The 288,358-nt window shown below is 38.8% G+C and overlaps 10 protein-coding genes and 1 long non-coding RNA gene across 22 annotated transcripts; 6 read left to right on the forward strand and 5 right to left on the reverse strand.

The window, feature by feature from the left end:
- The first annotated feature begins 21,582 nt into the window (after nucleotides 1–21,582).
- Nucleotides 21,583–46,400, forward strand: cdhr5b (cadherin-related family member 5b). Of its 2 annotated transcripts, XM_008410679.3 has the most exons (15): nucleotides 21,583–21,904; nucleotides 23,992–24,158; nucleotides 24,548–24,598; nucleotides 27,648–27,737; nucleotides 27,852–27,944; nucleotides 28,068–28,169; nucleotides 31,135–31,320; nucleotides 31,486–31,576; nucleotides 31,692–31,789; nucleotides 38,141–38,344; nucleotides 38,942–39,052; nucleotides 39,136–39,202; nucleotides 41,205–41,390; nucleotides 41,789–41,955; nucleotides 45,882–46,400. In XM_008410679.3, exons 1-15 carry the CDS (start codon nucleotides 21,655–21,657, stop codon nucleotides 46,398–46,400), a joined length of 2,382 nt encoding a protein of 793 aa, XP_008408901.2. In that variant the 5' UTR covers nucleotides 21,583–21,654. The 2 variants fall into 2 exon arrangements, with proteins under 2 accessions (XP_008408901.2, XP_081463698.1); XM_081607572.1 differs by lacking the exon at nucleotides 41,205–41,390 and having other exon boundaries at nucleotides 21,585–21,904.
- A 6,604-nt stretch (nucleotides 46,401–53,004) lies between these two features.
- Nucleotides 53,005–82,899, reverse strand: LOC103465656 (GRAM domain-containing protein 4-like). Of its 3 annotated transcripts, XM_008410677.3 has the most exons (20): nucleotides 82,661–82,899; nucleotides 74,133–74,363; nucleotides 73,946–74,051; nucleotides 72,603–72,723; nucleotides 72,462–72,529; nucleotides 72,217–72,349; nucleotides 72,075–72,100; nucleotides 71,705–71,796; nucleotides 70,182–70,273; nucleotides 69,728–69,776; nucleotides 69,520–69,591; nucleotides 68,409–68,452; nucleotides 68,200–68,309; nucleotides 66,987–67,141; nucleotides 66,774–66,791; nucleotides 63,941–64,088; nucleotides 63,710–63,803; nucleotides 63,426–63,516; nucleotides 63,290–63,358; nucleotides 53,005–62,756 (listed from the first exon to the last, which is right to left on the reverse strand). In XM_008410677.3, the coding sequence occupies exons 2-20, from the start codon at nucleotides 74,316–74,318 to the stop codon at nucleotides 62,649–62,651; spliced, it is 1,782 nt and encodes a 593-aa protein (XP_008408899.2). In that variant the 5' UTR covers nucleotides 74,319–74,363; nucleotides 82,661–82,899; the 3' UTR covers nucleotides 53,005–62,648. The 3 variants fall into 3 exon arrangements, with proteins under 3 accessions (XP_008408899.2, XP_017160571.2, XP_008408900.2); XM_017305082.2 differs by lacking the exon at nucleotides 63,290–63,358; XM_008410678.3 differs by lacking the exon at nucleotides 66,774–66,791 and having other exon boundaries at nucleotides 82,661–82,898.
- Nucleotides 82,900–84,751: 1,852 nt separating this feature from the next.
- On the forward strand, nucleotides 84,752–89,530 carry LOC103465655 (cytosolic 5'-nucleotidase 1A). 3 transcript variants are annotated; one of them, XR_014087740.1, is made up of 6 exons: nucleotides 84,752–84,909; nucleotides 87,121–87,234; nucleotides 88,005–88,140; nucleotides 88,232–88,358; nucleotides 88,562–88,692; nucleotides 89,101–89,237. XR_014087740.1 is itself a non-coding variant. In XM_081607576.1 (6 exons), the coding sequence occupies exons 2-6, from the start codon at nucleotides 87,188–87,190 to the stop codon at nucleotides 89,344–89,346; spliced, it is 738 nt and encodes a 245-aa protein (XP_081463702.1). In that variant the 5' UTR covers nucleotides 84,752–84,909; nucleotides 87,121–87,187; the 3' UTR covers nucleotides 89,347–89,530. The 3 variants fall into 3 exon arrangements, 2 of the variants coding, with proteins under 2 accessions (XP_081463702.1, XP_008408897.2); XM_081607576.1 differs by having other exon boundaries at nucleotides 87,950–88,140; nucleotides 88,232–88,354; nucleotides 89,101–89,530; XM_008410675.3 differs by having other exon boundaries at nucleotides 88,232–88,354; nucleotides 89,101–89,530.
- A 1,487-nt stretch (nucleotides 89,531–91,017) lies between these two features.
- On the forward strand, nucleotides 91,018–105,949 carry rfwd3 (ring finger and WD repeat domain 3). Of its 4 annotated transcripts, none has more exons than XM_017305507.2 (13): nucleotides 91,018–91,217; nucleotides 93,727–94,004; nucleotides 94,092–94,342; nucleotides 94,505–94,572; nucleotides 95,404–95,601; nucleotides 95,689–95,780; nucleotides 97,046–97,160; nucleotides 99,294–99,534; nucleotides 100,741–100,891; nucleotides 101,477–101,653; nucleotides 101,808–102,022; nucleotides 104,333–104,547; nucleotides 104,734–105,949. In XM_017305507.2, exons 2-13 carry the CDS (start codon nucleotides 93,730–93,732, stop codon nucleotides 104,875–104,877), a joined length of 2,142 nt encoding a protein of 713 aa, XP_017160996.2. In that variant the 5' UTR covers nucleotides 91,018–91,217; nucleotides 93,727–93,729; the 3' UTR covers nucleotides 104,878–105,949. The 4 variants fall into 4 exon arrangements, with proteins under 4 accessions (XP_017160996.2, XP_008408896.2, XP_081463700.1 ...); XM_008410674.3 differs by having other exon boundaries at nucleotides 93,730–94,004; XM_081607574.1 differs by lacking the exon at nucleotides 91,018–91,217 and adding an exon at nucleotides 91,979–91,997 and having other exon boundaries at nucleotides 93,730–94,004.
- Nucleotides 105,950–118,689: 12,740 nt separating this feature from the next.
- Nucleotides 118,690–155,171, forward strand: glg1a (golgi glycoprotein 1a). Of its 2 annotated transcripts, XM_081607570.1 has the most exons (26): nucleotides 118,690–119,065; nucleotides 126,573–126,602; nucleotides 126,831–126,917; nucleotides 129,120–129,335; nucleotides 134,893–135,096; nucleotides 135,731–135,802; nucleotides 136,031–136,217; nucleotides 136,316–136,530; nucleotides 137,608–137,729; nucleotides 137,843–137,944; nucleotides 138,271–138,424; nucleotides 139,159–139,383; nucleotides 139,512–139,574; nucleotides 139,893–140,006; nucleotides 145,802–145,890; nucleotides 147,072–147,189; nucleotides 147,514–147,606; nucleotides 148,132–148,269; nucleotides 149,451–149,574; nucleotides 149,680–149,822; nucleotides 149,981–150,082; nucleotides 151,081–151,188; nucleotides 151,376–151,496; nucleotides 152,330–152,436; nucleotides 152,994–153,157; nucleotides 154,374–155,171. In XM_081607570.1, exons 1-26 carry the CDS (start codon nucleotides 118,733–118,735, stop codon nucleotides 154,384–154,386), a joined length of 3,444 nt encoding a protein of 1,147 aa, XP_081463696.1. In that variant the 5' UTR covers nucleotides 118,690–118,732; the 3' UTR covers nucleotides 154,387–155,171. The 2 variants fall into 2 exon arrangements, with proteins under 2 accessions (XP_081463696.1, XP_081463697.1); XM_081607571.1 differs by having other exon boundaries at nucleotides 118,691–119,065; nucleotides 152,994–155,171.
- An 8,262-nt stretch (nucleotides 155,172–163,433) lies between these two features.
- LOC103465681 (fibulin-7-like) lies at nucleotides 163,434–180,175 on the reverse strand. Its single transcript, XM_081607575.1, has 7 exons — nucleotides 179,988–180,175; nucleotides 177,458–177,608; nucleotides 176,548–176,718; nucleotides 176,206–176,436; nucleotides 175,892–176,029; nucleotides 175,485–175,620; nucleotides 163,434–165,174 (listed from the first exon to the last, which is right to left on the reverse strand). Exons 1-7 carry the CDS (start codon nucleotides 180,081–180,083, stop codon nucleotides 164,814–164,816), a joined length of 1,284 nt encoding a protein of 427 aa, XP_081463701.1. The 5' UTR covers nucleotides 180,084–180,175; the 3' UTR covers nucleotides 163,434–164,813.
- Nucleotides 180,176–180,705: 530 nt separating this feature from the next.
- LOC145551877 (5-hydroxyisourate hydrolase-like) lies at nucleotides 180,706–183,392 on the reverse strand. Its single transcript, XM_081607581.1, has 3 exons — nucleotides 183,136–183,392; nucleotides 182,844–182,976; nucleotides 180,706–181,914 (listed from the first exon to the last, which is right to left on the reverse strand). The coding sequence occupies exons 1-3, from the start codon at nucleotides 183,269–183,271 to the stop codon at nucleotides 181,656–181,658; spliced, it is 528 nt and encodes a 175-aa protein (XP_081463707.1). The 5' UTR covers nucleotides 183,272–183,392; the 3' UTR covers nucleotides 180,706–181,655.
- Nucleotides 183,393–188,889: 5,497 nt separating this feature from the next.
- afg3l1 (AFG3-like AAA ATPase 1) lies at nucleotides 188,890–201,280 on the forward strand. 2 transcript variants are annotated; one of them, XM_008410673.3, is made up of 15 exons: nucleotides 188,890–189,140; nucleotides 190,956–191,049; nucleotides 193,735–193,832; nucleotides 194,581–194,802; nucleotides 194,961–195,085; nucleotides 195,836–196,103; nucleotides 196,188–196,325; nucleotides 196,406–196,559; nucleotides 196,637–196,744; nucleotides 196,967–197,092; nucleotides 197,316–197,426; nucleotides 197,593–197,708; nucleotides 199,033–199,233; nucleotides 199,353–199,561; nucleotides 200,456–200,619. In XM_008410673.3, exons 1-15 carry the CDS (start codon nucleotides 189,039–189,041, stop codon nucleotides 200,487–200,489), a joined length of 2,106 nt encoding a protein of 701 aa, XP_008408895.2. In that variant the 5' UTR covers nucleotides 188,890–189,038; the 3' UTR covers nucleotides 200,490–200,619. The 2 variants fall into 2 exon arrangements, with proteins under 2 accessions (XP_008408895.2, XP_008408894.2); XM_008410672.3 differs by having other exon boundaries at nucleotides 188,891–189,140; nucleotides 199,353–199,547; nucleotides 200,456–201,280.
- A 1,009-nt stretch (nucleotides 201,281–202,289) lies between these two features.
- LOC103465652 (voltage-dependent calcium channel subunit alpha-2/delta-4-like) lies at nucleotides 202,290–281,173 on the reverse strand. Its single transcript, XM_081607578.1, has 42 exons — nucleotides 281,035–281,173; nucleotides 275,596–275,874; nucleotides 257,922–258,281; nucleotides 249,639–249,720; nucleotides 246,920–247,036; nucleotides 241,938–241,997; nucleotides 240,078–240,240; nucleotides 239,860–239,991; nucleotides 238,043–238,103; nucleotides 237,162–237,312; nucleotides 235,337–235,411; nucleotides 234,360–234,449; nucleotides 234,130–234,243; nucleotides 232,816–232,894; nucleotides 232,409–232,542; nucleotides 232,202–232,219; nucleotides 231,571–231,648; nucleotides 230,929–231,009; nucleotides 230,760–230,834; nucleotides 230,004–230,090; nucleotides 229,631–229,702; nucleotides 228,515–228,576; nucleotides 228,213–228,280; nucleotides 227,951–227,996; nucleotides 226,940–227,037; nucleotides 226,743–226,833; nucleotides 226,522–226,614; nucleotides 225,910–226,031; nucleotides 225,735–225,803; nucleotides 214,604–214,665; nucleotides 213,170–213,184; nucleotides 213,030–213,074; nucleotides 212,860–212,922; nucleotides 207,906–207,976; nucleotides 207,750–207,825; nucleotides 207,549–207,601; nucleotides 207,269–207,324; nucleotides 205,154–205,174; nucleotides 204,909–205,026; nucleotides 203,200–203,318; nucleotides 202,931–203,010; nucleotides 202,290–202,791 (listed from the first exon to the last, which is right to left on the reverse strand). The coding sequence occupies exons 3-42, from the start codon at nucleotides 258,020–258,022 to the stop codon at nucleotides 202,690–202,692; spliced, it is 3,300 nt and encodes a 1,099-aa protein (XP_081463704.1). The 5' UTR covers nucleotides 258,023–258,281; nucleotides 275,596–275,874; nucleotides 281,035–281,173; the 3' UTR covers nucleotides 202,290–202,689.
- Nucleotides 216,461–221,868, forward strand: LOC103465650 (uncharacterized). Its single transcript, XM_008410670.3, has 4 exons — nucleotides 216,461–216,755; nucleotides 220,041–220,169; nucleotides 220,324–220,992; nucleotides 221,084–221,868. Exons 2-4 carry the CDS (start codon nucleotides 220,136–220,138, stop codon nucleotides 221,545–221,547), a joined length of 1,167 nt encoding a protein of 388 aa, XP_008408892.2. The 5' UTR covers nucleotides 216,461–216,755; nucleotides 220,041–220,135; the 3' UTR covers nucleotides 221,548–221,868.
- On the reverse strand, nucleotides 250,831–256,004 carry LOC145551878 (uncharacterized). 2 transcript variants are annotated; one of them, XR_014087741.1, is made up of 3 exons: nucleotides 255,262–256,004; nucleotides 251,478–251,580; nucleotides 250,831–250,943 (listed from the first exon to the last, which is right to left on the reverse strand). It is a non-coding gene; the product is annotated as an uncharacterized LOC145551878 (long non-coding RNA). The 2 variants fall into 2 exon arrangements; XR_014087742.1 differs by having other exon boundaries at nucleotides 255,187–255,278.
- Nucleotides 281,174–288,358: the final 7,185 nt, after the last annotated feature.

Below are 288,358 nucleotides of genomic sequence, written 5' to 3' on the forward strand. Positions count from 1 at the left end.
ATACTACTTGTATACAAACCAGATTCCAAAAAAGTTGGGATACTAAACAAATTGTGAATAAAAACTGAATGCAATGATGTGGAGGTGCCAACATCTAATATTTTATTCACAATAGAACACAAGTCACAGATCAAACGTTTAAACTGAGAATGTATCATTTTAAGGGAAAAATATGTTGTTTCAAAATTTCATGATGTCAACAAATCCCAAAAAAGTTGGGACAAGGCCATTTTTACCACTGTGTGGCATCTCCCCTTCTTCTTACAACACTCAAAAGACGTCTGGGGACAGAGGAGACCAGTTTCTCAAGTTTAGAAATAGGAATGCTCTCCCATTCATGTCAGGCCTCCAACTGTTCAATCGTCTTGAGCCTTCTTTGTCGCACCTTCCTCTTAATGACGCGCCAAATGTTCTCTATAGGTGAAAGATCTGGACTGCAGGCTGGCCATTTCAGTACCCGGTTCCTTCTCCTACGTAGCCATGATGTTGTGATTGCTGCACAATGTGGTCTGGCATTATCTTGTTGAAAAATGCAGGGTCTTCCCTGAAAGAGATGACGTCTAGATGGGAGCATATGTTGTTCTAGAATCTGAACATAGTTCTCTGCATTAATGGTCCTTTCCAGACATGCAAGCTGCCCGGCCACAAGCACTCATGCAACCCCACACCATCAGTGATGCAGGCTTCTGAATGGAGCGTTGATAACAACTTTGGTTATCCTTGTCCTCTCTGGTCCGGATGACATGGCGTCCCAGTGTCCCATAAAGAACTTCAAATCGTGACTCATCTGACCACAGAACAGTCGTCCATTTTGCCTCACTCCATTTTAAATGACTCCTGTTTGTATACAAGTATACAAACTTGTATATACTTATATACAAGTATATAAGTATATACTTATATACTTGTATATAAGTATATACTGGTTTGTACTTATATACAAACCAGGTTCCAAAAAAGTTGGGACACTGAACAAATTGTGAATAAAAACTGAATGCAATGATGTGGAGATGGCAAATATCAATATTTTATTCTTAATAGAACATATATATATATATGTATATAGCAATAGAAAAATGGATATAACACAGAAAAATTTGTATAAATAAGATGATTGACAATACATTTTCTACTTATTTTTGAATATAAAAGTAAAAACGTCTTATTTTAAAAGACTTTTATTTTGAAATTAAACATCATATGTGTTTGATATTTTCTGGTTGTCTTCTATTTGTCTCCCTCTGTCATCCAGAAGTGAGAGAAGTCACTGGAAACAGAAAGTTTTTCAGCAATGAGCATGGCAAATAAGTGGGAAAAAGTAGAAATGTGATTTTTTATCAGGTTTTTATTGTTGAAATTATGCATCACATCTTGTTGCCACTTTCTGGTTCTGCTCTAGAGGTGTCCCTCTGTCACCCATAAGTGAGAGAAGTCATTGGAAACGGAGAGTTTCTCCGCAATGGGCACGGCAACCTAAGGGGGAAAAGATACAAATGACTTTTTTGAAATGTTTTTATTTTGAAATTATACATCAGATCTTGTTGCCACTTTCTGGTTCTGCTCTAGAAGTGGTAGCAATAATTGAAAACAGAGTTTCTCAGCATTGAGTATGGAGAGCCATTTCAGCCAAAATTAAATAAATAAATGGGTGAAATAAATAAAAAATGAGTAAAATAAATTAAAAAAATGAAAGAGTGAAATAAATAAAAAATTTGTTAAATAATTTAGCTTTTTCATTAACCCAATTTTTCATATTATCAATTTCTCATTTTCCCTTTTTTATTTATCTATTTTTCATTTACACATTTTTCATTAATCTTTTTCATTTAACCATTTTTTAATTTAGCTTTTTCATTAACCCAATTTTTCATTTATTTTTCATATTATCAATTTCTCTTTTTCATTTATTATTTTTCATTTATCCCTTTTTCCATTTACCCATTTTTCATTTAACCACTTTTCAATTTCCCTTTTTCATTAACCCAATTTTTTCATTTATTTATTTTTCAGATTATCAATTTCTCTTTTTCATTTATCTATTTCTCATTCATCCCTTTATCTATTTACCCATCTTTAATTAATCAGTTTTTTAATTTAACAATTTTTCAATTTCCTTTTTCCTTTAACCTGATTTTCTATTTCCCAGTTTCATTAATCAATTTCTCATACATCCCTTTTTTCTTTACCTATTTTTTCTTTTATCCATTTTTCATTAAACATTTGTTTGAAAAATAGTTAATTTTCCCATTTTCCTTATTCATTTAGTATTTCCTTATTTTCTTATTTATCACATAAGAAAATATGTGATATAGCTTTTTCATCAACCCAATTTTTGGGTTAATGAAAATTGGGTTAATTTTCATTAACCTAATTTTAAATAATAATTTAGAATAAATTATTTTAGAATAATTTATTTTAGAATTTATTCTAAAATACATTGCATTTATTTTAAAAAAATAAATTATTTGAAATAATTTGATAAACTTGATCAGTTACTCAGTACTTGTATACACTTTTTACCAAATGCTTTTTTACTCTTGTGTAATTTCTTATTCAGCTACTTTTTACTTTGAGTAAAAACATGTTGAAGTGCTACTGTTATTCCTGGAGTATAAATTGTGGGTCCTCTGCCCACCTCTAAGGAACAGTAACCAAATGTTGAGGCACATATGTTGACCAGAAACAGGGAAACTAAGGTGGGCAAGTTATACATCCATAAAGAACTACTTAAAATAACAGTCATATTTACTTTATATGCATATGCATGTGGGCCACACTTGGCACACCTCAGGGATGTAACCAAGAGAGGCAAAGATTGTAGCACGAGTTCAGCTTTTATCCATTCTGTACCCTCACTAAAGGTCACTGTATTCAGGTTGTCTGTTTACAAAGGTAAAATAACGGCGATCGACTCTAAACCTCTCCTACCATTTTACTGTCGTTTAATCAACCTGTTGCCGTGGCAAACGCATGCTCCCAGCATAGATTAGCTAAAAACACAACGGATTCAGTCCGTTAAGATATTAGGTTTTCAGGCTTCATATTTATTCCTCGGTTAACAAGCATCTCCTCTCATGAACACAGCGGTGGCTGATTAGCCAATTTAAACTTCGCTCTGCTCATCAGGGTCTTTGAGTCCCTTTTTATTTTTGTAATGGTACCGAAATGCACAGAAATGCACACACCTTGTTTAAACAATAATTACTGAGATTATTAATTTTGTTGAGCCATTAATTTGAACACGTTTTGTTGATTTTATTCTTAATAAGATGTATTGGATCAGAGGACGTGCTGGTCTCAACATCCTGGAGGCGTTCAGTTTGTCATCTACTGCCGAGATCAACTCAAAACTTTCCACGATCGTAATTGAGCCCTACTGATTAAATATGACTGTAGTTGGAAAACAAACATCAGCGGTAGCTTACCGTGTAACGTCTGGGCAACCGGAAGATGCTGGACGGACAGCAGCAGTGCATGTCTGAAAGATGACCTCCGACGAAGATCTCCAAGGCCTGCCACTCATTCTTTCAGCTCGATGCTCCATAGAGCTGCCTCTGGATATTGCAGTTCACTTACGATGTACAGTAAAGTCTGCTCCTTATAGTTGGATCACAGCTGGTAGCTACGAAGGTGTCCCGAACCCTCAATCGTAAGCCAACTTAAGCGGCCGCTTCGTCCAAACTATAAAAACTCCCGACGGTGAAGCTCTGAGTCCATGAGAGCCGCCAACTGAAACACGTTCTGTCTGAGCGGCCACACGAAAACTAAAGTCAGGCGTAATAACACTATTTTCTAATGAAGTTAATGAGCTTCAGCTTATTGATAACCCGTTAGTAGGTCGCCATCTTTCTTGAAGCAAAGTATGGGTGTGACGCTAACCAACCAATTGGGAAAGTTTTAGCCTGATGACGTGCCTCTCCTCATTTGCATTTATTTTTTTCTAAGTTTTGCGGGGAAATAGAATGTGATAAATAAGAAAATACTAAATGAATAAGGGAAATTGGAAAATGGGAAAATTAACTATTTTTCAAACAAATGTTAAATGACAAACAGATAAAAGAAAAATAGGTTAATAAAAAAGGGATATATGAGAAATTGACTAATGACACTGGGAAATAGAAAATCAGGTTAATGGAAAAAGGAAATTAAAAAATTGTTAAATTAAAAAATAGATTAATGAAAGATGGGTAAATAGATAAAGGGATAAATAAAAAATAGATAAATGAAAAATAGATAAATGAAAAAAGGGAAATTGAGAAATTTATAAAATGAAAAATAAATAAATGAAAAATTGGGTTAATGAAAAAGCTAAATTATTTATTTAACAAATTTTTTATTTATTTCACTCATTTTCTTCATTTTTTGATTTATTTTACTTATTTTTTATTTATTTCACCCATTTATTTATTTATTTAATTTTGGCACGGCAACTTAGGGAGAAAAGATAAAAAAGGACTTTATGATGGGCTTTTATTTTGAAATTATACATCAGATCTTGTTGCCACTTTCTGGTTCTGTTCTAGAGGTGTCCGTCTGTCCGAGAAGTGGGAGCAGTCACTGGAAACACAGTGTTTTTCAGCAATAGGCAAGGCAACCTAGGGGGAGGCGAAGTAAAAACGTACTCTTTTAATAGGCTTTTTTTTTTTTAATTAAACATCAGATCGGGTTGACATTTGCTGGTTTTGTTCCAAAGGTGTCCCTTTTCCACCCATAAGTGAGATAAGTCACTGGAAACCGAGAGTTTTTAAGCATTGCATAATGTTCCCAATTACTTCTGATATATTATTTCTTTTTGCAACTGCAGCGGCTGGAAACCTATTTGCAGTGGATCAAACATCTACCGGATGTGCGCTTTTATTTTGAAAGCAGCACGTAAATGGGTGTACCATAATGTCTTGAGCTACCGCGCACTTGTGTATCGTGTGCTGGGCCGGCTGGATCCAGAGCCGGCTAGCTTTACCGCGGTTGTTCACCGGCCCATCAGTCTTTTTTGAAACCTCACGTTACACTATTCAGTATCTTTAAGTCTGTCTGTTTTTAATAAGAAAATGGTTTCAGGTATCCAGCATTCAGAGGTGAGTAAAGTGTCTGCAGTGTCTCAAGAGATTTGATAATATTACTTAATGTATTATTTCAGTTGATTCTGTAGCAGTGCTTCACATGGCCTACATACATGACCTGTGAAAGCTGTGGGGCAGACATTTCCAAAACAAAACAATGTGAGAAAGTCAAACTAACACTGTGTTCGTGCTCTATATGCTGCAATATTAGGTGTATAGTAAGACAATGCTGGAACATTGTTTTCTTGTGACATTGTGTCTTTCTGAAACCAAAGGCAGATGTGGAGTACTGTGACAGGAAGCTGAGGAGCAGCGCTGGAGTGTTTTTTATGTCTCTGTTTGTTGGCCAGCATTTCTATTTCCTTTGTGCATATGTGGAGCTGGACTCTCAGCAAATACAACAGGAAACAGTAGCAGGTCTTTTTGATTAAGATCACTAACCAATCAGATCTCAGTTTTATTTAGAATCGATCTGTTTTTCACGCTTGCTACTGGAAATAATTGCAATTTGGGGGGGGAAATGGTCAAAATATGTTAGATTTTTCAATTTCACCTGAGTTGTAACTGCAAATAATTTCAAAGTTCAATCCATATTCCTGGAACTTTTAAATTTAAAATTGTTTTTATTTAACCAAGATGTTGAATAGAAAATGAGCCTCAAATGATCATAGACAATGTTAGAGGATGCACCTTTTTTTAAGTTAAGTATTTATTTCAAAAATGGCTTGTTGAAAATGGCATCCTGTTCAATAATCAATGGGAAAAAAAATATTTCAGCCATATACAAATCTTCAAAGCTTTGGCGTCGGAAGGTTTTCTTTTCCAACACCCTGATGTTCCCCTTCCTCCACTGATTCTATTAGACTTACCAGGTCGCTGTCTGTGGTACTTTAAAACATTAGTGTTGCTGCATATACTCAAGAGGAAAATATATTTGTCAAACTGAAAGATGACTAAACCCAAATCTGCCAGGGGTATGAAAAAAAAATCGGTTTAACTATTTGTACATTAAATCCGGGGCTGCACAGTGCCGCAGTTGGTAGAGCTGTTGCCTTGCAGCAAGAAGGTTCTGCTCCTTCTGCATGGAGTTTGCATGTTCTCCCTGTGCATGCGTGGGTTTTCTCCGGGTACTCCGGTTTCCTCCCACAGTCCAAAAACATGACTGTCAGGTTAATTGGTCTCTCCAAATTGCCCCTAGGTGTGAGTGTGTGTGTGCATGGTTGTGTGTCTCTGTGTTGCCCTGCAACAGACTGGCGACCTGTCCAGGGTGAATCAGCCTCTTGCCTGGTACGCTAGCTGGAGATAGGCACCAGCAACCCTCCCGACCCCACTGAGGGACAAGGGTGTAAGAAAATGGATGGATGGACATTAAATCCGATAAATCAGTAACCTTCAATATTTTTGATTAACATAAAGGTCATGTAGATTTCACTTCAGATATTGAATTCATCTGTCATATTTGTTATGATCTGCTGTGTATTTTTCCAACAGAGGCGTGCAGAAAAAACATCTTTTATTTCTGATTCTTGTTAAGTTCAAACTGATTATTATTTACTTTATTACTGAAGAGTTTAGAATTTGCCTCTGTTCTTCCTACAGTTTTGTAGCATTCTGAGTGAGAAAATTAGTTGGATGGAGCAAATCAGGGAACCTCCTGTTTTAATCTCAGCTGTATTCTTCTCTGCTGTAGTCGCTGTCATCAGAAATAAACTCAGTTCAGCTCATCCTGTGGTGTTCTGTAATTCTTGTACATGTCATTCTGACAACTCTAAAATCTTTTTTTTTTTTTTTTTGCTATACCAGTGACATATTTCATCAGTATAATGTGCTGTGCTCGACAAGAGTTCCTGCAGTGGTGAACTGTATAATTTCACCTTCCTAAAATAATAGCCTATGCCATTTTTTAAAAAAATCACTAAATCTTTTTTGGCAAAAGATGAATTATGCAGTCACTCTTTGGCAAAAAATTACTTGGGCCATTATTTTAGGAAGGTGAAGATATGATGGTGCTGAATAGTTCTGCAATTGGCCACACGATGGCACTACAACACATTTTGTCTTAATATCAAATCTGTGACGTTGCTCTTGATGAAATAAAGATGCCTCACCAGGTAAACTGGTTCAAATGTGATTCTGCATGATAATGGGTGTTTCTGTTTCAGTAAAATAAACCTAAACGACAAACTCAGATTCATTACACACAGAGGATTATATTTTCGCTGTTGCGTTTGATAATTTGGGCTCACAACTAATGAAAAAACAAAATAAATTTTCTCAGAAATTGTAAAATAATATCTATGAAAAATGAATTATAAGGAAAATGTGTAGTAGGAAATGGTGAATGAGAGACAACTGCTCTCTGGAGAGAACTGTAATGCAAAGCCAGTTCAAGATTTTATTGGATTTTTGAGTTTATGGGGAATGGATGTAAAACATACAGGCTCTCTAAAGCTGGTGTTCAGAAATCCACAGATAAAGGTGGTCAGGGCCTTCCATATTTCTATTCCAGAGCTCTCACTTATTGGAAACATTGCACATCTGGTGATAAGGAACGGCATAGCACCTCCACCAAGTTGCAACTGGTGGAGGTGCATCCTAGAGAGTAACACATCTCTCTAGGATGTGTTACTCCTAGAGATGTGTTACTCCTAGAGAGAGTAACACATCACTTTGTGCATGGTTGTTCTCTGACTCCAAACAAGACAAACTCCGAATAATTTTTTTCTAAAGAACACATTGTGAATATTAAAACATATTAAAGGTACCAATCAGATTCCCAAAGACTGCATAAACCCCAATCTGTCAAAAATCCTTCTTTTAGGCCCAGGCTGTCAGATGGCACATTTACTACTTGGAAAAGAGAAGGTAGAGCTGTGACTAATTTGTATACTGATTGTTGCCTTGTGATTTGAGCAATTATCCTATTCATTCTCCAACAATTTATGCTTGGTCCCAAATCCCAAGCATCTGATATCCAAATTTGTTTCACATTTTCTGTATCCTCAAGTTATTTGCAAGAAGCATGGGCTAAAGATTTGCAGTCAGACATATCAATAGAACTATGGGAGCCATATCATGAGTCCAATCTTGTGCCATAAATTCTGGCTGTAGGTTAATCCTGTTCGAGGAAGTTTAGACTACACTATTCAAAAACTAAGTGGAGCAAAAATCTTTCCATCACCTTAGTGTGATAAGTGCAACTGTTTGGTCAACTGTTTGGTCCGCAGTTTTCAGATGGTTCTCCAAATGCTACTTAAAGGACATTCAACCCAGTTCAAAATTTTCCAATACTCAGATTCTCCATGGATAATCTGAACTTTACCTGTGAACTTCAAGTAAAGTTCACCTGAACTTTACCTGAAGTTCAGGTGAACTTCAGGTAAATCAGATTGCTAAATCAGATTGTGATTTAGCAATCACAATCTGCTATGGATTGTGATTGCTAATATTCTTATACTACAATCCTGGAGATTCAGCACTTCACCAAGCTTTCAAACCTGGCTCAGGGAAATAGGAAATGAAAGGTATTTGAAAGGACAAGCTGGACACGCATCATACACATGAAAAACGTGGGAGCCTTCCTGACTCATTGCCAAGTCGTCACACTAAAATTAGCATGAACCATTTCCTATGGCTTTTTTACTAGCTTGCGTCAGTTCAGCATCCATTTGTAGCTGATCTGCCAATGAACGCTGCACAGTCGCAAGAGGACCACGCCCCACGTTTCAGCAAAGACTACTTCATCTTCTTCCTGATTTTTATTGGCAGTTGGCAAAAACTGAGGTAGCATTAATGCCACATTATTAGTAGAGTGTGGTTCATGATTATCTATCTATCTATCTATCTATCTATCTATCTATCTATCTATCTATCTATCTATCTATCTATCTATCTATCTATCTATCTATCTATCTATCTATCTATCTATCTATAGAGAGAGAGAGAGAAAAAGAGAGAAAGCTGGACTCAAGAACAGCACAGAGGCTCTCATCCAGGCTGCACAGGAACAGGCCCTAAACACCAGAGCAATAGAGGCTCAGATCTACCACACCAGGCAAGACCCAAGGTGTAGGTTGTGCAAGGAGGACCCTGAGACAGTCCAGCACATAACAGCAGGGTGCAAGATGCTGGCAGGGAAAGCGTACATGGAACGACATAACGGCAGGCATAGTGTACAGGAACATCTGTGTGGAATATGGACTGGAAGCTGTGAGATAAAAGTGGGGAACACCCCCGAAGGTGGTGGAGAATGACCGAGCTAAGATCCTGTGGGACTTCCAGATTCAGACAGACAAAATGGTAATGGCAAACCAACCGGACATTGTGGTGGTGAATAAACAGAGGAAAGCCATTGTGGTGGATGTAGCAATACCAAGTGACTACAACATCAGGAAAAAGGAGCACGAGAAACTGGAGAAATACCAGGGCCTCAGGGAGGAACTGGAAAAGACCTGGAAGGTGAAGACCACAGTGGTGCCTGTCACCCCCAAACTGGAGCAGTGGCTAAAACAGATCCCAGGAACAACATCAGACATCTCAGTCCAGAAATGTGCAGTATTAGGCACAGCCAAGATACTGCGCAGAACCCTCAAGCTCCCAGGCCTCTGGTAGAGGACCCGAGCTCAGAGGATGAAACAAACCACCCACGGAGGGTGAGAAGGGAATTATATATGGGTGAGAAGGGAGAGAGGTAGAGGACCTGAACTCAGAGGATGAGAGATACCACCCGCGGAGGGAAAAGGGAATTTGTAGTTTTTATATATATGTGCGCCAGAGGAGTAGGCTCAAGTGGGTGTAGGGAGAGGGAAGTCTGGGCCTCCTTACTTAGGCTTTTACTCCTGTGACTCGACTGTGGATAAACGGAAAAAGATGGATGGATGGATGGATGGATGGATGGATGGATGGATGGATGGATGGATGGATGGATGGATGGATGGATGGATGGATGGATGGATGGATGGATGGATGGATGGATGGATGGATGGATGGATGGATGGATGGAATACAACATAGGTTATTATGAAAGGAAAATAACGTAAGTTTGAAAGTTGTAGAAATTTAGTTACTTGACAATATTGTAATGAAACTTTTATAATCTATGTAGAAACCCCTAGTTAGATCAAATGTAGGCACTGATTGTTTGTTGTGGAGATTTTAATACTATCAGTACATTGCAGGCTATCATTTTAAAAATCTCAGGTGATAAAATAAAGTCTTTTTTTAAGCACATTTCAACAAAAAGCTTTACATGATTAAAACAGTGGGGCAAAAACACAATCTTACGAAGTATTTTTGATCTAGTTTCTAGTGAAAATATCTTAGTACACTTTAAATAAAACAAAACTAACTGGTAAGTAACTTTTCAGCCAGATATAGGAGCTTGTTTTAAGTCAATAAGTCCTTAAAATTGATGAAATACTATTTGTTCCTTTGCAGATTGTTTCTCTTATAATATGGGAAAATTCTCTTGCTATAAATGTTTTATAAGTGCTTGTAAATAAAATGTTTGTTCAGTGCTTGGATGGTTTCTGAGTCACTTAGTGACATATTGTAGATCTGTGTATATGTGTAGTTATTGTAACTAATCTTATTTGTTATGATTTGAGCTAGCAGATTAAATATGTAATTTTAGCCTAAAACAATGTAAGTACTGTAGTGTAGTTATGCATGTCATGTACAAAATAGGAAAGTAGAAATAAAGACTTTCATGAGTAATTAAAATTGTAGTTTATTATCAATAGCAGGAAATCAAAAATAAAAATTAAGTGTAATTTAAATACATTACTAATATATTAATAGTATATTTAAAATATATTTTAAGTATATTAAATATATATTTTTAATATAATTCTGAGACTTATTACACTCAAAATATAATAATTATATCAAAATATAATAATAAAGCTCTGAACTATATTTAAAAAGTATACTTTAAGTACACTTGAAGTTGTTCCAAAAAAGTGCATATAGTATACTAAAATATACTATTAGTTGTAATTTAATACTATTTAAATACTTCTAAAGTATACTAAGCACAAAATTAGTTGTTCCAAAATAGTACAGTTTAAGTATATCGATAAAAGTATACTAAAGTATGTTAAAATTTAGTATACTAAAGTTTACTTTTTTTTCACCTGGGTACCTATCGACACAAAGTCCCTGTTCTTTAGTCAAGTCAGACTGTGGTTTTTATGTGTTTGTCATTGAACACTTTGACAAGGGCAGTTTTAGTCTTAGCACTGTGGTGAACATGGAAACTGGACTGAAAGATGTCAAAGCAGTTGGTCATTGTTAGGAAACTATTTGGGGGAGACGGCGGCAGGAGTTCGCCTTGATTATTATTATTACTGTTTATTATAATTTAACTGTTGAAGCACAACTTTTTACTGGAATGTTGGAGATTGGCCTGTAATTGTCCAGATTGTTTTTTTTTTGATAACTTCTGTTATTTGAGAGTTTGGACTTTTGGGTTACATGACTTCAATTAAGGTTAATTGAATCCAGTAAGGCTCATGAATACAAATGGTACCAAATTAGTATGACTCAAGTAGTTACACAGTTCTGAAATGATGAAGATGCTTGATCTGGAAAATGGATTATAGATACCAAGAGCATTGGGCAGCCCCAATCTGACTTCACAATATAATTTCCACAATCTGGATAAAAACAGAAAAAAATGTCTTTGAGTAATTATGAGTAATTATGAGTAATTGCTTTTTTACTCATAATTTTAAAAATCCAACAAAAAGCAAAAACCTTTAAATAATCTTCTAACCTCCAAATGTGCACCAGCAGAGATGTGACTAGGTAAATAGTTCAAACCATGGCAATAAAAAAACATAAATGAGTGTTATTGGATCAATAGTGTGTTCTGACGTGTGGGTGATTTCATGTGAGCAAACAGCACCCATCTCTCTAAAGTTGATTATACCTCATTAGGGAAGTAAGAGCCAGTAATTTCATTAAGATTTCAGGAAGTCAACAAAGCAACGCAGCTGGATATTTTGACCTCAAACTCAAAGTGTTGACACGGTAAACAATCACAACGGTAAAGTGCGAGTGAGCTCTGGAAGAAGGTCGATTCCTGATGTGGTATAAAAGGCACGACGGGCCCAGACTGGCAGTGTACACGTCGCATCTGGGTTTTGAAGCAGAACGAATCCAGGTGAGTTTGATTTCTTTTATTACATACACATTTTATATTATTGGGCTGCTTATGTTACCCAAAGGCTTTACTAAATAAAAGTTTGAAATTTGCAACAGGAAATAAGTAAAATGTTACTTTCACCTGAGTTGTTTTTCAGAAAGAAGGTAATGTTTCAATTCAAGCATTAGCCCAAAGTCTGCATGCAGAACCAATTTCAGCAAGATAACCAGTCAACATTTTTGAACAATATCATTGTGGCATTTTCTATTAAAATCACATTTCTATTAGCTGCCTTAGTTAATATTTTGTAAGGAGCAAGAAGTCTAAATCTAAGGAATAACACATTTTTACAAATATTCCAGCTGTTTTCATTTATATGCTATTAAAATAAGACATGGGGAAACAATGAGAAACATTTTGGTATTTTTGTGCTTTTTGTGCCTGTGAGGTTTTTAAAAAATGCTTTATTTCATATTTTTTACTTGTATACTTTAATTCTCCAGTCAATTCTTTCCTTCCACTTATATTTAAAGTTTGAATACTAACTTATTGCTTCTGAAGTCAGAAATTCCACATTTTAACAGCTTAAAAGTTTGTTAGTGTGATTCTATGCAAAATGTGATTAGGATTAATTAATGCAGAAACTTGACAAAACAAAATTTGCTTCACCCTCTGTGGTACATTGAAGTATGAAGCGTAAAATGAGCCGCAGTATTTAACTACCAAATAATGATTTCTTTATAGAGGAATTTTAGATGTGCTAGATAATAAATAAATACAATTTACAGATAGACTCAAATATCTTTGATAATTATATATTTTAAAAAAATTCAATAATTTATTAGAAATAAAATTTAGAATTTAATTTAAAGTTTAGATAATATGTGTTTATTGAATAATGGATCAATTTTGAAGAAACAGACCTCCAGTCAGTGGAGACTGCTATTGTTAAAAGGTTCTAAAGCAACTTGTTCTTCAGAACAAACCAGTCAGTAATCTAATGGTTTGGTGCAGAGCAACACAATGACATTTTTAACTAAAACTTTGCCAATGCAGACACAAGTTTAAACGTTTTAAAGGGGAATTTCAGGCAAAATCCGAGATAGAAAGCTAGAAATTTGTTCTTTTTAGAGCAGTTCTGATGTCCTAAATTGGCTAATTCAGAATCACGGGAGATGAGGTTTTACTTCAGTTTGCTGAGTGTCATGTCTTTGTAACCTGGTGCATATCTTTTCAGCCCTGTCAGATAACCTGTTAACTCTCTGCGAGGTGTAACTAGTTATTGTATCCATCAAAGGGTTTGATAAGTCAACATGTCTCCTCAGGACATCATTGTATTAATCCTCGTCATGATGCCATCTGTCAGCGTCACTCAGGCTTTCCTGCTGCTGGCTTTCCTCTACCTTACTCTCACCGCATCACTTCCTGTCAGGTACTGTTACATCAGCAGGATTCAAAGGAGTCAACTTAAGAGTATAAGTACATTCTTAATTCAACCTAACTGAATTAAGAGTGCATATCTGGACTGAAAAAACGGGTTTTCTGAGTGTATTGGTTGAAAGGTGTATTCTACTTGCAGGGATGAGGAAGAGGTAGAGGACTTCCTGACTGAAGTGAGTCAGCTGAGCACACCATGGTCTCTTCCAGGAACCTCAGCAGAAACTCTGCTTGAGGCCAGACTCAGGTGAGTGCTCAGAAGTCCCAGGCTGTAATGCGCAGGACCAAGGGTGTTTGACATGTTCTAAAAGCTATGTGTTGTTGCAAATAAAATAAAATATTCAGGTCCATTCAAAAATACTTTATTCATCCCAAAGGAAAATTAAATGTTGTCATAACTCATATCCTCCAAGTATCTTCAAAGAGTTGCTGTGGATGGTGACAATGTGGGCAGGAAGGATCTACGGTAGCAGTTAGTCTTGCAACTAATTTGAAGAAGCCTCTGACTGAAGACTGATGCTGTATGACAGTCTCATGGTTGTCATGACACTCTTAGCAACTCGGTTTCTGAGCGGCTAAGATGATATTCCACAGCAATGTTTTCTGTTTGGCGCTATTAGTTGCAAATCCATCTCAGTTGCTATTGCCTTTATAAGTCTGTGTCTGGCTGTATGGTTAGACATCTGGGCAGACAAATGTTGGAGTCGAGGATAATGTCCCTTCCTCTTATGAATGATGGAAAAGGTTGAATGTCGTAGTTCTCTCTCTGCTCTTTGGTCCTGGACTGCATCCAGGAAACCTGATTTTGAACTCCACTGGGATCTGGAGTAACACTGAGGATATTATCTGAGCTTGGAGATGTCAATTATCTGCTTCTGGTTGTACCTTGTTACAGTTATGCATGATAGCAATTGTCCAAACATGTGATATATCAATAAAAATAATTATGAACCAAAAAAAGAAGAAATAAAAACTATTGAAAAAAAACTACTTCACCTTTCTGGCACCATGAGCAGAACAACTCTAAGATTAAAAGAATAACCAAAAAAAAAAAAGAAGAATAAAAAATATTTTTAAAGTTTATTTAATTTTAAAAGATTTCAGAAATGTATGCTTAGCCTTCAGAGAATGTACATTTGTAGTTTATGTGTTTACTTCTACACATAATCATAATCTTATCTTGCTTTGATGAGATAAGTTTGATCTGTCCTCAGATACACTGTACTGAAATGGCCACTGTACATGCCAACAGAGACGAAAAGTAACTAGTTACATTTACTCAATTACATTTACTTCTAGGAGCAGCTTTACTGCACCATGCTTTTTTTTGAGTAATATCATTTTGAATTATCATTACTCTTACATCTTACATCTCTAGTTGCTTCCCTGAACTAGCATGTTCTAACTAAAGATGCACAAGACACAGACAGTTCTCTTTAAAATGAGACTTCTTGGTTCTATACAGGCTTCATCATTCTGTTTCTATCCATTGAGCATGCTGTGCCATTTCAGGTTCTATATGCAATTATATAAGTACCAGATTCAAAAGTTTTATTTTATGAAAAAGAAATCCTTTTATTTCGCTTGACATATTAAACTTATGCTATATTAATTTTTTTAGTTTTAGTTTTTAAAATAGCAGGATTTGTATATAACTTTAAAAAATTCTTTGATTACATATTTTATTAATCAGATAAGTACTTTTCAGCAGCCTTTTCTCTATTTTTTCTTTACTTTTACTTAAGCCATCTTTTGGATACATACTTTTTACTACTTGAGAAAAATGTCTTGAAATAGTGCTACTCTTACTCTTACTTAAGCACAGTTTGGTGACTTTACCCATCTCTGTATGTGTTTGTGTTCCAGGCAGCTGTCTGCAGGTTTGAATCGCAGGAGGCAGCTGGGAGATATCGAGTTCTCCAACAGATATGCAGAGTTCTTGCGGTCTAAAGCCAAACACACAACCATCTGTGCCTTCTTGCGCCGCATGCAAGGAGTCAAGAAAAGGTGAAATGCAATATGCAAACCAACACAACAGTTGCACCTGCAATTTTTCAACCACCACAGGAAATTTTTGTATAGACAAAATATTCAAATTAGTGGCAATAAAACTAATCAAACAAGAACGATTGAAATAGCTCAGTAAAAGTGGATTCAACACAAAATTCTATTTTTAGAAACTAAAGCAGTCTCAAAATGATTCAACCCCTTTATGATAAGCATCTTTGGCACTTGGTAGAGGACCATTTTCCTGCTTGTGAACTGCTGCAGCCATAAAATATGGTTTTTAGATTAATGAGTTTCAAATCTTCACCAGATATTTTAAGTTGACTTTAAGTCATGCGATTCTGATAGCCATCCCTTTTTATGTTAGTTCATTCACTTATTCTAATATCTTGAAGGTTTTCTGCAACTTTGCTTTGGAAGGGTTTGCAAAGGATATTTGCTCTGCTGGAAAAACCAATGTTGTTCAAGCTTCACCTTCCTCACAAACAACAGGACCTTTTCTTCCAGGGTTTCCTGATACTCGATTGAATCCATGTGACCTTAGACAGACTGTCAGTTTGCAAGGCCACAGCAAGCAAACAAATCAGCCCTATAAGATAACAGGGACACACCTTTGCTTCCCTGTAATCATGGAGTTCTGTTCAGTGTACGCCTCATCTTTTTTTCTCATAAAATAAAACCTTGGATTTATTTATATAGATGTTAGCGAATCTGAGCTGATTGTCTTTTGGGTAAGTTGTGCAGATATGGAGTCTTTCAGTGTATAGAATGTGACTTACTTTGGATTCACCAGATGACAGGAGACTTTTACAAGCTCCCTCTTTCTGCCACCAGGTGGCATAGCCTTTTCTTGTTTCTTGTTTTCTCCCACCAGACAGACTGGCGACCTGTCCAGGGTGACCCCGCCTCTCGCCCGGAACGTTAGCTGGAGATAGGAACCAGCAACCCTCCTGACTCCACTAAGGGACAAGGGTGTAAGAAAATGGATGGATAGATAGAGGTTTTCTCCCGCCAACCGAGATATATTTTCTGGACTTTTTGGTAAATTCTTTTGACTTAGCCATATTTCAAAATCCCAATGAAATCTCCCCATCAACAGGCCAGGGGACCCATGGAGATTTCTGTGGATTTGCTATCAGAACCTGGAAAAATGCTGAAAGGAAACTGCATATACATATTTCCTCGATTATTTCATTGTTACATCCTGACTAGTGTGGAAGAGCACACACTGAGTTTTAGTGTGTAGGCTCCTTTGGTCCATGAGGCTCCAGCGAATCTGTAGGGTTCCATCTCAAGAACACCTAACGCAACCTAGGAAGCCCTCTCTGACACTTGTGAGGTTTGAGAGAGGGGACCTGAAGTTTCAACACAGAGCAGATAAGTTGAAAAGTTGAAAAGTTTCTGTTTTCTGGTGGATAAATGGGTCAGTGGCCACTGACAATTCAGGGAACAGCAGAAAACTCAGTGAGTTTCTGTGAGGATCCAGCTGGATGTGCAACTCCTGATTCAGTTTCTTAGAAACAGAAGAGCTGATGGGCTCTCGGGCGAGAGAGCAATGATGTCACTGTGGGTAAAAGATTAACTAGGGCAGGTAGCTTTGATAAGATGGAGCAGGAAAACTTTGGCAACAGACAGGATAGTCGGACAGGCAGGGGTCATACACAAGAAGGATTGGTGGTCATGGGGAACCAGCTTCTGTTCAGAGAGCAGAAGATGGTGAGGTATGTATCTGATAAGGGCAGAACAGGGCAGGTCAAATCCAGGAGACAAGAACATGATCAAGATCAGGCAGGCAAGGAAACCTTTAAAGTTTCAGAGAGAGGACCTGAAGACTTCAGATCCCAAAAAGCAGGAGAGCTGTACCTGAAGGCAGGTGAAAAGGTGCAACAGACAATATGAGCAGGCAGAGGGGCCAGTATCATAACATCACTTGATTCACAAATGTGAGTTCTTAGGTTAATCACTTTGAGACTGCAGTCTGAAAGAAGGATACATTTTCTGTAAGACTGTAGGCAATTGTAGGCGACAATGGCAGGAGTTCATCCTGTGGGTTGCCGGTTTGAACCTCTGCTCCATCTCAGTCTTTGTGTCCCTGGACAAGACACTTCACCCACCTTATCAGAGGCTGCTGACCACCACCAGGCTGGCAGACGTAGCCTTAATAAAGTACTAAACAAATACAGGCCATGTACCATTTATTTCATTTAACAATGTACTGCTGTGTAATTTGCTTATTACAAATTACACAACACAATTTGGGATTTTGCCAATAAATCTACCTTTAATGAGGCCTGGATAATTGTAGGTACAACTCTACTGAACACACAGAATAAAACCTAATAAAACGGACTGTCTGGTATGAGCAGGTCAACAACTTAAGGAAGTAACTTTGACAATCGCCATTTATAGATACAGTAAAGTCATCTGCACTGTTATCAAAAGTTAGACAGATAAGAAGAAAATAAAACGTATAAATGTCAGCAGACTTTGCCCCACTGATTATCGTCACAGTTTCTGTTACACTCAATGTTTCCTACTCAAGTTTCAAATTAAAAGCCTCAGAAAATAATGAGATGATCAGAGCTATTTTACAAAACAAACCTAACTCACGATTTTATTTTTTTTCACAGTGGTGTTGGAGGAGATGTGGAAAAAGTGAACCAGCTGCTCAAACAGTACATGTGCCCTTCTGTTTACAACAATTGGCCGACTGACCTGTAGAGGGCACTAGGCAGAGCCAGAGAGATTTAAGCTTTTTACATGGACAAACATGTTTATTAAAGTGATATAGAAATCTGCTACTGTTGTACTTCATGTAGAAACAAATATGTTTGCTATTAAAATGTGTCTAAAGATCATTTTGTAAGATGATTCACTCACATTTTGAAATATTTTGTTGTGTGCTTCAAGCAGAGGCTTATAAGGCACAAGGATCATTTTAGTGAAGTCTAAAATGACAAGAAAAAAAACCTGAAATATAATTAATGCCAAAGCTTGCTTTAAAAGTATGTTGTACAAATACTTTGTTACTTAAAATAGTAATTTTAAGTTTCTGTGAGGATACTTAAAATAGTAATTTTAAGTAACAAAGTAAAACTATAAAAAAAATTTATGAGAAAAAGTGCTTTATAAAGAAGGTAGAAGCATTACAAAATAATTACAACAAAAATAAAAAACAAAGACCAAGCTGAATTATTTTTAAACACAAATTCAATATTGTATTTGTGTGCAGGACCTATTAGTGGGCAGGCAAGACAGTCCTGTCCACAAAGTAGGTGGAGAACAGAGCCTTCAGGTATCCCATGCATCAGATCAGTAGGTTTGTAAAACTTAAGAAGTCAGAAGAATTTTATTGTTATTGTCACAAAGACAACCAAATTGCAGTTTCAGTTACAACCATCCATCACGCAACAACACGAGGGGGGTTAGATGGGGGACAGTTGACTGAGGCCTCGCAGCCCGACAGGTGCACCCCTTGCAAAGGTGTCTAGGTGAGATCTAAACCACGCTAAAACAGATCCAGAGATCCCCAACAAACCTTTAACAACGATGGTGGATCAAGAGCTAATGGCTGCTGAAAGGTTGAAAGTAAAACACTGCAGGAAAAACTCCACTAGTGTCTGCAGCCACCATGTAATCTCAGTTGGTTGGAACAGTAACAAACCGACTCCAACAAATAAGAAAAAACCCACAGAAGATAGAAAACCATTAAGGTGAAGTATCGATACTGCAGAAAAACACAACAGGTATTTAAAATTAAAAAATCATTCATTTCAGTACAGCAGCACCTACGGTATTCAGAGATGCATTGTGGTTAAAAGCAGTGGTGCAACTACACATTATTCAGGTGGATGCGAAAACATAGATCGGCGAACCGAGGGAAGGAACGTCAGGGTGAAGGAGCGACGCTCACTCAGACCAGGATTTGATAATCTCTCTGCAAGGAGGATGCATGGACTGCTGTAAGATGAGTTTCAGATGGTCTCTGGCTCAACCCAACAAAACTGATTTCTTTGTAAATCACCAAAGGAGGCAAAAGTGTAAGCTGGTTCTCCATCAGTAGGGGTTCTCAGAACCTGGTAGACAATTGGGTTCAAGAGTGGCTTGATTTTATGATGACTTCTAACACTGTGATTACGAAGGTAAAACTCCTTTATAGCCTGATCATAACTCTCCTTTCTACGCCCTGCAACCTGAGCACAATGAACAGCCACAATTATTTCATCCTGGTGCTTGGCCAACAGGTTCTCAACCTCATCTGTCATAGGGTTCTTAATGCAAGCCAACAAAAAGTCTACAGGCAGCTGAGGTTCACAGCCAAACAGGATAGAAACAAAGAGTAGAAACAAAAATAGAAACTTTGTTGAAAGGTAGTCCCGTAACACAAAGGCACTTGTGGAGGACAAGAAGTCCAGTCCCATTTCTGAGACATTGGTAAAATGTGCAGCTGGTTATGAAGAGTTACATGCAACTGCTCAATATAATTCATTTCAACTGTTTAGTTGAACTGCATTTCCTGCAGCGCAACTCAACCACATGCTCCAAAAATAAGTACATGACCTTTCCACCCCATACAAGCGAGAGAGCTATTGAATGAACAAAGCCCATGAATGGAGCTTGACACACCAGACCTGAAGAACCAACTCAGTCAGCAAAACCTGGGGAATGATGGGTAGGTGGCATACATTCACTAAATATGTCAGCAATTACAGGAACATTTTCCATCCCATTCCATGATGGTTCCAACATTGCAACAATCTCTTTTGGCAATAATCCACAAAGATGACTCATAAAACTTCTAAACCTTGATGTTACATTTTTAGCAACTTGGCAATGCCGACACTCTGGAGCAAACTGTTTAATATCAGTAAACATTCCAGGCCTATAAGAGAGTCAGAACTTCCTTCTTGAGAACTGATGGCAAAAGAAACTGTAGGTCTAGAAGGTTTTTATGTACATAACTCTAGTCATTCATTGTCAAGGGAGGAGAGGAATTTTGAAAAGATAACTCCTTACATGACATATTCTTGTGAATTTTGTGGATACAAATGGGCTACATTTTGAGGCATAAGTAGCGAATAAGTAGTGTCCTGAGTAGAGTCCATCCACTCAGGAGCCAAACAGGCTGCTTGATCCTTCCACAATCATTCTTAAAATTTTGACTCATAATGTTAAAGAAACAACTGAAGTTTTGCAAATACATGATAAAAAACAAATCCAGATTTTAGCTATTTTTTCATTTTTTTTCATGGAGTTATTACATGTGACTTCCACAACACAATGACACAAAGTACCAGTCATTTTTAGATCTATTTTTTTGTTACTAGGCTGGAAACTATGTGCAAATAACATTGGATGTGAGAAAATGTAACCATTATCTGTAAAGAAAAAATATTTTCTTTATATTAAAACCTAAAATTGGTAATAAAATATTTGCTCTTTAAAAATTACAACAGATTTCCTGTAGCAGATATTTATCAAAAATTATAAGATGTCTTTTTTTCAAATATTTGTGGCTCTAAATCTGTTTTATTTATCTGGATTGAGGGCATATCTGGTTCATGGGATTTTAAAGGTTGCTGACTACCATTAACATCGTGTCCAATTTGATCCAACCCGACTCATTAACTCTAACTGCCCAAACCTGAAGTGAACCTGACATAATTATTTTAATATATGTTAATTATCTTAACATACACAATACACAATTCTCTTTCTAAGAATGTTGGAACTGAGCAAGGAAGGTGACTGGTTGGTTCCTCTATTAGGACTAGATGTCAGACTCATAGTAAACAGACATTTCAAAGAAGATTTTGTAACTTCACTGAGAAATTTATTTTTCAAGAGTAAATACTTGTTTTTGTTTAATATGTTCATAATTAATCCTGTTGTGCTAAAAAAAAATTTAATTCAGGGAGGAGGCTATTTTAATCAGGATCGTGTGAAGATGTAAGAACCCAATAATTCAAGTTATATTTTACTTTTGTTAGTCCAGCCAAACAAATGACAAAGGAGCAGATATTGTATCCTGATTTCCTGGCAAACAAACATTCTCATTTTTATGATGGGCGAAAGTCCATCTACAGCTGTAACAGCCCACAGATAAGCAGAGCAACAAGACATACAAAGATCAGCTCATACAAGGCGGACAGAGACAGAAAAATGGACTGTATTGACCCACAACTTTCTGTGGGCAAATTCTTCATTTGCTTACTTCTGGTTCTGCTTCAGGCATCCAATGCCACATCTCAAAGTAAGTCCTGTTGTATTTTATTTATTCTTAAGGCTGACTTATTAATGCACAGTTAATCAATCAGGGTTATTAATGGGTCATTAATTCACGAAGACCAATGTAGAGTTCCTTAGATCAGTTAGAACTTCAAAACTTTGTCCATTTAGATGAAAAAGTGGAAACAAGGAACAACATAAAGACGGTGTTTGAAACAGGAAATTGCGTGTCATGGACAGAGTCCAAGGGTGGAGATATTTACCGCTAGTGAGCTTGAATAAAATAACTAATTTTTAAATGTCTATGCATTCTTTCCACATATTACCAAGATTTGAAGAAATCTTGGTAATATGTGGAAATATATTATTACATATATATTTGCAGTAATATATTACCACAATTATGTATACCATAATATAACATATATTATGGTATATATGGCAATATTATATATACCATAATATATATATATATATATATATATATATATATATATATATATATATATATATATATATATATATATATATATATATATGAAAATTCCCTTCTCACCCTCCGCGGGTGGTCTGTTTCATCCTCTGAGCTCGGGTCCTCTACCAGAGGCCTGGGAGCTTGAGGGTTCTGCGCAGTATCTTGGCTGTGCCTAGAACTGCACATTTCTGGACTGAGATGTCTGATGTTGTTCCTGGGATCTGTTTGAGCCACTGCTCCAGTTTGGGGGTGACTGCCCCGAGGGCCCCGATGACCACAGGCACCACTGTGGTCTTCTTCTTCTCAGTTAATGATTTAACTCTCAGCACCAGCAGAAAAGCGTTTGAACAATCAAAGACTTTGTTGCTCTGATTCACACTCTCCTCATCCTCTATCTGAAGTCTGTTTATTTAAACTCATTGTCTCAGACAATGTGTAGCACAGCTTCTGACTGTACCGGGACAAAACATGAAGAAGACACATCTCAGAGTCAGGGCCACATGCCTGGCACTCACTTAAAAGTTGGAAAACATTGATAAAGGCATAGAAAGCTTTGCTCAGTTGGTATATATGGGCACAAACGGGGTTGAGAAAATATCCTCCAGATTTACACAATACAGACTAAATCTATGTGTTTTATGACCAAGTCCAGCTAAATGTAGCAGCTGAAACTGAGATTCATTTTTGCAGCAATATTTGTGTGAGTTCTAGATTAAGTTATTCTTAGCTGACTCAAGTGTACCCTCAAGTGTTCTGCTGATGCAGCTCATCTGCTATTAGATGTTCAGAGATTATATTCTGGATACCATGGTTGAAACAGGCAGTCATTTGAGCCAATGTCTTTCTATAATCTCAAACCAGTCTGGCTATTTTCCTCTGACTTCTGGCATCAACCAACTACTTTGATCATCCATCCATTTATCCATCAGAGATGTCAAGAAGACTTGACATGGTCTGAGATTCAAATCTTAGCAACAATTTTTATCTCATATGAAGAGTGAAAGAAAACAAATATATGAGCTATAAATTGCAGCTGTTGCACATGTTTTATTGTTAAAGGAATGAGCTTGATTATTAACCAGTGATGCTGATAGATTACTATGGGATGTTAATAACTCGTAAAACAATCATGTAAACAATGATGGCATACATGCTGCATTAAATGATTTTGGATATTTTAGGAAACAAAAAACGCACAACTTACCATCTCTTGCCTTTAAACTATGTCACAAAGATGCTTCCAGTTGGAAATATTAAAAATAAAAGCATGCTCAGTTCTGTTCATTCATAAGGTAAAGTAGCATGTTCTTCCTGTGCATATGTGGGTCCTTCTCTGTTGTACTTTGGCTTTTTCTTTACAGTGGAGAATACATTTTCTGGAACTATCTACTGTAGAATGAACGACAGGGTCAGCCCAAGGCAAAGCAAACTAAACAGCTGCTTTGGGCTCTGGGGCCGCTAGGGGCCTCTAGGTGGAACTTTTCAAAGGAAAAGTTCCTAACACACAGGGCCCATGCATACAAAAGAACTTTGCCGTAAAATGTAAACAACTGCTGTAGATTGCTGTAACCACAGTAACAGTATTCTATATACTGTCTTTCTATCAGTCCCTGCTGAATATGCTTTTCTCACAACAGGTTGTTCTTTTGAAAGCCCAGTGCAGTTTCAAGAAAACAACAGTATTGGTGATGTTGTGACAACAATTTCAGTCACACCTGGAGAGACAATTGCCATTACAAACGCAAACGTGCCATTTGGAATTAATGGAAACCAGCTGATCGCGACTGAAGTGTTGGACCGTGAGGTAATTTGTGCAAGATTTGTACCACAATTTGTACCACACACACACACACACACACACACACACGCACACACATATATATATATATATATATATATATATATATATATATATATATATATATATATATATATATATATATATATATATATATATATATATATATATATATGTATGTGTTAATATGTATATGTATGTGTGTGTGTGTATATGTATGTATGTATGTGTGTGTGTGTGTATATATATATATATATATATATATATATATATATATATATATATATATATATATATATATATATACACACACAAACACGGATATATATATATATATATATATATAACATATATTTTATTAAATCTAAAGTGTTTCTTTTGTTTGTTTTTTACAGGAGACACAGACCTATGCTCTTGCTATAAGATGTACTCTGGAAGGTGGATCGGTGAGACTATTTTCTGTTTGTTAAAAAAAAACAGCTATAATATTATGGACATAACATTTTAAATTCATTGAAATAATTTAATTAATTTATTGATAACTGATAACTGGGGCTTATTGGAATGTATGTGTGATTGAACTGGAATGACTTTTTTTTGGAAAATGAGGTTACATTTGTTGCGACATGATGACATATAAATAAACTGAACTGAATTGAAAAGTATTTAAATTTTTCACCAGAAACAACTTTCACATTTACACTAGCAGAAAATCCAGCATTGCAAGAAGCTGTGATGAATTAAAATATTAATTAGGATGTAAATGAAGCACAATCAAACATGTTGATGCAGTGTGGCAATAAATGAATGTTCATAACACACTTTTATCCCAGTCTAGATTATAGGACGGATTAATTTGTATCAGTTGTATGCTGGGGTCATGTTTGTATTTTTATCTTATTTTCTTTTGTGTATCAACCAATCACAGTCCCAGGAAGACAGTGTCACTCTTAGCAAAGGGGTCAACCCCATCTCGACACTAAGTTAAGAATTTCTGTTGATTCTTCACTCAGAATTTCTCAGCAGCTGACTGAGTCAATCTTATGCTAGGACTCCTTAGCAATAATTCTTAGGCTAAGATAGGAACTCTCTGAGAATCTTTGAGAATATGGGCCCAGATGTTTGAAGACAGAATTGCATAGTTTGATTACTGGTAAAAACAAAAGAAAGAATAAAAGAAATAGTTGTAAAAAGAAATAATAAAAAGGGTATACAATCTACTGCCTTCAACACTTGTGTTTGGGTATGCTTTCTCTGTTTCTTTTTGAATTACCTATTAATTGACACGACCCTGGCTCCATCCCCAGGTATAAGTGTCCTTATAGACAATCATGTGGTAGTTGCTGTCAATCACAGTTTCTTTCAACTGGAAGAAAGAAGGCTGCAGGTCTTCATCCATCTCTTGCATTATTCCTGACTCGTTTGGGTTTTGGAAATTTAATAAATTGTATTCTGCCTTGTAAACACTCTGGGTGATGGCTGTCAGGATTGCGTGTTCCGTACTGACAACCATGACTATTATATTCCTCAAAATTTTTATGACTGCAGAGCGTTGGCGATGATGAACCCCAGCAATGTTGAGGTTCAGTTCCTCCAGATAACGGGCATGTACTTTGGGACAAATAGCAATTGCCTATTGGTCAGGTGCTGACAAACCCCCTAGAACAGGGGTCCCCAAACTTTTTCCTGTGAGGGCCACATAACTTTTTCCTTCCCTGGTGGGGGGCCGGAGTCAGTTTGTAACAGAAAAAGTGTGACGATTGCAGGAGTGCCTAAATGTAAAAATATATTGTTTTCCAGAAAGCACAATCAAATAACATTCTCTGGATTCTTCACAGAACAAGTCAGGAAATTAATAATAACACTATTAATGAAATAAATAATAACCAAATAACCCTCTCTAAGTTCTTCACAGAAAAATTCCAGGAAGGATTATAGACCGTATTTTCTCAACTATGAGCCGCACTGGACTATAAGCCACAACCCCAAAGTTTTTTTGTTTTTTTTAAACCAGTAAACATACACATATAAGCCACAGTTATCTCTGCCGCTCCAGGTTTTCCACAACGATGCAGCAGCAGCAGAGGGGAGGGGGGCGGACAGCCAAAATTTGAGTCATAACAGGTCAATTGAATATCACATCTATTAGGGTTGAAAAAGAAAAAGTTGCCAAGACTAGATTTAACAGACCTGATTACGGTAGTTTCCGAACGGTAACTGTAACAGTAAAAGTGCTGATCCTTCGTGTCTGCTACTAGCATGTGCTAAATCAATGGTCCCCAACCTTTTTATTATCGCGGACCGGTCAAGACTTGGAAATTTTGTTGCGGCCCGGGCGTGAGCGGCGGAGGGGGGATGAACAGTCAGATAAGGCTTCTGCATGTTGGTGTTCCCACTAAATACTGAATATGCTCTATTTGGGTTGTCTTGGTCCTTTTAACGCAGCCTGTGGGTTAGGTAGGCAATCAAAAAGTCTTTCATCCACCGCCTTTTCTTTTTGTTACGTCTTTTATCTCTTAAAATGACTCCACAAACTGTCACTATTGCTTCTACATCGTCATCCGTGTTTGGTTACTCTAAATTCCCGCTATGTTGGGGGTTTTACTGGATTATCCTCTGGGATCGGGATGTTCGTGACTGGAATCGGTTCGTGTTGGTCCTGCCTTGGAGAGACGAACCGATCGAACTTGTACTTTTATCAGCTCTGTGGTCACAGAGGTTTGGAGAATCAGCCGACAATTCTTAAATCTTTCCGTCTAAACCAGACTTAAGACTCACAAGCTCTACTCATCTCCTCTCAACCACTGTCCAAACGCTCTGACTCTGGTCGCTATGGTAACGTTTATATGTATCCCTTCAAAATAACAGAAGCACCACAAAAACTAACATTTTACTTTCGTGAAAATTTTAACTCACGATAATGACTAACAGGAGCCCTGACCTTGTTTCTCTGTGCTGTGTTGCTTGAGCACAGTGTGCTCGGTCTCTATGTGGCAAAGCAGCTTGAAGCTTCATTGTCTCATTAGCAGCCGGTCCCCGCATGTTACGCAGAGCGGGCTTGTAATGTGGGACTCACCTACCGGTCCGGGATAAATCCATTCTCCTGTCTCTTCTCTGGGCCTTTTCCCCTTTGCAAAGAAACTTTCCAAAGACATCTGATCTGTTTCTTACTCATTTTGCTGCTTGTGTGCTCAATGTTGGCCCACAAGTAACCAGACTTCCAATGATTCACTTCCTGCTAAAGAGCCCCCTGGTGGTTGAAGAAAAATCCACATATAAACGGCTTATAGTCCAGAAAATACGGTAAATGAAAAAAAAAATCTGAATGCTCTCTGGTATTGTTCAGGAGGCCGGACCAAATGTGGAGGCGGGCCGTAGTTTGGGGACCCCTGCCCTAGAATGATTGCCAGGTGGCTTCATGCCAATTGTTGTTACAGTAGCTCACAGGAAGAAGACGATGAACAAAAAATATCTAAATGTTTTTTTTTCTTCTAGATTTCAAAAACTATTGTGGTAATTGTGCAAGATGTGAATGACAACGAACCAATTTTTGAGAAGGATTTGTATCAGGAAAAAGTTGAAGAGGTAAGATTTGGACAGATATCTGCAGAATGCAAATAACTGTTGAGGACACACAGTTTGTAATTAGATTTCTATTGACCTTTAACATTGTATTTTCTGTGGTCTGTTTCTATCCAGCTGTCTAAGATAGACAGCTTTGTGGGTGAGTTTCCTGCCACTGACCTCGATGGACCTGTGCTCTACTACACGCTGACATCTGAATCTGAACCTGTATGATACAATTAGTATGATGTTTTACTTTTAAGATGTTTATTTTAAATATATCTATATATATTCCCATGCCATTGTAGCAACTAGCTTATGCATTTTTGTTCTGCTGTTTGATTTCTGTAGGATGCCTTTAAGCTGAGGTCACAAAGTACGCCAGAAATCCTTGTCAATAGACCTCTTGATTATGATAAAGTCAAAGAGGTTCAACTGATACTAAGAGCCCAAGTAAGTTTTTTTTTCACCAAACATTTACAGTTTTTAGGATTGCTTAGACAGAATTGAGGAAACAGACCGTTTTCTCCAAAACACTTCATAAGCTTAGCAGAATGCCACATATTCTTTCCAAAACATTTTGCAAACAATTAGCAAGAATTGCTAATTTCAGTGTTTGCTAATTAGCAAAATTAGGTGGAACTGCATATCCCCTGAGCTTATCATACAAACTATTTCTCAGTCCAACACTCATGAGAATGATGTTAAAGGTTTAATTGAGAAACATGTGGGAAAGAGCAGAAGCTTCTTAAAGAGACAGAGGACATTTTCAAGCCACTCGATTGCTAAGTCAAATTTCCTTTAAGTCATGTTTGATATGTGCAGCATTTTTATAACAACTGAAGATAACATGGTTATTTGATTGTGCCTGGAAAATACTGCCCCTTTAAAGTTAGTAAAATAATAAAATAATAATAATAAAAACATACACTATTTTACAAAAACTACATAAATTCAGTTTTCTTCCAACAGCAAAAATGTAATCATTTTATCTGTTTGGCTTTCCACATTTTATAGATTTATATGTAAAATTATGCATTTCAGCCCTACATGGTAGGTGGCGATATGCAGCTTTAAACCGGTTGCAAGGAAAAGAAGAAGTGTCATTTAAATCCTATATGCTGTGAACACGAGAACGGCTCTCTAGAGCAGTGTTTCTCATTGCCAGTCCTCAGGGACCACTGCCTTCCACATTTCATGTTTTACTTTAAAAACATAACATTCAGTCCGTTACGATATTAGCTTTTCAGGCTTGATATTTATTTTGCGATTATTAATAAGTGCTCTATGAATACTCCTGTTCTGCTAGTTATTTTGGTAATGGAACCGAAACGCACAGAATTGCGCAACACCTTGTTGAAACAATTACTGAGATTATTATTTTTGTTGGGTCATTAATTTGAACACGTTCTTTAATAAAGTTACGAACGTTTTGATAAGGAGCCAGAGGAGGACTTGCGGGTCTCAGCGTCCTGGTGGCGCTCAGTTTGTCACCTAATGCCGAGATCGACTCAAAACCTTCCGCTATCGACGTATTGCACCCCTGCTCTAGCTAGCAAAGCATGAACAGCTCAGAAACAATATGAAATGAAAAAAAGCGATTTATTAACTGATTAAGTTGTGTTTTAGATTGTTCTTGAAAAACTCATCAGTCACGGCTGATTAGTGGGTGCACTCACGGCTGCACAGTGAACCCATTGATTTTATACAGCAGACAGCCGCTCCTCTCTCTTGCAGGTACTGCGTACCCCCGCTAAATCTTTTATGGGTACGCAGTACCCGACCGTATCCCCCTACTTTCACACCTGAGTACACCTGATTAAAAAAATTGCACAACCTCTTCCTCAGCCATGAAATGCACCAGAAGCCTGTTTATCACCCATTTATTCATGCCCGGTGTGCTGCAGAAGACAAGCACCAAAAACATGCAGGGCGGTGGTCCCTGAGGACTGGTACTGAGAAACACTGCTCTAGAATAGTCTTTGTCAAACTCTGATCCTTGAACCACATAAGGTTAAATACAAAAGAAAAAAATCCAAATAGAAAACAAAAAGGAAATAACGATATTCCAAGTGAAAATGTTTGTTTGAACAGCAGAGCATTCAGTTGGGATTTAAAGACAGACATCGTGCCAGAGAGTCCTTTACAGTGAGTGTAGAAGTTTATTTTAAATAGAGGATTCATGTGTATAAGTTGCACACTTACAGAATGGAAATGCTTTCTATTCATAAAGACGCATTCAGAAAACTGGCATGGTTTGACTGGAGGATAAAGGAACTTTACCAGTAACAATCCAGTTCCAATTGGACCAGTAACGCACGGTTCCCTCTTTAAGTTTTGCTCAGAGCTCTGGGATGATCAGTCTGGACAATCTAAACATTAATAAACCATCATCAACATGTCTGAGCAGAACAATATGGCCTCTCCGAATCCTTCTATTGACGATGTTCTTCATCAGAGCCAAAACATTCGGTTTATACATGGTGCCTGGCAAGTTGACTGGCCGGGAGCCCTGGTGTGACAAATTCTGGCTTGAGCTCTGAAACCCAACTCACTGAGAGGAACTGTACTTTCTTACTCCCGACTTGCCAAGCGAGAGAGACAAGTGAGGGAATCTCACAAGCCCCCAACAGAGTAGCTTGATTATGGAGTTTCTCCAACTAGCAAAGACCTCTCCTCTTTATGACCTGAAGGGGTGATCTGGAAGCATCGCTTTCCCAATATGAACCTAAACAGTGTTTTGGTATTGGACTTCTGTATGGAATGTCTTTAACAAACACCATGTTTAAGCAAGAGAACAGGTGGCTCTTCTCTATGCAAAGCATTGTTTCTCAAAGACCTTGACCTTATGCTTTAGGTGTTTTCCTACTGCCACACACCTGACTTGAATAAGTGGGTGATTAACATGCTTCTGTGGCACTTGATGGCATTTAAAGGAGGTCACACAATCATTTGAATCAGGTGTTCTGGAACAGAGACACATTTAAAATATGCAGAGCATTTCTGAGGATCAGAATTGAGAAACACTGCAATAGAGGGAGCTAAAGACCTCAGACCTCATATACTTGGAGCTCATAACCAAAGATAAATCAACAAAACACCAAACATACAAAGAGCTTTTCAGTGGTTATAGGAAGGGTCTAATTGTAGTAATGCCAATTTTCTGTTGATTATTGAGAATGATATAAATTGTTTTCAACATATTTTTATAATAAAATGTAAATGAAAACAGTTCAGATTTTTTTCTTGTTTGGTTTTTTGTCTTACAAAGCTGATCCAGCTTTTACATATTCATTCTTTGAGAGCTGCCTGAATAATTTCCTAATAGAAGTAAACTATTTGAGTAAATATAAATAATTTTGAGGTCTGCCATGAGTATGTATAATTTTGGGTTTAACGGTACTCTCTCACTTTTAAGGATACACCTCTAACTTCTCCACCTGAAGGGCCATCATTCACTGCTACCACAACCATCATGATCTCAATCACAGACACTGATAACCGACCTCCATGGTTCGAACCTTGTACCAGGCATACAATAAATGAAGTAGTGATTTGCCAGAATCCAGGCTACAGTGGCAGAATTAACTTAAATGAACAAGAGGTTAGTGATTTCCTAGGAAATGATGAAAGAGAACATACGGAGTATTCTCTAATACATTTCTCTGGCCAGCTTTGTCTTTTGTATTTTTCTTGTAATTATCTGAAGTTACCATTCCTTATGTAATCTTTGTGAAGATATACCTGTATATTGTCAATTCCTTTATAGACTGGAGCGTTGCCTCTGAAGCCAGGACCTCTTTATGCCATTGATGGAGACTTTGGAATAAAAGAGGAGATTACCTATTCCATCATTTCTGGTAAGTTACCTGGTATGTCACATGAGCGTGTTTTACAAACCTGGTGACAAAAATCTTATTCCGATGGCCAAACTGTATCAGAAAGAGGAAGTAGCTTCTTGAATCTGTGTTTCAGGAAATGACGACGGCCTATTTCAGATTAATCCAAACTCTGGAAACATCACCATGCTGAGGCCAACAGACGTTGTGGAGGAAATTGCACTGACAGTTCTGGTACAGTAAATTAAACTAACTCTAGAATACAAAGGTGTCTTCTATTTAAGTTGCAATGTTGTAGCTTGTTATTAAAGAAAGCAGGCAAAACCTACTGATTCTTCCATGATGTATAGCCAAGAAATACCTCAGTTAAAAATGTGTGTTTAAATTTTGACCTAGTTTCAGAAAAAACAAGCACTTAGTACCTAACAGCAGAATATACATTGACAGCAAGTTCATGTTTTTGAGCAGAAGCATACTAGCCTGACCATTGCCTTCCTATGTAATTCCACTCAATTCGAATCTCACTTCACTTCTCCATCTGGGCTCTCTCCCATTGAGCTGGATTTCTCTGATAGAACTTCAAGCCAGGCCAAACAGATGGAGAAGTTATAAACGATGACGGCAGTTTTTGTGTTGTTTTAGAAATGTACTCTTTCTGTAGTTTGGCAGACAGTGGAGGACGTGAGTGAAGCCATTCAGTCTGTGTCTCGTCCAAATATTTCAAAGATTAAATTAACATTAACAGCCATGTTGTTTGGCCCAACACCTTTGCAGTTGGGGACGGTTGTTTACATCGTAAGCAATTTCTGGTAAGAGTCTTTATGTAGAACTGGAACATTACATCATAACCAAATTTTAGTCATTGGGTAAAGTTTAAAACTTCAACAGAGTCCACGCCTCGAGCAATCAATAATTTCTCAATAGCTGAGACCCTCTGTACAAAGCAAAATGTAGAACAAGGGACTGATTTTCATATGGTAAGAAAAATACATTAGAGGTTGCACCATGATGCTGCTTATCAGCTTCTTTGCCTGAATGTTAAATACATTGAGTAAAAGGTTGAGTTGCCAAAACTTTTCTGGGGTTATTTCAACTAATACTTTATGACTATGTCAGTCTCATGAATAAGTTCTTTATAAGTTGCAGTTTATTGATGTCTGTAGTCATCTTCAGTTGACAATACAGGATATGACACTAATGACAATGACAGTGATCTCTCAGATTTCATCAGGATTCATTTGTCTTACTGGCTTTTTGACCAGAAGGCCCATTTTAAATGAATGAATTAAAATGTAGTTAATACTAACTTAGTTTTGGCTCTCAGTTCTGTTATGCCCTTAAAGCCAGTTACTTTGGGAAGCTAAGATGATGTTTTTTAAAGTTTCTCCCACTAAACAAAGTCAACTTTAGTAACATATTATTCTGTGAATCTATTTTCAACTTCAAAAAAAGAAATATATTCAAAAAATGTTTTGAAACTGTGAACCAATCAAATAAAAAAAAAGATGCATTTAGTAATTTTATTCCTGAATAAAATTACTAAACACGGTTCTCTATTTAATTTGATCACTTCACAATTTCAAGTACCATATTTTCCGCACTATAAGGCGCATAGAATAGACGCTTCAGTTTGGGTTGCCGATTTGTTCCGTACTCTATTATTACACATTATTCCACATTACTTTACACAGTAGTCTGCCCCAGTCATTGTTTCACTCACAGTGTTGGTGTTGCAATATTGTGCCCAACTGCTTTCTGGGTAACACAGACCAACCGACACGTTGCCGCCGCAGTCTCCGTCTCTCTTCCTATAACAATAGAATAGGAATGGAATATTCTGATATTGATGTGAACATATTACAAAGCACACAGCCGTTCATAATTTAATAAATTATTTAGTAATATCAATACATATTTATATAACTATACAAACACAATTAAATAATGATTAATAATGGCACAAATAAATAATGATTAATACTGAATAACATATATTGGATACATATATATCATATATGTACATATATATACCATACCAACTTTATTTATAAAGCACTTTAAAAACAACCACAGCTGATACAAAGTGCTGTACGTTAAAACACAACATAATAATAAAAAAATAAAAACTCTTACAGTTTAAAAACAAAACATTCAATTTAAAACTAGATCCCGCTGGTGTTGAAAGCCAAGTAAAATAAATGGGTTTTAAGACGAACTTTAAAAGTGAACAGTGAAGGGGCCTCTCTAACCTGCAAAAGCAAGTCGTTCCATAACTTAGGGCCAATGACAGAGAAAGCCCTGACCCCTCTGAGCTTCCTCCTGGATCTTGGTATCTCCAAGAGCAGCTGATCTGCTGACCTGAGTGACCGATAAGGTACATAGGGGTGAAGAAGCTCAGAGAGGTAAGCCGGGGCAAGATTATGCAATGATTTAAAAACAAACATAAGAATTTTAAAATGAATGAGGCAACCAGTGAAGTGAGGTCAGGACAGGGGTCACATGTTCCCTCTTTCGAGTTCCTGTTAAAAGTCGTGCAGCAGCATTCTGAACCAGCTGCAGACGTGAGAGCAGCGACTGACTGACTCCCAGATAAAGTGAGTTACAGTAATCCAATCGAGTTGAAATAAAAGCATGGATCACTGTTTCAAAATGCTGCCTGGAAAGAAAATATTTCACTGATGCCAATCGCCTTTAATGATAAAAGCTGGACTTAACCACTGCTCTGATGTGGCTGTCCAATTTAAAATTACTGTCCACCTTAAAACCAAGATCTGTAATAACAGGTTTAAAATGTTATTACATTTTAAACCTGTTATTTAAAATGTAATAACATTTTAAATAACAAAAATGTTATGTTGACTCACAGGAGTGTTGACTCACTCCTGTGAGTCAACAGAGGAGGACTCACAGGAGCCACTGGGTTCAAACACCATCACCTCTGTTTTGTTTTCATTAAAATTAAAAAAGTTCAGGGCCAACCAAGATTTAATATCACCTAGACATGCCAGGAGATGTTTGATAGAATGTACATCCTTCTGCTTCAGGGGCAAATAAATCTGACAGTCATCAGCATAACAATGAAATGAAATCCCATGTTTCCTGAGGATAGAACCCAGAGGCAGTAAATACAGAAAGAAAAGCAGTGGGTCCAGAATTGAGCCCTGTGGGACACCATAAGGCATTGAAGCAGCAGATGATTCAGAGTCCCTAATTTTCACTGAAATTATTCTGTCCTCCAGGTAAGACCTGAACCATTTAAGAACAGTGCCATCAATACCTACAACGTGGTGTAATCGCGATATTAAAATGTCGTGGTCTACTGTATCAAAGGCAGCAGTTAAGTCAAGTAAAATCAGAACATGGTTACCAGAATCACATGCAAGAAGGATGTCATTAAAAACTCTTATTAAAGCAGATTCTGTACTATGAAGAGTTTTAAAACCTGACTGAAAAACCTCCAGAATGCCATTGTCTTCTAAAAACAGTGTCAGGTGGCAGTACACAATTTTTTTCTAAAACCTTAGAAAGAAAAGGCAGCTTCGAAATAGGGCGATAATTAGCCAGAACAGTATGATCAAGGCCAGGTTTTTTAAGCAGTGGCTGCACTACTGCATGTTTAAAACTAGCAGGGACCACACCTGAGGACAGACTGCTATTTATAATTGCAAGAACAGGCTGTCCTATGCTAGATAAAATATCTTTAAAAATCATGGAGGGACAGGATCATATATATATATATATATATATATATATATATATATATATATATATATATATATATATATATATATATATATATATATATATATATATATATAAAAATAATGTTTTTATTTTTATTTTTATTTATGTTGTAACGGACTGTTTGTTATGTTTTTAACATAATCTCGGGTCGGCTTGTGGAGCGCAGGAGGTTGCCATAGCAACGGGTGCGCTTAAATGACAGAGACGGAGAGTAAAAAGGTGCGAGTGGTTTAGAGTTGATCACCTGTTCAGGTTGTTTTACCTTTGCTGTGGCGCATCACAGCCGCTGTAGTTTCTGAACGTTCAATAACTTGGACTAATTACCTGTTCTTTGAGTAGGCTATAGTCATTTACAACAAACATTAAACACGGTAAATATGTCTCATTAAGTATTTAACAAACAAATGGCTTCTACCGCGATAATTATGTGAAATTAAATTAATTGTCTGATATAAAACAATTGTTTGGTGCTTTGAGCTCAGAGTCTGAGAGGCTTTTCCTTTATCAAACAAATTGGTTTTGCCTCTTATTTAGTGAAAATATTGATGTTGATGAGATTTTCTCCAAAATAATAACCTTTTTCAACCTTTATAGTTCCACTTTTGAAAATGAGAAGCTAACATTCACAAATGACATTGAAATAAAATCCAGTCCAACATCTGGTTTGAGGTGATTCCTCTGGAACCTGTTGGAGGAAAAATATCCCAACTTCAGAAGATGTGCTTTTAACTTAACAGAGCTCTGTGGTTCCTCTTATCAGTATTAGAGTCAGGGTGAGGAGGCGCCATGTTAGGAAGAGAAGTGCAAGCTGCAGGATCTTCAGAACAAACAGGTCATGATGCTAGGCTACTGATTATGCTTCTGTCTGGACACAGGCTCAATTGAACCAGTTTAAAAGCTAAAACGAATGGTTATATGCCAGACATGGAAAACTGGGAAGCACTCCATGCCATGATGTTCAGAATTTAGGTCTCATGGAATCTCAAGGTGTCAACATTGCAGTCAGTGGGCTGAAGGAAATACAGCTTTATTTTGTAGCAATTCAAGAGCTACAAATCATCAGCACAGAAACTCCAAAGCGCACACACACACACACACACACACACACACACACACACACATATATATATATATATATATATATTTATTTTTTTCCCCTTTTTTTTGTTTGTCATAGTACCCCCAAGAATTTAAAACTACTTTCACCCCTGTGTGTATATATATATATATGTTTTTCAGCGACGAGTTCTAGCTTCAGATTCAGCAGCTGAGATCGAGTCCAAAATCTGATGAGATTCATCCGTGCTGCAGTGAATCTGTCTCTCTTTATAGATATCTCCCTCTTCTTCCTCACATCGTGTTTTTATGAAACTTTCTAAACAAAAACGTAAGATTTAGGATGTATCTTACTAGTGAAAGAATTACATATAAACAATAGTCTTTACCACATGTGTAAACTTTGCTGGTGAATGTTATAACACATCATATAAGTTTTATAATATGTGTTACATTGTTTCATTTCTAATATAGGCTCTTGTGTCAGATAATCTAAGTCAATGTTAGAGAATAATTAATTTTTTTAGATTTACAGAATGTGTTAGCCTTCATAGCGGGGCTAAACCCTGTATTACACCAAGCACTGTAGCTTGAGCACAAACTTTTATACCTGTAGGCGTGTTCTCCTCTTTGATATATTCAAATAAGACGTATTTCTGCTTATCCAACCAGGACCTGTCAGACCCTTTTTTAAAATGAGAAACTCCCTGCAATTTGTTCACAAGATCAAACACCAGTTTCTTCTTTGTCTAGATAAGGTGGAAGCAGACTCTCCGAATTCCTGCTGGTTTATGGCTTTTACAGATCAGTGTGAAAAGCTGGAACTTCCTACTGATTGTTTCCCAGACAGACAAAGGGCAGATCACAGATCTTGACAAACCATCTGCTTTAACTACAAGTAAAATAAAGGTCAATAGGCCAGAAGTTATAACTTTTAAAACTATAATTAGACCATTTCAATCATGTTAAATTTTAAAACCAACTTATTTTAAATTTATTTTCTTAACACTATCCGGCCTCCTGCGGCTCTACAGCCATCTGGGCAAGGAGAAACGGATGAAGGAGCCTCACAGGTAGCTGTGAAATTCTGGCTTCTTTCCCGCTCTGCCAGGAATAAACCTTTAATTCTGTATTTTAATTCAAGGAAAAGTTATCTCCAGAAACCCAATTTGTTCTTCTGCACTCAGCACCTTCAAGATTTAGTCCTGATGTAAAACCAAAAAGCAATTTCCTAATACTAAACAAAACATTTTCATTTGATTCTAATGTAGTCAGAAATAATACAATTTCAAATACATTCATTATTGACTAAATTAATGATTCTAAAACTAGATAATACAATTTTCAGTCAGAGCATTCTATCAATACTAAGAGAAATCTTACAAATTAGATGTTAGTGGTTCAAAAACATTTTATGTTATATTCAGTTTTTTGCACCATGTCAGATGTTAGTTTTGGAAGACTTCTCATCCTGGTTACGTGAACCTACCAAAGTTCCCTTTCTCACAGTAATTCAAGTGATACTGTCCTCCACCTTCCTGCATATGTTAATTTAAGGCCTCCTGTCTGTAATGATAAGACTCCAGGGGTTCGGGGAGAAGCTCTACTACAGATCTCTCTGTTTTATTACTTAGCCAGCAGTAGTTTAAGTTTCAAATCACTAACAGAAACCTGTTCAAAAAGTTTAAACTATATTAAACACTAAAAATAGTCATTTTTCCTCAACAAAACTCTTAATATTTGAGATCTTAGAAACTTTTTAACCAGAATGTGTTTCTCACATAGGCTGCTCAGACGAAAAACACTCATCAGTTAGCAACCACAACCGTGACGATCAGTGTCCAAGTGAAGAGCCTTCATGCTCCAGAGTTTCAGAAGACTCAATATGAAGCTCTGATCACTTCAGTGGGCTCTATGGCAATGGACCTGACCAACAAGGATCAGCCTTTACAGATCATAGCTACAGATGAGGACTACATTGGCGCTGGGGTAAATCATTTTAACACTCCTTGTGGCTGAGGTGGATAACATGTGAACTGACAATGAGAAATTATAATGGAGAGAAAACATTATGATTCGGGCATCAACGGATATGTGTTACTATTTCATTTTTAATTCTTGCTTTTAGAAATTTGAAGTTTTTCTTTATTGCTTTGGAAACACTTGAAACCCTTGTAAAGGCCTCGTAAACATAAAAATTTTTTCTAAACTTTTTTATTCATAATAGCTCTTCATAAATATGGAATCATTTCCAGCAGGCCTTAACGGGGCGCTGTAATCAGCCGCAGAGATTCACCAGTCATGCAGGACGCACAGAAAACTGTCAAAGTGAAGCTATGACATCACTGTTTTCACAAAACTTTCTACACAAAAACACATTTGAAGATTTTCTTCAACTCTGGGATGCCTTTCTGAAAAGATGACAGCTCCTGAAACACTGCAGGACCTAATGTCTATAAGCATTCAGCATATTCCCAAAACAGGGTTTAGTTCAAATTCCTCATCTTTTTTTCATCTCCTAATTTCTCAGACATGACCATAAAGGCAATAAATGTTTTGACATATCTTTGCAATCTCTTCAAACAGGGAATAAACCCCCACATCACCTACTCAATCGAAGGTAGCAGTGATTTTGCTATTATTGGTAGCTACCTGTTCTTGACCAAAGATCTGTCAAAGAGCTCAGTATCACTCCAGGTAATTTTAAGGGAAGTTGGATGCTAACCAGGCTGACTGGGATCTCTTTGTATTGGATGCTCAACTCCAATTATGCGTTCCAGGTTGTGGCAACAGACACTTCTAATGATGAAACAGCTACAGCAGCGCTCCGAGTTGAACTGACATCAGGTAGGTCTAAACACCAGTAAATAAAACCTTTCACGGTAACACTTTATTTGAAGGGGTGTGCATGAGACTGACATGACACTGTCATAAACATGACATAACACCTGTCATGAACATAAATAAGTCTTTATGAATGTTTATGACAGTTGTCATAAAGTGTCATTCGGTGAATAATGACACTTCTAATGCAAAGTTGCTCCAAAAGTTGCATTGAAAGTCCATTAAAAATGCCAACTTTGCATTAAATTATCATAATTTACAAAATCATGCAAAGTTGGCACTTTTAATGGACTTTTAATGCAACTTTGCATTAAGTATCATTATTTACCGAATGACACTTCATGACAACTGTCATAAACATTCATAAAGACTTCTTTATGTTCATGACAGATGTTATGTCATGTTTATGACAGTGTTGTGTCAGTCTCATGCACACCCCTTCAAATAAAGTGTTACCCATTTCACTTAGGCTTTTGATTGGCTCATTGTGAATATTCCCAACAATTCTTGCTACAACAGTATTTCTTTTATTTTAAAGAAACAAAGTAAATGTTTGACATTTGTGTTTGGTCACATTCACAATGTATGTTCTGTGGTTGGTCTGCCCTCATAACAATCTGTCCTTGCTTATAAACAAGGAGCCAAATTCAGGAGAGTATGTGACTGCATTTGTTTAAGGTTTTTCTTACAATTTTATTTGACTTGCACTGCTGTCAATGACTTTTGTAAGGTTCATTTGTTCTTTTAAAAAAAATCTGAAATCAACATTTTTCTTGGAACATATCAAAAGTACTTTACATCCACGGTGAAGCATTTGAAATAAATATGCTTCAAAGTGAGGCTGCACAGTGGTGCAGTTGGTATAGCTGCTGCCTTGCAACAAGAAGGTTCTGGGTTCAATTCAGGCTTGGGATCTTTCTGCATGGAGTTTGCATGTTCTCTCTGTGCATGTGTGGGTTCTCTCCGGGTACTCCCACAGTCCAAAAACATGACTGTCAGGTTAATTGGTTTCTCTAAATTCTCCCTAGGTGTGTGTGTGGTTGTTTGTCCTGTTTCCCGACCCTACTAGGGATAAGGGTGTACAGCAGGGGTCCCCAAACTTTCTCCTGTGAGGGCCACATAACTTCTCCCTTCTCTGGTGGGGGGCCGGAGTCAGTTTCCAACAGAAAAAGTGTGACAATTACAGGAGTACCTAAATGTAAAAATTTATTGTTTTCCAGAAACCACAATCAAATAACATTCTCTGGGTTCTTCACAGAACAAGTCAGGAAATAAATAACACTATTAAAGAAATAAATAAATAATAACCAAATAACCCTCTCTGGGTTCTTCACAGAAAATATCCAGGAAGGATTATAGTCCGTATTTTTCGAACTATGAGCCGCACTGGACTATAAGCCACAACCCCAAAGTTTTTGTTTTTTTTAAAAACCAGTAAACATACACATATAAGCCACATATATCTCTGCCGCTCCAGGTTTTCCACAACGATGCAGCAGCAGCAGAGGGGGGGCAGACACCCAGAATTTGAGTAATAACAGGTCAATTGAATTTTCAACCATTTATTACGGTTGAAAAAGAAAAAGTTGCCAAGATTAGATTTAACTGAACTGATTACGATAGCTTCCGAACGGTAACTGTACAGTAAAAATCTTCTTTTTCCCCTCAATGTTATTTAACTGATCAACAACATTCTCAAATTTCAATTCCCTATTAAAATCTAATTCCGTTTTAATGGGCACTTTCTTCTTTTATTTCCAATTTTAACTTCCAATGATTAACTTCCTGCTAAAAAGCACACTGGTGGTTGAAGAAAAATCCACATATAAGCGGCTTATAGTCCGGAAAATACAGTATATGAAAAAAAAATCTGAATGCTCTCTGGTATTGTTGAGGGGGCCGGACTAAATGTGGAAACAGGCAGGAAACGGCCCGCAGGCCGTAGTTTGGGGACCACTGGTGTACAGAAAATGGATGGATGCTTCAAAGTGTGTTCTCCTCTCAGGTCTCTCTACCACCACTTTGCCTCAGAGCACTACAGACTCTATGACCACAACAGCCATAGAGAAATCCACTTCTGACAGCGAGACAACCAAAGAGATCATGCCCACCAGTGACTCCACTCTGTCAACTGACACCATCTTCACCATGAGGCCCACAGGAGTCTCAACTGCAAGCACATCTCAACATTGTAACAATTGTCTCAACAGCAGGAATTAAACAAAAAAACAAGGAATTTTATAGAAACATGGAAGGATGACAAATGATCCTTTCAGGGTGCTGTTGTCCCAACATAAATGAAACTGGGTCCCATTTCTTGTTCAGACCAATGTCCTTCATCTTGGACAAACAACAGTCTTGTTGACATTAAAGCAAACCAATCACACTACAGTTTTTTAGTCATAGTTGGATAGTCCAGGCCAATGTAAAGACAGAGTTATGAGTCATTTTGTTGCTAATCCATTTCTTCTGTCCATTTTAAACACAAGTAATCACAATTAAAACATGACTCACATCACACTGATCACAAATACATTTACTTTCAAACAATCCTTAAGAACATTTTTGTAATGTTTTCTTTTGTTGCAGTGGGACCATCTGGTGAGTTTGGAATTGTGGACATGGCTGCATTGGGGGCAACCTTGGGTGTTCTTTTGTTTCTCTGTGTGCTGGTCATCGGGTTGCTTGTTTATCGCACGAGGAAGGGAAATGCAGCCTGGAAGAAGATCCAAGAGGCCAGCATGTTTCGGAGCTCTGTAAGTAAAAGCAAAGCATAACCCCCCCCAAAGAGTATCAGGGAAAGAGCACTGCTAAAGCAAGGAACCAACAAGAGATCTTTGTTGAGCTTTCTTTGAGGCACATTGGGTTTTGGTATCAACTTTATTTTGGTTTGTCTTCAGAAGAGTGACAGGTGAAGCTAATGATTGCTGGATGTTGCTTCCTGATAAAGGAGAGTTTTCCCCTTCTGCTGTCCAGAATATTGAGCACAACTGAAAAGAAGCTGCACTCATCAACTGCACTTCATCTAAAACACACACACACACATATATATACACTACACACATATATATATATATACACTACACACATATATATATATATACACTACACACATAATATATATATATATATATATACCCTTGTCCATTAAAAATGCCAACTTTGCATCCATCCATCCATCCATTTTCTTCCGCTTATCCGAGGTCGGGTCGCGGGGGCAGCAGCTTCAGAAGGGAGGCCCAGACTTCCCTCTCCCTAGCCACTTCTTCCAGCTTCTCCGGGGGAATCCCAAGGCGTTCCCAGGCTAGCCGAGAGACGTAATCCCTCCAGCGTGTCCTGGGTCTTCCCCGAGGCCTCCTCCCGGTGGGACGTGCCCGGAACACCTCACCAGGGAGGCGTCCAGGAGGCATCCTTACCAGATGCCCGAGCAACCTCAACTGGCTCCTCTCGACATGGAGGAGCAGCGGCTCTACTCTGAGTCGCTCCCGGATGACCGAGCTTCTCACCCTATCTCTAAGGGAGAGCCCAGCCACCCTGCGGAGGAAGCCCATTTCGGCCGCTTGTACCCGTGATCTCGTTCTTTCGGTCATGACCCAAAGCTCATGACAATAGATGAGGGTGGGAACGTAGATCGACCGGAAATCGAGAACTTCGCTTTTTGGCTCAGCTCTCTCTTCACCACGACGGACCGGTACAGCGCCCGCTTCACAGTAGACGCTGCCCCAATCCGCATGTCGATCTCCCGCTCCCTTCTTCCCTCATTCGTGAACAAGATCCGCAGATACTTAAACTCCTCCACTTGAGGCAGGACGACCCCCCTGATCCGGAGAAGGCACTCTACCCTTTTCCGGCTCAAGACCATGGCCTCGGATTTGGAGGCACTGAGCCTCATCCCGGCCGCTTCACACTCGGCTGCGAACCGCTCCAGTTAGAGCTGCAGATCACGTTCCGATGAAGCCAACAGGACCACATCATCCACAAAAAGCAGAGATGCGATCCTAAGGCCACCAAAACGGATCCCCTCAACACCTCGGCTTCGCCTAGAAATTCTGTCCATAAAAGTAATGAACAGAATCGGTGACAAAGGGCAGCCTTGGCGGAGTCCAACTCTCACCGGAAACGAGCCCGACTTACTGCCGGCAATGCGGACCAGACTCTGACACCGGTCATACAGCCCGTATCAAAGGGCCCAGTACCCCATACTCCCGGAGTACCCCCCACAGGGCCCCCCGAGGGACACGGTCGAATGCCTTCTCCAAGTCCACAAAACACATGTAGACTGGTTGGGCGAACTCCCATGCACCCTCCAGGACCCTGCTGAGGGTGTACAGCTGGTCCAGTGTTCCACGACCAGGACGAAAACCACACTGCTCTTCCTGAATCCGAGGTTCGTCTATCCGACGGACCCTCCTCTCCAGGACCCCTGAATAGACCTTACCAGGGAGGCTTAAGACTGTGATCCCCCTGTAATTGGAGCACACCCTCCGGTCCCCCTTTTTAAACAGGGGGACCACCACCCCAGTCTGCCAATCCAGGGGAACTGCCCCCGATGTCCATGCGATATTGCAGTAAGCCAACACAACCCTGCAACATCCAGAGCCTTAAGGAACTCCGGGCAGATCTCATCCACCCCCGGGGCCCTGCCACCGAGGAGCTTTTTGACCACCTCGGTGACCTCGTCCCCAGAGATTGGAGAGCCCAACCCAGAGTCCCCATGCTCAGCTTCCTCAGCAGAAGGCATGTTGGTGGGATTGAGGTCTTCGAAGTATTCCGCCCACCGGCCCACAACGTCCCGAGCTGAGGTCAGCAGCGCACCATCCCCACTATAAATAGTGTTGGTGCTGCACTGCTTCCCCCTCCTGAGACGCCGGATGGTGGACCAGAATCGCCTCGAAGCCGTAAGGAAGTCTGTCTCCATGGCCTCTCCAAACTCCTCCCACGCCCGAGTTTTTGCCTCAGCGACAACCCGAGCCACATGCCGTTTCGCCCGCCGGTACCCATCAGCTGCTTCTGGAGTCCCACAGGCCAAAAAGGCCCGGTAGGGCTCCTTCTTCAGCTTGACAGCATCCCTCACCGAAAGTGTCCACCAACGGGTTCGAGGGTTGCCGCCACGACAGGCACCAACAACCTTGCGGCCGCAGCTCTGATAGGTCGCATCGGCAATGGAGGTACGGAACATGGTCCACTCAGACTCAATGTCCCCCACCTCCCCCGGAACGTGTTCGAAATTCTGCCAGAGATGAGAGTTGAAGCTTCGTCTCACAGGGGACTCCGCCAGGCGTTCCCAGCAGACCCTCACTACACGTTTGGGCCTGCCAGGTCTGACCGGCTTCCTCCCCCACCACCGGAGCCAACTCGTCACCAGGTAGTGGTCAGTGGACAGCTCCGCACCTCTCTTCACCCGAGTGTCCAAGACATACGGCCGCAAATCCGATGAGACGATGACAAAGTCAATCATCGAACTGCGGCCTAGGGCATCCTGGTGCCAAGTGCACATATGGACGCCCTTATGCCTGAACATGGTGTTCGTGATGGACAATCCGTGACGAGCACAGAAGTCCAACAACAGAACACCGCTTGGGTTCAGATCGGGGGGGCCGTTCCTCCCAACCACGCCTCTCCAGGTCTCACTGTCATTGCTCACGTGAGCGTTGAAGTCCCCCAGTAGAACAAGGGAGTCCCCAGGAGGGGCACTCTCCAATACCCCCTCTAAGGACTCCAAGAAGGGTGGGTAATCTGAACTGCCGTTTGGCCCGTAAGCACAAACAACAGTCAGAACCCGTCCCCCCACCCGTAGGCGGAGGGAGGCTACCCTCTCGTTCACCGGGGTGAACCCCAACGTACAGGCGCCCAAATGGGGGGCAACAAGTATGCCCACTCCAGCCCGGCGCCTCTCACCGTGGGCAACTCCAGAGTGGAAGTACGTCCAGCCCCTCTCAAGGAGACTGGTTCCAGAACCAGAGCCATGTGTCGAGGTGAGGCCGACTATTTCTAGCCGGAACCTCTCAGCCTCGCACACTAGCTCCGGTTCCTTCCCCACCAGAGAGGTGACGTTCCACGTCCCAACTTTGCATGATTTTGTAAATCATAATTTAATGCAACGTTGGCATTTTTAATGGACTTTCAATGGAACTTTTAGAGTAACTTTGCATTGTCATTAATTACCGAATGACTTCATGAAAACTGTCATAAACATTCATAAAGACTTCTTTATGTTCATTACAAGTGTTGTATCATGTTTATGACAGTGTCATGTCAGTCTTATGCACACCCCTTCAAATAAAGTTTTACCAAAGTTATTCCTCAAACCCTCATGTTAAGAGTCCATAAATTTCAACAAAATTATCTCGCAGTGCTGAGGAGTCTTCTGTTGTTTTTATTTAGCCAAGCAGGAGGGACGACCTAGATGGCCGCCTTATTTCCTGCGCCCGAGCAGCCAATGCGGGGTCTACTCTTTATTATGTCTATGACTTTCACTGTAATGCTTCAAGTTTACAGTTTTTGCTACTTTCACTATGACGACTTCAGCATGAACCACTCACTAAAACATATTTTACAAACAAAAAAATCAAGGAAAACATTTTTAGTGGCACAGTGACTAAAAATTAAGTCACTAGCTCACAAACCAAAAGGTTGACGTGAAGGGACTCAACTCTTCTTAACCTTTTTTGTCTTTACACAGCTTGGTGAAGCCAATCAAAAAGAGGGAATTCAATACACAAATGAGGCTTTCCGAAACGATGATGACAGAAGTAGCACAGGCTCTGGTGGTCCAGAGGGAAGAAGCGTATTGACTAGTTGGGATCCACCAAAGCCAGTAGAGAACATTTACTCCAAAGAAGTGAACCAGAGCAGTTCAGCACAACTACGGACCCAATTTCCTGACAACGCCAGTGACAGCGGTTCAGATAAGGCTGACAATGAAAAAGAGGTGAAACCCATCCTTACCAAAGAAAGACGAGTGGAGGAGGGATACAAGTCTGTCTGGTTTAAGGAGGACATTGATCCCAATGCCAAGGAGGAAGTGGTTATCATCCCAGAAAACCAAGATGAACACAGCGATGAGGAAGATGAGGAGCCATCGCCCGACAGCAGAAAAGTCTTGTTTGCTGAAACGGATCTGGATAGTGGCCTTGGTGTTAAATTTGATGATCCAGCAGATGATTCTGAGAATGATGATGAACTTAACATTGATTTGTGAGAGCTGCCGAAACATGATCTAATCACAGGAACAGAAAAAGATATAAAATGACAGATATTTCACAACGAGATATTAACATTCATGGAAAAACCTTACAGCTGGGGATAGGCACCAACACCCCTCCGGACCCCACTAAGGGACAAGGGTGTTAGTGGGGACACCATTGTCCCCACTAATGGATGCATCCATTAGTGAAAAAAGTATACTTTAGTATACTAAACTTTAACATACTTTGATTGATGTACTTAAACTGTACTATTTTGGAACAACTAATTTTGTGCTTAGTATACTTTAGTATACTATACAGTAGTATTTAAATAGCATTACATTACAACTTATAGTATACTTTAGTATACTATACATACTTTTTTGGAACAACTTCTGTACTTGGTATACTTAAAGTATACTTTTAAATGTAATATTCAACAGCTTCATTTTTATACTGAGTGTACTAATTCTGTCATAATATATTTTAAATATACTACTAATATATAAGTAATGTATATAAATTACACTTAATTTTTATTTTTGATTTACTGCTATAGCTAATAAAGTACAATTTTAATTACTCATACTTTGTACATTATATGCATAACTACACTACAGTACTTACATTGTTTTATGCTACAATTACATGGAAAGATTAATTACACAAGATGTTCAAGGTAATTCAAATTTTGTTTTATTGATGACATTTTAAAATTGTCCAATTCTACTCACAACTTTATGAACTTTACATAAATTATCAGTTTACACAGCAAAAGTGAACACATGAACATGAAAATTTAAGTGTGACAATAAAAAATGAAAGTGAGGATCAACAACAGAACATTCCCGTTCACTGCACCTTACAGAAACCTACAAAAAAAGAACAATAGAGCAATTAAACATAGAAAGCATTTGTATTTAAAGAGTACAGAAAAATGGCAACAAAAAAAAAATACTTACAATTTATTATGTATGTGACATCATCAGAACTGATGATGATTGGGACCGGATGCCTGCGGTGGAAAAACTTTTCTGGGTGTCTTCTTTGCCTGTTGATGTTAGAAGTAGAAAAAAATAGTCAGCAATGTCATAGAATCAGTTGATGTTGGCATTAACTATGAAGCTGTTTTAAGTGTGGACTTAAGGAGACAAACTACCTTAAAATCTTTCCATCCATGATCTGAACACACTGATCCTTGCAGGATGGTGAGGGGGCTGGTGGTGCCCATCTCCAGCAGTCATCAGATGAGAGGCAGGGTTCACCCTGGACAGGTCACCAGTCCATCACAGGGCCCTGAAAGCCAACAGCAAATAAAATGCATGAAAGAGAAATGTTATATTAACAAGGGGAAAAATTATGTCGTTATGATTTGATTTAAATCATGATTTAAATCATGTTTATTAAGTACTTGGTGTTGGTAAATTGGTGATGATTTACCATAAATCCGGTCCTTCAAATGCCTCCACAAATAATGTTCACCGTGTTATTAGCTCAGGAAGCCGGTGGATAGTGAGCGGGGCTCCGGAACAGAAAGCAGATTCTGGACCTGAACTCAGGGAACAGAGTCTCTCTGTCCCATCATGATGACGAGCCGGTCTAGTATCATCTAAGGATGGTTGGTGTGTTTGAAGACATCTACGCTGAGAAATTATATTGACAATATATTGTTTACTGCAGTCAGTGCATTAAGTCAACTGTTTTTGACTTAATGCACTGACCGGCCTGACTGTCACATGTTGCACAGAACCCATTTCCAAGTAGTATAGCTTTGCTGGAAAAACAAATTTAAAAAATCCCGGGGTTTTTTGGCCATCTTTCAAAAATTTCTGTAAAAATAAAAATTGTACAATCTCACTGACCCTGAACACTAAGTGGGATAGTTAACTGAGTAGGACATAAAATAATGAGCTCATTATTTTGTGTTTAGTGATTCTGAACAGCTTGATTCACACAACATGTTTTTATCAATATTGAGATGTGAAATTGGTTGTAGATTTAACCCACTTGGCCTGACAGATATTTATTTTACCATCACATCCAAATTCAAAACCCCTCCACTTTATTTGCAATGATTTTGATTTTTTCATGTGGTTTATTTGTTAAAACAGACCAAATACAGTGACTGTCCCAAATAAATTTTGTGTTTAGAATATCTGGCCCATATTTACAGAGGACTGAAACTAACATACTTAGAAATAAAAGCAGAAAAATAAATGCACCAGACCTTCCTGACTTGTGATAACTTCATCTATACTTATTTCATTTTTTGAAAACTTTTTTTTTATTGAATATCAAGTTTAACAGAACTAAAGAGGTCCAATTTAAAAATGTTTTTTATACTTTGTGTTCAGCTGCACGTGTTCTATCATTTGAGATAAATACAGATTTTAAAAAGAACAAATGGTCCATTATTTGAATTTTATGTATAATTGCAAATTATTTTTAAAAAGTAAAATAAAAACGACTCGAAATGACTTGAAATTAAAGGTTCCCGACTCGACACACCCACCACCCAAGTGTCAAAGGCGTGTGCTCCCCTCACCTCAATAATGATTCATTTCATTCATATGGCTCTTACACTACCCATTCAAAAACGAAAAGCTATCACAGATGTATGCTCCATTTCCTTTATTAAAATATACTTCCTTTAGCTACGGAAGAGTACGGAGCTCTCCAGGGGACATGGGGACTTTTTTTCTTTTGCGTTGCCTCGCAAAACTTTTGCGTTCAGTCGCAAAAGGTTTTGCGTGCACTCGCAATGAACTATTGATCAGTTCATCCGGCATAATTGAATACTGTAAGACTTTCTTATGGTGGCCGCCGTAATTTCTGCTTTAATACAGAAATTTAATTTCTGCTTTAGTACGGGTTTTCCATGAATGTTAATATCTTGTTTTGAAATATCTGACATTTTATATCTTTTTCTTTAGTATAGAAAGAAAGACACCGCAAACCTATGACATAAACAGAAACTTTCCGTAAGTAGGAAAGAAATAAAATTACATCTAAACTATTTGGACTATTACTGAGTTATTATCGCGGGGTAATAAGTCATCTTATTGTGTCTGTTGTGTTCGTTTGAATGGTTTAAAGAGCTTCAGTGCAGTTGTTGCGTAACACCGTCCTATCTTAGCCTTAACAGACATAGACATGTAGTAAATAAATCGATTTTCAATCAGTTTATTGTACCAAAGCGTCAATAATTAACACGCTTTATTATTATAAAACAGTGGCAAAACGTAAATAACTTGGCACAGTTTTTTCCCCGAACTAACCAACTGAGTTGAGTAAAGCTGTTGGATGCAGGTGATGATAGCTAAAAGATGACTAGCTAATATCAATAAGCTTGTTAACAAGTAGCCTGTAGGCAGTGGTGGGAAGTAACGAAGAACAAGTACTTCGTTACTGTACTTAAGTACAATTTTTGTGTATCTGTACTTTACTTAAGTAGATTTAATAATGGATACTTTCTACTTTTACTCCACTACATTTTACAGTAAGTATCTGTACTTTCTACTTCACTACATTTCTACAAAACTGTCTCGTTACTCGTTACATCCAAGTCGCGTTGCTCTTTTTTTCCTTTAAAATGTGAAGTTCAGGGTCTTAAGGTGGCGCCGTAAAATCCAAGCAATAACGTGACTTAGTGTCTGTTGTCACCCATCGCCTACCCCTTTACTCGCACGCGGAGCTCCAGACATGCGCAGTGGTTTCCTCTGAGCGTCAGTAATATAATAGCGCTGCATAAATCATAAGATATGGCGACATGTAAAATCAGCTTCGCTTTCACAGACGGTGGGGACTTGGTCCAATTTTTAACGTCACTTGGAAGGAAAGCTTAAAGAAATGCTAGCAAAGCTAGCTGTATTGACTGAAACACATGTTGCATCTGCGATGACTGACATGTCGCAGATATGGGACAACGCTGGTACCAAAGTGCAATATTGTAATATGACATTCATGGACGATCCGATTCTTCTGGACGGATCTTGACCAAGTCCTATAGTGCTGAAGCCTCACTGAGAGCCGTTCTTTGTTCTTGTAATGCTCTGCGTACACTGCAGTAGCTATTTTATTTCATTAAAATATCTTTATGTTTAATTGGTGAATAAATAAAACGAACATAAGAACACAGAACATGCTCATTGCTCTTTGTTTTCGTCACCTGTCATGGTGGCAGACGTTGCAGCAGGAGGGAGGATGAGAACAGTCACGGTGCTCCTCCTGCTTGGTTACTTCTTGCTTATTGGGCCTTGGACAGTGTTCATAGTTGAGCGTTGTTAATTGCTATGTTTAATGGTGCAGACAATTATTATTTCTGACATTGGCAGTATGGGCAACCGCCCAGGGTGTTATTTTTTTAGGGATGGCTGGAGACCTGTGTATTGTGGCACAGAGATGAAAGCAAAACAGAATGAAGAAGAGTTTGAATTGATACTGGTTAAATTTATTTCAGCTCTAAGTATTTAATATCTAGGTGTTTTTATGGGAAAGTGAATCTTTCAGATCAATTTGAGAAGCAATTTTGATAGGTGCACTTAATTTTATTGTCATGTAGCATGGGGTGCTGGTTTTGATTTGGTCTTGGGTTCCGTGGTCTAGACTACAACTCTGCTACGAGGCTCCTTGGTTCCATGTCCTCCTCTGCCAGTTGGATTTCTTTCAAAATAAATGTGTGGCAAAAAAAGTTAAGTTCATGTTATGTTAGGACAGGAGACCAGATGTTTCCATCCCTGAAATTATGATGCATAGAATCACATATCTAAGTCTAAACTATGTTACAGAGAGTAAACATAATAAAAACATGCTTTATCTGTGGCATTGTTCATTAAAATGGCACATTTCTGATGTATTAAAATTAAATACGATCGGTTCACTTAATGATATTAGTGATTAGGTAATCCATTCAGCGAGTACTTTTACTTTTAATACTTAAGTATTTTTTAAAGCCAGTACTTTTTTACTTTTACTTAAGTAAAATGTTAAAGTGGTAGTATTAACTTTTACTTAAGTACATTTTTGTCTGTGTATTTGTACTTTTACTTAAGTAAATTTTTTGAGTACTTTCTCCACCACTGCGTTTTGCTGGGTTGCTGCCATGATTCCAACACAGCTGCGTAGCAGCAGCAGGTCTCCTTCGCTGCCTCACAGGTGTAAACCCAGTGCGTAAACCCAGTGCGAGCGTCTCAGCTTTCATGTTGCGTTTGAAGGCGGCTCGGAAAAACAAGTTACGACTTGTTAGCAACGGATTAAACTGTTTTAACTGCTGAAAAAGGTACCAGAGGACACGGACGTGTAAACGGGGGCTACACATTTTTATGTGGGTTGCTGGTGCCTATCTCCAGCTAACGTTTCGGGTGAGAGGCGAGGTTCACCCTGGACAGGTCGCCAGTCTGTCACAGGGCAACACAGAGACAAACAGGACACACAACCATGCACACACACACACTCACACCTAGGGGCAATTTGGAGAGGCCAATTAACCTGACAGTCATTGTTTTTGGACTATGGGAGGAAACCGGAGTACCCGGAGAAAACCCACGCATGCACAGGGAGAACATGCAAACTCCACGCAGAAAGACCGGGGCCGAATCGAACTCAGAACCTTCTTGCTGCAAGGCAACAGCTCTACCAACTGCGCCACTGTGCAGCCCGTCCATATGCATAGTTGTATGCTCTATTTAGAGATTTTCCTTAGATTTGATAGTCACAATTTTGTAATTTATCATTGTTTATTAAACTCTGAAAGCTGTGTGGCTTTGTCAATATTCTGTCCTACAATGGGGTTAGATGTGCCCCTTTAGTGGTCTCTGCATGGCCCTGAATTGTACTTAAGAACTCTTATGAGTCCAAACTATATACAATAAATTATTGAATTGGTAAAATGTGTGGTTTCCTCTCCTTTTTATGCAACATATTTTGTGCATGTAAAGTAAGTCCAGCTAGCAAAAATACTTGGCGTGTCATCCACAAACCTCATTTGACAGACTTCACACGTTATTCAATAAACACAATTTTGTTTTTGCACCCCACCGTCAATAGGGATATGACGGATTTAAACCGTTTTTGGTGCCTGAAAATTTGCCCAGGACCAGTGGTGCCAGGCTGTTGGTCTGACCTGACTTTTGCATGCACAAAGCCATCCTAGAGGTTTTTGTTCCTCCTGAAAGCAGCTTTGATCTTCCCGTTTTTCAGCCTTAAAACAAACAGATTGATATTCTACCAAATGCTTCCCAGATTAATATTAGCAGGTGAGTAAGTACAGATAAAAGAAACTGCCACAATCTCAGCAGCCGGTTTTGAACTTCAAGCATCTCAAGAAGGATCTCTGCTACCCTCTGGTGGACGAAGACACAAACAACACCATAGTTGCTTCATCAAAAATTTGATTATGGTGTGGAAATTCTTTTAAACGTTTTATTGACTTGAGTAACCCAGCAAACGTGTGCATTGGATGAAAACTTGATTTAAATAACAGTGCATGTGTATCAGTAGGTTTGAAATAAACTTTAATATCCAGTTGAAATGCTGTGACTAAATTGGAAATTCTGGGTCAAATTGATTTATAATAATGGGAAGGTTTCCTTTGCATAATAAACTCAGCAGCTCACAATCTATACAGAATTTCCATTTTTATTTAAATACAAGAATGTACAACATGTTTTTACCACAGAGAAAGATCATTACAAAATGTTACCGTTTCAATCATTACAACATATAAAACCCCAAAACACCAAACACGTTTGCAGATGTTTATATTAACTTATTATAAATATTAAAAATCTACAGCACACAAAAAAGTGCAGTAAGTTTCAACACTAAACGAAGTTTGAGAATGTTTCAATGAGGCAACAAGGCGTTCAAGTAAAAACTGGCGTCCGATATTTTTTTTTTTACTTAGAAAACAAGGGAAAATAAAACTAAAAAATAAATAAAAATTCCCTCCAGAAAAACAGACATAAGGCATAGAAATGTACCGATTCATGTATGTCGTAATCACATCTTCATCAGCAACTGGTAGCAAAAAACAGGAAACATTGTTGCTCTTATTTTAAAACATAAATATTGAACCTTTTGATCAGAACAAAATTTTTGCTCTAGCTCAATATTATCCTCATGTTTTCATTAATGACCGAGTCAATAGAGTAGGAGACCCAACCCCGAAATTTCCAGGTTCGTTTTTTCATTTTCAGAGGAACGCACTGATAAACATCGCATTATGCAACTGTAGGAGGCGCTGTTTCATTGGTACACATTTAAAAAGTTTCTCAACACAAAGCAAAACACACAAAACCTGTCAAAATAAACACAGTTTACATTTCTTGTTGCCAGTAATTTTAATAAAAACCAAATAACTTTTTTAGTGATTTCTGATTTGATTATTTAACCTAAACAACCCAGTACTTTAGGTTACTAAGATTATTAAGATTATTTTTTAAAAGTTGTACTACATATATGTTGTGATCTATCCTATATATTTAAAGTGAATTCCTGTGTATATGTAATCATTTAGAAAAAAAGAACATGATCAAATGCTGGGTGTGACCTTCCCATCCTCACAGTCCCAGTCCTCTGTAAAAACAACCCAACACTGATGAAACAGAAAAAGTCAGATTAAAGATGAAAAATCCTGGTTGAGAAAAAGTACAACTTCTTTCAGTTGTTTCAGGAGGTAAGAAAAAACTGGTACATAGCAAGTTCTGAATTATTAAATGTCAACATTCTCATTATTAAAGCCAAAATGGAAAACTGGTTGAAAAATATTAGTACACTCTTTTTGCTTTTATTGGATTAAGTTGATGCTGCTACTTGACTTCACTTGATTATTTAGTCATGAGCATAATGAGGTAACGCTGCTAGAAGAGATGAAGATTAAGATTACCGTATAACTAGAGATGTGCCGATCAGGTTTTTTCCTGCCGATACCGATCACCCATGAGGGCCGATCACCGATACCGATCACATAATTTTTATTTTTTTATCATAAAAAAATACCGGTTACATTATGTGGAAAAATGAAGCATGAATTCACCTTAATTTAGACAAAAACGTGACATTTTCCAAGAAGAAAACTAAACAAAACAGGCATTCTGCAAATTGTACTGCTATTGGCAATACTATCTTTAACAGACTGATGACATATGAAGGCTCTGAAGAGGCTAAATAATGCAAAGAGCCAAAATAAAACCTCTCAAAATTGCCAAAAAAATTCAAGTATAAAACTTAGCATTCAAAGGCAAATACAGGATCCATTACAATAAACAATCCAGAGTTACTGAATGAAAACTTCCTGTTAACATGGCGGCTAGCTGATTACTGGTAGTTCTGAGTGGCTGTTTCTGACTGAGCGGAGTAATTATGCAGAGCAGGGAGGAAATCGATATCTTTTTTTTAGAGATCATCATGTTAGGACAGCGAAAGTTTTAATATGTATGTAAAATGTATTTTTTAAGTTAGATGCTGCAGCTTTAAGCAGAGGTTCGGTGTGAGAGTCACTACCAGGTGGAGTAGAAGCGGCGCTCGGTCTGTGAAATATTACTACCTGTAGCGCGTAGCAGCGGTTCAACAGTGAGAGCAGAACCAGCGTCTTACATCGCAGCTCGAAGACTTAAATAATTTTGCGGGTTATTTGTTTAGCTTTCTGACCGTCATGCTAATCCGGGTGAGTGTTTGTAGCTGTGCGCTGCTTTACCTGCTATCTGATCCTCCGTATGTCTTTTTTACTGCAGTGAGCCTCGATGTAGTCAAACTCTGTCAAGTATGGCATTGTTTTTATGTCGTAATAGCTTCGTTGTGTTGATGCATTTTGACCTGCTTCACTCCACGTGCTTCAATTTTCCGCCGCAACACGCAAACGTCCCCATTCACTCGGTGCCAGGGGCGGATCTAGCGGGGTGGCAGGGGTGGCAGTTGCCACCCCAAACGAGAGCCTTGCCACTCCTGTTGCCACCTCAGCTAGCGACAATGAATTCTATAAATAGTTATGGCAAATCCGACATTAAGCGCTTGAAACTCTTTTTTCCCCGACAACATTGAATGCAACACAATGTAACCTGACACCCACTGCTAAGTAGCGGGAAGTGTGAGAGAAGGACAGAGTGCGAGGCAGCAGCATTGATAGATGTATATGTTACTGGACTGGACATGACGTGATTTATCGTAAGTCACACATCCGCCATTGCTGTCCATTGAGTCAGGAATATTGGTGGTCAGGAAACTACTACAATCACGCAAAGAATCAGAACAACGGACGCAATGTTTAGCAGTTAATTCAACCATAGATAATGGTAATATGGCTTCAAATTTCACAGGTGAGGAAAACGTTTTAATTTAAAGAAAAGATTGAACAAGTGAGCAGTGGGTCAGTTATACTAGCCTAACTGTTAGCCTGCTACTGACTTTGATTACCTTAACATGTGCTGCGCAGTTCGGTGTGTTTTGGTTCCGTTAGCACTAAAACAGGTCAACCCGCCCACCACGTCATCAGTAGAGCAGCTGTTTAAATCAGCTAATCAACCGCCGCTGTGCTCAGGCGAAAACTTATTAATCATCACAATATTGACATCAGTGGCGCAACTACACATTATTCAGGTGGATGCGAAAACATAGATGGCGCCACTGAAGGAGAGGAGCGACGCTCACTCTCCATTCATTTATAATTTTCTTATTTATCACATTCTATTTCCCCGCAAAACTTGGAAAAAATACGTGCAAATGAGGAGAGGCACGTCATCAGGCTACAACTTCCCCAATTGGTTGGTTGGCGTCAACCAATACTAAATGAATAAGGGAAATTGGAAAATTAACAATTTTTCAAACAAATGTTAAATAAAAAATAGATAAAAGAAAAATGGGTAAATAAAAAAGGGATATACGAGAAATTGATTAATGAAACGGGGAAATAGAAAATCAGGTTAATGGAAAAAGGAAATTGAAAAATTGTTAGATTAAAAAATAGATTAATGAAAAATGGGTAAATAAAGGGATAAATGAAAAATGGACAAATGAAAAATAGATAAATAAAAAATAGATAAGAGAAATTGATAATCTGAAAAATAAATGAAAAAATTGGGTTAATGAAATGGGGAAATTGAAAAGTGGTTACATGAAAAATAGATTAATGAAAAATGGATAAAGGGTTAAATGAAAAATAGAAATTAATATGAAAAATAAATAAATGAAAAAGCTCAATTAAAAAATGGTTAAATGAAAAATAGATTAATGAAAAATGGGTAAATGAAAAATAGATTAATGAAAAAAAGGAAATTGATATGAAAAATAAATGAAAAATTGGGTTAATGAAAAAGCTAAATTATTTAATATTTTTTTTATTTTTCATTTTCTTCATTTTTTTTTAATTAATTTTACTAATTTTTTATTTATTTCACCCATTTATTTATTTATTTACTTAATTTTGGCTGAAATGGCTCTCCATATTATTGTGGCGCACTGCAGCCGCTGCAATTCCTAAAACAAGTGACAAAAACTGAGCTAATCCCCTGTGTTCTCAAAACATGGTGATATTTATAACGGTCGTCAAACTACGGCTCCTACAGCATATTTAAAATAAAACGATTGACCAATATAAGTAGATATTCGCCCATTCTTGTATCTTGACAGAATTAACAGAAACTAAACTGTTTATAGATTTGTATCAGGGAGAATTTCTCAAACATCAGTTTTCTAATCTTTAAGTCGTATATGCAATAACAAATGATGGCGCTACTAATATTTTTGTGACAGATTTCTCCTTGTCCCGTATTGGGATAAAATGGTTTTCTGGACATAATGTATGTCAATAGATATGCATATCAGTAATGCATATCAATTAGCAGGAGAATGAAAGACGTAAAAATAATTAACTATACTACATTAAGAAATTGTATTTAAGCCTCGGTGCTACATGAAGCTCATTTTGAAACAATGCAAGTTAAAAAACAATATTTCGTATTGTTTTTAATACAAAATATTAAAAACTATATATATATATATACATATATATATATGCTGCCACCCCTGAAAAAGTCCCTGCCACCCTCTTGCCACCCCATAAATATTTTTCTAGATCCGCCCCTGCTCAGTGCGTTATAGTTCAACATCGCTTAGGATTTGTTGCTGCGCGTTTGCGCAGTGTGAAGGAAAGAGGAGACCAGCTGCACAGGTAGGCTGCCAAATGAGAAGCAGGTGATCGGTATTGGCAACAAGAGCCAATGGACCTTACCACAAGGTCCGCCTTTCATTCGCTAATGCCCATTTTACGTCACAGCGCAGCTATCACATGGGTTACCGGCTCACAAACTCATGCTAATGAGTTTGTGTAACCAGACCGACAAAGTTTTTGCGTCAGGACTCGAAAAAAAATGGTTTTCCGTCAGTGGGGTATCTGTACAGGCGTTGTCAGGTATCCTGATCGTGTTTGTGGAACTAAAATTCACAGATTTCCAAAATCTGACAAGGAAAGCCTTGCTTGGATTAAGGCTTGTGCACGACCGCAATTGCAGCTCAACCGTCATAGGATAAGAACAAAGTGTCTGCTGGCATAAGTATTATTGCTTTGCTTTAAAAACTCCCAGCCTGGTTCATTACTCAAAACCGTAATCATGGGTAATACTGCCGACCTGACTGTTGTCCAGAAGGTCATAATTGACACCCTCAAGCAAGAGACACAGAAATTTCTGAACGAATAGGCTGTTCCCAGAGAGCTGTATCAAGGCACCTCAGTGGGAAGGAAAAAGTGTGGCAGAAAACGCTGCACAACGAGAAGAGGTGACCGGACCCTGAGGAAGATTGTGGAGAAGGGCCGATTCCAGACTTTGGGGGACCTGCGGAAGCAGTGGACCGAGTCTGGAGTAGGAAACATCCAGAGCCACCATGCACAGGCATGTGCAGGATATGGGCTACAGGTGCCGCATTCCCCAGGTCAAAGGTCAAGCCACTTTTGAACCACAAACAGCGGCAGAAGCGCCTGACCTGGGCTACAGAGAAGCAGCACTGGACTATTGCTCAGTGGTCCAAAGTACTTTTTCAGATAAAAGCAAATTTTGCACGTCATTCGGAAATCAAGGTGCCAGAGTCTGGAGGACGACTGGGGAGAAGAAAATGCCAAAACGCCAGAAGTCCAGTGTCAAGTACCCAGAGTCAGTGATGGTCTGGGGAGCCATGTCAGCTGCTGGTGTTGGTCCACTGTGTTTGATCAAGGACAGGGTCAATGCAGCAGCTATCAGGAGATTTTGGAGCACTTCATGCTTCCATCTGCTGAAAAACTTTATGGAGATGAAGATTTCATTTTTCAGCACAACCTGGCACCTGCTCACAGTGCCAAAACCACTGGTATTACTGACCATGGTATTACTGTGCTTAATTTGCCTGCCAACTCTCCTGACCTGAACCCCATAGAGAATCTGTGGGATATTGTGAAGAGAAAGTTGAGAGACACAAGACCCAAAACTCTGGACGAGCTTAAGGCTGCCATCGCAGCATCCTGGGCCTCCGTAACACCTCAGCAGTGCCACAGGCTGATGGCCTCCATGCCTCGCCGTATTGAAGGCTGCAAAAGGATTCCTGACCAAGTATTGAGTGCATAACTGAACATAATTATTTTAAGGTTGACTTTTTTGGTATTAAAACACTTTTATTGGTCGGATGAAATATGCTAATTATTTGAGACAGGGATTTTGGGTTTTCATGAGCTGTATGTCAAAATAATCAGTATTATAACAATAAAAGACCTGAAATATTTCAGTTGGTGTGCAATGAATCTAAAGTACGAGTTTAATTTTCATCATTACATTATGGAAAATAATGAACTATCACAATATGCACATTTTTTGAGAAGGACCTGTATAGTGTCATAAAGCTGCAGGGAAGAAGTCCTTGATGCTCTAGACCACTGGTTCTTAACCTTTTTTGAGGTACCGAACCCACCAGTTTCATATGCGCATTCACTGAATGCTTTTTACCAAATTCCGTTTTTACTGAATTTGGTAAAAACGGTGAGCTTTGCTGAAGTATTTAAAGACACAAGTTCAAATCCATGCTAAGAGTGGAACTCCTTCAATCAGTGCTCCTCCGCAGCACTGATTGGCTAAGCAATGTAACGTGATCCTCTACAGCAAGTGATGGAAAAGCGTCATCACTTTACACAACTGTGTCTTTAACTCCGCGGCAGAAGCTCCGCCGAACCCCTGAGACCGACTCGGAACCCAGGTTAAGAACCACTGCTCTAGACTGAGTGTTGCCTTCCTGATCCAAACGTGTCAGGATTAAAGCTGTCCTGTTTAACATCAAACTACCTGCTTTCCTGAACAGCGGCCTAGTGTCGAGCTCCATAGTCCACACGGTTTCTCAAAGTGTGGGGCGTATGTAACTGTTTTCACTATTAATTTTTAATTATTTTACACATTCAATAAATCAGCGTTGCCATTCTGATGACAAGCAAAGAGCCACCTAACTTTGACTAGTCTAGTCTGAAAAACAGGGTTATGTTTGGGGCAAAAGGTAAATTGTAGAAAAGAAATAAAAATACAATAAACCTATAGTTTATTTTCCTTTTTGGTTGACTAAGCTAAAACTCATATTTTAAAGATGGCCTCCAGCGTCTCAACATACACTTAAACACTTAAAGTCCCTTCTCTATGGGTGTGGCTTTAACCGGTTCTGCCCTGGCGATTTGCTTCACACCGGACTGCATTTGTTGATTGGCCTGTGATTTACGTCACTGCTGAACAGTCACTGAACAATGGCTGCCACTGAAGATTAAAGGATTTCTTAAATATGCTTCAAAGAATCAAGGCAACACTCCAGGTATGGTTTTGATCAGGGATAAACATTATAACATGATGTAAAGCTCAAAAAAGTCAATTTTACATAATACTGCCCCTTAAAGGCTCTTCCACATTATATACAGTTCTTAAACCTCATAGGGTGATGATGTGGGGTTGATTGTGTTTGTATCTTCCTGTAAAACAGAATCATCTGCAGCTTGTAACTGATCTAATATGAAGTGCAGTTTTTGTTGTCAGTTTCAGTAACCACACAAGTCTACACATGTTCAGTTTGCACTGCAAGTACAATCAGAAAACCAGAACTTTGCTCAGATGGAACAGTCACCATCTGAAACAGGACTGGACATGTGATCAGTGGATTAGTTCTCATTGGTTAACAACAGGCAAATAAATCAACATGATTATGGCATCAAAACCAAAAATAAAAATGGTAGGTCATTTTTTCTTTGTCAAAAAAAAAAAAAAAACGACAGATGAAACAACTGACCAGCGGAGCAGATATTTCAGCTGCTGAAAAGAATCAACAATTCTGCTGATCTGTTTTTGGGGTTAGACATAACTACAGGTACAGTTCCATCTTTAAGATCAGTAGTGAGGAGGGCTGCAGGAATTTTGAATCTAATACACAGCCCTTTTTAGATTTTTGCTAACACGTCAAAAATTCAAATACAAATAAAACTCGCATAAAAATATTAACTTGCCTATGTATTACAAAATATACCTTCATAGTGTATTTAGTTGACTAAAACTAAAATGGTAAAATTGTGCCTAAAATCAGATCAAGACTACAATTAATTCAAAATATGCAGTCAAAATCAACACTGGTTTAAGGATTAGCCTTGAAATATTTTATCTAGAATGCTTCTCCAAGTAGAACAGAAATGAACCAACTACACTGATGTGTAAAGACTGACGGCTAATAACAAGCAGACATGGCTGCACCACAGGGAGACATGAGATGAGTTATTATTGTTGAATATTGGTTATGATTAATTTGTCTTGCTTTTGTTTCATCCAACGTCTGCTTCCATCTCTACAAACATCATTTTATGAATATATGTTTCATCAGGTGTTTGCGCCAGCAGCAGTGAATGTTCTTCTGAGTGAATCTATTAAGGGGCATGTGGAGCACAAATACTAAACACGCAACATATCATGGCCTACTAAATATGGAATTTAAGCAGCGCTTTGGGATTGCATTATGGCACACATTCATATTGTGATGGCAACTGATTTGATACAAGGGTTTTTTCCCAGTAAAAATGTTCCTAATATACTGACATGAAATTTCTCTGGGTTTGACGGTGTGCTTCTTGGAAATCCAAACTTATTTAATCTTCACATTAATACTGAGAAAGTTCCAGTACATTTCTCAATTCATCCTTCATTCAACAGGAGTGAATAAATGAAGTCAGGTTTCCCCAGATAGAAAACCTTTTACCAGCTTAAAAAATAATCTGAACCTGACAGCATTTTCTGATATCTATGATCAAATTTGAATCTGCATGTTGGGGGTGAATTTACTTTTTTTGCAAAACGCTTTGAGTGAGACGTATATACTGACTAGTATATATTCCATTGAGGAAAAGTAACTTTAACATATGAATTCCTCATACGTTAACATAAAGGCTCGTTTTGAAGTATAAGCTGCTACTTACAGGCTTCGAAGAATTCGACCTGGAATGCGGCATTCATAACAAACACGTGTGTTCATCTGCTCTACTGCTAGCAAACAACCATACTGATTAAATAACATAAAAGTCAAGCAGTTCCCTAAAAGTCCAACAAATGGCAGCAATGCGCCATGCAAAACAAAACACCCACAGTTTACAGGACACACTTCCTGCTAAAGAGCCTCGTGGTGGTTGAAGAAAACCGGAAAATACAATCTATGAAAAAAAATCTGAATGCTCTCTGGTATTGTTCAGGGGGCCGGACCAAATGTGGAGGCGGGCCGGATCCGGCCCGCGGGCCGTAGTTTGGGGACCACTGCTGTAAAGGTTTCAAACTGGTTCAAAGTGGTTATACCTCCAACTAAATCCATTCTCCTAAAAAGGGAGAAAAAAAAATCCCTAATTTAAATTATTTACATTGCCCTGAAACTGAATATAAACAAAAGACCAGAAGTCTAATCAAGAGGACAGCATGTGTTTGTTTTTTTTTAAATCACTGCTGAAAAAGGAAACTGTTCTAGAGCATTAAGGATGCCGTCTTGTGGAGGAAACTGTACAGCTGAATTTGAACAGTTTCAAATTGTTCATGTGCAGTCTCATCAGTACATGTGTACTCAGCTCCAGAGTCACATTGTATGCAGGCACATTGTATGCAGACAGTATGCTGATCCAGATTGCACAGACTGTGGATCACCTCCAACAGCGTGAAACTGCTGTACTGGAATATTTTAAGTTACTTTGAAAACATGCTATGAAGGACAGCAACCCAGATCCTTAACAGTACGTTGAGGACGATCTCACACTATGTCTCTGGATTTTTAGCTCGAGCCTTTTCAACCATCTTTGTGCGCTGGGAGAAGATGGCATCAAATGCCTCATCTCTGTGCATCATGGCACCAAACACCATCGGCTGCAAAGAAACAGGCAAGACAAGAGCATCAGATTCTGTTTAAACAGAATCTGATGTGTTTAAAGCACAGAAAAAGGAACCCGTTTTCTTTTCTTAAAATCATTTTTAAACTGGTGTAACTAAAAACAACAGATTTTAAACTATATTTTCTTCAGCTTTATCTGTAATAAAAATCTTACATAGTGGATGTATTTTTAAAGCTTTTCTTAGCAATTATTTTAAAGAGTAAAACAATCTGACACAGAGCCTTACAGAAGCATCCAGACCTGCATTTTGTTAGGAGTTTATGTGACAAACTAGCATAAAGCAGTGCATTATTGTGAAGTGGAATGTTGTTTTCAGAATTCTCAACAAAATATTTCATATTTTGGCATTCATTTACATTCTGTGCCCCTGTGACACCAGTAGCGTGTGATGTAACCCCAGTATTTACCTAACTTAGACAACAACCATCTTAGCAAAGACGCCTCGAGTTTTCTAAACTACATGAATGATCAAAACTATCAGTTTGGACAAAACATTTGCACTCATACCTTTTGGGTGGTAGGCGTTGCTATGGAGATCCCCATCCCTGAACCAGGTAGCACTGACAAAACCTTATACTGCATGGAAGACGAAGTATAAAAAAGAAGCAGACAAAGCAATCAGTCACCTTCAACAAACATCTACCTTCTGGATTTCAGTGATTTCGGTCAGTTTGATGACTTTATTCCTCTTTGAAGAACCAGATCTTGAGCTGGAGCTCTCGAAGCACAAGTGGCTGTAAATTCAGAGGACACCAAGAAAAAAATGTTTCAACAAAAACCTGATAGTTTGTCAAATTCTCAGATGAAATGATCAGATGTTTTGTTGGTGTTTGCATACACAAAGGTTAAAAATCGTATTTATGAATAACCATATGAAAGCAGTAAGAGGAATGTGAGAGTGACTCAAATGAGAGAGAGGGGGCTTACTTCTCTGTAACATACAGGACTCCGTGACGGATGTAGTCTGTTGGTGTCTTCTTGTCTCTATTGATCAGGCAGCAGCGCCAGCCGTTCTCACACACTGAGAAATGAAACAGCAGTTACAAATCTCCTGGAAGCAGATTAATAGTGTAGTATTGCTCTACCAATAAATGTAGCACTGAACAGCCAGAATTCAATCAAAACAATTTTAGTGACTGCAGTTGTTCCTAGTCTGACCTGGCAGAGGGCGCTCACTCTCCGGAAGGCTGAAAACCTCGTGAAATGCTCCTCTCTTTGTGCTGTAGTATCGGCCGCCATCTTCTTCTCTGCTGGCACCGAGAGGAGCAGCAGTACAAACGCTCACTCGGCCCCCTGCTGTGGCAACCTGAACAGGAGGATGGTTGGGGGAAATAAATTAGCAGAATGTCCTCCATACTGTTTCATCGTGGTGTTACTTCTGCGATAATTTCTGTCTTTTTTTTTTTGCCTCTTCCAACTTTCTTACCACACTAGTGAGTTAGAACTCAGTAGACATGTTTCTGATGTAAGGGTTAAAGAAACTGCATTGCGTCGAAGTATGTCAGAAAAAGAAGCCTACAGTTTGGAGTGGTGAAAACTTTTCGTTACTAGTTATCAATTTAAACATGTTAATTCAAACAATAGTTAGCAACTTTTCTGCTAATGTCTTGCAGGACATTAGCATGTATGAGATATAAAACAGCTTAAAAAAAATCACAAACTAGTCTTTTCAGTCTTTGTTCAAATTAAAGTTTCAGAACTCTAAGGATTTCTTTAAATTGCTACATTTAAAGAAATCAATATTGATTGATTCTCAAGGATCTGAAACTCACTGGAGGGATTTCTGTCCCATCTGGACTGAGAACCCCTCAGGATCCCTTCACAACTAGCTGAAAGACGTAACCGTGGAGACATGTCTGTGGTCGCCTCTAGCAACCCATTACAAAGATGGATGAATGGACGATTGCTCCAACTTAGCAGCTAAATTCTCAAATGATCAACAAATCAATTAAAAACTTTTAAAATAATAATAAACTTCAAATATGTTTTAATGACACAAAGATTAAGTTGGAATTTTAATGGAATGAGGAACTTTTAGCAGGGCTAATGTACGTGGAAATAGAAGGGGAAAAAAAGACTAGCCAGAAGGGCAATGAAGAACAGAATACAATTTAAGGCAGAAACCTCAAACTCCAGGTCTCATTGGCAGGTTTCCTGCAATTCAACTTTTAGATGTCTCTCTGCTTCAGCTCACCTGGCTCTAGCAGGTCATTAGCAGAGGTCTGAAGCATTTGACTGCATGACTGAGAAGTAGTTTCACCATTTAATTCATGTGTGTGGGAAAAAAAACATTTAAAAGTTGCAAAACTTTTGTCCTCAAGGAAACCAGTTTGAAACCACAGATTTACAGAGTAACTAACCCCCAAATAAACATTTTTTTTGGAGTTAAACTGTCTTTAATTGTAATATTTGTTTTTCTGAAAATTGTGATATTTTCTGTGTATTTGTATAGTTTGGCAAATTACTGTCAGTCTTGTTGGCTAACAGTGGCTACAGCACTTAAAATATCTGATTGGTTCCAACACGACTGTGTGAGACTGACTGCTGTGGTCAGGAGGTGGGAGGAGCTTACAGCAGCACTCACTTCTCTCTCAGAGCAAAGCAGAGCTGCAGAATAACTTGTGCTTTCACATGTCTTCAATATCACAGAAAAAAAGTTCTAGGTTTGTTGCTAGTTGCCTGTTTGGAAAAATAAAAAGTCACTGGAAGGGTTCAGCATCACTCCTCAGGACTGTCTAAATCTACGAAGCAAGGAGACAGTGCCTTTTTCAAAAATGTGAAAAAAAAAGAAAGAACAGAATTGACTAGTCAATTCTGTTGAACTTTTTCACATTTTGTCATATAACAACCACAAACTTTATTATTTAATTTCATTCACAAAGTAGTGCAGGACTGACGTGGAATGAAGAAAACCAGGTTTTAATTTCCATTCCTTTACAAAAAAAAGGGAAAAAAAAAGACTTAAAAGAATTTCAGCCCCTCTCGCTTTAAAGCCTCTCAATAAAACCAAGTGCAATGTAGATCCTAAAACAATATCCCTATTAGTCCTGCACAATATATCTTATTAGTTATACACTTAAAAACAATAAGATGATTTGTTTGCAATTTACCACAAGCTACATATGATCTGGTCATAAAAGACCAAAGTGGAACTGTTTTGCACTATGTGAAGGAAAACAAACCTCACATCACTATGAAAACACAAACATGGTGATGGCAGCATCATACTGTGGGATTGCTTTTCTTTAGCCAGAACAGTGCTGGGTAAAGTGTAATGCAGGAAGTAAATCCGCCCTATGACATTAGAGGCTGTAAGTAACTTCAGAATTGGGTGGAGATTTGACTTCCTGCAGCGACACAACCCTAAACATTCAGCCAGAGATACTATGGGATGGTTTAGCTCAAAGAATGGTGCATGTCTTGAAGTCCAGACAAAATCTAAATGATTTGCAGATTGATGTTCACACAATATGACTGAGCCTAAGTTATAAAGTAAAGTAAAACACCCTGCGATGAACTGGAGAACCATCCAGGGTTTACCAAAAACTGGACATAAAAAAAAAATCCCCTGCTAAGTTTTCTGGTATTTAGCAATTCAAAATAATTGTGATTATTCTAACCAATCTAAAATACGAGAAGTTTGCTCTGATTTGACTTCAAACAAGAAAAAAAAAAGGTCTTTTTATTTGGTGTATGTACATACCTGGTTTCAACAGTAAATGTTTGCCACGCTTCAGAATTTTTAAATATATATATTTTTTATTGTTTGTGGTTGTGCTGAGACAAAATGTGAAAAAGTTAAAAATGAATAGGTCTATAAGGACAATCTACGCCTCATACTTATGTATCTGCCCTGCAGCTCACAAGGACACACACAGTCAATGAGGACATCAGATGTATAGTATCTGCTGCTGATGGATCTACATGTGTACCCATAGCAACCACCGACCTCTACAGTATGACTTTACAACACGGAGACAGCAGATCCTACCTGTTCACACTCAGACAGCTGAGAAGGAAGAATAAAGACAAACTGAGAAGTGACAGCAGCTGTGCAGTCTGCTGGTTCCCATGCAACAGAGAGGAAACAGGAAGTTCACAATGCAGTTTCCTTCTCCTGCGATGCGGTTTCCACCTGAGCTCTACCAGGCTGGATGCAGCTCACGATGTGCGTGTGTGAGTGTGTTTTAGAGTTGGGACTGACCCGTCTACTCAGGGTGGTGTTGCTGCGCTCCTTCAGCTGCAGGTCGGTGGGCAAGTTGGTCCAGATGATGCAGGGGGTGTCAAAGCGCTGCCGTAGCTTGGGGCAACTTTTAAAGATGAAGTCAATGATAAAGAACTTGACACCTGCATAACCACCTGAGGGGCAAAAAATATATATATATTCCACTGGTCAACAGCCAAAAAAAATTGTCTGGGGTTTTTCCAACTGTTTTAGGGTCATGTTGATGAGCTGAATCAAAAAAATCATATTGGTTTTGCTCAATCAGGTCAACTTTCTGAACTATGTAACAACATGAGCATCAAATGCATGACTTGTTCTCACATTTGGAATCGGTTTCCTGAGAATCTGATCAACGAGTGATGAGCAGGAGGAGAGATTCCATCAGGACAGAAAAGAGACTGAGAATTTTACACAATGAAGACGTAATGTTCAATTCACATGTACTTAACCTTAGTAGTGTTTATTATTCAATTTACAGAAATCCAAGTTTGTGACATTTAATTAATACATTCTGTTAGAAAGCCATCTTTTCTCCTAAAAACTTTTTTTAATGAGAAATATTAACAGAAATGGACTGAAAATGTCACGAAAATGTCAAATTTAGTGACCTGACTTGATTGAGAAAAATGGATGCCATTTTTGGATTCAACGGTGCAAAATAATTCTAATTCAGTTGAAAAAACAGACAACTTCCAAAATACATATTTTTTTGTAACCCAGTGTAGTCCGCAGTGTGAACAACGTCTCCAACAGGGAGCACATTAAATCAATCAGATTGTTTGGTAAATTTGGTCATATGGCCCAGATGCTGGAGGAAAGCAAGTTTCATTTCTATGTTTGAATCCATTTAAGGAATGTGTTCAAAGAGTGTGGTGTAATGCTGGAAATGCAAACTGGAAACTATGGGTGTGTACAAACTTGAAACACCATGTTTTCTTCTGAAACATGGTGATTCACAAGACGACTTGGGTTGTCCTCCAGGAAAAATTTATCATTTTATCATATCACAAAAAGAAAAGCAATAAAATTTGAAGCAAAAATGTTTAAAATAGAAAACAAAAAAGAGCATTTGTAGATCAACTAAAGTGAAAATGCTTGTTTGAGCAGATGAGTTTGTAGTTTGATATGTTTCCGAGTCTTTCTGAAAGTCTCTGTTGAGTGCTGGTCCTAGTTTGAAAATCTAATAATATACCTATGATGAAGCCCAGAAGCTGGTAAGGTAACAGGCACGAGGAGACAAAGGCCACCCACAGTCCCACGTAGAGCTTTTGAGTCAACTCTGGCTGGACCCACATGAACAGACTAAACACACACAAACACACACATTCAGTATAGTACAGAGCTCTATTCAATGACTTTTACTTCAGCTACATATAAAACAACATTTGTAAACAAACTCACTTTTTTATCTTCTCAAGGATATTGGCCATCTTTCCAAAAAGATTCTGTGTGGATGTGAGAAAAACAACAGTCAAAACGGACTGGAACATTGGCTTTTTTTTTTTAAGGTTTGTTGCTCTAGTGGCCTTTATTTGAAAGTGCTCAGACAGACAGTAGGTAATGAGAGAGAAGACATGTGGCAAAGTTCACCAAGCCAGGAATCGAACCTGCAACAGCAACATCGAAGACTACGGCCTCCTTATGTGGGTAGTGTCTAACCTTTGTGCCACCACAGCACCCCAGAAAATTGGCTCTTGACTGTAATCAGATCATTTTCAAACACGTGTGGTATTTAAATTTACTTGCAAGCAAGCGTGCTGGAACAGGAGCTTTGAGGACATTATATGTACTGCATCACATCTACTGAATTTGGTTGTGATGTCAAAACGGCTCATCTGATTCTAAGAGTTTCCAGGTGAAGCGCCATGTTTGAAGCCTCTGTGTCTGATGTGCTAGACTGTGAAGGGAACCTCACTGACTGACTCTGCACTGAACCGGAGTTCAAACGAAAAAGGTGAAGCAGGGCGTGGGGGTAAAACCAGCACCTGCAGGAATTCAGGACTTTTTTTTCCCCCCTTTTAATCTCAGGGGCGACTTCTTCTCTCGCTTGGAAACAGTCAGGGCCGTTCTCCAAAAACTACACCGTGACACACTCAGAACTAACAAAGGTTCTTTGGGAAGGATTCACCAAATTCTAGGGAAACACTACTGAAACAGCCGATGACTTGGGTTTGGAAAGAGTGGTGTCACTCAGATCACAAAAATTCCCCGCACTGCCGCACAGATGTCAGACATCAGAAGAACTGGACCAACAACAGGGCACACCACACTACCATGGTGTGATGTATCCTCTGCTCTTTATTTAACAAAGTAAAAACCAGAATGCTACAGAAATATTCTGAATGCTGTTATTACAACTTCTTATATCATGGACCCTAAACTAAAATTGTCCACAGTTGGCATCAACAGATCAAAGCTTCACAATGATTGGATAGACGTAGAGATGAGTGAAATATTTTAACAAGAGGTTTCAGTTCTGACCTACACAATCTCTTAGTGCATCTTCTCTCACCTGAGCTTTCTGAGCAATATCGAGAACCAACTGGAACTTCTCAGATACAGTTAAGTCTTCTTTTGGAGGTTCCTTGAAAACAATAGAGCCGTGAGCCAGGAACCAGCCTCAACAATTTTAATTCAATCAACAACTTCTGTAGGTGTAAAAAAGAAACTAACAATTTTTATAATAAGTGTGCCTGATAGAGTAAAGAGAGATGCCTCACCAATGGCTCAGACACTTCAGGTACGATACTCCACTGGATCCTCCAGCCTCTGAGAGTGATTTATCATGGGAACGTAGAGTTGAACAAGGAATACACACACACACACAATAAATACTTAAGAGTTAGTAAATGTGCTTGTGTAGTTTCTTATGGAACGACTCTTTTTAATTGCCTGTGGTTAAAAACAGTAACGTTGGTTACGTATTGTAACCAACGTATACATACAATACGTATTCAATATGTATTGTACGTATTGAAGCCTATACGAAATAGAACCACTAAAGTGTCAGTACTAAAACATTTTTTTTAGCCAAGATTTTATTTGATATTACGGAATTGCTGAAGTAAAATTTCTGTTCTGAATAAGAGCATGACTTGCAGTTTAACCCGAAGTTGGTTTTTGTCCGGGTCTGTCTTTAAATATGAGAGTGGTTGAATGTGCTGGAGAGCTCACCTGGAAATGAGATAATTCAGGGAAAGGCGGAGAATTGCAAAGAACAGGAACATGGGGATGACCCAGCCATGCCACGCTGCATACATGTACACCTGTCAATACACACAGCCAGTGTGGCACCATCTTAAAAGTTTCTCCAGAATGGTTCACCAACTGACATTATACAACTGACTGGCTTTAAGTCTACTCTGCTATAATTTGGGCGTAATTTAAATTAAATGAAATCAAACTTGTACAGCTGACTTATAAAGTTCAAAGATGCTTTACAATGAAATCGGTCATTTCCATTCACACAAACATTGACACACTGATGATCGTAACCACAGCTGAGAGGCTGCTATGCAACATCATCAACCCTCTGACCAACACCAGCAGGAAAGGTGGATGAAGTCTCTAGCCCCAAGGACACAACAGAAGTACGAGACAGGGGCTCAAACTAGTGACCCACCGATTACAGGACAGATTCCTACCTCCATTGCCACCGTAAACGCATGCTGCTGTATGTGGATGGATCCGATTGTACGATCGGATGGGAATTCAGTTTAATTTTGACCAAATTCTATTCCATATAACAAAATATGAAGTGAACCCGTTTGTCAGGTTCCCTGCCCCTGCTGATGAAAACAATAAAAAGCCCAATCCTGCCACTCACGTGTTCCATTCAAAGCAAGAAGTAGTTTTAATTGATTAAAACACATTTCACCAAATTGTTATGTTGCCTGCAAGGTTTGTGGTTAGCTTTAAATGGGAATTCTTTTCACACTCAGTCATAATGGCAGGAATCACAAATACTAGTTGTTCTTTATTCGGATTCACCCACCTGAGCTATGAATCGCTACAGCTATATAAAAAGTAGCTCTTGGCAGTTGTTCATCAACAGATACAAGGCTACAAATTTGCATACAGTGCGAGTAGGGCTGGGCAACACATCAATAACAATTTATATCACCATAGACGAGAATATAAATAAAAAATGCATCCAATAGAATTTTCAGTAATTTCACTGAACTTAAATTCAGAACTGCACAGCATTTTGGAGGATGTAGGCAGGGGAACGACTTTAGCTGCTCAATCTCTCAATGCCAGCTAAGTAAGGTTGGTATCAACTAACTCACACACTCTTTGGTTACCTAGCAACAACCTGTTGAGTAACTTTGATAACAGCAAAATCGGGTCTCATAACTGCTTAAAAAAAAATAACGGCATGGAGTGAATGGAGGAGAACAACAGCTCGAGAGGAAGCTGCGAATAAAAAGCAAAAAAGGTCACGAGTATCTGGCAGTATTACACATATTAAAAACAAAAAAACTAATCAATAATTATCAATATCCATTGATAAGAAACCTTTATAGCATGATACATTTTACAACTACTGTATATCACCCAGCCCTAAGTGTCAGGTTTGCATTAGATTCTTACTAATTATATATTTTAATATATTTCATGCCTGGACACTGTTACTATTTAATAGATGTGTGTGGTGCTTAGTGGAACACGGAGACATTGTCTGTGTATGGACTTACAATGAAGGCAATGGCAGACGTGTACACAGAGTACCAGCTGGATAAGGCAGACAGGTTCCTCATGAAGTTTGTCACAGGTCTGAACCCTCGTTCTAAAACCACAAGGTCAGGCAGAACAGCACATCAAACTCATCTTTCTTGCTGTTAATTTTTGTGGAAAGAAAATGTTGTATAGCAAAGCATCTGAGGGGTTGTGTAACCAAAAGTACCTGTATGTGGGGTTCCACAGGGATCCATCAAGGGACCTCTAATGTTTATTTTTTATCTTTCAGCAAGCATATAATTTTTTCTCCTATATAAAAATACTCTACCATACTTCTAATTATCTGCAGAAAAGAATACACACAAGATCAAAGACAAAAATACTCACTGAGTCGTCTCATGTTTTCAGTCAGTCTGAGGATCAATTACAACAGATCAGATCGATTTTTGATTTAAAATAAATACAACTTTCATTAGAACCTTTTCACTCTAAATGCTCCTCTCAGAAACATGTCTAGCATTTTCCTTACCTTCTTGCACTTAGTGGCTCCTCTGTCTCCAAAGTTGTCTCCTCTGGCTGGAAGCGGAAGTCTTCAATGTAAACGCCAAAACGATTGTAAAGCCATTTCAGGAAGCTGTTGTATAAAGTCTCTTTATGTTTTTCTAACAAAATAAGAGGTTTGATTAAGTGATTACAAAAACTGATTAGGAAACTGATTTTTTTCCGGACTTAAAACAATATGAAAAAGACAAAGCAAGGAGTGAGAGTTCTAACCTGTACTGCTGCTTAGAGAAGGTTGAGGGGATGGAGGTTTTGGTGACTGAGATGGAAAATCCTCAACTCTGAGGACATAGATAAAATGTCAGTCAAGAAATAAAGGAAAATTGGATTGGAAAGTCTTGTAAAACAACCCACCCTAATTTTATGGCATCATTGACTTTCTGTTCCAGCTCAATGCGTCTGCATCGTTCTTTCTCCAGTTCCTGTTTAAGTGAATCTATGTGGGACTCATCTTTCAGTTTCCTCAGCTCCTCCTCTGAAAGAGTGACGAGTCACAAAGACGACAAAAAAACCTACTCCTAGAAAACTTTTTTTCTCCAAACGTCTTATAATTAATGAGAAAAATCAATTGTTAAAGTGCAAATGAAAGGTGAAGTATCACATGTTTTTATGTAGAACATTAAGAGAGTAAACCTGATTTCTCTCCCACTTAGGATTTATTAACAAATTTCATGTGCCGTGAGGAAGAGATGGACCGAGAAGCTAGCAAATTACAAAACGAGTAAACTCAAGTTATAGTAAATTAAGTACACCGCATGAGCCAACACCTTGTAGACTTAGGAGCAATAACTTAGTATTCTATTTCTGTATGTATTCTTGCAAAGTGTCGAGTGTGTGTTGCACAGGAGACTGAAGGTAAAGTTTAGTTAGGTATGCACCGCTAATGGTGAGGTTTAAGATAAGGGCCAGGGGTAGAAATGAATATAACATGAATGGAAATCAATTCAAAGTCCTTTTGAAGATAGGAAGAGGTAATGTGTGTGCCCGTGCATGCCAATATGAAACACAATTAGGACTGCAGTGTTATAAATAGCTGCTGGAGCATTACATAAAGAAGGCAAATATTGACAGATTATGCAGCATGCAGTTGTATTGTGGGATGAGTTTCCTTTATGTGATCTGATCACTGAGACAGCAGCATTGGTACAAAACAATTATGGACAGCTTGAAGAGAGAAGTGACTTATTTTTTTGTCTTTGTGCATTACGACCCAACAGTAAAATACTGCAATTAAGTGATGACTAATTACAAATTAAAAGAGTCCTTTTGGGGGTAGTGGTGGAAACAGATGGGCTTTAACAGTGTTTATGTGACAGACCAACAAAGAAATGTAATGTGGCAAAAAAAATTGTGTCGTTTTCAAATATTTTCACAAATAAAAATCTAACAGGTGTGCCATGCTTTGTACATCTGCTGCAACATATCGCAACACTTTTCACCTTCAACAAGGCCAAATCTGTCATTACATACCTATCTATAGTCACTGGATGTTACTTATGGTTGTCAGAGCACAGGATTGCTTTATACAAATGAATGCCATACTTTCTGACATTTCTTTGCATTATTCACCCTCCATTTTACAATTCTAAACTACTTTGCATTATTGTGCCATAAAAATCCCAATAAAATACTCTGTTGTTTAAAACTCAGAATATCAATACTTTTGTATGGCTCAATAAAGGGTACAATATACTCACGTAAGAAGTGTTTTTCTAACAAAGCAATTTCTAGAAGTCCTTTCACCTCATTCAAATCAGTCTTTGGCTCTTCTTGGACACCTGCCAGAAATGATGCAGGACCAGCCTTTGGCAAACAAACACAAAATAAGCAACATGAGTTTTATCTTTGGATCAAAGGCAAAAGTTTTGTTGTGTGTTCCTGCACCTGGCCTTCCATCTGCTGTTCTAACTCAGGTTTCCTCAGCTCTTCTTGCTCCCTGGGCAAGAAGCGTGTTTTCATCACGACGTCGTCGCTGCATTCTGTGTCTGATGTGTTGGGCGACTCGGTCGGGTCAAGGAACTCGTCTCGTCTTTGGCTCCGAAACCGGATTTTGTCAAGACGCCTCAGCATGTTGGCTGCCGCAGGTTCTGGTCTCTATCAGAACATGATGAATGCCTGAGCAGCCAAAACAAGGATGGGCAAACAAGACAGCTTAAGAAGGAGGAAGATTTTGTCTTCAACTTGGTATCTCTAAGCATTGATATGCAATTCAGTGACATTGAGATGTTTCAGATCAAAGACATTTTACCAAACAAAGCTGGACTTATGTAAAAACTGACACACCCAACCCAACTGTTCTACCCTCATACTGGAATCAAGCAGTATGATAAATGTCAATGAATCTTTTACTCACTGTTCTTTATACAATGCTGTGTTATCCAGCATGTTTGAGGTCATATAACATCATATCAATTGGATTTAAACTTGGTCTTAGACTAGGCCACGGGAGCCCAAACTTTGAGACCAAGATCTACTTTTTCTTTCACCAGCCGGCTGAGATCTATCTCATGAAACGAAGACATAAAAATTGTAAATTAAACTATATTAACTTATTTTATATGCGAATGTACATCATTTATAGCAGAAATAATGAAGTGATAGAAAACCTAATGCAAGTTCTTCCTCAGTGAGATTCTGACACTGGGAGGAGGTGGTTTCTCAGTCAGAAGCTGTTTGCAAACCTGACGCCAGCAGATGTCCGTCAGTTATGGTAGATCTGAACTTTGGTTTGATGACATTAATATGAGAAACTACAGACTGATAGGAGGAGCCAAAGAGCACTGTAAAAGTAAAGGCAAATCTATTGAAGTTGGTATATAATTAATTTACTTTCACATCGCAGTAGAAGCCATTCGTTTGTTAAAACTTAAATATATTTGTCCTATTTGATGTTTGTTGTGAATACTCAAACGAACGAGGTAGTCCAAGTTTGTCGTTTATTAAACGTTCAGAAACCACAGTGGTTGTAATGCGCCACGGCGAAGGTAAACAAAGGTAAAATAACCCAAACAGGTGATCAACTCAAAACCACTCGTACCTTTTTACTCTGTCATTTAAGCACACCCGTTGCCGTGGCAACCACCGGCGCCCCGCAAGCCGAGCAGAGATTACGTTAAAAACATAACATTCAGTCCATTACATATCAGGTTTCCAGGCTTGATATTTGTTTCTCGATTATTAATAAGCCTCTCATGAACACAGCTGTGGTTGAGTAGCTAATTTAAACTCCTGCGCTGCTAGTCAGTCGGTCTTTGAGTCGCCTTTTTTTGTTAATGGAACCAAAACGCACTGAATTGCGCAACACCTTGTTGAAACAATAATTACTGAGATTATTCATTTGAACATGTTTCGTTGATTTTTTTTTTTAAGTAGTATTCTTTAATGAAGCTACAAACATTTAGGATCGTAGTAAATATTTTGATAAGCCTGTCAGAAGAGGAAGTGCTGGTCTCAGCATCCTGGTGGCGTTCAGTGTGTCTACTGCTGAGATTGACTCAAAATCTACTAATCGACGTATTGAGCACCCCTGGACTAGGCTATTCCAACAATTTTTTTTCTTTGAGCCATTCAGAAGCAACCTGATCCATGCTTTGGATCAGTGTTCGGCTGCATAACCCAAGTGAGCCTCATTTCAACATCACAAATTAATTAATGAACGGTCATTTTTCTGCCACAGCACAGAATTAATGGTCTCCACTAAATGCTGAAAAGCAGCACCAGAACATCACACTATGTTTTATTGCTGTGTTGGTTACACTCTAGATGTTAAGGAATGAACATATTTCAAAAAGTCCTACTTTTGTTTTGTTGGTCCACAGAATAGTTTTACCAACACTCTTGATGATCATTAAAATTTGTTAAACGCGAGATGCACATTTGTGTTTTTGGTCAAAAGCAGTATAATTTAATAATAAATTTACTCATTGTAGGGCTTGGGTAGTTGATCTGAACACCCTGTTCAAATCAACAAAGCTTCTGAGACCTTAGAAAACATCCCTAAAACTGTAGAAAAATTAATCAAAGAAGAAATTAATGGGGAAATGTTTTTTTTTTTTTTTTATGCCACCAGCCGCAATAAGTGACGAGCAATTCAGACAATATTCTGTTAAATGACAGGATGGATGTTTGGGACACTTACAATGCAAGCAATGATTTGTTACTCTTACCATGTCACTTTTTGTCACATTTATTTGTGTAACTTAAAAAAAGGCTAGTTTAACTGGACTATATATGCTCCTAACATGAAGCAGGAGTAGCCATATACGTTTGCTGTGGTGAAAACATATTTGCAAATATAAGACACACTTGTAAAAGTTACATATCGTGCCTGCAACTTTAAACACAAATTGGTTTACGCTTTTGGTAAATAAATTTAAAATGATGTTCATAGGTGTTATGAACAGTGTCTATTGCTGAAATACCGAATTCTCTAACTTCATTAACTGGAATGATGTCACCTTGGGTGTGATCTCACACCTAGCACAGAGTTGTACATTCTGAAGTAACTGGAACGTAGCATAAGTTGAGCCTGAACTTTTATTTTTGTAGCAGCTGATACAAGGACGAAAAGAAACACTGAAAAAAAAAAAAACTCAGAAATTGCTTTTGCTTCTAACCATTTGCCTCTCTCTCATACGAGTCTCTTTTTACATTCAACTACTTAGGAAATGTATTTATTCAAGGAAAGTCAGATCCCAACACAATGACCCATACAAATAAGGACTTAGACACAGGGTAAGAGGAAGAAGAAACTGCTTTTGTTTGATACGCGAGGAGAAAAGGTTTCATCATCGCCTTTCTGGGCTCAGACTGAGTTGAGTGTATTGAGAGGAAAACTGTAAAATAACTTCATCACAGTCTGATGAGGTTGCTTACAGTCTGGAGGAATGAAGGTGTGGTGAGCCTTAAAACTCACTGAGCCGTCTAACAGGTCTGGCTGACATAACAATTCATGCCTGAACAAGACTGAACAGAAGCCACTTTCAGACATGCACACAGAGTGTGACCCACAGTGTCAGTGTTATGCATCGGTCCATCCTTTCCTGGTGTTTTTGTATGACCAGGTCCAACAGCAGTACCAAACCTAGTAGCATTCCCCCCTGCTGCAGTCATGGTACTGGACAGTCAACCAGCTGCATTAGTTAAGTCTGCGCTTCCCCAGGACAGTCAGGTGGCTGCTGCCTGCGTTTTGTGGTGCTACCTTGGCACCCGTCTCCACTTCCTCAACATAAGCAACAACACACATCAGTAGGGTGATGAAATGTTGAATGAAGGGTCTTCGTATGGTGTCGTTAGCGTGGGTACCTGGACCATTAATATGGCACAGAAAGCATCTTGGAGACCAAAGTACACAATACAATATAAAAAATTGGCAGCATCACAGTGATTGATGCTTTCTTCAGCAGGGAGATGAAAAACTGATGGAGCTCAACTAAAGACAATACTTGGGGGGAAAAAAATCCTGTTAGTTGCTGCACAAGAGTTTAAATTAGTCGGTGCACCTCTTACAGATGAATATTTCCTCCTGCATCCATTGTTGTCGAGTAAGATTTTTAATACTGTCGAGAGAGATTATCAGAATTGCGATATTGGACTGTGTGTGTTTGCAGGGACACTGGGAAAAATATTATTTATGTGTTTAAATTGTCCTCATAAACCTAGAATCCCTCCCATGAACACAGAATAAAACAGCAGAAAAAAAAACCCACAAACAATAAATTGTTGAGACACATTTTCCATTTTGTGCAACACCTCGGTCTGTTTGCCAGTTTGAGATTTCATATAAAACGGTATATAAACAGACTTTAAAGCCGAAAATGATCAAGTGTTTCAAGTCATACAAATGGAACAAATACAGAGGAACATCACTCAGCTAACCTTATTGTTGACAACAAGTAAAGCAAAGATTGTAGAGCGAGTTCTGCTTTTAAAATCTTCTCACTCTGCAGCCTCTCTAAGAGGTGTTGGTCTGCTTAATTAGTTTTTGTTATGTGTAACCTAAGACTGTCACCAGTCTTAAATGCTATGGTTATACAAGTGTGCAGCAGTGTGCATGTGAGCAGATAATAGAGACAGAGGAAAGGCACATAATCATATATCAATAACAAAATGAATTGGATACTTTATAAAACCCATGATTATCCCAGGGATAAACAAACAATCACAGCAATTGTTCTTCTACTACACTCCAATGTGAACACACAAGGTCCACTTTTCCTCTACATCTGTCACATTGTACATGTTGAAGATCACTTATAGGCCAAGAATGATCCAAAACTTATAAAACAGCTTTCACCTTGCACACTGCTCTGCCCTGTACGAATGGATGCTCTTTTGATGCAATAATTCCATTGACACTCATCATGAAATTGCTTTTCTATGCAACTGGGCTTTTGATTCTTGACAGACATAAGGCAGGCATTAGTGTCTTCCATACACTAGAGCTCTCCAGCAGTATGAACTATGCCCCCTCCTGTGTATGCTTCAACTTTGATTGAGCAGCCAAATGTAAATCAAACATCATAATTACACTAGCAGATGTTAACACAAGTTCTGGCTGCATGTCAGGTAGTGATGATTCCTTCTACAGAATCATGACGGCAGGAAAACAAGCTGCTACTAAGGTTAAGGAAATCACTGAGAACCACAGGCTACTGTGGACAGGAGAACATGAAGCGACTGAGGAGTCTCAGCACAGACTCTAGAAAACTAACACAGATTTCTACTACTGGTGCACTGATGACAGTATTCTAACAAACTGGAATCCAAACTGGCACAGTTAAGGACCAGGTCTGCAAAGTTCTGCAAAAACATTACTGCCAGCCACCAGGGATTTCTAAACCTTTGGAGAGCTGTAGAAAGAAGACGCAGATCATCTCTGACCTGTGCCATCACTGCCAGACATTACTCACCCTGTAAAGCAGTGTTTCTCAACCCTGGTCCTCAGCACCCTCCTGCTCTGCATGTTTTAGATGTGCCTCTATTCCAGAACAGCTGATTCAAATAAATGCATGACCATCAAGTACTGCAGAAGCCTGTTAATCACCTAGAGATACAATTCAGGTGTGTGGCTGAAGAGAAATACCTAAAACATGCAGGACAGGGGGGCGTGAGGACCAGGGTTGAGAAACACTGCTCTAAACATTAGATCCCTTGCACCAGGGGCGTCAAATCACTCCTAATATCTTTAATGTCTGACATGGGGAGATATTCTTCCAAATTTTTCTCTTTCTTCAACTTCATTATCTGATACATAAAGGGAGCTAATCAGAGAAGTTATTTCACCTACAGGATTTCTCCATGTAACCCAGGCTTCTTCTCCTCTGTTGTTAAATGCCTCTTCCTGATCTACAAGAAGACCTGCTCCACTTTCTTCCTCATCCTGATCAGTATCTTTTTCCTCAGCATGTTCTGATTGAGAGGTCATGTCATCCATCTTGAAAAAAACACCCAAACAGATAAATTCAAACCTACAACAAGATTCTCTTTAACTGTGTCAACATATATAGCACAAAACCTGAAATTATAATATCCTGGTCCCCGTACTGGCCACCATTTTGTCAAATTCAGCTTCTATTTAAAGCGGAACTCACAAATACACACAAGGGGGATACTTCACAGGCATCAGGTAAAATATGTTACACCAGTTAAATTGACAACAAAAATAAATAGTCAACCACTCAGAATAAAATTGTTTGACTTTTAGCAACAATGATTTATTACAAAAACCACGACCTAAGAAAATAATAATGGTTATCTGGATAAATAAATCAGTAACCAAAAATTCAAAAGTCCATGTCAGTAAAGAAACTCAAATGGTTAAATGTTCAAATATTCTCGATCCTTTTTAATACGAATATTGTCCACAAAAAAGTTCCATATCCTGGGAGACTTTCTCCCTTTTAATCCAAAGTCCCAATCCAAAACGAAAAATCCAAAGCGCCAAAAAAACCCTCCCCAAAAAATGAGAAAAAAAGAGTGGTACCACCAAAAATCCCCAAAAAGAAACGTAAAGTCCAGATTTCACCGGGAATGTCTCTCCACCCCGGTGGCGTCCTCTCGCTCCGTCGGCGTCCTCAAGCCAATTGGCGTCCTCTTGCACCTGGCGGCGTTTCCTGGGTGCAAGCTCCAATCCAGCTCCTGAAGCGCACGATCCGCTCCGCTGGGGCGAATGCCGTTTTATCTCTTTTCTTCGATTTATTAATTGTTCTAAACGTTCAGTCAATTCAAGTCTCCCGCTGCACGGACCTGACGGTGAGCGTCTTCCTCTCTGATTGCGCCGCTGCGCGCCGACGCACACGCCCCTTTTTATACATTAATATCAGCCACACCTAAAAAACCAATATGACCTGACCAAAGATCAGTTTTAAAAGTGGAAATTCGGATATATTTTACCGTTAAATAACAACTGTTATACAAGCCAGATGATACATTTCAATGTATTTATCCAGGAAAAAAACAAACAGTGGTTATGTTACAACTTTCACAGCTTTAGCTGAAGAAGCTTAAGGGACTTCAAAACACCGCTTTAGCAAACTGATGGAAATACTCATGTTTGCATCCAAAGCATAATGGGATTTTCAACCTTTAGACATGCATTTGTGAAACAAGTTAAAGATCTTGTTGAAAACGCTGTAGTGTCCACCTGTCTTGGTTTCAGTGGTGTGAAAATAAAGTGGAACAGAATGAATGGTATTGGAAAGCCAGTATTAATCATTTTATATCACATTTTTAGTGCTTTCTATTAATGTGGCCTGACCTAGATAAGCAGCAGAAAAGTCAATGGATTAACCCATTTAGATGGTGATTGTGATTTATTGCAACACGGTATAGAGTACTTTTGTGCTTGCTGTGTCTGAATGTGGTATTATAGTGTTGAGATTTTATAAGAACCTCTGTGGTAAGGTTTGACCATAAGCTAAAAGGAAAGTTTGTCTTTTCCAACAGACTTGTTGCCACGTGCATTAGGGCTCCCTATCAGAGACACATCCATCTTCTCCTTGGAGGGAGAGTCACTGTTCGCAAAGCTAGCTAAACTAGTTCCTTTACTCAGACTTAATCACCACTACAAAAACAAGTATATTTTTACTTTGGCTATTAATTTATTGTTATAACACTTCAGCTTTATTACAGCAGGATGAAGGGAATTCATGGTTGTCAACGTGAGGAAAGATTCAAGTAGAATTCAGTGAAAACTTTTCCAATATTTGCTTACGAAACGTAAAATTTTAGGTTTAATGTTTTGATTAAAAGATATATATGTTGAAAAGGCAACTCTCAGTAATTAAAGCATTGAAAAAGCTTCCTTTAATTTTCAATCATTTGAAAATTAAACGGAACATTCTGGCTAATCAAACAAAAAACAGTCTGCTTTCAAGATTTTAGTCCTAACTTAACTAAAGGACTAGGTAACAGGTTTTTTTTATTCAGCCATTATCACAATTGATTCTCCCGCTTAAAATCTCAAATATTTAGACTGATCAAAAGTAAACTGGACATTTCTTCTTTGAATCTATGAAACCTCTATTATATGTGTGAAAATACAAAAGGGGGATATTTTCAATGCTTTTTATCATTCGTCAAATTCTGGTATTTGATAAATATAAAAATGAATGATTCAAACCCAGACTGCATCATCTTACACTAATTACACGTTCTTTAAAACACGGTTTGCAATAATTGTAAAAACAGGAAAAAAAGAAAAGTTATTAAAGTCTTTTCTTGTTCTCATATACTGTACATCTCACTTGCTGGTGTGAACTTATTGTTATATCTTAATAACTAATACTAAATTAGGAATGTCTTAAAGCCATCTTAAAAGACAATCTTTGGATTCTGTGCTCTAATATTTTTGCTCTGACTCCAGGTCAGTTCACCCCTTTGGCATTTTGCACCCCTATTTTGCAAAATGTTGCTAATCCCTTAGTTTCATACTTGTAAGCAAAGTATTTCTACGCATATGCATAAATCATTGCATATTAGTTTTTCCCTCTTTTCTAAGTATTACAAACAACGGGGAAAGTCAGAGAAAATGCTCTACTACTCTATAACTGTAGTTCCTGAAATCTCTGAATTACACCCCATTTCCATGTATATAGTTTTGCTCCCTTATCGACCCAGCCAACCGAGAAAGATTACAAAAAAACAAAATTTTTGTTAAAATATAAACACACACACAACATTTGCAGGTCTTTTTTGTTTGTTTGTTTACTGACTTTCTTTACGTCACCAGAAGGCCACCCCCTATTAAACTTAGTGAAAGCCAATCAGCTGTGGGCGATCTAAGCCCCGAAGGAGCTAAAGGAGCCCAGTCAGTCTACAGGGTCCGGGTCGGACACACCCGAACAGGTTACCGAGTCAAATAGAATGGTGTTAGTGCAGAAAGGTATGAATAATATAGATATTTTTCTTACCAGAAAGCCGAAGATAAAATAAACTTTCCCACTCTGCTGGGCTTTCTAAGCTCACTAAAAACAAGGTCAGACCCGCTTCTCAGGCTCTCCGAACCAGAACAACTGTTGTGAGAACCGCTCCGAACTTGAATCCGTCCTCTGTCCCGAAAACGAATCCAAATGTTGGTGTTTGTTAATACAGCAGAGCGGTGCTCCTCCACCTGACACAATAATCACTGATATGGGCGGGGTAAGAGGCAATTGCTTTACCAGGAAGTGACGCAGTCATGCGCTCCTTAAAGCAAACTTGCTGCTTTGGGTCCAGGCGGAATTATGGAAAAGGGCAAGAAATGTGGAATATCTTATTGTTAAACTTCAGGAAGGTATAGATAAGGTGGGTACGTGGGGGGTAAAGTGGGGTTTTAAATTTTCAATTGAAAAGACAAAAGTAATGTTTTTCACAAATAAAAAAATAGGGGTTGATAAAAAGTTGTATTTATATGGGAAAGAGTTAGAAAGGGTTGATTGGTTTCGGTTTTTGGGTGTAGTTTTTGATAAGAAACTAACTTGGGGAAATCACATAGTACATATTATGGAGAAAAGTAAACAGATTCTAAACATTATGAGGTGTTTAGCAGGATTGACATGGGGTGGAAGTTTTGATTCCCTTAAAAATATATATGTGTCACTAATTAGATCAAGAATAGATTATGGGAGTGTAGTGTATGGTTCAGCAGCCAAAACTAGGTTAAAAAAGTTAGATGTTATTCAAGCCAGAGCAATGAGAATTTGTTTAGGTGCAGTTAAGTCAACGCCAATATGTGCTTTACAAGTAGAGTCAGGAGAAATGCCATCATGCATTAGAAGACAGCAGCTAATGGTCAATTATTGGATAAGTTTAAAAGGACATAATGCAGATCACCCGGTTAAGAAAGTATTAGAAAAGTGTTGGGAAAGAGGAAAGAAACAAATTGATAGCTTTGGGTGGGTTAGGGATGATAGTGCGAAAATTTTTAATGTATATTATAAGGAATTTAGTCCAACTGTATTGTGGCCTTTGAGACCTACATGGACTTGGAAATATATTAATGTAGGCAGAACACTAACAAATATTAAGAAAAGAAACACATTAGATATTTGCCAAGTATTTTATAATCAAATGCAGAATAAATATAATGACTACTTGCAAATATATACTGATGGGTCGAAAGACCCCAAAGGTGAAGCAACCAGTAGTGATTCCTGAATTAAAGATTAGTATTTCAAAAAGAATGTCTAATTATTTGAGTGTATTTGCAGTAGAATTATGTGCTATTTTAGTAGCTTTAGAATGGGTGGAGGAAACTAATATGAATAAAATAATAGTTTGCAGTGACTTTCTATCTGCGTTGATGAGTATCGGAAAGGAACGTACAAAAAATTATCATAAATATTTTATATGAGATTATGGCAGTTCATCATAGGATATGTGAACAAAATAAAAATGTTATATTATTCTGGACTCCTGCTCATGTAGGTATTATGGGGAATGAAAGAGCAGACAGGCTGGCTAAGGAGGCGATTAAAAAAGATGATATTGATATGCAAATAAAGTTATCTAAAGGCAAAAGTATAATTTGGAAAGAAAGCAAGAAAATATGGGAAGCTATGTGGGTAAATGAAATAAATGGAAGACATTTATATAGGATACAAAATACAGTCGATGTAGTAAGGATCAGAGGAATAAACAGGAGGGAGGAGATAATTATAAATAGAATAAGAACCGGGCATAGTTTCCTAAATGGAACTCTTTTTAAGATGGGGAAACACCTTACTGGCTTATGTAAATGGTGTGATGATGTAAAAACAGTGGAACATGTTTTGATTAAATGTAGAAAATATGCAAGCCAAAGAAGATTATTAAAAACGGAATTAGGTGTTAGTAGGGAATTGAAATTTGAGAAGGTGATCGATCAGCTGAATAGTATTGAGGGGAAAAAGATTGTTCGTTTTTTTAAAAACATTGGGATCTTTAAGATAATTTGAGGTGTAGATGGTCGGAGTCAATAGAGGGCAGTAGTGCAACGTAAATGGATGCAAGCTGCCGTTTAAACCTAAAGAAGAAGAAGAAGAAGAAGAAGAAGAAGAAGAAGAAGAAGAAGAAGAGTCCAGGAGGAGCTAAAATAAGGTTTTTGCGGTGCGAGACGAATTAAGAGGAAAACAGCAACTACCGTAAGGTCCTACAGGATGTGAGAATGGTCTCTACGGTCACGAACAGCGACGTGAAGCAGGTACGTTTACTTTACCCTCAGAAGAACACATACCTTTGGTAGAGTCATGGTAAAATAGTTATCGCTCTAATCATTGTTTCGGGATTTGTCTTTTTGTTTCTCCTTTTCAACATTTTCTTCTACGTCACGTTTATAGTAATACTGAATATGCCGAGTTGTACCGAAAAAAAGGCGGAAGTTGTATGTACATTGTTGTTGACTGCTCGGCAGCCGTAAATTAAGGTCTACTTCATATAATTGTGTTTCTATGTGTCAATATAGAATTATAGATTGGCCCACATGGGTATTTGCATGTGACACGATTAGCCTTCTACAACAGGAATTACGAGAGAAACTCAACAACTCGGAGAAAGAAGGGTAAAGGAGAAAAAAAGGTACAACTTAGGTGATTGTTTTAAAGGAAGGAGTATTATGTATTTTCCAGGCACACAGTGACATTTTATAGCAGTCAAGTAACTATATTACCTTTAGTTGTTTTAAAAATGCTGTATAAATAACTTTAAAGAAATTTGATTTTATAATTTGACGCCTTGAGATTGGTCTATGTCTCTTTAAGAAGCTCCTAAACTTTCGGACACTCAGTGCTCCTCCATGATGCCCTTGGCAACCATTCTTAGGAGCACTGATGTTAGAAATAGTTTGTATGAAGATTGAGAAAGCTGCACTTTAACTGCATCAAAATTGTTTTAATTTTCACTGTGGTAACATACTGTAAGGATCTACAGAACCCTACAAAATTGAAAAAAAGTGTCTCTGTTCAAATATTTGGACTAACTGTAAGTCTCTAACCAAGATATTGGGGAGGTGAAGGGTAGGTTGCACAGTTTTGCAATTGATGCTACTATTGCCTTGGAGCAAGAAGGTTCAAATCCTGGCCCGGAGTCTTGCAAACATAAGTGTATTCGGACAATGGGTGTTGTTATAAAAAAAATTTAATTTTACATGTTTGTATCATGTTTCACAATTAAAAACAAAATCAAACGTTTGTTCTGCTTATATTGCGTGTTTTTTTTTTGTTTTGTTTTGTTTTTTTATGATTTAAGGTCCAATGTATCTCTGTGCTGTGTCAAAATAAAATCCATCCATACATCCATTTTCTTTACACCCTTGTCCCTTAGTGGGGTCGGAAGGGTTGCTGGTGCCCATCTCCAACTGACGTTCCGGGCGAGAGGTGGGGTCACCCTGGACAGGTCGCCAGTCTGTCGCAGGGCAACACAGAGTCACACAGGACAAACAACCATGCACACACACACACTCACATCTAGGGACGATTTGGAGAGGCCAATTAACCTGACAGTCATGTTTTTGGACTGTGGGAGAAAACCGGAGAAAGCCCATGCATGCACAGGGAGAACATGCAAACTACATTCAGAAAGACCGGGGCTGGGAATCGAACCCAGAACCTTCTTGCTCCAAGGCATCAGCTCTAAAATAAGATTAATAACTAAATTGCCAGATATGTGGTTGTGCTGAAATGTATATCCCCAGGTAACATCTAACTGACTCTGAAAGGTTTTGTGGTCAGATAAGTTTTAAATTGAGCTCTCTCGCTTTGACTTGACTCGCTGTGATGAAGAAATACTCAGAGAATGACCCAAAAACCATTGAGGGTACAAGACGACTTAAATCTGCATAAAATCATGCAGCATAAAATCTTACACCAGAACCACTGAGATGGTTTATAGTTCACAGTTGTTAAACTCAAGATACTCCTCCAGGATAAAGAAAGAAAAGAAAATCATGGCTATAGAATATGGTACCGATGCCTATCTACTCTCTAGATTTCTGTTTCATAAATATCTTTGAGAGAAGGGTGACTTTTTGAGTTTCTAAACAGCTGCCAGGAAACTTAAAGATTTAGAAATGTTTTCTAAGAAGCAGTGGGCCTAGACTTTACCTGAGATGTGTATAAACCTGCTGACCAAGTAAAGGAAATTTCTTAATGCTGTATTTGCCGACAATGTTTTTTATGTTTATCACCAAGTTCTTTCTAAATCATGCATTGCGTAAGTATATAAGCAATACCATTTTCACTTGGTAACAAGCAGATCAATTTGTAACGTCTACATAATGCTGTCTTTCTGGGTTTTTAGTTAATATTGTGTCTCTTTCACATCCCAGAAATAAAACTACCATAAAACAGCCTTCGTTAAGAGGTGAGCAGATTCACCTCATATTTTCAGTCTGGGATCTTCTTCCTGTCCCTTACAGAAAGATGTGGACCAGGCGGTGGTTGTTGCCGTGACTTTTACTGCAGTTTTTGAGCCAGAAACTGAAGATGGCAGCAGTATTTACAGGTTGGGTGTGGCTCTTCCATTGGTGCAGGTGAGAAGTCATGAACGGTGGTAATTAACTTTAAAACAATTTAAGTTTAATTGTTTCAGTCTCCATTACACTAGCCTACTGACCCATTTAAGTGTGAAATATGGATTTAAGGAAAAAAGTCCCCAACAATTTTATGCTCTTTCTGTCTTTGCTAGATGTTGCAGTGATTGTTTTGTGTTTTTTAATGAAAACATATAAATTCTCTTCTAAAATACTACACAAAAAGTTTGGAGTGACAAAGTGAAAACATCTTCTTTCTTGTTAAAAATGTTTACCTCCCATCTATCACAGCCTTAACTTTTCTTGCTCACCTTTGTAGGAGTATTTTCTATCACTCTTTTCTGCACTTTTAGGTTCTGTCAGGTTGGATTGTCAAGTGTCTGTTATTATTTGAGACAAATAGGAGAAATCTCAAAAACATAAAAAATACACTACTGAACACTACGTTTTACAGAACTCACATTTATCAGAAACGTATTGGTGAACCGCCAGGACTTTTTGGAAGACATTCTGTGGACTGACGAGACAGGAAGTGGACCCACAGAAAGTGGACCACCTTGTGTGTTCTGTTACATCTGACCTGAAATTAAAACAGCATTTCAGAAACGGAACATCATGCATGGTGACTGCAGTGAGAGGGTTTGGGGCTGCTTGCTTCTTCAAGCATCAGTTTGTGTTTGTTTTTAAAAAGAAAACCGACTGGTTTCCTTGACAGGAAGAAGATTGTAGTCGGGCTTTGGTGGGAGTTGACGATATATAGCTTTCCTCAGGTTCTGCAGAGAGTGAATGAGCGTCTGCTGGAGAAAAATCCAGCTGATCATCAGCTGTTTGATGTCATCTTGATCACTACGGAAAGCTGGCAGCAGCAGCAGAATTCCAGCATCATTAACAGCACCAGACATCACGGTAGTCTCACCTCAGCCTTACTCTTTCTACATCTCCACTGCAACACTCTGTTGACTTCTCTTTCCAAAGCCTTGTTGTTGCTGTGTTGTAGGTCTAGAAGTCAGCAGGTTCTGCTTTTCAACAGAGGAGGACTACATTGAGAGTCTCATGCAAAATAATGTTCAGCTCTTCCTTACAACAGATGGAAACGAAGCATTGCAAGCAACACAGCAGGGTCAGTAAGTCTTTTCTTTTATGGCATCTTCTGTCAGTCATTTCTAGAAGCCATATTAAAAACACAGAGTACACTACCAATAAGTGACGGACATTTCCGAACTGTAGCATTAACCATTAAAACTTCCATTTATCAGTGTAACCTGGAGGCTGGTCTATCATTTAGTTTTGGATTAACGTGCTGTTATTGTGCTTTTGATTGGTCCAGGTGTGCCCTCAGCACTGCTGGATACAAACTTGGTTTCCTGTCCATCAGAACAGCTCAGAGTTTTATTCTGTGAGAAAGCCATCATCCAACTCAACATGGGTTCAACAGAAGCAAGCAAAAAATCAGCTCAGGTACAAACATTAACAAGTGTCTTTTTCAGAGCCTTTCAGGAAGTTTCAAACTCACTCAACTTTTTCATATTTTCCTGCATCACTACCACAAGTGTGCGTGCGTGCGTTCGTGTGTGCGTATGTGTGTGTGTATGTGTGTATATGTGTATATATATATATATATATATAAAATATAAATTTGCCTGACAAACCTCTGAGGCCTTCACAGAACTTAGATTTTCTTTTATTTACCACTAAGGTTTTTTTTTTTTTGGTCAGTCTTATAAAACCCCAATTAAATGTGTTTTCATATTGTTTTTCACATTACAACCACAAGGGGGTGTGAGTAGACACTGTATGTTATCCTCAGTAGGTCTACCCAGATAACTGAGTTGAAAATTATTTATTTTTCTTCTTTTGTCTCTGCAGAACTTTTTAGCTCATTTAGGCCAGATGAGGCAGAAGTTTGGTGTGTTTGACAGCCCTCTTTGCTTCACTCTCATAACATCACATAGTGGCAAAGACAGCTGCTGCTGTGCCCTAAAATCACTTCGGTCCCTGGGCGTCAGCGTGGATGAAGCATACTGCCTGGGTGGGGCTCCGCATGCCCCCATCGTATCGCTGCTCCGACCTCACTTTCTGCTCAGCGATGGATTCAGTCTACTGGAGGGCTGATTGCCTCTTTACTTGGATGTCACAGAAACTTCAAGAACATTTTGTGAATATCACTTAACTCAACATTAGACAGTCAGTGAAATCTGGAAAGGTATATAAATGCAAAGGAGGCTTGACACAGCTGAACTGTGCTGCTTGATAAAACCTGAACTTCCACTCTGAATAAAGGATGGCTGTGATGCTACTCTTATTGGCTGTTTTTGATCAGGAGTATTGTTTTTCTTCAGGCAATAGTATCTCAGGCAGGAGGTGGAGAAGCTCAGTCTTTTCACATATCTGTGCTAATGCACAGATATGTGCATGTCGTGATACTATGTCGTGATAGTATGCTAATGCGTACTATCACGACATAGTGACAGTTTTAACAAATATTTAAAAATATGTAAAATAATAAAAGCTGGTCCTGAGTTCTTTAATAAATAAAGGCATTTATTTATTAATCTCATACAAATCAAAAGTTTACATATTGATTATAGTCTTTTAAAGCAAGAAGAGAAATCCCTATGTCATAGCGCTGAAAACATCTGATGGGTTAACTGAACATTTGGGTTGGCCTGTACGCTTTCTCGTTAGGCCATAATGACAATCGTTGCATTGAAAAAAAAAGGGGGGAAGACCATTCCAGCGGGGGAGTATGGGTGTGGCAGTATCATGATGTTGGTCTGTTTTGCTATAGGAACATCTGGTGAACTTCACACAATAGCATCATACAGAAAGAAGATTGTGTGGAAATATTAAAGCAATAAATAAAGACATCAGCCAGGAAGTTAAAGTTTGGGTTCATATTGGTCGTCCATATGGAATATGCATGGAGAGGTTACAAAGTGGCTTTAGGACAACAAAGTCAATGTTTTGATGTGACCATTTCAATGCCATGATGTCAATCCTGTAAAGAATTTGTGGGAAGATCTGAAATGGTGTGAGTGCGGTAGCCTATAAACCTGACTCAGTTCCAGCAGTTCTGTCTATAGAAATGAGTCATTATTGAATCAAGATATAGTGAGAAGCTTGAGGAAGAACACCTAAAAGGTCATACAGTTCAATGGCAATACTACCAAACAGTGAGCAAATATATGTAAACTTATGATTTTGAAGATACTGATAGATAAATAAATAGCATATTTCATCATTGTGGCAGTTAAATATTTTTGGAGATTTTGACTGAAAAACAAGAGGAGTTTCAGAAAATTCAAATTCATGAATGGAAAGTTCTCTTGTGATATTCTCCTTTCGTCCCCTTTTTTCACACTATTTTGTTGGTCTTAATAGATTATCCTTTTCTATTTCTGCTCAGTTAAAATTGTACCGATTTGTTGTAAGGTGTGCTTTGTTATATTGTTTTGTACCAGATTTTCAATAGAGATTCCATTTTTAAAAATATTGTGAAGATGAAACTATACAACAAATGTTTGCTATGTTATCTGAAATATAAAAATTAAAAAGTTCAATATTTCTTAAATGAACATAAATCTTATCGAATTATTATATAGAAGTTCAATATTTGATCGTTGTCAAATCTTTGATAAATTATCACATTGACTCGTTTATTTGAAAAAAAAAATACACGAGATGTTTTTTAGGGTCGTTTCAGTCCACCATGCATACCAAAAGATGGCGGTAATGTGCACCTAGCGTTTTTTGGCAACCGACAAATAACCCTAAAAGAGGAAGAAGAATTCTCTCATACCGCTCTAGAGGCGGGGCTGAACGTGCGTGAGCCGGGAGATTCGACTCCTGACCCGAGTGTTTACTGTCCTATGAACCGCAAATAATTTACAAAGTAACAAAAATGGAATTCTCTAAACTTAGCCTTTGCTAACCATGTGGTTACATAGTGGGATTATCCGGAGGTGGACCAAGTGCTGTTAACTGTGAGTGTTTGTATGTCTCCAACCGTTTTGCTTCTGTTTACAGCTACGCAACAACAGTTCATGCTAGCTAATTACCTAAACCAACAAACAGCAGAAATGTTTTAACAGTTCTATTACACTAATAGTACAATGAGCTGTCGTCAATTCTGCCTGTGTTTAACGTTATCGAGTGCGCAACATTTAAGGCAATGTTCGATAAAGGACTTTTATCATAACAAATCTTAGGTAGTTTCATCAAAAGTGCTTAGGGATATCAGATAAAAACATACAGAAAGCATTTAACAATATGAATTAGATGAGGCTGTTTAAAATGCAATGCAATGTTTCAGTATATGCAACTGCTCTCTTTGCAGTTTGCAGGCCTCGGTATGACCGCGGTGTTTAGTTCAGAGCTTAGCCGCCAGCACAGCGACAGCAGCGTGGAGCTTTATGAAGAGTATTGGTCTTAGTGCAGTTTTGGTTACAGTATACATATTTTACAATGCATCACGTAAAAGACGCTTTTCTGGGGCGTGTTTCCGGATGGTTCAATTTATGGAACCTTTATTTTAACTAGGTGATCAACAAACATATTGGCGCTAAACTGGCGGAACATAAAACTTGTTCAAAACGTCTGGTTCGTTTGTAAAAAAAAAAAAAGCAAAAAAACGGTCTTTTGTTTCGTTTAAAATGTAATCAGAGCCAGTCACCAGAGAAACGCTTTATTTTGACACAGACCATGGATCTACAATGTTGACCTGCTGAGAAAGAAAATACTAAGTTTGATCTGATGGTTTTAATGTAAGTAAATGAAGATTTATGTATATGAAAAGAATATTTAATTCATTAAGATTAAATTTACACACAGTACCAATCATTGTTTGCTGTTAACTTGGTTGCAATCTGATGATGGGAGTTCTGTTTTTGTATTTTGATTCGGTTTGTTCACAAACACATCTCAGGAAATTTGAATCAAATATCCGCGATTGGTTATCACAGTACGAAAAGTATTCAGACCCTCTTAATTTTTTCCACTTTGTTTCATTTTATTGATGTACTAAAATCAATAAAAATTCATACATGAGTGTTCATCTCATGAATGAAAGTGAGAACATGTTCATTCTCAGTGATTCCCCAAAAAAGATTGGAATCATCTTAAAAAAACTGAAATGTAGAAATTTTTGCAAATTTATTAAAAGAGAAAACAAATAATATCACATGGTCATGACTCATAAGTATTCAGACGCTTTGCTGTGACACTCATATTTAACTCATGCTGTACTTTTCTTCTGATCCTCCTTGAGATGGTTCTACTCCTTCACTTGGAGTCTGTGTTTAATTAAACTGATTGGACTTGGTTAGGAAAGGCACACAGCTGTTTATATAAGACCTCACAGTTCATGTCAGAGCAAATGAGGATCATGATATGGAAGGAACTGCCCAAGGAGCTCAGAGATACAATTGTGGCAAGAAACAGATCTGGCCAAGGTCACTAAAGAATTTCTGCAGCACTCAAGGTTCTTAAGAGCACAGTGGCCTCCATAATCCTTAAATGAAAGAAGTTTGGGACGAGCAGAACTCTTCTAGACTTGGCCCTCTAGCCAGACTGAACAATCAAGGGAGAAGAGCCCAAAGATCACTGCAGTAGGGAGATGGGAGAAAGTTCCACAAAATCAGCTATCACTTCAGCCCTCCAGCAGTTGGCAGAGTGGTCGGATGGAAGCCTCTCCTCAGTGCCAGACATCTGAAAGCCTTCAGAGAGTTCTCCAAAAAACACACGAAAGACTCCCAGACTGAGAAATGAGATTCTCTGGTATGATGAACTTTTTGGTGTTAATTCTAAGTGCTGTGTGTGGAGGAAACCAGGCACTGCTCATCACCTGCCCAATACAATCCCAATAGTGAAACGTGGTGGCAGCATCATGCTATGGGAGGCTTTTCAGCTGCAGGGACAGGACGACTGATTGCAACTGAAGGAAAGATGATTCGCCCAAGTACAGAGAGATCCTGAAGAAAACCTCTTTCCAGAGAGCTCAGGTCCTCGATTGGGCTGAAGGTTCACCTTCCAACAAGACATCAACCCGAAGCACACAGCCAGAATAACAAAGGAGTGGTTTCAGAACATCTCTGAGACCATTCCTGACTGGCCCAGTCAGAGTCCTGACCTAAACCCAACGGAGCATCTCTGGAGAGACCTGAAACTGGCTCCACCAACGTTCACCATCCAACCTGATGGAACTGGAGAGGATCCCCAAATCTTCCACTCAATACTGAGCAAAGAATCTGAATACTTATGACTGTGATATTTCAGTCTTCTTTTTCAATAAATTTGTTATGCATGTAGCTTAAGTTTTCTATTCAACCTATTTGATTTGGAAATCTTGCACTCGTCATTGATTTACTTGGGTAATGAAAACATACGGACTAAATCTAGCCATTAAGTATGTTCTCAAATTCTTATACATTACTTTGTTACATAGTTTAGATAGAGATAAATGATCTGTCATCATTTCTGTTTTTCTACTCTAAGCAGATGGAGGCCATGGAGATAGACTCGCCTGTGGTCCCTCCAGTTGCTGGTGCTGCGGTTGCAGCTGTTGGTGAGCCTGAGGATGTCGAAGCCCCTCTAGTCATCTCAGATTCTGGAAGCAGCACTGAAGTAGATGAAGATGATGATGCTGGAGAACAGCAGGCGGTTCAGGTTCCTTTTAGGCTTCCTGCCACCTGGGCCTTCAGTCAGAGGGCCGTAGATGGAGTCCCAGCTGTGCCTTCAGTAACCCAGGGGGTACCGATGAGGAGGTCACTCAGGTGGGGACCTTTCCCACCGTTCTTCTCCCAGATGTTGTGCTTCGTCCAAAGCATCATTGCGGGGTTGACCTTGTGTTTGTGCTCCAGACAGGGTCTCAGGGTCCATTACCCCAGCCAGACGGCAGCACCTTCCAGAGGATTCCCGGACTTCCTGCTCCGAGCACCAGCTGCCAGTACAACTCAGCCAGAGTCCGGCAGCACCACTGAGGCCAGTGAGTCCGAGTCTGAGGAGGAAACGGCAGAAAGCACAGCTGCTGGGGTGGAGGCCTCACTACATTTACCTTCTACTAATGCTGCCACCCAGCAGCCTCAACCAGAAGCAGTAGCAGCAGCGCCCAGTAAGACTGACAGAAATTCATCTTGATGGTGTTTGGTAGCATGTTGGTTGTTTTTGTTAAATTATATAGTATTATTTCTGATGATCAGTGTTTTAAATAACTTTTTATGACCTTGAAAGACTGTTTCTTCCTACTCGTCTAAGTCTTTGTAAAATATTGTAGGTCGTACTGAAGCTGTTTCAGCAGCAGCAAACGAGGCTGGGGGCTACGCTCAAATCCAAGACCATCAGGTACCATCAGGACCATCAGTAGTTTAGCCCTCCTGTTTACGTCTTAATATTTTGATTTAGTGATTTTTTTTTTTCTTTAAAAATTTGGAACATTAAGGAATGTAGGTATTAGTCGTCACATACAGGAATCATGGTTTATTTAATCCTTATAAAATGAAACAATTTCGTTTCCCCTTTGTTCAATTTATAGAGCCTTTATTTCCCTCATATCCCTGCAGTGTGTTAGATATTGAATGTTCTCTAATGCAGAAACTTTCTGATCGTAATATAAAGGATAACAAACAGGCGAAATAATTTTATGGGTTTAATGTGAAATTGTAAAGTATGAATTAAGAAAATATTATATCCTTTAGGCATTTATCAATTCAGTATCTGTAATGATGTAACTAAAGAAAAGCACAGACATCACAAGGATTCTTGGCATTAGAAGAAAAACTTAATCCTCCATATGAGAGGTTTTTTCTTTTTCACATGAAAAAACAAAAGAAAAGCACAGAATTTCTTGTAGAAGATTTATGTTGGTGTGCAATCACATTAGGCTTCTGTTATTCTATTACTGATGCTGTATAGTGAGAGATTAGGATATTTTACCTGTCTGTAAAATGTTAGTTAATTTTGGAGCACTTTTGTGTCCTCTGAAAAAGTACTAACAGAACAGTTGTGAACTCTAATGGACGTTAAGATTCACCAGAGTCTGAACAAATGCCACCACTACGGAATACAACTGTAGCATCAGATGTTTCACAAAAAGTCTACTGCCCATAACCACACAACAATTTTGACCCGCCTACAGCATCGGACCTCCACTAACTGTAACCATCTGACCTCCAGCCGATCCCTGCAGCCCCGTCTTCATCCCAGCCAAGCCGCAGTGGCGACAGCGAAGGTGAAACGTGCTCCATCTGCTTTGAGGTGTGGACCACAGCAGGCGAACACCGGCTCTCCGCTCTGCGCTGCGGACACCTCTTTGGCAACACGTGCATCAAGCGCTGGCTCAAGGGTCAGGGCTCGGCGGCTAAATGTCCACAGGTGAGCAGAAACATATCAGTCCCACTATGACGAAAATGTATTCTTTATGCCCCCCCCCCTTTATTTAATATGTTTTCTTGTTTTCAGTGCAACAAGAAAGCAAAGCATTCAGACATTGTGCTGCTGTACGCTCCAAAGCTAAGAGCCCTGGACAACTCTGAGCAGGAGAGCCTGAAGAGGTAGATATTAGCGCTGAAATGATTAATCATGATGAATCAATTATTGAAATAATCGTCAACTACTATAATCAACAACTAGTATTGATTGATTGTTAAACCGGCAATACAGACTCAAAAAAGGCTATTTGCTAGAAAAACAACATATTTAGAGCAGGAATTAAGCCAAAACTGTACAAAATATCAAAATACATTCTGTATTTAAGATAAACACATTTTTGTCTGTAAATGTTTTACCTAAAACTCCTCAAGTGGAAGTTTTAGCTTCAGTCGGATCAGAATCACTAAAGGAATGCTGGTATTGCATTTCAGGCAATACAACAAATGTTTATTTTCTTACGTAAATGTATTTATTGATTTATGTGTTTCATCTTTTAATGTAATTCTAATATTATATAAAAATATTATGAAAAAGCTTTAGAATGTGACACTTTGCTTTGGTCAGGAAGACCAATTAATCGTCAGAATAATCGGTAGAATAACTGAATGCTAAAATAATCATTTGATTATTAGTAGATTTTAACCAAATTTGCTTCCATGGTAACAGAACATGTCAGACTAGAAACAAATTAAGGTCTTAGTCGCCTTATTCAAAAGTATTTCAGTCCTACAGTCAGGAAGACGAGTCGTCTCTGAGCTCTTTCTGGTCGTTCTGAAGTCACAAATGGAGTCCAGATAGACCAGATATCCCACAGTTAGGATTTATTTCAGGTTGCTCCAAATACTGTTTTTTTTTTAAAGCAATAACAGTGGACAAACTTAGCGTAGCAGTCAGTTTCTTGATTATTTTGGTGTTGCTTTAGAAATATTTGCAAGGAATTTTCCATATTTTTTCATTTATTAAACTACTTCCAAAATCTATGTATAGAAGACAACAGATGAGAGAATCAAGAACTAAAGAGAGAACAACAAATTGGACACAAAAAATTTTTATTCTTCAAATAATTAATTGACTCCATTTTCGTTTCTTGCCATATTAATTACTTCACATCAAGGAAAGCTGAGGCAGTGTAAAAGTTAAGTCATGTAAACCAAATGCTTTTGATTTTTTTTTTTGCATAGGATTTACAATAAACTTACAAATATGCATCTATGAGAGGCCCCATCAGCCAAAACTTACAAACCCTCTCACATGTACTATCAAACCCTTACACATATAGCACATGTAAGAGAGTTTGTAAGTTTTGGCCCATGGGGCCTCTCATAGATTTGTCTCCCTCCATGTTGTGCTATGTTTCTATAAAGCTATGGTGTGTGTTTGTATTCAGGACTTTGGAGCAGGAGCATTCTCTGAGGAGAAAAGCAGAACTGGAGTCAGCAGAATACAAACTCAAGCTTCAGGTTGTCACCAGCAAATTTGGACAGGCACAGCAAGAGCTGCAGGTAGTACTGCCATTAGCTGTTAATCACTTCAGTCAGTTATTGTGCAGTTAATTGAAAATGCATCAACATGTATCTTTTAATCAATCAGAAAAAAATGTAGATTAAAACCTTTCTTTGTAGATGGACCAGAGCAAGCCAGCAGCATAAAATGTACAAGACCTAATCCACAAATGCATAAACAAGAGACATCACATGGTGTTTTTACACATCAGGCTGTTATAGGAGCCCAGTGAGCTGATGACTCTGTTCTTTAACATAGTCTTGAATTGCCTCAAAGTTATAAGAGATTATCATTTTATTATTCCCGGTGATGAGAACAGAGAGTTTCACTGCCTTTTGGCCCAGTTCATTTCTGACTCAATTATCCATCAGGGGAAGAGTGATGAAAGGAATCAGGTGTTCGAAAGGTTAGTACCGTATTTTCTGGACTATAAGGCACACCAGATTATAAGGCGCACTCAATTATGGCGTCCATTTCTGTATTTAACCCATACATATGGCGCACCGGATTATAAGACACATGCTAAAACATACGGTCAACAAAAAAAAAAAAGGTAACGGAAACAAAACAGTAAGTTTAGTTGAACTTTATTCGACTATGTAACAATACACTCATATTACTTTTTATTCTTCTTCCACAAATTCATGAAAGTCCTCCTCTTCTATGTCTGAATTGAACAGCTGGGCAATTTCGCCATCAAACATGCCAGGTTCCCTCTCATCATTGTCGGAGTCAGTCTCGTTGCCAGGTGGCTGTTCAGCAATGATGCGGCTTTCGCGAAAGCTCGGACAACAGTTAAGGCAGAAACATTAGCCCAGGCATCCACAATCCATTCACACATGGTGGCGTAACTCGCCCGGCGCTGCCTCCCCGTCTTGGTAAACGTGTGTTCGCAGTCTGTTATCCATCGTTCCCACGCCACTCGCAAGTTCTTTTTGAACGCCTGTTTACACCAATGTCCAGCGGTTGGAGTTCTTTTGTTAATCCTCCCGGAATGATGGCAAACTCATAATTAGTTTGCTTCACTTCCTTTTTCACAGTAGCAGTGAGATAGCCGCGCATGGAGTCGCAGATGAACAGGGACGATGATGCGTGTAAAAACCTATCTGGTTTTTACCGGAGTCGTATGCTGCAGAACTCGGACAACAATTCTCTGATTGGTTTATTGCTGCTGGCGTACGTACTTTACGTATTATGTAATGTCCTCTGATTGGTTTATCGCTGCCAGCGTATGTACTGTACACTTTACGTCTCTGTGTCAGGGACAGATTTTGGAATTCAGTGCACACATAAGGCGTACCGGATTATGAGGCGCACTGCTGATTTTTGAGAAAATGTAAGGCTTTTAGGTGTGCCTTATAGTCTGGAAAATACGGTAAAAGGAATCAATCGATACAGAATCAGTGATGGATTACAAATTTTTGTTTCAATGAGTTTTTCTTGCAGCAAGGAGAGACCTTCAAAAGTACTTTATTAATCCCAAAGGGAAATTAAATGTTACAACTCATATTCATTCAAAATTCTTCAGTTATAGTAGATGGTGGTGACAGGTTGCAGTCTGTATTACAGAAAACAAGTTAAAAGTTCATAGGTCAGAGCATTCTCTGATTCTGCTTTACACACACCTGTTTGTGTAAAGAGGCATCCATGTGGTTTTGCAGCGTTGCGAAGAAAAAGAAAAACAGACTAGAAGATGACAATTCTCAACTCATACACAGGAAATGAACTTATGAATGCTGCAAATGTTGAGCAAAGTAAACTTTCCCAGTCAAACCTCATCCTGCTCAGCTAGACTATCTGGAAACATAAGACAAAACAAACAATAAATGAGCAAATAACAAATTAAAAACAGAGTAACCAATAAAAGTGAAATGATCAATATGATGAGTAAAAATACAAAATGTATGAGTAGATAAGTACCAACAAGGAGCCTTTTAACAGGGTATGAGAAACTCATGTTTCTAAAAGAGAAACCCAATTTAGGTTTTAGCTTAGAAACCAGTTTGTCAAACTTTTTCAATTCTATAAATAAGCAGTAGCCCAGTTTTTAAGCTGCGTGTCTGGTAAAAACCTAACCTTGATCAGGTTTTGAACTATGTACTCAACTCTGCCTCATCTGCATGTTTTTGTAGGAGCTGAAGACCTTGATGGCCCAAACTGGAAGAAGTTCGGCTCCACCCTCTTCCTCCTCCTTTAGCTCCTCCTCCATGTTCAGCCTGTCTCAGAGGGCAGATGGCTCAAGGGCAGCTCAGTACAGCTTCTCTAAGGCAGTGCTGGTGTCTCAGACAGGCGGCTGCAGAGTTCTGTCCTACTGTGAACCTCTGTGCTGCATGCTGGCCTCACAGCCCTCCCCTCACTCTACTCTAGTGCCTGGTAAGCTGGAGTTTTATTTCCATCTTGTATCAGGAGTTAATTTTACAGAACTTTTTACTGCGTCTGCTTCTTTTAGCGTTTTATTTCTCTAGGGTCTTTGTCATCCTAAACAGATTAATTTGATTATTTTTTTTAAATCTGCTGCAGTTCCTGTATGAAGCCAATAATTGTGACAGCTCTCAGACATTTATCATGATGCCACCTGTCAATCATTCCAAATGACCAATCAATTTGTCCTTACCTGGAGGAAATGAATCTGTTTACCTTTATGAATGCGCTGCAGTCAGAGAGATTTGTTGGAAAATAATCTGAAGAAATGGTGAAACGTTGTCGGTAGGAAATGTAAAAGATGGATAAAGGCCTATGGTCGACATCATGAACACTACAGCGATCGACGGTGTAACTAAAACATTTTCATCTGTATGAAGGCGTTAGTCATCATTACATCGTATGATTAATGGTTAAATTAAAGATGAATGTGTCAAACTGAGTCTAAAACAATAACTATGTGCTGTGGCCACAAATGGGCACAGTTTATTAGTAAAGCAGTAACCTTCCAGGCATGTGATACAAATATTCATAAACAACCTGACAGACATGATGAAAACAGTTCACATATGTGCTATTAGTAATTTCTCACTTGCTTTTGCAAGTTCAAAATGTGCACAACACAACTGTGACTCATAGATAAAGACAGAAAACACGACTGGTCAATTATTTTGGAAGATTAAAAAAATATAATGATAAACTAGATTACAAATATCCTTCAGCAATGCTGATTTTGAGCAACAGGGCAACCTAATAATTCCATCGCATATGTGGTACAGCACATTATATTTGCTGCATGTTCCACAAAGATGCAGTTGGACTGCAAAAACACACACAAAAAATTCTCACCATGATTAAACTTTGATATTTTACCATGTTATTTCACAAAGAAAAAATAATTTCAACAGCCACCAAAGAGCAGAAAACCACCACATAACCAAAGGAATGTTGAAGATGAAACAAATACAATGAGTCTTCACCTTACAACCGTGTTTGTCAGACGTTTGGTCTACACTTTTATGGGTTTCAAGTTAATCGTCGGGGTTGTATGTCTTATTTTTTGTTTTAAGTTTGTCCCCGGAGTCGACATTCAAAGCATTAGACTAGGGCTGAGGAATGACATGGAAGTGAAGGTATTTTTCTGGTGTATCTGTTCAGGTTGTGGGGTGAAGAAGGTGAGCTTGGTGAACATGAAGGCCAGTCAGTACGTTCCTATCCACAGCAAACAGATAAGAGGTTTGTCGTTCAGCAGAGAGAACAACAGCCTGCTGCTATCTGCTGCACTGGACAACACCGTTAAACTGACCAGGTAAGAACAAGGAGGGCGGTCTCTACGGTGCTGTGCAAGTAAGCAGTGGTGACCTCTCTAGCAGATTTATCGGGATTAACAAATGATTGACTGTGGCCTAAAAGGGATTTTGATTAAAGATGCTATACAAAACACTGAAGCTGAATTGGATGATTTCAGAATGTGTTGTTAATCTACTGAAACGAAAAAGTATCCTAGAGGAAGAGAGGTGACTGAAATCTGGTATTTCCATGGTTACATCAGGGTGTTTTGTTTTGATCTGTGAAGAGTTAAACGGATGATGTCAAATTCAGCTTTCCAGATGAGAAAACATGACACAGATTTAAAACTGACAGTCCAAAATCACAATTGCATGCAATCACCTTTTTGGACTTGTTCAGCAGAACACTATGTGGTAGAACAAGCACTCTATTATCCAAGTATACTTGGATTTAAAGATGGTGTCTCAGACAGGCGGCTGCAGAGTTCTGTAAATTTTTAAATCATTCACTATAGTGAATAATTCTGGGGCTTTAGCTGAAACATAAGGCACAAAGTGTTGGGGAATCCAGACAGAGCTGAAACTCTGCAGTACTTGTTTTGCAGCTTGCTTACCAACACGGTGGTTCAGACCTATAAGGCGGATAAACCTGTGTGGAGCTGCTGCTGGTCTTTGGACAACAGCAACTACATCTACGCTGGTCTGAGCAACGGCTCCGTGCTAGTTTACGACACCAGGGACACCAGCACGCACATTCATGAGCTGGAACCTCTTCGCTCCAGGTAAAAACTCACTAAAAACACTTGACAAGCATTACAACTCTTTCTGCAGTGAAACCATCATTTTTGATGGTTCAGTAGAAATTGGCATCTGCACATTAGGACACAACTGACTGTCTCGTATTCAGTCTAACATCTGGGATCTCTGGTGTTTTAGGTGCCCAGTGGCGTCGTTGTGCTACATCCCTCGTGTGGCGTCCAGCTCTTTCCCCTGTGGTGGGCTGATTGCTGGCTCACTTGAGGGTGCTTGTTTCTGGGAGCAGGAGAATGAGACCACCTACAGACCCCACATTCTGCCTCTAGAGAGTGGCGGCTGCACAGACATCCAGGTGGAGACTGAGAGCAGACACTGTCTGGTCACATACCGGCCTGGTAAGACCCGCATTCACACTGTCATAATTGGACAGTAGCAGTAGCAACTGTGGACAGCTTGGATTGTGTTGTTAACGCTGAACCAATCCAACATACTGAGCATCCATGCAGTGAAATCAGCAAGGAATAGTTCCTGTTTACCAGTAAGAATTCTGTAGCAGAACCTGGTTCTTCAGTGTTGGTGGCCGTCTTCCAGGACCGATAAGACAGAACAGACATGAAAAGAAAACAGAGACACTGATTCAGGAGATCTCTCTCTCTCTCTCTCTCTCTCTCTCTCTCTCTCTCTCTCTTTCTTTTTCATCCTCTGAGCTCGGGTCCTCTACCAGAGGCCTGGGAGCTTGAGGGTTCTGCGCAGCATCTTGGCTGTGCCTAGAACTTCACATTTCTGGACTGAGATGTCTGATGTTGTTCCTGGGATCTGTTTTAGCCACTGCTCCAGTTTGGGGGTGACTGCCCCGAGGGCCCCGATGACCACAGGCACCACTGTGGTCTTCATCTTCCAGGTCTTTTCCAGTTCCTCCCTGAGGCCCTGGTATTTCTCCAGTTTCTCGTGCTCCTTTTTCCTGATGTTGTAGTCACTTGGTATTGCTACATCCACCATAACGGCTTTCCTCTGTTTATCCACCACCACAATGTCCGGTTGGTTTGCCATTACTATTTTGTCTGTCTGGATCTGGAAGTCCCACAGGATCTTAGCTCGGTCATTCTCCACCACCTTCGGGGGTGTTCCCCACTTTGATCTCACAGCTTCCAGTCCATATTTTACACAGATGTTCCTGTACACTATGCCTGCCGTTATGTCGTTCCATGTACGCTTTCCCTGCCAGCATCTTGCACCCTGCTGTTATGTGCTGGACTGTCTCGGGGTCCTCCTTGCACAACCTACACCTTGGGTCTTGCCTGGTGTGGTAGATCTGAGCCTCTATTGCTCTGGTGTTTAGGGCCTGTTCCTGTGCAGCCTGGATGAGAGCCTCTGTGCTGTTCTTGAGTCCAGCTTTTTCCAGATGAAGTGATAGCTGACTGGATAGCTGAATTGGAAAGTCATCAGTCTTTCACCCGGGAGACCCAGGTCCGAATCCAGGCTGGGGCAAAAGATAAAAGATACAACAGTGAAATTGAGCTATCCAGTGTGGGTCCTTAGGCAAGATCCTTTGAGCTATATAGCCTACCTCATACCATGAGAGACATTGATAAGTACGACATGCCTGCTCAGACGTCGCCCGGCCAAACAAGGTCTGCGTCAGATGCTGGGGAACCAGAGCACCTTGATGAAAAATGGGCTATTGGAACAAGACGGAAATGGGCGAGAGGTGAAAACTTGGATCTGTTGGAATACTACTACTCAAGTAACCTTAATCAGAGAGGCTATTTTATATTTTACATATTTGCTAAAACTCATGTTGTGACTGTATGGTGTGAGACAGGTAAACCGTGAATAAATCAAGTTTCTCTGCTTTTTCCCAGTGCCAACTAGAAACATACAATCAGAACCAGGAGGTGGGTCTTAGCGCTGTCAATCAAGCTTATATACTCGCTACTCCCTCACTCCCTGCCTCTCTGTTACACTACAGTTTCTTCTTGATAGCCAAGTCTGTTGTGAATTTTCAGGCTAGTTAGCATGACTGCAGATGAACAGTTTTTGTTGAAGGGTAAGATGTTTCTCCACCATTACATCATTAGCACATTGAGCTGCGTGTACACAGTGTGACTGGCAGCGCTAAAACCCTTCTCCTGGCTCTGATTGGTTGTTTGTCACAGGAAGCGGTGCAGTTCTTCAGACGTCAGCAGTAGAACAGGGAGAAGGTTTAGGAGCTCAATTGTTTCACAAATTATCTGTCTCACATCATACTTTCACGAGTTAGTGACTGTTATGTGTTTAAAAAACTTTTTTTTTTTCCTTAAAAGATACATCCTGCAGCTTAGAAGAAAAGTAAAAAGTTATTGGCAGCAGTTGTAGCTCCTTTGGAGGCTTCATCTAGGAGAGAAACACAGCTAAGCTGATGAGTTCTGAGGCAGATTTGGAATTTTTAGCTCATGCAATAAAACCTCACTCATTCTCTACGACTAGATAAGAGATGGGGTTAAAGAGGGTCACTTAATGTTGACGGCATGCATTGTTACCCTGAAAGTAAAACAGTTTTAGGTCTTTGTTGTATTCCCTTGTATCCCCTCACTTCAACTACAGTCGGCTCACTACAGAGCTGCATGTATGCTCCTGCTCCAAACTGGTTGTGTTGCTTTGGGCCTGACGGTTATGTTTCTGAACCTTGGGGCTGTTTATGTCAGTAAATGTTGTCCACGCTGCAGGACGCTCCCATCAGACTCTACGATGCGTCCTGATGGCGCTGACTCGTGCGCCTCAGCTAGACTCCAGTCAGCTGCCCAGCTGCTCCTGCTCCCCTGTGCAGACATTCAGCGCTGGCTCATCCTGCAAACTGCTGACCAAGAACACCATCTTCAGGCATCCAGAGGGTCGTGGGATGTTGGTATGTGCTGGGGACGAGGCCTCCAACTCCACCATGGTAGGTCCTGTGTACACTTAATTTTTGTTTTTTCTATACCAGGCTATTTTAAGAAATGTATATATTTCAGTTCAACATTTGTGGATTAATGACCTCAACTTGATTATAAATGAGTTGCACTACCAAGCAACTAAATTTTGATCCATCTCATCTTCCTAATGCACTGTTTGCTCTGCACCTCCCCAGGTGTGGGATGCAGGAAGTGGCTCTCTGCTTCAGAAGCTTCCAGCTGACCTACCAGTGTTGGACATCAGCCCCTTTTCTGTGAATGGAGAGAACTTTCTGGCCTCTCTCACAGAGAAGATGGTGAAACTTTACAAATGGGAGTAAAGGAGAACATCTTGACTTTGTTCCAGTTGCAGTCAGACCACAACGAAAGTGACTAGATTGAAATGTTGGACATTATATGCTGCTAAATATTTTCTCTAACAGATTACTGGCTGAGTCAAGTCAGAACATCTTCCCTGTTCCTTTTTTTTTCAGGTAAAACTGAAAATTTATGTTGGTGTGATAAGATTGTTTAAAAACCAGGTTGTGTGAAAGTGATGCACATTACCTCAACTGAGTCTCCTCCAGAGTTCTGTTTTAGCTCCTCAGCTACAGATACGCTTGTGGGTCATGCTCTTCTGTTCTGGGTCTGATGAAAGGAAAAACTTTGAGAAAATATTTGTCCTGCTGTTCTCGAAATTATGCAGATCACTGACAAACCCATTAGATGCATTACTGCTAAGCAACTACCATCAAAATCAGAAACATGTCCATTACAGATGAAAACAACTTCCTCACCGTCTTTCTTTCAGTTGATCTAGTCTGACATATAAGGCTGCTGTGTTTACGACACCCACTGTTGGATTAGAAATATATTTTTATCTGCAGTTGCTTAATTATACTGATTATAAATTATGAATTCAGTTGACTTAAATTGAAAATGGGCACCAGAATTGGTAAAGGTTAACAATACCTGTACAGGTTTTTTAACCTGATATTAAACCATGTCAGTTTATGTTCAGAACCTCAGAGAACATTTCTAAAGCCAGATATCTTGATGTTCACTCCAACATTTAAACAGAACCGAGACATAAAGACCTGGGGCTGGAGGTGTTAGCTCATAGTGCCACTTCAGCATTCAAACCGGAAGAGGAAGAAAATCAAAGTCGAATGTCAACATAGAGATAAAATCCGTTTTTCCAAGAAATTGTGATCATTATCAATTCATTTCTAACTGGTTAAACTGAGTTGTTGCAAAGGTCTGTTTGTACACACATTCATCACACAGAAACTTCAAGTGCCAAAGGAATACCAGTCTTATCAATCAAACTTCTATTTTTAAGGAAAGTTATATGTATATTTCTTACCAGCTGTTTGTGTACAACTTCGGAGTTAATAAAAAACATTTTTTTTATTTTTTTTTTATTTTATTATTCTGTCGTTCAGAATTGTCTGAGTTTGTGTTTTGTGAAGTCTTACAGGCTCTTTGACAGCATTGCTGTCTAGACATATTTTTTTCTTAACACATTTAAAATTCAGGACTTACCCAGTGAGTTAGTCATGAGTTGTTTTTCTTATTTTTATCATAATACATTAAATATGTTAAGTCCCTTCTCCCTCCAAGCATGTAGTCCTAGAAGCCAGCTGTTATCTGTAGACTATTCCTAGGTTGGGACTATCTACATTAGGAAACAAATTGTCCTAAAATTGAATGTATATCTTTGTATTATTTTACTAACTCACAAGAAATGTAATTTTAAGGACAAATTTCAGATTTATACAAAAATAAATGATGGAATTAATCATACAGAAAGATTTAACCAGAGGTGCAAAAAGAGGATAGCAGCATACGCTATGTGACTTCACACTATGTTTTCTAATACTTTAGGTCCATCAAACACAGCTCTAGATATCTGCTGATCTTGATGAGTCTGAAGTCGTTCAGTGAACTTGCAGCTTATCACACTTGGAGCTCTTTTATTGGTTAAAGTAGATTAGAGTGTCATATTCCTCAATGAGTTTACATTAACCGTCATTTAGATATGTTATCACATCATGGTGTATAAGCCGCTACTGGATAACTCGGTCAGTACAGTTTATCAGGTCCACGGCCTGTTGTTCCTAGGAAATGTTTGATAAGCCCCAACTTTACAAACATTTTCTCTTCTTTTATACCATTACCATTTCAATGTAACGTGTTGGGGGTGGGGGTATTATTATTTTACTGGAAATCAATTTTTTTTTTACCTGTGTTTGCAGGAAAGTTTAAAACAGGCCGTTGTATATCTTATTATGGATAAAGCCATGTTGGAGGAAATTGCCACTGCTGGCACATTGATCAACTAAATTTGGTGTGTGTCATGTTCTCACTTCACCTCAGACATTTTATATATTAAATTGAGACACACAATATACATTTTGAGCTAAAATAAAATCAGGAAAATTTCAATATTTTTTCCTCAATCATATCAGAATATGGAACTCGATTCATTATATATAAAGTGAAATATTTCTATAATTTTGATTGTCATGGCTTTAGGAATAATGAAACCCCAGAATTGAATGTCTTGTAAAATTGAAATATTACATAAAGAGCAAACAAAATTAATATAAAATTATGTTCATGTATATGCATATGGTTGGGCTCCTTGTACATGAATGATTGCATCAAGTTTTTTTTTGTCTGTTTACAGCAAAAGTCTTGATATGAGTAATAGACTAAAAATATATATTAACAGTTCTCAATGGATTTGCCAAAAACATTACATTTGCAATCTAATTTATCACTGAACATTTGACAGAAGTATGGTTCATAAAACTAGAGCCACTTTTTACTTCCTCTGAAATGACCAAATTAGAATCGAATAAAACACTCCAGTGAAAATAGAAGTCAAAAAACATTACATGCATAAAGATCACCTGTGATTTAACTTGTTAATTTTCCAATGTGAGAAAACTTTCTGGAGAGGGGAATAAAAAAATCACTGCAGTTTTGTATGAGAAATCTTTGATGTCTTAAATCAGTCAAAACTAGGTCACTGACTTTAGATCTGATAAACATTATCCATGCAGACTAACGTTTTGTTTTATCTGGAAGAAGACATTTATTAAAGTCTCTTAGTAAAGCTGCAGAAAACAGTCGTTCAAATTTTAAAATTGTGATTAGAATATTACTTTACTGTATTTATGTCCACCGGCGAGATACCAGCTAATATTAGCTGCAGTGCTTGGTGTAATACGGGGTTCAGCCCCGCCATAAAGGCTGAGATATAGTTCCAGTCCAAACGTCCAGCAGGACTCCATACAGTAGTCTGCTGCATGGCAGTTCTCAGATGTCCAGGAATCAGGATCAGCGGACACTTTAGTGCCGTCAGTGCCCAGGTGGTAGAAATCGTCCTGTCCTTTTTCGCTTCTTTATCAACTATCATTGGCTGGTGATGAAGGAGGGACGTCATCTGATCGGCAGGACAGGTCTGAGCTGAGGTCAGAGGTCAGACGCACCGCAGCGAGGCTCAGACAGAGGAAACGGAAAGAAGCAAATAAGAGTCAATATGGGTTTGTTCGTCTTTCTGGTTTTTTTTTTTTTTCATTTTACACAAAACATTTTCCATATAACTTTTCTTTCTTTTCATCTTATTATTTTTTAGTGCTTATTATCCAACATTTTAAGAAGTCATAAATCATTTCCTTAAACACATATAAACATGAAACATGTTAAAAGCTGTAGTCTCTTTTATCCTGTCCAATATTAACCTTTAAAATGTAGAATGCAAGTTTATGTTAACTTCATCTGAGTCACGTCTCACCAGAGAACAATGGATTTCTCTAGATTTGTTGATCTCAGTGCTGCAGACTGTGAAGTCAGCGGGCAGTCCTCCTCTCAAGGCCTAAGAGAGACATGAGGCTGGATAATGTCCTGGTCAGTACCTTACTTTGACCGCTGACCCCTCCAAATAGACAGCCAAGGATCATTTCACCAAGTTGATGTTATACTCTGATTACAACACAATACATTACACATAGTTCTCTGAGGAGAATTTTATTATTTAGTTTTATTTTCCAGCTTCTCCTCCTTCAGGAAAGTCATGATTCCACTTTTAGCATACAAAGAAGTTGTTACCATGTTTTTATTTCAGTGAGACCTCTTTACTGATTTTTCTTTGAAAATGTAGGAATGCTCAAAAAGAAAAACAAAACAAACACCAGTATTTCTTAAAACATATTATTTCTCACTTGTAAGGTTTAAACTTAATTTTTAGTAACATTAAAAATAATTTTGCATGAACTGATTTTGTACAGGAATTCAATTTCTTTTATGGTTTTACTTAATGTGTCCCAAACTGCATGCACATGTCTCTACCATTTCATCAATTTGGTCTCCAAGACAAACGTCTTTTTGGGGTGTGGTAGAGTCTGATCATGCTGAGGATTTCTCCTATTTGTGGTCTCCTCGCTCCACCACCCCTCTTGTCGCCCCGTGCAGCATTCTTTGAAGGGCAGTTTCTTGCCCAGTGGCCAGTATTGCCACAAATCCAGCAGTCATTTAAATGGCGTGGATTTTGAGGGGTGTTATTTTGGGGTTGTCGAATATTGTGACCTCCTCTGCTTCTGCTTCTTCCGCGGCCTTTCGTCCGGTCGTTGGAAAAGGCAGCGGTTTCTAAACCTCCAAATTCATCCAGGTGAAAAACATCTGATCCTTTCACAGCCTTCCTGACCTCTTCTAATGTACAGGGTCTAAAAACATATACGTTTTGTGCACCTTCCTCTAGTGATGGTTACAGTTGTGCTGCTAGGACTGCAGCGGCTGATACTGAGGCAGACGGAGCTGCTGCAGCGGCGGGGGGAAAGGTGGCTGCAGGAGCTCGCACTCCCTGCACCGCTACAGCATTCCGTGTGCTTGGAATGACTTTATTATCTTCCGTCTCTACAAATAAATTTTTTGCCTCTACGAATTTTTTGTCTTTAACCTTTTTAATTTGTTCTTTCCGGTCTGTGGCTGCTTTTAACCATAATTTAGTACACCTTAGCTCATCCTCCTTTTTAGCCTTTTTTATTCCTGTTTTTCTTTCTACACTACTCTCCAAAATTCCCACAATTGTTTGTCATTGATCAATTTTTAGCTTTCCATCTATTTTATATTTCTTCCTCCATTTTGACATGTATGTTCATGCTACCAGGAAATCTGGACAGCATGTATTTTTCATCCCCGTTGGGGCCCTCAACGAGTGAGGATTTACAAGACTGTGTTTCCCATTATTTAAAACACTTACAATTTTAGCTTTGGAATTTTTGTATTGTGTGCTCTCTCAGAGAGTGCCGTAGGTCAGCGCTCAGTGCCTTCTGAAGAACAGGCTTCTACTTGGAGCCTAGCTTCCAAGCGGTTCTTCACTTTGGATTCTAATTCCGAAGACAGAGTTTTACTCTCACAGAGAGTAGCACCATTCACACATACACACACACGCACACACACGCACACACACATCAATAAAGCAGCAGTAGCAAAACAGTAAAGTCAGCACAGTAATGACAAAACAGAAAATTCAAACTTCCTATCCGCACGAGAATTTACCCTTATGGGGTCTCCTCAATCAGAGAGGGGTTCTAGCAACACCTCTTCTTTCCTGAGAACTTTACAGATTTTTAGTCAAAACGCTGTTTAACAAGGATTCTTAAACCTCAGAGCTTTAGTTAAAACGCTGTTTAATAAGGATTCTCAAACCTCTAGATATAGCCATTTTAAAACTAACCTACATTTCTATAGCTGTCGGGTTATCCAGTTGGATCTTGTCACTCCGCTGTTGGCAGACAAAGTCGGACCTACGTCCCCGGCCTAGCGAAGAATTTTACTTCCTGGGTCTTTCTTTCCAGGTCAAATTGACTTCTGGCCATGCATGGATTCAGCGTGTCTCCCTCTGCCTGACAGCGGTCGGTATGAGAGATCCTGGGTTTCGGCACCAAATAATGATGTCCCAAACTACGGCCCGCGGGCCGGATAAGGCCCGCCTCCACATTTGGTCCGGCCCCCTGAACAATACCAGAGAGCATTCAGATTTTTTTTCTTCATTTACCGTATTTTCCAGACTATATGTGGATTTTTCTTCAACCACCAGGGAGCTCTTTAGCAGGAAGTGAATCATTGGAAGTGGTTACTTGCGCGCCATCACTGAGCCCACAAGCAGCAAAATGAGTAAGAAACAGATGAGGTGTCTTAGAAAAGTTTCTTTCGAAGGGGAAAAGACCCAGAGAAGAGACAGGAGAATGGATTTATCCCAGATCAGTAAGTGAGTCCCACATTACAAGCCCGCTCTGCGTAACATGCGGTGACCGGCTGCTAATGAGGCAATGAAGCTTCATGCTGCTTTGCCACATAGAGACCAAGCAGGCTGTGCTCAAGCAACACACCTCGGGTGTCATTGTCTCTCATCACTCCCAGATGGGACCGTCTCCTTGCAGAGAAACAAGCTTAGGGCTCCTGTTAGTCATTATCGTGAGTTAAAATTTTCACGAATGTAAAATATTTGTTTTTGTGGCGCTACTGTATATTATTTTGAAGGGATATATAAACGTTACCATAGCGACCAAAGTCAGAGAGCGTTTGGGCAGTGGTCGAGAGGAGATGAGTAGAGCTTGCGAGTCTTAAGCCTGGTTTAGACGGCAAGATTTAAGAATTGTCGGCCAAACCTCTCCAAACCTCTGTGACCACAGAGCTGATAAAAGAACAACAGGTTCGATCGGTTCGTGTCTCCAAGGCAGGAGCAACACGAACCGATTCTACTCACGAACATCCCGATTCCAGAGGATAATCCAGTAAAAATCCCCAACATAGCGGGAATTTAGAATAACCAAACATGGATGACGATGTGATACAGGGCCGTGCAGAAACCACTAAAGGGGCAGGTGCTCAAAAAAAAAGGGCACATCTAACCGCATTCCAGGACAGAATATTAACAAAGCCTCTCAGCTTTCAGAGTTTAATAAACAATGATAAATTACAAAATTGTGAGATATACAATCAAAGCTAATGAATATCTCTAAACAGAGCATACAACTATGCATATGTAAGATATTTTATTAGTCATTTCTTTCTGCAGGTCTATTGTGTTTAGGAAAGTATTGCAATATTCAAACCCGCAATTTAGCAAGATATGTAAATCAGAGCTGGACCACCAGACATATTTTGTCTTTACATAATTACACTATTAAAAATATAAACAAGGGCACAATGCAACCTTTTAGTGGACTGTAATCTATAACAGAGCTGCCTGTTTGCTGCAGTGGAGATGAAGTTGGTCCATTCAGAAAAGCAGAGCTGCATCAAACTTTAACATGGAACTGCAGAAAAAAGAAAAAAACAAAAGCAAACATTGAATTGTTAATGCATGTCATCATGAGAAAAGCCTAATGAGTTATGCTTAAAAAAACTTTTTTAAATATTTAAATCACACATTTGTCTCATGAAGTGATTTTTATTTTTTATTTTTTAGTTTTTTTGCAAAACAAACTTATTTGTGCATGTCAGAAATCTTTTCTTGATATTCTAAGTTTTTGTATGACTCAAAGTTTTGCTTGTAATTCTCACATGACGTCATGGGCAGGGTCCAAAATCACAAAAGATTTCTGATGTGTGAAAATAAAAGTTTATGTTTGGCAAATAACTTTTTAAGTTCACGAGACAAAAATTTGTTATTTAATTTTAAAAAAAAGTTTTTTATACAAAATGATTTTTTTTTTTTTTAAAAGGAATCATTACAATTACAAAAGTTTTGATTACAATTTTTTTTTTTACTTAACTGAGGTTAGTTTTTCCCCCCCCATTGAATAATTGGGAAACAAATTTAACTTACTCTGCGAACCAGACCCTAAACTTAAAGTCTGGGTTGAGTTTTTTTCCCCTTCATTAATGTCACTTTTATTACATTCATTATATCTATCATGGTAATTCACAGTGAGTTATTTTTAATTCTAAATGAATATCCTTGTTGGACTTTTATTTAAGTGTAGGAGCTATTTTCCCCTTTTTGCTTTTGGTTAAATCTTAGAATTTAAATTGTTTAGTTTATTTTTGTTTATTTTCTAGTTAATTTATAATTAGAATTTTGTTTAATTTAGAATAAGTTCTTTCATTAGGAATTCACTTAATTAGTTAATTAATTTCAGGTTGGGATGTGGGTATTTTACGGTATAAATAGGTGGGTTTTAGGTAGCTTATTATGCACGTGGGTCACATCGGTTTTTAGTCAGAGAACAGGTACAGGAATACAAGCAGAAGCCTGTAACCTTTTGCCTGAATTGCAAAATAAAACAAAAAAACTGCATTTTGACTTTTGATCTTTTGTGCTGCGTAAACCAGAATCCACGGTGCATCAGGTGACTATTTGAGTTGGATTCACTTTTGTTTTGATCACCTTCGAGTTTTGAGTTGATTTTTGAATTTAAGTTTTGGGACAAATGGTCACTACATTAAGTGTTATTCTCCTTCAAGATACATTTACCTAACGCCAGAATAAATCCAATGTACATTATGTAGCAAAGGAAATTAGAAGATCGGACATATATCCATTATGGAGATGATCGGTTTTGGACGGGCGATGTGCCCTTATTGCATAAGCGATACTGAAGAATGACTGATATCATTAGGTACAGGGAAGAAGCTTTTAGTCATCTTTCTTTGCTAGCAAAGTCGTTAGCTAGCAGCTAGCTTATAGCACAACAACAACAGCCTGATGTCTGTATGATAGAAATACGGAAGCGCATTGCTATCACGCAGGAAAAAAAAAATTCGAGCGCTATCACGTTATAACGTGATACGTATCTTGTTAAAACGTGATACATATCACGTTATAACGTGATACTATCTTGTTAAAACGTGATACGTATCTTGTTAAAACGTGATATGTATCTTGTTAAAACGTGATAAGTATCTTGTTAAAACGTGTTACGTATCTTGTTAAAACGTGATACGTATCTTGTTAAAACGTGATAGTTATCTTGTTAAAACGTGATACGTATCTTGTTAAAACGTGATAATTCTATGTCCAGGAAGTGGCGGTATTATGCTAGGCTAGTACAGTGGCTGACATGAATTGGTCAGGTTTCCCTTCATGTTTGGTCTACATGGATATGGATGCTTTGCACTGTGGTTAAAACCATTAATAGCATGCTACTCTGAGCAGGATCCTAAATAGAACGGGGCTGCACAGAAGGTAACGTCAGTTTGGTTCTCTAGCTGTGGCGGCGTTCCTGACTGTCTGGATCGGAGCTGAAGTTGGCTTCCGTTTGTAGCTTCTGATTCGGGAAATGGCTAAAGAGCGATTAGAACGGAGGCTCAGATGTATTTGCTGAACATTTTCTGTAAAACATTTTTATTGAACAGTACAATAGGTGCATAACGGCAACGGTTGTTCGTAACCAAGCAACCAAAATAAACAGAAGGGTAGATAGTGGCAAAAGACAAAAAATTAGATCCTGTTAAGCATTCTTCAAAATAAAAGACTTCCTCTCTCTTCCCTTTTGTCAAAATAAATCATAAATAAAGCTTTGAATTTAATTATTTTTCACATTACCTTTTTGTAATTATGTACAATCAAGTTACATTCAGTAAATAATAATAAGCATTTAAATTATACTTAATATATGACTGTAATTAAGTAACTCCGTCCATTTTCTTTACACCCTTGTACGTTAGTGGGCTCGGGAGGGGTGTTGGTGCCTATCTCCAGCTGACATTCTGGGCGAGAGACGAGGTACACCCTGGACAGGTCGCCAGTCTGTCGCAGGGCAACAAAGAGATACACAACAACACACACACACACACACACACACACTCACACCTAGGGACAATTTGGAGAGGCCATTTAACCTGACAGTCATGTTTTTGGACTGTGGGAGGAAACCGGAGTACCCGGAGAAAACCCACGCATGCACAGGGAGAACATGCAAACTCCATACAGAAAGACCCGTGCCAGGAATCGAACCCAGAACCTTCTTGCTGCAAGGCATCAGCTCTACCAACTACACCACTGTGCAGCCCTGTAAATAAGTAACTAATCATGGAATTAGATTTAATATGCAAGTGTTAAGAAATCACCTGATATGCTTTAAAAACAAACATACATCGACACTTCAAATCTGGAGTAGATTATTCTACGCCAATGGCAGAATATTTCAAACCTAGTTTGTCATTTGTGAAACCTTTATCTGAATTGTGAATCTTCAAACATGAGAGATTTAAAAACCTTTTCGTATCTGGAATGCATTATAAATGAACTATCACATTTACAATATTTGCTATTATTTTAGCCTTCTGTTTTCTTTCATTTTTTTGTCCTAGAGCACCTGCCTTTCTGTTTGGCTGTTGTGGTTTACAGGAATGCATTTTAACTTGAGAGGAAGTCTTTTATTTTGAAGAATGCTTAACAGGATCTAGTTTTGTCTTTTGCCACTATCTAGCCTTCTGTTGATTTCGGTTGCTTGGTTACGAACAGCCGTTGCCGTTGTTGTTAAAAAAAAAATCTGAACAGAAAATGTTCAGCAAAAACATCTGAGCCTCCGTTATAATCGCTCTTTAGCCATTTCCCGAATCAGAAGCTACAATCGGAAGCCAACTTCAGCTTCGATCCAGACAGTCAGGAACGCCGCCACAGCTAGAGGACCAAACTGACGTTTCCTTCTGTGCAGCCCCGTTCTGTGTAGGATCCTGCTCAGAGTAGCTATTAATGGTTTTAACCACAGTGCAAAGCAGCATCCGTATCCGTGTACACCAAACATGAAGGGAAACCTGACTAATTCATGTAAGCCACTGTAAAAGCCTAGCATAATATCGCCACTTCCTGGACATAAAATTATCACGTTTATACAAGATATGTATCACGTTTTAACAAGATACATATCACGTTTTAACAAGATACTTATCACGTTTTAACAAGATACATATCACGTTTTAACAAGATACTTATCACGTTTTAACAAGATATGTATCACGTTTTAACAAGATACGTATCACGTTATAACGTGATAGCGCTCGAATTTTTTTTTTCCTGCGTGATAGCAATGCGCTTCCGTATAGAAATACTGAATCGATAGATAAGAACAGTTTCTCCTCACCTGGCTGTCTCCTCCCGCTCAGTAGTTCTTCAGAGAAAGGCAGACGCAGAGGCCTGTCAGTGTCTGTTGTATTTCATTACCTCTCTGCTTAAACCGAGACTCCGAGCTGAAGCAGAAACGATACTTCAACGTTTTCCGTCATCTGACAAGTAGCAAGTCTACTCCAATTTATTCACCAAAAACTGTTCTGTGATCTGGAACGTTCGCTACGTTGAGCTCCAGTTAGCCGCTTTCGCACTGCTTTCGTCACGGGCAAAAGGTCAAAGGTAACAAGGTGAACGAAGGGCTTATTATGTTGTACAAAAATAAATAAATAAATAAAAATTTTAGTACATGTTATGTGGCTTAGAAAATAATAATACAAATAAATAAATAAATAAATAAATAAATAAATAAATAAAAATTGACCAAAAGGGCACTTGGGGTCAAGGAGCAAAAAGGGCAGGTGCTCAAGCACCCCCACCCCCTCTCTGTACGTGCCTGATGTGATAGCTTGTGGAGTCATTTTTAAGAGATAAAAGACGTAACAAAAAAGAAAAGGCGGTGGATGAAAGACGACGGTAGCAGCCGCTCTATTTGGTGCACTATGATTTGGAGGTGACTGTTTTTTTATAGTTAACATTTTTAACTGAATAAACATAATAATGACCTTTAGATTTAATAATAAACATTTCCACATATCGTCTCCGATATCCACGTTGCGCGATATGTCAGCTGTTTGGGATTCCCCTCTGCTCTTACGTCACTATCCTGGATTTATTCTGTGAAGAACCCAGAGAGGGTTATTTGGTTATTATTTATTTCATTAATAGTGTTATTATTTATTTCCTGACTTTTGTTATGTGAAGAACCCAGAGAGGGTTATTTTATTGTGCTTTCTGGAAAACAATATATATATTATATTTAGGCACTCCTGCAATCGTCACACTTTTTCTGTTACAAACTGACTCCGGCCCCCCACCTGAGAAGGGAAAAGTTATGTGGCCCTCAGAAAAAAGTTTGAGGACCCCCGCTCTACTGGTTTTTCTTTAAAAGTGTAGGAACGCTCAAAAATAAAAACAATATAAGTTTTGTGCACCTTCCTCTAGTGTTACAGTTGTGCTGCTAGGACTGCAGCGGCTGATACTGAGGCAGACGGAGCTGCTGCAGCGGCGGGGGGAAAGGTGGCAGCAGGAGCTCGCACTCCCTGCACCGCTACAGCATTCCGTGTGCTTGGAATGACTTTATTATCTTCCGTCTCTACAAATAAGTTTTTTGCTTCTACAAATTTTTTGCCTTTAACTTTTTTAATTTGTTCTTTCCGGTCTGTGGCTGCTTTTAACCATAATTTAGCACACCTTAGCTCATCCTCCTTTTTAGCCTTTTTTATCCCCCTTTTTTTTTCTACACTACTCTCCAAAATTCCCACAATTGTTTGCCATTGATCAATTTTTAGCTTTCCATCTATTTTATATTTCTTCTTCCATTTTGACATGTATGTCATGCTACCAGGAAATCTGGACAGCATGTATTTTTCATCCCTTTCTGGATCCTCAGCAAGTGAGGAATTACAACACTTATTTCCCATTATTTCAGTACTCTGCAATTTAGCTTACAATGGCTTGATATTTTGTGCCTTTTCTTCAAAGAGAGTGCTCTAAGTGAGCGCTTAGTGTCCCCTGAAGAACAGTCTTCTAGGCCAGACTAGTTCTGGTCCGGTTCTTCAGCTAGGATTCTAATTCCGAGGACAGAAAGTTTTACTCTCAAAGAAATCAAGCACCATTCACACATACACACACCAACAAAGCAGCAATAGCAAAACAGCAATATCAGCACAGTAATAACAGAACAGTAATAACAAGCTTCCTATCCAGTGAGGACTTGCCCTTATGGGGTCTCCTCGAACAGAGTTTTAGCAGAGCGACATCTAACAAGGATTCTCAAACCTCTAAAATAGCCATTTTAAAATTCACCTACGTTTCTGTAGTTTTCGGGTTGTCCAGTTGGATCTTGTCAATCCGCTGTTGGCAGACAAAGTTGGACCTATGTCGCTGGCCCAGCGAAGAATTTTGCTTCCTGGGTCTTTCTTTCCAGGTCCTGTTGACTCTGGCCGTGTCTTCCTCTGCCTGACAGCGGTCGGTATGAGAGATCCCAGGTTTTGGCACCAAAAATGATAGGTATTTTTCTCAAACCTTCAATAAAAGAACCACAGACAACGTATATGAATTTTATGACCAAGCTTTTGCAAATGGAGAAGACTCAGCAAACTGCTCCTCCAAGCCGTCCACTGAGCGTTCTAAAGACCATCGGTTACAGCTTGTCTTTTATTATCAAGCAGAAACAGGGAGGATAGGTAAGAGACAATTTATTACTGCACACAGGCAGTTTCTAAGGTAGGGAGTATTCCGGTTGATAAGAAGGCACCTGTGGAAACGTAATTTAAGGTCTGGGAAACACACAGTTAACTGTTTCACATGAAGACAAACAGGCAGATGGGGCCTCCAGGTCAGTTTATACACACAGAAGGAAGAGAACACTTTAAATTGAACATTAGACTGAATATGAACTAAAGTAGTAACAAAATGATAATACCAAAAAATCTCTAACAGCAGGTGTCAGCGGAAGTGCCAGTATGAGGTGCCGAGGTCAGCCGAAGTCAGCCGAAGGCAGTTACAACACTTGCAGCTAGCCCCGAAAACAGTGGCACTTGTGGCGCATAATGACACCTGCCACCGGAAGTGCCATTAGTAGGATTTGGTGTCACGATTTGCGCCTGCTGTCTCTCATCCGTCTAGTCAATCCACTGATGGGGATTTCTGAGCGTTTATAAACGGTCAAACATGTGTTTATTATATAAAATTTACAACGCCTATATGGTGCCTTTGGTGACATTTTTTTTCGGAAAAGCAAACGTAATGCAATTAACGTCCGAATTTCTGTTTATATTTTTGGTTTACTTAGAACAAATGTTCAGAAAAAGTTTTTGGAACTCAAGGTAGCTTCACCAAAAATAACTGGACTCATGAAGGAAGGAAACTCGTCTACGTCTTTATTTTCAGTTCCAATCTCTCCGAGCGTTCCTGAACGTCTCAGTTGGCTGAGTGGCTCAGTGAAGATGGCGGACTGTATACGTGTTCCTCTGATTTTGCTGGTGATGTGCATCTTTTCTCTGGCGCATCAAGTTCGAGGAGGTGAAAACAACGGTGTCGGCAGGCTCAGTGCTATTGGAGACAACCCCGCAAATCCTGCTGCAGGTCCGGGTCCCGGAGCAAACCAGGGAGCCGCTGAGAGGAACCAGGCAGCGGGGGCCTCGTTAAGTCGGAGGCGCTCTACCGGCTGGAAGCTGTCCGATGAGGCAGTATGTAGGGAGGATCTGACCCGACGTTGTCCGAAACATTCCTGGAACAACAACCTGGCGGTACTAGAGTGTCTGCAGGATAAAAAGGAGGTAAATTAGCGCCGATGGGAGACGTAGTTTGAGACCAGCTGCAGGGTGTGCCTCCGTTAGCAGCTTGTAGCTAACTGCTGCTAGCGCTGGTATTTTGAGAACGTCATACAGAATACAGAACCGCAGCCTAAACGAATTTGTTTTAAATGGCTCCCACTTTGTACTGTGATGTCCAGCGCAAAACCAGACAGAGAACACCATAGAAACACTGACTGCTTAACCTGTAATTCAGCGTGGTGCAATGGCAGGACTGTTTGCTATGGTCTCTAAAAGTAAGCTTTTTGGTTCAAGGATAAACGTTGAAACAGTGAAAGTAAATTACAAAATTATAGTTCAGAAAAAAAGTTAGAGGGTAATTTTTTTGTCAGATTACGCAAGATGCATACGCACAAGACATCACTAGATTCTTGTGTGTGTGGGATGTTCTTTATGTTGGAAGTTTAACTCTGGGTAAATTGATCTATTAAACAAGTTAGAGCACCGGTAACCTGCTCACATGTTCAAGATCGTTGAGGAGTCAGGTAATTTCTGTTCCTCAAACCATTTATCATCTTCATTAGAGCGGTTAGGATTTGTTGGCATATTATAGGTGTGTGGATTTCAATTCTTATTTAGAAATGGCACCTTTCATCTATTTTGCACAGTGCACCGTACTCTTGTTAAGTTTTCAATGTTACTTAAGAAAAGTTTTCACTGTAAGTGAAAACTTCCAGTTTCACTTCCAGACAGACATCAGTCATCATCAGTGTTCAGATGTCTGGTCTGAGATGTTATTGAGTTTATCTTGGCACGATGCAACCAAACAGGCAGATCAGGTGATAAAGTTTGGAGAACAAATAAAAATCTTTCTATTGTATTTTGATTAGTTCTCACGAGTAATAATCTAACAAAACTTAATCCAGTTTTGTAGCTTGTCAGAATTGTCATGATCTCAATTCATTAAAAATAGATTTTATTCCACAGCCCTATTTAAAACGTTGTGGAGGTATTTCAAATCAACTGTGCTGCAGCTCCATCTGTAAGTATTCCGCAATCTCATTTTTCACATGGTTGTTCATAAAGCTTTTCAGGATGAAACTTTTTTTTTCTACCTACATATGTAGTTAATGACTTGATGTCAGTGGATAAGGTTTTGTGTTGTTCATGTAGTTTTCAGGTTTCAGACTTTTTTGTGGGATCTTCCCAGTGTTCTCCACACAGGAACCTGATAGTGTGTTTGATTGTTTATTCACTTGTTGAGCTCATCAACTTGCAGTTGAGCAGAACTGCAGCAAACCAGGATCCCTGTGTGTGTGTGTTAGCAGGCTGTTCCAGATGCTAGGACGAGCCTTGACCTCGTTTACTTAATCAGTCACAAGCCTCTAATTTTATGATAAACTCTGGTGAAGAGCTGTTTTCATCTAGTTTGGGAGAAAACTGCTGATGAAAGGAGGCTTGAAAAAGTTCAGAATGCTTAAGATAAAAAAATCTGGGTCTTTGAGTCTCGCTTTGGTTCTGATTCTCTTGATCTGTGCAGCAGAGTCTCTCAGGTATTAAGTTGTCGGCATAACATAAGTTGCATAGAAAATGACATGTTGTCATGGAGGTCCACTAAATTTTTAAGTTTTATTTATTTATTGCAAATGAACTTGACACTCGTAATATTAACCTTACAGAATGATCATCTATCTTAGATCAATTAATATTGAAAATAATGCTTTGTAGAAGAAGTACACTTCTGTTGAAGTTCCCTCGGCTTATCAGTTTTGTGCAACACTTTGGTGCCCACACATGTACCTCAACCCTCAGTTTTGTCATTTGATTAGTATAAAGATTTTTCTAATCAGAAACATTTGCCTACAGTGCATTTGTTACCCACGTTTACTGCTCTGTTCTTTTTCTCAACAAAATGAAACTGAAGAGAATGTCAATATCAGACTGTCTCTGAACAATCATCTTTGGGATAAAGCCTGTTGACCCACCAGTCCTGTAATACACTGGGGGAAACCCTGCATGTATAAGACGTCTTTGTTGTTCTTGGTTAGTGGACTAGTTGTGCTTGCCTTTCTAAATTTCTTGAGCGACAAAGTAGCAATCTCTAGCAAATAAGTTTTTAGTGTTGCTCATAGCCACCGCTCTGCTGCTGACACAGCTTGCATTAAGGCTCAAAGATGTTTGAAATACCTTGTTTGTATGCAATTTATCTCAAACAAACTTTTGTGTCAATGTGGATTTAGTGATCCTCCTCTGGATGTACAGCCATGTTACGAGAGTCTTAGACTTCCAGCGGTTTTAGACTTTTGGTAGCTTGAGCAGAGCAGCTGAAAGTTAAGTGGAGGGGCTTTAGACCGATGCTGTGTACGATCAGAGAAATGTCTTTTACTCAGTGATTAGACAACGTCTTGTTTCGGTAAAGGCATTTCATCTTTCGCATGAAACGTAAGAAATGTACTCTTGGGACAATTCTCCCACTGCAGCATACGATGGTGTATTTATTTTACCCCCCTTACACTTCTGACCAAGGACATGGTAGATGTTGGATACAGCAGAAGACAAAGATGTTGCCCACATGACTGGTCAAGAATGAGCTGTAAGAACTCCTAAACCAGGACAGTAACAGAAGAGCCACTGGGAGACCCTCCAGTATTTGTCTGAGGTGCTGCTGTGTGCCATCTTTGGAAGATGTCATTGAGTATCTTCAAGAATATCTTTTTAGTTTCATGTTGAAATATTCATTAGTTTGACCATGGATAATGGTGTTGAGGGACGTACTGCCTAACCTGGTGTTATAACAGATGCCGTTCTGCTCTGCAGCTTACATGCAGATCTTGTTTCTAGACAAACATTCATTATCATGGGAAAGGTTTCTCTCTCTCGCTCTCTCTTTGTGTGTTCACTTGTTCATCCTCCTGTGCCTCGTCTTGACTGTATGTTCTGACTGGATCACATCTGGCTGTGGCCTTCTAGGGGTTTCTAATCAGTTATAACAAAGTTTCCGAAAACAACAACATTTAAGTCACAATAAAACATGATGGGCTGTCTCAAGAATTAAGACTAGAACGATTTGTTCAAAGTAAGTGTTGATCCATTTTAGTAACACATTTTACAATGTTTCTTGTTTCTTTTCCAAGGAAGCAGATAAAGTTTTGCTCTCTGGAAGCTGAACCTGTTTCAGGCTGCTGGGTGGGATTTCAGAATTCTTTTTAGACTGGGGTTTCTTGGGCCTGCCCTCGGTCAGCCTCTCTGGCAGCTGCGCTGTGGTTTTGTGTACGTGGTACTTGGTCCAGATGGAGACTGAAGACTGTCCTCTCTGGTCTGATGTCATGTTGCTGTTCTGGTTTGTATGGTTTCAAATACTGAAAAATGTTGCCGTTTCATTATGTGGCAGAGTAAATGGTAAATAAGAACTATAAATTAAAGTTATTGAGCGATTATTTTAATGTTGTCCATATTTAGTGTAATCAAACATCTGATATATTTCATTCTTAAAATATATATTTTTTCTAATATCTTTGGACTTAATCTTTGCTGCTTTCACAGTCTCATACTCAACTTCTTCCTGTTTTCTCTCATAGCACACTTTCAGGTCAACCATGGGTTAACCCATCGGGAATGCATCGTACTTGGACACCATATGATTTAAAGTGATTGTCCATGTTCCAGCCACAATCTGAGTAAACAAAATGTAGTTTTAGGAGTTCAGTAAATAACGCGTGCAGCTCAAAAAAATTGAATATTGTGGAAAATGCAGTATTTTTCATTTCAGAGTGAAACACGTGTACAGATTCAGTACATCTGGAGCCAAATATTTTAAGCTTTTGTTTTAAGTTTGATGATTATAGATTATCCAAACCCATAATTGGAATACTGTATAACATAAATAAACATTTTAGTTGACTTGGTTGAGCTTCCTTTTGCATGAATTATTGCATTAATGCGGTGTAACACAGAGGGGATCTTCACTTTGACGGATTGCTCAACATGGCGCACATTATCACATTTATAGAAATTTCACTGTAACAAAGTGAGTGCTCTACAGGAACCGTTGGCTAATTATTTACGTATTCAAGCTCTGTGCGTGCAATATACTTAGTTTGTTTAATATAAAACAAACGATGACCGAAGCAGTTTGTTTGTTTTGAGAGCGTACATTCGACAGACTTTTTTTGATGGGAGAAATGAATTGTTCAGCTGGTATTGGTTCTATTAGATTGAAATGCTGCACAACTGCTTCACTTGCATTTAAAAGCATTGACTGGATATTATGAAAAGGCTGCATCCGGAGCCAAACGTAACGGTCAGCCCTTCTTGCGTTGCTCCAAGTTGGAAGCCGGCTACACCTTCCAGTCCAGCAGCGTGCCGTGGAAACACACAGAGCACACTGAGACGGCAACAGGTCAACCTGTGTGACGCGGAAGGATAAAATTATCTATAATGGCTGCTTCTTAATTGTGTTTATTGCGACTTTCAGATCTGGAAGCAGTGAAATCAACAACCAAAAAAAATGTGTGTGTGGAAGCTGAACTTGTTTGAGGAAGGAAGTCGAACCTTGACTTTAATCAGCATTTCAGAGAAATGGTTTCTTACTGACGGTGGATGTCTTTAGCCAATTTGTCTGCTGAAGTGTGACATCAAATGAGCTGCTTGGCGTTACTCGGTGTCATAAACTTTTTTTTTTTTTTAAGATATTTTATTTTCTCAATTTCTTCTACTAGTGAGAAACTGTTGAGGCTCTTTCAGCGACTGGTGGTGAAAGTCTTAGGGCAGCTGATAACAGGATCTGTAATGAATATCATGTTTTGAATCGGGTTATAGTATGATGAATAATTTAGATGGTAAAGAAAAAAAAAAAACACCTCAAAAAAGCATAGCCAGACAGAACATAAAAAAACGAGTAAGACAACCCACCATGAACATCATCGCAAAGTTTTTCACTTATCAGAGGCAGACTGGCAGAGAACGTCCACAGCTGAAGTTTGTTAAAAAAACATTTTTTTGAGTTTGTTGTATGAATGACATCTCATAAAATATCATTAATTTGTAAGATTGTTTTTTCCCTCCACAAATGAAGTACAAATTTCATGGTGTCTCAGTAGTTTTTAGGTCTGATGCAGCATGTAGCTAGACCTGGCTGTGGAGAAGGTACATTAAGGCAGTTTTCTTCAAATTGGCTTCAAGTTCTACTGTGGAACTACTTGAAAATATAACTGTGGTTTTAAGTTACCCAACAGGTGGATTGTGTCCCTCTAATGTGAGCATGCATTGAGAAATCTCCTGTAGATCCAATGGCTGAGAACATAAAACCTGTCAGGATCTCCCTGGCAGGTCTGGTTAAGCTTCCAGTGTTTCTCATCTCTATGCTGGTCCTTTATTTGGCCATTTTCATATTGTAGTTCTGTAGTAAACTTTTACCTATAAAGCCATGTTTCCAGAAGGCTGTTTCACGTCGGCAGACTGATCGATATCGGCGTCGATCAGTCTGCCGACATCCTGCTGAGCAGAGCCGTGTGTGCACGATGTGTGTCTGCCTGAGCTCTGCCATCAGCCTCAGACACGCTGTCCAAATGTCTCAACAAGAGAAATGTTTGGATTGTCATCAGGCTTACAGACACCCTGGAACATCATCTACTGTCTGTACATCCAGGCTTATTCCACATCCGTGTCTATACGTTGGTGTTGGGTGGAACTTCATCTCCCGTCTCTCAACATTTGGCTGATTATGGGAAGACTCTTTATGATTATAAAGGAGGTGTTGATCAACACGGCGAAAATATGATCTAGAAGTTGTGTTTTTGCATACAAGCTAATTTGATTTAAGTTTCAATGATTGTCTAGTTCAGTGTTTCTCAACCTTTTTCGGGCCAGTGCCCCCCCTAGCCTTTATCCAGGTCTCTCACTGCCCCCACCAAAGAATTTGCAGGCTACTTTGCACTGACTATTATTTTATTATTAATATTACTATCGCTCTTGTAGATGTTTTGATTTTTATGCTTGTTTCTGTATTTATCATCAAAACTAATTTCCCAGAGAACAAAAAAGCAATGTGAATAGAAATTATTTTCACAGGCGTCTACGAAAAATGTAATGAACATTCAACTTAAAATTGGTAGGCCTAACAGCAGCCAATCAGAGTGGAAAAAATATTCTCGTTCTGTACCATTTTCTAGTTGTTAAATATTCCACAAAATGACCAGATAAAAGATGTTCAACAATGAGAGTTTAAACTTTGAACTATTTCCAAAACGACTGAGTTCTGCAACATTAAAACATGGATAGAACTGTAACTACATTAATCATAACTCTTCTTCTCTTCAGTGTTTCTGTGAGTTTCTGGTGGTGCAGCTCTGTGCTGCCTTCAGGAGAATGGGACATCAGAGTATCATCCATAAAATTTCACCCACATGGCATTTGTTGTTCAAACCAGAGCTTTCAGTGGAAAAACAAAAGTTCCAGGTTCTTTTAAAACCATACAAATATGAGACAGAAACATGGATTATATCTTTATATAGACCTGTCTATTGATTTATAGATTAATAGTTTTACTGGACAGAAATTGCAAAGACCAATCTGGTTCTTAATCAAATCCTAATGAGTCAAATTGAAAGTGTCATGAAGTCGTCAGCCTCATGACATTACAACTGACATAAAAAATAACCCCCTATGGTGCGGAACGTTCGGGAAACGTATCGATGGAGAAAAGGCAGACTGACATAAACCTTTTAAAACAGCGGTAACAATTTTGGTATTCTGATTATTGAAATTTAAAAGTGCTCTGGTACCTTGTTCTATCACACCCGTTTCATACCGGACCACTTAAGGCACCAGTGTTAACGCTATAAAATGAAAGCTATAAAATGAAAGCTATAAAATGAACGCTCTCTATCGTGGTATCACTCATTGAGGGATTTCTTTATTTAAATAGGTTCATTTTTCAGAGGGATACACTGTGAGGGTATCGTGATTTTAGTAATTACATGTTTATAAGAGCGATTTTCTGTTGTCCTTCCATGGAAGCGGGCAGCCTTCAAACGGAAATAAAACACTTTTTATTATAAGTTGCTGCTTAACATGATCACAGAACTTCCAAAACATATGTATGAAAATACCAGACAAAGTGAATCACAGCAACGTCATCAGCCGGTGTAACGCTGAACTGATGCTGTGAAGCTACCAGTAGCAGGAGCGGAGCTGCGCCATAAGCTACAAACACTGAATAGAAGAAGAGCTACCATCGATACAGTTGCAGCCAAGCATGTTTTAATGTTGCACAATACAGTTTTACAAAGTTGTAAAGTTTACCTTTGGCCAAATGCCCCCCAAAGGAATCCCAGCACCCCCCTTTTGTAAAGATTTCCGCCAGCGCCCCCTGCCGTCCTCTGAACGCCCCCTGGGGGGCGGTACCGCCCACCTTGAGAACAGCTAGTCTAGTTCATCTACAGAGCCAAAAAATAAAAAATAAAAATGTTAGAGCTGTAATTAAATCTTAATGCCAAACCCCTGACCATGTTTTTTTTTCTTTTTCTTTAAGGAATCTGAAATTGCTGCTGACTGTAATCATGTAAGTACTCTAAAGCCACCTCTTCCCAGCATGCCTTGCTCTGAGTGTATTACTACATATGTAGAATGGAGAAATTGGTTTAGCACGTATAGTTAAATGGAATCTTTAACGTGAATGTTCAGTAGTTTTGTCAGTTTCATCATTTTAGTTGGAACTAAAACACTTGAATATAAAAGCAACGTATCATCTGGAACTGGTTATGGTTATGCTGTCTGCTTTCTTTTCCAGCTTCTGTGGAACTACAAGTTAAACCTCACCACCGATCCGAAGTTTGAGTCTGTAGCTGTGGAGGTCTGCAAGGCGACCATTTCTGAGGTCAGAAGTCAACACCACTTTGACCTTGTATTTAGTCAGAATTGATAAACTAGCCTACTTTGGCTAACTAGATCAATGTGCCAAACTTAGAAATATTAAAGCTGGTGAGAATTATTAGTTATTGAGATATTGAGATAAGACTAGTTATTGCAACACTAACTTGACTTTTTACTTATTTTGAAGCTTTTTGTTTTTACAGTTTTTCTTGGCCAGATTAACAGCAAAACTTTCTCCAGAATCAGTTGGTCCTCTGATCTCTCAGTTCCTGTGTTAAACTGGTTCTACTTTAATTCTGACTTTATCAGCAGGTGGAAGCATGCTCACGGAGCTCAACAACCAACCAAACTCGTTTGACCACACGTTTAAAACTCTGACGTTAGCTTAGCTTTTGATCTGTCTGATTTGTAAGGAGGAAGTACTGGGATCGGCTCATATTCCATCTGATATAACACAAGTTCACTGTTTGATCCTTCCACTGTTTGATATTATCCATTGGAGATTAAAGTACCGTATTTTCCGCACTATAAGGCGCATCGGATTATAAGGCGCACCTTCAATGAATGGCCTATTTTAAAACTTTTTTCATATATAAGGCACACCGCATTATAAGGTGCATAGAATAGACGCTACAGTTAAGGTCGCCACCCGTCCCTTTGTTCCGTACTCTACAAATGTGTAATGATAAAGAAGTAGTCCCCGAGTACTTTATGTAGTAGGCTGCCCCAGTCATTGTTTCACTCACGGTGTTGGTGTTGCGATGTTGTGCCCAACTGCTTTCTGGGTAACACAGACCAACTGACATGCTGCCGCCGCAGTCTCTGTCTCTGGTTTTTAGGTGTGCCTAAAAAGTGCAGAAATTACGGTAGGTCAGTTTTCTGCGTTTCATCGACTGCGTAAACACCGTTCCTCATTCAGTTTTTAAACCTGTAAAAAGTTTGAACATTTAAATAACTCTCTTTAACAGTAAAACCTATTTTTCAACACTGCTGGTACTGATCAGATATTAGCTGGACAGGATTTTGAAGTGTTTATAAATTAAGATGGTGCCATTAAGACATGTGATATTGAGATAAGACTAGTGTAAGCCGCCTCTCTGTGCTGTGCTGTATTTTGCATTTTTGTGGAGGGTCAAAATCCAGCGTTCTCCCTGTAACACATGGGAGGAAATCAGGAAATTAATTTCCATATAAGCTCCAACCTGTCCCATATTGTCCAAACATCTTTGGCTACAAAAGCACTTGTACCAGATCTCAGCCTCTCTAGGTGTTTGTGATGTAATGATGGATCTTTTAGCGTACTTCCTGGCAGTGGCACTTGAGCTGGGGAACACTTGTTCTTATCTGGTTATCTGGGGCTATCTTTAAATGTAACACCTGTTTGGTTTCAGACCACAGTCAGACTGGTAAAAGCTGTTTAATCAAAATAGCTTCTGTGCTCTCAGTAGATGTAGAGTGTTGCAGTTTACATTTTAGACAACTCTGTTACTTAAAAATTGAAAGATGAAATTAAACGTCTAAAAGGTCTAATATTTTCAACTACACCAGTCAAATATTGTATTGACATCATACCTGTTCACAAGTTGCAAAAAAAGTTCAACATTGGAAAGAACTTTTTTTGAACAAAAAAAAAAAACTAACTTTGGCAACACTATTTTATTTGACAGGGTGTGCACATGACACTATAATAAACATAACAATTATCTTGAACATGAAGGACTCTTTATGAATGGCTATGACTTTTAAATAATGACACTTTTAATGCAAAGCTGCTCTAAAAGCTGCCTAGAAAGTCCGTTAAAAGTGCCAACTTTGCATTATTTTGTAAATAATAACACTTTAATGCAAAGTTGGCACTTTTAATGGACTTTCCAGGCAACGTTTAGAGCAGCTTTGCATTAAAAGTGTCATTATTTGCCGAATGATTCTTTATGACAACAGTTAAACGTTCATAAAGACTCCATCTTCATAACAGATGTTATGTCATGTTTATGACAGTGTCATGTCAGTCTTATGCACACCCCACCAAATAAAGTTTTTGTTTTTCGTGGTTTTGTTTTTGTTTTGTTTTACTTACAAAGTGACTGACCTCTATCAGCGTGGATGTTTCCAATTACAACTTATCCAAACCGAGTTTTGGAACTGAAACAAGCCTCCTTGATGAGACTCAAACCATCTAATGAAAGTAATTCTTCTCCATACTCAGATTAAAGAATGTGCTGCAGAGGAGCTGGGGAAGGGCTACCTGGTCTCCTGTCTGGTGGATAACCGTGGAAACATCACCGACTACCAGTGCAACCAGTACATCACCAAGATGGCCAGCATCATCTACAGTGATTTTCGGCTGATTTGCGGCTTCATGGACAAATGTCGGGAAGACATCAACACTCTGCACTGCGGCAGCATCAGCACCGGGGAGAAGGTGAGCTGAGCCTCAACACTGGAGACAAAAATGTCTAAAAGGAAAAAAAAATCCTAATTTCTTTGAGGACCTTAAAGTAACGGATCCTGCAGCTGAATACTTTATACATGTTTGAGGTTCTGTTTGGTTTTGGTTTGCACATCTGGACTTGGTGAATTTGCTCATTTCTTTGTGTCTTTGTGTCGATCTGTCTTAGTAAGCAGCAATTATTGTTACAAGTTTGGCCGCAGCCCTTTGTTAGACACTGTATTCTTAAATGTTTCATTATATTATAAAACTATTATATTGTAGCACATTGGGGAAATCAACAAATGAGTTTCAATCTGACCTGTCATTTTATTTTTTATTTAACCAGGAGGTCACCTGACTAAATAATCAAAACTAATTGTAATTGTTCAAACATGACCATAAAACATAAACTACAAATCTTTACATACAATTTGCTTATTAAAAATGATTTCTTAAATGCAAAAGTAGAACTTTTTACTCTGTATTAAAAGTTTTTATTTTTTGTATCATATTTTAACAGGTGTTTTTATTAAAAGCATTAAATCTAAAGTTAATGAACAGTCCTAAGTTTTCGAGCGATGACTGAACGATTTCTCAGCAGGGCAAAGACAAAAGCCTTCCTCTGGCCTGTGAAACATTTCTGATCTCAAACATGAAAGCTGTGCTGAAACGGTTAAACCACCCTGTGTCATGTTTGCTTTAGAACACGGATGTCAAACGCATTGTTGGCTAGAAAAACATCTTCAGGTGCTTTGTTCTCCACTTTTAAACTTTACTTCCAATCTGAGACCCAAAGGACACGTTTTATCAGCGTCTCTTTCTGGGACGCTGGCTGTGAGAGTTGAGGCTTGTTTGTCTTTTTTTTTTCAGCTTAGGATTTTTGCAGATGTGGGAATTTTCTAAATTCAGAACAATTTCTAGAGCTTGTAAAGTTGTGGATAAAGTAACCCACTACATTTGTGCACATTATTGAAGTTATCTTTTTTGTTTGTTTGTTTGCTTAGCAGAAAATGTATTTTGTAACTTTTTACATAAGTCTAGTTCAGGAAATGTTGAAATTTTCTGAATACATTTGTATTAATTTGCTGTAAGAAGTGGGGAATGTATTTGGTCTATTAGCTGAACCGTGATTTGACTAGTCTGACCTATTTGGAATGACATGAGGTTCTATGAAATAAGACATGTTTGACACGCCTGCTTTAAGATTCCCCAGTTCGTCTTGAGTTTAAGCAAATATCTTGACATGTGAAACAGACACTGCAGACGGAACACATTGGACCTGTCCAACCAGAGTGACTGATGGATGAAGTAAAACATTAGCTGTTGTGTTTAACATGATCGTACTTTAGATATTGGAGGTCTAAGCTGGTTTAAGTTGTTGCAGGATGTCAGGTCATTGTTTAACTAGTAACTGGACGAGTTGGTGGAGATTCACCGTCTGCAGAGTTTTACCTGAAGGACTCTGAACTTTCATTAGGTGGTTTGAGTCTCAAGGAGGCTTGTTTCAGTTCCAAAACTCGGTTTGGATAAGTTGTAATCGGAAACATCCACGCTGATAGAGGTCAGTCACTTTGTAAGTAAAACAAAACAAAAACAAAACCACGAAAAACAAAAACTTTATTTGGAGGGGTGTGCATAAGACTGACATGACACTGTCATAAACATGACATAACATCTGTTATGAAGATGGAGTCTTTATGAATGTTTAACTGTTGTCATAAAGAATCATTCGGCAAATAATGACACTTTTAATGCAAAGCTGCTCTAAACGTTGCCTGGAAAGTCCATTAAAAGAAAAGTGCCAACTTTGCATTAAAGTGTTATTATTTACAAAATAATGCAAAGTTGGCACTTTTAACGGACTTTCCAGGCAACTTTTAGAGCAGCTTTGCATTAAAAGTGTCATTATTTAAAAGTCATAACCATTCATAAAGAGTCTTTCATGTTCAAGATAATTGTTATGTTTATTATAGTGTCATGTGCACACCCTGTCAAAATAATGTTGCCAAAGTTAGTTTTTTTTTTGTTCAAAAAAAGTTCTTTCCAATGTTGAACTTTTTTACAAATTGTGAACAGGTATGATGTCAATACAATATTTGACTGGTGTAGTTGAAAATATTAGACCTTTTAGTTGTGTGACCTTATTATTATCACTAATGAGGTCACATGAAACTACACCCATCTGAACAAATATATTAGAATGCCGCTGATATGAGGATAACAGTTGGTGCCTTGGATTTCAGATTTTACTGAATGTGACATTTTGATGATAGATATTCAGTCTGTTATTCAGCTCTAGCCAAAATATACATTTATGACTTTAAATCCAGAGAATAATTGGTTTAAAGATATATCCATATCATTAAAAAACAATATTTATCTTTGATGCCCAAATTATTCTGTACGCCTTGCAGATTCATATAGTTATTTTCATTCAATGATGTATTTAAAAAAAAAATCAGGAATCAACAAAGGATAAGTGTGTAAAATAAGCATCAGTTTGGGCAAGATTACTTTTTCAGTCTTTGTTTTATAGGAAATTTAATCAAACATCCTTTCCATCATCATAATCTTTAACTTTATCTGTGAGGACTTTGACTAGGCCACTGCCAACTTTATGTTCTTCTTAGAAGCACTGAAAGATCCCATAAACCTAAGTCTGTCACATGTCTGAAACATGTTGGTCTTAACTGTATGCATCAGTTGGTTTAAAAACCAAAGCTATCAATATAGCTGTTCATAATCAATATGACAAATGTAGATCATTTTTTACATTGGTACCAAGATGCTATAAAACTGTTGGATGACGACAATCTGAAGGTTTTTATAATCTCAATCCAGCCAGTAACATAACAGAGGAAAATGTGACAGATTTCCTGTCGTCAAACAGAGTCACAGACAACATCCAGTATCTTTTTTAACAACCCTGACGCCTCCGTCGCCATTATCACGTTATTGACCTAAACGGTTCTTAAATAATCAATCAAATTTTATTTGTATAGCACATTTCAGCAGCAAGGCATTTCAAAGTGCTTTACATAATTAAAATAAAAACAGCATGCGACAGTAAAGAGAGAGAGATTTTGGAAAAGATTAAAAAAGAAACGGTGTGAGAGAGAAATAAAAAGTTAAATAGAAAAACATCAAAGACATCAAAACCCACACTCTAATCCTAATTTAGTCATAAGCAAATCTAAACAGGTGGGTTTTAAATTGAGATTTAAAGGCACCCAATGTTTCAGTTGTTTTACAGTTTTCTGGAAGTTTGTTCCAAATTTGTGGTGCATAGAAACTGAATGCTGCTTCTCCTTGTTTGGTTCTGGTTCTGGGGATGCAGAGCAGACCAGAACCAGAAGATCTGAGGGCTCTAGACGGTTGGTACATCAATAACAGATCTTTAATGTATTGTGGTGCTGAACTGTTCAGTGATTTATAAACTCACAACAGTATTTTAAAGTCTATTCTCTGAGCTGCAGGGAGCCAGTGTAGGGACTTTAAAACTGGTGTTATGTGCTCTATCTTCCTGGTTTTAGTGAGAACAGCAGCAGCAGCTTCTGGAGCTGTTTGATTGATTTGTTAGTCAGACCTGTGAAGACGCTGTTGCAGTAATCAATGCGGCTAAAGATGAACGCATGGATGAGTTTCTCTAGATGGTGCTGAGACATCAGTCCTCTAATCCTGGAGATGTTCTTTAAGTGGTAGAAGGCCGACTTTGTGACTGTCTTAATGTGGCTCTGAAGGTTCGGGTCAGAGTCCATCACTACTTCCAGATTTCGGACCCGATCGCTGGTTTCTAGTTGTAATAACTGAAGCTGTAAAGCCGTTTGGCCCTGTCCTTCCTTGTAAAGTTTAGGTCTGTGTTCCCGTTTAGCCGGTGCGTTAGTGGTTAACGACCCAGTGCTAATCACTCATCGTGCAGGTTTAACCCGGTTAGGAGCTTTCGCGCTCCTAACCCGCTCCTAACCCATCACGCTTATTTTATATTATTTTATTATTATTAATAATTTTTCCGGTTACATTAAGCACCAAACCGTATCAAATGTTTTGCCCACTTAGTCAGACGGAGTTAATGCGCGCGGCCACCGGATATCTGAAAAACTCATCCAGAAATTCGACCAACCAAAATAGTTTGTGTCCCCTTGTTAAAAACTCAACAGACACGAAATGAAAGAGCTACTAAAGCCACATTAGGAGCATTGAATTAAATCCCCAATTTGTTGCGCATCTCTGCATAATGCAGCGGATTACCACATCATGCAGGGCTGGTCCAAGGGTGTATGAGGCCTGGAGCAGAATATGACTTGGGGGGGCCCCTTTGGTTGCTAAAAACATCAGCACCTCTAACAGCTTCTGTGTTAGATTTAGTGAAATCTAAGACAGGGGGAGTAGTTTAACTGGCAAACCTAAAAAGCAATAAATTATAACTGCAGCTTACTAGTTTGTATTTGTGAACAAACACAGCTGAAACTCAAAGATTAAACTCGGCATCAGATTGTAGCTGTGGTAACAAACCAATCTGACTATGAATATTGTTCTTTGAACTTCTACAAAGTAAACTTGCCAGATCCTTAAAATCTTACATATAAATGTTAAATCATTTAAAGTTTTTTAATGTTTTTTTAAAAAAACTTTTCAAGTTTTTTAATCATATGCTGAAACCATTATGTCAAATTTAGCAGCAATGATAGTCTCAATAAACAAATGCTACATTTATATTATCTGTGGTCTATGTTAAAATATTAGCATTTATGGGGCCCCTGAAGCTCTGGGGGGTCTGATGGAGCCTCTGACTTAATTTATTATGACCACAGAAGTGGACATAATTGAAATTCATTTTAATTGTATTTTTTTATTAGTTGTTTTTAAGACTGGTTGTGGGTTTATATAGCAGTTCACTGACAATGTTTTCCCATAACATATAATTACCCAGTGATATTTTTACTTTGTCTACTTAACATCTTTTAATGCAAAAACACGGTGGACCGCCTTGGCGCCCGACCACTGGGCTTAGCAGGTTTTCTGGGGGAAACCCTGTGTGTATATATATATATATATCCTACCTGCTGCTGTGCCTATATATATGTTTCACACTATATTGTTTCAGTTCACTTGCATTTTTTTTGTATATATAGATTTTTTATATTGGTTCTGCTCTGTCCTCTGTACTGCTGTAACAATGCAAATTTCCCTACTGCGGGATTAATAAAGGAATATCAACAAGAAAAAACAAGATAATGATATACTATGCAGGTTTATAACATAAAATACTGTGCAGTTATCATAAATATTATTCTCAATCCAGGGATGTGCAACTGGATAGGATGAATTTTTCTTTATGTACATAATGGTTATTGAATATTAGACTGTTTACAACACAGCACACCAGTGCAGTACGGAAAAACAAATGTGCAATAACAGCAGAAATTTTCTTAAAAAATGAGTAAAAACAAGATAAAAGCTGAGAATGGACATTCAGTGTTTGTTTTTTTTATATGAAAACTGAGGAGTTAAATAGATGAAGTGACCTGCTCAAACTGTGTGTGTGCAGGATGTCCACTCTCAGGGAGAAGTGATTGCCTGTCTGGAGAAGGGTTTAGTCCGTGAGGCTGAGGAGCAACCAGGTGCACACCGCATCAGAGACGACTGTAAGAAGGCCATCATGAGAGTAGCCGAGCTGTCCTCTGATGATTTCCACCTGGACCGATACCTGTACTTGGCCTGCAGAGACGACCGGGAACGCTTCTGTGAAAATGTGAGGATGCTCTCTGACACATCCACAGTTACTTTGTGTTTCATGGTGTACTGCTGCAGTCTTATCATCTGTTTTAGCCCATTACGTCAGAACCTTTTTTTAAAAATTTTTTTGCAGCTACAGGTTCATCTCAAACAAATAGGATAGCATGAAAAAATCAATCTGCTGTGATAGTTGAGTTCAAAAAGTAAAACTAAAGATTTGCTCCACACAGTGGTTGCGTTTCAAGCTGTCACCTTTCGTTTTTGGTCAGTATGGCCTGCAACTTAATAAACCCAACAATTTTGCAGTTTTTTAAAACATCAGAATTGTAATCATGATTTTTTTTGTTGTTGTGCAGTATCTGCTCTATGCACTTGTTGTTCCCAGCTAACCTTAACTACAGCCATCACACTTCATTTCCACTTTCATACGTTTTCTTCTTGTACCACACAAGACAAAATGTTACCAAACTTATAATTTGATCAAACTGTAAAGTCTAAAAAGAGTTGTGTAGTGGTTCTCGGCATGTTTTTTGAACGAGGTGAATACTTCGCTGCTGATGCGTCGTATCAGAAACCAATAAACCAAAAGCAGAAGCCCGTCTTTACATGTGGTTGTGAGTTTCAGTTAACTTGATCTTTTTTCCCCACAGACAGCAGCTGGGGAGGGTCGAGTTTATAAATGTCTGTTCAACCACAAGTTTGAGGATGCCATGTCTGAGAGGGTGAGTTCCCCATCCACTTTTTTCATCTCACTGCCCCCCCTGCCGCCCCCCAACAGCTCTGTTAAATCAGTGGCTCTTAAAAGGTCAGGGGAACACTCTGGTCACATTGTAAAACTGAGTAATGGGATAAAATTCAACACATTGAGCTGATTTGGCTTGGATTCATGCTTAGTGGCTTGCATTTTCTGGTGGACTTGTAAACTCTGGTGCTGATTTTTGCGTCTTCAGTGTCGCGAGGCATTGACCACCAGGCAGAAGCTGATCGCCCAGGACTACAAGGTGAGCTACTCACTCGCCAAAGCTTGCAAGTCGGACCTGAGGAAGTACCGCTGCAACGTGGACGCAAACATGCCCCGAGCCAAAGAGACACGTCTGTCCTACCTGCTGCTGTGCCTTGAGGCCGCCGTGCACCGAGGTGAGCAGGTCTTTCCTCCGTCTGCAGCGCCAGGACGTTTAAAATCCAATTTAAAATAATTGTACTGTATGCTTCCTGCTCCGTGACATACATTTCAGGTCGAGTGGTGAGTGGCGAGTGTCAGGGAGAAATGATGGATTACAGGCGGATGCTGATGGAGGATTTCTCACTGAGTCCTGAGATCGTGCTGCACTGCCGCAGTGAGATAGAGAACCACTGCTCTGGTTTACACCGGAAAGGCCGGACGCTGCACTGCCTGATGAGGGTCGGCCGAGGAGACATGGAGGCCATCGAACCCACCTGCCAAAAAGCGGTGAGTTAAAACGGCCTGGAACCTCATTTAAAACCAGCAGGAGAATTAAAAAGATAATCTAATGGCAAGTTTTAATGTTTATTGGTTGCTGTCATAGAACAGAATCATAACTCTGGTCAACAGCCAAAAGAATTTCATCAGGACAGAAAAGAGACAGAGAATTTTACACAGTGAAGACATAATGTTCAATTCACATGTATTTACACTTATTAGTGTTCATTATTCAATTTACAGAAATCCAAGTTTGTAACATTTAATTAATACACTTTGTTATAAAACCATTTTTTTTCCTCCTAAAAAATACATATGAACGGAAATGAACTGATAATGTCACAAAAATGTCATCAATTTAGTCAGAAGATCAGATTTCTATAAAGCAAAGTAAAGTTAAAAACCTGATTGAGAAAATTTATGTAATTTTTGGATTCAGTGCTGCAAAATAATCATCTTCTTGGTCAGACTTTCAGACTAATCTAACAATGTTAAATTAGATGTTAAAAAAATAAAAAATTGTATATATGTAATTTTTTTTTTCTGTCATGGCATTAAAATGAACGTGGTGGTTCTCTCTTTGGCACATCAGAGCCATGTCTCAGTGCTGTCAATCATGCTAAATGAATGCACGTCAGCTTTAACTTTACTTTCATCAGTCTGACAAATGTTTTGAACAATCTGAAAATAATTTTAAGCCGTTACTTTTTAACTTAGATATTTCTCCAACTTTCAACACTGCTTGAGGCTGTTCAGGATGTTTCAGTTGGATTTTTCCGCCTGCAGTTTGAAGGAAACTGTTTATTAAAGGCGGCAGAGAAACAAGCTATTAACCTGCTCCGCCCTGCCTAAGCCAAACAAAACTAGCAATAATGTGTGATTATACATAAAGCCAGCAGCTTCTCTGCTCCAGAGGTTTTCCAGCAGCACCACAGGCCAGAGTGGAACACTGATTCCTGCTTCTAAAGGAGCCGCTGTGGCTCTGGTACTGCCTCTGTTTCTGACCTGGGTGTAGGAGCTTCAGCCTCTGGTCGTGTCAGTTGGTTGAGGTTCTTCTCCTGATGTTGCTCTTCTTCCTGTGATCAGCTCAAGGACCTGGTGCAGGAAGCAGACCCAGGAGCCGACTATCGGATCGACAGGGCGCTGAACGAGGCCTGTGAGTCCGTCATCCAGACAGCCTGCAAACACATCCGCAACGGAGACCCCATGTAAGTCCTGCTGGTAAAACCCCCCAGAAAACCTCAAAACACCGTTCCAGAACACAATACGTACAGCCAGGCGGATCAGCAGTAACTGTACAGAACTGGTTCTGATCATGCAGGATCCTGTCTTGTCTGATGGAGCATCTGTACACTGAGAAGATGGTGGAGGGCTGTGAGCACAGGCTGCTGGAGCTGCAGTACTTCATAGCCAGAGACTGGAAGTAAGATGAGCTGTCAGCTAAAAACAATAAATGACATGAATTCATTTTGGGAATGAGTTCAACTTGAAAATAACTAATCAACTAGTGCCATGTTAAATAATTTAATTGCTTTTCAGAATAAAACTACAGTCACTTATTTTTGAACAAATAGGACAAATATTAAGTTTGTGTCTAAGCCGTGTTTTTCTCAAAGTGAGGTGGATGGAAGATATGATCTGTCTGCAGTCAGAGTGAGAATCAATGTTTAAAACAAAAGAATGACAATGTCTGTGTGTTCTTGATAAACCAAACTACGATTATATTCATGATGCAGTGCCGTTCCTCAGGCTGGACCCCATTCTGTATAAGAAATGTCAGGGTGATGCGGCCAGACTCTGCCACACTCACGGCTGGAATGAAACCAGTGAGCTAATGCCAGCCGGGGCCGTTTTCTCATGCCTGTATCGCCACGCTTACCGCTCAGTGGAGCAGGGACGGAGGGTACGTATCCCATGGCAACCGTTTGACTTTTACAGGAATCTTTCGTCTCTGAGTGAAAGATTAAAACTTTAGGATTGTATAAAGCTGGAAAGCTGAATACTGTCAGATGGGCAGCAAGTCAATACAGCCCATGTTTTAGTGATTATTCAGTCTGTTTCCATTGATTAGCTCCTCCATTATGCGTTCCATCTGGTCCGTCTTGGCTTTTATTTTGAAACACAAGATGTATTAAGAGTCTGTAATGAATAACGAGCAGCCTCTAAACCAGTGGTCTCAAACTGAGTGGTCAGTCCACCACACTTGAATTAAATGGAAAGAGTAGGCCACTGCTTCAGTAGCCTGCAGTTGAGCTCCACAGAGATCTGCTAGTGAGCTGATGGTGCATCCTCTAAAATAAGTGTCCAGACCTTCAGAACGACTTTTTTTTCTTCTTTTTTTTTTATGCTAGAATATAACAAAGGTAACGGCGTGTAACCACTACGGTTTTTAAAAAAAAAAACTTAGAGGAAACACTGAGATGTGCTGAAGCAGAGACGCTAAAAGCTGCAGGAACCTGGCCTTACAGGCCTGGACTGTACTAAACTCTGACATAAAGCTCTGTGATAAAACTGGAAACTTTACCTCAGTAAAGTATTTCTTCTCATCTATAAACATGTTTTTTTTATGATAAAGTGTAAAAATATATTTTTTTCGTTAAAACTAACTTTGGAATTGTTCTCACTCCTCATCCTCAGCTATCGAGGGACTGTAAGGTGGAGGTCCAGAGGATTCTCCACCAGAGGGCAATAGACGTGAAGCTGGATCCTGAGCTGCAGAGACGCTGCATGGCCGACCTGGGGAAGTGGTGCAGTGAGAAGTCGGAGACCGGCCAGGAGCTGGAGTGTCTGCAGGACCATCTGGAGGATCTGGTGTCCGACTGCAGAGACGTGGTGGGGAATCTCACAGAGCTTGAGTCAGAGGTTTGTGTTCCTTTCTAAGCTGTTGCATTCTCAGCACCACACTGGTGATGAGAATGATTAATGAAGCCATCGAGCTGTGACTGAACATAATGTTGTGACTAAACATTGCCTCTATGTTCCCTTCTCAGGACATTCAGATTGAGGCTTTATTAATGCGAGCCTGTGAACCTGTAATTCAAAGCTACTGTCATGTGAGTATTCACTTACTGATCCATTACAGATACAGTGTTTCCATGTTTGAAATGTAGCATTCATAAATTTCCGAGACAATTTGGGAACAGAAGGTTTTAGGATCAGTTGTGGTTTACATGCGTTTCTTTAAACCACAAACATGTTGTGTAATTGTACCACATGTGTACTTCCTCTTTGACACTGGGATAACTGGTAATAACAATCAAAACACTGTGCTTTTTTTTTTTTTTTACTTCATGAACGTATTGGAAGATGAGTGCAGCATTTTAAACTGACCCCTTTCTGTGTCTGTGTCCTATTTCCTCTCCATGTGTCAGGAGGTAGCCGACAATCAGATCGACTCTGGTGACCTGATGGAGTGTTTGATTCAGAACAAACACCAGAAGGAGATGAATGAGAAGTGTGCGGTGGGCGTCACACACTTCCAGCTGGTGAGCAAACCGAGCTTCTGTTGTAGCTCAGCTTCTACAGGCTTTTTTCACTTTGGCTTTCATATCATTTAAAGTTTATTTTTAGTTCTGTTTCTATAGTGCTAATTTACAGCAAATGTTGTCTCAAGGCACTTTACAAAAAATGATTAAATTAAGTCACACATACATTCCAATCAGAGGTCACGTTAACAGAATATTTTCCATATTTGACCAGTTATTTTTTTAAACGACGGGAAAATTTAAAGCCCATCGGTCATTTGACAGGTTATAATTAACACCTTTGACTGGTGCACATGTGCAGACATTACAGACTTTACACAAAGAGTTAATCGCAGAGGCAACTAAAATCAATTAATAAAAAAAATCCTTTCTGAATATCATCTCATGGACAAATGGGTCTTTAGTTCAGTGTTCATCAACACGGGAGCTGACAGCGTGTTGATGAGTTATGGACCTGGACCAGACACTTGGAGCGTATGGTTCAGAAGCCCATTACATTTCTTTGGTAGAAATGGCGCGTTTAATTTCAATCTCCATTACATACAGATCAGAGAAAACTAAAGAGAATGCAATGTTGTGTTAATCCATTTATTAGGGCTGTATAAATAAATCGATTTGGCGATGTATATCGATATTTTCCGCCCTCTGAAAGTATCAATTTTTCATCCGCGAGTATTGATCCATTAAACCACAGGGGTCCATAGTCTTATAGCTCTTTTTAACATCTAGTTTGTTACGGCGCAGCAGCAAGATTCCGCCTCCCTCAGTCTTACTTTCAAAATGAGCTTAAAGTGCATATTATAAACTACACACCAGTTTTTAAATTGTGTTAATAGGCCAAGTATAACCGGAGTTATGCTAAAATTAGTAAACCATATTTTTCCGAATGTCAGAGAAATGTCAAAAGCGCCGCCATTCCCCGGTTTTTCCGGTTATGTGAGAGGGAATGAGCTTCCAAACGTACGAAACGAAACATTAGATTCCTGTGTTTTTGGAAATGTAAAATCTTCAATAAATAACGATGGGTTGTATTTTGTTGCTGTGAAACAAAGTTGCGCAAGTAACCGTGAAAGAGAAGCGGAACGGAGAAGAGGAAAGGAGCAGCGGCGCGAACGGAGCAGCTGTAAAAGCAACGAGATTGCGAAATTAATGCAAATTTCGACTGGTAGCATTCACTTCGTAATTAGTTTTTAGCTTAGCGGTTTCTGTTCTTTATATAAAGGATTACCTGAAGAATGAACATGGGTTGATAACATCCGAAGCGGGCGCGCAGCAGCGCTGTTTTGAGCAGAAAGACGAAGAGGAAAACCCCCCAGCCGGAATCCGCGGCGCAGTGAGGATTTCCATGATAACAATGGCTGATCGATCATTTTTATTAGCAACAGACAAAGAGTATCAGAGACTGAGAGTACTATGAGATCCTGGCAGTCTGAGAGGCAGCTACTTCTCTAAGTAGCTGCCTCAGACTGCCAGGATCTCATAGTACTCTCAGTCCAAGCAGGGGAATAGCGGCGCTGCGTAGCTGCAGGGAGTCGATCACTTTGGGGTGAGGCGGAGCCACTACTTTAGCAGCTAGTATTAAACAGCTTACAGCCACGGCTAACTCCTGGAGCCAAGGTAGAAAAGCCTTTTTCCCCATAGTCCAAAAGACTGCAATGTGGCTGCATTTTTACTCCAAAATGCAGCCACAGTGTCCAAAAGAAAAAAACACGCAATTATTTGCATATTGAGAGTCTACAGAGGCTGATAATCTCCCCACTCTGCTCCTGGATTACCGTTTAAACTTTTGAGTTTTATGTCAAATCCACATGATTTAAATGACAGAAACTAATTCTCTCATTGTATCTTTGATTCATTTTTGTCCAGCTGCAGACTGTTAGACTGTCCAATCAGAGTCAGGTATTGTGTAGTTGGTGCTTTTAATCAGTTTTCAGTTAAGTAAATTCAAGTCTATGGAACACAAAATGTCACTAAAATCACTGTCCTTCTAAAATCTTTCAGAAAATCGCAAAAACGCACTGAATTGTATCGAATTGTATCGCTCAACAAATATCGTGATACATATCGTATCGTGACAAGAATATAGTATATCGTATCGCAAAATTATTGTATCACTACACCCCTACCATTTATAGTCTAAAACAGAGGAGCTGGCAGTTTATCTTGAGGAAATAAATAAAAGTGCAGAAATTAGACGGTAACGTGCGCAGTGCGGACGCGTCTCTTCGCCGCTGCGAAGAATTAAACTTAACTCATCCTGCGGTAGGGTTGTGTTATTATACAGTAATCAGCCACGCCCCTAACACCTGCCAACTTTAACGGACTGACTACTGACCAGCTCTCCAACTAACGGGTCCGAAAAGCCTCTAATTCCTGGGTATTACCACGGCTGAATTGTAGAGGACATTTTGTTTAAGCTGGCTGTGAGGGAGACACGTCTAAGCTCTAACTACCTTCGATCTGAACGTTATGACCCGCTACAGTTCCTGTATCAGACATCGGAGTAGCTCGCCGGTGCCCGAGAACAAAAACCACATTCGTTAACGGTAGCTCTCTCTCTTATTAATAACGTGCACTTGTTACAGCTTAGATCATTTTAGAGACTCGGCATGAGTCCCAGGGTCATTATTTATCATAACCAAAGAGACGTCTGAAGCCCCAATTTACTAGGATCATGAACATTGATTTTACATTAACCTGAAAAACTAGTTTCTGAGTGACTTAATTAATTTAACTGTCCACAGCATCAATTTAGACTTTAGTATTTTAATAGCAAGCTTTAGCAGGGGAAAATGACATACAGCTTCTTCAATCAGAAAGAAAAAATTAAAAGATTAATATAAGTAAAATCTTTAGAAATCACACTTCCTACCAGTCCCTATTGTGTCACTAAGTAAAAATGAGATGCTTTGGGATGCAGCTCCACTCGACCCCCGATGATGAGGTTAAACTTGGCAGCAGAAAACTTTAACATCAATGGACAAGGTCCTGTCTTGAGAAGGCGGAATCCCATTTAGAACAAATCCAAAGTTGAACTGGTGAGAATCTTCCATGAAATCAGTTCTTTATCCATATGCGATCTTTGTTTATTCCCCATGTCTGCTGCTGCATCGTTGAGATGGTCTTGGGTTGAATGTAGGACGGTTGTCGAATCAGGACTCGGGTTGTGGGTTACTGGATCTTGTTCCTTTCTCGAGCGGCTCGAAGTCTTCACCTCCCCGTAGTCCCGTTACATCGCCCTTGTCTTAATTCTGCATCTTCGTGTGGTCTCGACTCGAACACCGAGGAACTAAGAACCCCGTTTCCTCGCCTGCATATATTTTTATACCTTTTACATTTCGGGGGGGCACGTACACAGTTCTTTCACTTCCTACCTCTCCGCGTACTTTCCCTGACGTCAGGTATCTTCAGTTAGCCACGACCTTTATTCCACTTAACTTTTAACCTTCCTTGTTCTTTAAAACTTCTTGCTGAAGTCCTCTTATCTGTATTCACACCTGATGCAGATATAGTCTAAAAATCTCACTTCCTCTCTTCTCTCTGCTCAACTGTTCTTTCACCCCTCCAGCCTATATTTGTAACACAGCATCAGACACTTTTTATCTATCTCTGGTCTTTTCATTTCTACTCTCCAACCTGTAACCTTTAAAGAAAGGATTACATGTATTTTACTCATCTTTAAAACATGATAAATTCATTTTGCATGTAAAAACAAAGATTACATGAGTTTCATTCAACATTAAATCATAATACAAGATTACTAGTAGCTCCAGGTCCCGACCCCACTAAGGGACAAGGGTGCAAGAAAATGGATGGATGGATGGATAGTAGCTCCAGGCATTTGTGACCTGTTTTCTGTGTCCTGGAAAGATCTCAACCAGTTCCATGACTCTCTTTCTGTCTATGATTTTTTTTATGATTAAATAGGAAAAATTGGATTAAAGCAAAGTTTGCAACGATACACACAACCAGATTAATTTTTTTACTGTCTGACTCTACTGTTGGGTCTTGATGTCACTGGTGTAATTAATTTTAAGGTAACTTTATTTATTATTACTATTAAACTAAAATCTCCAGCATGGGGAAGTGGGATGAGCTGGACTTTTCTCGACAGTTGCCACCTTTCAGAAATCAAAATAAGGGACAAACACTAACGCGCATCGTCCTAGTCTCGTAAGCAGGGGGGCGGTGTGCTTTGGGTGCTTTGACTAGGGCTACCAAGGGACCAGTCCCTATATATTTAAAGCCGTGGGGGAGGCGGCTGCAGCGGCAGCATGTCGGTTGGTCTGTTTTACCCAGAAAGCAGTTGGGCAAAATATTGCAACACTAACACCGTGAGTAAAACAATGGCTGGGGGAGCCTACTGTATAACGTACTCGGGGACAACTTGTTCATTATTACACATACACATTTGTATAATACGGAACAAATCGCGTCCCGTTTATTGCTACATTTAACAGCCAAATACGGGACGGTTCCGTATTTTAAGGGATGGGTTGCAACCCTATCCGGCGGTTTTAACAAATGGAGCTGAGGACGTTACCTTCCCAGTCAAAATGAAGGAGAACAAAAAAGTCTAGTGCGACCTCTGGTTCCAATTGATCTTAGTTGTCAAGCAGTACAGCATTGACTTTCACAATTCACTCCACAATGTTAACCAGGAAAAAGAATTGGTCTTATTTGGGTTAAACAAATTTCTCATAATCAATTACTGTCTGCATGTAACTTAATATGGTGAAGTCACAGCTGAGGTTTTACACCATGTTAATCCTTCTTTTCAGTCTCTTACTAGGAAGTAGAAAAGTAATTAGTTTTTGAGTCATGATTCTGTTGTATCGACAGTCGGCTAAAAGACGCCTGGCTGACAGCACTCAGCTACAGAAAACCTGAAGAAGACCCCACCACCTTTAAATCATTTCTGTTTAGTCCTCTTTAATCAAACTCCAGTTGGTTTTGTTAAAAAATCCGGTTTGTTTATGGTGGTGTGAGTGTGTAATTAAACTCTAATCCCTAAAATCCGCCTCAGCTCAGTTGGAGTGGCCGCTGGTGCGGCTCGAATACATATGTGAATACCAAGGGAACCGGAGAGCGCTCCAAAAGTAGGAAACGGACTATATTGCATGGAATTCTGGGTAAATACAAACAAAACAAATGAGCGTCTAGTGTTAGCGGGAGAAATGACCTGTGGTCTTTTAACCAAAGACAAAACAGAAATCCTCCAACCTCTGAAATATCACACCACTCTAGTTTTGTTTACATTTGGTGAATTAAGAAGTTGAGCTCAGTGTCTTCTTCATAAGTTTTTATCATTTCCTTCAACAGTTATTAGTGCAGTGCCACCACAGGTGAGGAGGGGAAGAGGTTTTCATTTGACACAGTTCAGTGTGAAAGGGAACTGCAGCAACTGGAAAATGTAACAAATGTTGCAATTTTGGTCCCAAATTGAACAGAATCTGAGATCACTTCCCTTTTTGAAGCTACTTAAACTGAACTACATAAAGAGACCCTTCAAATGATGCTGATAGTTTTACGCTATTTCTTAAAACACAAGGTGGGATCATTTTCAGTTCGTGTTGGAGGGTGAAATCATTTATTTTAGATGCATCCAGATTTGGGCATGGAGGATTCTAAATGGGATGGCAAGCTTCAAAGCACAAAAGTTTTACAATTTTACCCTAGCCTAATTTTTAGAAACTGCATTTACTTTATAGTGAACTTGTAGCTGTAGAGGTGAAAGCATGCAGCTCCACTATCTGCTGAATCTCCAGGTAACTGTATGCCATGACTGTCTGCAGGTTCAGATCAAAGACTTTCGTTTCTCCTACAAATTCAAGACCGCCTGCAAAGAGGACGTCTTGAAGCTTTGTCCCAACATCAAGAAGAAGTAAGCTCCTCCGCTTCTCCTCTCCTCTTCAGCAGTAGACGGTTCTGTTGGGTTTGTAATCCAATTTGAGAAAATTTTTTAGATTAATTCATCTCAAATGAATATTTGAATATTAATACTTGCCGTGTTTTAGAAGACTAAATATTAATATTATGTTTATTCCACTCCGCTGTCCCGACATTTAAAAGCAGTTTTACATGATCATGTCATGAGAATAATTTATCTTTAATCAAACAAGTTATAATTTTGTTGCTAGATTGTTAAATATGATTAAATGACAAGATTCCTGTAATTTCTTCCTTTTTTAGTCTTTCTGTGAACATTCATCAGCCTGGTCCAAACCCCCCCAGGTCTTTATAAAGACCAATATCGCCGCCACATCATTTAAAAAATACCACACACACTGGATTGGTTTCAGAAAAGTTTTCATCCACAGGAACCTACACAAACCTGCCACTGAATGTTATTTTAATCATTCCAACCCTTAGGGGCAGTGTAGCACAAAGCTAAAACCTGTGTCGGCCAATCAGTTTGCTTCAAAATAACCACTACTTCCTGTTCGGAATTAAACATGGCTTCAGGAGGTTAATTTGTGTGGACAGATGTATATGGTTTGTACTACTTTTGAACAGTATATTAAAATATGAAATTATTAAAAACATTGTATCAAAGCAATATGTTGCTGTATGCACATTATTTGTTTCAGACAATGATGCAGATTTCTGTTTTCTGCTCACAAAGAAAAAAATTTTTTAGCCTCTATTTTTTTGGTCAGTTTTTATGAATCATTTTTAGTGATGGTAAAAGTTTTCATGTAGACGAAAGGCTAAAAAAAACCTAATAGAAATGTTTGTTTTTTGAGGCTACGTGTGAGTATGTGAAAAAATCTGTTCCTGGAGTTTAGCTTACGTATTTTGCACCAGAAAGTTGCCCATTAATTCGACACACTGCTGTGTGTGTGCCGACTCGACCGTTTCAGCTCGTTTATGTCTTAATAAAGTACCAGATGATGTATGTCGTCACTGACGTCCCATTGGCTCACTTTAAGTGTTTCTGTGGTTGTTGGGAAGATGCAGCTACCAGGACATCGCATTATTTTCGCTTTCCATTTAAATTGCTACTAAAAAGCTGAATTGAAACGCGACTGTGCTGATGACGTTCGCGTTGGTCTCCCTGCTTAGGGTGGACGTGGTCATCTGCCTCAGCACCACAGTGAGAAACGACACCCTGCAGGACGCCAAGGAGCAGCGCGTGTCGGTCAAATGCCGCAAACAGCTCCGAGTGGAGGAGGTGGAGATGGTGCGTTCACTGACACACTGTTGCAACTTCACTCACTCACGCCTTGCGGTTTTACAGAATGTTTGAGTTTGAGGCTTTAATCCCAGGATATTCCTGTTGAACTTTAGAGTTCTTTCATCAGTCTGTGTTTCAGACCTGATACTGCAATACTTCTGTTGTGATGTTTTATTTACTTATTATTATTATTACTCTTATTATTTTATCATATATTTATTTATTTATTTTTTCTCTTTCTCTTTTCATCTACTTATTCTGTTATGGTTTTTGTACAGTACTTTGGTGCGGTTTTAAACCTGACATTGTGTTTTTCTGTGAATCCATCAGTCAGAGGACATCCGTCTGGAGCCGGAGCTGTATGACTCATGTAAGCAGGACATCAACCGGCTGTGTCAGAACGTGGCTTTTGGCAATGCACAGGTCAGTAGTTTACACACACACACACACACACACACACACACTTTTTGCTCATTTTCATGTCAAAGAAACTGTTCTCGCATTTTGGACAAGTTGTGCTATTGGAAGATACACAGCTGACTGGGCTACTGACACACTGTTGCAACTTCGCTCACTCAGGCCTTGTGGTTATTACAGATTTTGCTCATTTAAAGGGCCAGTACACACTGCAGGGTTTGTAATAATTTTTTAAATCATTTTGAGATTTTCTTTAGTGGAAATAACACACAAATAAGTAGTCTTATTTTTCTTTTTCTTTTATTGCTTTGCAACCATCCTGACAACAGAGAAGATAATGAAACCACCATTTGGTTTTTTCAGCCCAGCTTCCTGTACTTTTATTCTTCTGAATTACATTCCATTTAGCTGTGAAATGTAGAATCCAGGGCAGGTGGATTCATTTTCATCACCTTCTTCTTTATTCCGTCCCTCGTCCTCCATGATTATGAGGGACGGAAAGTTTGACTCGGTGTCTGCATCCCTCTCCAGGTGGTCGAGTGTCTGAAAGAGAACAAACGCCAGCTGTCTTCGCGCTGCCACCAAAAGATCTTCAAGCTGCAGGAGGTGGAGATGGTTGACCCTGAACTGGACTATCAACTGATGAGAGTCTGCAAGCACATGATCCGGGTGGGCTACCACTGCTTGTGATTTCTATCATCACATTGTGTTTACTCGGCTATATTTTGCTTTTTTATTCAGTGTAAGCCCCAGTGTTGAGTGTTATTGTTCAGAAATAAACCAAGAAGAAGAATCAGATGATGAGTAACTCAGACGAGGTCTGGAGAGTTTTGCCAAAGACAAAAAAGAAATCCACCAACTGCCAAAATCTGACACCTCCATTTATCTTTACATTTTGTGAGGAAGGAAGTTGTGCTCAGTGTTCTCTTCTGAGGTTTTTGTGTCTATTCCTTCAGTAGTTTTTGGTGCAGTGCCACCACAGGCGATGAGGGGAACATGTTTTTCAATTAGTTTGGCTTGTTTGACACAGTGCAGTGCAGCTGAAAATGTAGTGTTGCAATTGTGGTCCTCAGTGAAACCAAGTCTACTGGACTATTAGGTGTGAAAACACTCTAAAATATTTAAGTTATTTGTAATGTTTGAACGTAACGCACTGGAACTGATTAGCAGTCTGTAGTGAACTATAGTTATTTCCAGGAATCTGGAAATAATAACTATTATTTTTTCCAAATTCTGAAACCTCAACAATCCAAAGAACCTTTTTGCATTTCATAAATAAAACCGGCTAGAGCAACAATGTTACATGACCTTTGAAAAAAAAAAAAGGTACTTTGACAAATACCTACGATAGGAACATTTTATTTTAAAGATCTAATATCTTTAAAATAAAAGATATTTTATTTTAAAGATATTTTAAAAAAAAATTATTTTAATATCTTTAAAAATTGACAGTAAATGTCAATTTATTGTTGACATTTCCTGTCAACAGTAAATTGACAGAAAATGGGATTCAGCAAATGAATTGAGCAAAACAGAGATCTTCTGTAAAGTGAGTAGAGATTGATTTTTTTGTTTTTAGTGTAGTGTTAATGTTTATAGAAAACATTAACAAAGAACAAAGTTTCTACCTCTGTGATGAGGTAATGGATTTAAAGAAACAGTACTGGTACTTTTGGCGTCATTCTGTTGTTGAAAGTAAGTAAAATTATTCCATGAAAAACTAGAAGAACCGCCAAAACCTGTGTTTGGTACTTGATTGTATTTAGTTATTTGGAGTCACTGTGAAACGTCCACAGAGCCTCTGGTGGCTCAGGCTGCAGTCTCATTGTTTTTACTGTGTTTTTGTTCAGCGGTTCTGCACGGAGTCAGAGGGGAAGAACGTTCTTCAGTGTCTGAAACAGAACAAGAACAGTGAGCTGATGGATCCTAAATGCAAACAGATGATCACCAAGAGACAGATCACCCAGAACACAGGTACACACACCCTCTCTGACCTTTCACCCCCTCCTGCTGAGCCAGTTTATAAGCCGAAGCAGATTGAAACCTAACAGTTGTGCATTTGTGTGTGTGTGTGCTCAGACTACAGGTTAAACCCCGTGCTGAAGAAGGCTTGTAAAGCCGACATCCCAAAATTCTGTCAGTCTGTCCTGAACAAGGGAGCGACAGACACGGAGCTGGAGGGTCAAGTCATCTCCTGCCTCAAACTCAAATATGCAGACCAGGTCAGAGTCGATACTCAAATCGGTTACTTGTATAAATGAAACTTGGAACATTTTTACATTTTCATCATGAAGATATGATGACAATGGAATGATTAAGATGTCTAGAGAACAGCAAAGCTTTAAGGATTCCTTCTGTTCCTCTGCTCTGTGTTCTGCAGCGTTTGTCTCCAGACTGTGAGGATCAGATTCGGGTCATCTTGCAGGAGTCGGCTCTGGACTATAGATTGGACCCTCAGCTCCAGATCCACTGCACCCAAGAGGTTTGAAGCTTTCTGTTTGAACACACACTCTACCGCCACTCTACCTTCGTTCACTTCCTGGTTTCAACAAAACCTGTTTCTAGTGTTTTGCTTGGCAGCAGCTGCAGATGTGGGATTATAACAAATAGGAGTGAAAAACTGGAATTACTTTTGAGTCGATTAACACAGGCTGTTGTGTAGCCAACTGACCAGCAGGGGGAGAGAACAGTCTTAAAATATTCCTAGCCCATGTTTTGTTGGTAGTTGAAGGTAAACCAGTCTGTGCAACGATGAAAAAACAAACTTGGCTAATGTTTACATTGTAAGTGAACTGATTGGTGTAGTGCTTTATCAAGTCTGGGGACTCCAAAGTGATTTACACTTTGGTGTAAATTGCGTGTGAATTTGTGTACATTCATACACAAATTCACAATGCAGAAAGGTGAAAAGTGTTCTGTAGTGTAATCCAGTCTACTGTAATAAGTCACAGAGCAGAGTGCACTGCGCTGGTTCCACTGGTTTATCTATGAAATCTATCCGTCCAGAGTCAACATGGCTCTGTGTTGTTTGTGTTCAATCTGTGCACAGAGAGCATTTAACTCTGCTCTGCATCCCCAGAACCAGAACCAAACATGGAGAAGCAGCATTCAGCTTCTATGCACCACAAATCTGGAACAAACTCCCACAATATTGCAAAACTGCTGAAACACAGAGTTTCTTTAAATCAAGACTAAAACCAGCTGATTGGAGTTGCTTTTGAAACATAATGGATTAAGACTTTAATGATTGGTTTGCTTAGTGTGGATGTAGCTGTACATGACCATGAGCTGGACCAGGTTTTAGAACCAACACATGAACATGAAGTCATCTTCCTGGATAGTTTGTCTCTTTCCAGTGAGATGTATGAGAAATGGCCGGATACAGAGCAGCCCAGAGTTTCTTTTTAAATGCATGTGTGTGTGTGTGTGTGTGTGTGTGTGGGTGTGTGTGTGTGTGTGTGCGTGCGTGTGTGTGTGTAGATTTCAAGTCTGTGTCCAGAGGAGGCAGCAGCTCAGGAGCAGACAGGACAGGTGGAGGAGTGTCTGAAAATCAACCTTCTGAAGATCAAACAGGAAGCTTGTAAGAAGGTGAATGATCTGCTGATGAGGCAAAGCTTTGCTTCCTCTGGATAATCTTTCATTAAGAAGTATCAAGAGAAAACACCATCCACTGCATATTAATGAACAGAATTATTCCTGAACAGTCTTCCTACAGAATCACTTTCTTTTCTCTCTGTTTCTTAACTTGCGTTCCTGCGTCTTGCTCCTCTCGCAGGAAGTGCTGAACATGCTGAAGGAGAGCAAGGCGGATATCTTTGTTGACCCTGTTCTCCACACGGCGTGTGCGCTGGACATCAAACATCACTGTGCTGCCATCCCGCCAGGCAAAGGGCGCCGTGAGTCCACACACACCCACATGCACACACACACACACACACACACACACACACACACACACACACACACACACACACACACACACACACACACACACACACACACACACACACACACATCTTTCTTTTGTTACTGAACACAATTCATCTTAACCCTTGAGTTTCAGTCTGTTGGTTTATTGATTTAATTCAAATTATTAAAAAACACTGGAAGAAAGTCTATCTTGGTTTATTTATACGACACCCCCCAGTGGTTTTTTATGTTCCCTTGCAAAAATGAAAGTCTTTCTGCTATGTAAGGTTTCTGTAAGGTTTTTTTTATGCTTGTTAGATATCTCACTAATGATATATTGAAGTTTTATATCTTTTTCTATACAAACTTTCATGCAAAAGCAAAACATATCAAACATGGGCTCTTTAAAATCTCCTCTAAGGCATAAACACAAACTTTCTGTTGGAAGGAAAATGCTTATTATCACAGGATAATAAAGTCATCTGACAGTTTTGTGTGTTTTTTAATATGTTGTTTGGTTAATAAAAGGCCGTTTTTATGCATACCAACAAGAATAAGCAGTAATTGATTGATTTTTTTTTCAATCTGTTTTTTGCACCAAAGTGTTAAGAATGTATAAACAGGTTTTCAATGAGGCTCTTTAAAGGTATTTAAACATTTCAATTGACGTTCGTTATCATTGCAACTGTGGATGTATTGTGAGTGAACACAGAACCTTATTCACCCCCATGTCCACCAGGGGACTCTGTATATTTATCAGTGAACATGCAGTCGGTGTGTTTTTAAAGTTCTGGTTATTGAAGCCAGCTCTCGTCCTCAGAGATGTCCTGCCTGATGGAGGCACTGCAGGACAAACGTGTCCGTCTGCAGCCAGAGTGCAAGAAGAGACTCCAGGATCGCATCGACATGTGGAGCTACGCTGCTAAGGTACGGCTGACCTCTGACCCCATGCGCTGAGCTGTCTGCTCCGCCGTGCAGCTGCTCTCGTGCAGGCTGCTGTAGCCCCACAGGTTGAAGTTTTGGTTCAGCTGTGAAGCTACGACCGACTTCTCTACAGTGAATGTAGAGCTCTAACACACACTATGCATGGCCGTGTGTGTGTTTTAGTTCTGTTCAGGAGGATGATTGTGACCCTCAAATTTAATTTCACACAAAAGCTTTGTTTAAACTGCTGTGTTCTTAACCAAAGTCAGAGTTGTATGAACTCTAAGTCAGTCCGCTGCCTACCTTACAGCAGTGAGTGGACTGTGTTGTAGTTTAAAACCCTTTTAGGCCAAATGTGTCGGCGGCGACGACGCAGCCAAATTTGTAGTACGGTAAAGCCGCGACACTGGAAAATTCCAACGGTTTCTGAAAGGGGAGACATTGAGCTTTCCAGCCAATATCAGGTCATTACGGTGATTTTGTAGTAGGGAGAGAAATTGACGGGCAGGGGTAAATTGCAAACATAACTGTTAGATATTGAAAGTTGTTGTTATGGACAGGTGGCGCCAGCAGAGGGATTCTCAGACCTGGCCATGCAAGTGATGACATCACCGTCCAAGAACTACATCCTCACTGTGATTGGTGCGGGTGTGGCCCTGCTTTTCCTCGTTGGGATGTTTTGTGGCAGATTCACAAAACGAGTGACTCAGGAGCTGAAGGACAGGTAAACCCCGCCCACCCGGGGGGGGCAGTGGGGGGGTCAGGAAGAGTTCACAGGAGAACCCACCGCCGCCTCTGAGGAATCCTCTCCACACACGCCCATTTTTACCCGCCAATTTAAAAAGACAAAACGAACAAAAAAAAAACTGCAGCGTCCAGCCTGATTTGTCCTCTTCAACAGGGTTTTTTTTTTTTGTTTTTGTTTTTTTTTTTTAAATCACTGCTGGGGAAATGACATTACTCCCAAAGCCCCACCGGTGAACGTGGGTGTGACTTCCCACGCCTCATGAGGACAGTTTCTCCTCTCCCTCATCTTTGTTCCTGTGAAGATCTTTGCTTGGATGAGTGGCGCCTCCTGTTGGTCTCCATCCACCTCTCTGATGTTGATGCAGTATTCGTCTCCTCTCCTGCTCATCCTGGGGGGGCCGGGCCAAGTTGGGGGGGCGAGGACGTGGCGGAGCAGTGAAGAGGAAGGATGAGCTCTCAAAACTGACTGGTGGAGAATAAAAACCTTTTAAGTGTAAATGTGTAGAAAGTGGGATGGGATAAGGCTTGAATTATAGAGTGGGTTAATGACTCCAGTATTTTAACAATGAAGCTGTGTCTCTTGGTGCGAGTGTACGCTGTCCAGTCCTGTCCTGTCCTTTTTGTCCCAATACTCTTCTTAGTTGTCAAGCGGATTTTGGGGATATTTTGTTTTATTTTTATTTTTTTCTCTGTCTTTGCCATGGGACTGCCAGGTAGGTGGAACCTACCAGCCATCTCTCAACCAAGCCACACATGATTGAAAGGGGAGCGAACACTTAGTCATATTTAAATAGAAATATTTTGTTTTCCAACAGTGAACTGGTTCCTCCATCGCAGCTTCCAGCTGCTTCCTGCCATTGTCAGCATTCCGTCTCTGGGCAGAGCAGCAGAATTCACTTCAGTTCTCATTCTTACACAAACTGACTCAATTGGTGTCAGACGAGTCAGTTCAGACAGGTTGAGGCTTTTTTTTTTCTAGAAACAATTTGGGAAAACTAAAAACAGATCATATTATTACAAAGATGTGAAGATTTTGTGTGAAGATGATACTGGAATCATTGCACAGCTTTTTTTTTTTAAATATCAGTGAATATAAATGTTTTGTTATAGCTTTATTTATTGTTTAATCTGTGTTTTTTTTTTCATTGATTTGAATGTTCTTTACGGTTGCCTTTTTTTTCTTCCTTTTTCAGCGAGGCTTTTTGAAGGGAGAAAGGAGAGAGACAGGTCTGAGTTCCTCCAGGCATCATCTTCATCCAGCAGCTTGACTGATGAGGGAGCTTGATGAAATGACATTTTCATTTAACATTTCATACATCAGAAATTTAAAGCTGTAAAGCTTAAGATAATTTGCTTTTTTTTTTTGTCTATATCAGTAAAAACATTCATGGAAGTTTTTAACTCCGAGTCTGCTGCTGGAGTTTGAGGTCTCAGCTGCTGAAAGCTCGACTAGTGGAGTTCTGCAGTTTGGGGGACAAAATAGCAAAGCCTGCTGGATGAGATACGTGCAGAACAGAGAGAGCAGAACAGCTAGATGACTATATGTGTCGTACGCTGTGCGTGTCGTGCAGTTGACTTGTACTGCTACGTTTTTCATCTAGCTGCAAGTGTTCTATAGTGAGTGCTGCCCATGCTGCCTGAAACTCCAAACTTTCTTCTCTCAACTGCCTTTTTTCAGCCTTTTTTTTTTTTTAAATCAAAGTTGTGCCTAAAACGTCCCTGCATTTTTCATCAAATGACAGGGTTGGTCAGAGATGGACCATGTCCACATCATGTTAATTGTCGCCTGGAGTTTCGAACTCTGCAGGCGATTTGGTCGTCTGTTTTATGATCCAGAGAGGCGATGGAAAGTTGTTTTTTTGTTTGTGATTGAATATATGTTTTCTGTCTGGATTCATGAAACTTCTTGTTTTTCAGTTTTTGTCTCATTTTGTTGCTCTGTACAGAAAACTATGGACAGTTTCTTAATAATAAAGTGTGCAAGGTTTCTATTCTGTTGTCCAGTTCTTTTCTCAAAGCCATTTTTGCAGTCAAGCACAGAGGATGCAATATTTGCTGTATATATTTGCATTTCACAACACCATGTGGATCTGTTATACTGATTGCAATAAAGAAAATGTTCTTAGTATATTTAAAATGTAGCTATGTTTAGCTACATCTACAGTTTAGACTGGTGAGATAATCTGATGAATTCACACACTGATGATCTCAAACTAGAAAGCTCTGCACACAAACACAGGATAGATGGACAACTTCTCTCCAAATTATAAAAAGTGAACAAAAATACTTAAACTCACCAAACTAGTAAGTGAACTAAGTGAAATTAAGAATGGAAACTAAACTGTTAAAACCAAAAATAAAGTTTTTGGTTCAGCTTTGGAAAAAAATGAAGAGCACTGCACTGAACCCCATGATGATGATAATGAAAGCCCATCATGGTTATTCCACCAAATATTGATTTCTGAACTCTTCCTGAGTTCATTAGCATTGTTTCTAGATGAATATAAACTTGTTTTCTTTGAAAGCACTGCATTTTATGTTATTTCTCATTTTTTACAAATTAAAATGTTTGCTTGGAATTTCAGAGACATGTCAGTAAAGAACAATGTTCATTTTACTTAAACATGAACCTTTAAAAAGTAAAATCAGAGTAAATTTTTTTTACTTTGTTTTTAAACAACATACATTCATAACATGAGGGCTAGGGCAGGTATCAGCTAGTCATACTGGTGACCATCACAACGCAGACATTTCACTGTATAAAATTACACAAAATAAATACAAAAGAAAGCTCCCAGGTGTCTGAGTCATGTAGAATCACAACCATCAACTGTTACACACTTTTGGTTATAAAATAATCCAATTTTTCCCAAAGTCTCTCTCCTTCTTCCTTCTGGAGACGTATTGTAAATGTCAACATTTCCATATTGTATATCAAGTTTATAATATTCACAGAGTAGGGGGTCTAGGCTGGAGGCAGCATTTAGTAATCGCCTTCTTGCTTGCAATCAGAAACATCTTCAACATGTGTCCTTATTATCTAGTCCTTCAGGGAGTATTCCAAGGTACATAGCAGAAAATGAAAGGGCTAAAGATATACCCAGAATTTCATAGATTACTCGATTAACATCCTTCCAGAAGGTTTTCAACTGCGGACCAAAAGATATAAAAACAGTCTGCAGAAGCCACACCACACTCCCTCCAGCAAGAGGACTGAGAATCACCCAGCTTCGATTTCTGCTTTGGCGTAATAAAAAATCTGATTAGATTCTTCCAACAGAAATCGCGCCATGTTAAAGAATTTGTGGTGGACAGACTGTTCCTCCATATCCGCAGCCAGACCTCCAGTAAAATTATTACATTTGCTTCCTTTTCCCATCGTTGTCTGACATAATCAGTTGATTTCTTATTCATAGATGCAAAATTTCTATAAAGTTTGCCGATAGTGCCTTTTAGTATTTTTACCAGCATATGAATCCATAAATATTTGCACTATTCCTGGCTCTGCATCCAAGTCATAAGTTTTGATTTCTTTCCTGAAGAAACTCCAGACCTGCAAATAACGGTAGAAATCCCCTCTGCCCACGTCATAAGTCCGGCACAAATCCTCAAATTTGACCAACTCCCTGTTTTTAATTATATTACAGAATGCAGTGATTCCCTGTTTCCAGGGCCGTGCAGAGACCACTAAAGGGGCAGGTGCTCAAAAAAAAAAAAAAAAAAAAAGGGCACATCCAACGGTATTTTAGGACAGAATATTAACAAAGCCTCTCAGCTTTCAAAGTTTAATAAACAATGATAAATTACAAAATTGTGAGATATACAATCAAAGCTAAGGAGAATCTCTACGTAGAGCATACAACTATGCATATGTAAGATATTTTATTAGTAATTTCTTTCTGCAGGTCTATTTTGTTATAGGAAAGTATTGCAATATTCAAACCTGCAATTTAGCAAGATATGTAAATCAGAGCTGGACCACCAGACATATTTTGTCTTTACATAATTACACTATTAAAAATATAAACAAGGGCACAATGCAACATTAGTGGACTGTAATCTATAAAAGAGCTGCCTGTTTGCTGCACTTGCAGTGGAGATGAATTTGGTCCATTCAGGAAAGCAGAGCTGCATCAAACTTTAACATGGAACTGCAGAAAAAAAACAAAAGCAAATATTTAATTGTTAATGCATGTCATCATGAGAAAAGCCTACTGAGTTTTGCTTAAAAAACTTTTTTAAACATTTAAATCAAATTCGTCTCATGAAGTGAATTTTTTTTTGCAAAACAAACTTATTTGTGCATGTCAGAAATCTTTTCTTAATATCCTAAGGTTTTGTTTGTGACTCAAAGTTTTGCTTGTGATTCTCACATGAGTCGTGGGCAGGGCCCAAAATCACAACAAAAGGTTTCCGATGTGTGCAAATAAAAGTTTATGTTTGGCAAATAACTTTTTAAGTTCACAAGACAAAAATGTGTTATTTAATTAATTTATTGTTATTTAATTTAAACAAAATGATTTGTTTTTTTAAAAAAGAAATCATTACCATTTTTGATTACAATTTTATTTTACTTAACTGAGGTTAGGTTTTTCCCCCCCATTGAATAATTGGGAAAAAAATGTAACTTCATACTCTGCGAACCAGACCCTAAACTTACTTAAAGTCTGGGTTGAGTTTTTTTTCCCCTTCATTAATGACACACTTTTATTACATTCATTATATCTATCATGGTAATTCAGGGTGAGTTATTTTACCCTGGGTGAGGTGTGACCAAGTCACTGTGTTGCAAGTCTCGTGTAAGTCTCAAGTCTCTGTCCTCAAGTCTAGTCAAGTCAAGACAGGCAAAAGTCGAGTCAAGTCTCAAATCAGGAACCTTTAATTTCAAGTCATTTCGAGTCGTTTATTTTATATAATTTGCAATTATACATAAAATTCAAATAATGGACCATTTGTTCTTTTTAAAATCTGTATTTATCTCAAATGATAGAACATGTGCAGCTGAACACAAAGTATAAAAAACATTTTTAAATTGGACCTCTTTAGTTCTGTTAAACTTGATATTCAATAAAAAAAAGTTTTCAAAAAATGAAATAAGTATAGATGAAGTTATCACAAGTCAGGAAGGTCTGGTGCATTTATTTTTCTGCTTTTATTTCTAAGTATGTTAGTTTCAGTCCTCTGTAAATATGGGCCAGATATTCTAAACACAAAATTTATTTGGGACAGTCACTGTATTTGGTCTGTTTTAACAAATAAACCACATGAAAAAATCAAAATCATTGCAAATAAAGTGGAGGGGTTTTGAATTTGGATGTGATGGTAAAATAAATATCTGTCAGGCCAAGTGGGTTAAATCTACAACCAATTTCACATCTCAATATTGATAAAAACATGTTGTGTGAATCAAGCTGGTCAGAATCACTAAACACAAAATAATGAGCTCATTATTTTATGTCTTACTCAGTTAACTATCCCACTTAGTGTTATATTCAGGGTCAGTGAGATTGTACAATTTTTATTTTTACAGAAATTTTTGAAAGATGGCCAAAAAAAAAACAAACTGGATTTTTAAAAAAAATTGTTTTCCAGCAAAGCTACTTGGAAATGGGTTCTGTGCGACATGTGACAGTCACTCCTAGGCCTGTCACGATAACAAATTTTGCTGGACGATTAATTGTCTAAAGAAATTATTGCAATAAACGATAATATTATTTCAAGACCTTATGACACTGATTTAATGGAAATGACTAATAATACATGCGATTTCCGGATATTTATTTTCAAAATAACATGTAACACTGGAACTGATCAAATAAATAAACAAAACAACCAAAAACGAAAATAAAATGGATTCTCTGTCTCCATTAACAAAAAACGTACTTGAATAAAAACTAAACAACATAAAGCCAAAGTGGAAATAAATACTGCATTCAACCAAAAGAGTGCAGATTATGTAATCTCTAGATTTAAATGGAGAAAACCGGCACATTCGACTACCTAATGCAATAGTTCACACTACATCATTTTTTGCCCCTATTTTCCCCTTATGACAATCTTAGATCGTTGGCCGATCTAACCGATCATCCTGCAGTGTGTGGTGGGTTTCGGTAGATCATTGTGGCCGCTCCGATCTAAATCAGGGGTTTTCCCCGTGGAGCTTAACGCAGCCCGTTGAATGTGACAGGTAGCCAATCAGAAAGCGCGGATTCTCCTCCGTGCTTTCTGAGGGGAAATTACGGAGAGGAATCCCAAACAGCTGACACGGCGCAACCTGAAGTCCAGCGGACATTGGAGATGACATGTGGAAACAACATTAATGTTTATTCGTGCAAAGAATATAGAAATGACAAGGGGAGGAGTTGGAGCCAAATTGCTACCGCAGTTGATGAACCCGGTATGTTTTCAGCTATTCTTCGTTAACTAACATAAATAGGTTATAATTATTTTCATTCAGCTAGGACTTTACGCTGTCTCTACTCACATGCATCACAGGTAGATTCTAGTAAAGCATTGGATTAATGCCTGATATTAAAATTAGTTAACTGGACTTGCAGCCGTTATTTTGTGCCCATGTGGCTGGACACCACACAGCACGACGAACCCGATCGAACCGTTATACCTAGGATTTCTGTCGGCTAATGTGTCTCTCAGGGTTTGAAAATGGGCCAACAACTCATGTAATGTGCGCTGGACATTAGACTAAGGAAATGAGGAAGGGAGGGTCAGTGGAGAGAACCGGAGCTGAGCCTTTTTCATTCAGCGTCATCAACAGAAAGAAAAAAAGGCAGGAAGAGACGACAAAGACGATAATTAAAATGATCTCGATAGGTTTTTTTATCGTCCGATTAATTGATTTACTGTTTATCGCGACAGGCCTAGTCACGCCGGTCAGTGCATTAAGTCAAAAACAGTTGACTTAATGCACTGACTGCAGTAAACAAGCAGTCAGTGCTTGTTTACTGCAAGCTTGTTTACTGCACTGACTGTAAGCAGTGCTTGCTTGCACTGAATATAATTTCTCAGCGTAGATGTCTTCAAACACACCAACCATCCTTAGATGATACTAGACCGGCTCGTCATCATGATGGGACAGAGAGACTCTTTTCCCTGAGTTCAGGTCCAGAATCTGCTTTCTGTTCCGGAGCCCCGCTCACTATCCACCGGCTTCCTGAGCTAATAACACGGTGCACATTATTTGTGGAGGCATTTGAAGGACCGGATTTATGGTAAAATGCCGGACAAAGTTGGACATCGTGGCATCTCCATCCGATATTCTCTTCTTGCATGTTTTACAAGTTGCAGTTCGTTTTTTATTCGAAAGTTCATAACCTACGTAGCCAAAAGAAATTACTCGCGGAAGCATATTCGAGCGGTTATTTCGTCTTTCGTTCCCTGAGCTCTGTAGTCGCCGCGTTTTTTTAAATGTCCAAATCCTGTTAATTTGATTGGTTGAGCTGCAGCTGCGCACACATACATACATAAGGAGAGAGGAGAAACATAGGGACGGACTGCGATACGGAATGAGTGAAATTAATGACGCCACTTTATAAATAATGTGTTTTAAATTTTAAGACTTTGAGTAAAAAATATCAAGTCTTTTCAAGTAAACAGCTTCAAGTCGAGTCAAGTCTCAAGTCAATGGCATGAAAGTCAAAGTCAAGTCCGAGTCGTGATTTTAACGACTCGAGTCCAAGTCATGTGACTCGAGTCCCCACCTCTGCTCCCATCACTCCCAGATGGGACCGTCTCGTTGCAGAGAAACAAGCTCAGGGCTCCCGTTAGTCAGTATCGCGAGTTAAAGTTTTCACGAAAGTAAAATGTTCATTTTTGTGGCGCATTTGGATCTAATTTGGAAGGGATATGTAAACGTTACCATAGCGACCAGAGTCAGAGCGTTTGGGCAGCGGTCGAGAGGAGATGAGTAGAGCTTGAGTCTTAAGTCTGGTTTAGACGGAAAGTTTTAAGAATTGTCGGCCGATTCTCCAAACCTCTGTGACCACAGAGCTGATAAAAGTCCAACAGGTTCCATCGGTTCGTGTGTCACAGGCAGGAGCAACACGAACCGATTCAGTCACGAACATCCCGATTCCAGAGGATAATCCAGTAAAACCCCCAACATAGCGGGAATTTAGAATAACCAAACACGGATGACGATGTAGAAGCAATAGTGATAGTTTGTGGAGTCATTTTAAGAGATAAAAGATGTAACAAAAAGAAAAAGCGGTGGATGAAAGAGACGGTAGCAGCCGCTCTATTTGCTGCACTATGATTTGGAGGTGACTGTTTTTTCACAGTTAACATTTTTAACTGAATAAACATAATAATGACCTTTAGATTTATTAATAAACATTTCCACATATCATCTCCGATATCCACCGGACTCAGTTGCTCGATAAATCAGCTGTTTGGGATTCCCCTCTGTTCTTACGTCACCTCGCTTTCTGATTGGCTACCTGTCACATTCAACAGGTCGTATTCTCGTTCCAAGTCAGGGAAAACCCCACAGGTTGCGATAAAAACTCCAAGACAACCCAAATTGGGTATATTCAGGATTTAGCGCCCCCCTCACCGCCCCTCCAACCCCCCGGGCCGCAGCAAAACTTTCCAAGTTTTGACCGATCCGCGGTAATAAAAAGGTTGGGGACCACTGCTGTAGAGGACTGTTACAGTGTCTCTGTAGTGTCCAAATGAGGACTGTATTTTATGATGGCACATTTTCTTTTTTTTTTTTAATTTGTTTTCTTTGCACTGTAATCTCCAGAAGGTAATCCCCAGAACAGAACCAGCATTCAGGTTTATCAGGTTGTTAAGCCTTTTCTGTCTCTGGCTCTCATCCTGCTGCCCAAACAGATAATGGCAGAAAGTGTATGTTTAGCTGATATAGTTCTGCTGTCCGGTTGAGCTGGCTGTCAGACTAACAGAAAGATCTACTGTGGATGTTGTTTGACCTGAGTGCAATCTGGTTTGTTGCACGAGGTTCTATGTGTAAGGATGGGTGTCCATCTGAGTTGCGTGTTTTCATGTGTGCGTTCTGTCTGGTCAGTGGAGGCCCCTGGCTGCCTGACAAATCAGTGTAAAATTCTTCTGTCCAACATACCAAAACATCCCAGTTTTCACAGCACAAACATACAAGTTATCTTCTAACCCTTTTCTTCACCTGTGAAAAGATTAGCAGCTGCTTTTCATAACAGGATAAGTAATAAAACCTGGAGAAGATAGACCAGTGTTTCTCAATGTCGATCTTCACACCCCCCCTGCCCTGCATGTTTTAGGTATTTCCCTTCTGCCACACACCTGAATTGTATCTCTGGGTGATTAACAGGCTTCTGCAGTACTTGATGGTCATGCATTCATTTGAATCAGCTGTTCAGGAATAGAGGCACATCTAAAACATGCAGAGCAGGGGGCTGTGAGGACCGAAGTTGACCGGTCAACTCCGGTCAACCGTCTATCACAGTTGAGAAACACTGTGATAGACAGTACATGATAATATGTTGTCTTTTTGTACGCATGTAAATATGTGTACAAAAAGGCAACATTAGGGCAGTGGTCCTCAACCCTCGTCCTCAGAGACTGCTACCCTGCTTGCTTTTGATGAGTCTGGACTCCAGCACATCTGATTCATATGATTGCATTACCTCCTTTGCATTCCTGCAGATGCAGCAGTAGCCGGTTAATCACCTATTCATTTAATAGGTGATTTTAGGTGTGCAGCAGCAGGGAAACACCTAAAACATGCAGGACAGTGGGCCTTGAGAACCAGGGTTGGGGACCACTGCTTTAGGTCATAATTTTAGTAAAAGTTTCAGGATGAGGCTGTAATAAACCTGCATTTCTTTCTTTCCAGCTATTATAAAAGCAGCCATCATCACTGAAACATTAGATGGGCAGAGTGGTCAAACCTCACTCTTTTTTCTTTTTTTTTTTCAATCTTGATTTATTGACAATTATGAAATCCTTCGCTGGAGGAATTTTCACTTGATAGTGAACACATTCAGCAACATCATGACCTCTTCAAATATTTTAGGGGAGGTGGGTAGAGGGTTTTGCCCAGAGCGCCAAACAGGCTAGGACCGCCTCTGCTTGTGCAAAGAAAAAAATATATATACATGGCGTTAATGAGTGCTACATGCATGTGAATTGATTACAAGTGTAAATGTGTCGACCTTCTTGTTTAAAGTAAGATTCTTCATGTGTGACTAGCAGTCACCATGAAGTGTTGGAGAGCAGGAGCCATAAAAAAATGAAGGTTAAAAATAGTCTTTTTTTATTTTCTTTTTTTGTCCACTTTTTATTTCAACTTGGGAACTGTGGCCATATCTGGAGATAAACCTCTATAAGCAGAGAAGGAGCATAAACATGGTTACTCTCTTCCTTTATATGCTACATCAGTTACAGACCAATGAACAGATAAACCACTGACACAAATTCACTACTTGGAGGATCAACCTGAATTGAATGAGCTTCAATACATCAGCTCTTTACAAGAACACGCACATTTATAAATGCTTAAAGGGTTTTCCTGAATGTTAGCCCATATTATCAATCAGGCAGTATTTGTAATTTTACATATGGATTGATTTTACTGCACACTTAGTTTTTCTTTCTTTTTTTCCTAGCTGTCTGTGATAAAATGTAAAACCTCTTTAGTCTGTTGAGGAGCTGCAGGCAGAGCCAGAAGACAGTGGGGGGATCAGCAGCCTTTGTGTCAGCTTCCAACAAAAACACAGCAAGATTCTGTTTCAGAGCCATTTCTGTTCATGTTAGATTTCATAACTATTTTCAAGAGAAACCAACACAAAACTTCATAAATAAGCCTTAAGTCAATCATTAACTGTAGCTTAGTTGACCTAATAAAATGACCATCTTATGGTAGTTTATACGTGAGCCAAATAAGTTGCATGTTTTTGACCTAATGGTTTCTGAAACCACTTCTTAAGGCTTGGTCTTAGCAATGCTCCTGCACCACTACAGCTGATTCTAATGGTGAAGCTGAGATACTTCCTCACCATCTCATTACGTTTTGCAGAGGCTGGCTTAATATTCCAATTATTTTATTAAATGGATGATTAAGCCAGGTGGAGATGGGCACCAGCAACCCTCCTGACCCCAGTAAGGGACAAGGGTGTACAGAAAATGGATGGATGGATGACTAAACCATTTAATCATCCATTTATTTTATTAGGGTGTGTTAAATCAAGGAAGATCCTTCAGCACAACTGAGACTGTTCCAATGCCAACATCTTCACCAGGATTTACCTGGAAACATCTATAGCAATATTAATCTGTGTTAAGGAAGAAACAAATATTGTTGTCCCTCCTTAAATGAGAGTGTGTTTAAAGTTGTAGAAAAGGTTCACAGTAAGTCTATATGTAGAATGAACGACTATACACTACACATGTTAATAGCTAAGTGGTCATGCTGAGTCAACAAACAGAGGACTGGGTGTCTCAGTGATAATAATAAAGTGCTGAGAGGTCACCAGAGAAGGTAATGCTATAAGTTTTCTAACTACTACATTGACAAACAAACAAAAGATGATGTCTCTGAAAATTCAGGTCTCAGTAAATTCTTATGGTATCCATTGAATGGTTATTAGTCCATGGACTCCTCTTGCTTGTCCTCCCTGTTAGAACATGTTCGGGGACACAAACAGGGTGACCTTGGTGAGGTAGCGGCCTAGCAGGGTGTTGTTCTCCAGCTCACTCATCTCCACCTCGGCCTCCAGTGTGGCCGGCCCGTTAATAGACGTCACCAGGAGAAGAGTCCCGGTCTGCCGACCAGAGCGCTGAACACTGAAGTGACCGCGACCACGGCCACCGGCCAGGCCGAACCGCAGCGTGTCTCCCAGCACACGGGCTGCAGACACCCGGAAGAGGACACGAGGGGCAGACATGTTGGACACCACAGCGAGAAAGTGGAAGGAGATGGAGTTTGGAGCTTGAGTGCAGGCTTTGTCCCCCAACATACACGGATTCCTCTCACAGCGCCTGGAGAAAAACAGGCACCACATTCTCAGTTAAAGCACGTTTGTTAAATTCACTTAGTTGGGCTTTCCTTGCTCTTCATCTCACAACATTTTAAGGGTGTGACAGCAGGCAGATCTAGTTTCAAATTCTCATGTTGTTTAGTAAACAACAAAAAAAGTCTCATGGTGAGTTTTCTGGCTGAGGACGATTAAAACAGAGGTATGCCAGAAAGAAGCCTTTTCAGTTCTGCAGTTAGTTCTGTAAAGATGTAATGTTTAGTTTACTCTGGTCTGGTGGGATTTTAACTAGGACCATGCGCTGGTCAGATGAGACTGAGATTGCATTTTTAGCACAGTGGGTGGACACGCTGCAAAACAAAGTGTGAATATTTCAAAAGGCGACTCGCTCACTCACACCAGTGACACATCCAACCTTTAGGGCAATGTTGTGATGCTGTGTTCTTACAAAGGCAATATGAGCCACGTTAACGAGTGTGGCAAGATAAAAAAAAATCTTGCCATATGAGGAGACTGATTGCTCACTGGTTGGCCACATTGTCTTTATATTATGTGGACATTGTTGGTTTGTTTTATTGGTTGGCTGCTGTCTGGCAAACAAATGGTGAACACCTGAACCACCCATCTGGGAGTCTGGATAATTAAAAGGACAGTGTTATATAAAATCTACTTTTTAAAGCATTACATCATGTTATAATGTTATTCCTTCATCAAAACACACCAGGAGTGTTGCCTTGATTCTTTCATGTGAGATTGAAAAATCCTTTAATCTCCCATGGCAACCACATTCACCTTTGCAAAGCACTAGGGGTAACTGAGTGTTTTGCTGCTCCGCCTCGGAGCTGCAGTTTCCAAGCTTCCCCCCACTCAGCTCCTTCAGACTAGCCAGCAGCAATTAGCAAACACCTGGTGGAACTTAGCATCAACTGAGCTCATTATAGGAGCTACTTCTCAATGCAATGCTGGTAAAAACCTTGTTAAAGGGTTAATAGAGGAGCCATGCTGTGATGACTTCCTGAAGGCGCAGTGTTGGAAAGAGGAGGATTTCCTTAAAGAGACAGAGACTCAATTTTAATTTTCTTTTAAGTCATACTGCATTTATAACACCAGACGGTAACAAAGTTACCGATTGTGCTATAAAATGATACTGTGTGGCTCATAGTACTGACCCTTTAAAGCAGTGTTTCTCAACCTTATTCGGGCCAGCGCCCCCTAGCCTTTATCCAGGTCCCTCACCGCCCCCCACCAAAGAATTTGTAGGCTACTTTGCACTGATAATTATTTTATTATTAATGATACTATCATTATTGTAGATGTTTTGAATCGGTGCACCGATTATGTTTTCCCGTACACTTCAGCGCACCTTACGCTCCTTCACCTCGCGCACATAACGGGGTAAATGTAGCGAGTTTTGCCCTAAATGTATCGGCGTCCGGAGGAGGGGGATTTGGGGGGGGGAGGCGAGTTTCTACGCTCCTTCGTGGGGTTGTGCCGATTTATGTTTTCGCATCCACCTGAATAATGTGTAGTTGCGCCCCTACCCATGGCACTTGAACAATATTATTTTACATTTTATCTGGAAATAGTGTCTGTTTATTCTTGCCATACAGTCCTCTGTATTAATTATTGATCAAAAGGTCTTGCCATACCAGTTTATTCCTCCGTATTTACTTTAGTTTCTTAGTTTATTCTTGCATTTTGTTCTTCATTCATTTCCATTTAGTTTCCTTTGATTAGTATTATCATCTTTTGGTTTATTGCTATGTCCACTTTAGTTAATTTCCTGTTGCTAGATTTATTTTATCATTTATTGACCACCAGTAATTTTCACTCATCACCTGCTGCTCCTCCTAATCGTCATGTGTTTCACATCATGTGTTGATTTTTCACTGTTCAGCGTCGGATTCTCTGTTTTTATGCCATAATTCACATCTAGTTCGTTGCTCCATTTTATGTCCCGCTTCTCCTGTTTCAGAGTTTTGCGGAATGTGCGCCTCGTTATTTTATTTTATTTTTTTTTGCTTTACTCCCTATGGTGCGCAGCGTTCGGGAAACGTATCGATGGAGAAAAGGCAGACTGACATAAACTTTTTTAAAACAACGGAAACAATTTCGGTATTCTGATTATTTGAAATTTAAAAGTGCTGTGTTGTTCTATTACCCCCGTTTTATCCCGGACCACTTACAGCACCGTGTTAACGCTATAAAATGAACGCTCTCTATCGAGGTGTCATCCATGGAGGGATTTCTTTATTTAAATGGGTTCATTTTTCAGAGGGATACAAAGTGAGGGTATCGTGATTTTAGTAATTGCATGTTTATAAGAGCGATTTTCTGTTGTCCTTCCATGGAAGCGGGCAGCTTTCAAATGGAAATAAAACACTTTTTAATATAAATTGCTGCTTTGACATGATCACAGAACTGCCAAAACATATGTAGCCTACATAAATACCAGACAAAGTGAATCACAGCAGCGTCATCAGCCGGTGTAACGCTGAACTGATGCGGAGCGGAGCTGCGCCATGAAGCTAAAAACACTGAATAGAAGAGCTACCATCGATACAGTTGCAGCCAAGCATGGTTTAATGTTACACAATACAGTTTTACCAAGTTGCTCAAAGTCTAAACTGGTATTGTTGTGCATTTATGGTGTAAAGTTTACCTTCGACCAAACGCCCCCCAAAGGCATCCCAGCGCCTCCCTTTTGTAAAAATGTCCGCCAGCGCCCCCTGCAGTCCTCTGAACGCCCCCTGGGGGGCGGTACCGCCTACGTTGAGAACCGCTACTTTAAAGGAAATGGCACACTGGTAAAGCCTGTCCTCTCAGGGAGAGTAACAACAGCAGAGAAACCAGGCTGTGGGTTTGATCAATCTGCTCCTTACTTCCCCTTCTTACTTGCTCTTCTTTCAAAAAGATTTACGAACATTGTCCTGTCCTCCAGGTCACCAGATACAGCAGTGGCAGGTTATGTTGAAGCATCAATTATGTGATATCAGAGAGAAATAAACATTCCATGAAATAAAGACTTACCTGAACTTGCTGTTCCTGCTAAAACAACGATCAGTTCAGCAGTTCAAATAGAAGAAAAAAACTTTTGGCCATCAGTTTCTAACAGTAGACATTATTTTCTTTTGTGCAGCAGGTCATGATTTATTTTACTAATAAACTGAAATGCTATTTAAAACTTTTTTTTTGCAGAAAGAACCAAAGTAGGCCACAATAATAAATAAATAAGTGTACTTGGAATGCGGCATTTGCATTTATCCAGCTTCAGCTACTGTTGAAGATAAGTATACGGACTTAAGTGAGGTCCCTTAATATGTGACTTTGCTTTAACAGCTAGGTTGTATTTAGGTATTTGCTGCCTTGTCATGCATGTGCAGCTCGATTATGATGCGTTTTTATGTGTTTGTTCTGAAAAATCCCCCACTGACCTGTTGTTTTCAGAAGCTGTCTCTGGTGGTTGCACCACAACACTGTTCTTACCACAGTCATGATTTAGCAGTAGGAATAAATTGAAACTTTGAAAGTAGTAAACATCTCCGGTGTCAAAGATAGTTTGATGCCTTTGACCAATCAGGTTGGCTGGAGCCTGAGTCTGTAGCTCATGTTTGGCCAAACCTCAGTCTCAGCCCAGAGTGGCTTGCAGAACAGCTAAGTGCTGGGTGCAGAGGGGAAGTGGTTGACATGCAGGTTGAGCTCATTGTTTTCAGAGTGACAGTTCCCAGAGGTAAGAGACTTGTGGTTCTCTTTGTCTCTTTCTAATCCCTCATTTTCATTCCTTTCCTGCTGATGGCTGTGTCGTTGTGCTTGCCAAGTTATTTATTTCTTGTTTATCTCAAGGCAATTCGTTTGTTAGCTTCTCATTAGAAGCCAAGCATTGTTTTATTTATGACAGGATTTACTGTCCATGAGGTTCCTGAGCACAGCTGACTCCTGCAGGCTGGGCTTGGAAAATGTGTTAACAGATGAAGATTTAATGTAAACCAGTAGGAGTCAACTTTGTTGAATCATTTGCAGAATGTATGAAAGTTGTGAAACTGTGCTAACACTGGGTTTACACAAATCAACATTTACAACATTTACAGTACTTGCCTCGAAAAATACTGAGAGAATTTTGTGTTAAAGTAAATTTACAGTTAAACCCCAAAATATTCATATCTCAAGCAGATTTAAATGAAAAATGACTTAAATTCAACAATTATTTTTGTTGAATTGTTGTTTTTGAGGCATCTCTCAAAAAATAATAAAATAATATAAAATATTACAATTGCCACCCTGTTGGTTTTCCCACTGGCATTGCAGCAAATTATGATGATCTCAAGTAGTTTGAGGATGTAGGGTCTCATTACCATCACCCTAATCTACACAGATCCACTCACACATTGTCTCTGCTGATTACTCTGCCTACACTGCTTTTTGAAACAGTGATTAATAAACTGAACTAAGAAGTAGAAGTAGTTTTAATGCAACAGACGTTTCACTTCTAAGTGAGTAATATTTTGAGCTAACGTTATTTCTAAATGAGTTTCTGGTTACTCTACTCAGTTCTAGTTACTTCACTGAATAAAAACCAAGTGTGTTTTAGTCAAAAACGCACAGACACGAAACATTTCTGGGACAACTTCATCCTAACTGCTGAGCCGGCCACATTTGGAGGTCAAAACCTCCAAAAACAAACTTCCTGGCCAAATAAAGGTGACCACCTGGATTTATCTAGTAAGTAGACACAAGCAACGTTCCCTCTAAGCTGCGCGCTTGCGCAATCGCGCACTGCTCGCACAGTCTCAGCGCACAATAAAATCTATGCAGCGCATAAAATTAGATCCAACGTAAACTGGAAATTGAGCCCGGACATCAGTTTTGACAGGCCTGTGACTCACAACGATAGGTTCACTTATGCTACGCAGCCAATCATCGCATACTATTGTATATACGTGCCTTGTCCATATGCGTTGTGGTTCCCTGCAGATTTGAGTTGAGACGCAGCCCCAGCTCCACACGAGTTAACAGGGAAGGGCATCGACGATTAATCTACGTCGCTGAACATAACATTAATACCCTCCAGGCTACTTGTTAACAAGCTTAACGTGCTGTATTGTTATTAGCTAGTCACCTTTTAGCTAACATTATCCAACAGCTTTACTCAACTCAGTCGGTTAGTTTGGGGGAAAACTGTGCAAAGTTCTTTGCGTTTTGCAGCCATAATTCTAACACCTACGTAGCCCTGCTCTGCTGCACAGATGTAAACTCAGCACGGGCGTCTCAGCCATAGACATTAATACTATTGATATACTTGATTGATATACTATTGATGTCTATGGTCTCAGCGTTCATGTTGCGTTTGAATGCGGCTCGAAAAAACAGGTTACGACGTATTAACAACCGATTAAACCGTTTTAACTGCTGAAAAAAGTGACAGAGGGCACAGATATGGGAAGTACAGAAGCCGTATCAAATTAATATAGGAATATCAGACAGTTGTTACAGGAATTTACACTGCATCACAAGCTACAACCCATTTCATTGTGTTGTAACAATGTTTTAATGTGAACAAAAAGTTATGTCTGAAAGGTGTAAATGTTTCATTTCTCACCAAAGCAGGACTCTTACATATACTATGCATCTCATGATCAGCAATATTTTAGTTTTTTCATTTCAAGTGGGCAAATCACATATATTAAAAGCAAACTAATGGAAGTTGCTGCTGTAATTTGATTCTTTTAATAAGCCATGTAACTTGCTATGATTCTAGATTTATAACAGGTATAATACTGTTATAATACATCAGCTAGGCCATCGGGCGCACACCTGATGTTGCTCACGGTGGTCCTCAGTGTGCTCAGGGAGCTTGTGTATACGCCCAGACGCATAAAAAATTAGAGGGAACATTGGACACAAGCCTTTAGTGAGGATAACTACTGCAGCAGCAAATCTGTTAACATCAGTTGATGCAATGAGGAGCTACTTTGTCAGCCATGTTGAAAGACATCAGTCTGTTCATAAAGTGTCAGGTCATTGGCATGCATCAGGCAGGAGATTACAGAAACCACTAACATTGGGTTAAGAATGGTCCGACGCTTCATTTAAAACCGGAAGGGAAGTGGAGAGCCATCGTATTTGAGGAAAAAAAAGGTTGTCACAATCATTTAAAAAAAAAAATCCTCACGTGAGATCACTTAAATGTTTGGTGAAATCAAATCAGAAAAAAAAGTAGAATTCAGGACTATGTTTAGTTGTGAAAGTTACAGCTCAAGGGATTGGGGCCGAAAGGTGGTGTTGCTGTAGGTAACCACTAAATAGTGAGGCTAACCAGAGAAAATGGCTCCCATTTAGAATAACAGCAGTATTGTCGTCCAGTCTTTTGTGAGTACACAAAAAGACTGAACTCTGGAGCAATGGACCTTTCCAAGCTCCGCCCAGAAACGCCGTCGAAAATCCCACGTGGCTGCATGTCTCACAAACAAAACATCGCGGTGTTTAGTTTCTATGTAAACATGGCGTCTTTCATTTCAACTGACCCTCTGCAGAGTATTTCTGAGTCGATTAGTTTAGCATTTCTGCCGGATTTTCACAAAATATCAGCCACGACAATGGACAGGGGAACCAACAAGTTCATGTCATCTTTTTTGGACGACATCAAAATGCTTGAGCCACATGATGCCTCCAACATTGTGCACGTCACAGCAAAATGCTACCGGTCGATGAGGAAAACAGCAGATCCTCACACCCTCAGCATAAATATAGCTGTGGACAAGATCGTTGATGCCTATTGTTCTTGCAAGGCTGGGTAAGTCGGGCATTCATGGTTTTGAGGGTTACTTTTGAAATCACTGATTTCTGTTGTTGGCAAATGTTTGAGTGTCCTAGGCCTGATGCACTGTACTTGGTACTAGCGTGGCTAACACGATTACAGTGTAGTAAAAAGCCTTTTCAGGTAAAATAAAATCTTTAATGTATGTCAGATACATTACACATTGCATATTGATTTGTTCAGCTAACGTAAGACAGGCTTCAAGGTGTAGAAGTTGTATCGGTACTGCCATTATGCTGTACTTAGCTAAAAGGTTTTCATAATGGATGTGTTTATTATTGACTTTCTTTTTTTTAATTCACTAAACACAAAGAAATCAAAGCAATAATACTTAAACCAGCACATACTCCTTTGTTCAACCGTTGTTGAGCATTTGCAGCTCAACAACAGTTGAGCTGCAAATGCGGTCGTGCACAAGCTTTGATCCAAGCAACGCTTTCCGTTTCAGATTTTGGAAATGTGTGAATTTTAGTTCCACAAATACGATCAGGATACCTGACATCGCCTGTACAGATACCCCACTGACGGTGGAGAACCATTCTTTTTCGAGTCCTGACGCAAAAACTTTCTGCCGGTCTGCTAGTCCACAATGTACATTAGCATGTGTTTACTACTGTAGCTTGTGTTTGTCAGACGGTCACGCATGTGGTAGCTGCGCTGTGACGTGAAATGGGCATTAGCCAATGAAACGCGGCCCCTGTGGTAAGGTCCATGGTGTGACGTGTTCCAGGGTGATGGTGCATCAGGGGAGTTTGAGAGGTGGGAGAAGTGATTACCCATCATATCTAGTGCATACAGTACAAACCTGTGGAGGCAGTGCTGTGGTCTGGGGTTGCTGCAGACCGTTAGGTCTAAGGTCAGCAACATTCTGTGCCAAAATAATGAGGTCAGCTGATGCCCTGAATGTACTGAATGACCAGGTTATTCCCTCAATGGGCTTTTTCTTTCTTTCCGATGGCACACTAGCATATTCCAAGACCAGCCCCGGCTCCAGACGAGTTTAACAGGGGGGGTATCGACTTATTTGGGGGTGTGGGTGGGGGGGGCAAATGAATCTATGTAGCTGACCATAGACAACATCAGTATCCTACAGGCTACTTGTAAACAAGCTTAACACCTAACCTGTTTTTCGGAACCGCTTTCAACGCAGCATGAACGCTGACACGCTCGTGCTGGGTTTACACCTGTGCTGCAGCAACGGAGACTTGCTGCTGCTGTGCAGAGCTACGCAGGTGTGTTAGGATCATGGCAGCAAACCAGCAAAACGCAAAGAACTTTGCACAGTTTCCCCCCAAACTAACCGACTGAGTTGAGTAAAGCTGTTGGATGAAGGAGATGTTAGCTAAAAGATTACTAGCAAATAATACAGCACCTTAAGAACGGATTTAACCTTTTTAACTGCTGAAAAAAGTGACAGAGGGCACAGATATGGGAAGTGCGGAAGCTCCTACTGTATCAAATCGTTATAGAAATAACCAGGGGTGAAAGTAAGGGGGTACGGCCTAAAAGATTTAGTTGGGGTACGCAGTACCTGCAAGAGAGAGGAGCGGCTGTCTGCTGTATAAAATCAATGGGTTCGCTGTGCAGCTGTGAGTGCACCCACTAATCAGCCGTGACTGATTAGTTTTTCAATAACAATCTAAAACACGACTTAATCAGTTAATGAATAGCTTTTTTCTAATTTCATATTGTTTCTGAACTGTTCGTGCTTTGCTAGAGCAGTGGTGCAATACGTCGATCGCGGAAGGTTTTGAGTCGATCTCGGCATTAGGTGACAAACTGAACGTCGGCGGGACGCTGAGACCAGCACGTCCTCATCTGGCTCCCTTAAAACGTTCGTAGCTTTTTGAAAGAACAAAAAAAATCAACAAAACATGTTCAAATTAATGATCCAACGAACAAGTAATTATTGTTTCAACAAGGTGTTGTGCAATTCTGTGCATTTCGGTTCCATTACCAAAGTAACGAGGAGAGGAGTTTAAATTTAACTAATCAACCATTGCTGTGTTCATGAGAGGTTTATTAATGATCGCAAAAATAAATATCAAGCCTGCAAATCTAATATCGTAACGGACTGAATGTTATATTTTAACTTAATCTCAGGTCGGCTTGTGGAGCGCAGGAGGTTGCCATGGCAACGGGTGTGAGATGGAGAGTAAAAAGGTGCAAGTGGTTTAGTGTTGATCATCTGTTCAGGTTGTTTTACCTTCTTTTACCTTTGCCTGGGTGCATCACAGCCGCTGTAATTTCTGGACTTGGACTAATTACCTCGTTCTTTGTGACTATATGTCATTTACAACAAACATCAAACACGGTAAATATGTTTCATTAAGTATTTAACAAAAAATTGCTTCTACCGCGATAATTATGTGAAATTAAATTAATTGTCTAATATAAAAAAATAGTTAGGTGCTGTCGGGCTCAGAGGCTTTTCCTTTATCAAACAATTTTGTTTTTTATCTCTTATTTAGTGGAAATATTAATGATGATATTTTCTCCAAAATGATAACCTTTATAGCTCCACTGATTATCCCTGTCTGGACACAGGATCAATATAACAAGTTTAAAAGCTAAAATGAATGGTTATATGCCAGACATGGAAAACTGGGATGCACTCCATGCCATGATGTTCAGAATTTAGGTCTCATGGCATCTCAAGGTGTCAACATTGCACCCAGTGGGCTGAGGGAAATACAGCTTTATTTTGTAATTCAAGGGCTACCCAGCTTTTATCGCTTCGCAAAAAAATTAATCAGCACAGAAACTCCAAAGCACACAAAGACACAATATATATAAAATATTAAAAAAAAAAAAATATATATATATATATATATATATATTTTTTGTCATAGTACCCCGAAGAATTTAATACTACTTTCACCTCTGGGAATAACAGACAGTTTGCCGCTCTGACTCTGGGGTAAAAACAACAAACAACTTCCAGTCCAGGGAGGCACGGCTGACTGTGGGCGGGCAATGTCCCCCAATGCTAGTTAATGGTGCTCAGTGCACTGGTCTCATTTTTTCCAGATCTGTTTATGTACATTACCTTTTGTAAGTATCAGTTTTAAAAGCCTTGTATTTTGAAATCTATATTTCTTCTGCCTGAATTTGGTATGTTGAAATTATGAATAATTTATTTTATTCTTTAAAAATACTAGAATTTGTCCATAACTTTCATATTTTTGTTGACCTGATTACATAAATTTGTACAAATAAAATAAAATGTCATGATAAAACACTTGATGTGCGCCTTTTTACCAAACATTTTCTTACTCTTACTTGAATATTACCTGAGTATTTTTTTCAGAATAATTTTTTTTGTAGTCGGGTAAAAATACATAAGTAATTCTGTTCTTTCAACTTTTGATGACTCTTGAATATTACTTGAGCTCAAAAGCTTATTGGTTCCTCTCCTCCTGGCTGCAAATAACATGAACTAAGCAGAGTGTTGGGAGTTTCAGGTAGAGTAGGTGAATGTAGGTGATGTTTGTCCTTACATGGGAGACGTCTTGATATATGTGGCGTTTTTTGTCTTGGGACACTTCACTGTCACGCACTTAAAACCTCCAAACGTGTTCACACACAGCCGGTCCGCCGTGCAGTTGTGTGAAAGGTTTTCACACTCGTCAATGTCTAAAAGGGAAATGCGAGAAGTGAGACAAGCATGGATAAAAACATCGGTTCCCTGGCCTGATACTCATTCAGTCTGTCCTGCTTGTGTCAGATGTGATCTAACAGCTAAAGGCAGGGATTCCCAGTCCCAGTTCCTTCAGAGTTTCTCTCCTTCAATTTAGATCCATGTGACACAGCAGAATCAAACAAGCAGCTTGTTAACAGGAACCCTGCAGAGCTGAACAACTGAATACTGATGCTGGCAGTCAGCCATTGTGATTCAGCTGCTGACCTGTGCAGCTGCGACCTTCTCTGGACAAGCTGTAGCCGGGCGGGCAAACACAGTGGAAGCTTCCGGGTGTGTTCACACACTGATGAATGCAGAGACGGCCAGGCTGCGCGAGGGGGAAAAGATGACACTCGTCGATATCTGAAACACACGCACACACACCCCCCCCCACACACACACACACACACACACACACACACACACGCGCGCACACACGCACACACACAAACCTGTTGTGGATTCCACAGACTGATTGATATTGAAGATTGTTTTTTATTTCTTTTAAGAAGGAAACTCTTTCTGAGGAGCAGCCATACCTGTGCAAATGTTATTGTCTCGGCCTGATATAGTGAAACCAACATCACACGTACAGTGAGTCGAGCCCAGGAAATGTGTGCAGTTAGAAGGCCGGACAGAGGAGGAGGGCGAGGAGGGTGTTGGTGATGAAGCCGAAGAAGATGAGGCTGCTGTGGAGGACTCAGATAAGGCAGCGAAGGAGGACGCAGCTGAAGAGAAGGAAGCCAAGGAGTTGGCAGTGCTGTTAAGTCCTAAAGAGAGACCATGAGAACAAAGAAATGACAAAGTACCGATCCTCCATCTGGGTCGTTATTTTATTTTATTTTATTTTATTTTATTTTATTTATATGTGTGTGACTCACTTCTGCACATGGGTTGTTGTCCACTCCACTTCAGAGACTCTAGACACACTCGAGTTCGTGGGCCTATCAACTCGTAGCCGGGCTTACAGAGGAAGTGGACCTCGTGTCCCATAGCAAACACTCTGCCCAGTCGGCGTCCGTTAGCCGGGGGGTCAGGCTTAGGGCAGGATGCTGGAAACAAACCAGGAGGGCTTCATTGACATTGGTTCACAAAGCTTCACAACCTTCTGAATGTTCTGTTTAGTTTCTGCACCACTTTGGTCATTTAGATTAATATGGAAATTTTAAATCACTTCGTTTCAGCATCAGTCTGGTATTTACATGGACTTTTATTCATAAAACAAAAATGACAATTTTACTGCACTTTGGCACAGATGTAGCTTGCGAACAGACAAAAAACGCATATTTGGACCCCTAAGCTAACAGGATTTACCGGCTTATTTAAACAAGAGAGACTGGATTTATCAAAATAACCAGAGGGCCAGGGCCAAAATGAAGAAGAAAGTAAAAAACAGATCAAATACTCGATTTAGACCAGGGTAAAAAAAAATGCAGATAATATACAAGCTAAATTCATTCAAAGCAAGAAATTTAATTATATGAAAGCAAAATATTTTAAAAATGACATCATTAACAAGTTGTTGATGTAATCATAGTTTGTGTTTTATATATATTTTGGTAGTGTCAGATTATTTATTGAAAAAGGGTAAATATTCAATAAATTTTTATTGAATCATTTTTCAGACTGGGGTTTCTAAGTGACTGGAATCACCTCAGCTCTTTCGGATGTTGGTACAAACTGTTGGTGGGAATTGTTTTTTTTTTTTTTTGTCATTGTTTACATGTTTTGAATGTATGAACATCTGATAAGAGAGACCACGTCTCCTGTAGCTTCTTCCTGCATTTTTACCCATTTTAAAGAAGGTCATGGTGCTGTTGTGCAGGGCGTTTATCTTCTTCCTAAGGGAACGCAGGCCTTGCTGGTATGATGTCTCATGTAGCGCTAACATCTTCTCTACCTGCCGCAGGGAGTTCAGTAGATCATGGGTGGATGGACACTCCTGTGGACAGGATAAAGACACTTCAGAGGACAAACTCTACTCAGAAGTAAGGAAGCTACAGGGAAACTGTAAAAAAAAAACCCTTATCAGCCAGCATGTATGCGTATACAGAAATGTTAATAAAATATTTTAAAAAATTCTAAAGTGTCACCACTTTAGAAATTTTCTGTACACACTTTTATCTCAGATTTAATGAAGACTTTTTTGAACACTTTGGAGAAACAAACATCTGGTTCTAATAGCCAACCAGCTGTAGGCTGTTCTTAGTGAACGGATGTAAAAGTTAGTGTGTGGATTATTAGCCCTGGCTCATCTGCAGATGTGAAGCCAAACCACTGATTTAAAGGTGAATATTACTGTAGAGTGACTGTGGCTCAATATCTGTCCTCCAAACAGAATTTCCTCACACACACACTCTCACACGCACGCGCGCGCACACACACTCACACAAACACACACAACCTGACTCCAAGTTCCCTACCAATCAGTGGTATGATTGTGGACTGAAAAAAGAAAATAGTTGAACCAACTTAATTGAATTGCTTTATTAGGTAACAAGTAATCCAATTAAGTTTATCCAACTTAATCTATTAAATTGGTTTAACTCGGCAAATTTAAGTCGGTCTTACTGAAATAATTTAGTTTATTCCAAATAAAGAAGTAAACTAATAATGAGTTGTGCTCTACCCTGCACCCTGGTTGGTATAGGATCTGTCCCTGGTGAAGCTTGGGTCATGATGTCAGACGTCAGGATACGAACACAACATTGAACTTAATTGTTTCAAGTAAAGTCAAAGTAAAAAGTTCCTTTATGTTAAAAATGTGTAACTTTTAAGTTAATTCAACACAAAAAACGTAAGTTATCATCACAGACCCAAAAGAACTAAGTGAGATTAATGTAAATAAGTCCATAACATGAACTACAGCCCAAATACACTTTTTATAGTATGTGACTGTATTTGGGTGAATGTATCTTTTCAGTAGTATGATTAAAAAGTGCTATAAAAATTATTTTGATAGGATGATGATAGATTTCAATCTACATAACTTCCAGAAGTGTAGCTTCATGCCTACAAAGTGTGTGAGTTTGCTTTGCCTCCGTTGCTTTTCATAAATGTTTGTATATGAAAATGTTTGGAGCATCATGAAGGAAATGAGAAACCAGAGTCCAATGAGAGGGGGAGATAAATTAACTTATTCTCATGATCATAGATTCATTCATTCATTCATTCATTCATTCATTCATATAAATATTGTCAGAAATCACATAATATATTGAATAAAATATTTCACTTAATATTTAAAAATTGGATTTAAATAAAATGATTGCATAAGAGTGAAGATTAAACCTGGTCTTCCATCAACAATAGCTTTAGTCATATTCTGATGCAAAAATCAGAAATGAGTTTGACTGAACTGTAACAAGAAGTAAAGACTCAAACTATTTGAAAATTATGGAGAGAGCCTTTAGGAATTTTTCGAAAATATTGTCAACTAGCTTTTGACCACATTGGGTTTATGAAACAGACTATAGGTTTTATAGATAACGATATATAATAGAAAACAGACTTTTTTTTAACTCAAGTAGATTTAGTGTTCAAAACCACAGCAGATGAAAAACATGTACATCAAGTGTATCTTTAATCAGAAAACATATTTCTCAAAGGTAAAATTCTACCCAGGATCAGAACTCTAGTTCTAGAAATGTGTGTGTTATTCTTTTTGCAGACAAAGGGCTATCTCACACTGCCGGCTCTTTATCTCCAACATGATGCAGGTAGGAGGTTGTTACATAAAGGTGAGGTTTTCAGAGCGGCAGTAACATCTGGGTGTAAATAGTAGCAGACATCATTATGGCAGCTGAAACACTGAAACCCTGCAGCCATGAACCTCTGGATCTGACGTCTGCTGGGATTCTTCTCTGCTGGTTCTTGGAGTGAAGATGAAGCAGAGAGGAGCTGAGCTGTGCATGGTGGGCTGCTCTAAACGCAGTCGACCCCCTGCTGCTTGAAGACGTACTTTTTACAATGGAAATGCAACAGTTGTTCATTTGAACACACTTTACTCATGTCTGATCTAGATTATTGGTAAACCGACTAAGTTATTTAGAATTTTTCCAGTCGTACTTCACACTCAGTGTTTTGCTCATTCAAATGTGAACAGAACTGCACTCAAACCAGCAACTTCCAGTAACCTGTCATCAGTCAGTTTGGCTTCAATTCAAATCAGTTTGACTTAGATCTACATCTAAGAAACAATGAAACAATTCTTCCAAAAAGAATTATCAGCATCCAACATGGCAGCTAAAGAAAGAACTCTGAAGAGGTTAAATGAGAAATCAAAGAAGCAGTCGCCTGTTTGGAAGTCTTCTTTACTCACCTGAGCAGAAACCAGCCCAAAGTGATGAAGACTCATCATTAGAACCAGGAGCTGAACTCCCTTCATATTCAACACAAATTCCATCATCACACTCATAAACTGGATCCGGATCTGGATGAACTCAGGGATCAGCAGATCAGCTCTGTGCGTCCGGCTCCTGCAGAGTTTCTCCCAAACTGCTAAACTTTGTTCTAGTGATGATGCCAAATTTCCCCTCCGTGGACTGACAGCCCCTCCTCCGCCTCCCTGCATCCCCTGCCTCCACCCACCTCGCTGTCCAAAACTTCCTAGCTGGGAGGAGAATGCAGAGGACTGAGGCAACCACATCTGGAACATGCTTGGCTGCTTCTTTAGATTCATCATTGTCCCCTCAATTAGACGCCTAAATTAGAAGGAAAAGTCAACTGCTTGTGGTGCCTTTTAATCATCACTAGCCAAACAAAGCAGTTACAAAGCTGACTATTTCAGTTTCACTTTCCTGCTCTAATCACTGCAGCTATAAAACTTCACTTTAATTTTCAAGTCCTGAACCCGCTGCCCAGCAGTCGAGTATATAATGGGCTCCTAATGACAGAGTAGAGCCTGAAGGCTCAGGCAGAGGTTACTACCCCTCAGTCAACACTCCACCCAACACCCTCACCCCAAATTGGAGTTTTGTGCCAAAGTCATAAAAAAGTAGATTAACAGATCTTTTACAAAAACAAAAAGGGCTGCTACTGAGAAATCATGGAAATGGCTAGAGAAAGTTAGATAGTAGAGAAAAGTAGATTTACTTTTCAGTGTTCTCTTCAGCCAGAGCACCAAAGCAAGAGGTCAGAATCTACCACATCACACATTTTCCAGCATGCAAGCTAGCTAAAGATGCAGACGCTGAAGCAGTGCAGTACACACAGTTAAAGGAGTGTGGCTGTTATGAACACACACAGGGATGGTAAAGACTGAAACCCTCATCATACCTCCCAAACACAGACCCGAAGGCAGAAAAACGCTTCTCAGCTTCTGAATGTGACATTAATGGATGAATGTTAACAAGTAGGTTAAAAACATCCATCCATTTTCTTTACACCCTTGTCCCTTATTGGGGTCAGGAGGGTTGCTGGTGCCTATCTCCAGCTAACGTTCCGGGCAAGAGGCGGGGTTCACTCCGGACAGGTTGCCAGTCTGTCACAGGGCAACACAGAGACAGACAGGATAAACAACCATGCACACACACACACACACACACACACACACACACACCCCCACACACACACACACACACACACACACACACACACACACACACACACACACACACACACACACACACACACACACACACACACACACACACACACACACACACACACACACCTAGGAACAATTTAGAGAGACCAATTAACTGACAGTCATGTTTTTGGACTGTGGGAGGAAGCCGGAGTACTCGGAGAGAACCCAGGGAGGAAATAAAAATAGAAAGAAAAGAAAACATTGCCTCCATGCATGTTGGAGCAACACCTGGGTCCAGACTTGATTTGCTGTCTTAGCTGTATCTCATTTCTGTCGTTTTCTAGGAAACAGGTTGCAGAACGTTCCTCAAGCCCTCCGAGGATTTTAAATTTTCCAATGTAAATGACTTCAGATCCTGTAGCGCTTCTCTTTCAGTAAACAAAGCTGAAGCATAATCTGTTACACGGTTGATTCATAACTGTGCACACTGTATTCTGTGGTTGCATCCGGATTTGCCAAACAAAATGACAACAACAAAGAGGTGGGGATTTCGGGGGACAGAAAAACCTGAATGTAGCAAGACACGATATTGCTAAAATGCAAATGTGACAGCAGAGAAGGCTGTCTGCCACAGTTCCCTCTGTGGGTGCTGTAGGAGAAGGAGCTCATCAGCAGAGGGAGATTAAACTTCTGTGCTGGGTTCTGGATGGTGAACACAGTCTGAAAAAAAAAAACAGAAGCACAAAGTAGAGGAAGAAACAATGAATTATAAGACCACTTAGTCAGCTGTGTACAAACAGTGATAGTTCTTCTGAGTCCTGAGCTTTGGGCAGCAAGGAGTTGGCCATATCCCCAGTCTCTGAATAGTTCAGGATTTAAACCTTCTTTTAACATTTTTCTAACCACACTCCCAAAGTCACAGAATCCTCAATGCTCATCAGTATAAAACACTGAAAACTCAGAACCTCTGTGATTAAATATCAATCCTATCTGGTTTAACAACCAACAAAGGTTAAACAGCTCCATGAGAAGTTTCCTCCCATCTATCATGTGATAGATGAAGTTATCTATCACATGTTGAAAGGTCAGAGTGTCATTCTCTTGGTTGCGGCAATTTATTCTACAGACAGAACTGCACGCAGGGAGTTGAATACTTATTTTCACATTAAATATAAAAATACAAAATGTATACCACAGTAGCTGATCCAAAATGCTGCTACCAGACTGCTGACCAGCTCCAGAAGGGATTGGTATCGGGTCTAGATGAATTTTAGAGTAAACCCTAAAACCCTCAGCATTCTGTTAATAAGCCATCAACTCAATGCTGCCAGGCTCGGAACAAAGCAACAGGATGCAACATTTAGTTTCAATGCTCCTCTGCTCTGGAATCAACTTCCTGAAATCAAAAGATTGAAATGAATATCTTTTTTTTGTTTAAAGCAATTTTACAGACAAGATCAAATTCTATTTTCACAGTTTTTTTAACAGCTTTTTCTTATCATTGTAAACTTGAATTTCAGTGCAATTGTAAAAAAAATTATATATGTATATATAATTTTTTTTTATTATTATTATTATGAATTACATGTGAGTAATGTGAATCTCATTGGATCTCACCTCTACACAAGGTGTAGAGGTCTCTCCTATTGGGAGAGACTGGGAAATGATGTCTTTCCGAGTCTCTCCCAATATAAACCAGTCTCAAAACGCAGCTTGTACATGCCAGGGATGAAAGCTTTCTGACTGGTCAGTCCTGGGCAGCAGTCATCTTCATTTGTTGTCCAGAAAGATGAGATGGAAATCTTAAGTAAAATCAATAATATGACATTTCTAACACCAAATGTAGTTCAAACAATACAACGGCTTTGAATTAAATAGAGCAACAAAAGAAAGTCTTAAATTAAACTAATTTTCAAAGAGATAAACTCAATAAAATCCTACCCAACACCGATCATAGTCCAAATCATCAGGTTGGTGTCAAGTCGATACAAGCTCAGGGCGATCTTGGCGCCTGGGACTCCATCACTTGTGTTCACCATGTAAGTGGTCAGAGGGCTGGACTCTGCTGCTGCCATGTACTGATGGAAACATGTGCCCAGTTCAGTTCATCTTCTAACTATTGGTACACGAAGTCAAGTCTCACGTATTTGTAAAGCACATTTCAGCATCAAGGTAGTTCAAAGCGCTTGACATGATAAAAACGTAACAACCAGTTTTGAAAGAAGAAACAAACATTCCATTTGATCCAATACCATCATCAGTTATAATTAATCAAAGGCAGCTCTGAACAAGTGGGGTTTGAGCCTTGATTTAAAGGAAACTCAGTGTTTCGGCTGATTTGCAATTTTCTGTCAATTTGTTACAGATTAGAAAGGCATAAAACTGAATGCTGTTTCGCCATGTTTGGTTTTGGTTCTGTGGATGCAGAGCGAACCAGAACCAGAAGACCTGAGAGGTCTGGAAGGTTGATACAACAGCAGCAGATCTTTAATGTATTTTTTTGCTAAGCTGTTCAGTGATTTATAAACTAACATAAGTATTTTAAAGTCTATTCTCTCAGTGGAAGGACTTTAGAACTGGGCGATGTGCTCTCTCGCTTCCTGGTTTTAGTCAGAACACCAGCAGCAGCGTTCTGAATCAGCTGTAGCTGGAGGATTGACCTGTGAAGACACTTTTGCAGTAATTAAAGATAAACGCATGAATGAGTTTCTCTAGATCTTGCTGAGACATTAGTCCTTTAATCCTAGAAAGCTTGACCTAAACTTCAGCCTGATCTCTGATTTCTATCAGTAATAATCGAAGCTGTACGTTGACTCTAGATCGTTCAAAGATAAAAATTTCTGCTTTGTTTCTGTTCAGCTGAAGAAAGCTATGGCACATCCATGTGTTGCTTTGTTCTTTGTTCAGTGCTTGGATGGGTTCAGAGTCACCTGGTGGGATTGTAATGTGTAGAGCTGTGTATCATCTAGATAGTTTAGGTAACTAATCACATTACTTATTATATTCAGAGGATTACTATCATATGCCAGCTCAGATGAGAGGTTACCTAATGCAGGGCCAGCCCAAGGCATAAGCGAACTAAGCGGCCACTTAGGGCCCCAGAGCCGCTAGGGGGCCCCCTAAGTGGAACAGATTTTGTTTTTTTTAGTAATGACTTTTATGTGATTATATTAACAAAAACATACAAATTCATTGCAAAGTTGTGATTTTTTTTTACAATAATATATATTTGATAATGTATGTAGAAGTCTTTCTTATGTGGACAAAAATAAAGATTAAAAAATAAATTGCTCTTGGGGTCCCCCCGATGGGGAACATGTAGATATTATTAATTTCGTGCTGTGCTTAACAGCAAAGGGAGAAACCGTTAAAGTACAACTCAAAACCACGTCTTTCTTGCTCTCTGTATCAGCGCAGTGCTGTATGGCTAGCTCACTGTTACTGTCTCTTACTCTGCAGTTGTGGAGTCACAATATGTGGGATCATGAGCGCCCCCAGCGATGAGGCACGAGAACTGCCTGCCTCACCTCGAGTCTGTTCTCTGATCGCTCCTCAGCACAAGAAACATGTTGCACAAACAGTTGGTGACAATAAAAACACAGTACATTAAATACATAAGCTAAATTATGGAAAATCAGTTCATACATTAAATGTTTTTAAGCATTTTATTGGCGACGTACAGACAGGAGGAGCATGCTCTCATAGAATGGCAACCGGTGCAGTTAGCGAGAGGTTGCACAATTTCAGGTGAGGCTCAGCTCACTGCTGCCTCACCGGCTTCGCTTCTGAGCATTTGAATGGGAAAATGCGAAAATTCAGCAATTTTGAAGAAAGAAAATCATCAGATTTGGTTAAATTAAATGAAAAAATAGGTACTTTATTAGTACAAACCACAGGGTGAAAATATCTTTATAAATGATATTTTTCCATATATATATATATAAAGGGCTCCTTATTTATTTATTTTTTGTCATAGTACCCCCAAGAACTTAAAACTACTTTCACCCTTGGTTGTAACTCAAATTAAACTGCTTACATCATAAAGTATAACTTCATGATTTTTAACCTGAGAGAGCAAGTTTTAGTGTGATAAATATTGCTGCCATTTTATTTTCTGGAACCCAGTCCGTGTCAGATTCAAAAAACAAAGTACCAAACAGAAATGAGACAATTTATTATGTTTAATCTCAAAACAGATAAATTCTGATTGAATTCAATTCAATGTAATTTATGTCAGTTTATGTCAGCATACCACGCTGCTTTGGTATTTCTGTGTTTGCTTTTCTACTTTCTTGTTCCATTGTGATCAACCTTAGCTGCTGTTTGGTCTTTTAGAGTCGATCATTTTCTTAGTTGTTGCTTATTTATTTAGGTTATTTGATGTGTTAGGTTCTCTCAGCCTGCCTTCTGCTTTCTCCCACAGCTCCATCCAGTTTAAGCTGCTTTATTGAGAACTTCACATCACATGAACTGACTTTTTACATCAGAACCGTATCATCTTGTATGTTTTCTAAGGGAGCCTTACTGCCCTCTGGTGGGTGTAACTAAAACAACACCCAGGACGTTTCCCTTTTTTCAAACAACAAACTAAAAAAGTTTTTAGATGTAGATGATTCAATACCAAATCAATGAAATTATTACAATTTTACAGAGCCCTCCAGGCGACATGGGGAATTTTTTTCTTTTGCGTTCCCTCGCAATAATCTACTGATCAGTTCATGTGGCTTAATTGAATACTCCAAGCCTCTACGGGGCCGCCGTACTTTCTGCTTTAATACAAGGTTATGTAAGGGTTTTCCATGTATGTTAATATCTCCTTGTGAAATATCTGACGTTTTACATCTTTTTATTTGGAAAGGCACAAGAAACCTATGATATAAACAACTTTCCGTAAGTAGGAAAGAAATAAAAAATACATCCAAACTATTTGGGCTATTTCTGAGTTATTATCGCGGGGTAATCAGTCATCTGACAGTTTTGATTGTCTCTGTTGTGTTTGTTTGAATGGTTTAAAGCAGTGGTCCCCAAACTTTTTCCTGTGAGGGCCACATAACTTTTCCCTTCTCTGGTGGGGGGCCGGAGTCAGTTTGTAACAGAAAAAGTGTTACACGTTTACAGGGCCGTGCAGAGACCACTAAAGGGGCAGGTGCTCAACAAACAAAGGGCACATCTAACCGCATTCCAGGACAGAATATTAACAAAGCCACTCAGCTTTCAGAGTTTAATAAACAATAAATTACAAAATTGTGAGATGTACAATCAAAGCTAAGGAAAATCTCTATAGCATAACACTATGCCTATGTAAGATATTTTATTAGTAATTTCTTTCTGCAGGTCTAATTTGTTATAGGAAAGTATTGCAATATTCAAACCTGCAATTTAGCAAGATATGTAAATCAGAGCTGGACCACCAGACATATTTTGTCTTTACAGAATTACACTATAAAAATATAAACAAGGGCACAATGCAACCTATTAGTGGACTGTAATCTATCAAAGAGCTGCCTGTTTGCTACACCTGCAGTGGAGATGAAGTTGGTCCATTCAGGAAAGCAGAGCTGCATCAAACTTTAACATGGAACTGCAGAAAAACAAAAAAACAAAAGCAAAAATGTAATTGTTAATGCATGTCACTATGAGAAAAGCCTAACGAGTTTTGCTTAAAAAAACAGTTTTAACATTAAAATCACACATTTTTGTCTCATGAAGAGAAAACATTTATTTGCAAAACAAGCTTATTTGCACTTGTCAGAAATCTTTTCTTTGCTATTCTAAGTTTTTGTTTGTGACTCAAAGTTTTGCTTGTAATTCTCACAACAAAAGATTTCTGATGTGTGCAATGTCCATGTCCCCAAATATTCTACAAATTATAGTTTAGGCAAATTAATTTCTATCTTTTTATTTTTCATTAGGACTCTGCTAAATTCTGGATACTCTACATCCACCTTCAAAACCACCTGGCAGAAAATAAATAAATAAAAATAGTAAGAAAACTTTTTTTTTTTTACAAAAATTTCATGTTAATACCTTTTATAAACAAAACACTACATATATCTCACACGCAATACAAATATTTAGTTTTACTTGCTGTTTGGTCCAAGTCCACCTCGCTGCAGAACAGAAAGGGGGGCGGGGACGGACCACTGTCAGTCTCAGACATAATATAAGCATAGACATAATTATGTCTATGCATAAATGTCTATGGACGGGCACATAGACATTAATACGTAGACCCCTCATGAAGCGGGCCGGCCCGTTGCTACGATACGTAACAGCGTCCGCCATACTGAATGTGGAATATGTGCCAGTAAGCCAATACAAGTGAACGGACCGAACTTTATAAAGTGCCGTTTTACAAAGTATTTTAAGTTAATACCTACATTAAACATTAATGATACCACAAATCATCTCCTTGACACATTTTCTCACACATATTAATATATTTGGCAATCAAAGAAATTACTAAAGACAGAGTTTCTAACTTTTGATGTGATTATTTAATTGTTTTGGGGAATTTCTGAATAAAGAGCACAATGTTTTATTAGATAGAAATTATTCTGATAATTTTTATACTGAATTGATGGACACACTTTTACAGTGTTTTATTAAAGAATATATTTACATAATTCCATAATTTAATGTACATTTAACATTTCAAGACAAGAAACAAATAATTTTCCCGCATTTATATTTTATACGTTATTGAGAAATGACTTAATTTATAAATCAGTCATTGTCAAACATTAAACTACATTTTTCTTACTTTTTTCCAGAGAATAAATATTTATTACAGTATGTCAACTCTGCTATTGACAGCAGAGTGAAAATAATTCTAACAGAGTAAATTATTTTTTATTTCATTACAAAAGCTACATTAATACTTCAGATTGAGATATTTAGAAATACACAAAAAGTGAAAGAATAAAACATTTATTTTATACTGGGAACACTGGTCACCACAGGCAGGGCTTCAGTCTGCTGGTCACACTGGGAGAACTCAATGACTTCTGAGACGATCTGGTTCACAGGCTAAAGCCAAGGATAAAAGAGAAATGATCCAAAAGAGTAATAGAAAATACATACAGTATGTTTCGTATATGTTTCTTTCACATTCAGAAAAAGACATTTTCAGCATGTTGGGCTCTGACTCGTAGCATCTTTATAGCTAAATACCGACATGGTGAAGCTGAGCTGGGAAACAGAGACTGAAGAACAGCAGCTCCAGCTCTGATCCTGACTGATCTTTCCTCACAAAATCCTCTGGTTTTTAATTAACTACTCCTCTAACAGCGGTTTTTCATCAGCTCTCCCTCATTACAAAACAGTATGAAAACGTTAGCTGCTACGCTAACAATCAGCGGTTATTTCGGGCCAATTTAGCTACATAGAACATATTTTCCGGTTGTTTAGAAGCGAATTTCTCAGCGCTCCATGAGGCGTCTACGTATTGATGTCTATGGACGGGCAAGTGTGAGGACCCATGGCTGCCTTTTACTTCTGCCCGAATGTAATAAAGCGATAATAAATACATAAAACCAGCTTAAAATATATTAATCTGTAGACACTATTAATTTTTTTGGGGAAAATTCTTCAGTTTATATATAATTTAGATGCAAATATGTATATTTGTTACCGATTAACTCTGTTACCGATTGCAAATATTTTTTCACAGGCATTGAAAGAGAAAGTCTTTATTGGGCTTCGATCATCCTCCTGTTGACATTTCTTACCAAACCTCACTTGTAAGCACAACATGTTGGCGCTAGAGTGTTGGAGGTAACGTAGCAAAACAGAATACTGTAATTTCTGAAAGCTAGAATCTTTTCCGGGGCCACAGAAAGGATGTCTCAGATGCTGAGACTTCTCTCGGCGGCTGTTTTGCCTCTCTGCCGGGCCGGAGGAGCCCGAGGACGCACACTGGGTTCAGGAAGCCTCGCGGTTCGGGTAGGTAACTGCTGACTGTTTCCCATTCTCTGCTGTAAGCACCAGTGTGATCCCTTCAGGGACACTTCAAGAGTTAAATGGACACATTTTACTGTAACACAGCTTAATCGAAACATAATGTTGCGTAAGAACAACATTCCTAAATTGAATATTAGGCTAGATTTAGCAGGTTATCTAAAAGCATTTGTATCTTGTTCTACGATTCGACCTCAGCTGTATTTTTTTTAAGCTCAAGTTTTCACTTCACGTGTTTAATCAACAGTTAATATTTAGTTTTCATATGTACTCGATTATAATATCAAACTGATGCTTTGTTCTGGATTTAGCCGTTTCAGGTTTTGATCAAAGGTTTTAAAACGAGGCTGAAGACGACATCCGATTAGCAGCTTCATATTCGGCACTAAAGGGCTATTCCGCTGCATTTACAAAACCGAGACAACCTTTAAGCAGTTAGTTTAAAATCTAACATATAGAGAATGCTCAAACGTGAAGTGGGTTGTGTTACAATAATTAGAGATTACATTAAGCAGTTCTTTTTATTTGAGAAACGTCAGTAGTATTGTGAAAATACATACGAAGATTCTACAACCATTTACCTCTCAGACCACCTTTCATGGGGTCCCGCTTAAAATATCAACTAAATGTAGTTTTTGAGGACGTCAAGTTTGCTGTGATTAGGATCGAAGTATGGTGGAAACATTACATCAGCCACTCAGAGATGCAGCCTCATGCTGTGAAACAGCTGAATAATAAGTTCAGCATGAACTGAACTTATAATTGAAGTTCAGTTCGATAATAGACTGAACTTTAAAGCATTGTTTAATTACTAGAATCAAATGATAATATATCTAACTTTGAAACTGTTTATCTGTGTTCTGTATATAAACTTAAAGGTTACAACCTTTAAGTTACAAACTTAAAGGTTGTAACCTCAGTGCTCTTTTCTAAAGAGCGTTGAGGTTACATTTGTTTGACAGTTTTATTTGTCGCTATATAAATAAAATAAAGTAGTTGATTTAAATGGCTTTATAGATAGATCCTGTCTCGTGGAGAAGCTGTGTCACAGAAGGGTTAAAAGGTTAGTCCTCACAAAAAAACAGCAGAAAAAAAAGAAAACAAGGATGGGTGAGATAGTTTCTGTCCTGTTAATTGAAACAGGTTAATGCCAGAAAGGTGAATTAATAATCACTATACAGAGCAAAGCTCACTGAATATACTTAACATCCATTTTGCTTCTCTGCTGATCAGTGACATTAAGGGTTATTAGACTCTATCAAAGAATTGTTCTGGGAGAACAGCGAACAATATTTTGGACTTAGCTTAGCCTAGGGGTGGGCAATCCTGGTCCTGGAGGGCCAGTGTCCTGCAACTCTTGGATGTCTCCCTGGTCCAACACACTTGAAACCAACAGCTGAATCACCTCTTAAGTGCAGTCAGGTTCTCCAGAGTCCTGCTAATGACCTCATTATTTGACTCAGGTGTGTCGAAGTTGAGACGCATCTAAAAGTTGCAGGAGACCGGCCCTCGAGGCCTGGAGTTGCCCACCCCTGGCCTCTGGAGAGTCCAGAACTTATCCTAACTTTTTTTTGGATGAAAACATTTAAGCAATTATAAATTAGAATAAAGGTTGCTGAAGGTTATTAAAACAATGACACAGCAGATTAGTGCTGCAATCAAGGCAAAATCCCAACCAAAACAAATATATCCTTTCCTCAAACTGTGTAAACTCTTGAGGTGCTTCTATCGGAGTCTTTGTGGTTCCTGGTGGTAGAGTCTTGTATCTGCTGTGTTCTGATGTTGTCTTTTTTTTTTCAGGACTGTAGTTTTTTCAGTCAAAGTCAAGCTAATTTCTTGTCTCGTCAAAGAGCCTGGTTAGCTAAGCGACGTGTCTATTCCACCGAGCCAAAAGGTGAGAGCTGCTGGATATGATCATCTGCTCGATTTTTATTTGAAACTTTTTGTAAAGCTTTTTATTACTTTTATATGCAAAACAATTTTTATTATGAAAACTACTGAATTTAATAACTTGCATAAATCCGACTTTTGAGTCTACTCATTTTTCTGAGTGTTGAGTTGGACCTTTGAGAGACCTGTTCTCACTGTCATTAGTCTGCTCTGTCCATTCCACAACCAAAGTAAGACAATTTAATTTTCAGGCCACCATTCTCCTGGATACATCCAAATGCAAATTTCAGTCAAACTTAATGAAATTTGCAAGTTTAGATTCTTTTAGATTATAATCTAAAAGATTTAGATGATGTCAGAAGGGTGTGGGATGGGTATAGTGTAACAGGTTTTTATGTTTTAATTGTCTTTTAATAGTATTTATAAAAACCCTTTTCTGTAAATAGCATAGATCGCATAGTTTTATGTTTTTTTTTTATGTAAAGTTGTGTGAATGAGGGTCTGCAGATGGAAATTAGCTCGAGAGCCTGTTACATAGCATCTTTTCATTTTTTTTTTTACTAATACTCCTTGTCAAACAAAATCACTGAAACAAACCGGGAGCAGATTGCTCATCATATTATGTAAAATTGACTTTTTTTGAGCTTCGTGTTATGTTATTCCCTCATCAAAAACATACCTGGAATGTCGCCTCGATTCTTTCATGCATGTTTGATCCTTTTGGTGATCCTTTAATCTCCCATGGCAACCATTTTGCTCCTTCAGATTAGCCAGCAGCAATTGGCAGACATCTGATAGAACTGCTCTCCTGCTGAGCTCATTATAGGAGCTACTTCTCAGAGCAACACTAGGAAACATTTTTGTTAAAGGGTTAATAGAGGAGCCATGTTGTGATGACTTCCTGAAGGCGGAATTACAGAAAGAGTAGAAGTTTCTTAAAGATATATATACAGGTCCTTCTCAAAAAATTAGCATATTGTGATAAAGTTAATTATTTTCCATAATGTAATGATAAAAATTAAACTGTCATATATTTTAGATTCATTGAACACCAACTGAAATATTTCAGGTCTTTTATTGTTTTAATACCGATGATTTTGGCATACAGCTCATGAAAACCCCAAATCCCTGTCACAAAAAAATTAGCATATCATGAAAAGGTTCTCTGAACGAGTAATTAACCTGATCATCTGAATCAACAAAGTAACTCTAAACACCTGCAAAAGATTCCTGAGGCTTTTAAAAACTCCCAGCCTGGTTCATTACTCAAAACCGCAATCATGGGTAAGACTGCTGACCTGACTGCTGTCCAGAAGGCCATCATTGACACCCTCAAGCAAGAGGGTAAGACACAGAAATAAATTTCTGAACGAATAGGCTGTTCCCAGAGAGCTGTATCAAGGCACCTCAGTGGGAAGGAAAAAAATGTGGCAGAAAATGCTGCACAATGAGAAGAGGTGACCGGACCCTGAGGAAGATTGTGGAGAAGGACGGATTCCAGACCTTGGGGGACCTGCGGAAGCAGTGGACCGAGTCTGGAGTAGAAACATCCAGAGCCACCGTACACAGGCATGTGCAGGAAATGAGCTACAAGTGCTGCATTCCCCAGGTCAAAGGTCAAGCCACTTTTGAACCACAAACAGCGGCAGAAGCGCCTGACCTGGGCTACAGAGAAGCAGCACTGGACTGTTGCTCAGTGGTCCAAAGTACTTTTTTCGGATGAAAGCAAATTTTGCATGTCATTCGGAAATCAAGGTGCCAGAGTCTGGAGGACGACTGGGGAGAAGAAAATGCCAAAAGGCCAGAAATCCAGTGTCAAGTACCCAGAGTCAGTGATGGTCTGGGGAGCCATGTCAGCTGCTGGTGTTGGTCCACTGTGTTTGATCAAGAACAGGGTCAATGCAGCAGCTATCAGGAGATTTTGGAGCACTTCATGCTTTCATCTGCTGAAAAACTTTATGGAGATGAAGATTTCATTTTTCAGCACAACCTGGCACCTGCTCACAGTGCCAAAACCACTGACCATGGTATTACTGACCATGGTATTACTGTGCTTAATTGGCCTGCCAACTCTCCTGACCTGAATCCCATAGAGAATCTGTGGGTTAATGTGAAGAGAAAGTTGAGAGACGCAAGACCCAAAACTCTGGATGAGTAGCCCACTATCAAAGCTTGAAGCTTTGATAGTGGGCCTCCATAACACCTCAGCAGTGCCACAGGCTGATGGCCTCCATGCCTCGCCATATTGAAGGCTGCAAAATGATTCCTGACCAAGCATTGAGTGCATAACTGAACATAATTATTTGAAGGTTGACATTTTTGGTATTAAAACACTTTTTTTTATTGGTCAGATGAAATATGCAAATTTTTTGAGACGGGGATTTTGGGTTTTCATGAGCTGTATGTCAAAATCATCAGTATTAAAACAACAAAGACCTAAAATATTTCAGTTGGTGTGCAATGAATCTAAAATATATGACAGTTTAATTTTTATCATTGCATTATGGAAAATAATGAACTTTATCACAATATGCTAATTTTTTGAGAAGGACCTGTATAGCTATATTATAACACAAAGGAGAGTTTGCAGTGAAATATTTGTAGGCTCTTATATTTTAGTATTTCCAATCATCATCATGGAAAGAAGTGCCTCTTAGTGGTGCAATAAATCTTCTTGTCGGCATTTCAGATGGAAAAGGAGGAGCACCAGCAGGAGGCGGAGGAGGACGACCAGGAGGAGGCAAGAGAGGAGGTGGAAGGAAAGACTGGTGGAGTCGGATGCAGAAGGTTTGTCAGGAAAAATTAAGCCATGAAGATCCAACAGTAAATGATAATATTTGTAAACTTTGCAGATTGTTCTATCCTTTTGATAAAATGTAGAAAATTATAAAAATAAGCTAACTGCTGGTGGTGCAGGTGATTGCAGAGTTTCTCCCTGTTGGTTAAGAGTAGCGTGAGGGTCATTTTATACAGATGAAGTAGCACCTGCACAAGTCTTCCCTTCTGCATCTTAAAAAAAAGATGTTTTGCTTTGGAATTGTTGGGAATGGAAATCCCGATCAATGAATCATAATTTGTATTGACACATGGAGCATAAAATCAGCCAAGAAAAGCATTCAGACTTTACTTCTTTTATTCACTTTCAGCGCTGAAAGGAGACGCTTTAACCATTACATTCGAGAAGAGTTTCTAAAAAAGTCTGTGCAGCGTCTGAGGAGGAGGAGGAGGGTAGCTGATTATATGGACTGAAGACACTCCCTGAAATCACACCAGGTCTCTGTGGCCTGAGAAAACGTTTCTTTTTCGTGAGAAATGGACCTTAGTGTCTAACAGAATCAAACATGTAACTCTTTACTATGGACCTTTGTCAAACAGCGTGACTCTTTCTTAACCTTGGTAAAGTGTCTCAACAGAATCTAGTGGGAAAACTGTAAGATGTCAAACGATGTGTGTCTTGTGGGTTATTTTATTTTTGCCCAGTGCCAATAATAGCCTCAGATCATCTTTATTTGGTGCTGGATGTGTCTGTTTTCAGGGTGACTTCCCCTGGGATGAGAAGGATTTCCGCTACATGATGCTTACTGCTGCTGGAGTCAGCTCAGCGTTGTTCTACTTCTACTTCCGAGACACGGGCCGAGAGATCAGCTGGAAGGACTTTGTGCACCGCTACCTGGGCAGAGGCCTGGTGGAGCGGTTGGAGGTGGTTAACAAACAGTTCGTCAGAGTCATCCTGGTACCAGGAGCGGATGCTGAGGGGGTGAGGGGATGATGATATCAATGGTTGTTGCAACACAGCAAAACAAATACATAAAAGTAGTTATTATCAATTCCTTTGATTTAGCATTGAACAGTCATTTTCTAGTTAACCTGCTTCTGTTTCAGACCATTACATTCAGTCCTTTCTGTGTTCCTCAGAGTTACGTGTGGTTCAACATCGGCAGCGTTGATACATTTGAAAGGAATCTTGAGGCTGCACACATGGAACTGGGCCTGGAGCCATCACACCGGGCCGCTGTCATCTACAGCTCTGAGAGTGACGGGTGAGTTTAATCCTTCAACACCCAAAGAACAGAGTTTGATCTTCACTATGGAGGAAAAAATAAGAATCACAATTTATTTGGTCAATATAAAAAAAAAAGATGACTCATTAAGTTTGAAGCACACTGGGCTGTAGAGGTAACGGTTCACATCAGCATGCCCACCTGGAAATATCTGTAAAACTGGCTTTTATTTCAGTTATTCCTTCTATGAGTTAATCTGAATTTCAAGTCAAAATAAATATAAGTTGTAAAATACGCTTGTCGGACAAGATGGTTGTTCTTTGGTGGGTTAACATCACAGGAAGTACAAAAAACAAATACAGATTTGCCAAAATTTTAATCTTCATTTATGTATCAATATCAAATCGATACATAAATGTATCGATTTGATATCAGCACTGGTGGTCATTGCAAAGTTTGGAACAACTTATTGTGAAAGTAAATTCAAGATTTATCTGATTCCATCCACATGCAAAAATATAGAAAAAGCTCGTTCATCCAGGGCTTTTAGTGTAAGAGAAGTTCATAAGCTGGTTGCTAAGCCACATGATTACATTTGGCTTTCCAACAAAGTTGCTTTATATTCTGCGTATTGGTGAATCAGCTGAGCAATAAACAGGTCTGTTGACGTTTCTGCACCATCTCTGAATGTTTTAGTCACTTGAACGATATTATTATTCTTAGGTTTTATATTGCTGCATTGAAATGTTACAATATATTTCAGTAGATTTTTTTCTTGCATCCTTACAGCTCCTTCTTGATGAGCATGATTCCTACTCTGTTGCTGATTGGCTTTCTGCTGTTCACACTGCGGCGTGGACCAATAGGAGGAGGCATTGGTGGAGGAAGGAGCCCCTTCAGCATGAGTGAGTCGACAGCCAAGATGATGAAGGACAACATAGATGTCAAGTTCAAGGATGTGGCTGGCTGTGAGGAAGCAAAGCTGGAGATCCTGGAGTTTGTGAACTTTCTGAAAAACCCACAGCAGTACCAGGACCTGGGAGCCAAGATCCCCAAGGTGAGAGCAGCCAGGCCTGTCAGAAGGGAAGTCCCCCGTCCTCGTTCTTCAGGTGACAGTCGGTTGATGAGTGTGTTTTTGTAGGGTGCCGTTCTGTCTGGACCTCCTGGCACAGGAAAGACTCTGCTGGCCAAAGCCACAGCAGGAGAGGCCAATGTCCCCTTCATCACGGTCAATGGCTCCGAGTTCCTGGAGATGTTTGTCGGGGTCGGTCCAGCCAGGGTGAGTGGAATAGGCCCCACTGTCATCCAGTTCAGTGCTTCTCAGGAAATGAGAGTTGAACTAACACGGCTTCTGTGAAGGTGAGGGACATGTTTGCCATGGCGAGGAAAAATGCGCCATGCATCCTCTTCATTGATGAGATTGATGCTGTGGGGAGGAAGAGAGGAGGAGGAAACTTTGGGGGTCAGAGTGAACAGGAGAACACATTAAACCAGCTGCTGGTGGAGATGGACGGTACAACCACATTCTGTTTTTGAGCCTGCTGCATTTTTTTTCTCTCTTTTTTTTAATTTTGTTCTTCTGTTTCTCAGGTTTTAACACAGCCACTAATGTAGTGGTCCTCGCTGGAACCAATAGGCCGGATATCCTGGACCCCGCTCTGATGAGACCAGGACGCTTTGATAGACAGATTTACATTGGTACACTCAGTCTTTATGTTTACTGCAGCTCACAGTTTGTGTGGGAATCTGGTTAAACATCAGGATTTTATGGAAAGCTGACCTGTAAAACCAGATCACTGAAAATATTCAAGGTGGACATCAGCTTGTCTGCCTCAGAGGACATGTGTTTGGAAGACCAGAGTGCTCATGTACAAATACTTGATGTACATCACTCATGGTTTTTTTCCCTCCTCCTCTCAGGTCCTCCAGACATCAAAGGCAGGGCTTCCATCTTCAAAGTTCACCTGCGACCAATCAAACTGGATCCCAGTCTGGATAAGGACGCACTAGCAAGGAAAATGGCAGCTGCCACACCAGGATTCACTGGTGTGTAACATCTACTTGATTTATGTGAAGCTATGATTTTGTTGTCCTTGAGCTTTTTCATGACAGATGAAATTGAACTACTTTGCGATAGCTGTGAAGTAAATCTCTAAATGTTAAAGACAATTATATAGAAATTGCATTCATCAACATTATTGACAAATAGACTGATATATTCAATCCAGACTATGATGCTGTTTGGTATTTCTTTTTGTCAATGAATCAGGTGCTGACATTGCTAATGTGTGTAATGAAGCAGCTTTGATAGCTGCCAGGCACCTGAGCCCCGCCGTCAACCCAAAGCACTTTGAGCAGGCGATCGACCGTGTCATCGGAGGTTAGTCATCAATTTTAGCTGCATTGCTGGCTTTTTTTTTCACATTGCAAGTGAAAATCCTGTGTCTTATGACATAAAATAGAAATGGCTAACAGATGGACTGAAAAGAACATTTACTATACAGTATATTTTATATTCATGTTTCACATTATCTGCCTGTGTTCAGGCCTGGAGAAGAAGACTCAGGTCCTGCAGCCGATGGAGAAGAAGACGGTGGCATACCATGAAGCCGGCCACGCCATCGTGGGCTGGTTTCTACAGCACGCCGACCCGCTGCTCAAAGTATGGAGTCTGAACATGGCAACAAAATCAACTTCACATTACATGCCAATATTAAATGTAGACTGAGGAGTTTGTCAGAAATGTCTATTCAGAGTAAGTACAGACTGTTATAGAAACCAAACTGAACTCAATAATTAACCAGAAAGAAAATAAAACCAGCAGAATCATCATCCAGCAATGCAAGAGTGATGCTGTTCATCTAGTCATTAGAAAATCAGTTTCTCTGTGTAGCCATGGCGGAAAGCACTTAAAATGGATGCTATGGCTAGAAAAATATTGGATAAATCCAGTCTATTTACCAGGCAGTCTACTATAATGTTACTAACAATAAATCTGATGGACCACTTGCTGCATTTAAGGCGGTATTCTTTGGTGTTTCAACACACATGTACACGAACACTAGGTCTTAGAAAGAATGGGATTTTTGTATGGGTTAGAGAAGAACTCTTAAAACTGTTGGCTTCCAAATAAACGGACAGCAATAAACATAAACCACCCCAAAACTTAATTTCATGCTAAAAATAGGAGCTGATATTGGTTCTTGTAATGCTCTTTAAAGACATTGACCTAGTTTCTGTTTTGCAAGTCCAGTTGCAGCTCAGGTGGTCTGGCAACCAAATAATTGTGAGGTGATTGTCAGTACACCACTTGGAAGTGGTGTACTCCTGGAAATGGCTGCACCTGATCATCAGCTAATGGGTTTTAGTAATTATACAAAGTTTTCTATTTAGAAAAATGAAAGCATGCCATGACCTCCTGGACAGCAACAGTTGGACATGCGTGTATTCAGGAACCAAACCAGTGGAGGAGGACGTTGTGGGTTCTCTCCATCAAGTAGAGCTGGAGGTTTTGGCGAAGGGGCAAAGATATCTGGGGTGAGAGGGTGTTTAGTTTTTGTCTGATGGAACAGATATAAAAGAGTAGCAGAGTTTGTTCTGGGTCATTCCTATGATATGGAAGAATGTCTTTCACAAGGAAAGCCTCAAATTCACATTAAAATCTTTTACTTTGCACAGGAGATTGTCATGAATCCCTGGTGTAGTTTTGCAAACATTGGTGTAGAACACATGTTTTGTGTTGTAGGTCTGTCTATGGCTAGATGATTTTCACAATATTCCAATTCCAAGACAAAACAATTGAGAGTGCCTCATGTAACTGGACAGTTGCTGCTACTGCAATGTAAATACATTGCAGTAATGTAATGTATTGCAATGTGTACAATGCAATACAATGTAACGTATGCATTGTACTGCAGTAGCATTATTGCTACTGCAGTACAATGCATTGCTACTGTCCAGTTACATGAGCCTTGCCTTGTTTTCAGGTGTCCATCATTCCACGCGGGAAGGGTTTGGGTTACGCTCAGTACCTGCCCAGAGAGCAGTACCTCTACACCAGAGAGCAGCTGTTTGACAGGATGTGCATGATGCTGGGAGGGCGTGTGGCCGAGCAGGTCTTCTTTGGCCGGATAACCACCGGAGCTCAGGATGATTTGAAGAAGGTCACACAGTCGGCCTATGCGCAGGTACACACATGCACACACATACACACACGCACGCACACACACTTGCTGGGTCCAAGTAATATGGAGGAAGGGGACTCTTTGTTGAGTTGTGACACTTCTCTCTGTTTGCTGATGTTCAGGTGGTGCAGTTTGGGATGAGTGACAAGGTGGGGCAGGTGTCATTTGACCTGCCCCGGCAGGGTGAGATGGTCCTGGAGAAGCCTTACAGCGAGGCGACAGCTGAGCTCATTGATGAGGAGGTCAGAGGACTGGTGGATCGAGCGTATGAGCGCACCCTGCAGCTGATCACCAACAAGAGGGACCAAGTGGACAAGGCGAGAACTTTTATGTGAGATGTTTATCAGGTGGCACAGGGAACAGGAGGGAGTTCAGGGTTGTTCCCTATGTTTAAAGAGGTAGTATTATGTATTTTTAGGCACATAGTGTCATATTATATCTATCAGGTTACTGTGTTAACTTCAGTTAACTGTATATATCAAACTGAAACGGCAATTTCGTTGTCTTTCTAACAATGCCAATAAATTCTTCTGATTCTGAAACATAACTTAGAAGAAATTTGACTTCACAGTTTGGCACCTTGAAATTGGGCCTCTGTCTCTTTAAGAAGCTGATACTCTTAATGACACTGCACCTTCATCATGTTGTCACAATGAAGCGCCTTCATGATTCTTTTTACAACTGTTATGAGTATTTGACTGACAGGTAGTTCATAAGATGAGCTTGACTGATGCAAAATTCCATTAGGTGTTTGTTAATTGCTGCTGCTGCTAGTCTGGAGGAGTTTTTACTCTCCCTCACAAGTGGTCTGTGAGGGAGAGTAAAGCCTGGTGGGTTACCAGGCTTATAGTACACTGGGGTAAACTCTGACATAAATACTAGCTGTTGAAAGACATTGGAAAAGTTTAGATTTTTCCACCAAAGGGGTTCTAATGCTTAGAAAGATATTGTTACTTTGTTCTTACCTGGTTTGATTTTGAATATAATATCTTAATGAGCAGCTCTAAGTGAGACTGAACCACTGGGTTTAAATGTTCCCATCTTCAGTGCTGCCTGTCATTAAACCTGCCAGTTTATATGATAGTTGGCTACCCGGTGTAGATGTTTGTGGGTAGGATTGATACAGAGACTGTCTTTGTCGTCATGCTGAAATTTCTAGATTCCCACAGGCGGGTGGATTTATTGAATTGAGCTAATTTATGTTCATCCTCTGTGTTATCCTCAGGTGGGGAAGCGCTTGCTTGAGAAGGAGGTTCTAGACAAAGCAGACATGGTAGAGCTGCTGGGTCCTCGGCCATTCCAGGAGAAGTCAACCTACGAGGAGTTTGTGGAGGGGACGGGGAGCTTTGAGGAAGACACGAGCCTTCCAGATGGCCTCAGGGACTGGAACCAGCAGAGAGGAGGGGAGGCGGAGGAGACAGACCCAACCCAGGACAGACAGCAGGCAGTGTAGGATATGAGGAACCTGGAGAAAACTCAACCAGCTGGACAGAAATACATGAAGCCGCTGACTCTGTTTCTCTCTGCCTGACTGTGTGGTCCCCCACTGGCAACTGTTCAGATTGGATCATATATATATATATATATATATTAGCCTAGGCTAATCAGAGAGCTGTGGAGCTAACTGTCAACTAACTGTAAACTATTTCTCTTCAGAGAGGAATATTCTCTACAGCGCCTTAAGATTTCCCGTCTCTAGATTCTGCCACATTTAACTACGCCGGGACAGAACAGAGAGAACATGATGATTTCTTTATTTATTCTTTTACAAAATGTCTGTCCTCCTCATAACGAGGAAGAAATACTCGACTTGAGGAATGTTTATGCGGCCAAACAAGGCTGAAATGTTTTTAGAAATAAATCAGATGTTTTTTAATTTACCTGGAACAACTCGTCTGACCGTTCTGCTTCACAACACAGCAATTTTCATTTGCATTTTACCTCAGCTTGGACTTACCATAAGGATATTTTAATTATATAAACTCTGGGATAATGACTGAGAAGGTTTTTTTTTGTAGACCACTGTTGCAAAATAAAAAGAATAAAGTTTGGTTTTCTGAAATTAAGCATGTTTTACTAAGTCATAAAAGACAGTCACATGTGCCTGTAGACTTTACTTTCAGGTAGAACAGTCACACCACATTCTGCTTAGCAGAAGAAACCTGCTTTATTCTGTGTTGTCTGTAGTTTCAGTGGTTTTCAAGGTGTGACGCAATTTTGTTAACCTTGTTTTGGTTAATAAGGTTAACCAGAACTTAACTTTGTTTTAGTTAAGTTTAGTCATTCTATCTTGGCTATCTCTAATGTCATCTGCAACTTGTAAATGTGATTGTGTTGAGGACGCATCGATGTGGTTGGAAATGGAAAAGTTTTCTGACTCTGACCTTGTTCAGACGTATTCTTTTTGTAGCATCTCAGACACAGTTACATCCTCAGACCATGGTTGACCATGGAATCAGCAGAGTTGTGCTTTTGAATTATTGCAGCTACAAAAAATCTCACTACTTGGAGAGACTTTGATTATGGGAGAGATGGCCACAGTGTCACTTGACAGTACCCTTCATTGGGTTGCTAATCCCTTCACAATTTACATAACATCCTGTTATCACTGCAATCCAGCCTTTAATATAATATATATTAATTACTGTCTCAAAATATCAGTTAAGGTTGAAAGAAACTCCAGCAAACACAGGACCTACTAGGTAATTTAATGCCGTAGTTGCTAGCTGAGTTTACAGCTAGCAACTATGAGATTATTTCTGACTCATCCTGTTGGTGCTAAAATAGCTTTTTGTTGGCATTTTTTATAGGTTCAACTCAAGGAAGTCCACAGGTATATGCTGATACATTGATACTCCGTTGTGTTTTGGGTCCTGAGTGTTTCATGAATTAATAAAAACAAATTCTAACAAATAAATAGAACTTTAAAAGACTTTTAGAAAGCTTTGTAATATTTAAAAAGGTTACAAAGAAAAGCAAAAGGAAATAAATCATGACTAGAGACTTTTGCAGTGGTGTGTTCCTGGTAACCTCTGACAAACTAAACTTTTGAAAACATGTTTAAAAGTGCATCTTTATTTTCGACAAAGATCTTTTTTTTACAATGAATCTCAACGCATACACAACATTTCTGTATGAAAAAGCTACAAGAATGCTACATCTCTTAGTACAATGGCAATATACCTGCACGCTGAAGCTGCACTTCTTAAACCTGACCAGCAGGAGGCAACAACTTCCCCCGCAACGAGTCAGCTCAGGAGACTCGGTTGCTGTTTCTGCTTCTATATATTTTTGATCCGATATTACTTATTTCAGAAAATATTCTAAATTGAATTAAGCAAAAAATATTACAAATAAAAAATTAAATAGTCCTATATACCGGTAGCAGAGAAAAACAGAATGCTTGTTTCAAACTGTTTTCTTGTCTTCCGGTGGTGGATGGGTTCTTTTTTCCCTGGTTTATGTTAACTGGAGAAGGAGAACTGGGAAAAACAGAGATGCAGCAAAGAGACGAAGGGACATGGAGATGGCAGATGCTCCTCCACAGTCCTTAGCATCCTCCTGGTGGACCAATCACACATTTTGACATTTTGTAAAAAAAAAATTAGCTAAAACATGCCCAGATTTTACCTACATAGTTGCTCAGCACTTAAAAATATAATCCTGCAACAACATTAAAATGTTCATTCTTAGCGCTGACCTTTGGGTGGTAGGAGTGGCAGGACTGTGGACGCCTTCGCACCTTCTGAGATTTCATCCTGTTGCACTTCACAGTTGCATTATGTTTACAGATATTAAGGACAGATATGCACACACACACAGGGCCGGTGCTGAGCAGATCTCTGGGTACAGCAGCAGCTACTGACAAGATGGTAGAGACTTCTGTTATTTAATTTTTTTTTCTTTTTCCAAGACCTGAACAGAATGTATGCATTTAGTTGGGAGACATTTTGTTGAACAGTAGAAGGATATATTTAATTTCCTTTGGCTGCAGCAGGATGGGTCCAAACTGACGGGAGCAGTCACAGGAGGCTTGTGTCACAACCAGAACCAAGTTACTGTCAGGAACCTGCTGCACCACAAACATCCTGAAACACATGATGTCAAAGGTCAAAACCAAACAGTTTTGAAGGGAAATCCACTGAATTGTGAGTTAAGAATTAAATTGGTCCAGGCTTAACTCACAATAATTTGATGGGACATCATGGGACAATAATCAACTTTTGCTTTTTTTTTTACTCATCTCCGTTCAAATATTTCTAAGAGACATATTTTCAATAAGATTATGTTTAACTCATCTATGGTTTATTAAACCATAAAAAACTCATAATCAATCACAATCACTTAAAAAAAATGGTTAAAAATTAAACATCTCATCATTTTTTCCCCCTTAACATCACCGATTTTTGAATTTCTGAAGCTTGCATTCAATTACTGTTCAAGCGTTTTAAGAAATCTGGTGTAACTTCATTAAAATACAAAAAATGTATGACTGACATAAACCTTTTAAAACAACAGAAACAATTTCGGTATTTTGATTATTGAAATTTAAAAGTGCTGTGTTGTTCTATCGCACCCGTTTCATACCGGACCACTTACAGCTCGGTGATGTTAAGGGGAAAAAAATGATGAGATGTTTAATTTTTAAGCATTTTTTTAAGTGATTGTGATTGATTATGAGTTTTTTATGGTTTAATAAACCATAGATGAGTTAAACATAATCTTATTGAAAATATGTCTCTTAGAAATATTTGAACGGAGATGAGTAAAAAAAATTAAAAGTTGATTATTGTCCCATGATGTCCCATCAAATTATTGTGAGTTAAGCCTGGACCAATTTAATTCTTAACTCACAATTCAGTGGATTTCCCTTCAAAACTGTTTGGTTTTGACCATTGAAAGACAATAATACCATTAAACATCTGCACTTGCAAGGTGTATCAATAAAAGCATTTAGCTCCTTTCAAAAAGCATTTCTGCAATAAACTCACAAAGCTGAACTGCCTCTGAGCTCTTTATTGCCAGTCATAAATCACGTGAAGATGGCGATGTGCTGCAGAGCTGGCACTTAAAAAAAAAATCCTGAATTGTGAACTACCACAATTCCACAACAACCCCTGCTATCGATGCAGGTGTTTAACTGCATCAACAGCTGCATGCATAAAATCTGAAGGCTCTCATACCATAACTCCATATTACGTTCTACGATAATTTGTGACTTAATTGTAGGTTTGTTCTTGGATTCTTGGAGCCATTTTGCTTGGAGCCATTTTGCTCAGCCAGACACTGCTGGGAAGCTTCACCACTGTTGTGCACTGAAGTCCCAAATATTTAGAATGGCTTTCCAGACTTATAGATGTCAGTTATTTTGTTTTTCATTTATTCTTAAATGTCACTAGATCAGGGCAAGACGTGTTACTTCCTGAGATCTTTCAGTCTACTTCATGGCGTCAGACGGGATCTATATAAATAATTTCTTGATTGTACATGTGACCCTGTGCTTGGCTAATAAGACTGATTCCAAAAAATTGTTAGCACAACCTGATCCCTGATAAAAATGATCTGAATAAAGAAATAGGTCCTAAAAACAGGAAGTTAGTGGAAAGTTTAAGGGGTGTGATTGTGTGTGTGTGTGTGTGTGTGTGTGTGTGTGTGCGCGCGCGTGTTAACATCCGTACTTCTGACAGCGTCCACACTTGATGAGACTGTTGGCCTCCCTGACCGATGAGTCATACATAAAGCCGGGGTATGCAGTGTCACAGGGCTGCAGCGCATCCACTTTCTTTTGCTTATGAGCTGAAAATACAAAAACACAAAATGCAAAAGTTTACATTCCTGATCAGTTCAGATGAGATAAATTTATAACAGGATTTTCTCAGTAGTTGTCCTAATACCACCACACACTCAGGCATGTTGTACTCACATGTGTGATAGCCGGCTTTGGCTGAATGCATGGAGAATGGTAGTGACCACACAGAGTGAGAGGATGGTGTTGAAAGTGATGATGATGATGATGATGATGATGATGGGATGATGAAAATGAAACAGTGTTGCATTTGAAAATGAGAGATAAAGCTGTCATATGACGAAACAGAGCAAAAATATCACATCTCCAGACATCATGATTATCACAGTTTCAGATTGATTTGGGTTTCTGGACAAAAGAACTAATGAAGCAGCACCTGTCACTATGAACAATCCCTATTGAAATGACTCCAGGACCAACATATGAACCTGACTCTACTGCAGCAAGACAACAGCTGCTCACTCTGTCTGGTCCATATCTTACAGAGCCCCCTAGGTGATGTGTGTGTGTGGGGGGGTGATATTTTGCGTTCCCTTGCAAAAGAAAATGTTGCAGGCGTTATTGCGTTACCGCTCAATAAGCTTTGCGTTCCCTCGCAGAACTTATTGCGAAGGAACGCAATAAGCTGACAGTCAGAAATGTGATTTCAAAATGTCAAGTATACACATAAAAGAGACTCAGTGAAAACGTGTTTATATATTCTTAACTCTTTATATTAATTCTTAACTCTGTAAAAAACTGATTGAAGATTGATTTATTCACTGCATGTTTACAAAACAAGGTTAAAATGACTTAACTACACAAACGTCAATAAATCCAATACAAACAAAGAAAGTACACAAATCATCATAAAGAGTGTCAGAACGAATTAAAACTAATCTAATCCTTCATATAGTTGGCAAAATACACGCGGTCACATGATTGGTTTCACTGAGTCTGCATTTGGATGCAGACTCCTCCAAATGTTTTATAGCTTCTTTATGCTCTAAACAGCTGCTTTTGCTTGTTAGAGCATAAAGCAGCTCTAGATGATCACAGCTATTGTTTCAAATTCAAAATAAAATCATTTCTATCATACATACATTCCAATTGAGTCTAGTTACCGTGCAGTGCATTCAGGTTAAAATTATTAAAACATTGGTATTTTTTTTTCTGTTTTAAGAAATCCAGCGGATTGCATTGAGTCATTGACTTTCTGCATTCACTCCTGGTCGTTGTTAGTAACTTTGTGTATTCTCAAACCACCGATGGGTGGTTTGAGAATACACAGCACACACATAAAAAAGAAATAGGACCTCTAATTCAGGAGTAGTGCGTATAAGTTAAAAATAAGACATTAATGGCAGTCGTAGCTCTCTTAGTAGCTTTATCTAGGAGAGAAGCACATCTGAGATGAGTTATGAGCTGGATTTAAAGGCTGGAGGGTCAAAGAGAAGATATGCAGTTAGTCACAGCAAAATCTTGACCAGCAGCTTTACAGGAGGCTGGGTTTGATTTACCACTGAAAAACTGAACCAGCTATATCAGAAAGAAAACATTAAGACTGCCAGACCAGATATAGAGTAAAATACAGAAAGGACATGAAACTCAAAGTTGAAATAACAGCAACAAAAGTAAATTTGGAGACAAGCAGAACATAGCAGATCTAGGAGAAATGGATCTGAGACACTTAAGGTAAGATTTCACATCTTAAAAGATGTGAAATCTTACCTTAAGTGTCTCATCCATCCCACCACAACAGCTATACACCAGTTGCTTTATTTTATGATAAATCCAGGTCAAACTGGTTTCCAATATGTGCGCAAACAAGCATAACTCTGCTCAAAGTCTTAATATAACTATGCCTTTACTTCAAAACAAAAAAACTATCCCTGCTTCCGAAACACGGCAGAAGACTGTGCCTCAAAGTTCCAGCTCGCACTGCAAACATCAGAAAAAAATGTCTTGCATGGAGATTCTCCGATTACCTGGCATTATGGGACATTTTGTGAAATAAACTCATCTTAAACTGAAAAAATGGATGTTTGGTGCAACATCCATTGCAATCAGTTTTATAACACTTTCTGACCAAACTGACTTCACAGAGTTCTCATGTACATCTTGGCATTTTTGGGTGAGTACAAACATTTTTATTTGAAATACTTCATTCAGACTTTTTCTTTGTTAACTGTGTTTGGGAGAGCTTAAAAGATACAATAACTGAGATTGATGATCATGTTAACTTCATCTTACCATCTACAAAATAGTCAGAGTGCCAGAGACCACAGAAGTTGAAGTCCAGCACAAACCTAAAGGATAAAACAAACACACACCTTAGAAAAAAACAGTAGTTTGATTTACCAAGGAAACACTGAATGTAAACATTAAAATGCTGGGTTGGGACCAGTCTAGTCTAATTTACTTATCTGTTGAAACTGTTGGTACCAACAGTTGAAACTTTCTTTGGTACCAATGTTTGAATAATGGAAATCAGATCCACAATAATCACAGATCCTCCATTACAGATACTTACATCAAAGCGTTGGAGAAGAGCCATCTCATCAAAGCCAAAATCATGTAGAACGGCTAAACAGGAGGAAGGTATTTGGAAGATTTCAAAGGAAAAAAATATATTGAACTACACACATTAATAATAACAATTATAATAAATGATTTCCTGTGATTCTTTCTGATGTATGCTGTCAAAAGTTGCTCAGTGTGCTGAGAGACTTACGCTAAGCAAAGGTCGAGCACTGCTGGCATGATGGTGGCTGTTCTTGCACATAGCCTGGTAGTCAAACAGAGACACTCTGCAAATAAACATCCAGGTTGGGTTTAGGTTGGCAGCAGACAGAACTGCTCAGCTGAAGGGTGTCTGATGAAGTCCTACTTTTTAAACATTCCCATTTTGATGAGTGAAGCCATGACGGACCCATCCACCTCCCCAAAGAAACGACCAACCTGCAAAGAACATTGTGTTTTATTATACTCCCATAACATTGACATATAGCACAGTTCTATTTAAATTAATGTTAACATCTAGCAAACAGGTGCTTCATGTAGTCACACTGAACTGCTCTTCCGACAGAATTCTGTCACAATGTTAAAAAATTAGAGGTGTGCCGATCGATCGGTCATCGATCATAATCGGGCCAATTGAAAAAGTGTATGATTGGTGATCGGCGATCATTGGTTCTTGTTGCCGATACCGATCACCTGCATCTCATTTTGCAGCCTGCCTGTGCAGCTGGTCTCCTCTTTCCTTCACGCTGCGCAAACGTGCAGCAACAAATCCTAAGCGATGTGGAACTATAACACATTGAGTGAATGGGGACGTTTGCGTGTTGAGGCGGAAAATTGAAGCACGGGGGGGTGAAGCACGTCAAAATGCATAAACACGATGAATCTAATATGGCATAAAAACAATGCCATACCTGACGGAGTTTGACTACATCGAGGCTCACTGCAGTAAAAAAGACATATGGAGGATCAGATAGCAGGTAAAGCAGCGCACAAGCTACAAACACTCACCCGGATTAGCATGACGGTCAGAAAGCTAAACAAATAACCCGCAAAATTATTTAAGTCTTCGAGCTGCGATGTAAGACGCTGGTTCTGTTATCGCTGTTGAACCACGAGAGCAGTTCAACAGCTGCTCTCGCAGCTGTTGAACTGCGAGAGCAGCTGACTCTCACTACCAGGTGGTAGTGAGAGTCACTACCACCTGGTAGTGACTCTCACACCGAACCTTTGCTTAAAGCTGCAGCATCTAACTTAAAAAAAATAAATTTTACATACGTATTAAAACTTTCGCTGTCCTAACATGAGACAGAATCTCCAAAAAAATAATCAATTTCCTCCCTGTTCTGCATAATTACTCCGCTCAGTCAGAAACAGCCACTCAGAACTAGCAGTAATCAGCTAGCCGCCATGCTAACAGGAAGTTATCATTCAGTAACTCTGGATTGTTTATTGTAATGGAACCTGTATTTGCCTTTGAATGTTAAGATTTATACTTGAATTTTTTGGCAATGTTGAGAGGTTTTATTTTGGCTCTTTGCATTATTTAGCCTCTTCAGAGCCTTAATATGTAATCAGGCTGTTAAAGATAGTATTATCAATAGCAGGACAATTTGCAGAATGCCTGTTTTGTGTAGTTTTCTTCTTGGAAAAAGTTATTAAAAACAAGTTTTTGTCTAAATTAGCGGTTCTCAACGTGGGCGGTACCGCCCCCCAGGGGGCGTTCAGAGGACGGCAGGGGGCGCTGGCGGACATTTTTACAAAAGGGGGCGCTGGGATGCCTTTGGGGGGCGTTTGGTCGAAGGTAAACTTTACACCTTAAATGCACAACAATACCAGTTTAGAGTTTGAGCAACTTGGTAAAACTGTATTGTGTAACATTAAACCATGCTTGGCTGCAACTGTATCGATGGCAGCTCTTCTTCTATTCAGTGTTTGTTAGCTTCTTGGCGCAGCTCCGTTCTCCTGCTACTGGTAGCTAAAATCACGATACCCTCACTGTGTATCCCTCTGAAAAATGAACCCATTTAAATAAAGAAATAAAGAAATCCCTCCATGGGTGATACCACGATAGAGAGCGTTCATTTTATGCCGTTAACACCGATGCTGTAAGTGGTCTGGTATGAAACGGGGATTATAGAACAACACAGCACTTATAAATTTCAATAATCAGAATGCAGAAATTGTTTCCGTTGTTTTAAAAGGTTTATGTCAGTCTGCCTTTTCCCCATCGATACGTTTCCCGACCGCCCTGCACCTTAGGGGGTTAAAAAAAAAAGACGTTCACATCGCGCAAAACTCTGAAATTGTGGAGGGCCCCCTGTTGGTCAGGGCCCCTAGAATTGTCATCACTTTTCCCCCCTATACCGCGCCCCTGGCACAGGCAACACAAACAGTCCTTAGAAATGTGTGACATCATGTACGTTATCTCAGTACTAATGGTAAGCTAAACGCTGTGGCAATGCTAACAGAAGAAGCTAAAAGCTCTGCTAATCATGTTGATCCTTTTCCCTGTTCATTCAGCAATAAGCTGTAGCACTTATAAACAATTAGCATTGTCATTAACGGTTCAAGGAGGAAATTTTAAACACCATATGAATGTTGATGTTAGTTCTCTGAAAAGACATTTCAGATTAAACTTGTCTAATCTATTTTTATATAGAAGAATATTTCATTTCTTCAGTTTTCTAGTTTCTAGAGGATGAATCACAGGTATTTGGATACAATAGTTAACATTTTTTGCCTTTTTTGTGTTTTGCTGGGTTGCCATGCTTCCTACAATTTTCTCTGCTCTTGTTTATTCTTATTAGTGGTGATGTAATTTCTCTTCTGTAAAAGTCTTTGTCGTACCCAGCAATATTCTAAAGGCCTAACCTTACGCAATGGTAGATTCTTAGTGTTTCCACACCTGCCTGCAAAACTCAGAGCTCAGCAAACACGTCAAAGCAGCACTTTGTCATATCTGCTTAGTAACGCCACTGGGAATACAGTCAACATGAAAATGAAAAATGAGCTTTTTCTGTAGGTCACTTTAGATCTGACTATTTCTGGGTAGTTATATTTTCTACATTTGAACACCAGTTCGTAAGTCTAAACCTTACCAATTAAACCTTTTGGTTAAAAAAAAAGGTTTAAGTAGAATCATTTATCTGTTTTGTAAAGTACAGCCGACCTGCCGGATGTGTGTGAATATGGTGAATAAGTATATTTATAGCAACTTGGAGGGTTTAGGATTAACCCTCGTGCTATGACTCTTAGTCGTTAATCCAATCTCACAGGCAGTCGTAATGTGGACATCAGATTCCTAATCCGTTTCTGTCTTGAGTATATCACACTTCTACACAAACTCCTGTGGAACTTAAGATTTTACAAATCCTGCCCTAATCAGCCACTTAAAGAGCCTACTGACATAATTTAATAAGTCTAAAAACAAGCTGTGCTGTTTTTTGCATAAAAGAAATGCACAATTTGCAGATTCTAATTAAATCCTGAAAGACCAAAAGAGCAAATACACCTGTCCTTTATGATAGCCCCAAGCAGCTGTGTGTGTATATATACTGCATAATTTTACTATCAGTCCAGTAGTTTCTATACCTGCTCAGTCTCATCTGACACACAACATTTTACAGTTTTTTGATCAGCAGGTTGGATGAATTTTCCCCTCATGGATAAAAACCATCAGACCTTCTGCAAACTGGCACCTCTCCTTAACGCTCTACCAAGGTCAGATGATGCTTGCAGGTGCAACAGCTGCTGTAATCTCCTTAATGCAGCATAAACACGTGGGTTAAATCCTAATCTGCCTTTAAATCCCATGAGCCATCCAGATGTTTTTGATAAGACCATAAAATGATCCAAAGAGTCACAAAACCCTGAAATCCCTTTTCATCCAAAATAACAGAGATGAAGATGAGTTACACAACTCTGACACTAAATCTGAATAATAAAAGATGCATCTTTGGGATTCCAAGTAGCCTGGACCTATTGGTTCAAAAATAAATAAAACTTAAATAAATTTCAAAAACACTTTTCTCACCACCATGAGCAAAAATATATTTAAAAAGTATTTCATCAATATGTACCATTTGCTTAATGCAGATCTTTGAAATACAATACAGGAGTACTGAGCATTGCAGATGAAACTGATGCATTTCTGACTTTATTCTTATGTTAGGTTAAACCAGTGGGAGAGTTTGGTAAAATGTAACATTTTTATCAGCATGTTTCTTTTTATTGGAAGACATATTGACATTCATTGCAAAATTCTCAAAAATTTTCAAAAAACTATTTGTTGTTTAGATAATTGCTTTGAGAAATCATCTGAATGGCAGTAACTACATAGATGTATTAGATCCACATTGATGCCATTCCCACTTACTTGGAAAATTACAATATTAATAATAATCATTATGTTACTTTAAATGCTTTGTCTTATCTCGTTGGGCTTCTGTTTGTTGGCGTGGTCAGTGACATTGCAAATGAGAAAGATACTAAGACACTTTGAAATACCTACTGAGAAAAAAACAAACAAAAAAAAAGCATATTGATGACAGTAATTTGTCAATATTGCACAAAGAAGTATGTGTGATTTTATATTTGCTTCCAAAGCTTTAGATTAAGAAACATCTGGGAGCAGAGGCTTCTTAATCTCTTCTTCCAGAGATAAAGAAATCCAATTTCTGATTACAATTGGGTTTTGATGTAATTATAGCTTTCCAAAAGTGTCCAGCATAAAAGTGATTGGTGTTTTGGAACTTTGTTTGAAATTAATCAAAACTGATATTAGTGTTTAGGTGCTTAAAATGAAATTGATGAAATTTGATGAGTGTAAAGAAGTTCTTATCTAGATTCAAATGAGATATTGGTTTTCTTTGAGTGATTTATTGCATTAGTTACTCAATGGATCAGAGTAAACATCTCATTGTTTGTGGTTGAGCTGCCATTTTGTTGTGCTACTTTCTCAAACTATTTTAACGAACACAAACCGGTTGTCTTTAAATTACTACATGAGACAAGATGTCTACAGCTAAAGTGAAAGAAATACCTAAAGCTAATAAAGTATCTAGAATCAATGTTTTATTAAAGAAGAACATCATAGTGTTTTAACTCCATTATGACCACATTTATATATAAGATTAATTTTGATTTTGTAGCTGTAGAATTAAGGATTCCACACAGATAGGCACCAGATCTTTCTTCTTTTTTATCTGCTTTCATGGTTTAATTGTAAATAAAACATAACTTATCTTTTATTGCACAACTGTGGTATTTTCTTAAAGTTACATCAGAGTTACAACAAGAGCAGAATTGCCGGTGAAACTTACGTCATTCCTCTCTTTGGACAGCAAGATGAAGCCATTGTTGTCAACTAGGTAGCAACTCAGGTCCTGATAAAATATGAGCAAAACTAATGCTTGTAGTTATTTGTTGTTAAAATCAAAGGGAAGAACGTTTGTGAAGAGAATCATATAAAAAGGTAAAGTTATGTACTTACATCACTTTCACAGCTCAGAGGACACACCCCCTCAACATTTGAGCACTGAAAGCAAAAGAATCAAAAGAATCAAAAGAATGAAAGTCACTGGAACTTGATGAGCGTAGTAAAAATAATGATAATAGAACCTGATTACTTACATCTGTGTCACTGGGCTAGAAGAAACACACACAAAGAAAAGTGATCAAGACAAAAAGCTACAGATTTAAATCATTTCAAGATTATCGCACTCCACACAGCTGTCAGTCCTATATTTATGACTTGGAGGGGATAGTTTGAGGGAGAGAGGAAGTAAAGGTATTTTCTGTTGACTTGTTTTACAAAAGACAAAACTTGATTATCTTCATGTTTTGAGAATCTGGGCATTTTGATGTTAAATATAACTTGAAAAAAGAGAATCACTTGGCCAGGATCCACGGCATGGGCAGAATGAGTGACAATGAAATGAAATTATTTGAAATACAAAACCCCCCCCAAAAAAACAATATTAAAAGTTTCAGTTTGGAGGTTGATGAACAACAACACTGCAAACCAGAAGCCAGTCAAGCTAATGATTTCAAACATATGGTATCTTCTATTTCATATTATCCTAAGGCACCGAGATCAAATATAACTTAACATCTTGTTCCATGATTGGCTTCCATTTTCCTTTTTTGTTGCCCAAACAGTATTGATCAGTGAATAGCAAAACATAAAGCAAATAAACCAACAAGAAAATAAAAGTAAAACATATAGGGGTCTGCTGGGGGTCTGTGAGCTGGCTGCTGTCGCTCACCAGATATTTAGTTTCAGTTTCGTTGAGTACATATATTTATTACAGATTATATACTTGGCAACCAAAACAACAGCTTGAAAAAACTGTCTTTTTAAAAAGTGATTTTTGGAAATGTTGGAAATGGAATAGAATCATTGTTGTGTCACTAAGCACAGATATGTTTAGTTCTACATTGTGCAACAAGCAGTCTGTATGATGATGTTTTTTATGTTTATAGAATAACAATCTCAATTTTTAACTTTTTCTCTGACAGATTGAGGATGATGCACCAAGAAACACAATAAAATAAGGAAGATTCAATGGTAGTGTGAGGTGTGTTAGGAGTGCACTGACTGCAGTTTTCTGGCCAATTACTGATCTTTAAAAGGCTTAACCTGCCGATTCCAATTATGGCTGGTACTGATTTTTCTGTTTGAAATGTCACTAAATCTAGCAAGAAATTCGTTGAGTTGATAACAGTGGGAACATTTGGACATGACCTGGTAGGTCAGTGTGTCAGTCAAACCTCTCACAACAGAGCAGAAGAGAACAGTGGATGAGTTTAGACCTTTGCTGAGGTAAATAAGATCAATGGATAAGATCGGCTTAATATGTAAGCATCAGCCGATCATCAATCCCCCAAAATTAAGGAAATCAAGGTTGATTTATTGGCTGGCCAATTTATCGATGCAGCCCTAATAAATATGAATATGAGCAATGGAAGGTGCTTAAAAAAGAAAAGAGACAACTAACAGTCAGCATCATTCAATTGATCAAACATCCCACAAAGTGCTCATGAGTGCTTTTGTCCTGCATTTACCTGTTTGGCAATGGCCCAGAACCTTTTTTCCAGCCAATCCAAGGACATCTGTACCCCGATAGCTAAAAATAGGACACACACACACGCACACACACACAGTGTAAGAACAGCTGCAGGACAAGATGGAATCTGCAGAGGTAACACTTTGTTGTGTTTGCTGAGGAAAGACTAAGGGCAGGAAATCGTCCAAGTCTTACCTTAGCAAAAGTGCTACCACCTCTTTCTGCTTAGGGTGAGCATATTCTACCTGTGCATCTACTGGTTGGTTTCAGGTTCTGGAGCTTTCTCTCCCCACCCAAAAACATACAGGTTTTGTTTACTGGCCTCTTGAGTTGCCTTTAAGTGCGAGTGTGTGCATGTTTTTTTTTGTCTATCTTTTGAGTCTCTAGGTTGCCCAATGCCCGGTGTTGGACTTACGACCTGTCCAATGTGAACTCTCATTTTCTCATAGGTATAGAAAATGGATGGATGGATTGATGGAAACAGGAATTTAACCTGTACTAACTGCCTGTACAGGTCAGTTTTACTGTGTCCTGTTTCCCACCATGATAAGTATAGGCGTTGTCAGGTAAAAGTCCTGTATCTCCAGTTTAAGGAGTGGTGGGACTCCATAGAAATTGCAGGGTCTGTAAATAATTAATTAATCACAATCACATTTAATCAAAATATTATCAAAATAAGCAACATTTCTAATTCAATGTCCCTTTTTGTTGCTAAATTATTGAATAGACACATGAGCTCAACAGCAAAGATATTTCATGTTTTTAATCTTTTATTTAGGTTATTTAAGCATCCGAGTGGTGCAAAGTGTTGCTACCCATTCAGTGTTCAAGTGTTTCAGGAACTCCTGATCATTCATGGAACGTCTAAGAAATGTGAACTGTGGCTGTTAGCATTAGCATTGCTGCTGCTGCATGTTTAGCATTGAGATGCTATTTTAGTCTTGAATAGATTCGCTGCTAGTCTATCTGCTTTTAGCAAAACTTGAACACAGTTTTACAGAGAATTAGCTCTCAGTGGGAGAAGCAACTTTGTTGTCAACACTATTGTTTGTAAATGTTGATTGTATGTCAGATTTATGAGCATACCAGAAACAACCAAATACAAAAGTCAGAACCTTTGTAGGTCAAAAAATCTATGCAATTTTTTAATCAAAAATAACCACGCTTTATCCTGGTCTTAACATTAAGTCATTTATTTTCTGTGTGAGAATCCGATCTACTGGTCATCTTTTGTGTCGCTGTCTGGTTCCCATTAATATACTCATACTGGAGATAGAAGGTTTAAGTTACAGAGATGATCATATTTATTCCATATAGAACATAAATTATGAGTCAAACTCCAAGTGAAAACTTTTAGGTCATTACCTTTAGGTAAAGAATGACCTAAAGGTCATTCTTTACAAATTTCTTTGAACATTTAAGGTCATTAAATGTTCAAAGAAATGATTATGATGATGATGTTGATGATAACTCATCTTTAGTATAAAGAAATATTTCATGATAGAAAACATTAGATTAGGAATTATTTTGAAAACCAGGTGGAGTTAAAATAGCATAGAAGCTTTCTAAAACTTAGTCCTAAACCTGATCTAAAAGCAACACTTCTTATGAGGCCCAGGCTTCGGGAACGATAAGGAGCAAAACATTGTATTTGTTGGGAAATACTGTGGAGAACTTTGTGCGTATGCGCAAACACACACACATGCACGCACACATACACACACACACAGAAGCAGCAGCAGCAGCAGAGCTGTGTGGCTTGTCTATCCCCTGTTTACTCTCTCTCTCTCCTCTCTTTCTCTCTATCTCCTCTCTTCTCCTCAGTCAGCTGGGAGGTTGCACGCTGGACGGAGAGCTCTGGCTGTCCCAGGAAGCTGAGTGATGAAGCGGAGGAGGCAATAATCAGTGGCGGATGAACTGGACTCAATTTCAAATCCAACTATAGATTCCTACTTTACAAAGAAGAGCAAGCTCCTGTGGCTTTTACACTTTTTCCCTTTCAGGGAAATTCTAGCTCTTTCAGAGTCGAGATTTATTTTAAGCCAAAACCCTTTTCCATATAGCAGGTACTTAGGTGAAAAATGCAGATGAAGAACAGGAATGATTTATCTTTGCTGCCTCTCTCTGGAGCTTGAAAAGCCGAGCAGACGGTGAGTTGCTTGATAGTTTTGTGCAGATTATGTATTTACAATAACCTAAATTGAGTCGTTCATCTGGACGTTGTAAAATTTCAACGCTGCAATAAACCACACATAATATGGTAATCATAATAACTTACAATCTCTTTCTTATTAGCTTTATCTAGTTTGAAACCTGTTGAAAAAAACAATTACATCTTAGTTTTCTAAACTTCTGTCAAAGTAAGGACATTTTGCAGATGTGTGACTAATGTTGGTAATTTTGTTTGCTAAATAAAAACAGCAAGTCGGTTTGCCGATGTGGGTGGGGGGAGATGTAGGAGGTTTTGCAGAGATGTGACTTTCACTGCAACCACTGCCTGATAAGTAAGCCTGACTGACTGACTGCCTGACTGACAGAGAGACCTTCAGCACTGAGCTTCTCTTTTTATTGATGTTCTGCAAAGGAGCAGCAGCAGGACCCTGAGGATCAGCAAACACATGTAACACACAGAGATATAGCAGTAAAGTCTGTAATCCCCATGATGTTGGTGACATTAATTCATGTGATTTAAAGTAATGAGTGCACCGTTATATCACACTGAGTGTGTATGTCTGTGTGTAAATGCATTAGCATACTTTTTTCCCTGCTCATCTTTGCCTCAGTCTGGATGCTGCAGTGTGTTGGTACTGCAGAACTTTTGTCCTGCTGTTTCTCTCGAGCTGTTTGAAAGGAAAATTGCCGCACTGGGGCTCCTGGGAGCGGGGTGTTAGTGAGATAGTGATGTTATCTAAAAACTGGAGGAAAGTGGAGAAATTGCACCACATTTGATTTCCATGAAGTGGGTCCGACTCTGAAAAGTAAAACTTCCAATCATAAAGACAAACCGTCGGTTTTCATGAAACAAAATGCTACTTGTGCCTCCTGCCAAAGGTGTCACAAATGTACAAATAACGGGAGGACCTAAAACTCCAGCAGTGTGAGCTTGAGGTAGGACAGCTGCGTCATCTAAATCCGTGTTATGACAACATTGTGGCAACAGCTAGAGGTATTTTCTATTCTTTTAACTTTCTCCATATGTAGGTGTTAGCAGTGTAAAGTAAAACTTCTTTCTGAAAAGAAAGAAAAAAAAATCCAAATCCAAAGGGCCACAAGTGAATAATGGCTTTCATAGGAGTAAAGCACAAGAATATTTAAAGAGTAAGTAGATGATTTAGAACTAATTTAGCCATTTAGCTTATAGTAGAAAATGTTATATCTGTTCCAACAAGTGAAAAATGGAAAAGTAAACATCCCAGATTTAGAGGGAGTTGTAATATGACTGCATTGGAAATAATTATGTTGAATAAAATTAATTAGATTGCACGTAAAATAAGAATTAATCTGAGTGACTGGGTCAGGTTCTTGACCACCATCTGAACAGGCTCCTGGTGCCTCAGTCTTACTCCGTACCCCTCAACTGTTGTGTTAGCTGTCTAAACCAGCTGCTGGTGCCACAGCTGTTTAACTGGCCCTCCAGTCATCATTCCTCTTCAGTAACAGCACAAACTTTTGCAGGGCTGGTCTACAGTTGGAAAAAAAATGCTGGTGAACCGATCAGTGCTTGTTTTCCTACACCTATCAAGTTAGCTCCAGCTCCATCGGATCATCAGCCACTCCAACCAAACATGCTGCTCATTTGTCCCTGGTGTTCTCCCTCCATTAGCTCCTTCATTTCCTCCTCCATAATTTCTATATCTCTTCCCAGTCTTGTCTTCTTCCTGAAGTTACTGTTCACAAGCTCCAGGATAAGCCGGACAAAGATCTGTATAATTTGCATGTTCTTTGTTGAAGAAACTTTTGAGCTTTTCTTCCTGTCTCTTGAGCGTCTCACTTATGTGGACCAGAAGCTCAACTGACATGACATGTTATGCTACTTCTGGTTTTAAACAGTCCTTAGAATGAATGAAAATGGGGTTTTCCCCCAAGAAGGTACAATTTACAGTCAAAAACGAAAACTTGGGTCAGTATTTTGTCACACAGATATATCAGTAGTCTATATATCTACTGATATATAGACATTTAAACACATCAGACAGTGTTTAGTATTACTTTTATATGGTGGGATTGATGTAAGATGGCTGCAGTGGAGGTGGTGATTATTAGGTTTATACCTAATAATCAACCTGGTTCATATTCACCCAGATTTGTTTACCCATTTTACAATATCAGTTGGAGGCAATGATCAAGCTGCTACAATCACCAAAAGTATTTACTTGTCTACCTTTACCCACATACAAATGTGTCATGTCAAACTTTAATCTATGATGGTTGTGCACCTATAACTGCATCAGGTCATCTAGGAAGGCTTTTCACAAGATTTAGGAGTGTGTTTTATAACTACAGAAGCACATTTAAGGACATTGGATGAGGCCTGGCTTACAGCATCTACTACACTAATAATTTACCACCTTTAGGATACTAATTCATCCAAAGATGGTCTTTTGGGTTGAAGTCAGAAAGAGATGAATGTCAGCCAAGTTCTCCCATACCAAACTTTTTCATTGTTTGGCTTTCTTCACTTGTTTGGAGCCATGTGGAAAAAGCCTTCAAATCATTGGGTGAATAAAACTTTCCAGAATATCTTAGTAAGAGTTTCTTTTACTGAAACTAAGAGCCTGTGAGTCAGCCCTACGCCATAATCATCCCTGCAACAAAACTTATCATGTGACTCAACGGAATTGAGCAAGCGCTGGTCTCCAGGGAACAGTCAAATTCAGATTTGTTCATCATATTGTCAAACAGCAAAGCATGATTGAGAGAAAGTCTGCTGCTCAACAAACCAGTTCATTGCAACATTTAGACCCAGCTGCTTGGTCATGCAGCTGGGTCTAAATGACAAGTTAAATTAAGCTTTCCAAGCATCTGAAGGTTGTACAAAGTTTGAAAGTTGATAGCTATCGAGTGTGCAGAAATTTGAGGACCTCAGTGAACTATGCTGTCAGTTACTGATCCAGCTCTGTCTGCCCTAGGGGTGAGTTGTTTCCAGTTACTTCAAATTTTTTGTAATACCATCAACAGTTGACTATGAATTATTTAATTATTTAAGGAAAACTCTTTACTGTAGTTAATCCACTAGTGACATCCTATCATGGTACAGCACTGAAATTCCTTAAACCCCTGAGAGCAACTCATTCTGCCACATATATTATGATAAGTATCCTGCATCCTAGGATTTTATAAACTTCTGTTTTTATGTTTTCCGAATCAAAAACTCAATTCTACTTTAATTTCATAACCCCATTGTACTTTAACATTTTCTTTAATTACTTCTTCAGGTTGATCTACAAACCTGGATATCAGGGTTATCCAGCACCAAGCAAGACGAGAAAAAATGTAAACCGGCGCTTACAGCAGAGTGAATGCTGAAAACATGAGGCATGGACAGAGTCACCATGGGAGTTTGGGTGAGTTTCTATAAACCTTCACACTGTAGGAATTCAGTTACTCCTTCTGTTGTTTTACAACTCCAAACTAAGAACAAGTCTGTAAGAATTTAAATATCTCTGTCCACAGGAGTGTTTCTAAGAATGTTATTATTCATTTGTTCATGTCTCCTAGTCTATGAGGCTTCCACTGGAGTGGTGCTGGTTCTGCTGGGGCTTCTGGGCTCAGTCAGTGGCTGTCCTACTATCTGCACCTGCATCCACAACACAACTGACTGCTCTGCTGTGGGGCTCGTCTCTCTGATGCCCATCCAAAAGCAGCTAGGCTTGGATTCTCTGGTGCTCCATCTTTCTTGGAACAACCTGTCCTCCTTGGGTAGCAGCGACATGTTGAACCTCAGCAACGTGGAGCTCCTGGATCTGTCCCACAATCATTTTCACAGTTTGCAGCCTAGAGCTTTCCTTGGCCTGAGCAGCCTTCGATGGTTAAATCTCTCTTCTAACTACCTTGGTGTTATTGTAACAGCCTCTGACAACAGCACAGTGACTGGCCATGGACTGAATGGGAGTGATGGTTTAAGCAAGGAGGTCTTCCAGGGATTGTGGCAAGTGCAGGGGATTGATCTGTCCTCTAATAGCCTTCTGTTACTGCCAAAGGGCCTCCTGGATGGGCTTCAGAGACTCACCTGGTTGTCCCTGGCTCACAATCGGCTTATGACCCTAGACAGAGTTACATTTGAGCCCCTAGTTAACCTCCAGCAGCTCCAGTTGGCTGGAAACCGTTGGGAATGTGACTGCAAATTGAGGGATTTCAAGAACTGGATGGAGTGGTTAATTTACAGAGGTAAGCAGGTTAACATTTCCAAAATAGGTGAAGAGAGTAGTTTGATATAACATTGCCATATTGTCTTCTCACCTGTCCCTTTGTTTTACAGATGGACAGGTAGATGTGATGCAGTGCAATTTTCCCGGGAACCTTAAGGGCAGGGACATCCGTAGCATTCCAGCAGAGATGTTCACGTACTGTATAAGTCCAACCAAGGATGTTGCATTGAATCAGGCCACTAAGCCTCCCTGCCCACCAGGGCGGCTCAGCAGCATGGATGACTGTGTTCGGCAGCGACATAGGCCAGTCAGCGTACGCAGGGCACATGGCACACAAATAGTGGCAGGAGTGGTGTGTGGCACTGTGTGCATCATGATGGTTGTTGCAGCAACTTACGGCTGTGTGTATGCCTCACTGATGGCTCGGTACCAGAGAAAGATGAAGAGCCGCGGTCAGCCTCTGATAGCCAAGTCTGGAACTGAGACTGACCTGGATGACGTCCCAGCTTTGTCTACTGACACACCTAAAGACGGCTGTGACTTTGTGTATGGATATCGAATCAGCAGCTTCTGACATGCTGAGATCCAATTGCTTTGGCAGCTTTGCTCTTCATTTCTCAAACAGCGTCTGCAGGGAGAAACTCTGCAATTCTGCCACTGTGCTAAAACTCTGGGCGCGGAGTGATCGTACAACTAATTTAACAAGTTAGATTAGGTGAAGTTTAAAAACTGTAGCGCATTTGAAATGCATTTGTGTTCTTCATATGAAACCTATATATGTGCTGATTGGCACATCTGGACATTCTAGTTTTTTTTATTTATGTTTTCCTGTTGCACAGCATCTGAGTATAAGCTTAAGATGCACAGCAATGCAAATTAAATTAGTTTCCCAACAGTCATGTCCATTTCATATTTGACAACTTGTAAATTATGTTAATTTAGTATTTTTCTATCATACCTTCTCAGGACAGACAATGACTGAGACCTGATATATGAGAGAATCCAGCTTTAAGCTTTAATGTAACAGCTACAACTAAATAATTCCAGACTTCTGCTACCACCTAGAGGAGAAGCTCTGAACTACAAACCCCTTCTGTCAAGGTACAACATTTATGACAACTCTCATTTTAAAAATCAACTGCTGCATAAACACGTGAGGACGTCACATGACCAATCCTTAATAATCAAGGATTTGTCTGGAAGTTTTTCTCTTATGAGGAATGAATTTGTTTGAAACATTATCTCAATGGGCTGCACAGTTGGTAGAGCTGTTGCCTTGCAGCAAGAAGGTTCTGGGTTCGATTCCCAGCCCCAGTCTTTCTGCATGGAGTTTGCATGTTCTCCCTGTGCATGCGTGGGTTTTCTCCGGGTACTCCGGTTTCCTCCCACAGTCCAAAAACAATGACTGTCAGGTTAATTGGTCTCTCCAAATTGCCCCTAGGTGTGAGTGTGTGTGTGCATGGTTGTTTGTCCTGTGTGTCTCTGTGTTGTCCAGGGTGACCCCGGAACGTTAGCTGGAGATGGGCACCAGCAACCCTCCCGACCCCACTGAGGGACAAGGGAGTAAAGAAAATGGATGGACATTATCTCAACCTCAGTTGCACTGCTCATCAAGCTAAGGATAGGAATTCATTTCTCTCAGCAGTATTTGGTTTTTCAAAATAACTTCACAAAGTTCAATTTTTGGCCAAATGACATCACAATGACAGCATCTGCTGTGAATCCCAATTTAATCCCTTAAAAAATTTGTAAATTGTGAATCATCTGAGGTAGGTTTTATTTATATTTTATTTATTTATAAACCTGGGCTATTATGCTTTCCTGATTTCTTTTGGATAATCGCTATCTCAAGGACCCCTGCTGTGCTGAAAGGTGGGTCAGAATTTTTACAAACGTCCTTTACTTACACCGCAGTAGCTTTCTGATCATTATCAGAATTATCATTATTATTATCAAAACAGGAATACACACAAAGGTCGCAGTGGTTCAACACTAAAGCTTTAACAAATTAGAAAAAATGGTTACAATTTATTTGACATTGTGTGTGTAACTGGGTCTATATTAATAATTGTATATATACACAAAATGTGTTCTTTCATGTTTTCGGACCAAACCCCTTTGTCCGCTTATACTTGACTGTTCTTGTGTCCCTCTGTGTCTACTATAAGGGGTTAGGTCCTCCAACTCCGCCTTATTTTTTTATTTTCTTCTATTGTTCAGGGTCCTCCAGGACTATTATAAATATTAAGTTATTAATTTCCTTTTCCCTTTTGTTATTCGTTCCAGTGGGGAGAGGTAAGTTTTATAATCCATTGTAATCCTTTAATTTATATTGTTCAAATGTTTATTTTTCCTTCTCTATTAATGACAACTGTTTGGATTTTTTCCTTTGAGTTGCTATTACGCCTTTATAACATTTGATGCATGATAACTAGAGATGTGCCGATCAGGTTTTTTCCTGCCGATACCGATACCGATCACCCATGAGGGTCGATCACCGATACTGATCACATAATTATTATTTATTTATTTTTTATCATAAATACTACCGGTTACATTATGTGGAATAAGGAACCATGAATTCACCTTAATTTAGACAAAAACTTGCTTTTAATAACTTTTTCCAAGAAGAAAACTAAACAAAACAGGCATTGTGCAAATTGTACTGCTATTGATAATACTATCTTTAACAGACTGATAACATATGAAGGCTCTGAAGAGGCTAAATAATGCAAAGAGCCAAAATAAAACCTCTCAACATTGCCAAAAAGTTTAAGTATAAAACTTAACATTTAAAGGCAAATACAGGATCCATTACAATAAACAACCCTGAGTTACTGAATGAAAACTTCCTGTTAACATGGCGGCTAGCTGATTACTGCTAGTTCTGATTGGCTGTTTCTGACTGAGAGGAGTAATTATGCAGAGCAGGGAGGAGATCGATTATTTTTTTAGAGATTATCTGTCTCATGTTAGGACAGCGAAAGTTTTAATATGTATGTAAAATGTATTTTTTTAAGTTAGATGCTGCAGCTTTAAACAGAGGTTCGGTGTGAGAGTCACTACCGGGTGGAGCAGAAGCGGCGCTCCGTCTGAAATATTACTACCGGGTAGCGGTAGCAAAGTTGACACATTTAATGAACTTTTAATGCAAAATTTAATGCAACTTTGAATGAAAAATGTCATTATTTACCAAATGACATGTCATGACAACAGTCGTAAACATTCATGAAGATTCCTTCATCTTCATAACAGATGTCATGTCATGTTTATGACTGTCATGTCACTCTTATGCACACCCTGAAGTTTCATTAGATTTACTGTAAAATAATATTTGGTGTGATGTTCAGAGTGTTGAAATCAAGCAAAACATAAAATAATGGTTTAAGGCTATGAACATTTTAGCAACCAGATTGATATTTTTTTTTTTTTACACATTTCCTGTTTTATTTCAGTTTTCAGTTGATTTATACAGAATGCTAGATTTGGAAGGATTTGTTTTTTTATATCATTAAAATGTGGCAAGTTGACACTAGTGATCCTCTGATCTGTCAGGGACTGAATTGATCCTTCTCCAGCTGCTCCAGAGAGGGTTTATATTGTAATCCCTCATCAACAAGATCAGTTAAATCCCACTAACTAATATTCTGTTGCTGCAGGCGACATATTCTGAATTATGTCTCAATTTTTTTTTTTTTTTTTAATGTAAATAAAAATATATCAGGAGCATCAGTAGATTTGAGTTAAATTTGACATTTTTCCTAAAATAAGTCATTTTTTGTCAAAAGTGATTTATTTAGGCAATACATTTCTAAATAAATAAATACTTTTGGCAAAAAATTGACTTAGGTCTCCTTTTTTAGGAAGGTGACGATATGTTGTTTTTTTATTTCCTTTATCCTGATCAATCCGAACCACTGTTAGTGGTCAGCGTAAGCAAGGGCGTAGGAACCAGTCTGTCATTGGGGGGACGCATATCGGAAACCTGACAGATCAGTAAATAGCTTGAGCAGAAATGTCAAACAATTATGCCATCAACACATCAGTAATGCGTTACTCTAATCTGACCCTTGTTTCAGTAACAAGTATTCTAACATGTTACTATTTACAATCCAATAATCAGATTAAATTTATGCATAGTATAATGACCGTCATTCCAGGATGAACACTCACTTTAGAATTTGCCTCACAACTACTTTAAATAATAAAAAGGGTAATTTTGCTGCTGTTTCAGTCTCATTCTAAATCATTGTGACTAGACTAGCTAACTTTTAAACAAAGTTAGCAGTACAATTTTGGACATGTGACTATCCCAGAATTAAAACCCCTTAGCCAAAAAGATTTAGTTCTATATATGAAAGTAAACTGACAACAAGATGTTATAAACGAGCGATATTCATGGCAAACTTCCTGACAGATCGTTTACCTCATTCAAGGAGTTTCTCTGACTCGTCTGCTGCTGCCTTTACTCTGAGCCGTTCAGAGGGGGGAGGGGGAGGAAGCGCTCTGCTGAATGCGCTGTTATGCGCCTTCAAAATAAAAGCATGCGAGTGGAAGATTTTAAAATGGGGGACGAATGTGGCTCTCTCTAATATTGGGCGGGGGGACATGTCCCCCCTGTCTCCCTGGCTTCCTACGCCTATGAGCGTAAATGCCACAGACCAGGCAACATCAGGAAAATCTCCATGGAGACTTAAAAGAGAAAATGTATTTGACACGACATTCTCCAGAAAGCAGATCAGGACTACAGCTGACACTGACCTCCAGCCATGGCCGTTTTGTCTCCAGATGACACGGTGACAGCTGTTGTTGCTATAACATACTTCACTCCTGTTACGAGAACAATCATTTTCAATAAACTCATATATTTTCTGATTGGTTATTTGCAAAGAATACAAACCAAATATGTTTGGTTAAGAGATGTAAGAGTGAAGACCTTTGTCATTAACAGCGTAGTATAAAAATCTCCCAGGAGTGTTTTCCACGGCCAGGCGATACCAGAGAGGGAAATGGTCGATGGTGAACAGGTTGTTTTTGTCCGATGGAGTCAGGAATTTTCTGTAAGCGATAAATTTAACTTTAGATCAAATTTTATTTTATTTGTTTTGAAAAAAATCAACTGAAAGTGATTTTGTTCAATATCACTTTTATTGAAAGTGATATTGAACATTGCTGAACATCAGATTTGTTCAGATAAAAGTACATCAGAATAAAACCCTCTAACCTGTTTACTACATTTAAAGTACCTATTAAAAAACAACCTTTAACTTGGCATTAAACGTACTTTTTATTCTAATAAATTAAATGTCATGTTTCTCATAGTTTTTTTTAGAGGAAAATCATCATAATTAACTGAAATTAAAGTTTAATCTATACACCGTGTTCACTTATTGAACTGAACTATGGAAATAAACAAACTTTTTGATAATATTCTAATTTATTGAGAGCCAGCAGTGTGATGCGTTATCTACACGTTCTGTTATGTAAGTGAGATTTACTTTCTGCTACAGAGACAGACTATGTCTTGAGTCGGTGTTCTCATCCTTACTTTGCCATTCTGGTCTCCGTTCCTGCATATCTCATTAACCTCATCAGGCCCGAGCGAGTCCCAAGAAAAGCTGTCTCAACCCCTGGCTCCACCCTGCACACCACACCACAATACATTAGACAGGCATGACACATACATATTACTATCAGAGAACTTAAATTACAGCAGCAGATTATAGTCCAGTTGTGAGCTCACACTTGATTCAGTTTCTGTGGTCTCACCTGTCATTAAGCATCACTGAGTTCCAATAAGCCTCCAGTGGGGCTGTTACCACGGCATCAAACAATATCTGCTGGAGCAACAATTCATCACCTAAAGCCAAAAGACATGTGGAATCAAATAGAAGCACATCATTCTGCAAACTGGAAAAATTTACTAAAATAATGTTACAATGTTTTTGTGAGGAGGTAAAACCTACACTCCAGGTCAGGCTCCTTCCCCTGTAGGTATCTGATGACCGCTTGATGCTGGGTGTATTTTCGGTGATCTGGGTCGATGTCTGTCTCACAGTAAGTCCTGTAGAAAAAAAGATTTTGTCAGTTGGATAAACAAAGCAAAGGACCGTTGATCCAATTGGAAGCCTGATTTCTTGATTTCTACAGCTCCCACTGGTGAATGAGAGGAAGAATGGTCATTTCTACACTCATTTTGGATGCCTATGCTCAATATCCCACCCCAGGTCTGAGCTCATGTAGCGCAGGCTCTGTTCACACAGGCCTGGTTTTCAGTGAAATCAGAACATTTTTGTTGAGGTCCAGCTGATTGTTAACACATCACCAGTGATCAGAGCTTTTGAAACCAGCTCTCAGAATGGAGCTTTTCTGTAACACTCCCCACCGAGGCGTGAAGTGCGCAGCAGGTGTTAAAGCACACATGTGCAGAACATACAGCAGCTGGACAATCAACATCCAGTAAACGAAACGACAGATAAAGAAAAGAGCCTGGACAATGAGAACAATTCAGTGCACATTATAATAATTTCCTAAAGTATGTTTGCATTTTAACATTAAGAAAGTAACTTGTTTAAATTGCTATTGTAGCATCTCACTTGACTCCAAAAGTTCTTAAACATCTGTAATGCAAAATCATCTCCAACTTTAACATGCAAATTATATATTGAATATAAGCAGCTAACAATGGAAATATTCCATTTTTCTTGCATTGGAAAATGTATGAAAAACATTTTTCATTGACATGATAAGTGGGACTAAAAAACTTTTATTCCATATTTTCAGTAATTTTGTTTCAAATATATAAATGTAAATATGTTGTTGTACCATTGCTGTAAAATACAATTGAACAACATCTGCATAATTTAGAGTTGTTTTGGGGGTAATTTTAACAGCTGTTTGTCTATCACTAAATGGAGTTAAAAGGTCTATGAATTATCTTGATTTACTCTAAATGTCAGTTCACATTTCAGACGTACCACTCAGAGGCGATGCTTAGGTCAGGGGAGGTCATGTCATGCAGACCTATATTGGAAAGTAAAAATATGTAAGTCAGTAAAATAAATCACAGGAGTTGATATCAATTGAAGAGCAAGAGTGTTGATGTTTCATTCACTCTGCATTAATGACAGCATTCAAGAGAACTGTCAGATAATCCAACTGAGCTGAACATATTGTTTGATTTCTTATAATGACAAGATAAAATATTGCTGGTGTGTAGAACATAACCGAAAATCCTACCTTCTTCCACTGATACATTTCCTGTAAACATCAGACTGCCGTGACCCTTGGTCAGCACCAGGCCAAAGCTAACGGGTATGACAGGGACAAAGCTAAACTTTATACTGAATAAACAACTGGTAGATTCCACCAATGTTATTGAAGAACACAAGTCACAAAAAGAACATTCATTTCAGCACAACTTTTCCATTTGTATATATTGAAGTATATGGAAATTGTTGAAACAAACAAAAGAAAATAAGAGCATTGAATTCAACATATCTGTATAGCATGACAAAACGAAAAGATGAACTGTGTTATACCTGAAAGGCGTTTCAGCAATGTCTGTGTAGAAGTAGTTGTTGGTGAGGTACATTGGTCTTTTCTATTGGATAAAAAACACATCTGATCAGGCAATATTCAAAACAGAAATTGTAATCAAATTGCCCATAGCATGTTTAGAACATGATGCATGTCAATAAGCCGAATAACATCAAAACGTATTTCAGGAATTCAATTCAAACTCTCACACTTACATAGATTCATCACACACAGTGATATATATATCAACCAGTTAGTTCTGTTAGCTTTGAAAATTATGAAACTCCAAAATTCAGTTTCTCAGAATATTACAATATTCTGAGAAACTGAGAAACTTTTCTATATATGCTATAGAAAAGCATCTAAGTGAAGAAATAAAAGATTTTCACGCTTTAACTCAATATAGTTCTGTTCTTTTTTTTTCCTCGGTGGGAGCACTAAGAATCTGAGGTTTGAAATCTATACATTTTATTTTAAGGTTGTCTTATGGTGAAGGCTGTGCTCAAAGAAGTTGGCTTTTCAAAGTGTGGAAGTTGAGCGGTAGAAAAAGGCGAGGACAAGAAACAGGGATAAAAGCAACATTGTTAAACCAGTCCTGACACAGAGACAATGCTGGAAGCATCTCAGCTGGGATACATAAAAAAGGACTGTGGACTGCTGCTCAGTGGCAGACTGTTCTCTTTTCAGACAAACAAAACTTAGCATAAACCTGACAAGCAATGATTAAAACAGAAGCAGCCCTGATGAAGAACTGATTCCAGATACATACAGTGAATGTACATTTCTGTGTTAAAAATCCTTTCTTATTGATGTGATTTAATATTTAATTTTATGATAAACTGAATTGTGGGTTAACTTATTGACGTAAAATGAACCTGTCTATTAATCTTCCAGTTTATGAAGATTTCCCTGAGCACAATAATATCACTTCTACTTCCTGCCTGTGAGACATTCAGTTTTTAGCTCCAGTTTTTACATGAGCCGAGTTACAACAACAGTTCTGGTAAAAACAGTCACTGTGGGTGAGCAGGATTCATTAATATAACTCATTTTAATCGACTACAGTCGACTCTAAGCAGGATGAAATAAGAAGCTTTTGTTTTTCAGAACTTTCTCACCCCTTTATCCACAGAGGCTCTGATGTTCAGGGTCATACTGCCTGTCTCTCCTTTCACCATAGGTGTCCTCAGCTGTAAGAATAAAAATACAAATTAGACTAGATAGAACTGAACAATACCAAAGCACAACATTTGCATAAACATGAACAATTACTAAGCAAATATCTGTCTGTCCTTCAGTCAATTACTCAACAACATTTCTGCACTTCATATATTTTACAAACATATAACACTTTAAAATTACAATAATAGTGCAAAAAGATTCTTCACATAACTAAATCAGGTCCACAGACTCAATCTATCGAGTCTTTACTGTTGAATACATCCAGATTTAAATTGCAGCCATTTTAGTCTTAATCCTGTGTGTGTTTACCATCTCCTCTGTGTCCTCCCACTCCACCTCTGACAGATCCACACTGTTGTAATTTGGCTTTGGCTTTAGCTTCTTACCGTCTTTATACTGCAGGACAGAGGAGCACTGTTACTATGTATCTGAGCTGGGGTGCCTGTTCAAAGGGCTGGACAGACTTCATTCACCCAGGACAAAAAATCAGAGTCAATAACAAAATAAACTGCCTGACATGGGCAGAGGAGCCTAATCTATGGCACCAGTTGATTTTGTAAAGATTTATTATAAAGAAGAATTGATATAAGAAAGTGATAGACCAAATACAAATTCCTCTAATTTTGTGCTAACTATATATGTGTACGTATATGTTATTGGGTTATGTTAATGTGTGGTATACGAGTTCAGAGCATTCCTTTTCATTTCCTTCTGTAGAATGTTTTCTACTTTTTTGTTAAATTCTTTGTGCATCCTTGAAATTTTCCCTTCTTAAATAATGTGCTACTGAAGAGCTGACTGTTCTATATTTTCCATGTTCTGCTTTTAGAAAAAAATAAATAAAATATTACGTCTGACCTGTTCTGATCTTTGGCCACTAATTAAAGAGGACTGTAAGGTTGACTTAAAGTCTGTTCTGTTGCTAAGCAGTCAGTGACAATGACTGCCACAGTTTCTTACATCTTTCTATTTCTGAGCACTAAGTTTGGATTTAGTTTGATGCTCAGCAGCTCTGCTTTATCCATCACTGTGGCAGAAAACAAAGTGTTCAGAAGCTGTACTCACCAGAGGTCGGAGGTCAGGATGAGCCAGAATGTACCCATTGTTGTTGAGGAGGAAGGCGTAGCCATGCGGTCCCAGCTGATAAAACAAACAACACTGCTTTCAGTTTTATTCACATGTGTGAGAATAAAAGTTTTGAAAAGCTGGAGAAGTGAAGAACACTCGGCCTCACTATGTATCTCGGCGCCAGCTTCATCACCTCCATGAGGGGAACATCAGTGCCAACCACACCCAGCAGGATGCCATGCGACAGCTGAAGACAGGCAGCATCATGAAGGCAGAGTTTACACACAACCTCTCTTAATGTCATGTTTCAGTGATTCAGTTATTCCTTTCTCTGGTAATGTCACTGTTTAAATGTCTTCTGTTAATATATTAATATTTTCCACTATGAAAACTATTAACTAGATCTAAGCTGATTTTTTGTTTCGGATTTGTTTCTATTCTGGGTCAGACATTGGTATAAATTTTCAAACATGTTTGAATGTGTGCAAAGCAATAAGTTGAACATCTTTCAAGAATTTGTAATATTATATTTCTTATTAATTGTATTCACTGACTGGTTTTACACATACTTTACATGATTACTATTGTGTGTCATGTCCACATATTGTTTTTCATAACTTTTATGTTTTTTATGTTGAAAATGAAAAAAAGTAAATAAATTCTTTCAGCCATGTATGATAAACTTCACTTATCAATTGTTCAGAAAGTTGTTCCATTATAATTTACACATATATGTGGATTTGATATTGTATCTGAACAAATAAATATGACTTTCAGAGAATATCAAAGGGCGAGTTGCTGAACTGACCGTTTCCTTCTTCTTGCTAAAAACTGGCATGGCCACTGAAGTCATCAGCAGCAGACTCTGAGCTTTGGTGTAGAAAAGCTAAAAGACAATAGAACATGGTTCCTCATTAATTCAATTCAGTTTATATACTTACATATTCACAACAAGGCAATTACAAAAAAATATAATTTCAGACAGCAGAAAAGTGATTGACCAGATGGCATTATGAAGCTGAATTTATTTGTGTAAAATAAAGGACATTTTAAATGCATGTTGACAACTCTGCCAATCTCAACCAGTAGTGTGAAGAATGTCAGATTATGTCCCTGTTTTCTACAGTTCTTTTCAGCTGAAGTTTGTGCTGCGCAAGATTACCTGACTGAATGCTTGGAATCCAGATTGTGGGAACTTTACTAACAGACAGTAACTAATAACATAATAAGCATGTTGATAAAATATTTGGCTCCTACCATAATGGAAGAAATTAACTATGAGCACAAAGTTTGCAATAGTATCGCATATTTGGCCAGAACTGAAAAAAAGAACTTGAAGAAGAAATATGACAGAAATGCTCAACATTCATCTCACAGTAAAAAGGTTGTATTATTATTTTTATTTATTTAATTACTAATTTATTATTATTATTTTTTACCTCCTTTGTGTTGGGAAGCTGCCAGAGTGGGTTTCATGGCCAACAGGTTCATGAAAGAATGAGTCCAAATACAGTTTAAGGAAGAGACAGATGGACATGAAGTCACAGACATGAAGAAAATGAAAATGAAGATGATGCGCAATATGCAGCGTTTTCGGGGAAAGGACACTCAAGTGATTGTGCTGCAATGTGGACGGGTCATCTTACCACTGTGTCCATGTAGGCTTCTGTCCAGATGATGTCATGGTCATGGTTGATAACCATTGGTCGACTGAGCACATGCAGATACTCCATGACATTCTCCTGAACGTCAGCCAGAGTTGAGATGTGTGTGTAGTAACCTGACGAAACCACAAGATCATAGTCTCTATGACTGTGCCCATTCAGAGTGGTAAGATCTAACAACCACACACACACACACGCGCGCGCACGCACGCACTCACGCACGCACGCACACACACCCCCACGCGTGCGCGTGCACACACACACACACACACACACACACACACACACACACACACACACACACACACACACACACACACACACACACACACACACACGCACACACACACATACACACACACACACACACACACACACACTGGACTGACCCTTGTTGTTGCAAGCGATCCACTTGGTTGCTTGAGCAAATGTCATCTCTCTACCAATCAGGTAGGTGAACACTCGAACCTAAACAGAGAATCATGTTAATGGAAAGGTATGTTATATACAATGTTGACAAATTATCATATGTTGTGCTGAAGATGTTTTCAACTTTGATGTAGAAAGAATCATGCACACATAAAAAGTACAGTTCAGTATTGAGAGAAGCCAGATGAGAGGGTTTAGGGAAAACACCTCATCCATAAAAATCCAGGTCAGTGATCTTTTGTAAATGCAAACAATGTTTATGCTCTGTTGGACGAGTTAGAAACCATCAGTGAGCCTTTTATTGTCACAAACGTAGAACTTTATGAACATACAATAAATATTTTCCTATTTTGCACATTGTTAACTTGAAGTTGGATGCATTTTATATCAACATATCAACATAAAGTTGTGAATAATTGTAAAGTAGGAAAGAAAATACATCACCTAACATTTTTTTTTTTACAAATAGAAATCTGAAAATCCATTCACTGATGTTCTGAAAAGGTAAAACATGAGTAATTTCAGACACCATGCTGAAACAGAGCTTGAGCTCAGCATTAAAAAAACACCATACAGAGGGAAAAGTCAAGGGCAAATATAGAGCCTGACATGCCTGACCCTTGAAATTACCTTTTACTGGATCTGATTTAATATTAATGTGGATGAACTGGATGAACTTAGACAGTGGTGACACTGATTCCATGCACATATCAAAACAGGAGACGACCATCAGGTTTATGGAATGATCCTGACCTCAAAACTGGGAAGATGTGCAGACAATTATGTTTTAGAAATGTAGTCAGCCTAGTTTGGCAGGGGCAGCAGAGTAAGTGAATGACGTAATTCAGTCTGTGTTGACCACGCTACCAAATAATGAGCAATTAAAGTCAGAGCAAGAGTCTTTAAGATATTTTAGATGATGATGCAAAAATGTCTCACAGTGGGGGGTGAGAGGATTGTTTACAGCACTTCAATTTTCATAAATTTCCGGTAAGCTTCATAGCATAGCTTCCATCATGATCAAGTTGGTGCAATACATAGGTCATAGCCAAACATTAGTGACTGGGTAAAATCTGATTCAGCCGTTTAAAACTTCAACAGAGTTCACGCCTCCAGCATGCAATAGTTTCTCAATAGCCAAAGGTCCAGTAAAGAGTAGAACAAGAGGCTGTCTTTTGCCAGGCTAATGAACATTAGTGTCTAGGGGAAGATGGAAACCTTGAGGCTAAAATCATATTGGTAAGAACATTATTGAATTCCTTCCTATTCCTCACCCTGCGCTCTGGCCAGTTAAATTCTTCAAAGACAGACTCAAAGTCCTCCATGGCTCCGTCTGTGATTAGCATGATGGCCTGATTACACATGCTGCCCTGACCATTCATCCTTGCCTGTAGACAAACATACAGATGGCAAAAAAAAGATGATGATCAGTAAAACTCCTTCCCAGATTCAAGGCATTCTTTTCTGAATGACCTCCAACCCATCAAGCCAAAAATAAACAAACCTCATTTAGGATCTTAAAAGACTCCTTCATGGCATTCTTTATTTTTGCTTCACCTTTAACATGCAACTCCTCCACCAGCAGCTTAAAGTGCTGAAAGAGAAATGGCAAACTCTATTACACCAGATGCAACACTTACAGAATTCTGGCCACATGGCAGAAACTGTACAAAAACAGTTGTGATGGTAAAACACACATTTGTCACTTCTGTTCTAACAAGGAAAGATACTTGTGCTCTTCTTTTTTATTCAGTCTGTGTTTTAGCGATGAAGATATTTTATATAATAATCTTTATGCTATTACAGTATTACCTTGTTTGCACTGAGAAGCACCATAGGGCGCTGCTATTCTGATGCTATTTTAAGGCCACAAAATCAATTCCACCACTAGTTGGTATCAGCCTGGGTAAAAAAAAAACGTCCAACGTGGCATCATATGAGTGTGACAACAATTGTGATGCACTTACAATGCCTTGAACTTGTTGCAGTTTGGGTCTGCTGTATACAAGTCACTTTTACAACAGAAATAAACTAAATAGCATACAGAACTGACCTGTACCGTAACTCTCTGTGCAAACGAGGCATAAGAGCACAATAACAGACTTCCAGAAAAAAGAGTGAGTGGGTTCTCTTCAGGTATTCCAGTTTCCTCCCACAGTCTATATATAGACATGTTAGCTCAATTTGTCTCTCTAAGTGCCCAAATAACTGATGGTTTCTGTAAGTCTGGATGTTTGTCCCTTGTGTCTCTGAGTTGCCCTTAGATGGACTGTTGAGCTATCTAGGATGTACCCCACCTTTCACCTAATTACCACTGGGAATGCCCCATCCCCTGAAGGTCAAATTACACTCTAACCTAGTGTAGTGGCATTAGAAGCAGGCCATGAAACCGATGTTAGAAGTTGTGTGTGTGTGTTAAATGTCAGCTGAGATGAATGCTCAGCTCTTTAAGCTCTCTAAAGAAGATGATAATTATCTTACCTCCCTGTTGTCCAAGTCAGCCTGCACCAACGTTCCTCTGAAACATGGCTCCACGTAACGAACATAGTCAGTGTACTACAGAGGCAGACAAAAGTACATTCAGAAAGCATGTGTGAGACTAATGAGGCTCCTGCTGAGGCTTTATAGCATATGTACCACTTCTGATTCACTCCTGTTATGATGTGCACATGTGAAAGAGGACATTAGGTCCCTTTGAATTGATATCAGTTCACTGGAATTTGCAGAATTTTGTTGTATCAGGACAAATCGTGTTTCTTTTTTGTGACAGAGTAGTCTCAAGTCTTAAAGGATCAGTTGATTGTGTGGAAACTTCATTTCAATGCTCTATATCAGTGGTCCCCAAACTACGGCCCGCGGGCCGGATCCGGCCCGCCTCCAAATTTGGTCCGGCCCCCTGACCAGTGGACCAGAGAGCATTCAGATTGTTTTTCAGATATTGTATTTTCCGGTTTATATGTGGATTTTTCTTCAACCACCAGGGGGCTCTTTAGCAGTAAGTCTGTCCTGTAAACTGTGGGTGTTTTGTTTTGCATGGCACATTGCTGCCATCTGTTGGACTTTTAGGGAACTGCTTGATTTTTATGTTATTTAATCAGTACGGTTGTTTACTAGCGGTAGAGCAGATGAACACACGTGTTTGTTATGAACGCCGCATTCCAGGTCGAGTTCTTCGAAGCAATGCCTGTAAGTAGCAGCTTATATTTCAAAACGAGCCTTTATGTTAACATATGAGGAATTCATATGTTAAAGTTACTTTCCCTCAATGGAATATATACTAGTCAGTCCCAGTAACCGGTTCACTAACAGTTTTTGCCCATGTTCTTTCTGGGTAACAATCAATCGAGAAACCCCTTCTAACTAACACAGTATCAATAATAGAGACACAAATTCAAATTTAATTTGGTGTCGGCTCTATAAAGATTAAAATTGTTAACTTTTTGCATATGAAATGGCAAACAAAGTGCACTCTTTTGTCAGATCATCCTTTTAAAACAACAGATTTAAGGTCTTTCTTAAGTAATGATTTCAACACAGGTATTTCATAATGATCAGTAATGTCAAATAGATCACCCTTCCTACAGTCAATAACTTGTTCAATAGTAGGGTGGGTCTGACACAAAATTTTCAAAATAAACTTCGCCATGTTCAATAAATGGCGCAGTTGGTAGAGCTGTTGCCTTGCAGCAAGAAGGTTCTGGGTTTGATTCCCAGCCCCGGTCTTTCTGCATGGAGTTTGCATGTTCTCCCTGTGCATGCTTGGGTTTTCTCCGGGTACTCCGGTTTCCTCCCACAGTCCAAAAACATGACTGTCAGGTTAATTGGCCTCTCCAAATTGCCCCTAGGTGTGAGTGTGTGTGCATGGTTGTTTGTCCTGTCTGTCTCTGTGTTGCCCTGCAACAGACTGGCGACCTGTCCAGGGTGTATCCCGTCTCTCGCCCGGAACGTTAGCTGGAGATAGGCACCAGCAACCCTCCCGACCCCACTAAGGGACAAGGGTGTAAGAAAATGGATGGATGGATGGATGGATGGATGGATGGATGGATGGATGGATGGATGGATGGATGGATGGATGGATGGATGGATGGATGGATGGATGGATGGATGGATGGATGTTCAACAAAAATATCCCGGACAAGCCCCCACTTATGAACTGTGAGGTTAGAACACTTATGTTACACCCTAGGCTAATAGGGTGTAACATACATAAAGAAAACAAATGTAACTGAGTAAGCACATCTAATCAATCTCTTGCAAAGTAGAAGTGTGTTTGTGAATAAGAAAACTTGTTAAAAATGCCTCTCACAGCAATGAGATTGACAAAATCATTCTCTCCTAGTGTGTCCAGGATGGTGTTAATGGTCTGTTTGGCTATGGTCATCTTTAATCCCTTCATGCTGCCACTGATATCCACCATGATGATAATATCCTTGGGAGATGTAGCTGCCTGGATATACCTGTGAAACAGTGAAGCAAAAGACACATTTAAATCAATATCAGGACCCTAGTGTTAATTATTTAAGTAAAAATGTATTCTCACATTTTTTTTTCAGAACACATTTTCATAGATCTAGTAGTGTCTGGTGTCTCAGGTGAAAACTCGTTTTGTGGAGAAATGTTCAGGGACATACAGTTCTCTGGTATTATTTAGAGCGCATGAACAGTCACATATGGTGCCATGTCGGCTGCAGTGACCTGGCTGAGGAAACAGCTTAACGTCTTTTAGAGAGGATCACAGGTCCAGGTCACCGTTCAGTCTACTCACTCAGGGGAACCAGGTCTCTGTCTGACCAGAACTCTACAGAGCAGTTATTCCTGCTTGCTAAAAAACAATGAAACAAAAAATATACACCATGCAACGCAATGATCTGGTGTGAAACATTGAAAGAACAATAAATTCCTATGACTTTATTATTCTGCATGTGCAGTTTATTTATCTCATGAGTAAGCAGAAAAAGACAATGTCTAGTAAAAAAGAAGTCGAAAGTATAAAGTAGCTAATGCGGTGTGTCAGGGAATCAGAGAATCTATTAGAGCATATCAGTCTTTTACCTGACAACCACTCAATGGCCAAAATTAATTCTCCACATTTACTCCAGAGACACCAGGTCACAAAAAATAATAAGAGATTCAAAAAATATGAAAATACACATTTAATGTTGACTTCAGTGTGCTCTGAGAACTCACCAATTTCTGTTTCTGCTGTCAAAAGCTACCACACCATTGTTGTCAGGAGTCCATTTAATACCTGGAAGAGGTAGTTTACAGTCACGAAGGTTGTCACAATTAAAAAACAATAATTTGATACCAATACTAAGAAAATTACCTGAGATTCATATAACTCAAAACTGCTGCAAAATGAGGTTAAAATATGACCACTTACAAGGTGAAAATATTTCAACTTCCTTAATTAGGGCAAAACCAATAAGTAAGGCACAGTTCTGCCTTAATTAATATATTTTCTAATTAAGAAAACATAGGACTTAAATGTATCATTTATTTTTAATTTTTTGTAAAATTGTCAACAAGATAACAGTATAAATAAGTGCTAGCTATTAAGCTAATTGTCTAATTAATGTGTTCATGAGCGCTTCCATTTTCCTTTCAATTTGACGTTGTTACAAACATATTACTACTGAGGGAAACAGTGGATTATTTTATATGACATAACCAGTTTTTAAAACAAATATAGATCTGGTGCATTTAAAGCATGTTTTTTGAAGAGCAAACATGCATATGTGTTTCTAGAAATTTTGGTAAACATTTTCCAAATTTTTTTGCTCTATTTGCCAGGTTCACTCGAATGACATTACAACTAAAGTTTAAACTAAAGAATAATAGAGGGGGCACACTGGCATCTTAAGTTGCATCACTATTTAGTAGCTCATGAAAATTTTTCTGCGTTAATTTGTTCTGGAATGGAGTGGAGATTTGAATGATAAGAACGGAGCATTGCATGATTAGAATGAAGAGTTGTGTGTTTGACAGTTTGCACCTGAGAAATGGATCTCGGTCGGATAACTCAAACATGACTGTGACTATGAAACTAATAATTGCATTAATAACATAACAATAACACATCATCAGGGAGGTTTACTACTTCACTGTTGTAGATACATTTTTAAGTTGCTCTCAATCATCAGTGTTGTAGTGTCTGCTTGTAGCATTCACTCATCTCATATGTGGCATCCTTCAGAATTTAGTTTGTTTCCTATCCATAGGAAACAAACTGTGGATAGGAAACAATCCATAGTTTGTTTGATTCTTCTAGAGGTTAGTACCTCTAACAAAGCTTTTGTTGACATTGTCATCTAAAACAGCTTCCTCTATGTCTTGGCATCTTCCTAACATCCACACACTTTAGGGAAGATTTGGTAAACCAACCAGTTTCTCCTTCATACCTCAAAATTAAATTAAAACATAAAAGTAATCAAACATTCCTTTACATGTTCTCAGTGCTTAGAGTGAGTGTACCTTTTAATGTTCATTAAAAACTTTTTTTTTACTGGTTAAGTATGAAATACTTAAAAGTTCTTAGAAGTCCTAATTCTTCTTAGTTTTTTTTCACATTATTCTAGTTTTATTCTAAGTACTGTTTTTAAGTACAGTAAACTGCAAATTCATTTCAATAAGTTTCTTCTATGTTTGTTTGTGCCTGTTTCTGATGTGGGATTATTACATCAGGTTCAAAGAAGCTCTTTCTGAAACATATGTCTGTTTAAAAGTTTTACAAATGTATCTTTTTAGCACATTTTTAAAACATCAGCTTGTCGTGATTGTTGCGAAGCACTTTGGTCAAATGCTGATGTTTTAAAATGTGCTAAAAAGATACATTTGTAAAACTTTTAAACAGACATATGTTTCAGAAAGAGCTTCTTTGAACCTGATGTAATAATCCCACATCAGAAACAGGCACAAACAAACATAGAAGAAACTTATTGAAATGAATTTGCAGTTTACTATACTTAAAATCATGAACATAAGAAAGGTCAAGATAAACTTACCAGGATAGATTCTAAAAAAGCCATAGGAACTGCCAAAGTACTGCCAAGTAAGTGTGGGATCTCTCAGAAAGTTGTTAATGTAGACATCATTCAAAGCCTCGGAGTTGTAGATGGCATTAAGCAATTTGGGATCTGCTTGGGAAAATGACAAAATTGTGAGAAAGATTTGGGCAATTTTACTTCCACAAGCAGTTGTGTGATGCGATCCTCCTCACAACCTTTGTTGTAGACATTTGTGGGAACCTGGATGTTGCTCTGTTGAGTATTCACAGGCAGGTTGTTAAAATGTTCGTTTTCTTCAAGCGGAAACTCTCCGCCCAGCTCCACATAGTTCCCGTCTTCATCCATCGTGTTGATCAGCATGGAGTTGTAATAGTCAAACTGAGAGACAGTAAAAGGGAATTAAACTCTTCAATACCAATCATTGCTACATGTTAGTGCTGTCTGTGTCTGTTCTCTGAAAACAGAATTAGCAAAAAACTAGGACAGCAAATGAAAAGGACTCAATGTGGACCTTAAATCAAAAATACAGAAATGCTCTATATGTTAAACATTTTCTCATTTCTCTATATATATATTTTAAATGAAAACAGGATAAAACATGTGATCTGACATCAGTGGGAGGAGCTGTGCTCTGGCAGATTAGGAAGGTTGTTTACATAGGATATTCACCAACACAGAAAAGGGATCTTGGAATTCGGGGAAATACAAAAAAATTTAAAGGTTTTTCCAGATGAATAAGATGTAGTTCATCTTTTGGTTAAATGACAAAGAATAGCCACAGCACCAAAGACACTGTTGTAGATAGTGTCTTTGGTGTAGATACATAAAAACGTCTTTCCTCCTACAGAGTTCTGTCATTGCTTTTTTAAAATCACACTTCAATATTACCTATCATCAAACAGACAAAGATGACATTATGCTCACAAACAAGATGTTGCTAGTCTGATAGTCTAGGGTAGCTATGGTGCTATGTACTTGGACGCCGTTGTCAGAACTGATGGAAAAGAAAAGTATATTTTGGTTTTGGAGTTGTCTAGTGAACCTCTGAACTTAATTCTGTGTCATGACTTTAAACTCTCCAAACATTCTTTAAAACCTTCCAAATTGGCAGATATAAAAACGTTTGATGAAGAAGAGAAGACCTGTGCTACTCCAAAGAGATAGAAAAATTTGATGTCAGTCATTGCAAACACTGGATGGCAGGTGTGAAAGACAAAGGTGGCACAACCAGTTCATAGGTTTATGGGCCGATTACTTCTTCATGTTGGGCCAAATTAGAGTAACATTACATTGAAAGTCAGATGGGTAACTGACAATGGGTAACTTCAGAAAAGATGACTATCTGCCCAAAGAACACAAAGGGCATCGTGAATCTTTAGTTCTTCTATATTCATGACATGCATGTCTTTAAATATTAAAAATTATTTTTTTTTGTTGCTATTTTCGTTTTTGTAGCAACCAGCAGAAATTGGTTATGTTAATGGATTCATATAGAATTTTTTTTTAAGCAAAGATTTCTTGCATTGGTGTTGACCCAGTTTCCTCACAGCGAGCTAAAGTTGATGTAATCTAATTTCAAGTGTCAGCTGAAGTTGTAAAGCTCCTGCGTGTCGCTGCCCCAACTCCAAACCAGCCTGCTGTTACCTCCAGTTCACTCACAGTCAGCATTATCCATTATCTAACAGTGCAAGCCAATTATACCTCTGACTAACAAATTAGATAGACACACACTCACACACACTAATATTTATGTACACACACACACACACACACACACGCACACGCACGCACGCACGCATGCACGCACACACACACGCATACACGTGTCACTTTTCCCATTTAAATGGTACCACATTTTAAAGGAAAATGCATTTGTGGGATGAGCAGTAAATAGATTTTTGTTTACATGAAAAATTTGCCAAGTTGAGTCTATCAATGAAAAACTGTTTTTGGTGTGGGCAGTGGTGTGTGGAGCACCATCTCCCTCCCTTGAAAAACAAGGATTTTAGATAAACAGACAAACTGACAAGCAGACAGACAGATGTGTGTGATAACAAAAAGGAGGATCCACTGACCTGCAGTGAACTGTTGTATTCATGGTACAGGTCAGCATCTTCTGCAGACTCCGCTAACCTCTAGCAAGAAATAGACCAGACACAATAAAATTTAATTAAAACTAGACATTGGACGAACAATGTGTAGAACCTCTGTGTACAGTGACTAGAACAAAATAATTGGTTTTGCACCAATGCTGGTTTCTTTGTAGTTTGTTCTGGTCTCACCTGGAGACCACCATTTCACTTCCAACACTCCAGTGGTCTGGAACTGTTTCCAAGGTACAAACCACCTTCAGTTTCTAACTCCTAACAGTTACTTTGATTTGTTCATACGGCTGAAGTGACTTGAATCAACATGATAACAATCAGGGAGACCCTTAACCAATTCTAAACCTTTTAAGTAGCCTGACACAATCTGCTTACAACAACGACCATAACCCAGATCTTGTTGTAACGTAAAGCCTGTCCGCAAATAGATGCATTAACTCTTGTGTTTACATTGGTCTGTCAGACCAAAATTTTAGTTTCTCATATGATGGTTTTAAACTACATGAAATTATCTTTCTTTAGACATAAGACTAACAAACTAAAATATTACGCTCACAGAGATTAAAGGGTAAATGTAATGGTAATTTTATTATTTAATTCTTCACGGCCTTATGCTTATTAGGAATTTGTCAGATAGTCAGAAACTCTGTGAGAAAGCTGTTCCACTTTATGTGATTTCTATATGCTGTACCTTCAAGATTAAAGGAGGATCCTGGAATGAGTTCAGCTCCATCTCATGAAACACCTGACCTCATTTAGCTTCCTAGCAGCAAACCAATCTAATCGGCCAATCAGAAACATGTCAGTGCAGGATCCTACTTAAAAGGCCGATCCAGAACTGGTTAGCCTCAAAATCAGACTCTCGACATGAAGAAGCAGATCTACATGCCGTTTTGCATCCACAAAGCACAAAAAAAAACTAAAAAAGAGGAAGAAGTTCCAACCTAAAAGCATATAGAGCTCCTCTGCTCACCAGTAATGAAGGCAAGCTCTGATTATTTAATCTGCAATTATTTTCTTAAGAATATTTCAATATGGGCAAAAAATATTGTTCTTATACAGGTGACTGAAAGTGTTAATGATCTACTCTGTTAACACAGAGAAGCATTATTCCATTAAATATATTTAATACAAAAACAAGCAAGAAAGAAGGCAACTTCTACTTTTAAATGATTTAAAACAGTGATAAAGTGTTTCCATTACATAGAGAGGCAAAAATAATTAATATGTCTAACTTATAAATGATGGAAATAAACAAACACACCAAAAAACTAGGCAAAAGCTCACATTTTGTCCATACATAACAAGTTCATGTAAATTAAAAGTTAAAATCCAAACATTATTTGCTTTTTGGTCAACAACAGAATGCAAAATATTAAATATATTTGTGAGGATTTTTTCAAAGGTATTTATGTATTTTTCACCTGGTGTGACCTCTCTTTTGCTATTTCAAAGATAAAGTTCAGTCAAACAACCATCCAGCAGGTGAAAGCTTAACGTTCTAACTTACAGCTGCTAAGATGGAAAATACAACACAGACGATGTTCAAACAAAGGCAGAACAATTTAACACCTCAGAGTTAAAGCCTGGGGATGGAAAACCTGAGGAGAGCCAATTGAAAAAACTTTTGAAAAAATCTATTTTAGATATTTGGTTGGTAGAGCTGTTGCCTTGCAGCAAGAAGGTTCTGGGTTCGATTCCCGGCCTGGGGTCTTTCTGCATGGAGTTTGCATGTTCTTCCTGTGCATGCGTGGGTTTTCTCCGGGTACTCCGGTTTCCTCCCACAGTCCAAAAACATGACTGTCAGATTAATTGGTCTGTCTAAATTGACCCTAGGTGTGATTGTGTGTGTGCATGGTGGTTTGTCCTGTGTGTCTCTGTGTTGCCTTGCGACAGACTGGCGACCTGTCTAGGATGAACCCCGCCTCTCGCCTGGAACGTTAGCTGGAGATGGGCACCAGCAACCCTCCCGACCCCACTGAGGGACAAGGGTGTCAAGAAAATGGATGGCTGGATGGATATTTTGGATTGCAAAAACATTTCTTCTGCTCAATCAGAACAAACACTGAACACCGAAGGTCATTGCACAAATAATCCATATCTGAGATTCTGCTCATAGACAGAAAAAGTAAAATCTTGAATATACTGGGAATGAATCCTTTAAACCAAAGTGAAAATATTGGTCTTGAATCTGGATATATTTTATGCTTATGTATATATATATATATATATATATATATATATATATATATATATATATATATATATATATATATATATATATATACACACACACAAGGGGGTACCCAAAAGTTTCCAGAATGACGCTGCTGCACGCGCAGTTTTCGTAGTACACGATTCTGCCGATAGGTATTTGTTCAACCACGCCTTCTCAATCAGTGTGCCAAGCGGCGTTGATGTGGAAGGTTTTGTCTACCCACAGTGAATTTTCTTGTAAGAGTTGTTTTGTCCAGCCGTCGTTTTTCTTCATGGAGAAGTTCTATGAGCAGCGCGCGGCTGAAGCTTTGCTTCCTGCTCGGGAAAAAAGCATCGGAAACCATTGAAATGTTGAAGACCTCTTACAAGGATGACGCTATGTGTCAAACTCAAGTTTACTCGTGGTTCACCCGCGCTTTAAAAATGGTGAAATGTCAATTGATGATCAAACGCTCCGTTCCCCTGCTACTGGTAGCTAAAATCACGATACCCTCACTGTGTATCCCTCTGAAAAAATAACCCATTTAAATAAAGAAATCAAGAAATCCCTCCATGGGTGATACCACGATAGAAAACGTTCAGTTTATATCGTTAACACCGATGCTGTAGTGGTCCGGTATGAAACGGGGGTGATAGAACAACACAGCACTTTTAAATGTCAATAATCAGAATACAGAAATTGTTTCCGTTGTTTTAAAAAGTTTATGTCAGTCTGCCTTTTCCCCATCGATATGCTTCCCGACCGCCCTGCACCTTAGGGGGTTAAAAAAAAAAAGACGCGCACATTGCGCAAAACTCTGAAACAGGAGAAGCGGGACATAAAACGGCGACGAACTAGATGTGAATTATGGCATAAAAACAGAGAATCCGGCGCTGAACAGTGAAAAACTCAACACATGATGTGAAACACATGATGATTAGGCGACGCAGCAGGTGATAAGATTACTGATGGTGAAATGATAAAATAAATTTAGCAACAGGAAAGAAACTAAAGAGAATAGTATTATCCTCAATAAACAAAGAGAGGATAATACTAATCAAATGAAACTAAATGGAAATGAATAAAGAACAAAATGCAAGAATAAACTAAGAAACTAATGTAAATACAGAGGAATAAACTGATACGGCAAGACCTTTCGAGCAATAATTAATACAGAGGACTGTATGGCAAGAATAAACAGACACTATTTCCAGATAAAAGGCAAAATAATATTGTTGAAATGTCATGCGTTTGTTGAGACTATATCTAATACTGAGAATAAATATTAGAGGTGTGCTGATCGATCGGTCACTGATCATAATCGGCCGATTTTCGTGAAAAAGTGCATGATCGGTGATCGGCAATCATTGTCTCTTGTTGCCGATCACCTGCATCTCATTTCGCAGCCTGCCTGTGCAGGCAGGCGCAGCAACAAATCCTAAGCGATGTGGAACTATAACGCACTGAGTGAATGGGGACGTTTGCGTGTTGCGGCGGAAAATTGAAGCACGTCAAAATACATCAACACAACGAAGCTAATACTAATAAAAACAATGCCATACTTGACGGAGTTTGGCTACATCGAGGCTCACTGCAGTAAAAAAGACATATGGAGGATCAGATAGCAGGTAAAGCAGCGCACAGCTACAAACACTCACCCGGATTAGCATGACGGTCAGAAAGCTAAACAAATAACCCTAAAATTATTTAAGTCTTCGAGGTGCGATGTAAGACGCTGGTTCTGCTCTCGCTGTTGAACCGCTGCTACACGCTACAGGTAGTAATATTTCACAGACGGAGCGCCGCTTCTGCTCCACCTGGTAGTGACTCTCACACCGAACCTCTGCTTAAAGCTGCAGCATCTAACTTAAAAAAAATACATTTTACATACGTATTAAAACTTTCGCTGTCCTAACTTTAAGTTGAATGTTCATTGCATTTTTCTATTCACATGGCTTTTTTGTTCTCTAGGAAATTATTTTTGATGATAAATACAGAAACAAGCATAAAAATCAAAACATCTACAATAGTGATAGTAATATTAATGATAAAATAATGGTCAGTGCAAAGTAGCCTGGAAATTCTTTGGTGGGGGGCGGTGAGGGACCTGGATAGAGGCTAGGGGGTCGCTGGCCCAAAAAAGGTTGAGAAACACTGGGTTAGACTATGGTGGGGGAAGCGTTGCGGCTTCCCAGTAGGTAGCTTACGGTGGGAGTATTGCTACTCTGAAAACTGCCAACGAATAACCTTACGATGAGTCGGCTTTTTTTGGGGGGGATATTTCTACCAGAGAGAAGCTACTCGCTGTGATACCGAACAGAAATCCCAAGCCAAGCGCCCGGCGACCGAGCTTGCGCACTCGTCTGTGGACAGTTTAGCTTGGCTCAGAATAATGTGAGTAGTTACACGAGAGCTGGTTGGAACTCCTGCTCGTTGCGAGAGAAGAGGTTTTTGAATAAGATGTCTGCTCAGCGTCAGCCCTATTTATAGGGGGAGGGTCCCTGCCCTCTCTGACGCTGACAGGCTTATCTCCAGCCAATCCTGGCTGGCGTAATGTAATAGGAGCTTCTGATGAGGTTACGCCAGGGGCGTTCCCATTGTGAGACACCAAACGAATGCTTTGAAAGAGAACTTTTATTTGGCCCAACATTCAGCTAAATTTTAGTACCTTGTTCTGCCTTTAACAAGAACTTTATCTTACTAGCACTGTGTCTAAACATGCTCTATTATAACCTAAGAGGGGTTTTTGTTTTACCTTTACAGACTTCATCTTACTTCCCAACATTCGTTCGATTTCCTCAGAGTAGTCCCTCAGTAAATCATCTCCATTCAGCTCCGTAATCTTGATAATGGATTCTACATCCTTTAGTTTCTGAAAAGAAAAGCAGATCGGGTGTCAGTTTGAGTAGAAACAACAGCAGATAAGTTCAAAATATGTTATGTTTGGTGTCAAATTACCGTAACCTACCTACCTGGAGTATTTGGTATTTGTAAGAGACCCAACAAGTAATCCCAAATATCTCTGGTTCAAACCATAAGGAAAATATGCTCTTATAAGTTATTTTTTTTATTTCTGAATCCAGACAGTGATTAAATAGTAAGAGATGAAAAAAATTCAAGTGGATTAGGTTGTTGTATGTCAGAAGAAATGCAGTTTGGTTATTTACCCTTGATTAAGTTAACCGCTAATTCCAATTAGCCTTTGAAGCACACAGAAGGTAAATAAATTATCAGTGCAAACTTCCACTGTCTACAAAAATCTCCATTGTCTCTGCCTCCATTTATTCAGAAATATTAGGTTTGTGATTTTTGTGCTTTTCTCAATTTTGTAGCTTCTAAAACCCACAAATCAGTGATTTAATTGAGCATCATTTTGTGGGTTTTACACCAAACAACATTGGCACTGCGTAGATTTAAATAATGGAAAATACATGATTGTCCAGGTTCTCTCACTGCTTTCTAATATTAAAATAACGCCACTTATTAAATTCACTTAACTTCTATCAGAAATCAGAGTTATGTAAGAATATGTAGAGTTAAAATGATCAACACTTTGCACCTCTTTGTGAAACATATCTGAGGAATCTTGCTTTCAATTTACAATTTTGTTAATTTGTCAACACTGAACACTTAGAAGAATGCTACGGACAGCAATGTTTACATTAAGAAAACATTTAATTTATCATAAATACATAAACAGAAGATTATGTAACCTTTCAAATAAAATAACCATGTTTACTAATACAAAAAACAATAACAGTGTAAACAGTGACATGAAGAAAATGCTGAACAATCATGCTTGGATTCACATAAACATTAGCTCATACGTTGCAGAGGTCTACTTCTCTTAAGTCTATTGCTTTAAATGCAAAATCAATTTACTCAAGTAAGTTTATACTATTATTCAAGTAAAATTAAAAAGTACAGTGCAGTAAAACTACTCCTATAAGTACACTTTGTCTCCAAAAAGTTTGTCAAGTAAACGTAACCAGAACTACCCACCTCGGAACAACAACAAAACTAGTAGCCTAAGCCTGTTAACAAGCTTAATGTGACATATTGCTTTGGATTAACAAACCCAGCTGCACATTACCTTTATTACTTGTCCCCAAGTACCTTAACTTCTTTCTGTGACACTGAAATTTACCCACTGGGACCAACAATTTTTCTATTCTATTCTATACTATCTGATTGGAGGTGACCATTTTAAAGCTGAAAGATAAACAGGTTTAGTGAGAAATCAGAGCAGGTCCTGCATCACAATGATCCCTACGTATGTTTGTGCATGTAAAAATCTAATAACACCTAGCCTTATTACATGTGAAACTTTACTGTCATTTAGACCTACTTTATATTCATATATATACTGTATATTAGAGGTGTGCCGATCGATCGGCCACCGATCATAATCGGCCGATTTCTGTGAAAAAGTGTATGATCGGTGATCGCCGATCACAATCTTTTGTTGCCAATCTACAAAAGATTGGCAACAATCTTTTGTTGCCAATCTTTTGTAGTGAATGGGGAAGTTTTGAGTGAATGGGGAAGTTTGCGTGTTGCAGCGGAAAATTGAAGCACGTGGGGTGAAGCGGGTCAAAATGCATCAAAACGACGAATCTAATATGGCATAAAAACAATCCCATACTTGACGGAGTTTGGCTATATCGAGGCTCACTGTAGTAAAAAAAGACATGGAGTGATCAGATAGCAGGTAAAGCAGCGCACAGCTACAAACACTCACCCGAATTATTAGCATGACGGTCAGAAAGCTAAACAAAAAACCTGCAAAATATTTTAAGTCTTCGAGCTGCGATGTAAGACGCTGGTTCTATTCTCGCTGTTGAACCGCTGCTACACGCTACAGGTAGTAATATTTCACGGACGGAGCGCCGCTTCTGCTCCACCTGGTAGTGACTCTCACACCAAACCTCTACTTAAAGCTGCAGCATCTAACTTAAAAAAAATACATTTTACATACGTATTAAAACTTTCGCTGTCCTAACATGACAGATAATCTCTGAAAAAATAATCGATCTCTCTGCCTCTTCCCTGTTCTGCATAATTGCTCCGCTCAGTCATAAACAGCCAATCAGAACTAGCAGTAATCAGCTAGCCACCATGCTATCAGGAAGTTTTCATTCAGTAACTCAGGATTGTTTATTGTAATGGAACCTGTATTTGCGGCAATGTTGAGAGGTATATATATATATATATATATATATATATATATATATATATATATATATATATATATATATATGCATTTTGTTATTCTTTTTCCACAGGATTTCATTTATATACGCTTGTATACGCTTGTTGGGTGTTCAGCTGACTCCCTCAAGCTGATTCTTAACTCCTTTATTGGATTATTCAAAAAGGATGTTTGTCTAAGTGTGAGCAAATGAAGCAAATTTAGTGACACATCAAATCACAACTGTGAAATTTGTGCATCTGTTAAGGCGGTTTTGTTTTACCTTCTGAAGGAGCAGAGAGCCAGAGAATTTGGTTGAAAAGTCTCGAAGCTGAACAGAGAACACCGATGCCCACTGCTGCACCCTGGATAGAAGGCAGACATGCATGTCAGAAGGATAGCATCACTATGCAGCAGAATCTGGATCATGTCTACTACATCACTGTGATTTATGACCCTCATATTTGTGATTCAGCTTTATCTGGAGCCAATTACAATGTCATGGAGTTTCCTTTTATATTGGCCTTTATGCTACGTCTTTGAAACTAAATGGAAAGTAATATCTGTAGTTACTATTTGTATTATTTGCCGTTATCTCAACAGCTGACTATGCTTCCTGAGTTCATTTCCTCTCCATAGAGTCTACATTGGGTCTGGCGTTCTGTTTGGCGTGATACCTTCCAGGAAGCGGTCATTAACTGATATAATGCTGCCAACAACTTTATATTTTCCCTCTCCTTCTATTAACATTTTACTTTTCATTATCATAAAGGTACTCCCACATCTGTCTCTTCTTGTGCATCCTGCTCTGTCTTCTCAAACCTCCAGTCAGTCATGGCAGCTGGTCGCTTGTACTGAGCCCGGTTCTGTTTGTTCTCTTCACTGTCGCTACATGCATGCTCAGTATGAAGGATTGCTGCAAAGCTATGTGCTCAAAACTCAACGCTTCCTTTAACAGGAAACTTTTAAAACTAATTTGAAAAATGAACAGACATCTTTTTCAAGATACAAGTTATTGAATAGACTTGTGTGTAGTTTTCTCAACTTACTAGATACTTGGGAAACTATTGGACTTTTCCAGTCAAAGTCATCAAATACTTCTGCTACTGCACATCTGCAAACCAGTTATGTCAAATGGACCCACTCTAAACTTTGACAAGTTGACTTTACTTAAAAAATCTTGGAATCCGATTGCCTTGAAAAATGTAAGTAAGCTTAACTTACTTATTCTTATGTTTTGTTTACTTAACATATACTTGTTCAGTGTACTTAAGACCTTGTTGTATGAACTTAATTGTGTCAAGTTAATTTAACTTAGTTTAGTGAAGTTGTTTCAACTTAGAAATAGCAAGTAAATGATCCTCTTCTTAACTCAACTACATCAAGTTAGTCCAACTTACATGAACAGTACAGTTTACTTAGCAGAATCTGGGAAACCGATTGCTCTAAATAAATTAAGTAACCACAACAAAAGATTTTAAGTTCACAAGATTCACCATTTTATTTTAACAAAATGATATGCTTAGCATAACATAACAGTCAATAACCCCACAGGAACCAGGATGAAGTCTGCCATGGTATCTTAATCCTGTGAATCATAAGAAAAGTACAAATTAAAAATTAGAGTGAGATGAAAGTTTTGATTTTTTTTCACAACTTCTGACAAATGGCAACAACATCGATGGTCTACAAGTAGGAAAAACAATAAAAGTGAGCACGGGCATATTTTGAAGAAACATTTATTTTTACAATAAGTGGCATAAAATAATTTTTCTTCCTTATTTATTGTCTGATTAAGACTGATTAGAATTTTGATGGTTGTGCAGTTAAAGGAGCAACGGCAATTTTCCAACCTGCTATCAGCTGATTATTATATTAATGCCACAGATGTTCTTTTTTCCTGTCTCAATCATCCAAATATCATCAATATAAATCCCCCCCCAAAAAATATGACCCAATGTCCCTTTAACACACCACCAAACTGGCTGGTTTTGAAGTTTATTGTAAATGAGAGGATGTAAATAGGAGTCATGTGCATGTGTGCGCATCCAACTGAACAAGATGTAAATTAAAAACTTATAGAATTTTCTTCACTTTAAATAAAATCAAACAGAAAGCTCACCTTTCTTTTAACCTGGCCAAGAATCTCTGGAAGTGCGTTATCGACGACTCCTTTTCAACCTTGAATGCAGCACGGGAGATCCTATCCTCCATTCTGGTGAACTCTACAAAAACAGTAACAATCAGACCTGGCACCAGAGGAATTTGGCTGATTTTAAGATGGAACAGTAAAGGATCATTTTATTTGAAATAAATACATAAACAAGCATATACCTTTCAAACATAGTACCCATTTTGTTTACTAATACAAAGAACTAATGATGCAAATACTGGCATGTAGAGAATGCTGAGCAATTATGCTCAGATTTGCATAAACATTTGCTCAAATGTTGCAGAAGTCTAAGAATCTAATGTTTCCAATCACTTAAGCCTATATCTTTATGCAAAAGCAATCTACTCAAATATAAGTAACAATAGTTCATAGTATTACAATTATTACTACTATTAGTAAAAGTAAAAAGTGCAGTACCCACCCAAGAAGTTACTCAAGCAAATGTAACCACTACTACCCAGCTCGGAAGAAAAATAACAAAATGAGTCCCGTATTTTCCGCACTATAAGGCGCACCTTCAATGAATGGCCTATTTTAAAACTTTTTTCATATATAAGGCGCACCGCATTATAAGGCGCATAGAAAAGACGCTACAGTAGAGGCTGGAGTTACGTTATGCATCCACTAGATGGAGCTATACTAATGGCAATGTCAACAAAACAGTCCGACTCTGGTTGGCGAGGAGAGCCTTCCGCGACTGGGTCGGGGCGTGGCCGGACAATGGTCACCCTTCTCCGTTCGCGCACAGCATGTTCGTGGAGAACATGGTGTTAAATGACCTGCAGACGACCTGATTCTAGACGGTCGGTAGGTAGATAGGTCAGTCAAACTTTATTCATAGATTACAAACCAGCGTTCTGACAACTATCCCAGCATGCAATGTGCGCTTCTTCTTCTACGGGCGAAAATGAAGTCTGCGGCTACTTATCGTAGTTGCTAGACCTGTTGTGGCTCAATATTGGTCCATATATAAGGCGCACCGGATTATAAGGCGCACTGTCGGCTTTTGAGGAAATTGAAGGTTTTTAGGTGCGCCTTATAGTACGGAAAATACGGGTAGTCTATTTTTAACTAGCTAACCATGATATATTGTCGATAGTAGCTAACATTGTCTGCCCAACATCATTACTCTACTTACTCGGTTTGTTTAGAGGAAAAAAAAAAACAGTGCAAAGATATTTGCCTTTTAATGGTTTTGCAGGGCTTAAAGTAAAAAAAAAACCTCAGCCTGAAACTTCTAGTTATGATATAAATTAACTATGCCGTTGCTATTGCCACAGTTTAATAAAAAGTGTCTTTGAATAGCGCAAACAATTGCTTCTAACAATACAATTAACAAGCCAAACACTTAAACTTAAATAAGACTTCAGTACATTTCAACTCAAAACAAAATGTAAAATGTCTGTGCCCTATAGGTTTGCCTTACAGGCAAAAATCCCTGCAACATTAATGCAACATTACCAACTAAATCAGTGTTTCTCAACCTTTTTCGGGTCAGCGCCCCCCTAGTCTTTATCCAGGTCCCTCATCGCCCCCAACAAAGAATTTGTAGGCTACTTTGCACTGACTATTATTTTATTATTAATATTACTATCACTATTGTAGATGTTTTGATTTTTATGCTTGTTTCTATTTATCATCAAGATAATTTCCCAGAGAACAAAAAAGTCATGGGAATAGAAATTATTTTCACAGGCGTCTACGCAAAATTTAATGAACATTCAACTTAAAATTGGTAGGCCTAACAGCCTAAAAAATATTCTTATTCTTTGCCATTTTCTAGTTGTTAAATATTCCACAAAATGAGCAGATAAAAGATGTTCAACATGCCAGTTTAAACTTTGAACTCTTTGCAAAACGACTGAGTTCTGCAACATTAAAACATGGATAGAACTGTAACTACATTAATCATAACTCTTCTTCTCTTCAGTGTTTCTGTGAGTTTCTGGTGGTGCAGCTCTGTGCTGCCTTCAGGAGAATGGGACATCAGAGTATCAACCATAAAATTTCACCCACATGGCATTTATTGTGCAAACCAGAGCTTTCAGTGGAAAAACAAAAGTTCCAGATCATTTTAATGCCATACAAATATGAGACAGAAACATGGATTATATCTTTATATAGACCGTCGTATGTCCCACTTCTCCTGTTTCAGAGTTTTGCGCAATGTGCGCGTCTTTTTTTTTTTAACCCCCTAAGGTGCAGGGCGGTCGGGAAGCTTATCGATGGGGCAAAGGCAGATAGACATAAACCTTTTAAAACAACAGAAACAATTTCGGTATTTTGATTATTGAAATTTAAAAGTGCTGTGTTGTTCTATCGCACCTGTTTCATACCGGACCACTTACAGCACCGTGTTAACGCTATAAAATGAACGCTCTACATCGTGGTATCACCCATGGAGGGATTTCTTTATTTAAATGGGTTCATTTTTCAGAGGGATACACTGTGAGGGTATCGTGATTTTAGCAATTACATGTTTATAAGAGCTATTTTCTGTTGTCCTTCCATGGAAGCGGGCAGCATCCAGACGGACAATAAAACACTTTTTAATATAAGTTGCTGCTTTGATATGATCACAGAACTGCCAAAACATTTGTACAAAAATCCTCAATAAAACATAAAATATTAGAAAATCAGACACCAGACAAAGTGAATCTCAGCCATTTTCATCAGCTGGTGTAACGCTGACCTGATGGTGAAGCTACTAGCAGGAGCGGAGATGCGCCAAGAAACACTGAACAGAAGGAGAGCTGCCAATGATACAGTTGCAGCCAGGCATGATTTAATGTTACGAAATACAGTTTTAGCAAGTTGCTCAAAGTCTAAACTGGTATTGTTGTGATTGTAAGGTGTAAAAAAAAATTCTTTTTTTTACACCTTACAATCCCAGCGCCCCCCATTTGGAAAACTTTTGGAAAAATTTCCGCCAACTTCCTGTCCCCTTTCCCCTAGCCATGCCCAGCGCCACTTGTTTTTAATTCCTTTCTCAAGTAAATGTGTTTCTTTACCAGGTGAGGCAACTCCATCTTCTTTCATATCGCATTTGATTTAATCGCCGAACCGAGCGCATGCGCTTTTTTTCTACAAACCGTTTTACAGTCACTGGTCAAGAACACTGGAGCTAGAATTCTGATTGGCAGACATCTTTGTCTATAATCTACAGTCTAGTTGAAACGGTGCCGTTTGGTCCAATGTTAGCTTTGCTTGAAAGTCTGGCACCAAGACGGAGCTCTTGAAGCCCGGAGACTACAGTTTGGTTGAGGCGGACCATTTGGTCAAAAGCCGGAAATCCGCCCCCGGCCGGAGCTCTTTAAGCCCTGGTTTTGTGCCATGATTCTTACATGGCACAAACTGATAGCGCAAACCGTTACATAGTTACGATAAGACAAAGTTCTCTTGTGAAAATGTGTGCACCTCTGCACAGCAACACGTCTCCGTCACGAACCCGCGGGTGCAAGATCCTAAAGCTAATGTTGCATTTAAAGGCGGCTCGGATTAATTTACATAATTTAATTTACATACATAATTTACATGTCAGCAACAAATTAAACCGTTGTAACGGCTGAAAAAGTCAGGTGGACAGAGGGCACATATATGGGAAGTGCGGGAATCCGTTTTGTATCAAATGCAAATATATGAATATAGAAAGTTTAACCTCTTTTGTCCGTTAAAATGTGAAGTTCAGGGACTTAAGGTGGCGCCGTAAAATCCGAGCAATAACGTGACTTACATCTGTTGTCACCCATCGCCTCCCCCTTTACTCGCACGCGAAGCTCCAAGACATGCGCAGTGGTTTCCTCTGAGCGGGACGAGATGTCTGTCTAATTGTCAGTAATCTTACCTGCGACATGTAAAATCAGCAGCGCTTCGCTTTCACAGATGGTAGGGACTTTGTCCAACTTTTAGCGTCACTTGGAAGGAAAGCTTAAAGAAAGGTAAGATCTGTGAACGTGATGCTAGCAAAGCTAGCTGTACTGAGACATGTTGCATCTGCGATGAAAAAAGTTGTCACTCATGCACTGAATTATTGTGTGGAGGTGTTGACTGAGGTGTCGCAAATATGGGACAACGCTGTGACCAAAGTCTGCATTGATATGACATTCAGGAACGATCTGATTCTTCTGGACGGATCTTTACTGATTAAATTCATTTCAGCTCTAAGTATTTAATATCTAGTTGTTTTTTTTTTATGGGAATGTGGATCTCTCAGATCAATTTGAGAAGCAATTTTGATAGGTAAAAGTACATTTTGTTTGTGTCACGTATCGCGGGTTGCTGGTCTTGACCTAGTCTTGAGTTAGGTGGTCTTGACTACAACTCTGCTACTGGCTCCTTGGTTGCCTGTCATCTCCCACCCACCTTCTTTCCATCCCCTTTCTGTTGGATTTCTTTAAAAATAAATGCCACTAGTGGCAAAAAAAGTAAAGTTCATGTTATGTTAGGACAGGAGACAAGGTGTTTCCATCCCTGAAATTGTGATGCATAGAATCACATATCTAAGTCTAAACCATGTTACAGAGAGTAAACATAATAAAAACATGCTTTATCTGTGGCCTTGTTCATTAAAATGGCACATTTCTAATGTATTAAAATTAAATACACTTAATGATATTAGCGATTAGGTTCAGCAAATACTTTTACTTTTAATACTTAAGTATTTTTAAAAGCCAGTACTTTTTTACTTTTACTTAAGTACAAATGTTAATGTGGTAGTTTTACTTTTACTTGAGTACATTTTTGTCTGTGTATTTGTACTTTTACTTAAGTAAATTTTTTGAGTACTTTCTCCACCACTGCAAACAAGCTAAAGGGCTGCAGTTGATAGATAGGCAATTTTTAATCAGATCTCTTAACATGGACAAAAACATTAAAGGCTATCAAGTTTTAGCTAAGTTTTAGTTTTAGCATAGCAGTTTTAGCTAATGTTGGACCCATGAGCCCATGCTAACATTAGCATATTAGCCTGCAAGCAGTTTTATGCATCATCTTTTACAAGAAAAATAAACCTGTAACCATATATACGAGTAGTAAAGGCATACATGACACATGAAAACATACTAAAGAGGAATAACTCACCTTTAAAGATGCTCTGTTTCTTCTAATGTGCACGTCCACAAACATTCTGGAAGCTTCCCGCACTGTACTGCGCATGCGCACTGCTGAGCTGAAGCATTTACTCCAGTAACAAAAATATTCAAATCCAGTTTACTCAGAATAACTTAGTCTTGTACCTTTCTCAGGCCAAATGTATACATTACTCACATTATTTGAGTTGAATTAACAATTTAGTGATATTTAAGTAAAGCATATACTATCTTACCTGTAGTGGGTAACGCACTTAAAGTTTTCATCTGATTAGTTTCCATGGAGGCTAATGCTAACTGCTAGTCAGTTAGCATTAGCTATCTGAAGGTAAGGTTTATAGTATGGTGCGCTCATAGTCCAGAAAATATAGTAATTGGTCTTAGATTTTTCTGAAAACGAATTAATTATCTGCAAATAATGCCATATTTGAGTGTCTTTGCTGTAGTAGTGACTAGCGGCGTAATCATGTAATTTTATTATCACTAGATGGCAGTAGGTACAGAGCATTTTACATTAAAACAAGAGAATTAGTGATGCATGAATGTTAATACATTCATGCATCACACACGACAGTGTTGTGGCACTGTTCAGGTGTATTTTTGAAGTGGACATGTTAAGTGTAATTTGAAATAAATGTAAAATATGATAAAAATAAATGTTTGTGTTTATTTGATTCCTATTCAAGAAACGTTGATAAGAATGACTATATATGTAATATATATGTTACATTTTTGGTTGGTGGTGTGCCTCGTGATTTTTTCAATTAAAACAATGTACCTTGGCTCAAAAAAGGTTGAAAAACACTGAGTTAGGCATCCTTACCTACTGTATGTCTGGTAAGAATAGGTATTGCATTTTAGAGTGCAGAAATTAGTCATTTCACATTGTTGCATTGTCTTAACCTGATCCAAAGTTTATGACAAGAGCAGTTATTTTTACCCGTCTCAAAATTTAATGGGAAAGACTTTAATTTCATTATAGCATTAAATTCTTCCTGCAATTGCTGACAAGGTTTTTGTCTTACTGGTATTTTTGACTGAGTCTTTGAGGTTGAAATGCTTCTGTGCCATCACCTTAGTCTGGACTCCTTCCACAGATTCAGAGTCAGCAGTATTACCTCTAGACAGAAGAAACTTGTTTGCCAAGAAACTTTTAAACTTTAAAGGTTTAAAAGTTTTATCATCATGTCTAAGAGAAGTTAATTAAATCGCTTGGTGAAAAACCCTTTACTGTATGGTGCTCCATTTTGTGTGACTGAGAAGAGAAAGTTAACATCCATAAGAAACAATACAAGGTAGAACTTACGTCTCTGGTGGGATCTTCATTTGAGCATCAGCCAGAATCCACAAGCAGAAACATCCCAGAATCCTCAGTATGCTCCTTATTCCCAATGTTCCTATTTCCATCCTGCTTTCCCAAAGTTATTCCCAGTTCATATGTCTCAGGGAATTCAGATTTAAAGTTCAATCAGGAGTTTGAAGAAAATGGTTTCTTCATGCTTGCAGCAGGCAGAGAGTGCCAAGATTTTTGCTGATGGACTTTTGACCCTTTTTGGCTTCCGTACTGTCTTGGTAAACGTGTTCTTTAGGTGGCATCTCCTGTCAGCTCTGATCCTTGTCAGGGAAAAAGGCAGTCCTTGAAGATCTCAGAGCCAACTGCAATGAACTGAATGGAAAAGGAAATGAGAAGCACATCAATTTTATCTGTGTTTGGATCCTTCAGTTTTTTTTTTGTCACACTCGCAGTGGTTTCTGCTCCTCTCCATGGCTGTCAAATTTGCTGCACAATCCATTTGGATTAAAAACTCTGCTTCCATATGTAACAGACAGGCAGACAGAGGGAGAGAGAGAGAAAAGTAGGAGGGGAGGAAGGATTGATGAAGGGGATTGGATGAAGGCTCTGTTTTATCTAAGAGGATTAAAGCAATTGCTGCAGACAAGCCTTTCCAGCAACCAATCAGAGCCACCGAAGGGGAGCAGCAGCACAGTGCCCTAACACACTGACACACTCATGCAATTATCCGATTATGGATTATGATCACAAACACCTTAAGACTTCCTGGACCTAACGAAGTTGTTGGATGAATGTTGGAAGTTAAACATTCTGATGTTTAGGTTTATATCTGTCGTTTAAGAAGTAAAACATAAAGATCCCACAGAAATGCAGCTTCTGCCATAATTTTATTAGCCTGTAGTGTTAATGTATAAAAAAGTCCTCAACACAAACCAAATGTGATACATATTTACTGTATTATCTCATCTTGGTGTTTGTTTTTGTGTTTTTCCTAATGTTTTATTATTATTCCACCTATGAAAAACTAAAATGCAGGAACAATACTTTTTGCATACAGTTCAAATCTTTAAATGATGGTATATTTGTAACAATCTACTGGCCTCCAAAGTACATTAGAAATATATCTCTAAAGATGTCTCTGTCCTGCTGTATATTGTCTGGATATATTTTGGCTGTACAACCCAACAGTTCATGAATTGACTAGCTTTTCCCTTTTAGGTTTTTTATTTGGAGCAGAGCAGACACTAACTATTGACCTATTGTTCCCAAGAGAGCAAAATCAGTCAGTCTGATCAAGATTATACAATATTACACAAGCAGACATGAGAAAAACAAGTAAAAATATTACAACTGAAAAGCCTGGAGTGCAGAACCTCAACCTGGAGACCACGTCCAAGATTTATCTGGACAAAAATGCGCTTACTGGAAAACCAAAACACACATTGTAAAAGAAAGCAGAGAACAAGACAGTCCAGTTTACATGTGAAGGGAGGTAAAGAATCCTTCACAGGAATACCTCACTATCATGTCCTTATGTTGTTGAAGATGTTGACAAAACGATTACATGACCTCCTTTGCATGTCATCAAGTGCTGGAGAAGCCTGTTAATCCCCTAAATATTCAAGTCAAGCTTGTGGCAGAAGGGAAACGCCTGAAACATGCAGGACGGTAGCTCCTGCGTACCAGAGTTGAGAAAAACTGAACTAGAGGCTAAAAATCCAAAAGAAAAAAAACTTAACCAAAGGAGACAAGTATCAGACAAACATGCCAAACTAAAGACAATATGCATGAGGATTCTAACAGCTGTAGTGAGGAGGAGTTCTCCAGGTGGATTTCCCTTCAAAGCCAGACTACATATATGCCTCAGGATGAGAATGATTCTGCTCAGGTCAATAATCAAGGGGACTAGAGGCATGAGAAAGAAGACATGCAGAACCAAGACGTAAGTCAAATCCTGACATGGTCTCTAAATGTCTGAAGAAGATGATGCTTCTTCAGAGGAAGATCAGGAGGTGGAGCAGAACCGACGTTCCTCAAGAACACGTCAACCAAAACCTTTGCATATGTTGAGTTAGAGGAAAGTCATTTCAGTGTAAATAGAAATAGTATTTTGAACTGTATTAATTTTCACTTACAGTTAAAGTTAATTGAAAATATTTGATTAATCACTTGGTACTAGAGAACAGATACAAGTTAGTCATTTTGCAGAAAGAAGCTGCAAACATTCTGAGGACTGCTTTTGATTTTTCTGGAGGTGATTGTGCAAAAGATAGTTGTTTCATAACATGATGAACATAAACCATAACTGTATGGCTTCTTAACTCACTAAAGGCAACAGCAACAGCCTTGGATCAGGACTTTTTTAAGCTCTGAAGAAAAAGGAATTGGAACAGGAGATGCTTAGCTTCTGAATTCAAATAAAGCCAAGAAAAATGCTCTCAATTAGCTGATTTATTAAAATAGTTCTTGTAACTTCGGCCTAAAATATGAAGCCCACTTAATGAGAAAAAAGTTGTTTCACACAGTGTATGCAAATGTTTGGGTTCAGCTGTTCATTATAAAGGTGCACTGTGTAAATATCCTTTGTAAAAGTTATGCAAAAACTATTAAAGGTGGAAAAGAAATAGCATAAAGAAAATGTCTTTACAAGCTGCGTGCATACTACTGTGTTATATTTCTTTAAACATTATTTTAGAACTGTGCTTGTAATAGTTTTATTTACCTGTATTTTGTAGAATCTAGAAACTGAACCAGTCACATCATATAATCATAATGCATAATGTTAACCAAATTAAGACTGTACTATATACTTCACATGAACATAGATTTCTCCGCCATTAGAATTTATCTGGCAAATTCAGAAATACATTTTTTTTAAGAAGACCGTCACTCAAGCGACATTTCATATCTAAATATTAGACCCAGAGTTTTCAAATACACACAACCCAGAATCTCTCATAGAAGGGTCTGATGTTCAGACGCTGAAATGCCCCAGAACTATAAGTACAGGTCTACTGGCAGAAAATCAAAGATTCCCATGAATAATTGATCACAGCCACTAGAATAACCACAGATTAATCAATAGAGCAAAGTGTCAGATAAGATCTGATCCCTGCCTGCTATGGCTGACCTTTTTATTTCAGAATACAATCTGATGTCCTGACATTCTCAAAAGTTCTGTTGAGAAAATCCTAACTTGCTGCTAACAACCTCGCAGGCTGTCAAGGGTTTTATGTTTAAATTAACAAATGCCATTAGGCCACAGTTCTCTTCAGTATCCCATAAAAGATTTTCTCCGTTATTAACTCATCAAAGTATGTACTCTTGACATTTTCAAACGTTCATAGAAAGTTTCTCCAAATGATAAGTCAGTACTGCCCTCTAGTGACCAAACGTGCAACATGCAACTACAGTCATGTTGCGCTTGCACACTGCTGTTTGTTCACTTCCACCCTGTAGCGTTGGAGACAAAAGCTGGAGCCAACTTTGATTTATTCTAATTGTTGTCCAGCAAGTTTTTGAGCCTCAGAGTTTTTTGGGTAACACTTTATTTGAAGGGGTGTGCATAAAACACGATACTGTCAGAAACATAACATAACACCTGTTATGAACATAAAGGAGTCTTCATGAATGTTTATGACAGTTGTCATGAAGTATCATTTGGTAAATAATGACTCTTTTCATGCAAAGTTGACACTTTAATGCACATTTTAATGAAACTTTGCAATAAAAGTGTCGTTATCTACCAAATAATGCAAAGTTGACCATTTTAATGGACTTTTAATGCAATTTTTAGTGCAACATTGGTGGTAGGAGATCGTCCCGCAATTGGTGGGTTGTTGGTTTGTTGTCTGCTCCATTTATCTCTGTCGTGTCTTTGGGTAAGCCCCTTCACCCGCCATGCCTGGTGGTGGTCAGAAGGGCATGGTAGTGCCAATGCATGGCAGCCTCTGTCAGACTATCCCCGGGTCACTGTGGCTACTATGCTGTAGCTCACCATTGGATAGTATGGGTGAATAACTGAATGTAGTGCGAAGAGCTTTGATAAAGCACAATTCAAATTCACATTTAGCGTTCTCTCTAAGCAAAGAGCACATTGAAGTGTTTGTTCAAATTGAAGATTGATCTGTTAAATATAAAATGCTTCGTTGTTCTGATATTGTCTGTAGAGAATGGTGTGTGTTTTGAGCAGTGCACTTTCTATGTTCTCACAAAGCAAACAGCTGCAGAGTTTTCAAAACATATTGCCATATTAATGACTGTTGCTGTGTGTGTGAGGAGTGGGGGGTCAAAAGGTGGGCTCATCCCTCTTCTATCCCAGGCTTAGTTGGCCTGAAACACAACAATGGCTGTATTGATGGACCTTTTTCCCCCACGTGGCTTGGCATGGTCAGAGTTTTATGTAAGTGTTTCGGAATTATGTTGAGGATTTTGTGGAGGAGGGGACAGACCTTGAGCCCTGCAGCTGTTGCCTGGCACGCTCCGGCCTTAGAGAGAACAGACAGCTCACATCAGTTCCAAGTATCCTGCTGCGGCCAATAGTGGGGGTCTCTGTCATCGCTGGGCATCTGGAGGGGAGCAACCAGTGAAAATCATCTCCTGAGCTTAGGTTCTTCCTGTCAGACTTCTGAGCTTCAGGGCACCCAGCTGGCTCATGCTTTTATTGCCCTTCATGGTGAAACGTGCCACACTTTGAGTGTTGGGGTGTTTATATCCTTAATACTGTATGCAAAAGGTTGTGAAAGCCGAGCTTGAAATATGCATATTTTCTGGGGCATCCTCAACTCTCAGAAAAACAGACAACAGACCATTTGACCTCAGACAACTCAAAAATCATCAGATATCATGGATCAAGGCGTCAGATGGGGTCTTATAAGAAGGGGGAAAACAACAAAAAACGACAGAAACAGCGGAAAAATGGAGCATGAGATCGATGGGGGGCTGGTGTTGATCTGTTGTGAAGCTCTGTCTTGTTATAACAGTCAATTTACCTTCCGAACCTCATCTGTGGTGACGAGCTTTGAGTTGTGTCTGAAAAAAACGAGACTGTGAATATAAATATTTTTTTTCTGTAGAGTGTCTGGGCTCTAACTTATAGAATTAGTTTGAGAAGCTTTGTCTTTTGGGAGAGGCTCAGAATAGAGACACTGATTCTCCACATGGAGAGGAGCCAGTTGAGGTGGTTCAGGCATCTGGTTAGGATGCCTCCTGGACGCCTTCTTGGTGAGGTGTTCCGGCCCCGTCCCACCAGGAGGACACCCAGAGAAAGAGCCGGGACTCACTGGAGGGACTGTGCTTCTCAGCTGGTTCGGGTCCCCTTGGTATTCCACTGGAGGAGCTGGAACAAGCGGCTGGGGAGAGCAAAGTTTAGGTCTCTCGGTTTAGGCTGTAATCCTGGGTAAATGAAAGATAAAGGTTGGATTGTTAACAATAAGCTCTAGATCAGTTTCATTCGGACAAAACCAACCCAAAACCAAGAATATCTGGGCAAAACACTATTAGGAATAAGAAAGAATCCTGTTGCCTAATGACAGTTTTGGATTCAAACCACCCTTAGGTCTTTATAGGTGTTACAATGAATACAGTGATATTACGAATCCAGAAAGCTTTATTGTTTTACTTTGACCACTGAATGTGAGTGATGCAGCCATCCATCCGAATCTATATTTTACAGTCTTGCTATTTAAATCAGCCATCATGCAACATTAAAATGCAGAGAAGCCATTAGTCACTCTTCACAACCAAGATGTCAGATGTTGAGGGTCTCAGCTCATGGCCCCATTGTTTATAGTTCCTGGATTGAGGTTTATTGTCCCTCTTGTTAAATCACAAATTGAATGTGATTAACTACATCCTTTCAGGTTCAATTTCATTTCGCAAGGCTTCTTTCATTGTTCAGTTAGCAGTAAGAAATATTTTTGGGCAAAAATATCATCAGTTCACAGCATCATAACATGTTCATAAACAATAAAAGTGAAATAAGGACGTACCCCTGCCGGCTTCAAGATGTCCAATTATTCTCATGTCCTGCCACTCTCTTTCTGCTCATTCTTTTGGAATGAGCAGAAAGAGACTGGAAAATCTGTTAGAGTTTCCAGTTGCCTCTAACAGATTTCCAATCAAGACTGAAAACAAGATAAGGATGGACGAAAAAAACCCAACAATTAAAAATACTGCTACGAGCAGCAGAAACGTCAAAACCCGTTAACTCATAATATATGGAAAAACATCTAAAGTTTTACATCAGTTTTACATTTAATCGCGCAGGACATTGCCTTCCTGTGCGATTAAAATCTCTCTTTACAGACAGTCTGGGCCTTCTCCCATTTGGGTGATTCTTTTTTTGCAGCAACATTCCATGTCCCCATGTTTTGCTTACAATTATTTTTTGTAAAATGTGCCAAATATTTACAACAAAGTATTTTAATTATACATTTAGATGTTTGCCATTATTCAAATACAAATGAAATGCCTTATAAATATTATATATATATATATAATCGTTTTTCTTTAATAATATGCAATTGAATCTACTGAAACTATTTTGTCATTTGATATTTTCTTCATATTATACAAGTCCCAGTACTACCTTTCCACCCTGTTATGATGTTTCCTTTTTGCCTTCAAAAAGTCTAAAATTCCATAAAAACCATTTAATGTGACATCAATTGGTTTTGAGGTGAATTCAACCATGGAAAACAAAGTAAGCTTCAACTGTCCCCATCTCTGTACTTTTTCTTAGCTGAAATATGTTAAACCTGTATGAGTAAAGCTTAAAGTTCCACCCTGTTAGGATAGATTGCGAAAAATGTTTATTCAGTAGAATTTAAAACACATACTAGATTTAGTCATTATAGTTTTGTTATTCTATTGAAGGTTAGCTAGCTAAATGTTGACCACATAAAGAGCTACAGGTAGATTAGTTAGAAAAGTTCCACCCTGTTATGTTCCACCCTGTTAGGTTCATGAACCAAATAAGGTAGAAATTAGAGTGAAAAGTAATAATTTTAAGTCAAATAAAAACATTTCAGATGATGGAATAGAGTTGCAGAGTAGTCTGAGGTATTATCAGATGTCTTTACCATTTGTCTGTTTTCATTTTGCTAGTTACCCCCATTGACTCCTGTGAGGGGAACAATGAGTACCTGTCCTGGGAAAATCCACTACAGGGATGTCACCTGTTTACCCAAATAGAGCCAGGACAAATACTCTACCTATACTTTGACTTGAAGAGCCAATCCTGCAACTAATAATGAAAATTGTCAGATTTTAGAATACAGCACATTGATTTTCCACCTTGTTATGGGACAATAACAGGGTGTGATGTTCCATTCCACACATGTTTTTATTAAATATTGTTACAGAAACTTTTAAGTACTGTGAATTTTTCTGTGCCATGTTGGGAGTTGAAAACCAATAAATGCAAATATTGAGATAAGTTTTTAAAATTACCAATATTTTCAATGCTGTCAGTAATAATGAGTAAAAAAACAGTTTTTTCTTTACAATACAGACATAAATGATTCGTAACTTCATGTGTTACAATTTCAAGAATAAAACATATTATATAGTAAAAGGGACACACTATTTTTAAGAGAAAGTAATTATTTTTCAAACTTTTAATGTTTAACTATTTGTGGTCTATATATAAATGTTCATAAGAGGGTGGAACACATTCAGAGACAATGGTGAAAAAAAAACACATGTAATTATTAATTTATCCAATTCTGAGCTTGCCCATTATTAATTTCTTATTGTTAAACATGTCAGTGTTGTAACAAAATATTTAAAACTTAAAACATTAACACTTTTTTTTTTCAAAACTCCTGAGGCCGAAATGTTGCCGCAAAAAAAGAATCACCCAATTTACTTAGATTTCCCCCAGGAGATTTTCTACTGGACCAATCAGTGAATAGAAGGAGACGTTGTGAACGATGATGTCGATTTTCTGCACTGTTTTAGAACTGTAGTCTGCCTGTAGCTTTAGCACAGCAAAGGAAGTGAATGAAACTGTTCAGTCGGTGTTGGTCACGCTTCCAAATATTGGACTAACATTAACACCTTATTCAGATTTTCTTCGCAGTGGAAGATGGTTATTTATAGTTCAGGCAATTTCCAATAAACTTCATAGCGTCGAACTGGCACACTACATACGTCACAGACAAATGTTATCGATTGCGTAAAATTTCAAACCTCAATAGACTCCAGGGAGTAATCATTTGTTCCCACAGTGCTATGTGAAAAACTCAAGTTACATTCAGTTGTTATTAGTGATAAATCAGTTGTTTTACTCCTGATACGGAAATGCAAAAATACTTTTCTTGAATTTTTACAGTCATCCAACTGAAGAGCAAGAAAAGGTTAAAAATTTGGGACATATCGTGACATGAAAATTGATTTAGTCTCTTGAGTGTGGAGAAAACCTTGGTTCTGGTCATTTTATTAGGGAAAAATGTATAAAATTAAAGTTCTTGAAGCTTTCCTCTAAAGAGGTAGTAAAAGTTTGAAGCCTGGCCTTGATACTAGAACTTAAAGAGCTCTGTGTGCAGAGTTTTAGCGTCTCTAGGGAAACACACACATGGAAGAAGTGCACAGCCTAATCCCTGTAAAACTGAAGTTTTAGTGCAATTCACAATGCAGCTGTCCACTGCTGGAAGAATTGAGAAAATGTACAGCTGCAGGAACAAATGTCTCAAACCAAAGAAAGCAAGAACCAAGCCGGACTCCAGAACCTCAATACTTCAAATAGTTTATTAACCACACAGTCACTGACACATGTACAGCATGAGCATGCACATACCACAGGCTGAATGAAGCAGCATTATGTGGCTTTCAGACCGAACACAGCATGTGCTAAGGCCATCCTGTAAATTGGCAGTGAACTCTTTATTCCACATCAGTTTCATAGAATCTGTTTCAAACTAACCAGATAATGGCTGATTCTATGTAGAAAACTACAGTCCCAGCAGCTAGCATGGAGCATTGATACATATATTCCAAAGTAATACTTTATTGCAGTTTCTCCAGATTGTCATTACTTCTGATAAAAGTGTTAAATGATTTTTCTTTCTCATATTTTATTCCCCTACTGTATAAAAACAGTTGATCAAAATGCACTACAATAAAAACAGGTTAGTACTTAGTTCGCCATTTAATTTAGAATGACCTATTGTTTGCTTCTAAGTACAGAAATGAAATTACGCAACGGGAGTAGCCATACAGTATAAAAACAGAAAAATATTGCTGACAGTATTAGTAGCTCAATAAAAGTCCAAGTCAAATTATCACAACTGTTTGTATTTGTAAATGTCTTGTATTTTATGTATTTGGTTGTATTTTATAACATATGAAAAACCCTAAAATCTCTGGCAAATTTTAATTGCATCTGTTCATCACATAGTGACACATCACATAGGGAGGACTGAAAGCGCTCTTGCTGATGGCTCTCAGCCTTTTACGCTCTGAGTTCCAGGTTCTGTCTTCTGACCTCCAGCTCAGACGTCTCTGTATGAGCAGTAACTGGTACAAGCACTCCTTCATCCAATAATTTTTATGTTTAATGCAAGACAAGGTAGCAGGACTCATGTCTGATTGTTAGGTTCATTGACTGATTTCTATGTTCATTTAAGGTATTTCTGAACGATTCATTTTCTTAAAGATAGACACTGGTCTCAAATGTCCCGTTGAAGAGGACCGGGGGATGCCAATTGTGAAACATTATTATAAATAAATTATGACTAAATCTAAATTAAGAGCAATGTCACTGAAAATTAAAATTAAACTGACAATGTCACTTTTTGCAGGTGTAGAAGCAGATTTCAAAAACTCTCACTTGTGTTCTTCCCTCTATGCCTATCTCCTTCTTTCCCTTTAAACCTCTTCCTTACCTTCCTCCCTTTCTTTTCTCCTTTTCCTTTCCATTTATGTGTCCAATACATTTAAATAAACCCGAAGCAAATTCCACAGACGTTCTATATACACATACATATATGTACAGCCTGGATAAAATGAAGAGCCCACTGCACTGAACCCTATTAAAAAAAACCTCCAGGTTGTTCCACTAAATCTTGATTTCTGAACTCTTCCTGAGTTAAAACATTAGTATCGTTGTTTCTAAATGAACATGAACTTATTTCCTTTGAATTATTTGAGGTCTGAAAGCTCTGCATCTTTTTCGTTATTTTGACCATTTCTCATTTTCTGCAAAAAAAACAAAACTAAATTTCTGCTTGAAATTTCAGAGGCATGTTGTCAGTGGTTCATAAAAATTTTCATTTTAAAATCAGATAAACTGATAACTTCAAGTGGTTTCCTAATTTTTTCCAGAGCTGTATATGTTTAATTTTTTAAAGAATGATATTAAGAAATCTCATCCTTTACTACTTAAGCATATCATAGAGAAGAACTGGTCCACTGTAATCTGACCTCAGACATGCAGACGGTGTATATACAAAACTGAGATTCTGATTCCATCCGATCTACACACAAAGATTAGCCACAGCTCTAAAAGGGATCTGCTGTTTGAACTCAAAACAAAATGAAAACAAAACAAATCACAGCCTTCTCCCCGTTTTCTTTTTCATTTATATTTGCACATATGAAAATAACAGACTTATTAGTGCTGAACTTCAGCCATGAATATCAAACAATTTCTCCACGCAGATGGGAAGGATTATGCTGGTTTAAAGTCATTACCTTCACATCCTTTCCTTAAGCTTCCAATTCCCCTCAGCTGCATTGTAATACCCTGCCATGGATCATTTTCCCATTTTAAACTCACTGTTTGCTTATTAATGCCATTGCTTTTCTCTGCAGGGACAGTGTCCTCTACTCAGGCATGCAAGATTGATCAGCTTTATTAATTTTATTTAGTCTCAAACTGGTCTGGAAGCTTTGAAAATTGACACACAACAAAGTTGCAGTATGTCTTTTTGTAGGTGTTGGAAGGACATCATTCATATCTCATCTTCTACCGCTTTTGACGTGAAGACAGGCAAGTTTCACGCTGAAAGTGGCTACCAAAAGTCAGATTATGCTTATAATGGGCAGTAACCTGAGATCACAAAGGGACTTAGGCTTCCCACAACAGAGTTTTGATATCAATTAGATTTGTTGCCACCTGACACCTCAGACTGAACATCTGCACAGGATAATGAGAGGAGGAGAGGGGCCTGCAACTCTGCTGTGTGATATCAGCACTGCTGGAACACAAAAAAAAACATCAGTCAGCACTGATGGAACAGATCCATACTGCAGTGTAGTTCAAACTAACAAACAATCAAAAATACATAGCAGACATCTAATAAGTACAACATTTTTGCTTGGTATTTTGGAGACATGTCAGTAGCTCATAGAATAAAAGAACATTGTTAATTTTACTCAAAAGTAAACCTATAAAAAGTAAAATCAGAGAATCTGATCATTTTGAGTAGTCTCTTAAAATGATTAGTTTTAAGAGACTACTCTTAAAACTGACACACACACACACACACACACATATATATATATATATATATATATATATATATATATATATATTAGTTTATATTGTGTATCAGTTTTAAGAGTGACCTTTGACCTATATATATATATATATATATATATATATATATATATATATATATATATATATATATATATATGTGTGTGTGTGTGTGTGTGTTTATATATTACATATAAAATATATATACACACGCACACATGTATATATACATGTGTATATATATGTAAACATGCATGTATGTGTACATATACACATACATGTGTGTATATGTCTTAGGCCTGCTTGTGCCCCTCAACAATAAGTACTTGGCAAAAAATAACAATTTAGAAAAATAAAATGAGTCTGGCTGCCCTCTGTCTAAAAATGATTGAACGATTCTCAGTGCCTCTACCTCCATGTTGTTAAGACACCAGGCCCATGGTAAATAGGGGGTTGAACTGCGCCCTCAAACTATCAAATTATGGACACAAATATTTTCTCAAAGGTCTCTGCATGGCCCTGCAAGGTCTTATGATTTTCAATGCAGTTGTTCCCTGGTTCGATTCCTGGCACGCGGCCATTTACCACATTTATTCCGCTTCTCTTTCTCTGCCTTTGTTCCTGTCCAGCTTCTTTTGAATAAAAGGTCACTGGTGCCTTCAGCAATTAAAGAAAATAAGAATTAGCATTAAGAGTGTTACAGGAAAGTAAGAAAAAAAAAATTTTGATATGTGTAACGCTAATTAAGGCTAGGCGCCTGACTATGGCCAAGTATAATAATAGGCAGTCAGGAAGGTTTGACCGTGTGTGTGAATAAAACACCATCAGACAGAAAGTAAATTTAAGTTATTGTATTCAAGCTTATATTTTTGCATTGTGACGGCCCTGGGCCTTGTAGGCTGGTCTTGTTGTCCCTCTTTGTGCTCCTCCCATTTGCAGGTGTCCCTGATGGGGTGATTGGAGTGCAGGATACTTAAACCTGGCTGTCTCCGTCTTTCAGGGGTGCTGGGTGGCTCGTCGCTGGTTGCTGGTCACTGGTCGTTGGTGGTTTGTCGCCTGTCGCCCTCAGCGTCCACTCTGCAGAGGCAATGTTAGTTGCCAGGCCCCAGCTCCCCGTCTTTTGCACTTTTGAGTTTCTTTTGTTTTGATAGTTGTTTTTGTTAATAAACATTTACTTTTATTCGCTTTAACCACGGTATGGGTTCATGTTTTTTGTTACGACCCTGAGCCAGTCGTAACAGCATATATTTAGGAAGATATTCAATAATAATAATATTTATAATAACTGATTTTCTATGAATATAAAAGCCACAACAAGAAAACAAAACAAAAGAGCAACAAAACAATAAACCCTGACGACACCCAAGAGGTTTTTTTTCTATTTTAAGTCCATTCTTGAATCCAGGGTGATTAATGGTCCATCAATCAATAATCCAACTGTTTTTAGTCTATGATCCAATGCAATAGGTCCAGAATGAGTAAAGTAGTTTGGTTCATTTAAGTCCTACCGCAAAGATGTGGTGATCCTGTAGCTCGATCGCCATTGTGAGTTGAAACAGGGGGTGGAAAAAAACCTATATATAAAACCTATATTCCATAGAGAATTTCTCAGGAATCTTTCAAATGAATTTCAAGTTAAAGATCACGTTGTTACAGATCCAGATAATTACAGATCAAGTTTACAGATCAAATTAAAGTGCACTTTCAAGTTGTATCCAAGTTTAATTGACATTAGAGTAAATTAAACTTAATCGACTTCAGTATTGTTTCGATAAACAATTGTTTTTCTTTATTTTCTTTAGCTTTGTTGCGCAACTCCAAAGAAATGAATGTCGTTGTGTTTTTGTTAATGTCGTTGTGTTTTCGTTATTGTTGTAGTGATTTCGTTAATGTTGTAGTGATTTCGTTAATGTTGTAATGTTTTCGTTTGTTGTTGTGTTTTTGTTAATGTTGTTGTGTTTTTGTTAATGTTGTAGTGATTTTGTTAATGTTGTGCTTTTGTAATTTGTAATTGTGCTTCGTTAATGTTGTAGTGCTTTGCACCTCAGGGCCACCGTAGGTTACATATGCACGACTGGTCAGAATGACAGCACAACACCTGTAGAGAATGTGTGTTTCTTTAAAAAAGCTCAGTGAAGACTAACAGGACATGTGTAAACCAGGTGTAAGTTCCTTCCCACTGTAATTTTAGAAGGACCTTCAGCATCAGTGATGAAGATTTCGCTTTTGCCAAGAAGAATAATTTCGTTCAGAGTTTAAAACTAAATTACTTCATTTTTGTAATTCAAATTAATACTTGCAGTACAAGTTCAAATAATTCTTAAATCCTTCATTATGTTTTTATATATTTTCAATTTGTTTTACTAAATAAAACATACAGCAGTCACAAAACTATCACCTTTAAAGGAAAATGTCTCTAGTCATAGAGAGCTGCTGCTTTTTTCTGGTTCCAGGGACGATTCTTAAATTCAAAGTTCACCGCAAAAGTTCACATCATTCATGAACCTGCTTCTACACAAGTTAGCAGCAAGGACTTCATCAGTCTTTCGCATTGTTACAAAGGAATGTTGACTGCAGTTTGGAGCTCCTGCTCCAGTCCAAAACATTGGTTGTTTATGTTCTGTGCCATCACACTCTGCTCTTGACATTGAGTGTTTTGTCTCTCAGTAACCTAACCGAGGTCAGCTCCTCCCCTTCCATCCATGTTGACCCCTCACAACAGCAGCATTTACATTCTTCACCAATCCTTTAAGCTCTGCAACCGAGACACTCTCATCCCCTGATCAAAACAGACCTGTTGACACATCCAGCTAAGTCCCAGTGCACAGTTTGTTCTCATCAGTTCCTCTAATTGGCTTGCTGAGATGAAAAACATTTCCAATTCTTCAGAGGGTTGAGAGAAGGAGGAGATGCTCATTTGGCTAAAACCCTCGCTCTGTACAACTTTATCAAAATGTAAAAATAACTTCCTATATAAGACCTGAAAGAAGGTATACACCATGTCAACACTGGTGGTTATTTTTAGCGTTAGAAAACGGGACTATTTTAAGGCATACTGATGCACAAAAAAACAAACGGTAACACTTTATTTGAAGGGGGGTGAATAAGACTGACATGACACTGTCATAAACATGACATAACATGTCATAAACATGTCATGTCATAAACTGATATAAATTTCTTATGAAAGTATTACTGATTGCACTTTAAAAATTAGGTAACTTTATGTTATTAAAGGTAAAGTTTAAACAGTAATGATTTCTTGGTTAATGTCAAGTTGTCATAACAAAGACATTTTGAATAACGTCAACTTTGTATTAAAAGTGTCATAATTTACCGAATGACGCTTTGACAACAGTCATAAATATTCGCGAAGGCTTATTCATATTCATGACAGGTGTTATGTCATGTTTATGAAAGTGTCATGACAGTCTTATTCATCCCCCTTCAAATAAAGTGTTACCAAACAAACTTACATAATTTTGCAGTCTGTTCATCCTTTGCAGACCCTTATTTTTGCAAGTAAAATATGACTAAGTACCATATTTTCCACTCTATAAGTCACTCCGGAGTAAACATTACATCAGTCAAAAAACAAGATGGTGAGGAAAGAAACATATATGAGACACACTGTAGTATAAGTCTCATTTATTTGGAAATTGCTAAACGTGAGGGGGAGTTTATTCATATTCATTGTGCTCAGTTGCTTTTCAACACACTCACAGAAACTGTGGAAGTCTGCTAATTTCTGATGCACCAATGTCTGTGCTCTAAATCAGGTTGTTCAGGAATGACTATGCTCCGCCCCGAAGCGGTAACACTAAAAAGGCCCGCCTGCAGAATCATTTATATTAATCTCCTTGAAAACTACCAGGACCTGGCGATCTAACTGCATCATTAATAAATCCCAAAAGCAGTTCCACCAGCTTCAAAATATGGCATTGACAGATAGCTATCAAGATGGGCTACGGTACGAGAACCTGATAAGGTAGCACAGATCGTCATAACAACAAAAGTGAATTCTGTATGTTTCCATGTGTGAAATCATTCCTCCAGTTCTGACTTTCAGCCCAAAGTCAGAATTGGGCTGAAAATTCTGTCTTTCAGCTCAGTTGTAGAAAATCTTGTAGAAAATCAGGTGTCAATGTTTGCTGGATTTCCATTGAAATAGGTACTAAAAGTTTTCATAAACCCTCAAAAATACTTGGAGGTTGAAGTCTGAGAATAGAATGAAAACATGCTAACACATCAGTCTATGCAAATGTCATAAGCTGAGTGCAGGGCATGGTTGATGACATGCTCTTCATTTTGATATGTTATCAAAGTCAATCTGACTTTATTTCTAGCAATGACATTTAATATTCAAATGTACTTTAAAATTGCGCCCATAGTCATTTCTCAAACATAATTAAGTTTGCCTAGTCCAGCCTTCATGCGCTATACCATTCAATTCAAACCACTTACAGCTCACTTGAGGCTTTCTCCCGTTATCTTGGATTCCTCTGGTAGAATTTCTACAGGCCAATCAGCAAACAGAAGCTGAAGTTGTAAATGATAACATAAATGTTGTATGCTGTTTTAGAATTGTAGTCCGCCTGAAGTTTTAGCAATGGCAACGGAGGAAGTGAAAGCAGTCGTTCAGACCGTGTTAGCCACGCTTCCAAATATTGAATTAAGATTACTAGCCATCTGGCTCAATTCCACACTTCTCTCTTTGCAGTGGAGGACAGATATTTAAAACACAGATATATTTCCGGTAAGTTTCTTAGGGTCAAATTGTTGCATTACATACATCACAGGCAAATGTTATCAATTGGGTAAAATGTAAAACTTCAACAGAGTCCACGCCTCCAGGAAGCAATTGTTCCTCAACAACTGAGAGCAGATTCTGAAACATAGTACAAGGGGCTAGTTTATATCATGCTACAGTTATCCCAGTAGATGACGATAGTTCAGTCAGGAAGACTCACAATCCTCTGTTGTAAATGTAAGTTTGGATCTCAATGAGACAAAGAAAATACATTTGTCATTGTTTTTATTTTACAATAAGTCTAAGAAAGATCCACAGCTTTCTTTTCAGAAATCTGTGGATAAAGAACCACCATGAGGCATGGGCTGTTGTTGGATGTCTAAGGCCTGACGGTCATAAAACTCATTCTAATCAATTACAGCATACATCTGCTATGTGTCCAACTGATCGTGTTTCCCTCTCCCAGCACCTGTTATTGTCGTAATCACAACTCTCTGAACCCGCAGCCTGCTGAAAATCCACCGACTCAAAGTGGGCTCACAGTTGGCCTGACTACCAACAGAGCACACTCACACACAGTTGAACATATCAGCTTACACAAAGGCATGCATGCCAACAGCTAACACACTCCTCTCCCCACAGTCTTGAGAAGTATGGCAGTTTATTTTCATGTTGAGTACAATTTCACAAATCTTTTTCCATTGGAGGGCTGGTGGGCTTCATGGAACACCCCAACAGCCCAGTGCTTGACGATTCATTCGGCTCTTCCCTGTCCTTTTCACATAAATAAGAACAAACTGCGCTATTTAGCATTGTAGCATTACAGCAAGAAGATCTTGGGTTAGCCTCTGTAAATGTGCATTATCAAAACTGTGAATTAAATCTGATCCAAAACAACTGTACAATATTCGTGTACAGTCTACAGATTTGAGGTGGAACCTCCATGCATGGTTAGTAGCTTCACTCTCTCTGGTGGTTTTAGCTTCACTCTCTCTCTTTAGGTGGCTGGCCAAAGGCTTGGAGCCTTTGTTTGTGCTTCAGGTATGGGCATCTGGCTGTACTTTATGGGTACTCGTCTTTTCATTGCACCTCTTCGGATGATTCGTTCATTATTGTGGGGCTGCATACTCAATCTCTGGATAGGGAGTTGGAGTTAACTCCCCTCTGACCTGGCATCCTGGCTCCTCCCCCTTGCCGTAGCATTTATGTTGTACCTCGTCAATCTCAAGTTGTGATAGCAGTTGCCGTTTGCGGATGTTGGAACACTGAGCTTTGGCAGTTAGTGTTGACTGGGGATGTCGAACTAACCATTCCTTCCGCATTCTTTGCATGTAGGCTCTCTGACTAAGGTTACTTGAGTAGTAGCATTCCAACAGATCCATGTTTTTACCTTGTATCTTTGCCCCGGCCTGGAATCAAACCCAGGTCTTCTGGCTGAAAGTCGGGTGACTTACCCATTGAGCTATCCAGTCAGCTATATTGTTCCTCATCCAGAACGACTTCATCAGGGTCTGGACAGTCCTCACCCCTAATAGTGGCTATAATATCACATGCTACTTTTGGACTGACTCAGTCTGCGAAGGCACTGGATCCTCATCGCTATGTTGAGTTCCACTTTTGCTTGTTTTCTGCTGTGAGCCCTGTTGTGATGTTGCTGCTGTCCAGGCTCTGGGTGACAGGTCAGCAGAGTGAGGAGTAGCCTCTGTCCCCAAGAATGTAGCCGTTGTAATCTCCTAGGAGATACGTTTGACATTTTAATCTGGAATATGAGGAAGACTAAGGAATCTGATGTCTATACACATACATCATCATATGTATCTAGATATATTTCCTCGTATATAGAGATATTGATGATGATCTCTATATATCATCATCAATATATAGAGCTTATATTATATTAGTAGCATATGTGATGCTACAGTAGCATCACATATGATCTTACAGCAGAAATAAAAAGGTTTCCATATCTGGAAAAACTTGTCAGCATCCCTCTTAACCTAAACTTGATTTTTTTTCTAGTTTTAAGAAAGACATGACATCCTTCAGTCAGAGTGTGAGCAATTTTCCAAGTCAATAAAATTCTGTGTCGTGCCAATAGTGAGATAAAGGTGATAACATCCATTTCCTTTCAACCAAGGTTCATAGTGGAATTCTCAGGAACACCAAAAATCACCACTAGTGGGCAGGGTTTTAATGTAACATTCAAAACCATAGAGAGTACAACCAAATAATAATAATAAAATGTTTGATTGAAGCAATGACCAGCTGAAAAAGATATGAGTTAAATCACAAGGGGAGGCGTTCCATCTGCCGATCACACACACTGGGATATATTTCTGATAGTCTTGATTTTGATAATGAAGTTTGTATACTGTCTTAAATTGAATAAGGGAAAGCTTTGCACAAGATGATGATGTCTGAATCCGGTCATTTATTTTGTCCCAATAATCTTTCCCAAATTTAAAACCAGGTTCTTGTCCCCATGCCATTGCTCTGTAAAAATAAATTTTTCTGAAAAAACAGTTTAGGATTTACACTTTTTTAAGCCAAGCAAGCTGGCAAATTTAGTTATGAGGGGCACTTTAGCAGGATAAAAAAAAAAGTCAACATAATGAATTAATTTGATGACAGTAAATTATCTGTATGTTTTATGACAAATAAAAACAGTTAATCAATGATAAGAAGGTTTTAATCCTATCAGTTTGTGATAAGTATATCCAGTTTCCTTGTCTACTTCTTTTTTCTTATATTTGACCAGTCTGTTATTCTCTACTTTAAGGTTTAATATTAACAGGAAGCTATGAGAGTGTTTCTATAAAGGTATCAGTTATGTTCGTCAGCAGAAGTCTCAGAATAGGTGGCAGGGAGGGGGCCTCGAGTGGCAGGGGTTCCTGTGAACGGCAGCGGTGGGCTTCACCAGGCAGGAGCAGATCAGGTTTTATTTATGAAGCTGGGATGGTGGTTGCTGGTACAGACAGGAGGCCCTTTACCTTGCCCATGGGGATAGGAAGTTGGTCATGGGGTCAGAAGTCGAGGGGGCGGGGACAGCAGTTGTGAGGGAGCATGTTTGTGGGCATGGAGGGGGTTGGGGTCAACAGGTGGGACGCTGCTACTGAGGAGCCCCACCTGCCACGCCTGTCAGTCAGCGTACAGCCACAAGTGTGTATTTGCAGTAAGAATGCCGAGTGTTTTTGTGAATGAGATGGGAGTTGCACAGATTTGGACTGAGAAGTCAGACAAATGTATAGCTGAGATGAGGGAAGTGATTCTTCACTGCTTTAAATATATTCTGCTAAGGTTTTCACTAGTGCCTGTTGTTTCTGTGTGTGGATGAATACATTTATGAGCCATAGTGTCACAATCATAATTTGCTATTTCTTCTTAGTTTCTGTACATGTTAAATCTTTTTAAATTTCACAAAATATTCTGATTACAAAAGACAAAACTGAGAATTGTTGAAAGACAAAGCATAAACACTAATGGTCACTACTTTTCCCAGTTGATTAATATCTAGATGGATGTCAGTCTCCCAGCATGCCTTGTAGTAAATCAATTGGACATTGTTCTCCTGTGTGTTTGTGTGTGGACATGCATTTGCTGTGTCAGTGGCAGGTGCAGATAAGATGGCTGGCTGTCCTGACAGTTGCAGCTAACTCAAAACAACACGTGCAACATGTTCTGAAAGACAAAGCTGCCATAGTGTGTGTGCAGTGTGTATGTGCCTGTTTGACACTTGAACTGCTAAGCTTTTCATTTTTGGGGGGAAAATACTTTAATATACTAGATTTGTGTAGGCCTCCAGTCCCATTGTCCTGTTATTGTTGTGCAGTCCGAGCATTTATTTACTCAGACTGCTAACTCAAGTCCATGGACGCCCAAATCTACATGTTTGACATGGAAACCTTCACATAAGTCAGTCAGTGTCCCACGCACTGACTGATCTACAAAATTGAAGGAAAAAGCTTCTGGAAAATACAAAGCTGTTTTATTTATAGAGAACTAGAGCAAAAATAGAAGGAAATGAATAGAATGAAAACATGCTAACACATCAGTCTATGCAAATGTCATAAGCTGAGTGCAGGGCATGGTTGATGACATGCTCTTCATTTTGATATGTTATCAATTTGTTAAACCAACATTTTTGTTTGTTTGGTAAAGGTAATTGTGTGATCTCTCCAGCTTTGCGTGTTCTTGTAAAAATAGCAAAAAATGTAAAAATAAAGATAGTGAATATACTTAGACTCTGTTTCAGGAAGATCTTATCATCATCTGTCTGCATTTTGTCTCAGATATTACTTTCCTGGTTAAATATGCTAATCAATGTCAATTAATATTGATTTCTGTGTTATTTACTCGTTGTGCTCTTGGGGTTAGATCAGAAAGATTTTGATTTTTGGTTATAAAAATAGTAACAAGGAGTGTATATTATGGAGAAACCCACTCCCTTTCTGAATCCAACCGCGATGATCTCATGGGTTACATGTTATGTAAAATATTGGGAATGTCTGCTACGTTTGAATCAATGTTGTTTTTCTTGGGAAATATGCTTTAGATAAAAAGATAACAGTTGCTAAGAAATAACTGTTGCTAAGATGATTCTGTATGAGCACTGTGTAGCGACTACACTTCTAATAGTTATTATGTGTTGCAGATCTTCAGTTAAATGTTGCGGCATCAATCATCAAATCTCTTTTGATTGTTTTGCACCGTAGCAATAATATAAGGTACTTAGGTGTATGATTTGATGTAAAACTCTCATTTAAGTTACATGTACAGAAGAACATTGACAAACGCAATGTATAATGTTTTAATTCGATCTGTGTTGGATTATGGATGCATTGTTTATTAATCAGCTGCTAATTCCTTTTTATTAAATTTAGACAGGATCCAAGCTGAAGCACTAGGATATGTTGTGGTGCTTTTAGAACCTCTCCAATCCCTGCACTTCAGATGGAAACTGGTGAAATGCTATTGGACCTAAAGCAGATGAAACTGTCAATAAATTATTGGTTAAATTTACGACGGCATGAGAACAATCAGTCTACTAAACAGGTCGTCAGAGAATGCTGGGGATATGGTCATGGTTTTGGCTGGGAAGGCAATATCTGTGCAGCTCATTTAGGAATAGCATGCCGTTTGTCAGATTTTAAGCTGCCAATGAAATATCACAGAAGAAGTCTATGTCTTATTTTGGCCATCAGAGGGCACTGCTGAAAATTGATTACTGTTTTCCCCCCCAAGACTGGGCAAGAAATGCATCTTGGGACATCCTGTTTTGCTGTACTAAGCTTGGGTATGTACTGTGATTTATCACAAGGTGCTAATTCTGGCAGAAAATCATGAAAGATGTACATAAATTGTTAAAATATGTTGGAACATTTACATATAAGTGTTAAGCAGTCAGTTTTTTTAACAAGATGGTGCATTTCTGAAATGGAAGGTCCAGACCTGCAGGGCAGCCATTTCCTGCATGTGAGAATGAAATGTGCAATCATCTTTATCCAGTGCAAAGAATAAACTGATATATTGCTGTGGAATGTAAGTGTTGATGAAATAATTCATGTAAGAATGCCACATGTTCTAAATTAGTTTTGCATAATGTTGTAGCTCTCTGTATTTTGACAGTAGTGTCAGAGAGAAGGATCCTGTCCAAGGTGCAGGACATCCTGGACAACGAGTCTCATCCAGTTCATGACGTTCTGGCCAGTTACAGGAGACGGTTCAGCCAGAGACTCATTTTACCAAAATGCACCACAGAGTTTCACAGGAAATCCTTTCTGATAGTAGCCATCAGACTTTACAATGCTGAGTAACTTTACTTAAATATAATTTAAGTAAAGTATAGATTATTTAAAGACAAACATATTTGCACGTGCATGCTTATTTTATTTATTGACTGATTTATTATTTATATTCAGTCATATTGAAGTACTTACACCACTCTTAGGTGCATATATTTATTTTATAAATTTTATATCTGATGGTTATATTTGTTTTATTAACATTTAACACCTTAGATTGATGAAGCTTGTCAACTGATAAACAGTTTTTCCTTGGGTGTCAATATATTCTATTCTATTCTATTCTATTCTATTCTATTCTATTCTATTCTATTCTATTCTATTCACTTGTGCAGCCAAAGACCACTGCCACATTTTTTTTTTTATTTTATCTCTTGTATTTTCTTGTGCATTTTTTGTTATTCTGGAAACTTGCAATATTTTATCTGTGGTAGCCAAATGTTCAATACAAGTCTATGTTCTGCTTCTTGAACTAAACTAACAGACATTACCGTTTTGTTTAATCTTCTATGATTGGAAATAAAAAAACAATCCTGCACAATAAGAAACTGTTATCGTCTCATGTGAAGCAAAATTTTCCCCAGACTACATAAATATAGTTTTTCATCCTGCCCAATGTTTTATTTTTTATTGAAATTATTGCACTAAAAAATAATTACAGCTTTTGATTTACACAGCTTCAGGTTTTTGTTAAATAATAAAACAGGTGAAAATAATAAGGGACATCCTGGATCTGTTTCTTCAAAAGTATGGGATCGGGACTTGGTGTCGGCCAGTACTCAAAATCAAAGGACTCAGAATGGGGGAAAAAAAAGGAAAAAAAACTGATCAGGACATTCCTAGTTTAAATTACAATTTAGCATTGCTGCTGCACCACAAAGTCCATTTTTTTTGTAATTTGCATGTTTCAGTTTCAGACTTTTGTTGTTAAGAACAAATACTGTTAAAGAATCATCTTATAAATATGTTTAAGCATTTTTATATACAATAACTCTCTCAGCTGTAAACTTTAGGCATGAAAACATTTTAAAACTAAGACATGCGTACACTTAGCCTGCATGTCGATGACTAACCAGGGAGTCTTCTACTCACCATTAACATTATGGATGAAGTGAGCTTTTCCTTTCTTCCTGAGAGGGACTTAGTGCTGTTGTGCTGCCAGTGTGTGAAAGTGTGCACGTGTGTGAGTGTGCGTTTTGAAGGCCATGAGAGACCCAAGGGAGTCTCCAGTTGCAGGCTTGCAGACTGACTGGCACCCTCAAAGTAGCTTCTTCATCCTGGAAACAGCTGTTGTCTCTGTGAAGACACATTGAGCCAATAAGAATTGGGGTGGGGAGGGTCTGGAGTGTAGTGTTATATGCATGTGTGTGCTTGCGGGTTACATGATGTGAGTGTGTGTTGGTGGTCGTAAGAAGTGTAAACATTGAAGAGAGGTTATTGAGGAAACGTGCCAAAATATGTCCAAAAAGGAGCTCCAGTTCTGTTCCAGTGTGTTTGATGGACTTTGAAGCCCAGTTTGCATTTTAATAGCTGTGCTACAGTGTTTGTGATAGTCTCACAGGCCAGTTGGCTCTGTGCAGTAAACACCATTCCTTCAGTCCCACTGAGGCAGAGGAAAAGGCTCCCCATCAGACCAACAACAAGGAAACATAACACTGGTTCTGATTCCGCAGTGGAAGTCGGCCATGAAAATTCCCCACTGGGAGTAGAGTCAGGCCTTCCTACAGCAGCACATAGGAAAAGACCTGTTCTATATGCTGTGATATTCAGCTGATATAATCATAAGACAACAAGAAAAAAAAAATTACAAATCATTCAATGTTTTTCTTCAGTTTCCCAGGTCACTTAATTTTCGGGATAATCAACTACAGATAATGGTGTAGGAACATATCTAACAATTGTTGGTGCTTAGGTGGAATTTAAAGATTTTAAAATGCTTAATTGTCTCTTTAATGTGTGGTTTATTGATGAAGAATGAGATGCAGTAGTAAGAGGCCGTGGCATTTGTTCCTACGGAAGTAACCTACACCTTGATTATGTTTTGCCCTGTGAAGTTGTGACCTCTACAGAGTCAAAGTGCTGGTTTAATCAGAGCACAGTCATCGGAACAACTAAAACACGTCTTCTCAAAGATGGAACTCAGTCAAAAGAGACAGGTGTTTAAGGACAGCACATCTATTGTTTCGTTTCTTTATGGCTTAAAGAGATACTATTTTCATAAATTATAAATTCACATAAATAACATGCAAATCCATAAATTGACCTGTTTGGTGGAGTTGTTTTAGGGAAAACAGAAGAATCTTGATGCAGGTGAAGATTTAATAATGTGAAAGAGAATAAGAAAAATAAATGTCCTAATAAATGTGTGGCCAGAGCAGAATAAATGGAACAGCCTGGAATACAGAGAACTCTGGCAAGGAGTGACAGAAAAAGGCTTAGAAATACTGGGAGAGGATTAGTGGCACCGGAACAGCAGCTCAAAGATGGTGGAGCTCTGGGAAGTTGACCAAAGTCACAAACTATGAAAAAATGAAATAATCCAGGAAGTAAGAAATGATACATGTAAAAAAAGACTTACAAAAAGGCATGAAACACAAGAACCAAACTCAGACAAATCCAAATTCAAAACAGTGGTTTCAACTTCTGTTCCAATCACAAAAACCTTATTAGAATAACTTTATCTTGTTCCTAAGTGAATATGTCTGGATATGTCTGGATTCCAGACCCTGCAGGTCTGAATCCAGACCTGCAGGGTCTGGAATCCAGACCTGCAGGGTCTGGAATCCAGACATCAGTGATTTTACTCAATCACTGATGCTTGTCCATGACATATGGTCTGGAATCCAGCACAGTCTGGGTTTTCTCCCCTTGACTCGCATTGATTGTCTCTAGTAAATTTTTTACCGGTACAACTGCGAACAGAAGGAGAAGTTGTGAACGATGATATCAGTTTTCTGCACTGTTTTAGAACTATAGTTGCCTGTAGTTTTAGCAATGGGAACAGAGGAAGTGAACAAAGCCGTTGAGTCTGTTAGTCAAGCTTCCAAATGTTGAATTAACCTTAACAACTGCCTCGCTCAGATCAACTCTTCTCTCTTTACAGTAGAGGATGGTTATTTACAGTGCAGGCAATTTCTGGTAAGCTTTTTAGTATCAAACTGACACATTGCATATGTCATGGACAAGCATCAGTGATTGAGTAAAATTTAAAACATCAAAGGAGTTAACGCCTCCAGGTAGCAATCATACAGAGTCCAAACCCTCTGGATGAAGCAAGTAGTGTATGACTGGACAGGTTTGAGTTGTGAAACATGAAAGGTAGCATGGATCCAAAGGCTCAAGGAAAGATGGAGATACAGAGCTAGGGTTGATTTCATATGGACCTATGAATTTAGGAGACAGTTTTCTGGACATGGGTTTTAATGTGATGTCATGAGATGAGAGTCAGACCTTTTGACCAGGTATACACTGGGGTGCTGGGGTTCTTTTCAGATTGGCAAAATAGTGGGCAGCAAAATGGTTACACTGGAGGGATGTGATGTGACCAGATGTGCTTGCAGTGGCGGCTGTGATGGTGGACCGAGGTAACAGAGATGTCATTTTCATCTGTGGGGAAAAGTGGAGATTGTGCACCACAACGTACATTTGCTGCCTGTGCTCCTGTCTACTTCTCGCATTGCATTTGACCAAATGTAGCATGTATTTTGTTATAGACTTATAGATCTATATCAAAATAGATTTATTGGCCTGGCAAGTTGCAGCCTATGTTTACAGCGTTAGAGGTACGGGTTATAAATTATGTAGTTAGAACAACCCAGCATTTTAACCAACTGGTTAGTAACCATCTGGCAACTGTCTCCAGTCAGCTTATCAACATTTACGGTATTTCCAATAATACAGAAATCCTCAGTCCTCTGTCCAAAACAAAAATACAGTCTACTGACGACTCACAGCCTTAATTCTAAATCAGGGATGTCAAAGTCAAATACACAGAGGGCCAAAAAAACAAATTTGCTACAAGCCGAGGGCCGGACTGGTTTAATGTTTATTAAAACATATGGAAATGATTGCACATAGCCTATTGAACCAAGACCTAACAGAGTGTATTATTTAACGATTAAATGAATAAAGCAATATTTTGTTATGGCTCTGTCAGTAACTTCAAGGGAAAACATTTTTCAAGAGGCAAACAGCAACAAATTTAATTGTTTTTAAAAACAAAATATGTTTCTTAATATCAAGATAAATGCATAAATCAAAGTGCATGCATTATAAACTGAAAATGCATTACTGTGCTGCTCTATGATCCTACCGATCACTGCTTTCAAATAGTAAAGTAAAAAAATAAATCAAATCAGTTGTATTCTTTCTCATGGCTCTTATCTGCAATTTTACCTGAATCCATTCAACTGAAAAATAAAAACAATAAAATAAAATAAAATACAAAAATATATGGCACACAGACAAAACAATACTTCATTCAAAGAAAAATCACGTTTTGTAGAACCAAATGTAAAAATTTAACTGAAACTTATAAACTGAAAATACGTTACTGCTCTGTGATGCTCACTTGTCTGAGGCTGAGCCTGATACTTGGAGGTGTCTCATCTTTTGTACAAGTTCATCAATGTTCGGGGTGAGGCTCTAAGCTGATGAATAATGAAGCCGTTTGGGCGCGCTGTAGTCACTTCGCGGGCTACCGTTGCATTATGGGAAATGTAGTGTTTGCAGGCAAAACACGAGCGGGCGGCTCTGGCTTGCGGGCCGGTTCTCATAGTAATTAAATATCATTCAGGGGGCCATAGATAATTGATTTGCGGGCCGGATGTGGCCCGCGGGCCTTGACTTTGACTTATGTGTTCTAAATAGAACATTAATTCTAAAGAGAACAGTTTCATTCTGACAACAAACGAGGAAAAACACCGTTGGCTTAATAGAAAAAATAAATTGAATTGGCCTGGCAAGGTACAGTCAATGTTTAAAAAAACCCTGTTCATCAACCAAATGAACAGGGTTTCTATGTCTGAGAATTGTAAAATAGTTGCTAACATGTTTTTAATGTTTCAAAAGGAAAGGGTGCTCATCCTGCATACTCAGCTACTTTTTTTCCTGAAAGATTACTTCAAAAGCTAAACCACCAACCTAACCACTCAGAAAAATGCCCACCCATCAGCACACGCTGCCTGCAAAACTCTGCCTGGAGCCAAACAAGGGTACCAGAGGGCCAGGGCAGAACAGATATTCAAGTTTTAGAGCTCTCACAGAGATGAAACATGAACCTGTGTTTTTCCAAAACAAAATTATGGAGGCGAAGAAAAAAAAAGCAGGGACAGTTGTGTGAGTGTGCAGAGGGCAACCGAGGAAGTTGAAACGGTTAGCTGTCATCTCCATTTGGCTTCTGTCGCATTCTCTTCATTTCTCATAAGCCTCAACTTGACCAGTTCCCTGAATACAAGCAGACAAACACGACAAGACGGATGTGCTAATCATGGTTTACTAATGATCTTTTTTTCTTGTCACATAAGTATCAGCATATTTGATTATTAATTGCAATAACACTATCCGTAACTCAAAGATTTTAGATTTACTGATATGATTTTTTAATTCGTTCTTTTAAAGGAGCACTATTATATAAAATTAATACTTTTTATAGCTTTACATCATGTTAAAATGACACTCACTCATCAAAAACATACCTTGAGTGTTGCTTGGATTCTTTTGTGCATGTTTGAGGTCCAATTCCAAGGTGTTGTGAAGTCAAATTTCTTTTAATTTATGTTTGATCGGGGATATAGCACTGCTTGATAATGGTATAAAACGTGCATGGAAAACATCCATCCACCCATCCATTTTCTTTACACCCTTGTCCCTTAGTGGAGTCGGGAGGGTTGTTGTTGCCCATCTCCAGCTAACGTTCCGGGCGAAAGGCGGGGTTCACCCTGGACAGGTCGCCAGTCTGTCGCAGGGAAAATACATATTTCCTCTTTAAGTTTCAATGTCAGAGTTCCGCGGATATGGCGGACAAGCTAGTCATGTTTCTCTGAGCTCCCAAAGAGGTCCCAACTGTTAGTTATTTTATGAAGTAAACTACTAATAAATATCTGGAATATCAGTACTCAGCTTGAAGTATGAAGAAAATCAACAAGTTTATGCCACCTTGAGTCAAGTCTCCGCATTCTAAAAACTCCGCGTACGGTGCCAATAGAGTCTGCTGCAGCTAGCAAACGGGAGAGGGAAGCCAATACCCCGACCAGCACTCCTGAAAAAAAAACACACATGGAAAAAAGAACAAAAGGTACGTCCCAGGAAGAAATAAACATGGAGGCTATTTTGAGTGCAATAAGCTCCTTAGGACAGAAAGTTGATGACCGCATGGAAGAAGTTGGCGCGCAAATGAAGCAGCACAGTTCTATACTAGCGGCTATTGCTAAGTTGGTTCAGCTCAACTCAGAGGAACTTAAAGAAAGCAAAAAGAAAATAATAGAATTGGAGAAACAAGTGGATACACTCTCCAAAGAGAACATGCAGTTGAAAGAAGGAGTCCTGAATAGTGAAAGATGCAAAAGACGATGGTGCCTCCACTTCAAAGGAAAGAAGGAAAAGTCTAGTCAGAAATAAGAGTTTTCTGTCTGTGCGATAGAGAGCAGTGTGGGGTCCTGATGATGAAAGAGAAGAAGAAGCTGTAAGAACCAGACTGAGCCAAAATAAATGTTCTGAGCTTTCTAGACTTTTTCATTTTGTACCTTACATTACCAATCATGGACAATATGTCAAATGTTATTTCTTTACTGTTTTCCTTAATAGTATGGTAATATGAATGTTAGAACTACATGGGGCCTACGTGGGCAAACCCATGTGGGCCCACCGCCATGAAGGGCCCATGTAGGCGGTGCCCCTACATGGGCAAACCCATGTGGGGCCACCATGGAAACTGTGGACAAACCCATATGGGACCTATATTGTCTGCCCTCCTTTTCCCCATATGGGGTCCACCTAGGTATGCTGTAGCCTAGTGAAGAAAATAGTGGTGGGACTTGAGTACAAGATAACTGAATTAAAATTTTTTAATTGAGTTAATTACAGGGCCTGTGAATTATTGCATTTGATTGCATTTTAATCAAAAACCATATATCGACAAAATAAGCAACATCTTCATGTCAGAAATATTTTTTGCTGATGAACTGTAAATAGAAATATGAACTCAAACTTTTTGATGTAGGAAACTTTTATGTATTTACTACTAATCTATCAATATGATTTGTTATTTAAATGGCCATTTATAATATTTTGGTTAATACTATTATATATGAAAAAAATTATCATATAATCTCAACATCCTAAGCAAATAATCAAACCATAACCGTTGACTAAAAGTACAATAAGAAGCTGAATCAATCCTAAAATGTTCTTTACCATATCAGCCTCAGGAGATGATTGAGAAATGAATAGACACTGACGTCTGATTCTTTAGGTTCTTGCGGATCTGCAGGGTTCATCTCATGATCCATTTTGTCTGATGTCATTCAGAACACTGTACCATGACATTTTTTTTTAAATTTTTAATTACCTCCTCACTGACTATGTTCAGCCTGGGATGTGCAAAAATACATCTGCATTTTTGCAAGAGTTTTAGCTTCTAAAACGTGGGTAGATATAGCAGCTTGCTACTGCTGCGTGTCCGTCTCTGGGCAACCAAGTAGCCCAGGTCCGTAGTGTTCTTTCTGTGTTTACTTTGTAGATTCCAGTATAGAACAGACCTACCTGTGTCATCAACCCAGTATGCATTGCAAAAGTGAAAAATTGGCGACCTCCATAGGTGAAAAATGTAACAGCAGATATACACAGCAAATTCAAAAGTGTTAAATGTTTTGGTGTTAGTAGACTTTATGCAAAAGCAGAGTTAATTTTACACTTATAGAGTCACATTCTGTTTATGTAACTCTGGGGTGTATATTATTAGTAGTTAAAATCCAGTGTTAAAACAAAGTGTTTCCGGATCAAATCTGGAGGTGTTAAAATGGAATCAATAACTCTTGACTTCTTAACTCTGAACTCCACCAGCGGCTCTAACACTGAAGGAGTTAATTCACTGACTCCACCCCCAGAATCACAGATTCCCACCGAGAAAAAGCGACAGAAGCCAAGTCATTTCAGGACTATTTACTTTCCACCTGTCTGAGGTGTTTACTGCGCTTGGTAAGTCATTTTTTTCTGAGATGGTTTATAACTATTATTTTGAGTTGAGCTCAACCTGTATGATAGATGTCACGTTCGCCACACAGCTCGGTGTTAGCATATTTAGCTTAGCATGCCGAATGTTAGCGGAGTATAAGTGTTGGAAAAAATCAAGCTGGTGAACATTCAAATTATTGGGTAATTTGATCAGATCCATAATAATCTGGAGTATGTTTTTTCA

Source organism: Poecilia reticulata, chromosome 6 (assembly GCF_904066995.2).
Source record: "Poecilia reticulata chromosome 6, P_reticulata-male-v2, whole genome shotgun sequence".
NCBI lineage: Eukaryota > Metazoa > Chordata > Actinopteri > Cyprinodontiformes > Poeciliidae > Poecilia > Poecilia reticulata.

Bases quoted from the DNA above. Each gene is read 5' to 3' on its own strand.
- cdhr5b (XM_008410679.3), top strand. From the start codon at position 21,655: ATGACAAAGGAGCAGATATTGTATCCTGATTTCCTGGCAAACAAACAT. The intron at 31,790-38,140 runs GTACAGTAAATT...TTTCTCACATAG, and splicing joins AAATTGCACTGACAGTTCTG to GCTGCTCAGACGAAAAACAC. The intron at 39,203-41,204 runs GTAGGTCTAAAC...TTCTCCTCTCAG, and splicing joins CCGAGTTGAACTGACATCAG to GTCTCTCTACCACCACTTTG.
- LOC103465656 (XM_008410677.3), bottom strand. From the start codon at position 74,318: ATGCTGAGGCGTCTTGACAAAATCCGGTTTCGGAGCCAAAGACGAGAC. The intron at 72,724-73,945 runs GTGAGTATATTG...TCACTCTTTCAG, and splicing joins GTTAGAAAAACACTTCTTAC to AGGAGGAGCTGAGGAAACTG. The intron at 63,804-63,940 runs GTCAGACTAGGA...TTCATTTCTCAG, and splicing joins GAGTGAGCGCCCTCTGCCAG to TGTGTGAGAACGGCTGGCGC.
- LOC103465655 (XM_008410675.3), top strand. From the start codon at position 84,874: ATGGTCTCTACGGTCACGAACAGCGACGTGAAGCAG. The intron at 88,355-88,561 runs GTCAGTAAGTCT...TGATTGGTCCAG, and splicing joins ATTGCAAGCAACACAGCAGG to GTGTGCCCTCAGCACTGCTG. The intron at 88,693-89,100 runs GTACAAACATTA...TTGTCTCTGCAG, and splicing joins CAAGCAAAAAATCAGCTCAG to AACTTTTTAGCTCATTTAGG.
- rfwd3 (XM_017305507.2), top strand. From the start codon at position 93,730: ATGGAGGCCATGGAGATAGACTCGCCTGTGGTCCCTCCAGTTGCTGGT. The intron at 94,573-95,403 runs GTACCATCAGGA...TCTGACCTCCAG, and splicing joins CTCAAATCCAAGACCATCAG to CCGATCCCTGCAGCCCCGTC. The intron at 95,781-97,045 runs GTAGATATTAGC...GTTTGTATTCAG, and splicing joins GAGCAGGAGAGCCTGAAGAG to GACTTTGGAGCAGGAGCATT.
- glg1a (XM_081607570.1), top strand. From the start codon at position 118,733: ATGGCGGACTGTATACGTGTTCCTCTGATTTTGCTGGTGATGTGCATC. The intron at 136,531-137,607 runs GTGAGTTAAAAC...TCCTGTGATCAG, and splicing joins AACCCACCTGCCAAAAAGCG to CTCAAGGACCTGGTGCAGGA. The intron at 139,384-139,511 runs GTTTGTGTTCCT...TTCCCTTCTCAG, and splicing joins TCACAGAGCTTGAGTCAGAG to GACATTCAGATTGAGGCTTT.
- LOC103465681 (XM_081607575.1), bottom strand. From the start codon at position 180,083: ATGAGTGTGATGATGGAATTTGTGTTGAATATGAAGGGAGTTCAGCTC. The intron at 177,609-179,987 runs GTGAGTAAAGAA...TCCTGTCCACAG, and splicing joins TTGGGCTGGTTTCTGCTCAG to GAGTGTCCATCCACCCATGA. The intron at 176,719-177,457 runs GTAAAAATGCAG...GTTTGTTTCCAG, and splicing joins CATGACCTTCTTTAAAATGG to CATCCTGCCCTAAGCCTGAC.
- LOC145551877 (XM_081607581.1), bottom strand. From the start codon at position 183,271: ATGGCAGCAGCAGAGTCCAGCCCTCTGACCACTTACATGGTGAACACA. The intron at 182,977-183,135 runs AGGATTTTATTG...CATCTTTCTGGA, and splicing joins GACTATGATCGGTGTTGGGT to CAACAAATGAAGATGACTGC. The intron at 181,915-182,843 runs ATAGGAGAGACC...TTTTTTTCAGAC, and splicing joins TCATTTCCCAGTCTCTCCCA to TGTGTTCACCATCCAGAACC.
- afg3l1 (XM_008410672.3), top strand. From the start codon at position 189,039: ATGTCTCAGATGCTGAGACTTCTCTCGGCGGCTGTTTTGCCTCTCTGC. The intron at 196,104-196,187 runs GTGAGAGCAGCC...GTGTTTTTGTAG, and splicing joins TGGGAGCCAAGATCCCCAAG to GGTGCCGTTCTGTCTGGACC. The intron at 199,234-199,352 runs GTACACACATGC...GCTGATGTTCAG, and splicing joins CACAGTCGGCCTATGCGCAG to GTGGTGCAGTTTGGGATGAG.
- LOC103465650 (XM_008410670.3), top strand. From the start codon at position 220,136: ATGAGGCATGGACAGAGTCACCATGGGAGTTTGG. The intron at 220,170-220,323 runs GTGAGTTTCTAT...CATGTCTCCTAG, and splicing joins GAGTCACCATGGGAGTTTGG to TCTATGAGGCTTCCACTGGA. The intron at 220,993-221,083 runs GTAAGCAGGTTA...TTTGTTTTACAG, and splicing joins GGAGTGGTTAATTTACAGAG to ATGGACAGGTAGATGTGATG.
- LOC103465652 (XM_081607578.1), bottom strand. From the start codon at position 258,022: ATGGAAATAGGAACATTGGGAATAAGGAGCATACTGAGGATTCTGGGA. The intron at 227,997-228,212 runs GTAGGATTTTCG...TTTCCAATATAG, and splicing joins AAATGTATCAGTGGAAGAAG to GTCTGCATGACATGACCTCC. The intron at 207,826-207,905 runs GTAGGACTTCAT...GTTTATTTGCAG, and splicing joins AAAATGGGAATGTTTAAAAA to AGTGTCTCTGTTTGACTACC.